Below are 288,358 nucleotides of genomic sequence, written 5' to 3' on the forward strand. Positions count from 1 at the left end.
TAGTTGTGGCACATGGGCCTAGTTGCTCTGTGGCATGTGGGATCTTCCCGGACCAGGGCTCAAACCCGTGTCCCCTGCATTGGCAGGCAGATTCTTAACCACTGTGCCACCAGGGAAGTCCCACGTTATGGCTTTTAGACTGAACTGTTCAGGAAGGGAAGAGGAAGAGGAAACAACCAATTTGTTTTTTATTCCATCATTTGCTCCATGAAAAGGTTTTGCTGTAGGTTCTTATATCAGTCTCCACTTCCTCTTCCTTAAAGGATTGGTGGTGTGCCACTTAAACAGTGTGGCAAGGCATATAGCCCCGTTTCAGTCTGGATTTTCTGTGTCCAGTGTTGTTTTTACTCACTTACTTTATGCCAGAATGTCTACTGTTTACTTTAGGGCTCTTGTTAAGTCTTAGCCTTTACTTCTGTATTTGCTCAAAATATGTTCTTTTAACTATTGAGGCTTTGTCTGTTGATTTCTCTTAAAGGTTTTGCATTAACTAGTAATTGGACAAATGTTGGTTAAAACTGTGTGATACTGCATTTTTCTCTCTTGGTAACTTGAATACCCTCTTCCTAATTACATTCTCTTTGTGGGTTGTTCCAGTGGTGGGTGGTCCAGGTGATTTTGCATGAGGACTGTAGATCCTTTTGGTAGATAGATCACTTTCCCTTTTATGTGGAGATCTGAATGCCAGGGTACATCCCTCATGGAGCATCCCCTTTGAGTCACCACGTGCTCTTTTCATCCTCAGCAGTGTGCTGGTGATACATCTGTAAAATGGTAAAAATAAGTATGAAATAGGTATAGATGTTATTTTATAATATGTAAAACATAATATGTGAATATTTGGTTTTAGATTATAGGTCTTTTCAAAGTGTTTTCTCTCTTTTAAAAATTTTACTTCTTCTAGTCTACAAAACTGAAAAGGGAAGAAAGGAAGCTCATGTTGTAAAAGTTAGCCTCCAAATTTTAAGTTGCTAGTTGACAGATTTTTCAAAGCCTTGAAAAATACAGCATTTTTCCCAGTTTTATTGAAACATAATTGACATATAACATTGTATTAGTTTAATGTATACAACATAATGATTTGATATATGTATATATTGCAAAATGATTGCCACAGTAAGTTTAAATAACATCTATCACTTTGCATAGTTACACGTTGTTCGTTTTTGTGATGTGAAATTTTAAGATCTCTTAGCAACTTTCAAATATGCAATACAGTATTGTTAACTATAGTCACCATGCTGTTCATTACACTCCCAGAACTTATTTATCTTATAACTGGAAGTTTGTACCCTTTGAACATCTTCAATCATTTCCGCCACCCCACGCCTTTGGCCACCACCAGTATTTTCAATATGTGAACATTTTTTACTCTCTAAAACATAGGAAAAAAGGTTTACTGAAAAATGAAAACATTAAAAAAATTTCTCTAGCCATCTTGCCCTTAGGTTTGCATATCACTTTTAATATTAACCTTTTATTACTTAGCTCTTCATTTTTAAAAAATGCATGTTTAATTTGCCTTTAAATTATACTGATTTCAACAATGTAGAAATATGAAATATTGTAATCTCTTGTAGATAGTATCTTGCAATGTTGTTTCACCCAGTTTTTAAACTTGTTTTGTGATCTATGAAGATAGATTTGTGGCGAGTAAACAGAAAACACTTTTAAGTTGACAAGCTAACTGTACTGAATTTCATCTAGAAAGTTGTCCTCACGTATTCTTCCTGTTTTAAAATCTGTTTTTCTAGTTGTTCATAAAAGTCACATATACTGTTCGGTCTTAAGGGATTATTAACTGCATGGCTTTCTTTGTCTAGCTTCTTTCCCCCCTTTTTCTGATTTATCACAAGATAATTTTGTTATAGGTGGGTTGGGTTAGTCATGCCAATACTGTATTATCAGAGGGATAATTCTCTTGTTTCTTAGATCATAAAATCAAAACTTTCATTCCTCACTTTTTGCTCATTCTCAGTACGTACACACACGCACACACACACACACACACACACTCTTACATACACACACACACACACACACGTATACATTTTTCATGTCTGATCACAATTTGACATATGTTGTAATTTATCCTGAGCATCCGGTAGCAGCAGATCTGCTTACTGTCCAAACTATCCAGAGTGAATCTAAACTAGGAAGATTGTTTCTCCATGGAATAATGGAAATGCACAGCTGATAGAGGTTAAGAAGGGTTAATACAACTTAATATATAAATATATTATTATTAAGTAGCAGTTTTTAGGACAAGTCTAGGTGAATTTGTCTAATGTAGATGATTAATACTTACTCCTTTATTGTTGAGATAAATATCTTAGATTAGATTTAAAAATAATTATGTCCCTCTTATTTTGAGCCAGAGTATAGTATATGAACCTGAGTCTCTATTCATACTTAGAATGGTGAAATCAGGACATTAAAAATATGATACATTGTTTTATATTTTATGTAGAAATGTGGACATGTTTGTTGTTTGTTATATTTTTGCAAATATAACAAATTTCTTCTTATTGAAGAAAGCAGAATATGATTTAATAAACTTTCACTTTTATTAAATTCACCTTATTTTCCCCTTACATAGGTTAAGTTCTAAATTTAACCTTTGAACTCTTTCAGGCCCTTAGATGCTATTCTGGAAAAACTTAAGTAATGGATCAAAGGAAGAATGAGAGTATTGTTCCTAGTATCACTCAATTAGAAGATTTTCTTACAGAGCACAATTCCAATGTTGTTTGGCTTCTTGTTGGTAAGTAGAATATATCTTCTTGTACTTTATTGTTTTTTGTGTATGGATTAACAGCTGCCAGATTTTAAGCAGTGGTTGACTGAAGTTAGAATGCTTGCAGTACCATTTGTTTTTTTTTTTTGGGGAGAAGATTTTAATCTATGCTTCTATGAATATTTGCTCTGGAAACTGCTCTGGAAGGCTGTTTTCCTTAGACTGCCTTCTTGTCTGACTTAGGAGAAGTGGGATGAGAAGAAAGACATAGCTTATCTTTTCTGTTTCAGATCAGCTCTTCCATTCCCCATCCCAACATACAATCAAACACTTTTGTTTTATTATAAAAGTGATAAATCCTTGTGGTAAATATGTTTTTGCCTAATTAATCTTCTCATCTCTTTCCTCACTCTTTATGCACTTGACAGTGGGCTTTTCCAGTAATAAGTTTTTTTGTCTTATATTGCCGAACTTTTCTAGGTGTACACAAATAATACAAGACAGTGTATACTTAAATTGCGGAGAGAGGGAAGAAATATGAGTGAATGAATGAGTATGAACAAATAAGAAGAAATACAAATAAAATACCAAGGAAGGGAGAGATTACTGTAGGCTGTTACTGCCCAGGATGTTTTGTGGAAGAATGGTGTTTGATTTGAATTTTAGCATGGGAATTAGAAAGATACAGAGAGGAAAGTAGGAAGGGTAAGATGGGGTGGGAGAGGAAAGGGAGGGTAATGGTAATATTTATTGAGGTAATATTTATTGAGCATCCTTTGTGTGCCACATGCCACAGGCATTTTGCATATGTTGTCTCACTTAATGCTCACAGCAGACTTATGAGGGTAGGTGTTATTTTCCTATTAACATGTTGGGGAATTGAGGCCCATAAGGATTAATTAACTCACACAGGTTACACAGCTGTTTTTTTCTGAGTACAGGCGTATGCTTCTTTCATGACACTGCAGGATGCATGGTAGGGTTACGGCAGAGGTGAAGTGTATATGAAGGGAATTATAATGATTCATGATTTGTAGGTAGGATTGGATTACCATTTCAACTTCAAGTTTTTTTTTTCCTAATTGACAAACATGAACTACTGTAAATTATCATTAACGAAAAATAAAATGAAATGCAAAACAATACTATGAAATATAACTTCATAAAAGCAGCATTTAAAAATTACCTTTTAGTTTAATTACAGGCAGAATTCTTTCTTTTTTCCTTTTTAACATTTATTTATTTATTTTGGCTGTGCTGGGTCTTAGTTGCAGCAATCGGGATCTTCATAGCAGCATACGGGATCTTTAGTTGCAGCATGCGGACTCTTAGTTGCAGCATGCATGCGGGATCTAGTTCCCAACCAGGGATCAAACCTGGGCCCACTGCGTTGGGAGTGTGGAGTCTTACCCACTGGACCACCAGGGAAGTCCCGGCAGAATTCTTTCTTATTTCCTAGGTGCCCCTTCTCCTGTCACCTTGAATTTCTCATTGTATACAGCTCCTTTCTTTAAGGTGGAAATAATAGCAACGACCAGAAAAACCTTGAGGGATTGTTTAATCCCTCTGTTTTACTAATGGCCTTATGCTGTTGAAGGGGATGGGGGGACATGGTACAGTGAAAAGGCCGTAATCCTCAGGTGGTTACTCTCTGGGAAAGAAGCGTACTTTCTCAGCAAATACCTTTTTTTTTTTTTTTTACGGTACGCGGGCCTCTCACTGTTGTGGCCTCTCCCGTTGCGGAGCACAGGCTCCAGACGCGCAGGCTCAGCAGCCATGGCTCACGGGCCCAGCTGCTCCACGGCATGCGGGATCTTCCCGGACCGGGGCACAAACCCATGTCCCCTGCATCTGCAGGCGGACTCTCAACCACTGCGCCACCAGGGAAGTCCTCAGCAAATACCTTTTGCCTTTCTGAAGGGCCCGTAACTACCTGCTCTTCGCACGGTGATTTGCAGTAAAAATTAATGCAAAATGACTTTAGCTTAAAACAATGTTGTACTATGAAAATAAGTGTTCAAAAGAATTGTTCTAGAAATAATTTTTATGGGCAAATCATAGCACTTGCTACCTCAGAGCTATTACCATCAATCTAAGCTACCTTGAGGAATGTTGTATTTTGACTCTCAATGACTGCTTTGTTTTATCTATGTTAAATAATTTTTTGTTGTTGTTTTGCGGTACGTGGGCCTCTCACTGCTGTGGCCTCTCCTGTTGCGGAGCACAGGCTCCGGACGCGCAGGCTCAGCGGCCATGGCTCACGGTCCCAGCCGCTCCACGGCATGTGGGATCCTCCCGGACCGGGGCACGAACCCGTGTCCCCTGCATCAGCAGGTGGACTCTCAACCACTGTACCACCAGGGAAGCCCTATGTTAAATAATTTTTAAAAAATTTTACGAACTTAATATGATGGTGCTAAAAGGTTACACATATTAAATTGCTTTATGTTACTGTCTTAATCTAGAAAATAGTTATACTATTTAAATGGGTAAGTAAAAGAAAATTTATTGAAAAATACTTTCTTGTGTTTCACGTTTTGTGTGTTTACGAACTAGGTTTTTTGGGAATATTATGAATTTTATAAGTGATCATAAACTTTTCATGAAAAACTCATGATCAAATTTAGAATATCGTTTACTGTAGTAATATTTACTGGTGTTCTTTAAAAGTAAGTTATTGTCTTATCAATTGCAGCAAAATAGTATTTGGTGGCCTATTTAATATAGATATATCTTGAAGTAGGTTAAAATTGTCACTTTTTTCAAATAGTACTTTAAAAGCAGAGACTGTTGATTTTTTTAAAAAGTGACTTTTCGGGCTTCCCTCCCTGGTGGTACAGTGGTTAAGAATCCACCTGCCAGTGCAGGGGACACGGGTTCAAGCCCTGATCCAGGAAGATCCCACATGCTGTGGAGCAGCTAAGCCCGTGTGCCACAACTACTGAGCCTGCACTCTAGATCCCGTGAGCCACAGCTACTGAGCCCATGTGCCACAACTACTGAAGCCCGTGCGCCTGGAGCCCATGCTCCACAACAAGAGAAGCCACCGCAATTAGAAGCCCGCACCCCGCAATGAAGAGTAGCCCCGCTCGCCACAACTAGAGAAAGCCTGTGCGCAGCAACAAAGATCCAATACAGCCAAAAATAAAATAAATAAATTTATTTTTTTAAAAAGTGACTTTTCTATGATGTAAAAAAAAACGTTTTCTTTATTTTTAAGTGGACTGTATTAGAAGTGAGCTTTTAGCCTAATAAAGGTAGTTTTTTTTAATAATATTCAGAAATATGGGCTTTTTCGTCCCAGAACATCTTTGTGTATGTTTAATAACTAAAGCAGTACAAAGGAGTGAAAAAGAAAACAGGAAAAAAAGGAAAGCAGTTTTACTTGAAACATTGCTTTACTTCATCTGATTGAAATCTGTGTTTTTCTGGCTAATGACTTACAGAGAACGAAGAAAGTTGGATAAAGAATCAACTTCTGGTTTTGAAAATTCAAGTTATTAAATTGTAAAAGGACATTTTACCATATGGAAGTAAATCCTCTTGTTTCTGAACATGATAAATGATCTTTCACTAACAAAGTTTTATTGAGATACTAAGATGATCAAAGGAAATGTATAGTGAGATCCTTTATTTTTTGCATTTTTTTCTCCCAACAGCTACCATTTTGTCCTGTGGATGGATTATTTATCTCACGTATTATAATTCTCGGAATGTTGGTCTTATTTTAACACTGGTTCTTAACAGATTATACAAGCATGGCTATATCCATATTGGTAAGTTTTGAGTAATTTTTTTCTTCTGTGTAATCTTGAGATGTATATTGTAAATATGTATTTTATAAACAGATAGTAGCTTTAAGAATTTACCTTTGTTTTATGAAAGTTAAACTAATCTAACTGGAATTTCTCTCATATAGCATATACTTCAAGTAGAGTTGAACTACCACTTGGTTATGTCCTTTACCTCATTCTTATTTCTTAAAGTGTTTCTAAGCCTTTTTTTTTTTTTTGGCTCATAAGAGATAATCATTAAAATAATTTGAAAAATCTAGACATACAAAATATGGAACTAGAAGTTTCTTGAGGTCCTGCTATCCAAAGAAAATTTCTAATGCTTGATGAAGTTTTACTGTTTTTTTTTAAACTGATACCTAAAAAATCTATAACTAAGTGGAATCATCTTGTGTATTTCATTTTGTAGCCTTCTTTATTAATTTAGCTTGACTACTTATAAATGGGAAGTTTGCAGATAGATAGGAGGGTGTGTTAGGAAGTTATATGCCTTAGAAAGCCCTAAACCACTGGGAAAAAGGGGTGAGGAGTCAGCAAATAGAATGTTTCTGATCTTCCTTAGAGTTGAGTACCTCTTAGTGGTCATAAATAAAACTTCTCTCAAACGTAAGTACTCTTTCATTAATTTGAGGCAATGACTGGTTCTTGGAGTCACCCAAATTAATGGAGAAGAATGGTGAATTAGTCACTGCTTTGGGTTTTTTGTTTGTTTGTTTTTTATACTGAAGGTTCTTATTAGTCATCAATTTTATACACATCAGTGTATCTATATCAATCCCAATCACCCAATTCAGCACACCACTATCCCCACCACACTGCGGTTTTTGCCCCTTGGTGTCCATACGTTTGTTCTCTACATCTGTGTCTCAACTTCTGCCGTGCAAACCGGTTCATCTGTACCATTTTTCTAGGTTCCACATACATGTGTTAATATACGATATTTGTTTTTCTCTTTCTGACTTACTTCTCTCTGTATGACAGTCTCTAGATCCATCCACGTCTCAACAAATGACTCAATTTCGTTCCTTTCTATGGCTGAGTAATATTCCATTGTATATATGTACCACTACTTCTTTATCCATTCGTCTGTCGATGGGCATTTAGGTTGCTCCCCTGACCTGGCTATTGTAAATAGTGCTGCAGTGAACATTGGGGTGCATGTGTCTCTTTGAATTATGGTTTTCTCTGGGTATGAGCTCAGTAGTGGGATTGCTGGATCATATGGTAATTCTATATTTAGTTTTTTAAGGAACCTCCCTACTGTTCTCCATAGTGACTGTATCAATTTACATTCCCACCAACAGTGCAAGAGTGTTCCCTTTTCTCCACACCCTCTCCAGCATTTGTTGTTTGTAGATTTTCTGATGATGCCCATTCTAACTGGTGTGAGGTGATACCTCATTGTAGTTTTGCTTTGCATTTCTCTCATAATTGGTGATGTTGAGCACCTTCTCATGTGCTTCTTGACCATCTGTATGTCTTTTTTGGAGAAATGTCTATTTAGGTCATCTGCCCATTTTTGGATTGGGTTGTTTGTTTCTTTAATATTGAGCCGCATGAACTATTTATATATTTTGGAGATTAATCCTTTGTCCGTTGATTCGTTTGCAAATATTTTCTCCCATTCTGAGGGTTGTCTTTTGGTCTTGTTTATGGGTTCCTTTGCTGTGCAAAAGCTTTGAAGTTTCGTTAGGTCCCATTTGTTTATTTTTGTTTTTATTTCCATTACTCTAGGAGGTGGATCAAAAAAGATCTTGCTGTGACTTATGTCAAAGAGTGTTCTTCCTATGTTTTCCTCTAAGAGTTTTATAGTATCCGGTCTTACATTTAGGTCTCGAATCCATTTTGAGTTTATTATTGTGTATGGTGTTAGGGAGTGTTCTAATTTCATTCTTTTACATGTAGCTGTCCAGTTTTCCCATCACCACTTATTGAAGAGACTGTCTTCTCTCCATTGTATATCTTTGCCTCCTTTGTCATAGATTAGTTGACCATAGGTGTGTGGGTTTATCTCTGGGCTTTCTATCTTGTTCCATTGATCTATGTTTCTGTTTTTGTGACACTACCATATTGTCTTGATTACTGTAGCTTTGTAGTATAGTCTGAAGTCAGGGAGTCTGATTCCTCCAGCTCTGTTTTGTTCCCTCAAGACTGCTTTGGCTATTCGGGGTCTTTTGTGTCTCCATACGAATTTTAAGATGATTTGTTCTAGTTCTGTAAAAAATGCCATTGGTAATTTGATAGGGATTGCATTGAATGTGTAGATTGCTTTGGGTAGTATAGTCATTTTCACAATATTGATTCTTCCAATCCAAGAACATGGTATATCTCTCCATCTGTTGGTATCATCTTTAATTTCTTTTATCAGTGTCTTATAGTTTTCTGCATACAGGCCTTTTGTCTCCCTAGGTAGGTTTATTCCTAGGTATTTTATTCTTTTGGTTGCAGTGGTAAATGGGAGTGTTTCCATAATTTCTCTTTCAGATTTTTCATCATTAGTGTATATGAATGCAAGAGATTTCTGTACATTAATTTTGTATCCTGCAACTTTACCAAATTCATTAATTAGCTCTAGAAGTTTTCTGGTGGCATTTTTAGGATTCTCTATGTATAGTATCATGTCATCTGCAAACGGTGACAGTTTTACTTCTTCTTTTCCAGTTTGTATTCCTTTTATTTCTTTTTCTTCTCTGATTGCCATGGCTAGGACTTCCAAAACTATGTTAAATAATAATGGCAAGAGTGGACATCCTTGTATCATTCCTGATGTTAGAGGAAATGCTTTCACCATTGAGAATGATGTTTGCTGTGGGTTTGTCATATATGGCCATTATTATGTTGAGGTAGGTTCCCTCTATGCCCACTTTCTGGAGAGTTTTTATCATAAATGGGTGTTGAATTTTGTCAGAAGCATCTTCTGCATCTAGAGATGATCATATGGTTTTTATTCTTCAATTTGTTAATATGGTGTATCACATTGATTGATTTGCATATATTGAAGAATCCTTGCATCCCTGGGATAAATCTGACTTGATCATGGTGTATGATCCTTTTAATGTGTTGTTGGATTCTGTTTGCTAGTATTTTGTTGAGGATTTTTGCATGTATATTCATCGGTGATACTGGTCTGTAATTTCCTTTTTTTGTAGTGTCTTTGTCTGGTTTTGGTATCAGGGTGATGGTGGTCTCATAGAATGAATTTGGGAGTGTTCCTTCCTCTGCAATTTTTGGAAGAGTTTGAGAAGGGTGGGTGATAGCTCTTCTCTAAATGTTTGATAGAATTCACCTGTGAAGTCCTGGACTTTTGTTTGTTGGAAGAGTTTTAATCACAGTTTCAATTTCATTATTTGTGATTGGTCTGTTAATATTTTCTGTTTCTTCCTGGTTCAGTCTTGGAAGGTTATACCTTCCTAAGAATTTGTCCATTTCTTCCAGATTGTCCATTTTATTGGCATAGAGTTGCTTGTAGTAGTCTCTTAGGATGCTTTGTGTTTCTGCAGTGTCTGTTTTAACTTCTTTTTCATTTCTAATTTTATTGATTCGAGTCCTCTCACTCTTTTTCTTGATGAGTCTGGCTAATGGTTTATCAATTTTATTTATCTTCTCAAAGAACCAGCTTTTAGTTTTATTGATCTTTGCTATTGTTTTCTTTGTTTCTATTTCATTGATTTCTGCTCTGATCTTTATGATTTCATTCCCTCTGCTAACTTTGGGTTTTGTTTGTTCTTCTTTCTCTGGTTCCTTTAGGTGTAAGTTTTGATTGTTTACTTGAGGTTTTTCTTGTTTCTCGAGGTAGGCTTGTATAGCTATAAACTTCCCTCTTAGAACTGCTTTTGCTGCATCCCATAGGTTTTGGATCGTCGTGTTTTCATTGTCATTTGTCTGTAGGTATTTTTTGATTTCCTCTTTGATTTCTTCAGTGATCTCTTGGTTATTTAGTAACGTATTGTTTAGTCTCCATGTGTATGTGTTTTTTACATGTTTTATCCCTGTAATTGAGTTCTAATCTCATAGTGTCGTGGTCAGACAAGATGCTTGATATGATTTCATTTTTCTGAAATTTACTGAGGCTTCATTTGTGACCCAAGATGTGATCTATCCTGGAGAATGTTCCGTGCGCACTTGAGAAGAAAGTGTAATCTGCTGTTTTTGGATGGAATGTCCTATAAATATCAGTTAAATCTATCTGGCCTGTTGTGTCATTTAAAGCTTCTGTTTCCTTATTTATTTCCATTTTGGATGATCTGTCCATTGGTGTAAGTGAGGTGTTAAAGTCCCCCACTGTTATTGTGTTACTGTCGATTTCCTCTTTTGTAGCTGTTAGCAGTTGCCTTATGTATTGAGGTGCTCCTATGTTGGGTGCATATATATTTATAATTGTTATATCTTCTTCTTGGATTGATCCCTTGATCATTATGTAGTGTCCTTCCTCGTCTCTTGTAACATTCTTTATTTTAAAGTCTATTTTATCTGATATGAGTATAGCTACTCCAGCTTTCTTTTGATTTCCATTTGCATGGAATATCTTTTTCCATCCCCTCACTTTCAGTCTGTATGTGTCCCTAAGTCTGAAGTGGGTCTCTTGTAGACAGCATATATATGGTTCTTGTTTTTGTATCCATTCAGCAAGCCTGTGTCTTTTGGTGGGAGCATTTAATCCATTAACATTTAAGGTAATTATCGATATGTAGGTTCCTATGACCATTTTCTTAATTGTTTTGGGTTTGTTTTTGTAGGTCCTTTTCTTCTCTTTTGTTTCCCACTTAGAGAAGTTCCTTTAGCATTTATTGTAGAGCTGGTTTGGTGGTGCTGAATTCTCTTAGCTTTTGCTTGTCTGTAAAACTTTTGATTTCTCCATCGAATCTGAATGAGATCCTTGTCAGGTAAAGTAATCTTGCTGGTAGGGTAGTCGTAGTTTCTTCCCTTTCATCACTTTAAGTATATCACGCCACTCCCTTCTGGCTTGTAGAGTTTCTGCTGAGAAATCAGCTGTTAACCTTATGGGAGTTCCCTTGTATGCTATTTGTCGCTTTTCCCTTCTTGCTTTTAATAATTTTTCTTTGTCTTTAATTTTTGCCAATTTGATTACTATGTGTCTCGATGTGTTTCTCCTTGGGTTTATCCTGCCTGGGACTCTCTGCGCTTCCTGGACTTGGGTGGCTATTTCCTTTCCCATGTTAGGGAAGTTTTTGACTATAATCTCTTCAAATATTTTCTCTGGTCCTTTCTCTCTCTCTTCTCCTTCTGGGACCCCTGTAATGTGAATGGTGTTGGGTTTAATGTTGTCCCAGTGGTCTCTTAGGCTGTCTTCATTTCTTTTCATTCTTTTTTCTTTATTCTGTTCTGCCGCAGTGAATGCCACCATTCTGTCTTCCAGGTCACTTATCTGTTCTTCTGCCTCAGTTATTCTGCTATTGATTCCTTCTAGTGTAGTTTTCATTTCAGTTGTTGTATTGTTCATCTCTGTTTGTTTGTTCTTTAATTCTTCTAGGTCTTTTTTAAACATCTCTTGCATCTTCTCGATCTTTGCCTCCATTCTTTTTCTGAGGTCCTGGATCATCTTCACTGTCATTATTCTGAATTCTCTTTCTGGAAGGTTGCCTATCTCCACTTCATTTAGTTGTTTTTCTGGGGTTTTGTCTTGTTCCTTCATCTGGTATATAGCCCTCTGCCTTTTCATCTTGTCTGTCTTTCTGTGAATGTGGATTTTGTTCCACAGGCTGCAGGATTGTAGTTCTTCTTCTTTCTCCTGTCTGCCCCCTGCACTGCTTTGGATTTATTTAATGGCTATGCCTAATTAAGGGAATTATCCATAGGAAGTAGCTGTTTAAACTAGTGTTCTCAAAAAATAAAATAAAATAAAATAATGTTCTCATATAGTTATTTAGTAGCTCAGTTCATAGTGATGATATGTATGGCACTTTTTGTTATATTTGAGGGAAAAATGTTAGAAGGTTAGTAAGGCTTTAAGGATATCAGAAAGGGCGTAGGGAGAGAACATTTAATTATTGAGTAAATTGAATGCTAGGAGCATTTAAAGCTTTAAGGGCTCTACTGTCTTTCAAAACAATTACATTAATTGCTGTTGTTTTTTCCCTACAATAGGCTCCTTTTCTTTCTCTGTTCTTTCTGGAAAAGTCATGGTTCGTGAAATCTATTACATTACAGAAGACATGTCTATTAGGTAAGAATAAATAAATAAATAAATCTGGGCCCATCTTAAACAAATTTGAAATATTTCAAAATTTTTTTTGATTATGATACTGTATTGAATATGACTTGCTTTTTCATATTAGAAATGTTGGCCTTTTCAAATAAAGTCATAAATCAAAAATCATTTTCTTCAGTGACTCATACTTGGTGAATTGATTTTTTTAAATATTTCTATCAGTGGATTAATTTAGCTAAGGTTTAAGCTGGCAAAATATTATTGAATAGCAGCTTATGGAAATGAATAATCTTATATCATCTGTAGTTTTAAATATTGAGCCATTAGATTACCTGACCATTTTTGTTGTAGAATTCATTGTGGTCATTTGTTATGTAAGCAAGGATCGGAGACGTTGATAACTCTCATCCATTAGTTCCTTAGTATAGATAGTCAGTTTTTAGAATTTTTTAGCGCTTACTAGCATTTCTAATTTTACCTTAAGGCGGAAATGAAATCTGAATATAATAAGAAATGATAGTTCATATGTTTGATATATTTTGTCTTCTGTAAGCCTTGAAAGAAAAGCTTACTCTTATTTTTGTGATTTGCTTAAAATTTGTTACTTAGATAAAACTTGAAGATATGGAATTAGTTGAGAGGTGCTAGGGTTTGGCAGCCCTCGTACCTCACTTATAACGGAGAGTTAACTTCTTTGTGAGTCTAAAATTATTTCCAAGTTAAAAGTAAAAAGTAAAAGTTAGGCTATAATTCCATGCTTCTGGGATATGAAGTGTTGTATCATTGTAGAAATGAAAGAAAATCTTTAAAAGTTTTCCCTTAGTGTGCTAAAATCCCCCTTTGAAGATTTGGCTTTTAGTTTATATAATTTTAACTCCTTTTTTAAATTAAAAAATTTTTAAATTTATAAAAGAAAAAGTTTTTTCTGTTAACACTTTATTTTCCTGTTAAATGTAATGTGGTATTACAGTTTACCTAAATAGAAGAATCTGAGAGCTTTGCAAATCTTCTTTTCCTTTCTTAACTAGAAGATTATGAAACATCTTGGTATGCTAGTGTGCTGTTGAAAATTTTGTGTATTTCCTTATTATCAATTGCTTGCATTTTATAATAACTAATTAAGAAATGAGTTAAGTAAATTGTTACTTAAGCTTTCATTTCTGTAATTTATCTTGCTTAGAATTCAAGATGGATTTATAATTTTTCGGTGGTGGAAAATGTATAACCCAAAGCAGAAACAACATGGTGAGCTTTCATTTTTTCATGTGTTTGAAATCTTCAATCATATAATCAGAATTTTCATTTGTAGATGTTGGAATGTCTCACATTTTGTAACAGTTAAAAATATTTTAAAAAGCTTTGGAGTTTACAGAACTGATTTTAATACCCCTTGGCTGGAAATCCTTCAGCAGCTTTCCTCTTGCATGGTTAAATGTAGTTTCTTTAGCCTGTTATTTACTTAGGGTTTTTCTCAGTATGACCCTTACCCACATTTCCACCCTTACCTCCTATTACATCTATGGACTTAATCTCATACTGTGGTTAGAGTGGCCTTCCTAGCACTCTTTAATCATTCTACTAAGACACTTCTCTTACTTTTCAGCTTCTTTGACTTTATTTATACTTTTACGTGACATTGTGACTAATTCTCATTTATCTACTATGGTAAGGATGAGCAGAAAAGAGGAATTGCAGACTTTGACTCTCTTCTGGTTCTGCTTTTTATCATCAGAATTTTCTCTCAGAATATTGTCCTCAAATCTTCATTTCACAACTGTAGGTGTTCCTGTCTGTGAATGTACCCTTCCTTCTCTACATTAACCACACCAGTGGCCTCAAGGAGAGTACACCTTGTCTTTACTTTCTAGAATATTGATTCTCAAATATTTTTGATCTCAGGAACCTATTACATTGTTCTAAATTATTGAGGATTCCAAAGAGCTTTTATTCATGTAAGTTATATCTATTTATATTTACTGCATTCAAAATTAAGCCTGATCATTATAGAAACATTTTTATTTCATTAAAAATACCTATCATAAATCCATTACATATTAAAATAAATAACAATCTTAATGAAGAATAACTTTTCCAAAGCAAAAAAATTAGTGAAAAGAGTGACACTGTTTTATATTTTGCAAATATTTGAAATATCCTAATGGAAGATAATTGAATTCTCACCTCTGCTTTTATATTCAGTCTGTTGTACCATATACTTCATGTAGCCTTTAAAAAACTCCACTGTCCACTCATGGGAGAATGAGAAAAAGTCAAACATCTTAGTATAATACTATGAAAATAATTCTGACTTTGTGGTCCTCCGGAAAGGGTTTCAGTATCTCCCCAGAGGTCCCTGGACCATACTTTGATAACTACAGAGATTTTAAGTGGGACCTGGGAGTGTAAGGTCAAAAGAGGACGAAACCCTTCCACCTTTTCTTTGTGATGAAGACCTCTGTTTCTGGCACCCCATTGAGATTCTGAAATGGTGGTTGGCTCTGTATAACTTTGGAATTTTGCAATTAAATGTTGGGTTTTGTGTGTGTGTGTGTGTGTGTGTGTGTGTGTGTGTGAGCTCATCTCGGAATTTTACCATCGTATATAACTTGTTTGTATAGGAAAATAGATTTAAATTTCCAAAAGTTTTAAAACTTATCAAAACTTTGAGCTATCCTAAATTACTTTTAGATTTTGCTATTGTTTCACCATTGTTTAGTCTTTTTTTAAACTGTCATTTCCTTGCTCCCACGTATCTTTTGCCCCTCCTATATAATACGTAATAATGTACTCTACCTTGAAAAGGTTGGCATTAGTTGGTTACAATTTGACATCTGAAGAGGTAATGAAATCAGAATGATTAGAAGAAATATTGGCAAATTTCATGTCTGGAAAAGGTTTTCTAAAAATTAGAGTTGTACATTAGATAATTTTGAACAGAGGCTGAGTGACTTCATATGATAAAAGTATTCTGTGGGACTTTGGAATAGGATTTTTACAATCTTTCATCTGTGATTAAGAATGGCTGGCTGTATGTTATTACCAGTCTTCAGTCTGTGATTTTAGAATATCAGTTGTTAAACCAACCTTTTTACCTCTTTTCTTAGCATTTACTAGAAGCATTCTCACAGGAAAAAAAAAATGTTCTTTAGATATTATGTTAGTGCATTGGGAATCTTTTAAGTTTTGACTTTTTATGAAATCTGAATAAATTCAAAATTTTGAGTCACTTTGCTACACTGTTAACCATGTTAAATGTTGTGGAGAGAATTTTCTTGCCTTTTTTTTTTTAATTTTTAAGTCTTAAAGGTGGCAGTTAAGTAAAGATATCTTACACTTTAGAGATGGTTAAAGCTCATTCCTGAGAGCCAAGTTTTTTTGAGCTCAGTCCCAGCTTCTAACACATTTACTTAACTTTGTGCAGGCCCAGTATTTCTGCCTCTGATTTAGTTCGAAAAGTCCATCTGATTTGTCCCTTAGAGATAGATTACTTTAGGAGAATATTTTTCCTCAGCACATCATGCTTCTTTTAATCTTGTAGTCTGTTTGTTAGGTGACTTGCTGTTTTGATTTAATCTTCTTTTTTTTCTCTTTACATGTTTAGTTAACATAAGCTTTGTTGTTAACAAGGTTACTACAGTGGAGCTGAAACAAAAATTCTCTTCATTTATATAGCTTGTTTGTGATAAAAAAAAACTATTTGTATATTTATATTAGGAATTTTATTCCCAATTTTTTTTTTTTTTTAGTGTTTTAAAATGTTCATGTGAACTGATAAAGCTGTAGGGGGCGGTGGGGTGAGGAAGCCCATTCGGCCTTAGGGCACCTCCACCCCATGCTTTTTACCCCAGGATTCCAAGGAACACAGTTAGGAAACAACCAATTTTTCTCAAAATCTGTTACCAATTTGGAAACAATTAATGTTCTCAAAACCCCTCATTTGGCAGATGGAAAATCAGAAACTACTGTGATTATAGCTGGTAAAATTGGGACAAAAACCCAGGTCTGCTAACTTCCAGTCTAGTGCTTCTTATATTTATAAGACAACCTTGTCAAATGTGGCCTAAGAAGTTTCCTTAGAGATTCTTATGGATAAACACTGATCACAGCTTATGGGGAGGAATGAAGACATTTGCAGTATCCAGAGGCAACTGCACGACTTAAACTAAGCCTACTGCGATTGCCCATTTCAGAATTTTCTTTGACACAGGGAATACCATCCTAAATTGTTTATAGTCTTTTTTTTTTAAGAAAATAATTCATTTTATCATGAAATGTAACATCTTAAAGTGGATTGCTATTCACCAAAACACATGGATGAGGGTCAAGAGTAACTGACCCAAGTTCTTTAGGAAAGAGGTAACTTTTGATAAAAATCTTTACCTAATTGAAAAGATTTTTATTTTGAATTCACTTTACTGATCATTGTGTTAAGTTGGAGTGGGGGATAAAAAAAAGAGGTGCTATCCACATCCACTTGAGGGAATACATGCGTACAAACAATTGTAATTAAAGAAAAAATGGAGCAATGAGTGTGTGTTAAGGAAAAATACTGAGAACCATCTTCAAAGTTGGTCCATACCAACTTTCGTATGGACCACTTGGTGTGGTCCCAGCTGGTTCATGGTTTGATGATGTTGAAAGTTCTGCCCATTGGTCAAGAAGCAGAATGGTAGATGGAGGGCTGTTGTGAAAGTTCCATCTCTTAGGCAGCATGCTTGATGATGACAGTGAGTAGGATTGTGTCATGCAGAGGCGGAGTGGGTGGGAGGGTAGCTCAGATGGAATAACTGGTTTGACCAATGGCAATAAGGTTGGAAAACGGATGTTTAGGAATTAACAACTCCATTTGGTGGTAAATATAAGGTAAAGGAATAATAGGGGATAATTTGGAAGCTGTGTTATGGAGGATATTGAACACCTGGCAGCCACTGCCGTGAAAGGTTTTTGGGCAGCGGAGTGATATGAACTTAGCTCATTTCAAAGAATATAGCAAAATGTAATCACTACTTGAGATGCATAACCCAAGACTAATGTAATAGCTCAAATATTAGCTCTTCCTTGACTGGCTCTCCCCTGTCATTTCTTTGTGTCTTGAATTCTTTTTGTCACTCTTAATGTTAACATAAATCTGTGTCTCTGCTCTCCCTCTGTAATTGTCCATAATGTAGAACAGAAATATTACCATAATTTTTGGATATTTTATGTTTTTCTTAATATTGAATAACATTTAAATTATTTTTTCCAAATTGTTCTTTCTCATTTTTTTTTTATGCCAACAGTTTGCAGTAGAAAAAAGATCTCACCCCTCCATTTTACAGTGATGTTAAAAGTTGGTAGACTTTATCAGTTATCACTTTTATAATTCTAATTATTTGCTCATAGTTTTACCTACATTTAAAAATTTAAATGTATGTGCTCATGAATAGCACAGCTTTGGTGAATGGTCAAAGAAGTTTCTCTTCCATATGCTTTTAAAAGATATTCTTTGTTGTAAAGGATGATGTTCTTAACAATGTGCTCACAGTTACACCCTTCAAAGGTAAAGACACAATGCCAAATAACAGTGCAGGAATAAGCAGTTTGGTCTAAGTACATTATTAGTCTAGCATTTATAAGGGACAGAATTTATCAGTAGAATATAGTGTAGAGGAATGAATAGGCTGCAAAGTAAGCTTTTGATAAAAAGTTGGACAATATTATGGAATATAGGTTAAAATAGTGAGCTCTATTCAGTAGCAAGACCTTACGTTCTGGATATTACTTCTTGCTGATTAAGGAAAGATCCATGTGCTTTGACAGTTAACCAAGCAGGAAGTAGAGATGATTGATAATTCTTGGTGGAAAATTTAGAAGCCTAACTGGGGCATGTGCCTGAGAAGATACATGGCCACTAGCCTTCCAAGGAGACAGGCCCCATTGGTGGGTAGGGCCAAGATTTTCATTAGGAAGTTTTAGAGCTGCTCTATTATGAGAAAAGAGGTGTGTTGAGTGCTGAAACTACTATGCCATAGAGCTTGGTTGGGATAATTTAAGCCAGGAAAAGATTTAAAGTTGTCACTTGTCCAGTTTACCCCTTTAAAAAAGAGAAAACAGAACACATCTAATTCATTTACCATAGAGTTTGTTGTAAAATATGCCCTAGGCCACGAATTAGTGATCTGTTATAGATGGTTGTTGGCTAAAGGCCACTTAATGAGGATATCAGTCAAAAAATTTATTTTTAGGGTATTTAATTTTAAGGGATTCTTTTGGAAAATAAATAGCAGGGCCAGTTGCCTCTTAATATGTGGTGATATATCATAGTGTTTAAATTCATACTAGTCTGACAAACTAGGCATGCATCCTTCTTATCCCGAGGAATTCTTGGGCTGTTGAGAAGCGAAAGGATGATGGTAAAGTATGTCCCTTTCTGTTATTTTGTTGCTTAGAAGTTTTAGCCTAATATAATCTAGTACTTTTAAATTTGTAGCATCTAGATCTTGTTTGTTAAATACATAAAGGAAATAAAAATCCCTGAACAATTCTTAAAAGGTCAGCAGACTATTTTGTCTTTGTGCTAAGTATCGATTCTAAGTATTACAGGGCTTTGTCAGCACTTCTGCACTTTAGATTTTTTACTGCAAATAACATGTGTCCCAATTATATAATTAAATAAGTGCCTTTTTCCTGATTTCCCTTTGGAAAACAAGAAGTCTCAATTAGCTGTTTGCTTAGGAGACTTAAGCTGTTCTACAACATTCATTTACTTTTTTCCTCCATAAATTAACTGCTTGTTAAGAGCCTTTTATGTCTATACTTCTGTCTATTGGGTATTTTATTAAAAAATGAGTTTGGGAAGCCCATTATGTGAATGTTAGATGACAAGGAGTATGAGAAAGAGAAGATTTCTGCCTTCAAGGGTAGAGCAGTGTTAATGTAGAGAGAAGATTTAAAAGAGCCAGTTGATTATACCTTTCTTAAATTATGTATAAAATAAAGTTTTCCATTTGACTCCCAGTATCATCAGAATGAATGAAACCTAAAAACTGCTTTTAAAATTTCCAGGAGAGATAAATGTCAGTGAGAAATCTAGTGTTACCAGAATTTAACAATTAAATACTACATTTAAGTTTTGACTATTGATCAGTTTTTTTTTTTTTTATAAAATGCAAAGAAATAACTGGACCCGTTTTGTACATTTCTGTTTTCAGGGATTAATAACTTTTTTACTTTTGAAATAGTCATTACATTTATTAATATAATTGATAAGTAATTTTATTTTGTGGTTAAGAACCTATTTAGAGGCCTGGATTTTAGTCTACTTCCTAGTTATATAATCTTGGGCTCTGACTGCTAGGGTTGTTGTGAGGATTAAATGAGATTATATGAGTAAAGTGCCTAGAACAGTTCCTGGAACATAGCAACTGTTCGATAGAGGTGAGCTGCTTTTGTTATTATGATGAACATTATGTCATATTATGAAATGAAAAATTATTTAAAAAGAAGAGAATTCAGTACAAATCAAAAGTGAATACATAATTTATATGACTAGTAAGGATTTGACCTGCAAAGTCAGGGGAACTAACTAGTATTTATGGTATACAGCAATCCTACAGGTAGGTAGAGGTATTCTCATTTTATAGATGAGAAAAATGAGGCTCAGCGTGGTTAAGGTACTTGCCTTAGCTCACAGCATTGGTAAATAATGTTACAGGAATCCAATCTTATATCCTTTCTACTGTTTATTTACTGCCTCTTTCTAATTCCTGGAGAATCTAGTGTAGGATTCCCCAACTTTCTTCTTTCCCCCCCAAAAAAGCTGTATATGTGTGTTGCTGAAATTAGGCCTCTGTACACTGGTGCTGGATTAAATCTCAGAGACAGAGTTTTGGGTGAAGTAGAAAGGAATAGCTTTATTACTTTGCCAGGTAAAGGGGGCCACAATGGGCTAATGTCCTCAAGACTGTGTGTCCCACCCTGGAGCGGGTAGTGAGGAATCTTATAGTGTTCAAGGAGCAAATTGTCATTAGCTTGTGGACATTCTTCTGATTGGTTGGTGGTGACATAATGGGGAGTCAGCATCATCAGCCTTCTAGTTCCAATCAGTCTGGTGTCTGCGTGCTTGTGGGCAGCATACAGATAATTTCTTCCACCTGATGGGGATTTCAGTATCTGCAAAACAGCTCAAAGGACATGGCTCAGAATATTATCCATAGTCCTTGAGGGAGAACTAAAGGTCCTTGACTTTGTTTAATGGCTAAAGTATTATTTTGTCTTGCTTGACTATTTCCCTTTCTTTCTGCATTTTCCACTTCTTTGATTAAATTAATTCTTTGACTAAAGTTTTTCTAGAGACAAAAGGCAGGCAGAGGACATGGGTGGCTCTCTATTCTGAGAAGTTCTCACAGGGTCCTTCTTAGTTATGTGTGTGTGTGGGTATGCATGCATGTACTCACATGTCTATATGTGAGAGATACATGCCTTTGAAACCTATCTGTCTTTTGGTAGAGTGCTCATCTATCTGTTAGGGCAGGTGTTTATTTATCAGGATGTGCCCTGTTGACCTGGGAAGGTATCCCTGTCTGTGTGTGGGGTACCTCTGCATGTGGGCTCTGTATGTACGTACTTACCTCTGTGAGGGTGATGCTCTGAGTACTGAATATGCTAGTACAGTACTACTTGTATTCATGCATCTGCATGTGTGGCTCTGTGAGAGTACATGTATACGTATGTATGTGTTTGTCCTTGTGAGTGGTTCTGTGTTTGAGTGCTTAAATGAGTGAATGCCCCCCTCTGTATATGTGTGCTCACCTCTGTGTATGTGCTTTTTCCTATGTTTCTGTCTCTATGGGTGTGCTCTTGGGCCACCTTTTTGCATCTGTGTTTGTTGGGATAGGGGTTGACGGATGGAGAGGGAATTGCCATATGGAATATTCCTGGGGATGGCAGAAAGCTGGGATTATTGACAGAAAAGATCCTGGGCAAAGACTCTGAAGAGAATAAGGCCATGTAAGCTTGGAGATCAACCAGGCTTGGAGATCTGATTTACTGTTTAATCACATAGCTTGCTGGCTGGAATATTAGTAATTCAGGTGAAACAAATAGAAGCAATAGAACAAAGAAGTTGAGTGTGAACTCAGCTAAATCTCTCTATTTAAAAATATGAAACCAAATGCTGCTTTTAAAGTGCTTATAGATTCACTATTTCTTCAGTATTTTTCTAAAGTGATTTTTGGAAGGAAAAGAGTGATCTAGGTATTTTGTTCAATCTTACTTAAAATTTAAAAGCCCATCTATTATTTCTGTTTAAGAATTTAACATATTTATTGAGCCCCTTCTACATACCAGGCACTGTTTTAGGCACCAGGGATAGAAGAGTGAACACAACAGGAAAAAATCATCTCTAATGGAGTTTACATTCTAGTTGGGGGAAGTGACAATCAATAATAAATAATGCAAAAAAAAAAAAAAAACAGTTGGGAAAATGGGTAGGGATTGTTGAGAGGATCTTGCATTGTTTTAATATTAAGTATTTAGTGTTTATCAGTGTTTTCAAAATACTTTCAGAGATTAATACCTTTATCTTTGTACGTTGTTGTCTTTAGTAAGTTAATGTAGCCATATTCTTTTGTATCGGTTATATTGAAAGAAGAGAATCAGAAGTGCGTGTCCAGCAAGTTGAAGATCAAATTGAGAGTAATCCTGTTTCCATTTTTATACAGTCATCATTTGTTTATTCATCACTGCTGATCCAATTAGGAGCTAGTCCAGACTCTTGATTTTCCCCATGGCTCCTTCTGTAGCTCATCCACTGGCCTTTATAGTATATGCCTAACGATCAAGGCATTTGTATTCAGGGATCATGATCAAGTGTTCCAAAAGTAAATTTGAAAACAAATGCCTTAAATGAGTTTTGAGGTAAATTTTGATTGAGTTGCTTTATGACCTTGAAGAATTGCATAATGATTAATTCCTACTTGTATAGATCAAAGTGGGAATAGAAAAATAACCTACTTTGCATTTATTATGCTTCCACATGTTGGGTTTCCAAAAAGTCTTAGATCTATTTGTTTGAGGATATTTTTGTTTTACTTAGGAGTATGATTTGTGGTAAGATGCTCTGTTCCTCTTTCATACAAATGAGCCCTACTATGTACTAAGAATTGTTCTAGGCACCAGAGATACAATAGTGAATAAAACAAGTTTTTTCTCTTAAAGAGCTTGCTTCATTCTGAATCCTTGCTTGGGAAGGATTCAGATAATTAGCAAGTAAATATATGTAGCATCGAGGAATGAGTGAGGAAAATATGGCATTGAGGAGAGTCAGAGTCGGGTCAGTAGAGTAGACAGTGCTGTTTTGCAGGGAGGGTGCTGTGTACATAAGGAAGTCGGGAGAGGCTTCATTGATAGGGGATGGTTAAACAGAAACATGAAGCAAGTTAAGGAAATGAGTTATTGTGACTATCTGGGGGAAGGACATTTCCTGGTTGTTCAGGTTCTGTTTATAACCAAAATGGAGGCCAGTTTATTGGAGGGAGGACTGGAAGGGGAGAAGAGTGCAGATCCTATAAGATTTTATAGGTCACTTTTAAAGGAACTTGGTATCAATGAGAGAGGAGACCATCAGAAAATTAGGGAACAGGAGAGTGACATGATTTTAGTTAGGGTTTTTTTTTTTTTTTTTTTTTTTTTGCGGTACGTGGGCCTCTCACTGTTGTGGCCTCTCCCGTTGTGGAGTACAGGCTCCAGACGCGCAGGCTCAGCGGCCATGGCTCATGGGCCCAGCCGCTCCGCGGCATGTGGGATCCTCCCAGACCAGGGCACGAACCTGTGTCGCCTGCATCAGCAGGTGGACTCTCAACCACTTCAGCACCAGGGAAGCCCTAGTTAGGGTTTTTGGAAGATCTGGCCACTGTGTAAAGCACAGGCATAAGGGAAATAAGGGCAGAAGCAGGGAGAGTAGTTACGAGGCTATTGTGTTAAAACAGGTGCAGGTTGATGGTGACTTGCGCCAGAGTGGTGAGGAGTGGTTTCTGGATATGTGTTGAAAGAAAAGCTGACAAGATTTGCTGATAATATCTGGGACAAGAAAGAGAGCAGTCAAATTTTTTGGCCTGAGCAATTGAAAAGATTGACTTGCTGTTGATAAGGTGGGGAATATTGTGGAGTAGGTTTGGGTGGGAAAATCGAGTGTTTGGTTGGGTATGTCAAGTGCGTGATGCCTGTTAGACATCAAATTGGAGATATTTGAGTAGGCTGCTGGATATTTGACCCTGACATTTTGAGAAGAGGTCATGAATGATTACTGTAGAAAGGTTTAAAACCTAATGAGTGATAAAGTTTGATTTACTTATTTAAAAATGATAATGAGGGCTTCCCTGGTGGCACAGTGGTTGAGGGTCCACCTGCCGATGCAGGGGATGCGGGTTCGTGCCCCGGTCCGGGAAGATCCCACATGCCACGGAGTGGCTGGGCCCGTGAGCCATGGCCGCTGAGCCTGCGCGTCCGGAGCCTGTGCTCCGCAACGGGAGAGGCCACAACAGTGAGAGGCCTGCATACCGCAAAAAAAAAAAAAAAAAAAGATAATGATATTTATAGCTATTAAATCTTAGAATACTTCATATGTATTTTAAAAAAGTGTGTTTCTTTTTTTTTTTTTTTTTTTTTTTTTTAAACATCTTTATTGGGGTATAATTGCTTTACAATCGTGTGTTAGTTTCTGCCCTACAACAAAGTGAATCAGCCACACATACACACACGTTCCCATATGTCCTCCCTCCTGCGTCTCCCTCCCTCCCACCCTCCCCATCCCACCCCTCCAGGCCGTCACAAAGCCCCGAGCTAATATCCCTGTGCCCTGCGGCTGCTTCCCCCCAGCTATCTACCTTACTACGTTTGTTAGTGTGTATATGTCCATGACTCTCTCTCGCCCTGTCAAAACTCACCCTTCCCCCTCCCCATATCCTTAAGTCCGTTCTCCAGTAGGTCTGCGTCTTTATTCCTATCTTACCCCTAGGTTCTTCATGACATTTTTTTCCCTTAAATTCCATATATATGTGTTAGCATACGGTATTTGTCTTTTTCTTTCTGACTTACTTCACTCTGTATGACAGATTCTAGGTCTATCCATCTCATTACAAATAGCTCAATTTCATTTCTTTTTAAGGCTGAGTAATATTCCATTGTGTATATGTGCCACATCTTCTTTATCCATTCATCCGATGATGGGCGCTTAGGTTGTTTCCATGTCCTGGCTATTGTAAATAGAGCTGCAATGAACATTTGGGTACATGACTCTCTTTGAATTTTGGTTTTCTCAGGGTATATGCCAAGTAGTGGGATTGCTGGGTCATATGGTAATTCTATTTGTAGTTTTTTAAGGAACCTCCATACTGTTCTCCACAGTGGCTGAACCAATTCACATTCCCACCAGCAGTGCAAGAGTGTCCCCTTTTCTCCACACCCTCTCCAGCATTTATTGTTTCTAGATTTTTTGATGATGGCCATTCTGACTGGTGTGAGATGATATCTCATTGTAGTTTTGATTTGCATTTCTCTAATGATTAATGATGTTGAGCATTCTTTCATGTGTTTGTTGGCATTCTGTATATCTTCTTTGGAGAAATGTCTATTTAGGTCTTCTGCCCATTTTTGGATGGGGTTGTTTGTTTTTTTGTTATTGAGCTGCATGAGCTGCTTGTAAATTTTGGAGATTAATCCTTTGTCAGTTGCTTCATTTGCAAATGTTTTCTCCCATTCTGAGGGTTGTCTTTTGGTCTTGGTTATCGTTTCCTTTGCTGTGCAAAAGCTTTGAAGTTTCATTAGGTCCCATTTGTTTATTTTTGTTTTTATTTCCATTACTCTAGGAGGTGGGTCAGAAAGGATCTTGCTGTGATTTATGTCATAGAGTGTTCTTCCTATGTTTTCTTCTAAGAGTTTGATAGTTTCTGGCCTTACATTTAGGTCTTTAATCCATTTTGAGCTTATTTTTGTGTATGGTGTTAGGGAGTGATCTAATCTCATACTTTTACATGTACCTGTCCAGTTTTCCCAGCACCATTTATTGAAGAGGCTGTCCTTTCTCCACTGTACATTCCTGCCTCCTTTATCAAAGATGAGGTGTCCATATGTGCGTGGGTTTATCTCTGGGAAAAAGTGTGTTTCTTATTTTTATTTTAATTTTAAGAATTTGACCTACAGCAAGAATAAGGGGAACACACTTTATGTAATAGCTTAGGGATCGTCTTAGCTTTTAGCCATTTGATAAGTCTGAAGAAATAGGAGAGAGAACATAGGTCAAGAGCTGTCTAAAAAATATAAGAAAAGTTACAGCTCTTAAACATTAGTTTTTTGAAGGATTGTGTTTATCTCTTTTTCCTCTCTTGTCTCAGGAAGTAATGAGGGAAAAAACCTTGATTGGAGTAAAACTAAAAGCATTACTGTATAAAAATATGAATGTGTTGATTCATTTTCCTCAGCTTATTTTTGAAATATGAGTGGCAGTGTATTTTTCGTTTGTTAATTTAAACTAAAATTTACATGTATTTAGGGTGTTTGACATCTCATATGCTGTTTTGCTAATAATTTGAGAAGAAATTAATATTGGTGAAATTTGGTACCTTACTAAACCACAGCTTAAGCTACTAAAATGAAAGTTGGTAATTCTCTTTACCCATTTAAAAAAATTAAATTATTCTAACTGGTCATATCTAATTTTAATTGCCTTTCAATTGAATTTGTTTGACAGGGATAAAAACAGATAAAGGTTGAAAAACAAGTCTTAAAAAACACATGTATCATTTATAACAAAATAAAGCACTGATTGTGGTACCTTTCTTCTGACCCTTTTTGGTTGACATGAGATGCACTGTCTTAGATTATTTCCTCAGTAGGAACAAGTGCCCCATCTGTACTTTATAGATGGATTTATTACTATTGTCACTTATATTTACTATAATTGTCTTTTATTTGAGATTACTATTTGAGTCTACAGTTTATAGAATCTTTGTTTTAGCATTGTGTAGTTTTTAAAAACAAACTAGTATTTATGAAAAGTCCTGGTTTCTATGATGCACAAGTTCAAATAATAGTGTGATGTTTAAATGCATCATACTTTGAACAATTTACTATTTATATTTTAGTATACACTTATGGCTATATTGGGGTAAAGTTTTACTCTGTTATTGGCATTGTGCTGTTCTTAGCATACAGTCTTTAAGTTTTGTTGTTATACGCCCAGAATGTAGAAATTCAGATTGCTTTTAGAGTGCTAAATTGAAATACTGTAATAAATCAGCTTTTTTCTTTCTTTTGACCATGTTTTATTGCTTTTAAAATATTATTCCCTTTTATCATAGACTTCTCTTTTAAAAGAAATCATTTGAGTTACTTTAGCTGTGGAAAAGATTTGACTTAAAACTTTGACTAAAGTTTTTAAAAAGTTGACTAAAAACTTTTTTTTTTTTTGTAATTGATGTTTTTAGATCCAAAGGCAGAAACTAGATTATACATCACAGTCAATGACTTTGAATTTCATGTGTATAATCGTTCGGATCTTTATGGACATCTTCAAGAATTGTTTGGTTTGGAGCCGACAATAATTCTACCCAAGAAAGAAGATGATAAAACACGAGAAAATGGAAGAACAAGAACCCAGTCCAAAATTGAAAGGTTGATTGTCAGACTTGAATTTTATTAATCTCCAACATTTAAACATCCACTTTTCTTAGAGTATTATTAACACTGTTTACCTAAACACAGCCTAATCTTTCTTTGTAGATTAACTAAAACTTTTATTCTCACAAATAAGTATATAGTTCTTCAAAAATTTCAAATAATACAGAATTATGTAATGTGAAAAAGCAATCCGGGTCTATTCTTCTCACCAGTTCTACTTCCTTCTTTGTTGATAACTACTATCAATTTGTTTTTTATTCTTTTGAATGCACATACATAAGTCTATACATACATATACATAGCTAAGGTGCATATAGAATTATATTATTTTATTTTATCTGTTTCTGGGCTCTCCGTTCCGGTTCATTGACCTATTTGTTTTCTTTTTGTTTTTCTTTTTTCTGTTTTTTTTGTGGTACGCAGGCCTCTCACTGTTGTGGCCTCTCCTGTTGCGGAGCACAGGCTCCGGACGCACAGGCTCAGCGGCCGTGGCTCACGGGCCCAGCCACTCCACGGCATGTGGGATCTTCCCGGACCGGGGCACGAACCTGTGTCCCCTGCATCAGCAGGCGGACTCTCAACCACTGTGCCACCAGGGAAGCCTGACCTATTTGTTTTCTTTCACCAGTACCACAGTGTGTTGATTACTATAGCTTTACACTTAAGTCTTGAAATCAGGTAGTGTCAGTCCTCCAACTTTGCTTTTCTCCTTCAGTGTTGTCTTGGCTATTGTGGGTCTTTTGCCTCTCCATATAAACTTTAGAATCAGTTTGCCAATATCCAGGGGTTTCGGTAGGGATTGCATTGAATATAAATCAAGTTGGGAAGAATTGACATCTTGACAGTATTGAGTCTTCCTGTTAATGAACATGGAATGTTTCTTTAGTTATTTAGTTCTCTTCGATATCTTTCATCAGAGTTTTATAGTTTTCCTCATGTAGATCTTGTAGAAAATTTGTTAAATTTATACCTATTTCATTTTCTGTGGTGCTAATGTACGATATTATGTTTTTAATTTCAAATTCCACTTGTTTATTGGTGGTATATAGGAAAGTGATTGACTCTTGCATATTACTAACCTTGTATCCTGCAACCTTGCTGTAGTCATTAGTTCTAAGAGTATTCTTGATCAGTTCTTTCTGATTTTCAACATAGATGATTGTGTCAGCTGCAAACAAAGAAAGTCTTATTTCTTCCTTCCCAATCTGTATACATTTTATTTCCTTTTTTTGTCTTATTGCAATAGCTAGAACTTCTAGTATGAATTTGGAAAAGAATGGTGAGAGGGGACATCTTGCTTCATACCTGATCTTAGTGGGAAAGCTTCTCGTTTCTCACTGTTAAGTATCATGTTAACTGTAGGTTTTTGTTGGTTGATATTCTTTATCAAGTTGAGGAAGTTCCCCTCTATTCCTAGTTAGTAAAACTAGAGGTTTTAATCATGAATGGGTATTGGATTTTGTCAGATGCTTTTTCTGTATCTGTTGGTATGATCCTTTAATTTTTCACTTGTAGCCTGTTAATTGATTTTTGAATGTTGAACCAGCCTTGTATACGTAATAGTTTTATTTATTATTTATTTATTTTTTGCGTTACGCGGGCATCTCACTGTTGTGGCCTCTCCCATTGTGGAGCATAGGCTCTGGACGCGCAGGTCAGCGGCCATGGCTCACGGGCCTAGCCACTCTGCGGCATGTGGGATCTTCCCGGACCGGGGCACGAACCCATATCCCCTGCATCGGCAGGTGGACTCTCAACCACTGCGCCACCAGGGAAGCCCTAGTTTTGTTTTTTTTTAAAGTAGATGATGAGGATGTTTATTCTCAATTAAATATTTAGTGCATATTATGTCCCAGGCACTGAGCTTGAGGTACTGGAGATACTGAGAATATGACAACTGTTCAATCTTGAGGGAATTTACAGCCTACTGTGGGAGTTAGAACACTTAGCAAGCAATTTTAGTGCAAGAAATATAACAGGGACAAGAATAGAATTCTCTGGGCACACATAGAAGGATTCGGGAAGGTAGGAACCTTAAAGGTGAATGAATTAAGCAGAGAAGGAGTTGAAAGTTCTACCATGGAGAAGAAACATCATATGCAGTAGAGAAGTTGTTACTGAGACTGGCGTGGATTATTTGAGGTGGGGATAAATTAGACTAAATGTTTAGCAGGATCTCGGTTAGAAATATGGCCTTACCCCAGGTCAGCAGTGTTGTGTTGTGATTGGAGGGAGGTAAGACTGGAGGCAGGGAGACCAAATAGAAGGACGTAGTAACAGTTCAGGGAAGAGATGATCATCAACTGGGTTGTTAGCAAGGGGAAGAAAGAGAAGGAGATGGATTCCAGATACATTTAAGCAAATGAATACTTAAGAAAGTGATGAATTAGATGTGGAGAACAAATAAGAAGGATGAGTCAACAGTGAATCCAGATTTCTAATTTAAGCAGTAGTCATGCTTAGTCAGGGAACATTAGAGAAAGGTTAGGGGGTGGTAGTGAGGTTAGTTTTGAGTTTAGTTTTAAGCACTGAAGGCCATCTTACAAATATGGCTCCAGAAGTGTGATTTAGGAGTTATTGGGTTATTGAAGAGACATGCCTTGAGTTTTCATATGAAATCTTTAGTGAATTGCTGTGAATTTTTCATTTCTTAAATTTTGTGTACTTTGTATATGGCCAATTCCTTTTTTCTTACTCTTGGTCTATCCTTTTCATTGTATTGAGAGGAAATTATTTTGGCACAGAGTGGCGGGAGTAGGGAAGGAGAAGGATCAGCTGAACTGTCAGAAGTGCTTAAAACGCTTAAAACATCTAAGTAACTTATATCTTGGTAATTTTTGTTTTAATTATAGTTTTTGCTGTCTTGTAAAATGATATAATGCAGTGTGATAGGCATAATGACAGCACATCATAATTTATACTTTGTCATTAAAGCTTGTCATTCTCAAAATATACTTTTTTGTTATAGCTTCTTATATAAAAATTGGTGTGTGATAGAGTACATTCTAGGAGACATTTTAGGGATATTAGTGTCCCTTAGATGGTCATTGTTTTGTTTACTGAGCAGTCATTAGATATATTTGGAAAGATATAACTGGTATTAATAATGTGTATTGTGGGACTTCCCTGGTGGCGCAGTGGTTAAGAATCTGCCTGCCAATGCTTGGGACACAGGTTCAGTCCCTGGTCCGCGAAGATCCCACATGCCGCAGAGCAGCTAAGCCTGTGCGCCACAACTACTGAGCCTGCGCTCTAGAGCCCGTGAGCCACAACTACTGAAGCCCACGTGCCTAGAGCCTGTGCTCCACAACAAGAGAAGCCACTGCAGTGAGAAGCCCACACACCACAACAAAGAGTAGCCCCTGCTCACCACAACTAGAGAAAGCCTGCACGCTGCAACGAAGACCCAACACAGCCCAAACATAATAATAATAATAATGTGTACTGTGAGGAAGTCAGCAGTATTCTCAGGTACTTAAATTTTTCTCATATATGTCAATTTTTGTTTCTTTTCTCAGAGTTAAAGTAAAAACAGAATCTCAAGACCCCACATCTTCATGGAGATCACTTATTCCAGTCATAAAGGTCAATGTGAGCACGGTAAGTAAATTCCACTACAATTAATGTTTCATGGGTTAATAATAGAACCTTTTATTTTTGCAAATATAATTTTCACTTAAGAAAGTAATTTTGTAGAGGTGTTTGGGTTCCATTATTAATAAAGTGAAAGAATTATTTCAACACCAATACCATTTTAGCCCAAATGTATAGACCTTTAAGGCTATTTATTTATTCACAAGTGCTCAAATTTCTTTAAACACTAGTCTAAATTGATCAGTGGGGCAATTTAAACAGTATGTAGTGCTAAAGTGGAATCATTTAGTAGTTGCTTGAAAATGCTTGTTATTAGGTCAGCTGAGAAAAAAAAATACAGCCTAAATAGTATGGCATAATATCTCTTATCTGTTTTTTTTAGGGACGCTTGGCCTTTGGAAATCATTACCAACCTCAAACTCTGTGCATCAACTTTGATGATGCTTTCTTAACCTATACTACAAAACCACCTTCCAGTCATCTTGATCAGTTCATGCATATTGTGAAGGGAAAGCTTGAAAATGTTCGAGTCATGCTTGTTCCTAGTCCAAGATATGTTGGTCTTCAAAATGATGAGTAAGAAAGTCATAAAAATAACAAATAACTTCTTTATACCTATTGTAGCTTATCATTTAGAATCTTTAGTATCCTTTTAATTTCTTTGCTATAAGTTGGGCAATAATTACATATATTTCTCTATTAAATCAACTGAGCGTATTCCTGCTTTATAAGATAAATGAATGGAGTCTATCCACTGGTAAACTCCTATTTTAAATATTTTTCTATGAGCTATTTTTCTTGTTCTTTAATTGTAATAGTTAATATTTATTGCCATTTAATATATGTCAGGCACTGTTTATAAGCTTATAATTTTTCTATCCTTTTCTCAGTGTATTTGGGAAATTTATTTTGGGCAATTGAGCCCTGATATTTGTATGTTAGAAAATACACATTACAGGTAGGTTTTTATTTTCAGAAGGGATGGATAAATAGTAAATTCAACAAATTCATTATAGTAGAGTATCATTGGAGTTAATGAAAAGTTGAAAGTTGAATCAGAATTACTCTTGGAAAACTGATGAAGTTAAGACAGTTTTGGAATTCAGTTGACATTTAAGTCCCAGTCAGTTTTCCACTTAGCTTTCCAGATTTGCTTTCCTTCAGTGAAGTAGCTCCTTGCTTTTAGGAGACACATTGTAATAATGACGCACACTAGAGTTACCCTCTTTGTGGTGGGATGCTTCCATTCCAGAGGACCGAGGTCCCCAGGTAACAGACACATGACTCGCATCTGACTCCCAGGCCACATGCTCATGAGTGGGGTGAGGGCTCTTGTAATCTTTGTTATTCTCAATCACTATCCTTTTCTGTGAAGGAGTCTATCGTTAAATTTGTGTAATTTAGTATTCATGTGATAAAAGTAAAAGTATTCATGTGATGAGTTTCCACTGTCTCAGCTTTTGTCTTTGTGTGTAGGCAATATAAAGTTTGAGGTTATGAGAAACATGATTGTTTCTTTTTAGTTCCAACTTTTGGCTAGTTTGCTATTAGATTTTCTAGGGACTGGCTAGAATGACACAGTCATTTTCCCAGCTTGAGTACCGGGGAGGCTCTGGGTCTACCTGGTTTCACACTCTTCAGGATCACTGAATTGCTAAGCATCTTGGAGTATAAGCTACGCACACAATTCTATATTTATGGGTGCAAGTTGTAATACTGAAAAAAATAAATCTGGGTTTTTGTGAAAATTACTACAGAGTAAAATGAAAAAGTGTCCTGCTATTTGTATAAGAAGATTTAAAATTGTATTTTTCACTCTTCAGTAATAAACATGGAGATTAAATATGAGATTAAACCCTAACCATTGTGATTTAATACATATTTAGAAGAAGATTGTTGAATTTGTATGTGTTATATTATCTGATGATTGAGAGGTTAATTTTGATATGGAAGGAAGATATTGTGGTGTATGATAAAGACAAAAGTTGTTAAATCAAAGCAGGTAGAGGGAAGTTAATTGATGGTACAGAAACATTCATTCCAGAATTTGAGTTCAAGATGTTTGCTTTAAGTTTATTTTAAGTTGATCAACTAAATATTCTTGGAAATAGGTAACATAAAGTTGTTAAAAATTACAACATTTTTTTAAATTTAATGTTTCTGAAAGGTTATGCTTTATTTTACAATATATAAGATGATATTTTTAATCAGTTTTATAGTGTTATTAATATAAAATGGTTGAATTTGAAGTCTAATTTTAAATTTATTGTTGCAAATGCAGAATATGATTATTATATTCCAATGAACATTGTTCTTCCATTGTATTTAATTAAACTTTGTTTTATTTATTTTTTTTATTTTTATTTTTTTGCGGTACGCGGGCCTCTCACTGTTGTGGCCTCTCCCGTTGCGGAGCAACAGGCTCCGGACGCACAGGCTCAGCGGCCATGGCTCACGGGCCCAGCCGCTCCGCGGCATGTGGAATTTTCCCGGACCGGGGCACGAACCCGTGTCCCCTGCATCGGCAGGTGGACTCTCAACCACTGCGCCACCAGGGAAGCCCTAAACTTTGTTTTAAATGGATTTCTCTCATTCAAAACTTAAAATGAGAAATGCAAAACAGATTTTTTTGTCTTTCTTTAACTGATTTTACTGGTCAAAATTTTTTCAGTGCCAATTTTTTATATAGTCTAATATAGAAAACAATTATGGAACAATTTATTGTGTATGTGAAAGATGTTTTCCCTTTTCAAGTTTCTACACTTGATTGCTTTTTAGTTTTCTTTTTTGTTTTCACCCATTACCATCGTTAATTAGCATACTGAACATTTTATATTCTGGAGATGTACTTAGTTTGCCTTCCACCTTCCTTTGTATAGACCACCAAGATTAATGGGAGAAGGTTTTGTGGTGATGCAGTCGAATGATGTTGACATCTACTATTACATGGATGAGCCAGGTATTATTTTTTGAAAATATGTTTCATAGCTACAATTCTGTTTCTTCTATGAAATGCTGATATCTAATAATATTTTAAGTATCCTTGCTTAGGATATAAATAAGCATTAATAATGGTAAATGTGGATGTGAGAATGCCTACCTAAAGAATATCTGTGTCATTTGTCAAAAGTTGAATATTTTTTAGTATTTCAGATCAAAAGAGAAACATATAGTAATCTTTCCTTCAAATTTCATTTTTGCTAGTATACTTCAAAAATTGTGAATACAAATGACCCTGAGTGAAAACCATTAGAGAATGTGATGATAGTTAAGGTAGTTCATGCTGGCTTAGGGGAAAAAAAATCCCAGTAAGTTGGATTTGAGGCTTAAAGTTTAAGGATTGAAGTCCAGCTAGTTACAGTGCTTCACAGGGGGCCTCAGTTTTATAAATAAGCTAAATATTGGATTTTTAGTCATTTTTTCCTAACTTTTGTTTTTCATACCTTTCAGGAGGTTTATGAGGTCAAAGTATGTTCAAAATTAGGATGTTATTTGCCTTTTTATTTTACCATGTTGTATTGATGGTGTAAAAGTTACAGGGGGCAAAACTTCTGGTGCTTTAGCATGAATCAAGGCAGTGATTCCAAACTATACTAGTAATCCCTGTCTTTTTCACTGCCACGCAGTCACAATAAAACAAATGCCAGTGCACTTTACAGTGTCTTTGATTAAGCAGTAAAAATTACTTTTATCAAATCTTGACCCTTCAGTACACTTTTTAATATTCATTTAATAAAATGATAAGAACACATAATACACTTCTGCCTCATACCAAAGTACACTGTTGTTTCGAGGAAAAGCACTCTGTGATTGAGTTCCAAGCTGAACTGTTTGCTCTTTTCATGGAATACCAGTTGTGCTTGGAAGAGCAACTAGGGACAAACTATGGTTTTGAGCTTTCATGTGAAAGTTAGAATTTTGGAAAATTTGGGTCTGCCACTGTGAGTTTGATGACTTTTCTGATGAGACTACCAGTGTTAGTAACAATATGACTTCTTAAATGTTTAATAATGGAATTTGTCTATTTGGGAAAAATATGCATGTCTCAGTGAACCAATATTTTCCAAATGAACAATTCATGATGTCTGTAAAAGATTTATTCAGAGTGCAAGAGAGATCAGTAAATTTTAACGTGTCAGAGTATGAGAAGTTCAGCAATATGGTTTCAGATTCCCCATTGCAAGTAATCTTTAAGAAATTAGCACTTGTTGAATTTTGGTCTAGTGTCAAAGAATATCCAAAATTATCTGAAAAAGCTATTAAAATACTCCTCCCTTTTCTGTCTACCTATTTGTATGAGGCTAGGTTTTCTTCAATAGATTAAGTGCAGAAACAACTGTGAGAATTCACTTGTTTTCTATTAAGCTGTATATTTAAGAAATTTGCCAAAATAAAAGCGATGCCAACACTTCTCAATAAATTAGTTTTAGAAAATATGCCTATTTTGATTAAAAAATATTTTCATTCAAAATGAAATAAAATTTTATTTGTTTTCACTAAAATGTAGTTATTTTTCACATCATATTTTCATTAAATCTTATTAGACGTTTTGTTATGTCAACATGTAATGAGTTTATTTTAAAAATAAAATTTAAAAATATTGCTCAATTCAAATTTTGAATACAGTAAATTTTGATAGATACAATACAAAAAAAATCCCACTTTGGGGTCCTCAATATAGAGTGTAAAGTGTTCCTGAGATCAAAAACTTTTTAGAAATGTTGATCTAAGGAAGCCTTTTAATGGTTATTTTAAGTAACTATCTTCATATTGTATATTCTGCAATATAGGACTTGTTCCAGAAGAAACAGAAGAAACTATTGAAGGAGAAATGAGCAGTGAGGATTGCAAATTACAAGATTTGCCTCCCTGTTGGGGACTGGATATAGTTTGTGGTAAAGGAACAGATTTCAACTATGGGCCATGGGCTGATAGGCAGAGGTACTTGATTAAATTATATTTCTAAGTCAAACATATTGGGATAATACTATAGTTTTTATTAAAGGCTAGCTTAGTATTGATATTTTTATAAGCTATTTTATTATGGCAGGGTAAGATATCACTGAACATTTTAATCCAAATAATTTGTAGAGAAATTAGCACAAGCAAGTTTGCTCTAAAGGAGGAGCTAATTCATTAGAAAAATGGTGAATGAGCAGAATATTTATTGGTTCCTTGGTTTTTTCTTTTGTATTTAATCACCGAATATGCCAGGGATTGTTGGGACTATGGAGATTCAGAGCTAAAAGACATACATAGTTCAGTTTCGGAAAAAAGAAACAAAAGAGTTTTATTAAGTGCTGTATTAGAGGTACGTAAAATGTCTTGATGAAGAATTTAGAGAGGTACTGTATTAGTTTGCTGAGGCTGCCACAACAAAGTACCGCAGACTGTGTGGCTTAAACAGCAGAAATTTCTCACTGTTCTGGAGGTTAGAATTCTGAGATCAAGGTGTTGGCAGGATTGGTTCCTTCTGAGGGCCGTGAGGGAAGGCTGTGTTCAAAGCCTCCCTCCTTGGCTTGTAGATGGTCATCTTCTCCCTGTATCTTCACATGGTCTTCTCTCTTGTGTGTTTTGTAGGTCTCTGTGTCCAAATTTCCTCTTCTTGCAAGAATACCAGTCATATTGGATTAGGGCCCACCCTATTGACCTCATTTTAACTTAATTACTTCTCTAAAGACCCTGTCTCTAACTAAGGCCAAATTATGAGGTACTGAGGATTAGGACATATAAATTTTAGGAGGACACAATTTAGCCCATAACAGGTTCATAACTCATATTGAAGAGGAGAGAACTGGGGAATGCTTTTTGGTTGAGGTAATATGTGAGTTGAGTTTTGAAACATAAGTAAGAATTAGCCGAGGAAGGAAGGGAAGGATAAGTAATCAAGGCAAGGGAGGAGTTCTGCAAATGCATGATGGCAGTGGAGAATTGTCTTAATAAGTTCTATAGGTTGTTAAAGAGATTTGTAGGTAGTTAAGAAATATATAGATTTTATACTGGAGGTAATAGGGAATGCCTGAAAGGTAAAAAAGGGTTTTTTATTTCTTAGTTATTCTATTAATTTTGAAGTAATTTTCTGTTTTTAATATATTATGAACATCTATCTACTTATTGAAGAATTTTAAACAAAGGAGGGGACATGTACTACTATTTATGAGGGAACATCTAAATTTTTATGTAAATATACATTGTTTAAAGCTAGTTTAGTCTTTCATAAACTAGCTTGAATGGAGAAATACAAGCTTAATCAGTCACTGAGGCAGATATTACTGGGCCACTGATGGACTGCTAAGAGTGCTGATACTTGATATACTCACTCTTTTTATACTTGTTTTTTTTTAAATTTTATTTTATTTTATGTTTTTACACAGCAGGTTCTTATTAGTTATCTATTTTATACATATTAGGGCATATATGTCAATCCCAGTCTCCCAATTCATCCCAGCACCACAAACCACCCCCGCCACTTTCCCCCCTTGGTGTCCATACGTTTGTTCTCTACATCTGTGTCTCTATTTCTGCCTTGCAAACTAAATTGTTTTAAAAAGTGCTTTCTAAGCCCGGGCACAGCAACGAAGACCCAACGCAGCCAAAAAACACAAAAAAAGTGCTTTCTACCTAGCATTGTTAGAAGAATTATATACTTTGTCAGGTACTACGTTCTGTTAACCTTGGTATCTCTAGCATATAGAAATACCTGCTCCATTAAGTAGCTACTTAAATAACAGTAGTTTGGTAAATATATAAGTAAGTGTGTTATTTGAATACTTGGAGTATGCCAATACAGTACTTCATTAAGTTCTGGGTTAGATTATTAGACCCGAAGGTAAACATAGCTTAAAATTTCCGGTTAGAAAACAAATATTTTTCCAATTACTGGATTAAAATTTTCCTTTTATAATAAAATTTTTCATACATTAAACCATGCTATATTTACTGTGGAATAGTTGAAAATGAGGGGTTTTACATTCCCTTAAGTAACAGTTACACTTGCTATATTTGAAAGGAAAAAATTACAGCAGTGCTTTAACACAGACACAGAATATTTTTGCATTTTAGTATTTGAATAGAGTGTGATTCTTCTTAAACTATATTTAATTGTATTGCATTAAGAGAAATATTAGGCTATATTTACATGAAAATCCTAGCTAAAATTCTTTTAATATATAGTCATATTCACTCTTTCGGTGATCTTTGTATAATACAGAGAAATGATACTATATGTATATGTATAGCTGATTCACTTTATTATAAAGCAGAAACTAACACACCATTGTAAAGCAATTATACCCCAATAAAGATGTTTAAAAAAAAAAAAGAAATGATACTGTAGATAACATGAAAGAAAAATTTGCTTTACCAACTCCCTTCAGTAGGTCCTGCCACTGCTAGGAGAGAACAGCAATACATTTTTTAAGCTGGACTTAACAAAACCATTCAGATTTAGTAAAAAGAAGAAAGAAAGAAATTTATCACATGGGTTTAGTTTCCTTGTGTGAGTAATAGTAGTATTTATCTCCTCCCTTATATATGCAAATTGTGCATTTCCTCTCTTGTAGCCATTTCCTTTTCACCTTCTCCATACTGAGTTTCTAAACAAATATGAACTGTTACCAGAAATGTTCATTAGGTCATTTTTTTTAGTATCTACCTATTAGTGTAAAATATATAGAAAGAAACCTCAACTGTTTTATTATTGGATAGTTCACTCAGCATTGTTTTTGATCTCTGATGTAGCATGACCTTATTTAGCTTATAGATTTTAATGTCAGTTCTATTACCTTTACATGATTTTCTTTTTTTTTTTTAACATCTTTATTGGAGTATAATTGCTTTACAGTGGTGTGTTAGTTTCTGTTGTATAACAAAGTGCATCAGCTATATGTATACATATATCCCCATATCCCCTCCCTCTTGTGTCTGAATCTTTAAGACACTCAGCTTTTCTTTTTAAGAGTTTTCATGACAGAGTTGAAATATAAACTTTATAAATTCGTGCTTACTCCTTAATGATAACTATAATAATGCAAATATTCCTGATATTCTCTGGCCTTTTATTGCTTTCATTTATATTTTCACACTTGATCTTCATAACAGTGAGAGGCACAAGGACAGGTGTGGTGATCTGATTATACCTGTGAGAAAATGAAGACACAGAAATTCAGTGATTCGGGCAAGATAGTAAAGCTATAGCATCTAGAGCCAAGATTCAGACCAACCCTTCAAGTCCACTGCTCTTTTCATTATATCCTGCTACCCATTTTATAGTCCATGATCACCTAATGATTAGATGGATTCTTTGTCTTGAAAGCTTAGTTTTATATATTTGTGTCTTAGCCAAAACATTTACAGACTTAATTTTCTTTTTGTGTCTATAATGGATCAGTTTGCAAATTTTGTTCTGTTGATCTGATTTTTCGCAGTCAGTTTATTCCAAGCAGCATTTCCTGTTACTGATGACTCCTTCCTCAGCTCTTCCTATTTAAAAGTCAGAAACTGATACTTTTTCTGAATGTATGAGTAACATGCTAATTTTTAATTATATAGAAGGCTATGAATTGAAAGTTTCTTGGTTTCTTTCATGTTTGTCAAGTGATATGGGGAGGCAGATACATGAGAGCCCTAGCCTCCAAACACTTGCTTCTTTTTAGAAATCTATTGCTCTTTAGACTCTTATTGTTATAACGTTGATTAATAGTGATTATGAAAATAATAGAAATACACTTTCTCCGTGTGCCATGTACTGCCAAGTCTTTTTCATATATGTTGTCATTTAATTCTTGGATCTATTCTCTGAGACTGGTTATGACAGTCCTCTTTTACAGGTGAGGAAGCAGGCGAGTGTCCTCAGAAAGGTTAAGTAGTAATTGTCCAGAGTGGAATGATTCTAATTAAACCATCCCCCTTCAGCTCTTTCTTTGCCATTTGCACAATTGATATACCTGTAGAAAGTCTTTAATTTTTCACAGTATGTTTGAATAGTGCAAATTTGGTCTTACCTATGTCTTATTTGATAGTAGTATATTAAGTGCTCAAAGCTCATTGATCTCTGGAAGTATAAAACAGTCTTTCATTTTACTGAAAGGAAATTATGGTAGGTGTTATTTTGTGACTTATAATTTTTTTTTCAATTTTATGTCTAATTGTTAAATAAGATAACAGTGGTAATAGAAAGTTATAATACTGATTTTGTCTCTTATCAGAGGTAATTTTATTTGAATAACTTGTCATTATTCTTTCTTCCTCTTTATTTAGAGATTGTTTATGGAAGTTCTTCTTCCCTCCTGATTATCAAGTTCTGAAAGTCTCTGAAATTGCACAGCCTGGGAGACCAAGACAGATCCTTGCTTTTGAACTACGAATGAATATTATTGCAGATGCTACAATTGACTTGCTGTTTACCAAAAATAGGGTAATTATTGAAATAATATAGTAGAAAATTATGTGTAAAATTTGAACATTATTTTCCAGAGTATCTTTCTAGTCCTATACTCAGATTCATTTCTATGAGCTTCCCTGACCCCCACCCCCAATAATTGTACGTATGTTACTTTCATTAAGTGCCAAATAGTAGAAAGAAGTTAATTAATAATAATAGACCTTTATAGTATAGTCTGATTCATTTTCTCCTTTAAATCTGGCCAAACTGTTTTAGTATATTTTTGGTATAAATTTGAGCTTTTGCTCTTAGGAACTTTTAATACCTATTTAATATTATTGATGATTAAATTTTATCTTTGATAATAACTGAAAAGTAAAGATGGGAGTGTAATTATAATAAATGTCTCATGAATTATTTTTTGCTTTTGGTAGGAAACAAATGCTGTACATGTAAATGTAGGAGCTGGCTCATATTTAGAAATTAATATTCCAATGACAGTCGAGGAAAATGGTAAGCTATGATGAGTGTTTTTCTGTTTTAAGTGATTAGTAGGGGAATAATTAATATATAAATAATTATTAATCCAGTTAGACTAAAATTAATGGGGTTTTCTTTTTCAGCTTTTTATTATATTTTGATGTGCCTGTAGTTAGTAAATAGTATATTATTCATGCACTTGGAGAGAAGGGAAAAGTGTTTTAATCAAGCTAGGTCTTATTTTTCTGTGCTTTCGTTATACCTTACACTTCTTTTGTAAGTTTGTGCGTAATTTGCTTAGTGTATGTTTTTCCTGTTAGTCTGTTGCTCTGTGAAGGCTGGTACTATGTATTTCTTTTCACTGGTGTATACCTGTGCCAAACCCAGGACCTGGCACGTGGTCCATGGGCAGAAATAGATTGAATGACTAATAGGCTTTGTTTTAGGTTATATTGTTAGTAGATTTTTGTCAGGAAGTAACCTGGGTACTTTGAATAGCATAACTTTAAGAAAGCAGAATATTTCATATTTAAAATATTGTCATGCCCTGATTAGCTGTAGTTTTATCTGAGCTAGGATAATCTAAGTTCATTATGAATTTAAAATTTGGGCTCTGATACAGGTTAATCAGTAACATGATTAAATACTTTATTGTTAAATTTATCAAAATATTACATAGTCTCCCTCATTTCTCCTTGTTCTTCCCATCCTCTTATTACATTTGTAATTGAGACCAGTTGAAGTGAAATTCTGCTTTATTTCTTCACTTTCTTGAGGGTATGGAGAGTAGCAACTCACCAATGTTTTTAAATTACTGAACAGCAATGTTACTATTGCTAGGTATAATTAGAATAAGTTTTATGTAATTCTTGGCTCTCTTTTCTTGTTTCTGTCACTCATTTTGTTGCTACGATAAAAAGAAAACAGGCAAAGGTGTTGACTAGATTTATTAGCTTGCATAAAAAGGTAGCAGTTGAGTCTGCCTGCTTAGATAATTAATTGAAAAAGTGACTGAGAATGAGATAGTATATCTTTTCCCCGTAACTTTAGGGCTATTACACTGAAGAACTAAAACCTTATCTTAGTTACTTTTAAAAGAATAACCTAAGTCTTGAAGCAGATGCTTGAGATTCTCTAGGATTCAGAGTAGTCAGTTGGAAAGAAGCATCTTTCAGGATAGCCTTAATTACTGATATATAGGATCTGTAATTCTGTAGAGGAAGAGGCTGTTGAGGGTTGCACAGAATTGAGAATGGTTCAGTTAAGGGAGTGCTTCTGCCTTTTTTTTTTTTTTTTGATTTATTTATTTATCTTTGGCTGCGTTGGGTCTTCGTTGCTGTGCACGGGCTTTCTCTAGTTGCAGCGAGTGGGGGCTTCTCGTTGCGGAGCACGGGCTCTAGGCATGTGGGCTTCAGTAGTTGTAGCACGTGGGCTCAGCATTTGTGGCTTGTGGGCTCTAGAGCGCAGGCTCAGCACTTGTGGTGCACGAGCTTAGTTGCTCCGCGGTATGTGGGATCTTCCCGGACTGGGGCTTGAACCCGTGTCCCCTGCGTTGGCAGGCAGATTCTTAACCACTGCGCCACCAGGGAAGTCCCTCTGCCTTTTAAACTGATGATGTATATAGGAAATAATATTTGTACAGATTTTTGGGAGGTACATTTATTGGTGCACTGGGGTAAAGGGACCATCTGAGGACTGAGGCATCAATATCTTGAGCATATACCTATTATGAATTCATGGGAAGTGCCACAGCACACCGACTGTTGAACTGAATGAGTTAAGTGTCTAAGAAAAACCCAGTCGAGTTATTGGTAAAGGTTAGGTGGCTTTTAAGGTGACTGTCTTCAAAGGGAAAAATAGACTTACTTCTTAGACAATAACAAAATATAATTTGAAAACATTTAAAAACTGGTCCCAGAGATTCAGTTGTTTGGGGAAAAAAAAATGCCCAGAGCAGGATGCATGTTGAATTAGCCATACAAAAATGTTCATAGTGTTAGTGTTCATAGGAGGGCAGTCCATCAAGAAAAGAAGTGAAATACTCTGAACCTTTCTGCTTTTATTCAGAGTGGGGCTGTGTTGTTTGGTAACTGTCACTATGTAAGGAATAGTTTTTTTGTTTAGCAACTGTCATTACACATTTTTTTCAATAATTTATTTGTGCAATCTCCTGACTTCTCTCCTACCTATACTTGCCCTGATGGGTGGATTTTGAACAAGGATATGATATGTTAGATCCATCCTATTCCCTTTTTTTTTTTTTAATACTGTCTTTTCTACAGATTTCAGACTCTTCAAAGTCATTTAGTGAAAGGGTCTGTCCTGGGTGGTGGAGTAGATTTGGATTTCTAGCATTGCCTATCTGTAGCTATGACTAACTCAAGATTTTCTTATTGGGATATTCAAAGCCATGTTTTCAATACCTCTATAATAAAGCTGGTATTTTAATTTCCAGAAAAAAAAAAAGAAAAAAAAAAGCAACTGTCATTACTTAAGGGGTAGTTGAAAATATGTACCCTTGAGTCAGTGAAAAAAAGGACATGGGAGCAGTCTTAAATATTTGCACACTATCATTTGGAAAATAGACTTGTAGTTTTGCACTGGAAAGCAGAGTCAGGATAGACCTTATATGAAGATGGAACTCTTTTCCATCAGAGCTGTCCGAAATGAGAAAGGTTACCTATTAGATAGTATACTCCACATTACTGGGGGTGTATTTAAATAGTGACTGATTACCATTTTTCAGGAATTCCTTCTTTGGGTGGTGGGGGAATTTGTTTCCAGTCCAAATTTTTTAATTATATGTATGTATTTCTTTAGGTTCTTAATTTTTATGTTTTCACTTATTTTAGGTTACACCCCTGCAATTAAAGGACAACTCTTACATGTTGATGCCACTACCAGCATGCAATACCGGACTCTTTTAGAAGCAGAAATGTTAGCAGTAAGTCTAGAGTGTATGATGACATGCCTACATCCATAAAATACAAATTTGGTTTTAATTTTTTAATATAAAATTTTAATGGCCAGGAGGTCATCAAAAGGTCAGTCTTCTCATTCAAGAACAACCAGATGCTCTTGACCATGTTTTTGGGAAGAGGTGTAGATTCCCAATGCTGTGGACTCCCTTTGGCATCTCTCTGTTGCTCTTCTTTTGGGGGAAATGAATATAAGGCAACACTACATGGGTTTTTGGCCTTTAGAAATGTGAAAAGTTCTCGGTGTATTGTTTTTAAACTTCATTGTATGGCTAGACTAGCTGTCTCCTATGCTGTAAGTAAGATAATTTTTTACTGTATGTTTTCTGGCCCCATCAGATTCTTTCTCAGGGCTTAATAATTCATTGTCCTTTTTTACTTGATGAATAAGGTAAAAGGAAGAAAATCTTATTGATACCCTGAATTGCTCCATATTAGAATAAATATGGAAATGCTCATGATTGAAAACTGCAGGTCAGGAACTCATTAATCAAGCAGATTATTATTTTTTCTCAGGGATGACAGTAATAACAACAATAATAACAAAAGTCACTGCGTAGAATGGCTGATATTTAGAGAGGATTCTTTTATATTAGATGATATCATTAGGTCCTTAATTGCTTGTCTAAACAAGCATATTTATATATGATATATGTAAATTAAGAAGAAAATTTTGCAGTTACCAAGAATATAATGAATACTATAAATATGAATATTCAGCATTTTAATGAATTCCTGAGCTATTGCTGATAAATGGTGCTGTGCAATAACGGTATTCCTGGCCAGGCAGCTCTTGCCTTTGCAGAATTGCCAAGCTTTGGCAGGTGGAATGTACCACAAAGCATCATGTCAGATTTATAACTACTGTGCTGTCAAATAAGAACCGAGGAGGCACTGGGGGCCAGACTTCTGTGTGACAGTATGCATTGCACTCTACCCTGCCTGACCCGAGCCTCTCACTTAACAGATTAGGTTTAAAGAAGAGTTAATGAAGTTGGCTGTTACTCTGTTTAGCTACAGTATCAAAACTGTAGCCTGATTTGTTCTTAAAGTTTTTTGGCCACATCATGGCTTAGTATTTTAAGGAGCTGGATGTAACCATGGATACTGACCTTTAGCCACAGCAATATTAAAACCTCTAAGGGACATTCTGTTTGGCTCAGTAGGAAAATAAGTTTTAATTACTCACCAGTTTGTGCGAGTTCATTTCTAATGCTGTCACACAATGTCATATTTTAACCTCTGACATTTTTACTTAACATTTGATTTGCAGTTTCACATCAATGCCAGCTACCCCCGAATATGGAACATGCCACAGACATGGCAGTGTGAATTAGAGGTTTATAAAGCCACCTACCACTTCATCTTTGCACAGAAGAATTTCTTCACAGGTAATTTTCTAATAAGTATAAATACAATGAGATCTGAGATTTATCATAGTAAACTTGTTTATAGTCAATAAGTTTTGCTTTTAGATTCAACATAGGGACTTGATGACACAATTCATACTTTCTTTTACACTTCTTTTGGGGACAAGTTTATCAAAGGAAAAACTTAAATATACATGTTCTATGCTGTCTTCTAACCCAAACAAGGAAAATATGAACCCAAAATTGAGCTTAGGAGGAAGTGCAAGAACTCATTTTTGTGTCGGTCTAGTGGGGGTAAGTTGGGGAAGATGAATCAGTTTCTTTCTCTTCCTGAATTAGGCATCATTGTGGCTCTACTATTTTGTTTTAGTTAGTAATCCACAGACAGTATATTCAAATAGTCAAATACGTTATTTTTGTATTTGGAGTCCCTACTTAACTCCTTTCTGTTGGCATGTATAATTGAGTTGATGCTGTCATTAGGTGGAAAAAATTCTTTTATTTCTTGCAGCATATTATGATAGCTACTCATTATTTTATGATTATGGGAACATGTGGTCTTAGTCTCTGAATGACATAAATATTGCTACATAAAAATACATTTTTTGAGCCTTTCTGTAAGAAGTTTAGCCAGAGTTGGTCTGCTTTTCTAGGATCAGTGGCTACCCCAGAACTCCTAATATTTGCTTGACTGATTGCTGCATTTATCTGTTCGTCCATCCACCCACCGATCATTTACAAGCATTCTGTGCTGAGTACTAATATTTGTGGGTATAGCAGTCATTAAGATATTCACAGGTTTCCCTGTCCTCACATTACTTACTAGCAATATGATGTTGGCCAAATTTCCTAATTGTTTAAGCTTCAGTTTCCTTATCTGTGAAATAGGGATAACAATTTCTAACCTAATTTTGCTGTTGCTAGAGTTTTGGCCTTTTATAATAATGCCATTACTATAATATATTCAATCATTAGTCTTCTATATTTGTATTTTGCTTTGATCAGGAGCCTTATCGTGGAGATTAGATAGAATGATTCTGTATTTTTGCAGTTGTATAATTCTTCTCCAAGGCTCAAGTCAAGGTCCCAGTAGTAGAAACTTTGACAGAGTCCCTGGCAAGTTAAATTTTTGTCAGTGAAGCTGAATATTGAATAAGTACTACTTAATTCAGATTTATGAAAAAAATAATAGCTAAAACTTACAGTGTGTATTAGTGTCTGTCTCTGTTCTAAGCAGTTTCACATATTAAATCATTAAATCCTCATAAATTCTCTGAGGTCAATTTTATTATCATTATCCTTATTTTACAGATGAGGGCAGTGAGTTACAGAGTGGTTAAGCAATTTGTCTAGGGTTACGCGACTAAGTCAAGCTAGGATTCCAACCCAAATAGTCTGGTTCAAGAATCTGTTTTTATATAGATAGCTTCTTTGCATAGTCTTTTCCTTCTCGCTTAAGATTTTATCATTTCTAACTTTGCTAATCTTTTAAAATAGATTGCAGTTTCTTTCTTTTTAGACTTTTTAAATTATAAAGTATTTATTTAAACTTAAAGCCCAGTGTTTTCAAGCATTCAATACTTCACATTGTTTTTCCTCCAGAATTTCACAATCTCAGACTTTAGCAGTGCCAAGAATACTTGGAGTAGAAGTATAACTTTCTCAAAATTTAAACTTTATTTTGTAGTAGCGCTTACATTTAGACTGAATATTGTATTAGTTAAACAAGTACACATTTCCTAAATTACAATTGTGATTTTTCTTAAATTATTTTCTTTCTCTAATCTTTATGCTTATACCTATTTAACTTCACTTTTTTAGTTATTTTTTTCTAAAATTTATTTGGAGAAATTTAAAAAATATAGAAAGGTACAAAACTTAAGTTCTCATCTCCCAGATTTAACAGCTATAACATTTAGATATATTACTTCTGAAATCTTTCTAGAGTCCTTCAAAAACTTATTTATTCTTTAAAAAAGATACTATCAGAGAGTGATATTAATTTAGCCTTGGAGAGAACATACTTGGTCATAGTGTTTGAATTGCTTTTCTCTTTTCTCAGTTTTACATTTCTCTGTTGACAGATTTTTGCAGAAAATAAATTATCTATTTTGTGTGAGGGAATACCTAATATGCTTCAAGACCCATTCTCATGCCAGTTATTAGTGGGATAAAATTGTTCTTAAGAGATTTCAATGTGGAACAGAGATCTCTTCATGATAAATACAATATAGAGCCTCAGGAATGAAAGATGTAAAACAGGCAAAAGTGGTCTTTACAGGCAATAATGAAATTGACTTAGGTTTACTCTGATAATGGGAGAAGAAAATATAATGGTATTGCAAAGCCCCAGTACCAGGTGATGGACATTTTGTAGGTTGTTGGCCTATCAACTTAATTATAAAGTGAGTTGTAGATGAGTTTTTTCCCAGACTAATATTTAGATTACCAACTTCACAACTTCTAAAATTTTATTATCTAAACGATTAAGGCCGTCATCAAGAAAGTGCTTCCAAATAAATAAATTTATTTGGTAAGACCATCTGGTAATAAGAGCAGCTTTTGGTTTAAAGAGAAATACATATCGGAAGTAGTTTTTGAGGTTCCTAGTAAAGATATTTTGTTACCGTAATTTTTAATATTTGTCAGTAAAGATATTGTATAAGCTGGTAGGGAAACTATATTGCAGAATATACTGATGTTTAGATAAGATATTAAAAAAACTAATAAGACATTAAAATAGAAATTGGCTAAAAACTATAAAATTTTGTTGGTTTCCTTAGATGATTAGTAGATTATTTGAATTTGTGTTTATTTTACTAGCAATTGTAGCTCAGTCTTTTAGGTAGTAGTATGAAGTAGATAAATGCAACCAGCATAAGTTGAGAGTCACTTGTTAATAATGAGTCAAAACAAATATAAGCCATGATCTCAACGCAGAGAGAACTTATAGGGATAGCGCTTATGGGAGTTTATTTATCAGTCTCAAGTATATTGGCATGTGTAGTACTAGACTTAGACAAATAAAACAATACATAACAGTACACACACACACACACACACACACACACACATTGAGTGCAAGCATGAACTTCAAAGCTAACAAATGCATGTAAGACGTGGATACAGAGGAAATCAATACGATCTGAAGATAATTAGAGAAAGTAAGGAAGGACATTAAGATCGGGAATGGTCTTTGTAAATGAACTCAGTAATATTAACTAAAATTTGCATAGTATGTTTTCATACAACATTCCAAAGCATGTTCATTGGTATAATCTTCACAACAACTCTGAAAAGGGATAGCTGTTATTGTTATCCTTGAGTTAACAATGAGGAAATTGAAGAAACATTCAATGACTTGGGCAGACTCATGAAGCTAGTAAGTGGAAGAGATGGTTAAGAACAATTTTTTGACTGTAGTAGACTCTGTACTGTCTCTGTAGTGTCATGCTGTTGTTAAAGATGGTTAGAGTTTTTCTGCAACAAAGAGGTTACCAAAGAGTGTGTTCATTTTAGAAGGGATGAATAGTTTGAGTAAAAGTGCAGAACCAAAAATGTTTATGAGGAAGAAAAGTGTGAAAATCAGCTTGATGAATGGTGAATTTGTATTGTGTAGTTGGCTAATCCCAGAGATGACTTTTGGGCATCTCTTAAGTGCTGAACGCTGTGTTAAAGACTAAAGTTAGATAGTAGGGATGCAGTCAGGTTAGTTAGGTAGGGCGGTATGTAGAAGTAAAATTTTAGAAGTAGGCATAGATACTATAAGGTATGATGAGCTACTGTGATTGCTTGTTAAATGAAATAAAAATATATTTAAAGTAAAATCGTTAAGTGGAAATTTCTGTTCTCTAGTCTTAGAACAGGTTAATAGCCATATATGCCTTTTATCGTTGATATAGTAAAACTGCATCTTACTAAGATTAATTTAAATTGTTATTAAAATTTGATATCAAATGTATTATTTTGCTATTTTATCAAGAGATGAGTCTAATATATGTGCACAAGTTTCTGTACATTGCAGCTACATTTTAAATGAGTTCATATGATATTTGACATCTGATTTCATTACTGAATCTAATATTTTTCAGTTTAAAGATATCCTTTAAAATTCAAAGGAAACTACTTTAAATATTTAATTATTTTTGCCTATTATTTTCCTTAGAATATCTTTAATACTAAGTGCTACTGTTTGTGGAGTGCTTATCTGGTGGCAGTTTCTGTGCTAAAAGTTCACATATATCATCTAAATTCTCACAATAAGTCTGTGAAGTTGTCCCCATTTTGTAAAAGAGAAAACCGACAGCATTTCAGTCATTTGTTCAAGATTATGTAACTAGTAAAATGATAAAGCCACAATTTAAACCCAGGACTGTCTGGTTGTCAGAATTTGTGCTATAACAATGGTACTTGTAGTTGTTTCCCTCTCTCAAATACACAAAGTTCTGATTTTATAGCACTGTTGTTATGTACTGTGAGTATACAAAGATGAGCTTGACACCTTTTAGGAGGAGACCATTTACTGAAGGACATCATTGCTGGGAGTATACAGTGCATGCAATAATGTGAATGCCAGAGGAAAAGTAGAGGAACGCACTGTGATAGAGCAGGGCTAACATCTTTATGTAAAGACTTTTTGCCTATTGAGGTTAAAAAAAAAAAATTGAGGTATGAAAGGATAAGCAGACTAAGAACTATGAACTATGAGCAGACTATGAACACAATTTTAAAAAACAACACTTAAACCAACAAATCAGCAATACAGTAAATCAGCAATCAACAAATATGACTGACTATAATTCTAAGGCCAAGTCTTTGTTTTGTTCACATTGTATTCCCACAGTCTAAAACAGAGTCTGGGACACAGTAGACATTCTGTACGTATTTGTTTTGTGAATAAAACAATGCGAATAATGTTCAACCCTACTTGTAATTAAGAAATTCAATTAAAGTGAGAGAGCATTTTTCAATTACCAATTATCAAGCCGCATCACCCCCACTCCCGGCCCGCCCCCCCAAAAAATATAGAGAAAGGGAGAGAGGTAGAAAGAAATATAATGCAGGAGCAGGTACAGTGAAATGGATAGTTGACCATACATTTCTAATAGGAGCATAAATGGATCTACTACTCTTGGAAAGCAGTTTTGTGATTTATAATAGCCTTAAAAAAATTCATAAACTTTGACCTAGCAAATCCATATTTTAAATCTATCCTGAGAAAATAATCCTGAATATGTAAAATATCTTGCATGAAAATATACATGATAACATTATATATAACAGAAATTTTAAGAAAGTCTAAATATCCAAGTACAGTAAATGGTTAAGTAAATCTTTGCGAATCTTTTTAATGAACAAAATTTTTGTTAATGTGTACGAAATAACATGGCAAAATTTTGAGTTCAATGAAAAAAGTAACATAACTTGTACATCTAGGGTAGTGTAAAAATCTACATAGAAAAAAGAACTAGGATGAGATATATCCACAATGTTATGTATTTTGGTAACAGAATATCAGGTAATTTTTTTTTCCTCTTCTGAAGTTTCTTTAAAAACGTAATAGGTATATGAAATGCATAAAAGTTTTCTTATTTGGAACTGTGATTAGTAAGTAAGCATTTTTACTGTCAAATCATTTAGCTACATCTTAATCAGCTTTTTAATATCTTTGTATAGAAGTTCTTTTTAGATAACAATAGGAAACTTTTTGGTGTTAGAATATTTTTATTTTGTTTTCTGAATTTCAATTAATTTTACATTCTGTCTCCTACTGCAATAATTTTAGATTTAATTCAAGACTGGTCAAGTGATAGTGCTCCAGACATTTTTTCATTTGTTCCATATACATGGAATTTTAAAATCATGTTTCATCAATTTGAAATGATTTGGGCAGCTAATCAGCACAATTGGATTGACTGTTCCACTAAACAACAGGAAAATGGTAAGTACTTTTTAAAAATTAGGTTAGTATTCTGTTCATTAAGACAAATACCAGCAAAGAACTGGTATTGATTTTTATAGTTTTAATAGATACTAGAATTGATCTTCTTTTCCATTGTCTTATAAGACTCTCAGAGAACTATTTCAGAATTTGTATTACACTAAGCATATTAAATTTAATTTTGTTTAGGTGTATATTTAAGGCAGTTTTTGTTGAAAATTTTTTTGAAATTAAAAGTAAATTTATTTATTTATTTTTGCAGTGTACCTGGCAGCCTGTGGGGAAACACTAAACATTGATTTCTCTTTGCCGTTTACGGACTTTGTTCCAGCTACATGTAATACCAAGTTCTCTTTAAGAGTACGTATAATTGGATGTATTGTTTATTCCACAAGGTTTATTAGTAAGTTTGATTTCCCAGCACTTACCTTTACTCTCTCCTGCCCATCCTGTTGCCACCTTGAAGTATTTTGGTTTTCCACCATTGTTCACTAACTTCAGTGGCACAGAATTGCCTGTTTCTTTTTTGTAGTTAACTGTAATATTCTGCCTTTCCCCTAAGTTCCCCAAGTTCCCCTAAGAAGTTGGGCAGTAACTTGAAAAGATATGTGTACCCCAGTGTTCATAGCAGCATTGTTTACGATAGCCAAGATATGGAAGTGACCTCAGTGCCCATTGACAGATGAATGGATAAAGAAGACGTGATATATATACTCACTGGAGTATTACTCAGCCGTAAAAAAGAATGAGACCTTGCCATTTATGACGTGGATGACTGGAGGGGTATTATGCTTAGTGAAATAAGTCAAACAGAGAAAGACAAATACTGTATGTTTTCACTTATATTTGGAATCTAAAAAGCAAAACAAATGAACAGATAGATAAAACAGATAAAACAGAAATGGACTTCCAGATACAGAAAACAAACTAGTGGTAACCAGAGTGGGGAGGGGAAGGAGGAGAGATAAAGTAGGTGAAGGAGATTAAGAGAGATAAACTACCAGTTATAAAATAAGTCATGGGGATGTAATGTACTGGGAATATAGTCAATATTTTATAATAACTTTGTATTGATATAGCATGTAATCCATAAAAACACTGAATTGTGTTATATGACTGAAATGAATATAATATTGTAAATCAACTATACTTCTATTAAAAAAAAAAGCTGGGCAAAAAAATAAAATAATTCCTTGAGTCGATTATTTTGTTAGAGCTCATTTCTGACCTCTGTGACTAATCTATATGTTCTCTTTAGAACTTATTCTAGCTCTAATATTAGTCTGTGAACTGGATTTTACATTTCTCTATACAGTTGATGAACAATGTGGAGGTTAGGGACGCTGACCCTCCCTGCCATCATAAATTCATGTGCAACTTAGAGTCAGTTCTCCTTATATCCTCCATATCCTTGGTTCCTCTATCTGAGGTTCAGCATCTGCAGATTCAACCAACCACAGATTGTGTAGGACTGTAATATTTACTGTTGAAAAAACATCCATGTGTAAGTGGCCTGTGCAGTTCAAACCTGTGTTGTTCAAGGGTCAGCTGTATTTCATTCCTAATTTTAACGATGAATTCAATGAATAAACCCCGTGATCCAAAAGCCAGCTCTTAGGAGTTCAGAATTCATGGTACACCTAACTTTAAGGTATACAATCATTAGTAGTTGTAGTATTGATGGAGGTTATGAAGGTAAAAAATAGCAACAATAATAAGAGCAGCCAGCAAGTATTAACATCTACTTTGTGCCAGACACTTCTCCAAGTGCTTTATGTGTAGTAACTCATTTATTCATTCTCAGAACAACCCTCTTGAAGTAGTTGTTGTTATTATCTGCATTTACAGAAACTGAGGAGGCAAGTTTATGTAACTTGTCATATAGCTAGTGAGTGGCCAAGTTAGAATTCGAGCCCAGGCAGTATAGTTTAGGGCTCCACTCTTTTAACCGCCCCACTGTGCTGCCTGTTAAGAAACCAAGCATCAAAATGAGCAAAGATTCAGGGACCTATAAGGAAAACAAGTGAAACTCAGTGAAGATTCTTTGATATAATTCTTACAAGGCAGTTGAGGAACCAAGACTTACTAGAATCAAAATAGACAATCATATTTTTAAAATACAGAACATATTCCACCTAAGCTTATATTAGCTGAGTTTTAATTTTTTTTTACTGAGTTACATGCAAAATATCCAAGGAAATCCATGGAAGATAACTTTCTTACTGTTTTCTAGAAACTGTGCTGTTAATTTCCCTGATTTTTTTTTTTACTTTCTTTTTCTTAGAGATTTTATTTTTATTATTATCTTTTTTAAAAAAGGTTAATTAATTAATTTGTTATTTTTGGCAGTGTTGGGTCTTCGTTGCTGTGCGTGGGCTTTCTCTAGTTGTGGAGAGCAGGGGCTACTCTTTGTTGTGGTGCACGGGCTTCTCATTGCGGTGGCTTCTCTTATTGTGGAACACGGGCCCTAGGTGCGTGAGCTTCAGTAGTTGTGGCACTCAGGCTCTGTAGTTGTGGCTCGCAGGCCCTAGAGCACAGGCTCAGTAGTTGTGGCACACAGGCTTAGTTGCTCCGTGGCATGTGGGATCTTCCTGGACCAGGGCTTGAACCCATGTCCCCTGAATTGGCAGGCGGATTCTTAACCACTGCGCCACCAGGGAAGTCCCTTTCTTGACTTTCTAAGCAGAATTTAGTTTCAGTCAGTGTAAGATCTTATTCCAGTTACTTACCTGATTATTCAATGTAAAACCTGCCTTTTCAAATTTATGTTTATTTTCTGTTTAATTGATTATTATAGATAAGCTTCCCTGTAAATAGTAACCTAACAAATTTATGTACCTATTTTGTTACTTTGGGTTATTATAAATTATCTTTTAGGGAGAAGATGTTGATCTTCATTTGTTTCTACCAGATTGCCACCCTAGTAAATATTCATTATTTATGCTGGTAAAGAATTGCCACCCAAATAAAATGACTCATGATACTGGTATTCCTGCTGAATGTCAAAGTGGCCAGAAAACAGTGAAACCAAAATGGCGGAACATTACTCAAGAAAAGTAAGTACTTAATGTTAGTGATCTAAGTATTTTGTGTTTATGTGGAGAAATTACTCTTCTAATTCTTTAAAAGAATGACAGTAAAATTTGATTATCTATAACTGGTGCCTGTATACAATCAAAGGAATAAGTACCAGACTAGAAACTTTATTTTTATCTTCAAAGGGCTGGTTGGGTTGAATGCTGGACTGTCCCAAGTGTCATGCTTACAATTGATTACACATGGCATCCAATTTATCCACAAAAAGCAGATGAACAGCTAAAACAGTCATGTAAGTGTTTTCATATAATTTGTACGTTGAAATATCTAGTGTTATAATTGATAAACATCGAAGATACAAGGAGAAATTAAAAATATTTGGAAATGCATCTATTGGCAATTTTATACATTTAAAATCTTTTAAGGATTTTGGTATAATTACAGCTAACTTTCATTGAGCATTTACTATATATCAAGTACTATATCAAATACTATATATATCAAATACTAGGCCAAGCTGTTGCCTGGTTTACTTTGTCTCATTTAACTCTTCAAGCAACTCTGTGAGATAGATGTTATAATTATTATTGTCATTGTAGAGTTGAGGAAATATGCTCAGAGAAAGTAAGTAATTTTCTCAAGGTCTGCTGAGCTAGAAGAAGCAGAGCTGGAGTATGAAGTTAGGTATATGTAAATCTATATATTTAAAGCGCTTGATTTTGTGAAATGTTAGTTTCTTTAATGCATTTTGACAACTGTTATATCATTTATAGTTTACCTGAGGCTTAAGTGCTGCTTTATTTGGATCCAAAGTGGAATTAGAGTCAAGTGATATTTCCTGTGTATTTTTCCAGTGAGTTCAGTTTTTAAGAATAGTTTTTGTAACTTTCTCATATGTATATGTTGATAATGTCACACTGCGTTTGAATAGCTGTTTATGTGAAAGTAACTTCATAGTTTAATGCCTAAGTATAGTTAAAGCCTAATTGTGACCCAGATTTACAGTATGTTGACAGAACTTGATGAGAATGTTGCCTTTGTTAATGGGAACTTTTCATCGATTTTTTTAAGTTTGATTTATGTATTTTTATACATATTTCAATGAAGTCCATACTTTATTGCATTCTTAACTATTAATCTTTCAGGTTTGTTTTCATTATATACTACAGATACTTTAGCAGCAATAGTTGCTTTCATATTTGCAAAATAGAATTTCTTAGTGACTAGTTCTTTGAAGAACTTTTAAGAGGTGCTTTCCTCCCTCACCCCTCAAACATTATTCTTTTTTCCTCAATTTATTCCAGTGTCAGAAATGGAAGAAACAATGCTATCTGTATTAAGGCCATCCCAGAAAACAGACAGAGTTGTTTCTTCTCCCTCTACTTCACGTCCACCTATTGATCCCTCAGAACTTCCACCTGATAAACTTCATGTAGAAATGGAACTTTCTCCAGATTCTCAGATAACTCTCTATGGACCTCTATTAAATGCCTTTCTATGTATAAAGGTAAGATTTAAAAGAACCTCCATTTTTTTTTTTTTTTTTTTTTTTTTTTTGCGGTATGCGGACCTCTCACTGTTGTGGCCTCTCCCGTATGGATCATAGGCTCTGAACGCGCAGGCTCAGCGGCCATGGCTCCCGGGCCCAGCCGCTCCGCGGCATGTGGGATCTTCCCGGACCAGGGCACGAACCCGTGTCCCCTTCATCGGCAGGCAGACTCTCAACCACTGCGCCCCCAGGGAAGCCCTAATATCAGTTTGAATACTACTAGAGAAGTATTAACTCTGTTTTTGCATTACCACATGTACATTGGACCTCAATATTTTTTTTTTTTTTTTTTTTTTTTTTTTTTTTTTTATGCGTTACGCGGGCCTCTCACTGCTGTGGCCTCTCCCGTTGCGGAGGACAGGCTCCGGACGCGCAGGCTCAGCGGCCATGGCTCACGGGCCCAGCCGCTCCGCGGCATGTGGGATCTTCCCAGACCGGGGCACGAACCCGTGTCCCCTGCATCGGCAGGCGGACTCTCAACCACTGCGCCACCAGGGAAGCCCTCAATATTTTTAACTAAAAAAATTACATAGTAATACATAAACAAAAAAAAGAGGACTATAACAAAGAACACAGAGAAAGAAAGACATACCTTTGTTTTAGACTTCTTTATAAATTCTGTTCCATATATGTTACCCATGTTGGTAGTTTATTATGTTTTGATGCAGACTGTGCATTACAGACTTTACAACAACTTTTTAGTAGTGTCAGAAGTTTGTTGTGCTAAATATTTGTATTTATATTCATCAAGTTAATTCAGAACTTGTATGAAGTGTCTACTGAAACAAATTTAAAAGTTTTAAGTTTTGACATATTTTATAAAATAACTTCTAACCCAGTGAACTCTCTGCTTCCTTTTATTAGGAATATATGTCACACGTAACTCTCTAAGTTGTTTTTTTGTTTGTTTGTTTGTTTATTTTTGGCTTAGTGTCATGCTGACATGGAGATGTAATCCTGTCTTAAATCCTGTCTTAAATGTTTTTTCATTAGTTTTAATGTATAACTTATGTTCTACTTAGTGTTAGAACTTTAAAACTTTCTGGAAGTTAGGTTTGACACATGTATTATGTATGCATGTATATATAAAAGAAAACAGAGAATACAAAAACTCACGTAACTGAGATTATATTTTTCTTAGTTATTGAAATTAAACATCAAGAAATTCTAAAGGATACATCACTAGAAAAAAAAATTGCCCTGTGTTTATTTGACTGTAAAACTGACTTCCACAAAATCCCCAATAGAAACTAGGCCTGGCATTATTATTACAAAGAATGCTAAGAAGAGTATTTAGTGAATGTGCATTGTAATTTATGAGGACATTTTATGGAAATGAGAGGTCTTCTGAAGATGTAGACTACATAGCAACTCTAAGTGTCAGGCCAAAGTCCTTTCAGTAATATTAAAACTTCATATTATTTCTTATGTTGCGGACATAAGGTTGGATAACAGTACCCCTTATATTACTTTTATGAATTGACTTCTGTTAGTCTTACTACATTTATTCTTTTTTTCTTGATTTTTGTACATTTTATATATATGCTCTATTTTATTTTTACATCTTTATTGGAGTATAATTGCTTTACAATGGTGTGTTAGTTTCTGCTTTATAACAAAGTGAATCAGTTATACATATACATATGTTCCCATATCTCTTCCCTCTTGCATCTCCCTCCCTCCCACCCTCCCTATCACACCCCTCTAGGTGGTCACAAAGCACCGAGCTACTCTCCCTGTGCTATGCGGCTGCTTCCCACTAGCTATCTATTTTAATTTTGGTAGTGTATATATGTCCATGCCACTCTCTCACTTTGTCACAGCTTGCCCTTCCTGCTCCCCATATCCTAAAGTCCATTCTCTAGTAGGTCTGTGTCTTTATTCCTGTCTTACCCCTATGTTCTTCATGACATTTTTTTCCCCTTAGATTTCATATATATGTGTTAGCAAACATTGTTTGTCTTTCTCTTTCTGACTTACTTCACTCTGTATGACAGACTCTAGTTCCATCCACCTCACTACAAATAACTCAATTTCGTTTCTTTTTATGGCTGAGTAATATTCCATTGTATATATATGCCACATCTTCTTTCTCCATTCATCCGATGATGGACACTTAGGTTGTTTCCATCTCCTGGCTATTGTAAATAGAGCTGCAATGAACATTTTGGTACATGACTCTATTTGAATTATGGTTTTCTCAGGGTATATGCCCAGTAGTGGGATTGTTGGGTCATATGGTAGTTCTATTTGTAGTTTTTTAGGGAACCTCCATACTGTTCTCCATAGTGGCTTTACCAGTTTACATTCCCATCAGCAGTGCAAGAGTGTTCCCTTTTCTCCACACCCTCTCCAGCATTTACTGTTTGTAGATTTTTTGATGCTGGCCATTCTGACTGGTGTGAGATGATATCTCATTGTAGTTTTGATTTGCATTTCTCTAATGATTAATGATGTTGAACATTCTTTCATGTGTTTGTAGGCAATCTGTATGTCTTCTTTGGAGAAATGTCTATTTAGGTCTTCTGCCCATTTTTGGATTGGGTTGTTTGTTTTTTTATCATTGAACTGCATGAGCTGCTTGTAAATTTTGGAGATTAATCCTTTGTCAGTTGCTTAACTTGCCAATATTTTCTCCCATTCTGAGGGTTGTCTTTTTGTCTTGTTTATGGTTTCCTTTGCTGAGAAAAAGCTTTGAAGCTTCATTAGGTCCCATTTGTTTATTTTTGTTTTTATTTCCATTTCTTTAGGAGGTGGGTCAAAAAGGATCTTGCTGTGATTTATGTCATAGAGTGTTCTGCCTATGTTTTCCTCTAAGAATTTGATAGTATCTGGCCTTACATTTAGGTCTTTAATCCATTTTGAGTTTATTTTTGTGTATGGTATTAGGGAGTGTTATAATCTCATACTTTTATATGTACCTGTCCAGTTTTCTCAGCACCACTTATTGAAGAGGCTGTCCTGTCTGCATTGTACATTCCTGCCTCCTTTATCAAAGAGAAGGTGACCATATGTGCATGGGTTTATCTCTGGGCTTTCTATCCTGTTCCACTGAGCTATATTCCTCTTTTTGTGGCAGTACCATACTGTCTTGATTACTGTAGCTTTGTAGTATAGTCTCAAGGCAGGGAGCCTGATTCCTCCAGCTCCGTTTTTCATTCTCAAGATGACTTTGGCTATTCAGGGTCTTTTGTGTTTCCATACAAATTGTGAAATTTTTTGTTCTAGTTCTGTGAAAAATGCCATTTGTAGTTTGATAGGGATTGCATTGAATCTGTAGATTGCTGTAGATAGTAGAGACATTTTCACATTGTTGATTCTTCCAATCCAAGAACATGGTATATCTCTCCATCTATTTGTATCATCTTTAATTTCTTTCATCAGTGTCTTATAATTTTCTGCATACAGGTCTTTTGTCTCTTTAGGTAGGTTTATTCCTGGATATTTTATTCTTTTTGTTGGAATCATAAATGGGAGTGTTTTCTTAATTTCACTTTCAGATTTTTCATCATTAGTGTATAGGAATGCAAGAGATTTCTGTGCATTAATTTTGTATCCTGCTACTTTACCAAATTCATTGATTAGCTCAAGTAGTTTTCTGCTAGCATCTTTAGGATTCTCTCTATATAGTATCATGTCACCTGAAAACAGTGGCAACTTTACTTCTTTTCCGATTTGGATTCCTTTTATTTCCTTTACTTCTCTGATTGCTGTGGCTAAAACTTCCAAAGCTATGTTGGATAAGAGTGGTGAGAGTGGGCAACCTTGTCTTCTTCCTGATCTTAGTGGAAATGATTTCAGTATTTCACCATTGAGGACGACGTTGGCTGTGGGTTTGTCATATATGGCCTTTATTATGTTGAGGAAAGTTCCCTCTATGCCTACTTTCTGCAGGGTTTTTATCATAAATGGGTGTTGAATTTTGTCAAAAACTTTCTCTGCATCTATTGAGATGATCATATGGTTTTTCTCCTTCAATTTTTAATATGGTGTATCATGTTGATTGATTTGCGTATATGGAAGAATCCTTGCATTCCTGGAATAAACCCCACTTGATCATGGTGTATGGTCCTTTTAATGTGCTGTTGGATTCTGTTTGCTAGTATTTTGTTGAAGATTTTTGCATCTATGTTCATCAGTGATATTGGCCTGTAGTTTTCTTTCTTTGTAACATCTTTGTCTGGTTTTGGTATCAGGGTGATGGTGGCCTCGTAGGATGAGTTTGGGAGTGTTCCTCCCTTTGCTATATTTTGGGAGAGTTTGAGAAGGATAGGTGTTAGCTCTTCTCTAAATGTTTGATAGAATTCGCCTGTGAAGCCATCTGGTCCTGGGCTTTTGTTTGTTGGAAGATTTTTAATCACAGTTTCAATTTAAGTGCTTGTGATTCGTCTGTTCATATTTTCTATTTCTTCCTGATACAGTCTTGGCAGGTTGTGCATTTCTATGAATTTGTCCATTTCTTCCAGGTTGTCCATTTTATTGGCATAGAGTTGCTTGTAGTAATCTCTCATGATCCTTTGTATTTCTGCAGTGTCAGTTGTTACTTCTCCTTTTTCATTTCTAATTCTATTGATTTGAGTCTTCTCCCTTTTTTTCTTGATGAGTCTGGCTAATGGTTTATCAATTTTGTTTATCTTTTCAAAGAACCAGCTTTTAATTTTATTGATCTTTGCTATCGTTTCCTTCATTTCTTTTTCATTTATTTCTGATCTGATCTTTATGATTTCTTTCCTTCTGCTAACTTTGGCGTTTCTTTGTTCTTCTTTCTCTAATTGCTTTAGATGCAAGGTTAGGTTGTTTATTCGAGATGTTTCCTGTTTCTTAAGGTAGGATTGTGTTGCTATAAACTTCCCTCTTAGAACGCTTTTGCTGCATCCCATAGGTTTTGGGTCGTCGTGTCTCCAGTGTCATTTGTTTCTAGGTATTTTTTGATTTCTTCTTTGATTGCTTCAGTGATTACTTCGTTATTAAGTAGTGTATTGTTTAGCCTCCATGTGTTTACTTTTTACAGATCTTTTCATGTAATTGATATCTAGTCTCATAGAGTTGTGGTCGGAAAAGATACTTGATACGATTTCAATTTTCTTAAATTTACCAAGGCTTCATTTGTGACCCAAGATATGATCTTCCTGGAGAGTGTTCCAAGAGCCCTTGAGAAAAATGTGTATTCTGTTGTTTTTGGATGGAATATCCTATAAATATCAATTAAGTCCATCTTGTTTAATGTATCATTTAAAGCTTGTGTTTCCTTATTTATTTTCATTTTGGATGATCTGTCCATTGGTGAAAGTGGGGTGTTAACATCCCCTACTAAAAATGTGTGACTGTCAATTGCCCCTTTTATGGCTGTTAGTATTTGCCTTATGTATTGAGGTGCTCCTATGTTGGGTGCATAAATATTTACAATTGTTATATCTTCTTCTTGGATTGATCCCTTGATCATTATGTACTGTCCTACTTTGTCTCTTGTAATAGTCTTTATTTTAAAGTCATTTTATCTGATTTGAGAATTGCTACTCCCACTTTCTTTTGATTTCCATTTGCATGGAATATTTTTTCCATCCCCTCACTTTCAGTCTGTATGTGTACCTTGGTCTGAAGTGGGTCTCTTGTAGACAGCATATATATGGGTCTTGATTTTATATCCATTCAGCCAGTCTGTGTCTTTTGGTGGGAGCATTTAATCCTTTTACATTTAAGGTAATTATCGATATGTATGTTCCTATTCCCATTTTCTAAATTGTTTTGCGTTTGTTATTGTAGGTCTTTTCCTTCTCTTGTGTTTCTTGCCTAGAGAAGTTCCTTTAGCGTTTGTTGTAAAGCTGGTTTGGTGGTGCTGAACTCTCTCAGCTTGTGGTTGTCTGTAAAGGTTTTAATTTCTGCATCAAATCTGAATGAGATCCTTGCTGGGTAGAGTAATCTTGGTTGTAAGGTTTTCTCCTTCATCACTTTAAATATGTCCTGCCAGTCCCTTCTGGCTTGCAGAGTTTCTGCTGAAAGATCAGCTGTTAACCTTATGGGGATTCCCTTGGGTGTTATTTTTCCCTTGCTGCTTTTAATATGTTTTCTTTGTATTTAATTTTTGACAGTTTGATTAATATGTGTCTTGGTATCTTTCTCCTTGGATTTATCCTGTGTGGGACTCTCTGTGCTTCCTGGACTTGATTAACTATTTCCTTTCCCATATTAGGGAAGTTTTCAACTATAATCTCTTCAAATATTATCTCAATCCCTTTCTCTTTCTCTTCTTCTTCTGGGACCCATATAATTCGAATGTTGGTGTGTTTAATGTTGTCCCAGAGGTCTCTGAGACTGTCCTCAGTTCTTTTCATTCTTTTTTCTTTATTCTTCTTTGCAGTAGTTACTTCCACTATTTTATCTTCCAGGTTACTTATCCGTTCTTCTGCTTCAGTTATTCTGCTATTGATCCCTTTTAGAGTATTTTTAATTTCATTTATTGTGTTGTTCATCATTGCTTGTTTCCTCTTTAGTTCTTCTAGGTCCTTGTTAAATGTTTCTTGCATTTTCTCTATTCTATTTCCAAGATTTTGGATCATCTTTACTATCATTATTCTGAATTCTTTTTCAGGTAGACTGCCTATTTCCTCTTCACTTGTTAGGTCTGGTGGTCTTGCTCCTTCATCTGCTGTGTGTTTTTCTGTCTTCTCATTTTGCTTATCTTACTGTGTTTGGAGTCTCCTTTTTGCAGGCTGCAGGTTCGTAGTTCCGGTTGTTTTTGGTGTCTGTCTCCAGTGGCTAAGGTTGGTTCAGTGTGTTGTGTAGGCTTCCTGGTGGAGGGGACTAGTGCCTGTGTTCTAGTGGATGAGGCTGGGTCTTGTCTTTCTGGTGGGCAGGTCCACGTCTGGTGGTGTGTTTTGTGGTGTCTGTGGCCTTATTATGATTTCAGGCAGCCTCTCTGCTAATGGGTGGGGTTGTGTTCCTGTCTTGCTAGTTGTTTGGCATAGGGTGTCCAGCACTGTAGCTTGCTGGTCGTTGAGTGAAGCTGGGTCTTGGTGTTGAGATGGAGATCTTTGGGAGATTTTCACCGTTTGATATTACGTGGAGCTGGGAGGTCTCTTGTGGACGCGTGTCCTGAAGTTGGCTCTCCCACCTCAGCGGCACAGCACTGTCTCCTGGCTGCAGCACCAAGAGCCTTTCATTCACACGGCTCAGAATTAAAGGGAGAAAAAGTAGAAAGAAAGAGGATAAAATAAAATAAAATAAAATAAAGTAAGATAAAATACAAGTTATTAAAAGAAAATATAATTACTAAGAAAAATAATTTTTTAAGTTAAAATAAAAAAAAAAACAAAACGGATGGACAGAACCCTAGGACAAATGGTGAAAGCAAAGCTATACAGACAAAATCTCACACAGAAGCATACACATACACACTCACAAAAAGAGGAAAAGGGGAAAAAATAATAAATCTTGCTCTCAAAGTCCACCTCCTCAATTTGGGATGATTCATTGTCTATTCAGGTATTCCAGAGATGCAGGGTACATCAAGTTGATTGGGGAGATTTAATCCACTGCTTCTGAGGCTGCTGGGAGAGATTTCCCTTTCTCTTCTTTGTTCTCACAGCTCAGGGGTCTGCGCTTTGGATTTGGCCCCACCTCTACGTGTAGGTTGCCGGAGGGCATCTGTTCTTCGCTCTGACAGGACCAGGTTAAAGGAGCCTCTGATTCGGGAGCTCTGGATCACTCAGGCTGCGGGGAGGGTGGGGCACGGAGTGCGGGGCAAGCCTGCGGCGTCAGAGGCCGGGCGTGACGTTGCACCAGCCTGAGGGTGCCGTGCGTTCTCCTGGGGAAGTTGTCCCTGGATCATGGGACCCTGGCAGTGGCGGGCCGCACAGGCTCCCAGGACGGGGGTGTGGATAGTGACCTGTGCTCGCACACAGGCTTCTTGGTGGCGGCAGCAGCAGCCTTAGCGTCTCATGCCCGTCTCTGGGGTCTGCGCTGTTAGCCGCGGCTCTCGCCCGTCTCTGGAGCTCCTTTAAGCAGCGCTCTTAATCCCCTCTCCTAGAGCACCAGGAAACAAAGAGGGAAGAAAAAGTCTCTTGCCTCTTCGGCAGGTCCATACTTTTTCTCGGATTCTTCCCGGCTAGCCATGGCGCACTAGCCCCATTCAAACTGTGTTCACGCCGCCAACCCCATTCCTCTCCCTGGGGTCTGACCTTTGAAGCCCGAACCTCAGCTCCCAGACCCCACCCGCCCTGGCGGGTGAGCAGAGAAGCCTCTTGGCTGGTGAGTGCTGGTCGGCACTGATCCTCTGTGCGGGAATCTCTCTGCTTTGCCCTCCGCACCCCTGTTGCTGTGCTCTCCTCCGCACCTCCGAAGCTTCCTCGCTCCGCCACCCGCAGTCTCCGCCCGGGAAGGGGCTTCTAGTGTGTGGAAACCTTTCCTCCTTCACAGCTCCCTCCCACTGGTACAGGTCCCGTCCCTATTATTTTGTCTCTGTTTATTCTTTTTTCTTTTGCCCTACCCAGGTACGTGGGGAGTTTCTTGGCCTTTTGGGAGGTCTGAGGTCTTCTGCCAGTGTTCAGTGGGTGTTCTGTAGGAGTTGTTCCACGTGTAGATGTATTTCTGATGTATCTGTGGGGAGGAAGGTGATCTCCGCGTCTTACTCTTCCGCCATATTCCTGCATTTATTCTTAATGGAAGAAGGAAATCTGAATCTAAGTAGTGATAGCATATCAGTGGTGGCAAATAGTAACCATGGATTAAGGATATATATGACATATATGTTTTTCTTATTAAAAAATAGTTTTAATGGGGAATATAGCCATTGTTTTGTAATAACTGTAAATGGAGTATATATAACCTTTAAAAATTATGTAAAAAATAAAAAATATTAAAAAATAGTTTTATTGGTCTTGAAGAGAAGCCTGGCTATCAAGTTTTGATTTAAAAAAAAATATTGGAAACAGAGTATTTGTAGGGTTTTTTTCCTTCATTTCTGATTTTATTAGCTGTCTTCTATTGATGATAATACCTGTTTTTTCCTTTTTCTTTTTTTATTTTGAGGAATGAGTATGATTGGATAAGTATTAATTTTTAGCTGGGGAAAAAAATGAGTCTCCTGTTACTTAAACTAGGTTACTTGATACTCATGTAATAAAATATTTCTGGGAAATTAAAATTACAGAGGCCTCGTAAGTAAACTGAAAATGTAGTTTATCATTCTTAATGTCATACATGCTAAAAACTTGACGAATACATTTTCCCAATTCTGTAAGCCAATGGTTTTTTCTAGGGTTGTTTAAAATGGAAATAGGATTTTTATTTGTATTTGTAAATATTTGTATACATTCACTGTTAAAATATCATAAAAGTTTACCATAATATATTACTACTTGCCAGATACTTCAATCAAACTTTTGGTAATTTTTTAGTGAATCCTTAAGAAATTAACTCTTATAGATGGAACTCACATACTAAAACTCCTCACAAAACTTAAATCAGACACCAACATTTAAACATTTAACATTAGGCTAGCTTTTAAAGAGTTATGATTTAAAAAGTACATTTTGTTGATAATACTCAACAGGTACAAATGTGTTAACGCATAAAAGACTCCTAGTGTTTTATAACTCTTTAAAAACAGTCATTGACAATTTAATAAAACTTAGCAGATGTCTTTTATTATGTTGGAGATTCAGTAATCCCTAAAGACTCTGATATGAGTTATTTCTATTTCAGATAATTAAGCGGAGATTGGTTTAGTAGCAAATTGAACATTATGCCCAAGAGAATCTTTTTCCTTTAATTGTAGGAATCTACAGGAACCTTTTTTTTTTAGGGTTAAAAATTGTAAGAGACTACAAGGGAATCTTTTAAAAATAAGAAATTATTAGGCTAGTGTTATTAAAAATTAGCTAAAATAAAAATAACATTTCTAATGATTTGTTGGTAACTCTTAGTATGTTGAAAGCTAATAAACATCAATAGAATACATTGACTCCTTAGATAAGTTGTGTGGAGGGGAGGTAGGGCAGAGATGATTAGGTCTGGAGGCCATTTGCAGGTAAAATCACCAAAGGAACTTCCATTTTCTACTTGTCTCTGGACTCCATGGCCACTATAAACCTGATGAACCCATCTCCAGGACTGGGACAGCATGTATGTTTTGAAAAGGCTTCTCAGATGATCTGAGGGAGAACTACTGCTCCAAATAACTCTAGGTTTTTAATGTTGATTGAAATCAATTAGATATTTATTTTGAGTTTTACAAATTTAATGTTGGAATTCAGGATAAAAACCAATATTTATTTACCTTTCTATTTGTGTTTGAATTTGTCCATGCTTCGGAGTTATTTAAGCACAATTAAATCAAGCAGGTTCTAAGTAGGACCCGTATTATATAGAGGCAGATGACAGTAAAGAATAGAGAAAAAGCCCCAGTTCTGCAAGTCAGTATGTTTGGGATTTTAATATTTGCCCTGCCAGTAATTAACTGAATGACCTTAAGCCCTTCAATATCCTTTCCTGTGAAAGGATATTCATTGGCCGTATATCCAGAACCCTAGCCAGAAAATAAATATGTCAATAACCAAAATGCAGAATTTACCAAAATACTACCTTGGTTTTAATATTGAGCAAATGTAGTCAACAGTGTTAATTGGAATATTTTAACAACTTTTTGATTACTACTGACAGATCAAATAGGCAAAATTTAAATTTGGAATTAATAGGAAGGAAAAAGAATTTCAGTTAAAAAAGAAATTTAAATTCTGATGCAAAAGAAACCAGATATTAATTGTTGAAACACTTCTGAAATTCGAATACTTAAGAAACCAGGATGAACTGTGTGAAAGGAAGTTTTGGTAACTATTTATAATGTTTTTGTCACAAGTAACCAAAATGGGGCATTCTTATTAAAGCTGTTAAAACATTCCTGATAAATATTCCAACTGTAATATATAAATTACAGATTTAGCTAATTGGATTTTTCCAAATTGATTTTTAGTGAATTGATCTGCTTCCCTCAAAGGATATCTCTGGGTATTATTACCTCAGAACTCTGAGAAGCACAGATTGAAAACAACTGAACCTTTCAAATCTTCATAGGTTTCTTTCAGGATCTAAATTGCAAGTTTTTGCTGTAATTAGAGGTGGTGTTATCATGAAGCTTTACTACAAACTTCTGTAACTTTTTGTGGGTTTTTTTTTTTTTTTTTGCTACGGAATAGTTATTTGCTAAGCAGCCATGTAAGTGGCTGCTTAAATATATGTAGTTAAGTATTAAGTGGGTGCCTTAAATATATGTATCTTGTTTTCATTTAAAGGAAATAGACTGATGCTTTAAAAGAGGTTAAAGAACTGCTTAGTTTACAGATTTCAGGCTCCAAGATGAAATGTTATTGTTACATATCTCTTTTGATGGCAATTTATTCTTAATATTTGTAGGAAAACTACTTTGGGGAAGATGACATGTATATGGATTTTGAAGAGGTTATTTCAAGTCCTGTTCTGTCACTGTCAACATCATCCAGCTCTGGGTGGACTGCTGTTGGAATGGAAAATGACAAAAAAGAAAATGAAAGTTCAGCCAAGTCAATTCATCCGCTTACCTTGCGTCCTTGGGATATTACTGTACTTGTTAATTTGCACAAAGTTCACGGGCGTCTTCCTGTTGTAAGTGTTTACGTGTCGAAATAGTCTGGAGTTTATTATGAAATCCACTCAGCATAGGAAACTGTGTCTGTGTGTGCACACTTACATAAAAAATTCACATTCAAAAACACTTCTGAATTTATCCTTTTATCTTTATAAAGCTAGTTTATTATTTTTTTCATAGTATAATTACCCAATCACTGATGATTTTCCATTCTGTTTTTCTTCTTTCACTTTAGTTCCTTCTTTGCTGTTCTATATAAGTTTAGAACATTTTGCCATGCTGTTGAGTTGCTAGGTTTATAGTTAGCCTGATTGATGTCCTAGGACTTCACATTTTTTTAGCCTTTATCTCTAGCTCCAGACCAGTCTGGGATGTTAGACCTATTACAAAATCAAGATTCAGACTTGACCCTGGAGGTTGAGTTGTGTCAGAGGTTTGGATTCAGCACAGTATCCTGGTTTACTCTAAAGGATGACCCTTGGGCCTCTTGGGGCTGACTTGAAATCAGATTATATTGTCCAAAGAACCCATGGCCATTGGAGCCAGGCCAGATAGGGAGGGTGTGGCCCTAGAGCATTGTGCTGCATACTGGGTCCATGTCATGTTTCTAGGGTTGCACGGGAAAGGAATCAGCTCTGGTGCTTAGTGAACCTAATGTCTTTTTCTGGGGACAGAATACTTTTTTTTGTCAGTAAGCATTGTTTCTCCTTGTAAAATATGAGTCTTTTAATTGTATAAATGTAATTTTTATTTTCCTGTACTTCCTTGGTCTTTATCTGTATCTTGATTATCGTATTTTGCTTGACTTTAGCATGGAACTACTGATGGCCCTGAGTGTCCTACAGCTTTTTTGGAAAGACTATGTTTTGAAATGAAAAAAGGATTTAGGGAGACCATGCTGCAACTTGTCCTGTCACCCCTGAATGTGTTTGTCAGTGATAACTATCAGGTAATGTGAAACTGAGTTATGGTAAAGACTTAGAGATTTATTATTACTATTTTTGGGGTCAAAACAATGTGTTAACTTCAGAGCATGGAATATATAGCTCTTAAAATTAGAGTCCTTTAATTTAACTGTATTAAGCAGTTTTGTATTGTGTGTATATATGAGAATCGTTTCAAGAATTTTAGTTCTTCTTTTTCTTCCTCTGCTTATTTCTTTATTTATATGATCCCAAACAATTATATTTAATATCTATTGTTTTTAGAAATGGAAAGAAATACTTTCTAACTTTCTCGTATGTTTATGGAAGGGAAAAACTAATTGTATACAATGTTGGTAGATAGTGTTGAAAATCACAACCTAAGTATTAATATTAACCAGTACCATAAATCTTGAAAACATGCGTACCTACATGGTCAATGATTTATTCTTTTCATCTAATGTACCTACCAGATACTTTGTTAATTCCTTCAAGATATTCCTGAGGCTCTTTTGGAAGTGAACTGGTGACATTCATCAAATGGGAATATTTTACATTCCTGGGTAGATTATTACTTTATTATTATTATTTTTTAATGCCAATGGCTTCTCTTGGCATCTACCACTACTTTAAGGCTCTTTCCTACTTTTAGTCAAGTTGTATGCTTTAGAACTATGATGTTTTTTAGTACAAAGCAAAGTAAAATTATAAACAGGAGGAAGAATCTGACCGTGAATCATCAATGAATGATAACTCACTATGGAGTCTATGTAGTAACTGATCATCTTATTTAAAAGAGCATACCCCTTTTCACTCTTTTGCCATAACTGATTATATTTTTCTATTGTAGTAGCTAAAACGTAACACTTAATGTATGATAGTTTTTGCCACAGAATATTTCTTTTTTAAAAACTTTTATTTCAAAAGAATTATAGATTTATAGGAGGTTACAAAGGTAGTACAGAGAGTTTCTGTGTTTCCTCCATGTTGATCTTTTGCATAATTACGGTATACTATCAAAACCAGGAGATTGACATTGGCACAATATGTGTGCATAGTTCTGTGTCATCTTATCACGTGTAGATTGTGTAACTGCCACCAAAATCAAGATACAGAACTATTCTATCATCATAAAGATCTCACTTGTGTTAACACTTTTAACTTGTCACATGAAACCTTAAAAATAACTCTTGTCCTCTCTCTAATTAGTGGGTCATTAGAATTGGTTGGTTTTTTATTTTGGGAGGCAAGTGTATGGAGAGGGAACCCATCTCCTTTTTTCAGTCTGTTGAGGAAATTAGTAAAGGTAAAAGGGAAATATCTTCTTATGACTGAGTTCTGAGAATCTTAGGTGAGTATCTCTGGTCGCTTATGAGTACCTGGTGATACTTCAACTTCTATTTTAATCACTGCATTCTCAAAAGACTTCAGTAGATATAAAAAATATTTTATTGAGTTTATTATGAAAGTTCATATTAACCCTAATTATAGAATTACTGGCAAACTTGTACAGAGACTGAAGTGTAAAGTGTGATTTATTTGGTGATAAGAAAAGGAATTCAGGGAATGGAGATATCAAGGCAGTAGTAGAAGTATTAGTGATGTTTTGTTTCCTGGATGGTTAACACTTCATAATTCACCCCGAAGACAAGCATAGTCTATACATATTCTCTTGGAATTTGCTTATCTACTTAATTTGCTTACATTTTGTAGTGCTAGCATTCCTAAGAAATATTTTCTTCTTTTGTCTTTATACTATCTAATACTCTTTCGTGGTGGGAAGCTTCACACCGTGACTGCCCTCAAGACTCAGTTCTGGGTCACTCACCTGTAGCTGCTTATTTCTGGTAGCATTAGTCTTAGTGCAGAACTTCAAGGTTAAGGATCTAATGTGATGGGTCTATTATTGTGTCTGACTTATGAAACCACACACTTTTTACTTGATCATCTTTTGATGTATATTAGTTTTCTAGGGCTGCCAATGCAAGGTACCCCACACTGGGTGGCTTAGAACAACAGAAACTTATTCTTTCACAGTTTTGGAGCCTGGAAGTCTGAAACTGGTGTGTTTGGCAGGGCCATGCTCTCTTTCAAGGCCGTAGGAGAGGATCCTTCCTTGTCTTTTCCTAGCTTTTGGTGATCGCTAACAATCCTTGGCATTCCTTGTTTTGTAGTTGTATCACTCAAATCTCTGCCTCTGTCTTCATGTGGCATTCTCTCCGTGAGTCTGTGTGTCTAAGTCTTCCCCTTACAAGGACACTGTTCCTTGGATTAAGGCCCACTGTAATCCAGTGTAATCACATTTTAACTTGATTACATTCGTCAAGACCCTATTTCCAAATAAGATCACATTCACAGGTACCCGAGCTTAGGAATTGAACGTGTCTTCATAGGGGACACAATTCAACCCACTAAACGATGCAAGCCGTAATAAAATTTAGAATATAATCTTTATTGGTGACTAGGTAGGCTTTACCTTTAGGACAAGCCAAGATCCACATGTTTGTTTTTGTTTTTTTGGCAGTGGGTGGTGAGAGAGGATAGAATCCAGGATGATGCCTGGTTTTTGCCTTGGGCAATTAACTGAGCCAGTGGGAGATAAAGAATACGGGAGGAGGAACTGGTTTATAGGGGAAGATGATGCGTTTCTGGGCATGTTGGGTTTGAAGTACCAAGAAATCAACCTTCATTTTCTAGTATTTTCCAAAGAGTGGACTTCATTGCCTTTGAGAAATAGCTGAGATAAACTCACCTAAGTGTCTGTGTAGGTCCAGTGGCATTCGAAAGTCATAAATAGCTAACTTTCTGATGGTACTCTAATATACTAACAGCAGATGCATATGTGGGCCCTGGACATTCTTGGAAAATACATTTGGATGGTCCCTGTGATAACCTATGTGGCTAAAAATAATAAAAATAGACAAGCTGGGTGGTAGTGACGGATAAAGGCATCATGCCCTCAATACCCCCTGTGTCGTCTGCATGAACCCCTCCCCCCCAACTTTAAGGCCAAATGCACTTTATTTTCTTTTGCCTTTTGACCCCTTTCATCCATTTCCCCCACCCCCTACTCTCACCTCTGGCAACCACTAATCTGTTTTCTGTATTCTGTGAGCTTTTTTTTAGATTCCACATGTAAGAGGGATCATATGGTATTTGTCTTTCTCTATCTTACTTATTTCACTTAGCATATTGCCCTCTAGGTCCAGTTGCAAATGGCAAGATTTCCTTCTTTTTTTATGACTGATATTCCACTGTGTGTGTGTGTGTGTGTGTGTGTGTGTGTGTGTGTGTGTGTATAAACATATATATGTGTATATATATATTCACCATAATTTCTTTATGACTAATATTCCACTGTATATATGTGTGTATATATATATACACACACATATATATATTCACCATAATTTCTTTATGACTAATATTCCACTGTATATATGTGTGTATATATATACACACACATATATATATTCACCATAATTTCTTTATGACTGATATTCCACTGTATGTGTGTGTGTATATATATATATAAATATATATGTATGTGTATATATATTCACCATAATTTCTTTATGACTGATACTCCACTGTATGTGTGTGTGTGTGTATATATATATATACACACATATATATGTATGTATATATATATATATTCACCATAATTTCTTTATCCATTCATCCATTGATAGACAGGTTTTTTCCGTATCTTGGCTTTTGTAAATAATACTGCAGTGAACATGGCAATGCATGTGTCTCTTTGAATTAGTGTTTCCTTCGGATAACTACCCAGAAGTGGAATTGCTGAATCATATGGTAGTTCTATTTTTAATTTTTTGAGAAACCACCATTATTCTTCATAGTGGATGCACCAATTTACATTCCCACCAACAGTGCACAAGGGTTCCCTTTTCTCCATATCCTTGCCAACATTTGTTATTTGTGTTCTTTTTGATGAGAGCCATTCTGACAGGTGTGAAGTGATATCTCACTATGGTTTTGATTTGCATTTCCCTGATGTTTAGTGACGTTGAGCATCTTTTCATGTGTCTGTTGACCTTCTGCATGTCCTCTTTGGAGAAATAGCTATTAGATCGTCTGCCCATTTCTTAAATTGGATTGTTTGTTTTTTTGCTATTGAGTTGTGGGAATTCTTTATATATTTTGGGTATTAGACCTGTATCAGATTTATGATTTGCAAATATTTTCTTTTTTTAAAATAAATTTATTTATTTATTTATTTTTGGCTGTGTTGGGTGTCTGTTCTGTGTGAGGGCTTTCTCTAGTTGCGGCGAGCAGGGGCCACTCTTCATCGCAGTGCGTGGGCCTCTCACTGTCGTGGCCTCTCTTGTTGCGGAGCACAGGCTCCAGACGTGCAGGCTCAGTAGTTGTGGCTCACAGGCCTAGTTACTCCGCGGCATGTGGGATCTTCCCAGACCAGGGCTTGAACCTGTGTCCCCTGCATTGGCAGGCAGCTTCTCAACCACTGTGTCACCAGGGAAGCCCTGCAAATATTTTCTTTTCTTCTGCAGGTCGCCTTTTCATTTTGTTGATAGTTTCCTTTGCTACAAAGAAGCTTTTTAGTTTGATGTAGTCCCACTTGTTTATTTTTGCTTTTGTTGCTTTGCCTTTGGTGTTAGATTCAAAAAATAATCACCAAGCCCATGTCAGAGAGTCTACTTCCGATATTTTCTTCTAGGATTTTTATGGTTTCAGGTGTTACATTCAAGTCTCTAATTAATTTTGAGTTGATTTTTGTATATGGTATAAGATAGTGATTGAGTTTTATTCTTTTAGTATGTGTTACTGAGTTTTCCCAGCACTGTTTATTGAAGAGACTCTCCTTTCCTCATTGTATATTCTTGGATCCTTTGCTGTAAATTAATCGACCATATATATGTGTGTTTATTTCTGGGCTCTCTATTCTGTTCCATTGACTTATGTGTCTGTTTTTATGCTAATACCATGCTGTTTGGATTATTACAGCTATGTGATAGAGTTTGAGGTAAGGGAGCATGATACCTCCAGCTTTCTTTTGTCTTTTTCAAGATTACTTTGGGTATTTGGGATTTTTTGTGGTTCTATATGAATTCTAGGATTATTTGTTCTATTTCTTTGAAAGATGCCATTGGAATTCTGATAGGGATTGCATTGAGTCTGTAGATTGCTTTGGGTAGTGTGGACATTTTAACACTATTGATTCTTCCAAGCCAAGATCCACATGTATTTTTGAGCTCAGAAAAAGCTATCAAAAGCTTTATCCTGAGAATTATTGAATCTCAGTGCCAGAAGTGATCTTTATTGACCATCTTCTCCAGCTGCATCAGATAAAACAGAAGGGAACTGAGGCCTGGAGAAGTTAAGTGATTATATATACTGTCACACAGCTTAGATGAAAATAAAATTTAAAAATGTGTCAGAAGGGTTTCTAGAGCTATTGTTATACTCACAATTTGAAATGAACTTTTAAGAATTCTTTATGAATTCAATTTAACTCTATTCTTAAAAACACTTTTTTATGAACGCAGTTCCCAAAATTTGTGTTGAAACAAGGAACATTAATCCTGTAAGATGGCCTGCACACACACACACTAAAAAGACTGTCATGGTAAAATTAAGATAAATAATTTCAAGTGTAAAAAGTGCTGCAAGGAGAGGAATGAGGTACTTTGGTAGCATGTAATAGTCTTAAGATAAAAACATGATAAAACTTGATTTTAAAAGATCTCTGTGGTGGTTTTGTAGAGTGTGGACCAGAGATATGTAAAAGTTAAGGCTTGGGAGATCCTGGCAAGAGGTTGTATTATTTGGACCAGGATGATAACAGTGAAGCTGGAAGAAACTCGGTGCATTTGTGAGAGATTGGGAGGTAGATCCTATAGAAATTGGTGACTGGTGGGTAGGGCATTACCAAACTTACTTTATTCTGTATTTCTAATAACCATCTGTGAAACCAGTGTTGCACGGAATACCCTATTTTAGGACATATGCTTTAGCTTTCTGAGTAAGTCTTACAAATTTTCTCTTTGAAATGTTGCTGCTTTTTGTTGTGAATATATAATTATTCTTGTAAGATGGATCTATCCTTTTAATATTTACATAATTCTCAAAATCTTTATGAAAGGTGGCTTTCTTTGCTAGTTCCTTGTTTTATGGTCTTAATGGTCTTTGTTCTTCCATGTTATTTTCTTCTTTTTAATACTTCGATCTCATGATTCCTGCCTTGGCACAAAAGATTGGCCTCTTACATTCCCTCTCAGTTATAATACTTGTTTCTTTTTATTCATTGAGGCAGTTACCGATCAGAGATCTGCATTTTTTTTTTAGGACTTTGCTGTCTCGCTTTGCAGTTGGGCTCTTATGGATAATGTCACTAAAGAAGCTTAACACAGACTACCTTTATGGGTACAAGTTGTGTCAGGAGCTTGTGGATCCCAAAGTCATATTTTCCAAATAGCATGTTTTTACCTTTTGTCACTGGGGGAAAAAGCAGCTAGCAATTATAATGCTGATTTTTCTTATGCTTCTTACAGTCTTATTATTGTTTTCAGCAGCGACCCCCTGTGGATGAAGTGCTCAGGGAAGGTCACATCAATTTGTCAGGTCTCCAGCTGAGAGCACATGCTATGTTCTCAGCAGAAGGTCTTACTTTGGGAAGTGATTCCTTAGAATACGCATGGCTAATTGATGTGCAGGCTGGAAGCCTTACAGCTAAGGTCACAGCACCACAGGTATGTTCTCAGTTCTCAGAGTGCTATCTCCTGACTTTTTTTTTTTTTCCTTTACTCACCCACCTCCCCAAGAATAGGTTATATGCCCATTTGAATGTTCATTTTATTTCCACTTGCCATTCAGAATTTTCTTAGTATTATATGAGTCAGAGACAAGTGTCACTTTTCTGGGCCACCTAAAATTGACGGGTGTGATGTTTTATAGTTCTGTGTAATACTTTCAAGAATTCAAGACTTTCTTTGAGAAAAACTCAGGATGAGAAATTTCTGGAAATCAAATTATATATTATTAAAATTACATTACTTGGCTCTCCACTGTTGGAACAATCTTGTTTTCCCTGTACACAGAATAATTTTCTAAGAACTTTTCCTTGTATGTTTCTTAAGTAGGATTTGAAAACAGCATTTATACTATTAAGGTAGCATCATTCTTTACTTGTGATGTCCCAAAACAAGATAAAATCGTTTGAACCTCCACTTAGTTATATGGATACTGGTTTAGAAAAATAAAAATGAATTTATTGGTAAGAAAATCTGATCTGGAGTGCTAGTTGTGATCCTTTTGGATAAATTCTCCTTCCCCCCCTCACTGTCCCACTTAGTCTTGAGGAGTCTCAGATGCCTAAAGGGTTATAGTCAGCCCTCCCTATCCACAGGTTCCGCATCCACAGGTTCAACCAACTGTGGATTCAACCAACTGCAGATGTGAAGCCTAAGGATACAGAGGGCTGACTGTATTTAGTTCTAGAAATGGACCATTGAAATTTAGTTGAATGTCTGTATTACTGTAATATTTCACCTGTTGAGCCATTTACAGGCATACCTCATTTTATTGTGCTTCACAGATTTTGCTTTTTTTCTTTTACAAATTGAAGGTTTGTGGCAATGCTGCATCAAGCAGGTCTATCAGCACCGTTTTTCTGACAGCATTTTCTCAATTTATGTGTCTGTGTCACATTTTGGTAATTATTGCAATATTTTAAACTTTTTCATTATTATTACATCTGTTATGGTAATCTGTGATTAGTGATCTTTGATGTTAGTTACTATTGCAAAAAGATTATAAATCATTGAAGGCTCAGGTTAGCATTTTTTAGCAATAAAGTATCTTTTAATTAAGGTATGTATGTTGTTTTTTTAGGCATAATGTTATTGTACACTTGATAGACTACTAGTTACTTGTAAATATAACTTCTACATGCACTGGGAAACCAAGTATTTGTGACTTGCTTTATTGTGATAGTCACTATATTGCAAATTTATTGCAGTGGTCTGGAACCAAACCCACAGTATCTCTGAGGTATGCCTGTATTTATAATGTGCGTTTCATAATTGGTGTTTCAAAAGATTGGAATGTGGTAGAAAGGTACATACTCAGTTTTTAATAAAGAATTACAGAATGAGTGTGAAATACGTGTAATTTAGAGGTAGGTAGTGGCAGCAAGCAGGTGAATAAAGACTAGATACCTTGTGTATCTGAAGGAAATTGTTGGAGGGCAGCAAAAATTAAGATTCTAGAAATAGTAGGAAAATGAATGGAATTGAAAAGGGATATTTTATATAATGAATGGAAAGAAATATATAATGGTGAAAACAAATATTCATTGCTCAGTAGCCTCATAACTGTCTTTTTATCTGCCATTTTCTGTCTCTAAATATACAAGTAAAAACTGAAGCATATAACAAAACAGTTTGTTCCCAGCAAGCATGCAGTGAAGCTGTGCTGACCCTCCAAGATGGGACACAATTCCTTTAATCTAAAGATTGCTAGACTCTCATATATGTTGCCCTAATTAGAAGATGAAACATTTCTCTTTCTTCTGCACTAGAATCATGGCATCACTGTTTCCTGCAAGGTTCATGAATCCATAGGTGCTTTTAGTGTTTATTCCCTTCTTTGTATGTTTTAAAAGTGAAATTCGTGTTTTCTGAGAGTTCAAGATATGTACTTTTTTTTGGGGGGGAATAATACCGTGTATACCCCTGTCTCAGTGTTTATTGTAAACTAACCAATTATAAAATTAAGGTTTTTTTTCTCAAACTCAAGATTTGATGAAAAATTGATATATACTTACTTAAACTTCTATTCTTAAAAGTTCTTCAATCTTCAGAATACCTGATTTTCTAAAATTGTAGCTTAATAGATACAAATTTCACTTCAAAGCTTGGTTTATTATGAGGTAGAGAATTTTAGGTGCTTTTCTGTGCAGAGGATTCCGATTAATCATATAAGAAGAAAGATATAACCTTGAAAAAAAATACTTGCTTTAGAGGTTGCTGAAGTTGAATTTTTCAGTTGAAATGAGTTTTCATTTTGGCAATGCATTTTGTCATTCACAAATGAAAAGTAACACAAGCTTATAAATGATGTCAAGGTAGAAAAATGATATTGGTTAACAAGTAGATTATGTAGCAGGTATAAGGCACTCTTTGGATTCTTTCAAGCTGTATTAATATTCTTGATAAGCTTTTAAACTCTGAACAATTGTTTAGAATGCTAACAGTGTTGTCAACCTGTCATGGCTTATTTGCAGCTGGCTTGTCTCTTGGAGTGGGGACAGACATTTGTTTTTCATGTCATATGTCGGGAGTATGAACTGGAAAGACCAAAATCAGTAATAGTATGTCAGCATGGAATTGATCGTCGGTTCTGTGAATCCAAGGTATGTTAACAGATATGTTAGCAGTATTATAAACATTTATGGCTTTTTTCGAAGTGAAAGAGATATCAGCTTTAAATCAACTACACATAGCATCAAGTAAACACCAAAGTTCAGTTTTTTCAATTACTAAAATTATTTTGAACATGTATAGCCACTTGTTATTTAGTTGTAAATATTTAAAATATGAGGTAATTATTAAAACATACATTCACAAATAAATGGAGATATTATAAAATTATGTCTTATCTCTTACTGCATTATTATACTAACTCTTTGGGATATGGATGTGTGTTTATGTAGAAGGTTTAGAAATTGGAGGAAGAAGGTTAAATTCCTTACATGGCATTGTTTGCAGACCCTTCTGGAACATACATATTCTCCTTTAACATGATTAGCAATGTGGGGCATTTGCCAAGTTTCCTGACTCCAGATCTTACACTCTTTCTACCTCATTGCACTACCGCGACTAAGGGTACCTTCAAGAGGGTTGTAAAAAGTAGATAGTAATTCCTAAAATCATGTACAGGGGCAGAGAGATGCAGAGTGTTATTTTGTAGTAAGCACTGTTCCTTATGCATTTAGGGTGGGGAACATTTTTTAAGTATGCTCCTTTGAGAAAACCTGGAAAACATTGTAGTTTCAAAAAAGAAAAATAACTTACCCTAATTCTACAACATAGAGATAGCCATTGCTAACAGTTTAGTTTTTTTTTCTAGTTGCTTTTCTATGTGTCTTTCCTTTCTTTTTTCTTTTGTTACACAAACTGTATGTTTGCTATTATATTACTGTGAGTTGGAAGTAATTCATTCTGCTTTTAATTTTATGTCCAAGAAAATCTGTAACCTGTGCTAATTTACCATCAATAAAGGAAACAGCTGTAATTGGTGATAAAATTATTTATTTTCTTGTTACAAACGCAATGCCAGGCTCCAGGGAATTGATTCCTTAGTCATTAGTTTCTTACCAATAATTTGTACATACTTGTAGGTATCTCTTCCCTCTTTTTTTTTTCCTACTAATACTCAAAGCTTTTAAGTTGTATTATAATTTTAAAAAATCAACTTCATTGAGGCATAATTTACATACAATAAATTCACCCTTTTTAAGTTTGAGTTTTGAGAAAAGTTATATATACTGGTATAACCCTTACCACCAATGAAGATCTAGAACATTTCTATCACCTTAGGAAATTCCTTTGTGACCCTTCTCAGTGAGACACTATTCCACACATCCACTGATATTCTTTCTGTCATTTTAGGTCAGATTTTTTTTAAGGTCTATTTCGTGTGGAGGAAATATATTAGTATAGAGCACCGACTATCATACAAGACACCTGCCTTCTAGTCCTGGCTCTGCCACTGATGAGCAGAGTACAAGCTGTTGGGCTGGTAATTTATTCAGGGCTGCCATTTCCCAAAGAAGTTCATTGAAGTTGGGGATATGTATGTTATCTTCCAACCTAATCATGACCAAATCTATGTTTTAGGAGTAAAACAAAAATAAATTTGTGTGGATTTTCCTAGATATCATCATAACATTTACAGTTCATATATTTGTGGATGTGTGTAAAAATGTGCATGTGAATGGAATATGAAATACTCTTAAGAAAATCTTACAACTTTAAACTCCTATACAGTCCTTATAAACCTGTGAAGTTGTTTATCAGTTTCCTTTGGCTGTTCTTTTTGAGTTTCAATAACAAGTTTTATATGTATTCTGTCAGTATAGTATTGCCACATGCCACTTTTGAATGAAAGTGACACATGGTTGCTTATGATTAGTTTTCTAATTGGCAAGACTTTAATTGCTGATTATTTTGTTTATCATTATAAATATATCTAATTATAAATATATAATTTATCATTATAAAAAAGTTAAATTTAATTGATATTTTAAAATACACATGTTACAAGACTTGTGTTTATTTAAATAAGCAGATTTATGTATCAAAATAATGAATTGATGGTGAAGAATTAAATGTTCAATCCATTTCATTTTAGTTGAGTTGTATTCCTGGGCCTTGTCCAACTTCAGATGATTTGAAGTATACTATGACTCGTTTAGCAGTAGATGGAGCTGATATTTATATTGTGGAGCATGGCTGTGCTACAAATATAAAGGTACACATTTGTCTATTTCTTGGCCAGTGTAATTCTTTTTCCTTTTTGCCAAACCAAACCTCCATTTCTTGAAATAAAACACATATTTATAGTTTGCCATCTCGCAGAATAGTACAGAATTCTAGGAGATAGCTTTCTATTTTATACCATCAGTGTTCTCTTCCAGTCTTAATTTTTAAAGGCACACTTTCACTACTTTTTTACTCTAACTGAATTATTATAACCTTGCTTTATGGCAGGGATATAAACCGGTAGCGTGCTTATATGGCAGGAACGTAAATTGGTAATGTTTTTAAAAGATTTAATTTTGAATTCCTTTAGGTTTTATTCATTTATATTTCCTGTCTGGCTCCTGGAAACATTTGTTTGCCACTGCTGCTTACTGGTTACTGTTTAAAATCAAGCCTTGTTAAGATTCTGTGATTTCATTACTTACTACTCTTCTAACTTTTCTTTCCTCCATCTCTCATTTTCCTTTGGAATTATGTTCTTTTCCTTTTATCCTCTTTTTTAAGTTGAATGTTTATTTTTATTCTGTTGCATTTATCTTTTCTATTTCCCCTTTCTCTTTTTTCCTTTCCCTTTCTTTTCTTCCTTATATTTCATGCAATTTGAAATAATTACTTATTCTATAGTTTACTCTAAGTTGCTTAAAAATACAGAAACTACAGTTTTGTTTCATTTTCTTCATTCAACTTTAGATGGGTGCAATTCGGGTTGCAAACTGTAATCTCCACAATCAGTCGGTTGGGGAAGGAATAAGTGCTGCAATTCAGGATTTTCAAGTGAGACAGTACATTGAACAATTGAATAATTCCAGAGTTGGGCTTCAGCCTGCAGTGCTACGGAGGGCCTACTGGCTTGAAGCTGGGTCAGCCAACTTAGGACTTATTACTGTTGATATTGCATTAGCTGCTGATCATCATTCTAAACATGAGGCGCAAAGACATTTCTTAGAAACTCATGATACCAGAACTAAGAGGTAAGTGAAATTTAGGAATGGTAATAGTCTCAAGTTCAGATGAAAATTACTAGATAATTATAGAGGAAATTCTACCATTAAGAATGGAATAAGAATGTCTTAAATAAAGACTGAATGTGATTGTGCTGGGTATACCTCAATGAATAAATAAAGATTTTATATTTAAGTAATCACATTGTATACATCATCTGATGATGGTGTGGTTGCTGGAAAAAAACATTATTTTTTGATGTGTTTCTAAGCCCATGCTGTGTATGTCAACAGTGAAACAAGTATAAATTACTGGCCCCCAAATAACATTTTGTAAAGCACTACACTCCCTTCTCTATCACCACAGCCCTCCACTTCCAATATGTCATTCCTAGAAAACACCATTACTAATCACCATGTAGTCTACAAAACTTCTTTTGCAGGCCTTCACAACTGCAGGGAAGACTCAGAGTACCTAAACCTTAAGAAATGATTATATCTGCTTTTTAAAAAGTTGACAAAGCTTCTTACTGAATTACATCTGTTTAAAATGATAGTATGACTTTTTCCATCCCCCATCTCTTCCCTTCTAAAGTTTATAAAGCTTATTTTAAAAATAGAGAAAATTATTAAGAAATAAAGGAAAATAATTATAGCCCTATTACACTGAATTTGTTACATTTCTTTCCAGTATTTTCAGTATATTTTTCTTATACTTGAAATCATCCTGTATTTACATTTAAAAATCCTGCATATATGTAATGTTGCCCTTAAAAAAAACAAAAGAGCCCGTTTTTTGGTTTGTTTTTACCAGCAAAATGAGTTTTTTTGGGAATAGCAAAGAATTGCAGTTCAAGACAAGCAAACTGTGGCAAACCGTAGGCAAGTCTGGAGAACAGAGGAGAGAAGGGAGGAGACTGGAGAGGCTGTGGGTTCTTCGTTGGCTGCAGCCCTTGGGCAGCTTGTTTTTGCTGGGTCAGGAGGCTGGCGTCTGCAAGCTGTGGACTGATAAAGCTCCTTTTAAACAAATGATAATGCACCCATCAAAAAGGTATATTGTGCTTTACTTAGCCATTGCCCTTACATTAAATACGTAGATTGTTTCTAAATTTTTCATTATACATCAAAGCTTTTCCCAGGATTTCTGGGTATTTCCTTTAAATAGCTTCCTTAAAGGGTTGTATGACTGTGTTAAAAACTGAGCTTTTTATGTGCATTCCCAAACTACTTCCTAGAAGGATTATTTCATTTTATATTCCCAGTGGCTTTTTTAGGAGAGTTTCTGTCTTACTGCACCTTTGCTACCCTTTGAGTGTTTTATAATAACCGAAAGGTGGTATCTCTTTGCTTTATTTTGCATTTATTTTGAGTTTAATACTTTTTTTCAAATATTTATTGGCTATTTTTATTTCTTCATTTGTGAATTGCCTGCTAGTATTCTACATACATTCATTTATTGGGATCTTGGTATATTTCTTACCAATTTTTAAGAGCTCTTTATAGATTATCGCCCTTTTCTGATCCCTGATGCTAATATTTTGCAGTTTGTTTCTTTTATTTTTTTATTCTTATGTTAAACAGATTTTAATTCTTATGTATTCAAATATGTTAACCTTTCCCTTTTGTAATTTCTTGTACTAATTTGAGAACACTCTTTTTGCTAGTAATCGCATGACCCCTGTACTTTCCTATTTTTTTCTGTTCCTAACAATCTTGATTTTTTTATGGTGTATGTGCATTAATACACACCATCTGGATTTTTTATAGTGTGTGTGTATTAATACAGTCAAGGATGTAAATAGATTTTTCTGCAAATATCTATTCAGATATAGAGGAAAAACTCTAAACCATCTGGATTTTTAATGGCGTGTGTGCATTAATACAGCCAAGGATGTAAATAGATTTTTCTGCAAATATCTATTCAGATATTGAGGAAAAACTCTAAACCATCTGGATTTTTAATGGTGTGTGTGCATTAATACAGCCAAGGATGTAAATAGATTTTTCTGCAAATATCTATTCAAATATAGAGGAAAAATTAATACCTAACACATACTCATTTCACAAAATGTTTAAATATTTTCATCTATTAACTTTTCCCAAAGAACTGTTTTTCTAGTTAAAAGAAATCCCTTTGAGGTTTTTATTGGGATTACATTAATCTTTTAGGTTTATTTAAGATGTTGATATCTTGTAAATCTAAGTACGAAAACTCATGTGTGGAGAATATTGTTTAAAGAAACTTTGGTTTCTTTGTTAAATATTGCTCAGGAAGCCAGTGAGTATGAACCCAGTGCCTGTTCTGATAGGTCAGGTGGTAGTACAAGGTATTAGTGAAGCTAAGGAGGTGGCTTCATGTGATTTAGGGCCTCATTTAGGTTAGTTTCAGTGCTGTGGTTTGTTCAGAATTGTGAGGAGTTTGAGATCTTATCCTACTGACAAGCTGACAAATTATCCTGCCACAGTTTCCTGAGTGCTGCCAGAAGATATAAGAAACCTGGTGAGAGACAGAAGACTTTATTACTTACAGGAAAAGCGCTAGCCAGAGTCAAAAATGTTTGCATTGGTTCCCTGTGCCCTCCAAGTAGGATTGCCAGATAAAATACAGGAGGCACAGTTACAATTGTTTCAGATAAACAACAAATAACTTTTTAGTATAAGTACACCCCACATATTGCATAGGACAAACTTATTTTTATTTGTATTTTTATTTGCTAAACCTGGTACCCCTATCCTTGAGTCCCATGGGGGTGTCAGAAAAGACCCATGATGGATGTTTACACATAGTGGGATGCATTACAGAAGAGGCACACTGAGCTTAGGGATTCTACCTAAGAATAAAAATTCTACTTTTATAATAAGTGGAAGCAAGCCTGCTCTTTTCCAGGGTGAGACATTACCTCATCCCTTAAGGTTGCTTACTATCAGCACAGTCCTGAGAAATGGCCTGGTCAGAGCCTTGCATTCTTGGCATATCCAGCAAGAACAAGTAGGGCTGTTTAGGGCCCGTGGTGAATTGCTTCTCCCTACATGGTAGCTCATTGATCTTCTGCTTTGGCTGCCTTAGTGCATATTTGACTCCCAGGAGTTTTGGGGAGTAGGTGTATTCATTTCTGATAAAACTGGAAAAGTTACTGGACTCCCAGACCATTAGTTTCATTGGATTAGTATTTTTGAAAAGTATAGTTCCTAAACCACCAGCACCAAGGCCTCCTTGGAACTTGTTAGTAATCAGGCCTTCGCAGACTTCAATCAGTAACTCTGGAGGTGGAGCCTAGTTCTCCATATTTTAATAAGCCCTCCCGGTGATTCTAATGCAAGCTGAAGTTTGAGAACTAGCACATTGGTTTATATAAAGACAGGGAAGGGGAGCTTACATTTGTTGTGCAACTTCTGTATTCCAGATTTTGCATCAGGTGCTTTACATATGTTATACATATTTTTCCTTCTGTCTTCTCTAGATGGATATTCCTCTTCTAATTTGATATATTAATTTCTTCACTTCTAGCTTGACATATTTATTCCATCTTATTTTTCACATCTCAAATATTATTTTTTGAAAGGTTACGTGCATTTTCTTTGTCACAACACCCTGTTCTTTTCCTCAGAGCATTTACTGTAATTTATGATTAGATATTCTTATTTGTGGCCTGTCTTTGCCTCTGTTCTGTAAACTTCACACGGATAAGGCTATGTCATTTTTGCCTAGCACAATACAAGGCACACAGTAGATGTGTTCAGGAAATATAAATGAATGAATATAAAGTGAAAATGCAATACCTATTCTGTCTTCCTATGAGAGCCCTGAGGATCCAGTGAGATAATGCATGTGGAAATGCTTAGAAAAATGGACTGTTAATATGAGGTTTTATTAAAGTAAAAAAAAAAAAGGAATAAAGATATATTTCCCAGACTTATATAATATTTTTTAAGGAAGGGGAGTTAATAAATGCTGACAGTTTTCTGTGGGGGTCACTCACAGAGCTTGAAGAATTTTACAGACATTTTACAGAATTTTACAGACATCTTATTGTCTTAATTCTCAATACTTTATTCAGAGTCCTTATTACAAAATCATTACAATTTTTTTCCTAAAATATAAAATGGTGCATTATTTTGATTTTATTGAGAAATAATTTTTTACTTGCCCCATATTTATAACATTTTGGTGTACTAGAAATAGGCTCTGAAATGCTAAAGGTAATAATCTATTAAGCATAATCTATACTAATAGTTTTATCTACTTAAATTTTTATTCATTTAAAAAAAAATTTATTTTTGGCTGCGTTGGGTCTTCGTTGCTGCGTGTGGGCTTTTCTTCGTTGCGGTGCACGGGCTTCTCATTGCAGTGGCTTCTCTTGTTGCAGATCACAGGCTCTAGGTGCGCGGGCTTCAGTCGTTGCAGCACACGGGCTCAGTAGTTGTGGCGCAAGGGCTTAGTTACTCCTCAGCATGTGGGATCTTCCCGGACCAGGGCTCGAACCCATGTCCCCTGCACTGGCAGGCAGATTCTTAACCACTGCACCACCACGGAAGTCCCTTGGCTATTTTTTAGATTAATGTTTAAATTTTTAGTTCTTTTGAGAATGCTTACTGCTGTCTTTAAACTGGATTTAAATGTCTAATTTTTATATATATGCTTCTTTTTTAGCTTTTTTTTTTTTTTTCGTGGTTCGCGGGCCTCTCACTGTTGTGGCCTCTCCCGTTGCGGAGCACTGGCTCCGAATGCGCAGGCTCAGCGGCTATGGCTCACGGGCCCAGCAGCTCCACGGCATGTGGGATCTTCCCGGACCGGGGCACGAACCCGTGTCCCCTGCATCGGCAGGCGGACTCTCAACTGCTGCGCCACCAGCGAAGCCCTAGCTCTTTGTTTTTTTTTTTTTAACATGTGCTCTATTTCTCATTATTGTTCCTACCTATTTTCATCTCACCATGGTGAGACTTTTTTTTTTAAGAAAGGCAAAATAACTAAAAAGATAGTCCATTGTAAAAACAAACTTCTTTAAAAAATATTAACTGTTATATTTAATTGATTATCTGCTCAAAAGTTTCTGATTTCTTAATGATTTTTTGTTATGTTGTTGTTCTTTTGTTTGTTTCATTTTGGGTTCTGTTTAGGTTGTGGTTTTTGTGGCCAGATGATACCCTGAAGAATAAGAGGTGTAGGAACAAGTGTGGTTGTCTTGGTGGCTGCAGATTCTTCGGCGGCACAGTAACTGGCCTAGATTTCTTCAGACTTGAAGAGTTGACACCTTCCAGTAGCTCTGCATTTTCAAGCACGAGTGCAGAGTCTGATATGTATTATGGACAGTCTCTGCTACAGCCTGGAGAACGGATCATTACTAAAGAAGTTCCCAAAATTGTAGATGGTAATGTGTTGTCACTTGTGTTAATCTTTTATTATCTTCATCCCTATGCCATTCTGAGAGAAGTTCAGTGTTACTTTGTTCAACTTAGTTTTTTGAGCAGTCTTACATGTAGGGTTTAGTATAATCTTTGTTTTGCAGGTGATTAACTCTAGCCAAATAAGACTAGTGAGTGTTTCAGAGTTGCACAAGGCAAAAGTAGATCTACTATTCAGATCTTCTGCTGTTAACATGGGTGATTTTTCCTAGCCCAACTTATTCTAAATATTTCCTTATGTATCATTATTTCCCTAGAAATAATGAAATATACTTAGGAATAGCTATGCTTTGAGGTAACGATTGTTTTACCAGCTTACTTTTATAGGAAAAACTTATCAATAGAAATATTTATACTATTGGCCCTCATTTTATCCACTACTTTTGCAAAATATTCTTCTTACTAAAACTGTACATGTCAAGAAGAGAAATTTGGTCTTAGAGCCTGTAGGATAACTTTGCAAATACATGAGTTTGATATGAACAGTGAATGGTGGCTTTAGGCATACTGGATTTATATTTATCTAGCATCTTTTCTCCAAAGACTTCAAAAATTCATTTTCCTTTGTGTTTCTTAGTTGTGTATTCCTACAATTAAGTGCAATACTTAACTGCTTAAGTTGCCATGCTGTCAAGAAGTGAAATGTAGAAAAGTCTTGACATCTCACCAGTATTTAGCTGTTTTTCCTTGATCCATTCAGAAACATTAACTTAGCTCTGCCTTTTGTCAGTAGACAAAGATAGAAAAGAAGTAGTTTTAACTTTAAGAATTTATTGGATTGATTTTCATGTGTAAGGAGCTCTTAGAGGAAAGAGCTAGACTACTACATATGCCAAATTCTTGTTTAAATGATATTTCACTGAATATTAATAAATGTGTACATGTTATTTTAAGATTACTTGACTTCAGCAGTTTTACTAGAATAAGAGTAGATTATCTTATAAAATCAGCAAACACCAAAACTTCTTGACATTTAAAGGTCAAGAAACATACGAAATAAAATTTACTTAGCTGTCTTCTTATAATATTACTTTATTTCTTTTGAATAATGTTTGTTTTTAAAGGTGTTCACAGGCATTTCTTATTTCATCCACAAACTACCATGTGAGTTCTTTATTTTCCCTGTATATGGTGAAGTAACTGAGGTCGTCACTGAGGCTGAGTTGCATGAAGTCAAAAAGTCATGTATATGGCTGAGCATAAACTAGAATTACAGTCATCGAAACCACTTTAGTTCTTTCCACCCTACTAGAGCTGGCACTATTTATAAAGTTGTTGTTTGATTTTCTGATCTGCAGATCAAAATTTAACTATCGCAAACTCAAGGAAGAAAATCTACAGGGAATTTACACATGGTATAAAAGGGAGAAAATAGCAATTTCTCTAACAGTAAACAAAAGAAACCTCATTTTAGTTCTTATACCGTGTAATAGGGTGTGTCTGTGTCTCCTAGTGATTTTCTCAGGAATGAGCTGTAATTGGTAAATTGCCATAAGTTTCTTGTGCAGGGAAGATTGGAATTAGTCCCTGTGTATTCCAGGAGCCACATATAGATGTACAGTGTCAGGATAGAATCAAGGAGGGCATATCGATGGAACTAAAGAATTTCCTTGGAAGGTCAATGAACACGAGTTTCCTATCACTTAGAAATGACTCAAACCCATTTTTCTTTTGACTTTTGTTGGATTTTTACATTTGTGGTGGTAGAAGCAAATAATATTACTTATACTGTAAGTTCTTAAGTCTTCTTACCGCTTAAGTTCCAACTAGAAGTGCCTTCTGCTTGGAGAGATGTTTTCTCCTACTAGTATGTTCTTCTTTCTTGAGTAGCACAAGGATGGCTGGAGGAGAGGGGAAGTAGGGCAGTAGTTATTTTTTGGATCTAAGCAGCTATAGAATTCTCCTTTTATCCCTCTCCACCCCCAATTTACATAACATATCACAGGGCTCTTATAAAAGACTGAGAAAATGTTCCACATTAAAGAAAACATGACAACTGAATGTAATAATATACAGACCTAGATTGGATCCTATACTGGAGAGGGCAGAAGTGCTTTAAAGGACATTATTGGGCCATTTGAGAAAATTAGAAAGCACGTGGTAGACTAGATAACAGTATGGTATAAACACCAAATATACCAAGTTGATAATTATACTGTGTTTTTGTATTATTCTTAGGAAATAAACCTTTAAGTTTAGGGTAAAAGCCTACTACATCTGCAAATTACTCTCAGATGGTTCCAAAAATATTATGTCTATTTATAAAAATAGAGTAAATGGGGGCAAAGTGTTTAAGATAGGTAATTTCGAGTAAAATATCTTTGATGGCTTGATTACCACTCTTGAAAGTTTTCTAAGTTGGAAAATTTTCATATAAATAGCTTAAAAAAAGAAAATTCACTGTGTATGGACTCTGGATTCATACTTATGTTGATATCTTTCTGTAGTGTTTAGCATATTGCTATGTGAAATTAGTTACTTGTGCTTTTTTTAAATGATTATATACTTAAAAACAGGGAATTGGATTAAGTTATCATATTTTTTCATAGACTGCTTTTGAAATTATTATGTTTATGTAACTCACTTTTTTGTTTGTTTAGGTAATGTGAATGGCATGAAGAGGAAAGAATGGGAAAACAAATCAGTGGGAATAGAAGTAGAGAGAAAAACTCAGCATCTTAGTCTTCAAGTACCATTACGATCTCATAGCTCATCCTCTTCTTCAGAAGAGAATAGCAGTTCTAGTGCTGCACAGCCTCTATTGGCTGGTGAAAAGGAAAGTCCCTCTTCTGTTGCCGATAATCATTTGGTTCAAAAAGAATTCTTGCATGGTACGAAAAGAGATGATGGCCAAGTGAGGTCAGTATTCAATTAGATTTAGAAACCTGATCGTAGGATTACAAGTGCTTAAAACTGTGGCAAGGAAAACTTCTCTCCTCTCAACTCACCTGTTGTAGAGAATTTTTTTCTCCTCCTGAACTTATTTTTAAATGTCCATTTGCTGTTGTTTTTCTGATTACAAAAGTAATACATATATATTCATTCCAGATGCTAGGAAAATACAGAAAAGTAAAAGAAAAATGAATATTTCTTGTCATCCCACCACTGAGAGTGAACCATTGTTAACATTTGGATATTATCCTTCCAGTGTGTTGAATATTTTTTGGTCCTTCTTTTGGCCCCTAGTTGATTACTTGCTTCTTGAAATACATTTTCCTCTCGACTTGATAGCACATTTCAGATTTTCCTCCCATCTCCTTGGCTTTTCCTTCTCCATCTCTATTTCCAAGTCCTCCATTTTTTTTTCCCTCCCCTTCTTTCTCTTCCTGTTACAGCCTGCCATTTGTTAAATGTCATTATCCCTTAAGACTGTTATGTACCCTTTTCTCCACTGACTCTATACTGTTTCCCTAGGCAGTCTTAGTAACTGTTTGGCTTCAATTATGATCTGTAGCTAACATCTTATAAATGTTAAAAACTGCATCCAAAACCTTTGTCCCTATGAACCTAGCTACCTTCTTGATGTTTCATGGAGGGCTCAAACTCAACATATTAAAAAATGATCTTGTGCCTATCATGTTCAACTTGTTGTGCCTCAGTAAACGGCACTAGTATATCAGTTGCTGAAGTCAAAAATATTGGGGTTATCTGTGACTTCTCCCTCTCTCATTTCCTCTCATTTAATCAAAGGCCCCTGGTATATTTTGTTACATAAACTTTTAAAGGATGTGGGAAAATAAACGTATAAATGCATTAGTGTTCATGGATTATGGATAGAAGATTATACTCTGGGTTTCTTTAAATTTTTATTGTGTTTTAAGTTGCCTCAATTTTTTTTTTTGGAACTCTGTGGAGTAGGAACATATATTGTACTGTTTTGCTACTTTGTATGGATATTTTATTGTAAAAGTTTACAACTTCCTTTATTTGTAAAATAAATGATTAATATATACAGAAAGGATTTTATAAGTACTTCTATTTATACTTAAATTATATGGTGTGCAGTAAATGTTAATAGTTTTTCTTTCTGTTTTAGCATTCCTACGGAAATTTCAGGAAATAGCCCTGTGTCTCCTAATACTCAGGATAAGTCAGTAGGTCAGTCTCCTCTGAGGTCTCCCTTGAAACGACAAGCCTCTGGATGTTCCACCCGACTTGGAAGTACCAAGAGCCTTACTGCTGCTTTTTATGGGGACAAGCAGCCTGTTACAGTTGGAGTCCAGTTTAGTAGTGATGTCTCCCGAAGTGATGAAAATGTACTGGACTCACCAAAGCAGAGAAGAAGTTTTGGTTCATTTCCATATACACCATCAGCAGACTCTAATTCATTTCATCAGTATCGATCAATGGATTCCAGCATGTCAATGGCTGATAGTGAAGCTTACTTTTCTGCAGCTGAAGAATTTGAGCCCATTAGCAGTGACGAAGGCCCTGGAACTTATCCAGGTAGAAAAAAGAAGAAAAAGCAAGCCCAGCAGATTGACTACAGTAGGGGTTCCATATATCACAGTGTAGAAGGACCACTTACTGGCCATGGAGAAAGCATTCAGGATCCTCGGACTCTGCCATTCAAAACTCATCCTTCCCAGGCTTCCTTTGTTTCTGCATTAGGGGGAGAGGATGATGTTATAGAGCATCTGTATGTTGTAGAAAGTGAGAAAACAGTAGAGAGCGAACAGATTACTTCTCAGCAACCTGTGATGAATTGCTATCAGACTTACCTTACACAATTCCAAGTAATTAATTGGTCAGTGAAGCATCCAACCAACAAAAGAACCTCTAAGTCCTCATTGCATCGCCCCCTCGATCTGGATACACCAACCAGTGAAGAAAGCTCATCATCATTTGAACAGCTTTCTGTTCCAACTTTTAAGGTAGAAGCCAAATCATTAATTTCCACTGATAAATTTATGTAGGAAAATTGATTTTTAAGATATTTAAAAAATTATTCTCTCAGTCATTTTGCTGCTTTTCTTAAAGATAAAATTCCTGAAGTCATGGCTTCATGTACGACAGTAGGCCTCAGGTTTATTGATTAGTATTATAAATTTAAGCATATAAAATTAAGGAATAGTTTCAGATTTGATCGTCAGAGTATTAACAATTAACGTATAGTCTGTGTCAACATTATATTCTAAGATTAGGATCATGTCTCTGTGAATTCATATTTTCTGTGTCTTAAAAGTAAAATTTTGAAATAGTTTTTAATTGTTGGTGTTCTATTATATTAATCCTTAACTGCTTCTATGCAAATCCAGTTCTGTACACTTGGTATTTGAGATCTTATAATTTAGTATTAATTAATTATTGTCCATTTCTGTAATGTATTCTGTAAATAGCTTTTTTTTTTAGGAAGGCTAAAAATAGGTCAAAATTAATTTAGTGATAATATCCAATATGAAGACATTTTTATAAAATTATAAATTTATAAGAGAACTTTTTATGATTTTAAAGACCAAAATTGGGCTTCCCTGGTGGCGCAGTGGTTGAGAGTCCGCCTGCCAATGCAGGGGACACGGGTTCGTGCCCCGGTCTGGGAAGATCCCACATGTTGCGGAGCGGCTGGGCCCATGAGCCATGGCTGCTGAGCCTGCGCGTCCGGAGCCTGTGCTCCGCAACAGGAGAGGCCACAACAGTGAGAGGCCCGCGTACTGCAAAAAAAAAAAAAAAAAAAATTAGTGTCTTAAAGACCAAAATTGAGCATATAAAATCTTATAGAACTGATTAACAATTCAAAAATCTCATGTGGTATATACTAACATGTACATATATAATTGTTTGAAGTGTCTAAATGTTAATATTCTCATATTATATTCAGATATTTATTATATACTACTGTGTGTTAGTCATTTGATGTTCAATGGTGAGGGAAACAGACATGGGGCTTATAGTTTAGGGTGAGAGACGGGCAGTAAATAGATAAATGGATAAGTACAGTATATGATTATAAATTCAGAAGTGTTATGAAGATAAAGGATGCTGGGATAGAGAATAATGGGGAGTGGGGCTGCCTAGCTTGTATTGACATGAAAGGTCAATCACAGGAGGTAATATTTAAACTGAAACTTAAAGGATGAGGAGGAATTGAGGAAGGGAAGACTTAGGGGCACTATATACTATATTCAGGGCACAGGCATCGGCCTTGCTGAAGTTCTAAAGTGGGAAAGAAGTCAGTGTGCATGAGACATAGTGAGTTAGCAGAGAGCTTTGCACATGGTGAGGTTAGAGACCTGAACAAAGGCGAGGCCATTAAGGACCTGTAGACCAGGGTATCAGTAATTAGAATTTTAATTTCACTGGGAAATTCATGAGAGCTTTAAGGAAATGTGATGTGATCTCATGTACTTTGGCTACTAAGTGGAACAGAATTGTCATTATGCAAGGAGGAGTTGGGGTGATCACCTAGGAGGCTGTCACAGCAGCCTGTGCAAGAGATGATGGGCTTGGACCTAGTGATGGAAATGTGATAAGTGGAGTGAAATATCCTTAGAGATAAATGCATTTGAGTAATATGTATTGAAGGAAGAAGAAACAGAGAGTCACAAAATTTTGATTTTAAGGTTGTGCCCATTTCTTATCTTGCCTAAGATAAGTTACCCATGCCAACATTTTAAAATGTTCTCTTTATTCCATGTGAAAATATGTTGGTAAATGAATGTTCCAGTATAAAACTGAATTGCACTTGCTCTGAAAAATAGAGGTTAGAATTGCTGTGAGAAGTTAGAATTATTGTAGTATTTTCAATAAATCTAGTTTGATTAGGCAGTCACATCTCTGGAGAAAATAAGTCAAGGAATTCATATCTTTAAACAACTTCAAAAATAGAACATAAGAAAGTTATTTTTCTTCATTAAATCTAAATAACAAGCTAGCATTTAAAGGGGTTTAGTTTGGTTATTCAAGTGCATTATTTATTTTATTTGTTATCTTTTATGGATATAAAATACAATCTAGCTTTTCCTATAATTTAATGTTACTCTGGGATTCTTTCCCACTTAAAAGTTGATTGTGCTACAAGACTCTAAAGTTAGCTTTTTCTAAGAAAAGCACAATTTAAAGAGGAACTATGGAGGAAAGACATTTGAAGCACTTGCTTTTAAGCTTTAATTGTATAGTCTACTCTTGCTGAATCCTCACAGCCCTACTCTGTCATTTTTCTGAAAAATTAGAAAATGAAATTACCAGTTGAATATTTCCTGTGATTTTTTTCAATTTGTTAAATATTTATATCATACATATCAAAATCACATTAACAAGGTAATTTGGATAGTCACAAGTATCAGTTTATAGCATAAAATTACAGAATAATTAATATTAAAATTCTAGTCTATAAGTAATGTTTTATATTATTCTAGGTTATCAAACAAGGGCTCACAGCTAACTCTTTACTAGACAGAGGAATGCAGCTTTCAGGATCAACTTCAAAGTAAGTAAAAATTATATACTTTTGAAGTTTAAAGTCAGTCTTTCTTGATTATGAGATACAGAGAGTTCGTTCTGAGGAATAACCACTCTTTACTTGACTGTAGTCTTTATTTTTTGAATAAATTGACCCAAATAATTCAACTCTGTTGTCTTTCATGGCTTTGCCTACATGTATAAGTAGTCAGTAACATTTCTTTTAGACATACTATGCAAACCATAACTTGGCATATTAAAATTGGGAACTAACAAGAATTCAGTATTATAATTTTCATATTTGGTAGAGCCCTGCCAAGTAAATATATCAAATTTTTTTTTATCATTTGATGTATTAACCATCTTTGATCAATTTGCATTTTACTGCCTCATTTGTCTTGTCCTTGAAGAGCATTTGGGACATATAATATCTAGTCCAATTTCATGAAATTTTTAGTTGAAATAAGTATAAGTTTAAGGGTCACTCATCTTAAGGAAGCTCCAACTTCTATTTTTTTCATATATATACTGGTCTTTTTAATATATACTTTGCTTGTTAAATTGTATAGTACACCATATACTCCTCTGGAAAAGAAAGCTGTTGATAACACAGATGATGAAACATTAACAGAAGAGTGGACCTTGGATCAACCAGTCTCTCAGACCAGAACAACAGCCATAGTTGAAGTAAAAGGAACCGTTGATATTGTTCTGACTCCCCTAGTGGCTGAAGCTTTAGACAGGTATTAATTTTGTCTAAAACTACAACTACTATTTTATAAAATAATAAGTGTATGTGATATAGTATTTTCATGAAAAAGAACGATGATGGCTATTTTGATTGAATAAAAATGAAAATATATTTTAAAAAGACTATGTTTCAGTTATCATTTGTTAGTTTTTCAGCCTAAATAATTATATATTGCAATATTATGATGTTATATTACATTGTATTTTCTACTTTTTGCCTTTGGGCTGATAAGCATAAAATTTATCAAATACCCAGGAACTAATTATTAAGTTTGATATTCTTACTACTGTCTGGTTAATGAAGGTATAAAGAGGAAATAATATATTGTCTGTCCTGCAAGGAGATATAGTCTATCTAGGGAGACAAAACTAAGATGAATAAAATCTAGAATGGAACATAATGGGATAGATTAGATAAACTAGATCATAAGTGATATTAAAATGTTTCATAGACTATTTTTCTTCCCTCAGGTATATTGAAGCCATGGTTCATTGTGCTAGTACTAGACATCCAGCTGCAATTGTGGATGATCTACATGTCAAAGTCCTCAGGGAAGCTGTCCAAAATAGCAAGACTACCTTCTCAGAAAATGTAAGAACCTTTTGTTCAGTGAGTGTGGCAAATTGAGTATTCTTCACAGGTGCATAATATCCAACCTTGAAAAAAATTTGAATATACTAAAATTTTATTAGTCATTTAAATTGGAATACGTGAACATTTCTAAATAATCTTTATATGTCATTGGCTCCATAAGAGACAGCATGAGAGGAGTAAAATATTTTTTTAAATGTAGCATTATTTTTTCTTTTATTTTGGAAGTAGTTTAATTCTAAGCCTTTCCTAAAGAGCTTTGGTCCTGAGTGAATGAGTATTGTTTAGGAGTGGTACATTCATTTACTAAGAAAGCAAATCTGCATATTATTTTGGCTTTCCTCTGTGATTAGATAACTTGTATCTTAATAGTTTTGAGGTTATTTTTGTTCACCTCGGTGAATCAAGTCACTCACTGTCTTCTGGTGTGCGATATTTTATTTAACACTGTGGTCCTAGTCACAAAGCCAGTTTCTTAGCAGTCATATCCTGGTGATTAATCCTCATCTAGTGATTGTCCACGTGACTTTCAGTTGTATCTGAGTCGCATTTGGACTACGGACCAGAGGCAAGGTGAAAGTAAAGCTGATTGTTTTTAGTGATCCAGTTATTCAAGATATATTGGCATTTCATGTGATAGGTAGTTTGGCTAGAGGAGTACAAATCAAAAAAGAAATTTGAAAATATTCCCAGCCAACAAGGAGCTAATTATCAGAAACCAAATATGTTCTCAAGTACATGTTTTTATGTAGGCTGATTTTGCTTTATTTTGTATCACTTCTCTCAACACTGGGGCTGCCAGTCTATTTTCTAGCTTTTCTAAGGTTTGGACTTTAAGCCTGGGAATGCTAAACCAGATGGCAGCTGGTACCTAGATGGGTATAAAGGAGCACAGTGAATAACAAGTTGCTGTTGTAGATGATATGGAAATTACGAAAGGTCTGTGAAATAATAATTCCGCTTTCAATCTTTTTAGCTATCTTCCAAACAGGATGTTAGAGGAACAAAAACTGAACATTCTACCATAGGAATGACTAACCAAGGACAAGCACAGACAAATCTTACAATGAAGCAAGATAATGTAACAATTAAAGGTCTTCAGGCTAATGTTAGCATACCAAAGGTAAAAATTTAATATTTAAACAAGTTTTCCTGAAAGAGAATATTTTGGTGGTTTTTATCCTTTGTATTTACTAAACTGAATGGTGGTAGAATAGATTGTAATATCAAAAATATATATTTTATTTCCTTGATGATCTAATGTAACATTTAATGTAATGTAAGTAGCTTACTTAAGCAGAATGTTGGGTAATATTTACTAAAATAATTCACATTGATCCAGTAAGAATTTAATTATTATTTTATGAGAGTTTATAAGCTTCTCCTTCATTACTCTCATACACATAGATATGCCATTCCTAATGGTAGTTTTTCATTTTCCTATATATCTTATGTTTAAGTGATAACTTTTTACTTTTCAACTCTGAATTATGTGACATTTTGTGTGTTAGGTGAACTTATGTTTGTTACAAGCCTCAGTGGAAGAATCTCCGAGTACAGCTCCTAGTAGAAGTGTGACTCATGTTTCCTTAGTAGCACTGTGTTTTGACAGAATTGCTACACAAGTTCGTATGAACAGGTAAGAAAGAGTTTATTAATTTGAGCCATGACTATCTTGCTGGATGTAAAAGCAAGCTTTAACCATCCTTTTAATACATTTCGGAAAATTCTAATGTTAAAACTCAGAACTGGTATTGGAATTTCAAATCTCACTTTAAGATTAGCAAAGTAGGTTTTAAAAGGTTTGTACTGTTTTTATTCATACTATCTTTTAGTAAACACTGAAGAATTTGTTATTAATATTGGTTTAATTAAAATAGTGGATTTAAAAAAAAATACTAGTTAAATGTTTTTACTGAACTATGTATTATTTAAATGTTAACCATCATACTCTTTCTTTTTTCATAAAGAGGTGTGGTTGAAGAGACTTCAAACAGTGCAGACCCTGGTAGAACATCAAATTTTGATAGGTATGTTCATGCCACTAAGATGCAGCCTCAGTCATCAGGATCTCTCAGATCAAACGCTGGAGCGGAAAAAGGCAAAGAGATTGCAGCCAAGTTAAACATTCATCGAGTTCATGGGCAACTGAGGGGTCTTGATACAACGGGTAGGAGTCTACAACATATTTTTCTTTGACATGTATAAATGTAAGAGGATTTTGCAAAAGGAAACAATTTTTTTTTCCTTTGAAGTTTGCTACAATTTGAGTATTTTATCAATATAAGAAAGAGAAAGGTATTTCTGTATATATTGAACACATAGTATTTAACTATTCATTACTCACATTCTACGCAGGTTGGAAGGTAAACTTTGGTGGGAAGGTGGGTGGTATGGCCCCAAATTAGAAACTGCTTCTATCTCGCATCTGTTTTCTTCATGGTATCTGTTTGCTCACTGTAGAACACAGAGAGTATGATCGTTATAGTCTTTCTTTCTTTTTAAAATCATCCTGTAGGCACAGCTTTGTTAAAAAGAATTAATAGTGGTATCAAAAGCAGGTAGTCAGATCTGTAAAATATAGCAGCAATAAGAATAATAGACATGGCTGTGCTTCTTAATATCTTTGAAGAATTTTTAATGAACTGAGGAAATTATCATAGTTGACTGCTACATGAAAGGTGGGAACCAAAGCTGGATTTGTAAAATGATCTCTAAAGAGCTAGAAGAAAACTTAGTTCAGATGTAAACAAGTTATCTCTAGGTGGTAAATTTACATGTGTTTTTTTTATCTTCTTTTTGCTTTTCTGTATTCATTAGCTGTAATCAGAGAAAGAAATGAAAAAACAGTAAGATAAACTAAAAATCTCTGCCAGACACTCAGGATGTTGGCTCCCATATTGCATATTGAAAGGGATGGAATTATGGCAATATCTGTGATGAATTGTTACATAAAATATGTTAGCATAAAGCAATCTTTGAGTGAAAGCTATAGTTTTCCTGGAAAATATATGTTTTTCCTAAGGCTAGGTAATTAATTAAAATAATTTTTTATTTTGTAAAATGATGAGAAAGTATTTAAAAATAGTTTACTATGAAGCTGAATTATTCAGGAACTTTTTAAGTTTAGAGTTTTAGAGTACCCTATGATCTCTCAGAAATGAATTTATCCTGTCTCTGAGCACTTATCTATTAATTATGGAATCGTCTTTTCTCCCTCTAACTTCAACATGATTCTGGCACTTTTTAAGTAGTATGACATTAGGCAGCACTATTTTAGAAATTGGTTGGTTCATTTGTTTATTTTTCTTTTTGACAGAATACTAAGATATCTTTTAAGACAACCACTGTGCCACATGCTTACATTATTTGTTGTTTTTAAAAAATATACAAACCTCTGTCTTTAAAAATGGTCATTTTGTTTTCTTTTGATAATAGATATTGGTACCTGTGCCATCACTGCTATCCCCTTTGAGAAGTCCAAAGTTTTATTTACTCTTGAAGAGTTGGATGAGTTTGCTTTTGTGGATGAAACTGATCAGCAAGCTGTTCCAGATGTAACTCGAATAGGTCCCAGCCAAGAAAAATGGGGTTGGATAATGTTTGAATGTGGACTTGAAAATTTAACCATAAAAGGTAAGCTTTTTATAAAAATTTCTGCTTAAGTGGGGAACAAATTGGCCACACATTGCTGAAAAGTTTTGAACAATCATGACTTTCAGTAACCTGAATCAGCATATTCAAGCAGAAAGTGTGGCATCTGGGATTATTTACTAGGAGTGGGTGCCCCATCCCAATTGCGTAAGTGGAGCATAATGAAATTATTGTGTGATTCAAAACTAGCAGAGCATCTAGACATGTAAAATGCCTGAGCAAAGCAGTGCATAGTTCAGAAAAAATTCTCAAATAAAATATAAAGCCTCTTAACTTTTGGAAGTTTGCATCTTTGGAAACTGGATCTTTGACTAGTAGAGCCTTGCCATATACGATGAAAATACTGTAAATCCTTTATTCAGCGATACTGACTTATATTTATTTTCTTTTACATTACTGACTAATACATTAAAATAGGAAAGCTGAATTGTGTATAAGACTTTTAGGCTTAGTTATATATAATAGTAGTGTATATGCCTGTAATTCCTTACCTGATATTGCAATATTATATCACTTTTATAGATAAGGGCAAAGTTTTGGTGAGAAAAAAATCTTCATGAGATTTTTATTTTTTATTTTTATGGATATGATAGAGACAGCATTGAGACACCCAGTGTTTTTAATAAATAAATTCTTTCGTTTGTATAGGAGGAAGACAGTCTGGTGCTGTTTTATATAATACTTTTGGAACTATGGGTAAAGCTAATGTCACGGAAAGGGGTGGAGTGCTGACATCCAATAATTCTTCTGATTCTCCAACTGGCAGCGGCTATAATACTGATGTCTCTGATGATAATCTTCCTTGTGACCGAACAAGCCCTTCTTCAGACTTAAATGGAAATTCTGTTTCCGATGAACAAGTTGGTGAATTTCTAATAATAATAATGATTTGGGAAAATAAAATAGAAAACTACATACCTAATTCACATTTAATTTCTGGAGTATATTTCCTTGTCTTTCCATGTTGTGGATTTTGCTTAAATGGTAGCCAAGGCATTTTGGTGATTATACTCTACTAGAGTATAATTGCTAAAATGTAGGCACCATATTATAGATATATTTATATCTGTCATAGTACCTAGCATAATATTTTGCTTATGTTAAGTACTTAATTATATTTGTTGAATTAATGAATTAATAGAATTTCAGAAAGGCAGGCTTTATTTTTATCTTATTTGAAGGATTTTAGCAGAACTCATTTTTTAAATAAACAGTTTTGTTATTGGTAGTATTTCATGTAAGTTTAAATATTTTTGTCAATATCTACCTATTTCGTTTGGAAGCCTGAAGAACACCTTACATGCAACTCATATTTTTTCATATTTTTATTGTATAATTTCATGGTGATGAATATAGTAACAGCAATAATGAAAATATTCAAAATTCTAGACTACAGAATAGTTGTACTACTACCTGATTGGTGACCTTGGGCACATTATTTTTTTTTTTTTTTTTTTTAACTGCCTCCTATGTTTCTGAAATAGGAGTATTATAATGATATTGACCTAGAGTTGTGGAGATTGAAGGAGGCAGTACATATGAAAGACTTAACTCGGTGTCTACAGCATAGTAAGAACTTGGTAAATGTTGTTCTTAAACACACATAACACTTCTGATCATTTGGAAATTAGATCAATTGAAGAGGAAAGAAACCACCTTTTAACTAAGAAATGTGTCTTGGGTATCTAGTATGCATTGGCAAATCACTTCTGAGCCCAGGTTTCTGGGAATTTATTTTTGCAAAGTTTATTTTGATTTGATGCATAATAAAGGGTTTTAATCACAGTTTTCTTGTGAGGTCTTTGGAAGTATTTGAGAGCTGGGTGGGGATTAGCACTTCGATTAAGGAAATTAAAATACATAGCAGCTGCTCACTGAACAAAGAGCTCGGAAGAACCTATCTGTTCTTTCCTTCTCCTTCACCTTCTAAAATACTTGACAGAAACTCAGGTATCTTCCTGAATCTCTCTGATCCTGTTCTCCTTGGTGGAAGTCCTCGAATTGTGTAACGTTGCTTTCTTTTGGTTCTCTGACTTTTCTTGGTCCATCTCCTTGTGCAGTTCATTGTCCTTCATAAATGTGGGTGTCCCCCCATGTTCTGTTCTTGGCTACCCTTCTTGCTCTTTGTCCACTCCCTCACTTGTTTCATTTCCTAGTCCACGTCCATAATTTGATGACACTGCTCTTTCCCATCAGTTATGCCTTCAGCATCAGCCCTTTACCTGAGCTTCAGAATTGTATCCAATGGCCTTTTAGATATCATCATTTAGATGTGCCGTAGGCACCAAAAATTCAGTCTAAAACCAAGTTTTTTGTTACTTTGCTTCACATGTTGTTATAAGTACTTGCTTATTATCTACAAGCCCCTCTCCCGTTTTTTTTTGTTGTTGTTTGTTTGTTTTTTGCGGTTCGCGGGCCTCTCACTGTTGTGGCCTCACCCGTTGCGGAGCACAGGCTGCAGATGCGCAGGCTCAGCGGCCATGGCTCACGGGCCCAGCCGCTCCGCGGCATGGGGGATCTTCCCGGACCGGGTCACGAACCTGTGTCTCCTGCATCGGCAGGCGAACTCTCAACCACTGCGCCACCAGGGAAGCCCCCCCTCTCCCGTTTTTTAAAGTTCAAGTTCCTCTGGACTGTCTTCTGTATATTTGTATATGCTCAGTTGCCTGGCTCACAGCCCTTGTCTGAAATCCGTGGGCCAGATGTATTTGAGAATTCAGATTTTTTTTCTTTAAAAGAAAGGTAATATGCCGTAGCCCTATATTGCCCCTCTCCCCTTCCCTCTCCCTACTGATAACCACTAGTTTGTTCTCTATATCTGTGAGTCTGCTTCTTTTTTTGCTATATTCACTAGTTTGCTGTATTTTTTAGATTCCATTATAAATGATTAAGACGTGCAAACAATTATTAAGCTACAAGGATATATTATACAACACAGGGAATATAGCCAATATTTCATAGTTACTATAAATGGAGTATAACCTTTAAAAATTGTGAGTCACTGTATTGTACTCCTGTAACATACAATATTGTACATCAACTATACTTCAATAAAAAAATAAAATAAAGGTAATATGGTGTGTGTATAAGCTACGTAAACTCCTAGTGGAATCTGAGATAGCACTACATCTTGAAATATTTGAATATTTCTACAGCGAGACATGAATGAAAACACCAAGTGGGATAAATAGTCTCTTACAAGTTCATATCAGATTTTGATGCCACAAAAACAGATTTAGATTTTCAGAATGTTGTGGATTTTGGAATTGCAGATATGGGAATGTGGACTTATATTTAGTGCCTGCTGACTTTAAAATTACTAGGGTCTGTGGTTCACATTGTCTTGTAACATTTAGGATTTAAAGCTGTTTTGTGGATACTTTTCATTCCTCAGTCATCCCACAAGAAAATGCCAATCTTTTCTTTATTTTGACCAAGAATATCTAAAAATGAATTAGAAACCTATTAAACAGATATAACAGGCAGTGGATTTTGTTTGTTTCTTTAATATTATGCTTCTTACCTCCCTGCATTCTGAAGAGTGGTGATTACATGTTTAAAAAGTATTATTCCTATTTCTCAATACAGATTCAGATTACTAGCATCCAGGATAACTAAGAATTTTTTATTGTATAGTGTTATTTATTTGAACATAGGCTATAATAGTATTTCTTATGGCACTTTATTTGGAAGTTTGAAATATTCTATTAAGATAGAATGGAAAATAGATTGCAGTAGGAAACAGAAGACCTTAATGCTGTCACTCATTCTCCAACTTAATAGTTGTATGACCTCTGGCAAGTCATAAAACTTCTTTCTCTCATCTAGGAAAAGAAACAGTATCCTTAAACAAATGTGACTGAATGAAGTGATTGAGAGAAATACTTTAGTTCTAAGATCTCTGATTTATGGTTCGTTACAATGCAGTGTTTTTCAGACTGTGCTCCTTGGAGCTTCAAGGATCCATAGGTATTTCTCAGAATAAGGATTAGGCTGAGCAAGGTTTATGTTACCTGTTTTATATCACGGTGTTATTATCTGTAGAACTTGATTTGATAGAAAGGTTTTGTTCGTAAAACACTCTGTGCTAGTGGTTTTAAGGGACTATACATTAATGTTTTTGGTACTCTGTTTTATATAGGATGAAGGAGTTGAATCTGATGATTTGAAAAAAGATCTACCTTTAATGCCTCCACCTCCAGATTCCTGTAGCATGAAGTTGACCATCAAGGAAATTTGGTTTAGTTTTGCAGCTCCCACCAATGTGAGATCTCCTGCACATGCATTTTCTAGGTAAAAAGTTTTAAAAATATATTACTATCCCTTGATGTTTCTTTATTTTAAGTAACATACAATTCTGTTTCATGTATTTTCTGAATTGTTTTTCTGATATATCTAGTATTAGGGTTGCCAGTTTCTTTTCCATCTTTCCTACTTCATACTTTCTATAGACATTATTCCCAATTTGTTTGACCCTTCTTCTTTCCTAGGGTTTTCGTTTTCTTTTTACATGTCACCCTGCCATAAGCTTTTTATATACTCTTTTCACCTCTAACAGACTTTTATATTTTTCTTTATTTTCTCTTATCTATTCTTTGCATTTCCTACTTATATGTTCAGAATTTATCTAGTGGTCAAAAGGAAAGGTAATTTTGCCTAACTAAAATAGCCACTAAGTACAGTAGATATGGGAGATTTTTTGAAATACAAACCTTAACACTTGTTTTTATAATTTTTTTTTTTTTTTCATTTTAAAAGGCAGCTAAACCTTTTAAGCACTGCAACTCCAGCTGTTGGTGCATGGCTTGTTCCCATTGATCAACTCAAGTCATCCTTAAACAAATTAGAAACCGAGGGAACCTTGAGAATTTGTGCTGTCATGGGATGCATAATGACAGAAGCATTAGAGGTATGTCTTTCAACAATACAAGGTATCATACAAAGTTTATTATTGAAAATGATCCCTTATTATTGTTGGAAAACATCAGACCTGCAAGTTCTTAATTTCTAGATATCTTTTGTTTGTTGTATCTTTGCTGTGTCATTCTGAATCTGTTGTTTTGCTTTTTACAGAATAAAAGTGTACATTTTCCCTTAAGAAGTAAATACAACAGACTTACAAAAGTTGCCCGCTTTCTCCAAGAAAATCCTTCATGTTTACTGTGTAATATACTACATCACTACCTGCACCAGGCAAATTACTCCATCATTGATGACGCTACAATGGTGAGTTACCGGAATCATGTTAGCTTTAAAAAAGCCTCTATTCTGTTGAGTAGCCGTTGACCCACAAGGTTTGAGATGAGTATGGGAAGTCCAAAGGAGAAATGTGGTTAGATATCCAGGCTATTGACAAGATTGGGCTCAAATTAATGGTTTGGCAGTTGCCAGCATGAAAGGGTTAGAAGCTGCGGATATGGATGAGCCTTCTAGGGATGATATGTTGAGTGAGAAACTGGTCAGGGATGGAGCCCTGATAAATATCAAAATTAAAGGAGCATGGAGAGGGTGCATAGAGGTACACAGAGTGCTGAGGAGGGAAAAGAAGAGCTAGAAGGACCAGGAAAGAAGGTTTTAGAAACCAAAGGTATAAAGAATTTCAAGCAAGAGAGTAATCATTAGAGTCAAATTTCACAGAAATGTTTAATAAAATAAGGACTAATTAATGACTGAGGGGGGAATATGTAACTGTACGAATAAATACAGTATATCTCTGCACTAGAAAAGCACTGTGGAAGCACATGATTAGAGGCTTAGAGCTTGAGGATCTCCCTCTCCTCTCTAAGTTTCTGGTCAATAGAGAATACAACAGGAAGCTTTAGCCAAATTAGTAATCAGTGTATCAGTATTATTAATGGTCAGTCAAGCTCCTGATAACCTCTAATGAAAGAAACTGGAGTAAATTATGGATTTCATAAAGGTACTTAGACCTGAGGCTGGTACAGTGCTTTCTACTCCCACCCTGCGAATTGAAGACTGGGAGATCCACAGTGCAAGTTTAACTTGCCCATCTAGTCACAGGCAGGCATTTCCCACGGATGGATGCTCTGCCACAATATGGTTTCCATGTAAGAGGAAGAAGCACAAGATGACCCTCCTTACTTGAGTTTAGGAATGAAAGGACAGGCTAAGGGGCCTGATGTTCCTCAGAAAGTAAATGAGGTGATTCCTGCCACCTAGTAAATGGCTCTCTTCAGTCAAAGCTATTATTCCTAATGCAAGGAATTGTAGGAAAGGGGAGGGGAGTTGCATATTTTCTCCTTAGGCTAAGGCTCCAATAGGCAAATTTTCTTTCGTAAAATCATCACCATGTGGAATAAAATATATTCTAAATTATGTAATTCTTACTGATCATATATTTAAGTTTCAAAGCAGTTACAAATCCTTCTATGTCTGTCATTTAACTATAGTAATTTATTAATTTTTTAATGTTAAAATAGAGGTGGTTACCTAATCTTTGAAAGAAATAATTTCCTCTTTGCTTGATGAATATTCCAGGTAGTACAAAATACATTTAATTCTTCAGTTGAGCGAAGCAGGTGAAGTGCTTTGAATGCTTCTTAAGGAGAATCCCACTTTACTCCCCATGTTTAGTCTCTTATTTACCTGGTTCTGCTGGGTTGTTTATGATAGAAAGATGCAACATTGTGTTTAGTGATTGAGTTCTATAGTCAGCTTGAGATAGTGACTCTCCTGTGTAAACTTGGACAAATTACTCAACATATAAATTCCAGTTTCCTCATCTCTAAATGGGAGTTATGAGATTTAAATGAATAAATGTATGCAGAACACTTAAATAGTAACTATTATTGTTACAATAAGATTACTCCTAACCATGTCATTGTTGTTACAGAGTGATGGCCTTCCTGCTTTGGTAACTTTAAAGAAAGGTTTAGTTGCACTGGCAAGGCAGTGGATGAAGTTTATTGTAGTGACACCAGCCTTTAAAGGAGTGAGTTTACATCGACCAGCTCAGCCCCTGAAACCTCAATCAGCTGTGCACTATGATCATGAAGATGGGCTTGGGCTGGACAATGGAGGTGGTCTTCAAAGTGATACCAGTGCTGATGGAGCAGAATTTGAATTTGATGCAGGTAATTTTGTAAATATTTTTGCTAGATACTATGTACTTGGTAACCTAATACTTGTGATAATTTTAATAATTTTTGTCCCATATTTGAAATGTCATGGCTTAATTATACAACTATGATTTGTATTAGTCCAAATAAGTGGTAATAATGTTGGAATCTTTATACAGACTTGACTTCTAAGTTTAATTTTGTGAAATACAGAAGATTTCTTCTCCTAATCTACCCAGTACAATTAACAGACATCTTTGTATAACTAGAGTGTTTTGAATGAAACACATGAATTTCTTTTTGAAATTTATATTTTTATTTGTCTATTTATCATGCTCCCTATACCAGTCTTTTAAAGATTTGAACTTTACCTGTTGCCTGTTTGATTCTGAATTTGTATAATGTTTAGAGGTATGCATTCAGCCCACAATTCTGTCATTATAATGACTGTGCCAGAACATAGGCAGTAGATAATGCATTACAGAAATATACATGCATACTTAAATGCTTTTTTAAAGGATAATTTTTATTATCATGATATATAGTACTCAATGAAAATTTATCTTGTGATATTTTGAAAAAAAAATTAAAAGTACCATGGAAAAGGATAGTAGTCTTAAAATTAGAGCTTTCAGAACATTTACATATAATACTTTACCAAGCTTTTAAAAAATAAATTAGAAAAACTTTGTATTTAACAAATAAATATATTATGTATAATAGGCTGGATTTTATTATTTAAAAAAATTTCAAGTCTACCCCAAAATTGAAAGGATAGTGCAGTAAACATCCCTTCTAATTATCTGCAAATGCCTAGGTTAATCTGTGAACATTTTGTACTTTCTTCAGCATAGTTGAATTAGTTTTTGATCTCTGTGCCATTTGGGTGACATGTGAAAGACTGAGCAGAAGCTGTTTGCTCCTTTCTTGAGACTGAGTGAGAAGACTGGGGTTTGAAGAATAAAAGACAGAAGAGTGAATGTTATAGCAGAGTGCACAATTAGTTTTTCAAGAAATATGAAAAGTTGAGTTTAGTTATACCACCAGGAACATTGGAGTTGTTGTTTCAAGATTATATGATAATCTATATAGCCCACTTATTGTTTTGAACTGTTTCAGCCACAGTCAGTGAACACACAATGCTGCTGGAGGGAACAGCCAACCGGCCTCCACCTGGTAGTTCTGGACCTGTAACTGGAGCTGAGATAATGAGGAAACTATCTAAGACTCATACCCATAGTGACTCTGCATTAAAAATAAAGGTACATTGTTGCTGCCTTTGGTTAGAGTTACTTAGACTTACAGAGAAGACCTAAACTTTTGTTATCTCAAATGTAAATATTAGGTATTTGCCCTAAATATTCAAGTAGTGTTTTTATGTTGAAATTAACATGATTAGTAACTTTTAGTTTACACATTTCTTTGAAAATTATATCAACAGTCAGTAATTAATATTGAACAAGGACTACTTTAACTACCAAGCCTTAGGGCTCTCTTTTCAACTTATTGAATATTGTATTCAATAAAAAACAATATTGAAATGTTGATCAGCTTACAGTTATTAGTTTTAATGAGAAGTTTTATAGGTAGTACATGATCAAAATACAGTTTGAGTTAAGCTAGTTTTATGACTTTAATTACATTTTTTTTGTTTTAAGAAATTTAACCAGTGCTTGATAAAATAAGACATATGGATAGCAGAGTGGTTGACTGCCACTCAGGAGTCAGACTGCCTTGGTTTCAATCCTGCCCCTGCCACTTAATTGCTTTGTGACTAAAGTTTTTAACTGCACTGTGTGTCAGTTTCCTCATATGTTAAAAATGGAGATTATAATAGTAACCTCCTTCAGAAGGTTGCTGTAAGAAATAATGGAGTTGACACATGAAAAATGCTTAGAACAATACCTGGCTCATAGTAAGCACTTAGTAAGTTATTTGCTGTTGTTGTGAGTTACTTATTTTTTGGTAGTTTCCTTTTCTAAGCACTGAAAACAGTAAATAGTTAATATTTTAACTTCCGTTGACAGTCTGGGTATAATCTTAAATTAATAATTAATACCAAGAATCCATTAGGTAAAGTGTATTTTTCACTATATTGAAATATAAAATTTCTACACAGAAAAAAAAAGTATTGTAAACAAAATGGAAAGACATATGACAAAGGGCTAATTTCCTAATGTGTAAAGATCTCTTCCTAATCACTAAAAAGGCACAACCAAATAGAAAATAAAGGCAGTTCACAGAGGAATTCATATACAAATATGAAAATGTATTCTCTCTAATTAAAGAAATGTAAATGTAAAATAAAATGAGATTCCATTTCCACCTGTCAGGTTGAAAAATCTGAAAGTTCAATAGTATATGTTGGTGAAGATGTCTAAGAAAACAGACACTTTCATACGGTACTGGGTGGGAGTGTAAACTGGCATAACCTCTTTGAAGAACAGTTTGTCCATTTTTAAATGTAAAATTTTAAATGTAATGCCTTTTAGCAGTATGTCTATGTCCGGGAAGTGTTTCTAAAGAAATGAATGATCATAAATGCTCAAGAACATGAGCACTTACGAGCTCATGAGCACCTCAAATGACTATTTGAGGTCTAATAAATTAGTGTACCCTCATATGGATGCCTACTATGAAGACTTCAAAAAGATAAAGTAGGTCTCTAAGTGGATGGTGAACCACTGAACCAGTGAACCAAAGTGCACTGGTTCAAGTAAAAATAAAGTATAGGACAATATGTATCTGTGTGTTAAAAAAGGATAAATATGTATATGTGTTTATATAGTCAAATTATTTATATAAGGATAGATAAGAAATGGTTAAGAGGACTTCTTGGGGAAAGGATCTAGTAGACTGGAGCTCAGGAGATACTTTTTATTGACTAGTCTTTTGTGCTTTTGAAAGTTTTATTTTGTGTAAGTATTGACTTTTTATTGACTAGTCTTTTGTGCTTTTGAAAGTTTTATTTTGTGTAAGTATTGTTCTTTTAATTAAAACATTTAATTTGATATACACTTTTTAAAGTTTGGGCTATAGGCTTATTCTATTTCTGCAGTATAGTTACAAGGCTGGGACACTTTTTCTTTTTTTTTTTTTGCTGTACGCGGGCCTCTCACTGTTGTGGCCTCTCCGTTGCGGAGCACAGGCTCCGGATGCACAGGCTCAGCGGCCATGGCTCACGGGCCCAGCCACTCCGCGGCATGTGGGATCTTCCTGGACCGGGGCACGAACCCGTGTCCCCTGCATTGGCAGGCGGACTCTCAACCACTGCGCCACCAGGGAAGCCCATGGAACACTTTAAATTCTCCACCCCTTAATCTGTCTCAGAATTTTTCCTGATTTATAGTTTTTCCAGATGCTCTGATCATATTTAGATGTTTGCTATTTTTTTTAATTTTTATTTATTTTTTTATTTGGCTGTGTTGGGTCTTCGTCGTTGTGTGCGGGCTTTCTCTAGTTGTGGCGAGCAGGGGCTACTCTCCGTTGCAGTGCGTGGGCTTCTCATTTGTGATGGCTTGTCTTATTATGGTGCTCGGGCTCTAGGCGCATGGGGTCAGTAGTTGTGGCTCGTGGGCTCTAGACTGCATGGTCAGTAGTTGCAGTGCACGGGCTTAGTTGCTCTGCGGCATGCGGGATCTTCCCAGACCAGGGATCAGACCCATGTCCCCTGCATTGGCAGGCGAATTCTTAACCACTGCATCACCAGGGAAGTCCCTAGGTGTTTTCTATAATGCTGTTCTCTCTCAGAAATGTTTTTGAGCATTCCTTTGTTTATGGATTACAGAAGTCCAAAGAACTGAAATTAAAAGTGCTTTGTTTCAGATCTCTGCTTTTCAAGATCTTTCTGTCTGCATGGTCTTTCTTTGTACTGTTTTAAACTGATCTGGAATTCCAGTCTTAGATGTGACAGAACAGATATAGATTGGACAATTGTGTAATTTTCGATTTTTTTGTTTTTCTTCAGAGAATTGCTGGAAATTCTTTTTGGTATATTAGAGCTTTACAGAGAATCAGGTCTTAACACAGAAATTATTATCAGAGTACCAAGAAATTATTATCAGAGTACCAAGAAGAGTAGTATAGTATGAAGAATTTTGGGATAGACATCTTACCACCAGACTCCCTCTTCAGATTTTAAAGGGCATTAATCATTGTTAAAATTAAATGAATGATAATAAATACTGTCCTTTGTATTGTACTGTAGAGTTATAAAACATTATTACATACATTTGGGATTCACCATAATTCTAATAGACACAAACTGTTTAGATAGACACAGGTGTTTTAATGTAAACAATAACTAGTAATAAAAACAGTGAGTAGTCATGGTTATCAGTAGTCATTTTTATGTGCATAAGAAAGAGCCCCATGTTGTTCCTTTTATAGGGCATTCACCCGTATCATTCTCTGAGCTATACCAGTGGTGACACTGCCACAGATTCTCCGGTGCATGTGGGACGTACAGGCGTGCCAGTTAAGGAGAGTCCAAGGAAGGAGAGCCTACTCAGCTACCTGACTGGAAGCTTCCCAAGCTTGCACAACCTCCTGGAAGGGACCCCTCAAAGAAGTAGTGCAGCGGTGAAAAGTAGCTCCCTAACGAGAACAGGTATATCCTTAGTTTTGACAATTATAAGCTTACTTCTGTGGGAGATTAAGAAAACAAAAACAGGACTTAATGTTTATTTAGATATATACTTTGGTTGCCTACCTAGTCTTTTGTATTACACCTTATCTTTGAGAAAGTATTTTGGGAAACTGTTCTGCTTATAACTTGTTGGTGTCTCGTGCCCTTAGTTTGCATTTTTAAATTGCAACATTTACTATTACTATCAACCTAGGCATGGTGTGGAATGCTGTCTAGGCCAGCCAGCAGTGAATTTTTTTCCCATTACGATAGCAGTAAATTATTTATTAATGCCTTAATATCCAAATACCAGCATCGTGCAGTGAGTTTAAAGACATGCAAAAGGCAGATAATTTAACCTGACTTTTCAAAAAATAAATCACGTTTTCTGCTCCTTAGTACATAAATAATACTATACTCAGTAAAACTTTATTTTCAGGCAACACAATGGCCACTGATATGTTATCTGAACACCCTTTGTTATCTGAACCATCATCTGTGAGTTTCTATAATTGGATGTCAAATGCTGTGGGTAATCGAGGAAGTGTGGTGCAAGAATCTCCTGTTACAAAATCAGGACACAATAGTCTCCCAACAGGTATTGAGCTATCACATTATTTTACTTAACCATCTAAGGGGTACATGTGAAGTTATGTTAAAATCCTGTTTTACAGAGGATAGTTAAAAAAAATCTCAAACGTTTAAGTACTGTTTAGTTGAAATTGGCTCATTTATGAAATGCCTTTGCTAATATTGCAATTGAGAGAGTCGTAAGCAGTCTCTCAGTGTTCTTGTGGAAAGGCAAATATGTCAAATGCGAGATTATATATAATTTAAAGAGTTTAAAACTTCCATTTAATGTGTGTGGTTTAATTTTCAAAACACCAAGAGGAGGTAAATGAAAAAATGCAAAGTATAATTACAGCATCATGTACCTACAATACAGAAGATACTTTCAGCTTATCCAGAGTCCTCTGAGGCATAATGACAAGCATCTATATACTCTTTATACTTAAATATTTACTTAAATATTTAATTAAATCTGAAGGAGTACTAAAAGGAATAAAGTAAGATTCTTGCCCTCAAGGAGGGAAACAAATGAGGAAAATTTATTAATTTTAAAGGAATATTTATAAGTAGCAGAAAAACAGGCAAAGGATTCACAAAGAAATATTGGTGGCTATTTCCAGTAACATAAATGGAGCCACTCTTTCTTTCCTTTTCTTTGCTATTATTTTTTGTTTTTCCAAATTCACTAGATGCATTTATTATTTTATTGTAAAAATATGTATATATTTTTTAAAAGAATATGTGAAGTAGCCTTTGAACCTAGTTACTGAGGGCAGCTGAAATTAATCTGTGTAACAGCTATTGGATCACTTGTAAATTTTCTTCAAACAAAAAATATGAAATTATGAAAAGTAGTTGATATATGACTACTTACTCAGTCCTTTTTTTTTGCCAGTGCATGGACCACTTTTGAATCTGGAACTGATCCTAATTGTGACTCTTAAGAGCACTAAGACGTGCTAATTCTTAGTATTGGCCCTTGGTTGAAGAAGATAGAAGGATGGTGCTTTTACCAGCTCTCAGCACTTTTCTGGAGCTAGTCTCACTACTTCATTGAGTTTAAATTTCAAAAGAACCAGAAAGGAACATTTCCTCTCTATCACAGGTCCTTTGCCTGGCGAGTTAAAGGATAAGGGGAATACAGAAGAAAGAAATAGTGCCATTTCATTTTTGTTCCACCTTGGGAAAGCATAGTGGGGAATAAATTTATATGTGGGATTCTGTGACGCCTATGGCTTTTGTCCTGCTGCAGCTGCTTTTTGTAGCCCTGCTACTGTCTATAATTCTGTCCCTTACTGCAAAGCTGATGGGATATCAAATGCTTTTCAAAGATCTTCCAGCCCTAAAGTTTTATATTTTGGAGAGACTGGCTCTAATACATACTTCCTGTATGAGGATGAGTGATATATTCTGAAAATAAAGTTTAATTTCATTTTCTATTAATAAATCATGTCTGTAAAATAACCTGAAAGTGCTATTTTTTCCCCTTCTCAACTTAAATGGTCTGATAATACAATTATAATACAAGTTTCATAAGTTTACTTTGCTGTGCCCCTTTATGTTGTCTTCATTTCCCAGTAATTTAGATTTTATTTTTGAACACTTGCCCTTTTAGGTGTTGCACCCAATCTTCCTACAATACCCTCAGCCTCAGACTTCAACACCGTCTTGTCTAGTGACCAGAATACTTTGGATGGGACACATTCTCAGCATAGCACTAGTCAGGATGATGTGGTAGGTGTAGAAGAAGCCAACCAAGGGTTTCCTGCTGTACAGCTTGCTGATGCTCAGGTGAGCCAGTCTGTTTTTCCCTAATTATAGTGACCTCGCATTGAGCAGTACTTAGCAGCTGGAACCATCAAGTATGTGCACTGTGGAATTCTAGTGAAAATCTTTGTCCTTGCCTGTCTGCCTAAAGCCTTCATGAAAAAAGGAGGAGCCTTTAAAAAGTACATGGGTTAATTATAAATACAAATTAAGCATCTATAGATACTCATTAAACTGAAGAGTGGCATATAGTTAGTTGTCTCGTATAGCAACATTTTTGTTATTTGGAGATAGAGATTGGCAAAATAACATGACTAGAAAGTTAAATTTCATCATTTCCTATAGTCTTTAGTGCTATGTGAAGACTTGAGCGAGCAGTGGGGAGGCATTGAAGATTTTAGAGCAGAGGAGTAAAGTGCCTGGAACTGTACATGTGGAAATGCTATATGAGTAGCAATGTGTTAAATGGATTGAAGTAGAGAAACTAGAAGTGAAAAGATAAGTTAATGAAATAGTTCACACAAGTGGTAATGAAGCTGTTAGCTTAGATGGTTATGGCTTTGATAGGTAAAGGAGAAATATTGTGGAGATCTTATTTAATTGACTAAATGTAGGGAGTAGAGAACAAAATCCTTTGAAATGTACTTTCTAGTTTGACCAGAAGGCAGGTGGGAGAGTGGGATATGGATATTAAGAGGTGTTATTTTTTTCAGGATGAAAGAGACTCGAGCATATTTTTTACTTAGGAGGAATTAGGAAGGTTCTGATCAAAAAAAAAAAGGAAAGGAGGGTAAACTGATAGAGAAGGATTCAGGGAGGGATGAGAAGTGTTGGAATTTAGAGTCATTTATAGAGAGAGATACTTTTTGACATAAAAAGTACTTTTTCCCCGGAGAATGTTTGGGAAGGCAATAAGGACAGTTCATAACCGTACAGGTAAGTTTGCAAATTGGTAGCCTCAACTTTCTCTCACAATAGGAAGTGATTTATGTTAAGAAATGTGTCAGGCACTTTTAAACTTTCTTGAGATTTACTTCTCTAATACATTGGAGTCGTTTTTAGGGATTCTTTCACTTTTTATTAAAAGAGAGAGAGAGAAAAGAAATATTTTTTATGTCTATTTTGGCCTGTATATACATTCATTGTATTTATTAGCATCCAATACACATTTTTAGAGACAACTATACTATTTTACATGTAAGACTCTAAAATCTACCAGAGACATTAATATTAAGTAATACAATAAAAAACTGTGTAAGGTGATTTAGATATATGGAAAGGTTGGAGTGAATGTGAAAGAGAGCCCACCAGACCCCCAGAAGGATTGCCTAATAGTGCTGACGGTCTAGTTATTTAGAACCTCTTGTGTCCTTAGTAGCCCAGCTATAGGAATAGAAGAGGATTGATCCAAAGCATATGTAGCAAGAAAAATGAGGTGATGAAATGTAATACACAGTCTTGGAAGTTGCTGAAAAGGAGTTTAAGGCCAGATTATGGAGGGGGGAAAGGAAGTCACATAACTTTGGAACTAAAGCATTGGTTGAGTTATCTGCATGGCCAAAGAAGCCATTCAGAATGATAAACTGGGATGGAAAAGAAAAGAACCAAAATACCAGGTGGGTTTGCAGGATTAACTAAGGGGCATAAGTAGATAACAAAGATTAGGAAAGGTGGAGGATGGTTTGAACCTTAAAGAGGGAAGAATGTTTCCATTAGGATGAAAGAGCAAATCTAAGAAAGAGTAACCCCAAGAAAGCGTATGCCAAGCAGATATATAAGGGAGAGAAAAATACTTCCTAAGTTTCCAGTGAGGGGTGAATTGTTTGAATTCTCTCATTCTAGGCCTCCATGCTTTCACGAGGGTAGCTTGTTTTCCCAAGCACAAACAAATGAGATGATGTAGAGACAAGTGAAAGTGCAGACTTGAGTTTCATTGCATAAATGGCATTTCTCCATTTTGATAGATTTTTTAAGCTTCAGGAAAAGATCACTAAGTGAGAATGTGTGGTGAAAGAGTTAGTAGGGGGTCAAGGAAAGCACCGGATAGATAGCATCTATATTTAGGATGTGGAAGGAGGAAAAGGAACCATGCAGCAGAGAAGGAGTAGTCAGAAAGATTATAGTGATCTACTATTGCACACATATAGTTGCTTCTATTTGGGTTACCTCTTAGTAACTATGAAGTTCAGTTAACTAGAGAGTTAACCAGAGTGATGTATTAATATTTCCATAGAATATATGATACTTAAAACGTAAAGGAAGTTCTTTGTCAGAAAATGTTATTTTGCAACCAAGTGATACCACTTAAAAATAGACCAGATATTAAAAATATAACATATGAAATGTTTTTATATTAACACAGGAAATTGATAGACTCTTTTGTGAACCTTTTATAGCATATTGTTATGGAAACACAGTAGATATTCAAGCCTTTTTTAAAAGTAAGAAGTAGAATGATTTAAACTAATTCACAATTTTATTTACCTTGTACTTTCACTTAAGTAGGATCAAGGCATCTTTGTCCTTATGATTAATTTGAAGATGAGTGGCACATAGTAGGTGCTCAAAAATACTGTTAAGTTTTAAGTAAAATTAGAGCTATATTTATTATACAAGGCCTTTTTTTTCCCCATCACACTACAGTTAATAATATGTACTTAGGTAGAGTGTAAGAAAAAAGCCACAGTAAATGATGAATTGTTAAGTTGAGGTAATATAAATGTATTATGTCTTTTAGGTTGTTTTCAAACCTCTTCTGAGTCATACAGGGATCCAGTCACAGGATGCAATGCCTCTCTGCTACCGAATGTACTTTGGAGAACACCTCTCATTTTCAGGAACTTTGGACTGCCTTAGAGCAGATATTGTTGATTCAGACACAGCCAAAGAGAGAAAAGGCAAAAGAGCAAGAAGGTGTCTTACATTATGATTGTTTTTATGTAAAATTTTGTACAAAAGTTACAATACCTGTTTTTTTAACTTCGCTTTCTTCAAGTGCTGATGCGGTAGTAATTTTAATAGCCTAATGAGAAGATAACTTCCATTTAACAGAAACAGTAGCCACATTTCCTTAAAAACCTGTTGATTTTATCAGTAGGTTATGAGGCCTATTTTTAGGCATATTTTTGTAAGATGTTAGTACATGTATGAGGGTCAGCCAAAGCACTTATGTTGATAAATACACTTTATTTACTGTTGCAGTAGTTTAATTTTTATGATCTTATGGATTGTAATTTTATATATTATTCTTAGAACTTCCTCCTAACCTCCTTTCTGAGTTGACTTGTAGCAGGTAGTATTTTCTATTAGGAACAGAGTAGAAGTCATGCTGAGAGTATGGACTTGCTTTTCACAATAGTGTGGTACCATTAACAATGACCATGAAAGCTGAAACACTGCAGAAGTGACCTTAATGATTATAAAGATTAATGGGGAAAATTACCTTTGTTTTGTGACCTGGAAAAATGTTTATCAAAATATTAAAAAGTCTCTTACTGTTTATTATAAATGTATAGGAAAATGAAAAATATAGTAAAACTAATATTTTGTACATACAATTTAAAACCTTAGAAACATTGAGAATTAAGGTGTTTTATTTCTTTCTTAAAAACTTGTCAAAGGGTAGTTCGTATAGTCCTTACCTTCTTATCATCATGTAACTTACAACACAGAAAGCATCTTTTCTGTGCCTTAGCAAATGTCATACGCCATTCTCAGCAGTTTTCAACATTTTACCCTTGCACTTTCAGTGTCATGAAATATCTTCACTAGTTCTTTTTACTAGAGAGGTTTTTGCCAACATCACTTTCTCTGGGATACCTTCATCCTTTTTGCCATGACCACTTCCTCTTTATGCTAGTAAGTTTGCCTTCTCTGAGGTCCTCTAGCTGCATATCTAGAGTTTCTAGAGCAGTGGAAGTGTCAACGTTTTCATACTCAGTTGTTTTCTTCTATAACTCCATTTACTTTTTTAAACTTTATTTTTTATTGAGGTAACATTGATTTATAACATTATATAAGTTTCACATGTACAGCATTACATTTCTACTTCTGTATACACTACAGCATGCTCGCTGCCAAACGTTTGGTTTCCTTTTGTTACCATGCGTTTGATCTCCTTTACCCATTTTGCTCTCCCCTCCCTTACCTGAGCCCCTTCCCCTCTGGTAACCACTACTCTGTTCTCTGTATCTGGGTGTTTGTTTTTGTTTGGTTTGGTTTATTTATTTTATTATTTGTTTTTTGTATTCCACATGTAAGTGAAATCATACGGTATGTCTCTGTTTGACTTATTTCACTTAGCATAATGCCCTCAAGTTCCATCCATGTTGCTGCAGACAGCAATATTTCATCTTTTTTTATGCTGAGTAGTATTCTGTGTCCATTCATCCACTGATGGGCACTTAGGTTGTTTTCATATCTTGGCCATTGTAAATAATGCCATGATGAATATAGGGGTGAATATATCTTTTAGAATTAGTGTTTTTGTATTATTTGGATAAATACCCAGAAGTAGGAAAGCTGGATCATAAGGTAGTTCTAATCTTAATTTTTGGAGGAATTTCTATACTGTATTCAATAGTGGTACACCAGTTTATATTCCCACCAACAGTGTATGAAGATTCCCTTTCTCCACATCCTTGCCCACACTTGTTATTTCTTACTTTTTGATGATAGCTATTCTAACAGACATGAGGTGATATCTCATCATGGTTTTGATTTGTATTTCTCTAATAATTAGCGATGTTGAAAATCTTTTCATACACCTGTTGGCCATCTATATGTCTTCTTTGGAAAAATAATCTATTTAGATACTCTGCCCATTTTTAATCATTTTTTAAATTGAGTTGTATGAGCTCTTTATGTATTTTTTGGATATTAACCCCTTATCAGGTATATCATTTGCAAGTATCTTCTCCCATTCAATAGGTTGTCTTTTCCTTTTGTTGATGGCTTCCTACCCTGTGCAGAAGCTTTTCATTTAGGTGTAGTTCCATTTGTTTATTTTTACTTTTGTTCCCTTGCCTGAGGAGGCATATCAGAAAAATCTTGCAAAGACCAATATCAGAAAGCATAGTGCTTAAGTTTTCTTTCAGGAGTTTTCTGATTTCAGGTCTTACATTCAAATCTTTAAGCCATTTTGAGTTGATTTTTGTGTATGGTGTGAGACAGTGGTCTAGTTTCTTTCTTTCTTTTTTTTTTTTTGCATATGACTGCCCAGTTTTTCCAACACCATTTATTGAAGAGACTATCCTTCTTCATTGTTTGTTTTTTGCTCCTTTGTCATAAGTTAATTGTGCTTATATGTGTGGGTTTATTTCTGGGCTTTCAATTCTGTTTCATTGATCTGTGTATGTGTTTCTGCCAATACCAGGCTGTTTTGATTAATTTAACTTTGTAATATAGTTCAGAATCAGGGAGCATGATACCTCCAGCTTTGTTTTTTTTTTTCTCAGGATTGCTTTAGCTATTCAGGGTCTTTTGTGGTTCCATATACATTTTTTGTTCTCTTTCTGTGAAAACTGTCCTTGTGATTTTGATAAGGATTGCGTTGAATCTGTAGATTGCTTTAGGTGATATGGGCATTTTAACAATGTTAATTCTTCTAGTTCATGAGCACAGAATATCTTGCTATTTATTTGTGTCTTCAGTTTCTTTCAACAATGTCTTATGGTTTTTGGTATACAGGTCTTTTACCTCCTTGGTTAAATGTATCCCTAGGTATTTTATTATTTTGGTTTTGATTGTAAATGGGATTGTTTTCTTAATTTCTCTTTCCACTAGCTCATTGTAAGCATATAGAAACTACAGATTTTTGTATGTTGATTTTAAACCCTGCAACTTTCCATTTACTTTTTATTGAATTTCATCACTACAATCTTATTTTGCTTCATTTTCATCTTTGCTGTCCAGTTCCCTTTTACTTAACCACTTTTGTAAAATGTCATGTGGGTTTATCACAAGGAGGCAATATAACTACGTGCTTTACTGTTTGTGCATGAAATGAAAAACAAATGTGCACTGACCAATCACTGACAGACTTTGACAGAAGTAATGTGGTTGGTCAGTGATCATGATGTATGTCTATTATTTATGTAGTGATTTGTGGACTGAAGAGCTAGCAGCAAGTTTATACTTTATGCAGTAAATTTTAGTTAAAATTTGAACCATGCTGTTGGGGTCTGGTGTTATTTAACTATAAACCATGGTAATTGCATCCATTCACATTGGAATCATCAAATCCAGACACCAAAACATTAATATCTGCTTACACTCCTGGATTAGAGTTTAAAGTCCTGAGTTAAATTTGTATTTCTATTTGCAGTAGCCTACTTTCATGTAAATATATACATACATATAAATATATATTAATATGTAAAAATATATGTGTATATATAAAAGTGGATTATACACACATATAGTATATGTATCATCAGATATAATTAGGTTATGCATAATTATATTATATATAATATGATTATAGATATTAGATTATATTTACAGCCTACTTATTGGCCTGCTAAATGCCATATAATACTGCTACAGACCAGACCTTCATCTGACCACACTTTCCTTCTTATGTTCCCAAATTCTTTGAGTGACTTTGAACTTACTGTCTTTAGTCTAGCTGAACCTAACATTCCTTTTAATTTTTCTACTATCATACCACCTCTGAGTGTTCTACATTCTTATTACTAGACCATGGTTAGCTTTTATTTCTCAGATCTCCTGTAACTCCACCTTAGATCTTATTTATTAGGAAACTTTGGTCACAGTACACTTTTCCTGGTCATTAATTTTAGTCTTGTCTGGCTTTTTTTGTAGCACATTGTTCATTCTACTAATTATTGTACCTTACTATTGGGTTATAATTTCTTATATAAACATGTATAACTTTCCTAGACCATAAAGCCAGAACAGTTATTAAATCATTTAGCATAAGTCCTGGCATGTAGTATGTCCTCATAAATATTGGTTTCCTTATATCTTTGCTGTCTCCAGTCAAGATAGTTGAACATGTTAGGGGCTTAATAAATATTTAATTTTAACTTTACCCATGTGGCTGCTTTTGCCTTAAATGACTGCTTCATTATGTAGCGAGATTTCTTCCCCCTTTTACTTGAATCTCCTCTGTTTAAGACTTTTTTGCCTCGCTTACATGTTTTCAGTTCTTGTTTTTGTAGTTTTGGATTATTTTAATCTCTTTTGAGTCTCTCTTCTATATCTTCTAATTCTCAAAATCTGATTTTTCCTTCTCTGATTGCACACTTAGCATCGATTATAGGCTTACTCTAAGCTTGTACATTTTCTTGAATTATACCACAGAGTGGAATTTTTCTTATTAAATAAGAAATACTAGTATTCATTAAGGAATTATTAGTCTCTAATTATAAATTCTTTAAGTCAAATTGAAAATATCAAAGAACCTTGGAGGGGTTTTTTTCTCCCAATAGAAAAGAATCCTATGTTTAATTTAACCTATGTGACTACACATTCATATTTTACATGGAAGCAGAGGGGAAAATATCTTTTTAAAATTTTGGTGCTTGAGGTTTATTGTTATTAGTAGTTGATTTATGAAAATCTGAGATATTTTGACTTTTTAATATTAAAATTGTCTATAATATTTCTACCTGAAAATTTTTAGATATGCAGAGGATTTGCCAAAACAACTTTTATAGAGGTTTTAAGTCTGTGTGCATTTCTCATTTTTGTTTCAGTTGCTTTTCTTAGCACTTTCAACTTGGCAAAATATGCCAGCAGGGTTTCATTTCAAATAGCAAATCAAAATATATAAAATGTGATGAAATTAAATATATAAACCATATATTTAACAGAAGAGTAGAGGATGGTTAAGGAAAATGTTCTAGTTGACCTACTATTGACTTTAAATTCTAAGACCATTGGGGTGTGCCATCAGATGGCAAGAAAAATTATTTTATCATTTCACTGAAAACATTAATTAAGTCTGATTTTGACTAGTTATAGAGTAAGATCAAGAAGGAAGACTTAAGGCCCAGTTTCCAACTTATGAAAAAGTTGGAAAAACTTATTCTACTTGATCTCTTACTTAAAATCAGTTAAATGGCTTATTCTTCACCTTGGAGATTATTTTGCTAACAAGTTAATAAAGATTGTGTGGTTCTGGGAAAAAAGAAATAAAACCTTGTCATTTTCTTTTTTCATTTTTTCCATTTTTAGGCAAGGCCATGTGAATCTTCCTCCACTTGAGTTCAAACCAGCATTGATGTTGGAAACCTTTAGCATCAGCGCTGTTGTAATGGAAAAGTCTGTGTGCACCCCTCAGAACTCTACCAGTGCTCTTTCTTTTCATGATCTCAACAAGCGTTATTACAATACCTTTCACTGCAACTTTACTATTTCCTGTCAGTCAATAAGCCAGCATGTAGATATGGCTTTAGTTCGTCTTATTCATCAATTTAGTACGATGATAGATGACATCAAAGCGACTCAGACTGACATTAAACTTAGCAGATATACAGCTGGGTCAGCTTCTCCAACGCCTACCTTCAAAACCAGGAAACATCGGGATTTTCGCTCCTCTGACTTCAGCCGCAGTTCTAGAGGAAGTCTTAATGGTGGCAATAGAGTAAATAATGCAAAGAACAAACGGACCAACAATGAGAACAACAAAAAGGAGTCTCGAAACAAAAATTCCTTAGGAAGGTCTGAAAGAAGAACTTCAAAAGTGTCTAGGAAAGGTTCAAAAGACGTGGTGGATCATATGACTATCCATATGGATGACTCTGACTCAATCACAGTGTCAGAGCAAAGTGAGCCCTCAGCTGAGTGCTGGCAGAATATGTATAAACTGCTTAACTTCTATTCACTTATCTCTGATCCAACAGGAATACTGGAGAAATCTTCAGAAACATTTGGACCAGCAGGTAATGGCTATTTTCACATTTAAAAAATTTTCTGTTCAGAATATCAATAATACTAAAAAAGACAAGTTTATTCATCATGTTTTCTTAATGTTATAATTGGATCATTGAAATGCACAGAAATTGGCAGTCACCCAAGGAGAGAAAATAGTGATGGCGATCAGATATTCTGCTACCCCTTTTTCCCATCCTTCCTAACCCTTACACAGCGTGCTCCTAAAGAAGTCACACAGACCTGCTTTCAAACACCTGACTGTACTATTTATTTTCAAACATGACCATGGGAAAATGTTGAAAAATTTAAGAAATCATTTTGGTGGGGAAGAGGACAAAGAGAGCCGGTTTGGAATGTGCAGGAAAGAAAGGGCAGTTGATGTCCTTCCATTTTGCAGTTTTCACGTCTAAACCTATATATTTCTGTTCACTTAAAGGAGTCCGGAGCCCTACAGAGCCAACGTGTAAAGTTGTGTTTGAGAATGAACAAGACAGGAACAGTTTGACTAGGACGCAGAGGAAGCGCAGCGTGGCAACTGCTGAGCCTCAGCACGTCACTCTAATAGTATTTGGGGTTGGCATGGTGAGCCGCACGCACCTGGAGGCCGACATCGGTGGGCTAACCATGGAGTCAGAGCTGAAGAGGATCCACGGCAGTTTCACACTGAAGGAAAAAATGAAAGGCAGGTGACATTCTAACCCTGGGGCGCGTTTTTTTCTGAAGAAAGCCAGTGCCATGTCTCACAAATTCCTACTTGGCAATTTTTCTTCAGAGAATGGAACTTCCCGTTTATATGGATCAAGAGTGCTCATGTATATAGTTTCTTTTTCTTATTCTTAACGTTTTTAAAATTCTTGTGCCAAGTTTTACTTCTGAGATTTAAAATGTCCTTAGGCTGTTTAATGTCATTAGGCTCTTTAGTGCATGAATAGCATGTTAAACTACATATTCAGCATCATTCCAGTTTTGACGTATAATACATATGTATATGTGAATGCATAGAAATAAAAACCTTCAAGGAAATTTTTTAAAAAGTCGTTTGGAAATAGTTTAAATTTCATTGTACCTTTAAAGTTATCTTTTGTCATTGAACGTATTATGAATAAAATGACATTTTAATATGAAGTGCCACTCTATTTCCAGAATTCATACACTTTTTTTTTCACATTTTAAGATGTTCTACATCAAAAGATGACTGAGACATGTGCCACTGCTCATATTGGTGGGGTCAATATTGTGCTGCTTGAAGGGATTACACCAAATATACAGTAAGTGTGGTGTTTTTTTACTATTCTCTTAAACTTGTTTGTTATAGTTTGACAGGAAACTTAAAATTCATTGGATGAATCCCGTACCTACTAAGTTTTGAGATTTATATTACTTAATGTTGCCAGACACTGTGATTCTGTCACTGAGAACATCACAAATGAAAATGTTCTCAGAAAACTTATTTCTTCTCTGAAATTGGCCTACTGCCACCCCTCCACCCTGAAAAACGGACTCCTGGGACATGTTAAGATTGTGTGACAGGAAAGATGATTACAGTACAAATTTCAGTTAAACATATGAGATGCAGAAGCTCACATAATTCAAATAGTTAAGTATTTAAAACAAAATTATAGTCAGAGAATATAGACTGTCTCTTGATTTTATCCCAACTAATCATTACCCATATTCATGCTGGGTTTCCAAACTTTATCTTACCATTTTTTCATTTAAAGAATTTAACAATAAAGCCTATGAGACCCTTCTAATAGTATAGGTAAGCTTTCTGTAGTGAGTATACCATTCCATATTGCTTTTCTTTTGACTTTTGCTCTCACCTTTTCTTTATCTGTTCTATTTGTGGAACTGTCCAAAACTGTTCTGATAATGATTACCTTTATACATGATACTTAGATCACTATTTGGTTGTCAATACATTTAACCGTTGACTTTGCTCATACACTTGGGAGTATAAAACTTCATTCCTAACTTCCTTTCAGTGGAGCACTTTTATGCTATAACTACAAAATGTATTTTGATAATTTAGATCAGATTTTGAGGATTTGCTCATTCTTAATATTATAACTAGTTAATGTCCTACTATTGTCCCTTAAAGCATCTATCATGCTAAATACTGACTAAATAGAGGATTTGGTTCAATGCTATAAATATTAAATATTAGTTGTAATTTGACTCATTACAGGTCTATTCATAACATTTCAAACATGGGTAATGTGATGACTGTCTTGGGGAACATAAAATGGATGGATGAAATGGATGTCTAAGTCTTGCTGAGGCAGTTTGGACCTGTATATCTAGAACCAAAGAGTATATTTCATTACAGCTGCCTAAATGGTCCAGATCACATTTCCTAAGCAGTCTTTCTAAAGACCAGGAAATTCCAGTAGTTGTGAGACAAGATCTTTTCTGATCATTCAGTATGGGAGGAGAAGAGTATTATTATGTAATAATTACAGTCTAAAGGAGTTATCTATCATGGACCAGGAGCCTCCTATACATTATTTTATTTAATCCTCACCACAGTCCTGTTAACTGGGGTGTTTTATCCCCACTTTACAGAACAATAAATCGAGATTCAGAAATATCAAAGTGTTTTCCTAAAAGGCTTAAAGTCATACGGTCAGTAAGAAGAGATACCTGAACCTCGGCACCTTCTCCCTCACTATGATGCTACTGCACGAAGTCACCACAGACTTTGGGTTTCATGATTCCTTTGTTGAGTCTAAATTTAAAGTATCATGGTCACTTTGACCTATTCAAAAAAGTACAACAGGGCTTCCCTGGTGGCGCAGTGGTTGAGAGTCCACCTGCCGATGCAGGGGACACGGGTTCGTGCCCCGGTCCGGGAAGATCCCGCATGCCGCGGAGCGGCTGGGCCCGTGAGCCATGGCCGCTGAGCCTGCGCGTCCGGAGCCTGTGCTCCGCAGCGGTAGAGGCCACAACAGTGAGAGGCCCGCGTACCGCAAAAAAAAAAAAAAAAAAAAAAAAAAAGTACAACAAATTTCTTTAGATGTCTCGTGGGTTTTATTTACTCTATCCTCTTGAACCAAACATATTTATAAAATTGATTTTTTCAAAAGTATTAGTTGATAATTCTTGCCTTTAAGAAAATCTCAAGCCAAGATCCCTTAACTTTTTCATTAAAAAAATAAAAGTCATTAATTACTGCCAAACTCTAGTAGTGTTAAGACTTTCTGGATTTATTCTTTGGCTTTTCACTTCCAGTTTCAATGAAAAGGAAATGGAATTTTTAAAAAATAGTCGAAAATTTTCTTGAAAATTTTAAAAATGGGAAATAAAAGCTTTCCAAATGATTGCTCATGTTGTCACTAATTTATGCATGAATGTTTATTTGCTTCCTTTTTGTTTTCCTGCTTTCTCTTGAATCTTCATCTGTAGACTGGAGGATTTTCCTACATCTCCTACAAGCACAGCCAAACAAGAGTTTCTGTATGTCATTATTATTCTTTTTCATGGACTTTGTGATTAACATAGTATTGAATAGTTTTAAAGATAAAATATTTAGATTATCTGCATGGCTGTGAAAGTATGTAGTTATTATTTTGTAGCTTTAATATAGATCCTTTTATAGATTAAAGTTTACTGATTTTCAAGGAAAATACACAGGTAAGGACTACCTTTTTGGTAATTCATACATTGTTTTATTGTTGAAAGATTGTAACACTGTAGTTGTGTGTTGCTTTGTGCTTTTTTAAGTCCTGTTACAAACCCTTGTTAACATTTGATGTGATAATAGAAGCTAAAATTTTTAACTTTGCAAATGAGTTTTCACAAATTTTCAAAACTAATTATTAAAACACTAATATATGAAATTATGAATATGAATAATATATGAAATAATAATTCTGTCTTTAAGATGGAGAGAGTTCACTGCTCTGTTGTCAGCTTTTATGTATGGCTTTTACTGTGTATCCTTTTGTATTTTGACGGGCTTGATTTGGCCTGTGTATATCTGATATTTTGTGGTAATGATATATTTAAATACTTGTCACATGAGTCTTACCACCATGACAGTTTAGTATGTTACTTAGGATGGATATTCTCTTTCAACCTTTTCTATAAAATTTCAGTATGCTGAATAAATAGATGAATCTGCATATTTTGTTCCAGGCTGGTAAGATTATCAATACCTGGTGAGATTTGTTTCATTGTGTATTGATAACAGGCCATAGTCAAAACATCATCAATCAGCAACCCTTTGTTGGGATTATCTGTGATCTATGTCACTTCATCAGCCAACTGGAAGTACTAAAAAAGAATAAATGCACTAATATTAAATTAGAAAATTGATTATTTTTGGAAGCCACTCTTCCATATTAATATCATCATTAATAACAACAGGTATAAAAAAATAGCTAATTCCACTTTAGTAGTTGTAGTAGCTGGAGAAGATTTATTGTTTCTCTCTTTTTTATCACTGAGTTCTCTGGATGTATAATAAAAAAAAAATCAATACTGTATGACTTTAGAGAGGATGCTATTTAATGGCTGAAGATCACATCTTTATCCACTCAACTAATTAGGTTATTAGGTTGCATATTATGGCCTGCACACTGTGTTAGGTTTCAGAGATGGAACAGTAAGCAAGTGAGAGGTAGTTCCTGTCATAATATCACTTATAGGACCACTCCCTCCTTTTTTAGGCCTTCCTGCTGAGAGAGTTAACACGTAAGGTACAATTGCCAAATGGGAAAGAAAGCTCCAATGATTTTTAATAGTTAACTGAATTACACGTGATCCCAACACTCTCTGTCCACATTGTAAAGATTTCCAGGCAAAACTGAACTGAGGCAGGCAGCATGGGTCAGGGTACATAAATTAGTTTACCTCCTTTTCCTGCCTTTAAAGTCTGGGCCTGCAAGATCAAGGAGGTGGGGTAGGGGTGGAGATAGAGTAGCGATAATGAGGCCCCAAAGTAAATCCTCAAACTCTCAACCGGCACTACAAGGATGGCTGGCCTACTTTAAAGGCCCTGTGGCCTGGACACGGGAAGAAAAAGAAGATGCGGAAAAGTCCTTGCCTGATTAGGCACTGTGGTGGTTATAACAGGCTCACAGTGGATCTGCCCTCCCACCACTGCCAATGAATTCTTGAGCCGAGCTTCTTGGTCACTTGCCGTGAACTTTTTACATATATGAGGCATGCCTGGCGTGCTACAAGTTTTTATAGTCTTCTCTTTAAAAAGACTTTGACCACTTCTTTCCTGTGTAAAAGTCTTATATATGCTACATGTTTTTTGATCTAGATTAAGTGACAGCTCTTTTAAGAATTAAAATAGATAATATATGAATATATAATTATGAATAGATAAATCTGAAATTATGAATAGATAATTCATACTGGCAGCTTGTAAATTGTTTAATTCCTCATTCTGGGTCTCCTTACATCTTTAACATGTACAAGAGTTAATCAGACATCCTCTACAGTGTCTGTCTCAGTTTGATCAGTGTAGGACTATCCTGTTGTCTAGCTCCAAGGAACATTACTCACGCTGTAGTCATGGGCATCATTTACATAGCCTACAGTGTGATGGTGCCCTCTGGAGTTGGGCAACACAGAGCCCCTGAAGTCCTTAACATCAAAATTTCCACTGGAAATACCACAGTAGGATCTACAGTAGGAGAGCAGTCAGCCCCATAGCTCTCTATTCTGACATTTGGTGTATAATTGAAAATCAAGGATTGTGTATGTGCTTATATAATCACAAGTAATATTTAAGCAGACTTCTATAGATTATAAAGGTAAAATAGTAAGACAGGTGTAGAATTTCTTGACTGTCATGATAACAAGACTTCTTTGTAAATGTATGCTTAGTTTCATTCAGTAGGTGAATACTGTTCACTACTAGAAAGCCCTTTGCATTTTAGCACCATCTGAGTGTTCTGGCTCATGATGAAATTGAATTTAAAATGGAATCTCATTGATGATAAATAGTAGCTTTATTTATTAAAATAGTTAAGATTCAAAATTCAGTAACTAGTCAGCATCCTAGAATCTATATTCATGCTAGCTAGAACAATTCCATAGATTACTTTTTTCTTTTTCTAGTCAGTGATAGTCTTTGAGAAATAGTTTCCTTTGAAGAAGAAAGCAAATATAGTTCTCTAGTAATCATTTTTGAATTTTGTATAATACCTGGACTTCACTATCTGTAAATAATCAAAACTTCTAATAGAACCACTGTTACGCTTCTCGAGGTTTATTCTAATAGAAGTTAAATGTAATGAATGGATGATTCCTTAGGTCCTTGAGACTGTAAATAAATTCTCGGTGAATCCTCTGTAGCCTAAGTAGAGATAAATGTGTGTGAACTGACATGTAGTTAATATGAAATTTGCATTTTGTGTGTTTTGCTAAATCTGTTGTCAGGCATTCTTTGCTCATTTGAAAGATAACATATATGTTAAAAGCTTTCCTTTTACTACTGGGCCTTTAGTGGTGCAGTTCATTGACATGAACCTTTCCACTGTGTGTGTCAAGACTGCTTCATCATGGCTTTTACATACATGATTTATCACGTGATATCTGTGGAATTCCACAGTTGTATTGAGTCATTCTTCTGCTGTACTTCTTTCTGCTCATTCATTTCACAAAATTCAGTGAGTGTCTACTATGTTTAAAGCACTGTTCTAGGCATTGGAAAGAAAGAACAAGAAATCAAGAAAGACAGTATTTCTATTTTATATCTGTACCAGTAAAGCTTACCAATTTTTAATTAAGTAGTAGTTACTCATTATGAATTGGACTTCTATCATTTCTTTGCTACTCACTGAAAATAAAAATGGAAAATGCAAGTTAAATTTCTTCCTTCTCATTGATTTCTTTTAATATATTGGATGATTGTTAGGTTAGTTTCTTTGGCTGATTAGATTTTAAGAAGTATAGTGAGTGTTTGTTTCTTTTCTTTTAATTTTCACTGTTTGTATTTTCTTAGTGGTTGTACAGATGCCTAAAATATGTTGAAGAAAAACGGAGTTCTGAATGGGGAAAAAAATCAAAATGGGATTTTGTGTGTTGTATATGTGTAATATGTCAGTGTATTCTCTTCCATGTAAGCACATACATACATTCTTCTGTAAACTCTTTATTAAACAGAATAATATTCAGTACAAACAGTATAAAATGTATGTCCATATTTTTAGAAAACATTATTTCTTTAGTGTGATTTAAATGCATGAAAAATCTTGTAATTTACTTCATTGAATGATTTAAAAACATTTGTCTTGCTCTCAATATACTTTTTCAGAATTTCTCTTTACTTGGCCATATTTTACTGATCCTCCTTCTCTTTTAATAGAACTGTAGTGAAATGTAGTATTGCCAAGTCCCAAGCCCTCTACAGTGCCCAGAGGGGGTTGAAGACTAACAATGCCGCGGTGTTCAAAGTAGGAGCTATCAGCATCAACATTCCCCAGCACCCTGCCACCTTACACAGCATGATGGTTCGAAGTTCTCACCAGCTATCTAAGCAGATCTCAGATCTCATCAGACAACCTTCTACAGTGTAAGTTATTTATTCAAGATCTGTGATTCTATATAGTATTTCATGTCATTCTTTGCTGTGTTAACAATAGTTTGGAGGAAGACAGAAGGTTACATCTAAGTAGTGACTATTATGGATAGTGGGGCAGGTGAAAAGTAGCTAAACATGATTGTGGGAGAATCGTATTCTGGATATTATTAAAGTACTATGTCACAAATGCAATTGCGAGTCGTTCATATTGCGTCAGTAAAGCTTAAGAGATCCTAGAGATTAGTGGACATTATAACGTGTTACTAATAAAAGGCAAATTCTAGGATTGTAGCAATATTTCTTTACTTTGAACTCACTGAAATTTGTGAGTGCATAGATTTATAAAGTTGCAGTGGCCATTTATGTCCCATGCGTGGTTTTGTGCTGACCTCTATGTGAGATTATTGTACATGGTTCAAGGCTGGATTTGAATATACCATTTAAATATTTTAAAAGGCAGTAAATGGGGCCTTTGCACAGTAACCTTTATTCCCTGGGTCTGCATTGCCAAGCTTTCTTCCTGGTCTCCAAAGTTATAGCTAATTAATAACTAATAAAAATATAAGTAAAAGGTAAAAATTTGTCTTGTTATGTTTCCTTTTTCCTAACCTGTAAGGTAGAAAAACACTAGTGTGTATTTTGACAGTGTCTTAAAGCAGTGATTTTTCCAGTTGTCCTATCTAGATCTTTAATTCTGATGTAATATTAATTCATGTCTGGTTGACTAAGTAGTAATAATTTAAACATGTTTCTCCTGTCTCTGGAATATGGAATCCAGAATGTGTACATGAGCCTTAGTTATAAAATACCCTAAGGAATTTTTCCTTATTAGAATGTATTGGCAGTGGAGTGGAGTAGTTAAAAACAAAAAGACTCTAGAGTCAGATTGACTGAGTTCAAAACTGATTTCACCACTTTCTCGCTATCCTTCATTTGTAAAATGGAGATAATGGTACCTAATCAAAGGGTTTTGTGAGATAAATAAATTATATGAAATACACAAAGCAATAAGAATAGTACCTGGCACATAGTAAGCACTCAAATAATTACTGCTGTTGTTGGTGTTGGTGTTATTATTATTAATAGTGCTAGTAATAGTAATAGTATTAACAATCAACAGTAGAGTGCACAATGGTTAAGTCATGGAATTTGGAATCAGAAAACCTCCAGTTTCACATTAATGATGTGAATGGCCTTGGCAGTGTAACGTTCAGTTTATATTGTTATTACTTCATCTTGTTTACTTTTCTAGATCATCATTTTTCAATGGCTGTTCTGAGGAAGTCTTAATATGACCTGGTATTAGAAAGAAAACATCTGTTCATAGTTTATTTTTGCTCTTTTACATTGAGAATACCAATTTTATACAATTTTTATTTTTATACAATTAAAATTTTATTAGTAGCTGTTCTAATTGTCTTTTTTAAACTTTTTTGTTTTGCTCTATAGCCCACAGCCTGTAAAAGAAGATATTGCAACCCCCCTACCTTCTGAAAAAACCCCAACAAGTGTTAATCAAACTCCTATTGAAACAAATGAATTTCCTCAGCTACCAGAAGGTTTAGAGAAGAAGCCTATTGTCCTTAAATTCAGCACCATGTTAGATGGTATAGCCATTGGAGCAGCACTTTTACCATCTCTGAAAGCAGAATACAAGATGGGAAGAATGAGAAGTCATGGAATGACAGGTAACATTGAAGTTTGAATTCATTCTTAAAATTTATGACTGGTTTAAGAAATTAGTAATATTTTGGTGAAACAAATTTAGTTTTATAGATTTTTTATGAAAATTTAAATAATTTTAATCAAAACACTTTTAAATTTCATTAACGATGCTTTTCATTCAGTCAAGTAAAAATAGCAATACACTTCCTTGAATGACCAGCATGGACCCTGCTTTCATTTGAACTCTTTAGAGTTATCCACTCTTTAGAAACCATTTCCAACTTAAACTTGAATTGAATACATTTCTACAAGTTGAATACATTTCTACAAGTTGAATACATTTCTACATTGTTAGGTTCTTATAGCCTGAATAACTTGGTTTATTTTCACGTTGAGTACATTTAGCTTAAATCAGAGGTTATTTGACTTCTTCAAAATAGCTACTTTTATAAGATTTTGTGATCCTTATATATCCTCTCCAAAAGCACTTTGCTGTTGTATTTTTATTCTGAAATGTATCATGTATACAAAAGTATATCAGTTACATTCACACAGTTTATAGAACTGTAAACTCACCCACCGATTACACATCCTAAGAATTAAAACATTACCAGTACTTTGAAGGCTCCTTCAATGAATATTATTACTATCAGATAATAGTCCCCATGAGTGCTTGGTTAATAATCACTATCATGAATTTTGTGTTATCCATTCCTTTGCTTTTCTTTATAGTTTTATTACATAGACATATACTTATAAATGACCAATTTTGTTGTAGCCTGTTTTAAACTTTATTCATGTGCAGTCCCACTAATGTATATTTTAACTTGGAATTTTTTTGTTGCACGTTTTCTTTGATTTATTTATATTCATCCATGTATCTTTGGTTCATTCATTTTTCAGTGAAATATAGTAGTCCGTTAAGTGGTTATATCACAATTTATTTATCTATTCTGCTATTGATGGACCTTTGCCTCATTCTATTTTTTTGCTATTACATTTGTTCTCATACACATCTTCTGGTACATATGTGCAAGAGTTTCTCAAGGATATGTACTTAGGAGTGATACAGCTAGATTATAGGGTAAATGCATCTTCAACTTTACTAGGAAATATAAAACTGTTTTCCTTAGTGTTTGTGTCCACCAGTTTTTAACCTCCTATCAGTACTAGATTGGAGTTCCCACTGTTCTGCATCTTTGTCAACACTTGGTATTATCGACTTTAAAATTATTGCTTGTCTGGTAAATGTGGAATGGTATCTCATTGTACTTTAATTTATGTTTCTGTAGTTATTAATGGAGCTGAATTTTTAAATATGATTAAGGGGTCCTTATATGTTTTCTTATATGAAACACCTGTTGATGGTTCTTGTTTGTTTTCTGTCCATTTGACCATTGAGTCATTTGTATTTTTCTTGGTTCACAGAAATTCTTTGTATGTTTTGTATATTTAACCTTTGATGTTATATGTTCAATATATATTGTCACCCAGTCAGAGGCTTATTTCACTTTTTGGTCTTTTGATCAACATATACTCTTAATTTTAATGTAACTGAATTAATATTTTCTTGTTTTATTGTGTATTTTTATGTCTTGAAGAAGACATAAAAATATAAATTTTTATGTCCTTCTGTTCCCAGGATCATGAGAAGATTCTCTCATATTTACTGTTAAACATTTTGAAGTTTTGCTTTTCACATTTAAGTTCCTAATCTGTAAGGAATTGACTGGTTTTTCTTTAGTTTGGTATGGAGTAGTATGCATAACCAGTTATCTCAGCATGATTTATTGACTAATCTGTTCTTTTTTTCAGTGATAGATAATCCAACTTTATCATCTGTTAAGTGTTTATGTATATGGGGGTCTATTTCAGAGATCTCTATTGTGCCTCAGTGGCGTGTTTGCACCAGTGTCATACTGATACTTGACTTTTCCTTTTTTTAGAAGTTGTCCTGGTTATTTTTGTTTATTTGCTCCTTCAGATACATTTTAGAATCAGTTTGCCAAGTTCCCTGAAAAAGCCTGTTTGGATTATTTTAGAAATTGAGTTGAATCTATAGATTTACTTGGGGGAGAACTAAAAATATTGATTTTGAGAACTGACATAGTATTTAACCTTCTTATTCCTGCATATGTCTGTTTCTCTGTTTCTTTAGATCTTCTTCAATGTTTTTCTATAAAGTTTAAAATTTTTCAACTTAAGGTTTTTGTTTATCTGTTGCAAGATATGTTTATTTACTTAGATACCTAGACACCTTATGTTATTGTTGTTATTACAAATGGTATATTTTATAAATAGCACTTTAAACCAGTGGTGGTATGTACAAATGCACTTGATGTTAATCTTATACTCAGCAACCATATTAAGCTATTTTTATTATTGCTAATAAGATTCTGTGGAGTTTCCTAAGTAGATCTTCATACCATGTGCAAATAATACTTTTGTTTCTTCCTTTCCAGTCTTTATGCCTTTTTATTTTTCTTATCTTACTATGTCTCTACTACCAAGTTCAGTAAAAGGAGTACTGTTGGCATCCTTGTTTTACTCATATTTTTTAAGGGAATTAATATTTCACCAGTGAATATGATGTTTGCTGTAGGCTTTTGCTGGGTTATTTTTATCAGGTCAAGATAAGTTACTTTTATTCCTCGTGTGCTAAGAGTTTCTATGAATGATCGGCAAATACTTATTATTGGATACTTTTTTCTGCATCTGTTGAAATTAAAATATTTTTTCTCCTTTATTTTATTAACATGATAAATTACATTAATAATTTTAAAAACACATACATATATGTGAATACATACATACATGTATGTATTTTTGTATGTATGTGTTTATTTCTGCCCTCTAGCATTTTAGGTTTTCTTTATTGAGAGGGATTTTTCTGAACATCTTTTCCTATCAGAAACAGAAGCACTTTAAAGTGAATTTCCATATTTTGCAGTCAGAAGTGTTGGGCCTTCAGGTATTGGGCTAAATGGCTCTTCTTGTCTGTTTATTCAGGGCATCCATGAAATAGAAGAGCCAAAAGAAGCAGCAGATCAAAAGCCAAATAGTCAGTTTGGAACTAGGAAGATATGAATATTTAGGAGCAAAGAAAACATATTGTCAGATATCTAGTCAGATAACAACCCATAATTCTCCTTGCAATAAAGGAAAGGGACAAAAACAGTAGACAAAAAAAAGGCTATACTAGTGATAAGGGATGACCTGAGGCCTAGTATTACTTCAGTCTGTGTTTTTATTTGGTAATGTTGGTGGTAGTAATAGTAGTGGTAGCTACTGTGGAGGGCAGCCCGCACCCCTTGCAGCCTGCAAGCCATAGTCAATGACTCTGCCTGGTGAGTAAGAGGAGATCAGAGCAGTTGTGACCTATCTGGCCTTTCACGGTTGCACCAGTTGGTGAGAGAGCGTGTTTCTGTTTATGGATAACTCATTCCAAGTATAAACGTTACTGTATAGTGAGTGACTATAGTGAATGTGACATATAGGAGGTGACCTTTAATTAGTATGTGGAAGAAAGAGAATTATTTCTGGCACAATCGAGAATACTAGGAATATATAATAAATTTTAAATGTAGGCAAAATAGGCTGTTTAATGTTTGAGTGGAGAGAATTGCTTATGTACAGAACAGTATCAGTAGATTTGATTGGTTGGAAAGGAACATGCACATATACATTAGACAGTATATGTAATAGGCAATAATAGATCTTGATTTTAACAAAGTTTCTGCTACGCCTTAATGCCCTCAATAAACAGTTGGAGAAATATAGCCTGAATAAATAGTACAGGTTGTGTATTTATAATTGTTTGAACAACTACATGCCAAATTGTTGATTTAAGTGTTTAGAACCAACAGTAAACTAAAACTCAGACCATATTCTTATTTGGAGTATGGTCCCATTATTATTGTTAAGGTCAAAGATACATGTTCTGTAAAATTTTATACTCGACGAATGTTTTCATTGAGTATAATTTAGTTGGTTTGACAATTTCACTGTTTCCTTCCATACTGAGTCAGGATCAAGAGGCAAGTTATCAACTGCTAACTATTCTCTGTGAATAAAACACTGTGCGGATTGCTGTTGTTTTGTTTTGTTTTACACTTTAATTTCTCTTGTTTTAACTCTTTCATAATAAAGGCAGTTTCTTTTCTACCTTATGTGAAATAAAGAGAACATTTACGGGTGTTTCTCTAGCACCTAACACAATGCTGGGCACCTAGTAGGCTTAATAAATGATATTTGCTGGCTTAATAATACTGGCTGATGCTTTATAGTAACCATACATATATTTAAAGATGGGAAATATTTTATAAGCAAATTTAAAATACCCTTCTCATATCTTTCAACATAGGTTTGGAAAATGCATACTTTTTTTTATAGACACCATTTGTTGAACAAAGTAAGGAATGAATGAGTGAATGAGCACCTGAACAACAAACAGTAACTTTCCTTATTTCTTACAGGTGCACAGACCAGATTCACATTTGAGCTGCCAAATCACAGATTGCGTTTTACTTCAAAAGTTTCTGCCACAGATATGTCAACCATTCCTCCTTCTGCCAGTCTTAACCTTCCTCCTGTTACTATGTCAGGGAAATATATAATGGAAGAGCATGATAGTTATTCAGACCAGGTGTGGAGTATAGACGAACTGCCTTCTAAACAAGGGTACTATTTACAGGGAAATTATCTACGTTGTGTGGCAGAAGTAAGTTCACTTTTTAATTTTCTTACTCTTTGTAATTTAGGAGCCTTCAAATTTTAGTTGTACCAAAGTATGTAGTGATCAAAGAAAATCATCAAATCATTTATTCCTACAGAATTTTTTACTCTGTTTGGTGTGTGTGTGTGTGTTTACGTACACATGTGTATGTGTCTCTCTCCTTATAGTTTTATTTAAACATGCTTTTTTTTCTTGTTTTAATCATCTTTGAATTCATATTTATTATATTGGGTTTCACATGCATCTCTACAATATTTTCATGATTCATTTGATTATAAAAACGCTAAGCGTATCTAACATTTGTCAGGTGCTTCATATTCATTGACTTGTACAATCCTTAAATCAATCCTTTGAGGTAGATGTTTTATTCTCATTTTACAAGTAAAGAAACTGAGCCGTTAGAGAGGTTACATGATTCATCCAGGTATACATACTTATTAACAATATAAAGGTCATACAGAGATAAAATAATTACAAGCAGATTCACAGACTAGTTTCTTTACTAAGGGAATTTGAAAGCCAGCATACATGATTCCATCATTATATTTTCCCTTTATATCTGTACAATTATCACAAGTTTAATAAGCATTTGGATATGTTTTCATTTGATTTGTGGTAAGTAGGCCATTTGTTATCATCCTAATGTGTTATAGTAGAAAATCAAATTTAGAGAGATTAAATAACTTTCCCTATGTCTCCCAACTATCAAATGAGAGATGTAGGAGTCACACAGTGTGCTCGTCCCTCAGCTTGCTTTGTCAGTTTGTCAGAAACAATTGCAACCTTATCAAAAACCAATTTGCCAACTCTTTGTTTTATAAATTTTATTCTCTAGAATCTGAAGGATCTATAAGAATGCTCTTTGGCGTCTTTCTAGAAATATTACAGCTAAGTAGGATATATTTAAGTCTGGTTTACCTTCTTTAGACTCTGCTTGTCCTAGAACTTCTCGTGTCCAAGATGCTAGAAGTCAAATATTTATTTACTAAACGGTGGATTATAAAGCATATTTCATTTGTGCTTTCTACACTGAAAAATAAGTGTTCCAGACTGTAGTTTAGCAATACTGTTATTAATGATTCATTTGACAGAAAATAAAACAAATCAAATGCAGTATATTGCATAGTTCCTTACTAATATTAGCTGTTATAAAGGTATAAAGTTTGTAATTGGGGCAGAACACCATCCCAGATTTACTAAGAATGCAGTTAATTACAAACATTTGGAAGAATCTAAAGTTGCATCTCTCTGAGAGTTGCCCATTTAACGATGGCCTAAAATAGACACACGTGAAAATCATCTTTGCCCATTTGATACTACTATATATAAAATAAAAGTGCCCAGTGAAACTTAGACTAAGAAAAGACTACTACATCTCTTTTGCTGTTAACTTTGATCAAAATATGGACACTATCAGAGTGACAAATGCTGAAGTATTTGCCTTACTTATAAGGATGTTTCGATTCATCGTTAATATAAAACTCAACTCCAGTTAGGGCCGGCTTTCTATTTAATCTGTTTATTAACTAATTCTTGCCAGAAATTTTGGGCTTTATACTAATCATGGGACATGTATTATAGTAAAGCTGACTTTAGTATATCTGATTTGCTAATTTGCTCAAATGTAGCTTCATGAGAGCCATAATTTTGTTATTTTTATTCACAGCTGTATCGTTAGCACCTAATGCAGATGGTCAATAAATATTTGAATGAGTAAATACATTTTCTTTCACTTATACTGGTCCATCTTTCTAACTCTACAACAGTGGTCATTAAAAATAAATATTACTCTACATAAAATTTCAATTTTGCAATCAGCAAGTTACATAGAGTATAATTTTTATTCATTTTCAAAAGATTTCTCATACCTTATTGGCTACTGTTATTTTAAAATATGGGGGGAATGGCTCATAACAATGTCAGGCCAGTAGAGTATTGCGGAATCTGAGTATTTTTAACCCTTATTCAGTATTTTCGTTTCAAATAGCATGTAGATAATTGTTTTTCCTCAGAGTTTGGCATGACTTATGTGAGATGTATTTTAAACTAATATAGTCAGTATGTTAATCTAGTATTCTGATTTTGTTTGGCAGGTTGGTTCCTTCGAACATAATCTCACAACTGATCTTCTAAACCACTTGGTATTTGTACAGAAAGTGTTCATGAAGGAAGTTAATGAAGTAATACAAAAAGTTTCTGGTAAGATGATTTGATACTTATAGTGCAGAACATACAGCAGGTTTTTATTCTCATTGGCTATATGATGGTCATGTACCAGTGGTATGAGTATCGATCCTATCATTTAGATGAAATTGTTGAGTAACTCCCTAAAAATTCTGCATTCCTTTTTTTTTTTTTTTTTGCGGTATGCGGTATGGGCCTCTCACTGTTGTGGCCTCTCCCATTGCGGAGCACAGGCTCCGGACGCGCAGGCTCGGCGGCCACGGCTCATGGGCCCAGCCGCTCCATGGCATGTGGGATCTTCCCAGATGGGAGCACAAACCCGTGTCTCCTGCATCGGCAGGCGGACTCTCAACCACTGCGCCACCAGGGAAGAAGCCCCTCTGTATTCCTTTTATGGCTTTCTCACCTACAGATTGTTTTGCTTATTACTTTTGTCATATGTAATATATGCATTTACAATTTATAAATTAAACAAAGGTCCCTTATGCTTCCCTTCCAAAAAGAAAAAGCTTAGTGTGTGTCTGTTAACTAAACTAATCTTAATCATTTGGGAACAAAATTTAGATCAGTGTTAAGATTTCGATTTTAATCTGTATCAGATGGTGACAGTATGCTGGCCACATGGTAAATTGTCTATAGCAATCCTTATTATATTTTTGCTATTCCTCAAGATCAGATTATAAGTGAGCTTCTTAATCACTATTTTATATTTTAACCAGAAATATATGTTTGATTTAAACAATTAATTGAAGGTAAAGTATTAAGAGGCATTAGGGTGGAAAACAAGTTGACTGTATAACATTCTTGAGGCTGAATATTTCAGTATGCATATAATCATGATAAAATAGTAGTTAAGCCTCATCTATAAATTGGCATCAAGAGGAGATTCCTCCATGTTGATGGATAAATTCATTCATTTTACAAATTTATTAAGTATCTAGATAGTACATTATAATTGTGATGAGTTCTCTGAATGACAAGAAGAAGGTGCTATGTCTGTGTCAAAGGAGAAACTAACGTAGTCTAAGGAATCAGAAAAGGCTTCACAGAGGAAGTCACATTCAAAACCTCACAAGTGAAGCCTCATTTGGCAAGAAAGGAGAAGTAGAGAAGATTCAGGCAGAGCTTATGGACCAGTATTTGATAAGGCCCTGAAGGAGGACAGAACATGGATTAGAGAATTAAATTATGTAGCAGCTGTGTGAGCAAGAGATTTTCCTGGTTCTCATGGGTTGGTTCTGGTTGTATCTGAGGTCAGGAAGCTACTTAATGATCACATTGAAGAAGCCTAGCAGAGCTATAGAATTTTACAGGTTAATATAAAAATCAGATCAATTGGTAGTCTTGGAATTTTTCTAAAAATGGTTGAATACAAACCATTAAGGGAGGGATGAATATGTAGCAGACGCCCCTTCTGCCACTGAAGGTGTCTCTACTTGGAGACCATATAGAAGCTTTAATGTGGCCCATTTACCTGGTTGATATCACATTAGAACATTGTCTATAATGTGAAAGTAAAGAATATTTCAAGTTGGTAAATTTTTATGAGTTTTAAAGAGTATTTTCAGGACTGCTATTGCTGAATATGTATAACTAAAAAACAGACTTTTCCATGAACTAATCTTGTATCTTACGGTAAAAAGCTAGGATTATAGAGTTCCTCGTATTAGTCTGGTACTGTAAGCTGTTAAAGTGGTTTTGATGAAAAGCAAAGGCTTTTCTTAACCTTTGAATTACATTCAGTTAGGAGTTATAAGTAAAGTGTATCCCTATGTCTATGAATAATGAACTGGAAAAGAATACTGGAAATTAATGTTCTAACCATGAAGACTTGCTAATCACTGTGAAGAATAGAGAAATCAGATAATGATGCCAAAGTCATTTAGTGGCTAGATCTGCTCCCTGAACCATTCCTTCCTGACTGTAGAGACAGCATGAACCCTAGGAAAATAGCTGAAATGTAAATCACATATCATCCAGCTGGCCCAGGGCCTCATGGAGCACAGATGTTCCCTTATCTTTTTCGAAACCAGAGAATGTAACAGATTATTGAGAGGGAATACTTAGAATCCCTGTGGCCACATTTCTTAGTATTCTCATCTCTATATTGCTTCCCTACTCTCCCATAATCTTCATGATTATTTTCCTTATTTGTTTCTTAAACTTTTTCCTCATGCTTTTCCTTCACGTTACATTTAGCTTTGGGACATTTTCTATTGCATAGGAATACTCATGTTCACAATCATCATCAAGTTTGTTAGGAAAATTCTTTTTTGAAGAATCAATTCTTATAATCTTATTGCCCATGGATTGCCTGGGTTTCAGAAAGGTGTAGATAAGCACTGACTTAGTAAAGAGAAGAGGTCTATTTTTGAGTATGTACAGCCATTTATATGTAATGAGAAATATATATATAGTGAGGTTACCTTCTTACAGTTGGACCAGGTCTATATTTAATTCATAACAAGGTAAAAACTGTGGAGTTAATGTGACTAATAGTGTCTCTGATATTTCTATAAACTAAAAGTATTATGTAATACATTTTGTAAGAGGCAGAGCTTGTCTTTTAAATTTAAAAAATTTTTTTTCTGAAACTATGTAAAAGATATTCAGGATAGTGATAGATGAACAAAACAAATAGCCTTTTTTAAAAATCAACTTTATTCTTTAGAGCAGTTTTAGGTTCACGGCAAAATTGAGGGCAAGGTACAGAGATTTCCCAGATACCCTCTGCCTTCAGTCATGCATAGCCTCCCCCATTATCAAAGTCCCCCATTAGAGTGGTACGTTTGTTACAACTGACAAACCTACATTGACACACCATTATCACCAAAAGCCCATAGTTTACATTAGGATTCACTCTTGGCATTGTACATTCGGTGGGTTTGAACAAATGTATAATGACGTGTATCCATCATTATAATATCCTACAGAGTAAGAGTAGTTCCACTGCCCTAAAAATCCTCTGTTCTTTGCCTATTTATTCCTCCCTTGGTTGCTTCCAGGTTTTGGCCATTATGAATTAAGGTGCTATAAACATCCATATGCAGGTTTCTGTGTGGACATAAGTTTTCGTCTCCTTTTGGTAACTGCCAAGGTGCAAGGTTGCTGGATCATATGGATCATATAAAAGTATGTTTAGTTTTATAGGAAACTGCCAAACTGTCTTCCAAAGTGACTGTACCAGTTTGCATTCCCACCAGAAATGAATGAAAGTTCCTTTTACTCCACATCCCCCCAGCATTTTGTGTTGTTTGTCACTGTTCTAGATTTTGAATATTCTGATGGGTGTGCAGTGGTATCTTACTGTGGTTTTAATTTGCATTTCCCTGATGACATGATGTGAAGCACCTTTTCAAATGTGCTTATTTGCCATCTGTATATCTTCTTTGGTGAGGTGCTTATTAAAATGTTTGGCCCAGTTTTAATCAGGTTGTTTTCTTATTGTTGAGTTAAAGAGCTCTTTGCATATTTTGGATAATGGTCCTTTACAAATGTATCTTTTGGAAATATTTTCTCCCAGTTGTGGCTTGTCTTGTTATTCTCTTGACACTCTTCTCAGAGCAGAAGTTTTTAATTTTAATAAAGTCTAGCTTGGGACTTCCCTGGTGGTCTAGTGGTTAAGACTCCGTGCTTCCACTGCAAGGGGTGCAAGTTTGATCCCTGATTGGGGGACTAAGATCCCTCATTCTGTGTGGTGTGACCAAAAAAAAATTAAAATTAAAATAAAAAATTTTTAAGAAGTCTAATTTATCAATTCTTTCTTTCATGGATCATGCCTTTGGTGTTGTATCCAAAAAGTCATTGTCATACAGAAGGTCATTAAGGTTTTCTCCTTTGTTATCGTATATGATTTTTGTAGTTTTGTGTTTTACCTTTAGGCCTGTGATCCATTATGAGTTAATTTTTGTGACAGGTTTAAGGTCTATATCTAGATGTATTTTTTTGCATGTATTTTTTTGTATTCTAGCAACATATGTTGAAAAGACTGTATCTTTGCTCCATTGTATTGCTTTTGCTCAATTGTATTGCCTTTGCTCATTTGTCAAAGATTAGTTGATTATATTTATGTGGATCTATTTTTGGGCTCTCCCTTCTGTTCCATGGATCTTTTTGTCTGTTATTTCACCAGTACCACACGGTCCTGATTAGCTTGTAGTCTTGAAGTCAGGTAGTTTAAGTCTTCTAGTTTTGGTCTTCTCCTTCAATATTTTATTGGCTATTCTTGGTATTTTGTCCCTTCACGTACACCTTAGAATGAGTTTGTCGATATCCACAAAATAACTTGGTAGGATTTTGGCTGGGGTTGCATTGAATCTAGAGAGCAAGTTGGGAAGAACTGACATTATCAGAGTTTTGTAGGTTTTCTCATGTAGATCTTGTATATATATTGTTAATTTACACTTAAGTATCTTATTTTTTGTGGTGCTAATGTAAATAGTATTGTGTTTTTAATTTCACATTCCACTGTTTATTGCCGGTATATAGGAAAGTGACTGACCTTTGTATATTATTAACCTTGTATCCTGCAGTCTTGCTATAATCACTTATTGGTTCCAGGAACTTCTACATAGATGATCAGGTCATTTGTGAACAGAGACAGTTTTATTTCTTCCTTCCCAATCTGTATATCTTTTTTTTTCCCTTTTCTTGTCTTATTGCATTAGCTAGGACTTCTTGTATGATGTTGAAAAGAAGTGGTAAGAGTGGACATCCTTGGTTTGTACCTTATCTTAGTGAGGAAACTAAGAGCTGTTCACTGTTAAGGATCATACTAGCTGTAGGTTTTTTTGTAGATATTCTCTATTGAGTTGAGGAAGTTCTCTGCTCCTAGTTTACTGAGAATCTTTACTATCAATAGGTGTTGGTTTTTGTCAAATGCTTTTTCTGCATCCTGTAATATGATAATGTGATTTTTCTTCTTTAGCCTGTTGATGTGATGAATTACATTAATTGGTTACCTACTAGGAAAAAACTTCCCATCCCACTTATATTTGCTCCCTGGGATGATGCTAAATTCAATATACATAGAAAAAGATGAATCATTTTAAGATAGAATATTTGAAAGGTAAGCATACAGAAAAGTTTTTACAATAAGGAAAGGAGAAGTGGAGATAGAAGTTGGATTTTAAAATATTAGAACATTATTTCCTGAATGCCACAGTGCCTGGGCAACAAATGGTCTATTAATAGGAACTTTATCCCCAGGGTCCTCTGCCCGCATTTTGTTTTCATGTATAGGCCAAACGTTTATTGTCACACTCTTAATTATTACCTTATTTTTTATTTCTCCACCTTTATTTTTTCTTTCATTCTTTTTTGTTTATGACACACAAATATAAATGACAAAGGTCACATTTTTGGTTGAAGAAATTATTTCATTGTACTGTTTTTCCCTCAAATATATTTTCTCAGGTGTATAATCATGTTTGGTGTAATTATAGGTATAATGTCTTAATTTAGTCCTTATAAAATTTTTTTTTTCTGGCTGCACCGTGCAGCTTGTGGGATCTTAGTTCTAGATCCCACATATTTATAAAATGCTCTTAATAAATATCTACATATGCAGTACTGTCCCTTCTTATAATATCTGCCTCAGTGAAATGTGACATGGCTAAAGTTCCCTGTTAAAGATTGAGTTAATGATCAGGAAAAAGAACATATTGTGTGTGTGTGTGTTTTTAAGCACACAAAGTAGTTACTATTTTCCTTTTAAAGAAATTGCCTCAAACCTTCAATTATTTAACCTCTTTCAGGTGGGGAGCAACCTATTCCTCTTTGGAATGAACATGATGGAACAGCAGATGGAGATAAGCCTAAAATTCTACTCTATTCCCTGAACTTGCAGTTTAAGGTAACATAAATAATAATATAATAATGATTCTTTAAGAAGGATTTTTCTACTTAATTAATGTATGCTTGTAGAAAATCCATATGATATATGAGTATGCCAAATAGAAAGTAAAACTGAAGTATAACCCTGTCCGTGCATAGAAGAAGCTTTAACAATTGAATATCCTTTAGGACGTTTTCCTATTTGTATTTTTATATATGTATATATTTCTGCATTTTTAAAAACCTTGAATACCTTTCCATGTCAGAACATTTAGATCCACTTTATCTTTTTGAACAGCTGTGCTATATATTATACAGTTGTAACAATTTAACTACTTCCTTCAGATGAACCTTTTGACTTTTTTTCTAATTATTGCTGTTATAAATTACTCTGTAAGAAATATTTTCTACAGTTGTCCAGTTAAAATAATACCTTAATAGAAACGTTATTTCCAATATTTACGATATTAGTGTTCTTAAAAATAAAAATCATTCTTACCAAATAGTTATTTACTTGTAATTAATGTATTTAACACATGAACAGTCTATATTTTAAATACAGAATACTGGAATAAAATTTAATAGCTAAAAAAGTTCCTACTGACATGAGAAATTAAAGGATGTTGCCAGTTTTATTAGTTCATCAGGCATCCTATGTGTGTTTAAAAACATGGCTGTTTTATTTATCATATATTGAAAGATTTCATTTGTGTGTTCATTTGTGTACATTGTTGATTTAAGATTCTTTTTTTCCTCCAAACATATAATCTGCTAGGGCATTCAAGTAACGGCCACAACTCCCTCAATGAGAGCTGTGAGATTTGAAACTGGATTGATTGAACTGGAACTTTCAAACCGACTTCAAACCAAAGCTTCACCAGGAAGTAGCAGCTATCTGAAACTGTTTGGTAAATGCCAAGTGGATTTAAATCTGGCATTAGGACAAATTGTTAAACATCAGGTGAGTGCTGAATATGTTGATATTAAAACTCTGGCTTTCAAACTTTGCACATCAATTTAAACTACTTTAAGTATTACTATACTTTAAAAAGTATTGAGTTGAAGTTCGTAAAATCTGATTGTAAATTCTAATAAAAAATCATTTAAGAAGGCCCTTATAATTTTACCTTGGTATTTCATTGAGTATATTGGTGGTATATTGTTCAGTGCAAATGCAATCACATGAAACTTGAATCTAGTATCTTCATAAATATTCGTTTATAATTTCTCTTGATTTTGTTAAACAGTATTTTTTATTTCAACACTTTGTACTAACATTGGTCAATCTTTAAAATGTTACTAAGTTTCTTAGCTGTCCTGTTTGATAATGGCAAATTTTGCATGCTATAATATTAAACATGTAAAGTTTTAAAAAAATGTGTATATATACGACAGTAAATCAGATTCTGTTGTATAAAAATTAACTTTCACAGCTCATCAGGGAATTATACTATTATTTTTTCTAAAAATTATTATGTAGATTTAACCTTTTTCCTTCTTTAGTTTGAAGATTAAAAGAATACCAGTCACTTTTCAAAACTGAGTGGCTATATTAAAGATTATGTGGGGGAATAAATGAACAAAAATTTCATGTCATCTCTAGAAAAACAGTAATTTTTTCAAATAGAAACACAGTTTGAGAGGAGAGAGGATCTGATTATCTTGAAACATTTAATACATTGCCATTGAGGCTATGGCCCTAATCCTGGCTTTTGTATGAATTTTATGTATGACTTCCTATTTATTTCTTATATACTCATCCATATTGTATATTAATTTCAAGTGTTTATGGTACAGAGTATCAGGAATTTATCATTGACAAATGAAATAGAGAAAAATGTACTGTAGTTCTTTTAGTGAACAATACCATTAATGGTGTTAAAACTTCTAATTTTTTAAATTAAAATATTTTCCATTATTTGATTTTATTGAGCTTTTAATTTTATTTTAGGTTTATGAGGAAGCTGGTTCTGATTTTCATCAGGTTGCCTATTTTAAAACTAGAATTGGGTTAAGAAATGCCCTGCGAGAAGAAATCAGTGGTTCTTCAGATAGGGAAGCTGTGCTTATTACCCTGAATAGACCAATTGTTTATGCACAGCCTGTGGCCTTTGATAGAGGTAAGATGAAGTCTATCAATACTGTCTTGTTAGATTTAGAAATGTTTTGGTAATGCTAGAAAAAATCATCTGTAGTTTACCAGTTTAAATGCTTGACAGCTAAATGTCTCTTAAATTTGAAATGTGAGCATCCAAAAAAAATTTCTTGCTTCCTACCATCAGTTTTTGGAGTTACTTTACTTTTTAAAGTTATTTGCTTTTTACATGGATCTATAGGAATGTCTGATTCAGAATTTTAAATTTTTTGGCTTGGATAACTATTGCACCCAATTGTCTTAGCACTGTCTTTATTCATTTATTCTATAAACATTTATTGTTTACTGTCTAGAAGTGGAATACAAATATGGAAAACAGGATCTCTGCCCTCAAGGAGCTCTCAGTTCAGTGGGAAAGAGAATAAAGTAGACTACAGAGTAGATATATATATATATATATATATATATATATATATATATACACACACACACACACACACACACACACACACACACACACTTCTTTTTTTTCCCCTTATATCTGAGGGTGTCTCTCACTTTCTCTGTGCTTCTCAGAGGAGAAACTAAATTTTCAGATTCAACTTGGAGTTAGGAGTTCACCAAGGAGACAGGAAATGAAAGCTTGTCCTATTTACCTCTGTATCTGAAGGCCTAGAACAGTCCCAGGCATGTAGTTAAGAACTAAATAAAGATTTGCCAAGTGAGAAAGAACATGAATGAATATATATGAGCACAGAGGTCTAAGAAAATACAGCAGCCACTTTTATAAAAGAAAATAATGGGAAATAAGGCTGAACGATAGATAGGATCTAATTAATGTGTCTTGGGCAAATAGGAATTGTATTTTAGAAGTAATGAAGAACCATTTATGAAGCCATAAAAGATTTAAATCAGTGGTGGGCATTGGCTGGTGGTAAGATCAGTTTGTTAGAAAACTGCCCTTACCATTTTATTTTGCTAAATCTGGTGCACATTTTTTTTTTCATTTCTCATCTTAGCAACTTTTGATAAACTTTCAACAACTCCTTAAAGTACTTTCTACTCTTTGTGTCCATGACATAACACCTGCTTTTCCTTCTACTTCTCTGGCCCCTTCATCTTTCTCTCTCTTTAGACTCCTCCTTGTATATACTGCATTAAATGATGGTTTACCTTAAGTTTCATTCTTGTTACAAACTCAAATGTCTTTGACTTCTCTCTCTAAATCACACTTTATTAATGTATACTCCCAATATTACATACCTCTCCTTCAAGAATTTTTAACTGTTGTAACAGAAAGCTGTATATGGTCAGGGTCCATGTGTGTTTTCGTTTGTTATTCCATGCCAATGCCTAGCATATATAGTAGGCATTTCACAACTAATTCATTGAATGAATGAATGGACCTGAATTTTCTTCTTTTGCCACTTTGCAGTCGCCTGCTTTCTGCTTTTTTCATTTCTCAAGTTGACTGTATCCTCTTAGATCCTTTCAAATTCTAATGCTACAATTTTCTGGGAGTAATTTTTATTAATCAACAGGATTTTGCAGCTCTAGAGGTTTACTTGCCATATAGCTTTACAGTTTTTATTTTAATTTTCCTTCTGCCCTGTCTTAATTATCAAAAGCTGTGCTGTTTTGGCTGAATTATAAGGCTGCCTATGACAATTGGAATGAACAACGAATGGCTTTACATAAAGATATTCATATGGCTACAAAGGAAGTGGTAGATATGTTGCCTGGTATCCAGCAAACGTCAGCCCAGGCGTTTGGGACTCTCTTCCTCCAGCTCACTGTGAATGATCTGGGAATTTGCCTGCCTATCACAAATACTGCACAGGTATAAAAAATCGAATCACAGTCCAAGATTAAGAGCCAGACATTTCTAGAAACCATTTTTATGTGTATAGAGTATAACAATAAGCTTTTCAGGATAACAGTTTATAATTTGAGTTTAGTAGATAGCAATTAAGATTAAACTCCTTCAGCCATTATTTATCCACAGTGTATTAAATATCAATTTCATGAGACTTTTCTCTGAAGCATTCTGATATGCCTCATAATAGTAATGAGATTGACACCCATCTAATAAATCTTAATTTTTACCTTGGAAAACAAGCAGCTTAGTTTTCAAAATTTTTTATTTGTTTTGTATTTAGCCAAGACATCTTTGGCATACACTTGATAATAAAATAGAAACAAAGGATATTTAAGGATGCTATATAATAATGTTTAATAACTTTATCTAAAACAGGGTAGGGAATTTCAAAATTCTTTTAAACTATAATATTTAATGGTAACAAAACTTCCAAGTTATGTGTACTGGATAAAGCAAAAATGTACTCTTTGTGATTTAGGACCAGTTCTCAGGAATACATATCTGCATGCACATGTGTGTGAGGGAAAAGGCTATGAACCCCCTGTTAGGCTAAGAAGTTACAGTTATAACAAACACAGAGGTCTACATTTTACTGTTATAATTTATCTTAGCCTGTAACCAGTTGTTGAATGAATTTATCTTTAAGTATTTTGTCTGGCAAAACAGTGTTAAGAAAAACTCTGAGTTGAGGATTGGCAACGTGGTATGTTTGTGCTTCAGGAGTTGAAAAATGATAATATTTTAATGGCATGATGGACAGAGCTCAGGAAGGCCTTACACACCAGGGATGGTTGTCAAAATGAAAATGTTCCCCACAAACTAAAAGGCTTGAGATGAAAAGAACAGATATTTAGCCTTTCGCAAGTTTAGTTTAAAAAAATGCACATGGCAATGCGTTTCACATGAGCAGTTTAATTTTAAAAGTAGGCATCTTTCTGAACTGCTTTTTAATGAAGCTCTCTAGGGTTGACCCTTTCTAGATGTTTGATCTTATGAATCCTGTGAGGTTTCCAAATTTTAAAAGTTGTCACCTTTTGTCTCATTTCTTTAATATATTTTGCAGTCTAATCACACTGGAGACCTTGACACTGGTTCTGCTTTAGTACTGACCATTGAAAGTACTCTCATCACTGCTTGTTCTTCAGAATCTCTAGTTAGTAAAGGGCATTTCAAAAACTTTTGTATCCGTTTTGCTGATGGCTTTGAGACATCATGGGATGACTGGAAACCAGAAATTCGTGGGGACCTAGTGATGAATGCCTGTGAGTGTCTTTTATTTTCTGTATGAGGTTTTGAATTTTTTAAAATTAAAAAGTAACCCCAGTGTCTTCATAAGTAAAACTGAAGGATGTTCATATAGAGGAATGTTATTGGACTTTGTGACATAAAGGCTATTTCTAATTAAACATATCAGAACATATTTGTGAAAAACTGCAGCTTTCAGTTGTTTGGGTGTAAACCAACTAGGTATTCTTTTTGATGGTACAACATTTGAACGTTTGCTCACTCCCTGATTTTTCCTGTAATTGATTCGTTAATGACCAGGCAAAGTGTCTTTGTTCTGTGGGGATCTTGAAACAAAGTGATAAATGTGTAAGATCCAGTTCATCCTATAACATAATACAGGATAACCGGGAGCAGGGATTCCAGCCATAAATAAGTCCACATGTCCACATATGTAGTTTGCAGAGTATAATTTGTGTGAATTCCTCTGATTCTATTATGCTCCATTAAACACAGCTTTAGTTATTCCTCTGGTTATGAATAACTAAAGCTGTGTTTATATGCTATTTTGAAGGTACAGGGATTTATTTTTATTTTAAATATTACAGCAGAGTTGATAAAGCATCATTAATCTATTTTTGATTAATTTTTATTGGAGTATAGTTGCTTTACAATGTTGTGTTATCATTAATCTTAATAATGAAGAAAAATTATATTTGAAGAACTAAAGGTTGTGGACTAAAATTCCTCAGCTAATCTGTAAAACAAAATTAATTACTTTTCAGAAGGTGGTATGCCATTATTTAGCAGTTTTTTCCTCTCTTCACTGGAAGAAAATCTTCTTTCCAGTTCTGGGTTTTCTTTGAGTATTGGGAGAACTTTCCAGTGTTTTTATATCAAAAATTGAAGTTTTAGCATGTAATATTGGCTAAAATTTTAGGTAAAAGTTTTTGGTTTTGAATGCTTTGCATTTAGATAATTCATAGGTAAAATACTAGGATTTCTTTGAAATACTTCAGGTTATTAAGAAGACTTGATATCAAAATACTCATGCCTAATACCCAAAAGACCAAAATTAGCCTTCGTCAGAAATTTTTACAAGTAATCATTTTACATGGTTCTTATATATGTTTTAAAAAGTCACCATAACTGTCTTTTGTTTGTGTGTTTTTTTCCTTAAAATAAATTTAAACCTATTGATTTTTATTAAGATGACATTTTGCCATCATTATAGTCATACTAGATAGAATATATTTGGAAGCAAGGAAGGATACCATTTCCTTAGCAGTTTAAACAAAGGGAAAATGCATAAGAAATATGCCTCTGACTCAAAGTCAAAAACATATATTAAAAAATATAAACAATAACTCGGCACCTCAATGGATATTATACCAGCAAAGTAGAACACTAACATGCTGATAATTGTGATAATCATAATTTATTTGGGGCTTTGGAGGGTATCAAATGACTTGTTTTTGTAACATGCTTATTGTTTGGTGTTTTGGGAGAGTGGCAAACGAGATGAGTAGAGTAGTTGTTTTGCTGACATAAAAGAATTCCAAATTACAGATTCACCAATTAGTTTACTATTTTGTAGTGTTTATTAGTGTAGTTTTTATTAGGAGTAAGTATACTTGGATATAACTGACAATTTTTTTAAAAAAAGAGTTGAGTTTAGGGCAGAGAAATAAGGAAAAGTAGGATTATGCCTTAGGATTTTTTTTCACAGATCATTTAAAAATCATGCCCTACAGAAACAGAAATGTAGATCAATGGAACAGGATAGAAAGCCCAGAGATAAACCCACGCACGTATGGTCACCTTATCTTTGATAAAGGAGGCAAGAATATACAGTGGAGAAAAGACAGCTTCTTCAATAAGTGGTGCTGAGAAAACTGGACAGCTACATGTAAAAGAATGAAATTAGAACATTCTCTAACACCATACACACAAAAAAACTCAAAATGGATTAAAGACCTAAATGGAAGGCCAGACACTATCAAACTCTTAGAGGAAAACATAGGCAGAACACTCCATGACGTAAATCACAGCAAGATCCTTTTTGACCCATCTCCTTGAGAAATGGAAATAAAAACGAAAATAAACAAATGGGGCCTAATGAAACTTAAAAGCTTTTGCACAGCAAAGGAAAGCATAAACAAGACGAAAAGACAACCCTCAGAATGGGAGAAAATATTTGCAAACGAATCAACTGACAAGGATTAATCTCCAAAATTTACAAGCAGCTCATGCAGCTCAATATCAAAGAAACAAACAACCCAATCCAAAAATGGGCAGAAGACCTAAATAGACATTTCTCCGAAGAAGATATACCGATTGCCAACAAACACATGAACGGATGCTCAACATCACTAATCATTAGAGAAATGCAAATCAAAACTATAATGAGGTATCACCTCACACCACTCAGAATGGCCAGCATCAAAAAATCTACAAACGATAAATGCTGGAGAGGGTGTGGAGAAAAGGGAACCCTCTTTCACTGTTGGTGGGAATGTAAATTGATACAGCCACTATGGAGAACAATATGGAAGTTCCTTAAAAAACTAAAAATAGAACTACCATACAACCCAGCAATCCCACTACTGGGCATATACCCTGAGAAAACCGTAATTCCAAAAGAGTCATGTACCACAATGTTCATTGTAGCTCTATTTACAATAGCCAGGACATGGAAGCAACCTAAGTGTCCACTGACAGATGAATGGATAAAGAATATGTGGCATATATATACAGTGGAATATTAGCCATTAAAAGAAATGAAATTGAGGTATTTGTAGTGAGGTGGATGGACCTAGAGTCTGTCATACAGGGTGAAGTAGGTCAGAAAGAGAAAAACAAATACTGTATGCTAACACATATATATGGAATCTAAAAAAAAAAAAAAATGGCTCTGACGAACCTAGGAGCAGGACAGGAATAAAGACAAAGATGTAGAGAACGGACTTGAGGACACGGGGAGGGGGAAGGGTAAGCTGTGACAAAGTGAGAGAGTGGCATGGGCATACATACACTACCAAATGTAAAATAGGTAGCTGGTGGGAAGCAGCCGCATAGCACAGGGAGATCAGCTCGGTGCTTTGTGACCCTGACCCTAGCGGGGTGGGATAGGGAGGGTGGGAGGGAGACGCAAGAGGGAGGAGATATGGGGATATATGTATATGTATAGCTGATTTACTTTGTTATACAGCAGAAACTAACACAACATTGTAAAGCAATTATACTCTAGTAAAGATGTTAAAAAAAAAAAAAACATGCCCTAGAAAAAAGATGGCCCTGCGTCGGTAATTCCCTGGTGGTCCCGTGGTTAGGACTTGGCGCTTTCAGTGGCGGGGCCCAGGTTTGATCCCTAGTTGGGGAACTAAGACTGCAAGCCAAGTGGCGTGGCCAAAAAAAAAAAAAAAGCGTGATGTAATTTCCTCTCTAGGTGATGATATTTTGGGGGGAAGTGCAATAAAAATTAGAAAGGACAATCTATAGGAAGGGTTCCATGGACCACTTAAATAGTAAAGATTAGACGCTTTTCTTTAACATGCATTTAGAAAAACTAAACCGTTAGAAGTTTGAAAAATTCCAAGCTTTCTGCTAACACCTGGGTAAGCAGCATTTGGTTGTCACAGCAGGAATACTGCCATCCTGGATTCTGGTTGGTCCAACTCAGAGATGACAGGTACAATGGGAAAGAGCCCAGTTGGTTTCCTACTTCTCACTTTCAGGATTCAGATCTACTCCTAAGAATTTTAATGTTCCTTATTAATTCATCATACCTCTGTATTCTATGAATTTATATAATCTTTTTTTTTAGCTTAATATTCAGAAATTCTCTAGCACTTCTTGGGATTGGAAGTCCCCGATGTTTTCTACCCTTTTTAAATTTACTGTTTCTTACTTTCATTTGGCCTTAGTTATATTACTCCAATTTCAGAGGCTTTTCTTTTCATTCTAGCAGTCTTAAGATTTGAAAGGGTAGTCTAGGGTTTTTTTGCTCTGATTTATAACTATGACATTAAAGGTGAATTAGGCAATCTTTTACCCCCAAACAAGATCTAATTCTTTTTTATAATTTGTATGTGAGGCACAAGTACAATATGGTTCAAAAATATAATTTAGATTTTAAAGTTATTGGCACTATCTTAAAAAATACATAATAGAAATTGTCATTTATAGACCCTTTCTCCCAAAATAAATTGTAGTATTTCCTTTTTTTAAAAAAATTAATTTATTTATTTGGCTATACCGGGTCTTAGTTGTGGCATGCGGGATCTAGTTCCCTGACCAGGGATGAAACCCAGGCCCCCTGCATTGGGAGCGTGGAGTCTTAACCACTGGACCACCAGGGAAGTCCCTAAATTGTAGTATTTCTACAACTCACATTTGCATAACATTTGAATACCAGTTTAGAATATGGAATGAATTGCAAAAGGACATTTTATTTACGGTATATATACTGTCAGGTTTAGATTGAAATTTGGTTTCCATTAAGGATTACTGAGAAAGGGTCTTAATTCTATCTTTAGGCTCTACTTTGTTTAAAAGTTATTTCAAGGATGTTATGTCTTTTGTTGATTTAATTAACCTCTTAAAAAAGCTGAAATTATCTGATTAAAGCTAAGAAGTAGTAAATGTTTCAAAGTTAAAGTTAGATATGTTCTGGGGATAGGTCCATGACCTTAGGAGGCTGACCTTAGGAGGTTGACATCATGGCAGGCAATCTTTTTTTTTCCCTCATAAAATGATCCTTGTCAAAGTAAAAGACAAGGTTGATGAATCATGTCTGTGACCTAATGTGGCAGTTCTTAGTTATCAAAAAATCAAAATTATTTGCATTCTCAAAGCGCCATTCACTCATGATGGTACAAATTGTCATAGCATCTGGAAACTAGAGTTTCAGAGTTGGCCAGGTATTGTCACTCAGATAAGGAAATCACATGCAGAATGTAAAGATAAAACTGGAGTCAAATCTTTTTTTCTTCATTGAGGTATGGTTGATTTACAATATATTAGTTTCAGGTATATGCAGTTCAATTCTTAAAATCGATAAGAATAAAATATTGTGAGATATGAAATAGATACCACAAGTCATCTAAGGTAGCCCTTTCATTCTCCAGATTAGAAACTGAAACCTAATACACTAAGATGTATCAGATAGTTAACTAATAAGAACCTGCTGTGTAAAATAAATTAATTAATAAATTAAATTTTAAAAAAAGAAACTGAAACCTAGAGAGGCTAGTAATCCTGTTTAGGTAATCATTTTTGGAAGAAAAATTGCAGTGTAATATTTAACCACAAGCATAATTTTATTGAAACTTATTTTGGGGGTGATTTTTGTGCAGGTGTAGTTCCAGATGGTACCTATGAAGTATGTTCCAGGACTACAGGACAAGCAGCTGCTGGTAAGTTCACCTTTGGTATTACTTTTGCTATATATATCTGGTAGAATTCTGCTTTTTTTATCCATTTTTCCTGCCTTTATATTAGAGGCTCTTTTAACTAAACTCATTCTGGTATTCCCTAATTTTTAAAAACTATTTTGCAATCATATTAGCATATTTTTATTTACCTAACAATTAATTAGACACCATCAGTGTACAAGATACACGACAATGTTTTGGGAAAGACAAAGATGAATAAGATATACTTTCTATGCCATATAAGTTTAAATTCTAATAAGGTGGTTACAACTCTGCAGCATAACTAAACTGCAATAAGTGATAAGTTCAAAAAATATATAAAATTCCAATTGCTAATGAAATTTACAGGAGGGAGATAAAATTTCTAAATTTCAAAGGATACTGGAATGAGAGAAAGCTTTACGGAAGAAAAAGCATTTAAACAAGGACTTGAAAGATGGATAAAATTGTTTCTTAAGCAAAAACTGGAAAATATGAATAGAGAAAATTCAGGCGGAGAGAATAATACCTGCCATGATGTCAGAACACAGTGTCTAGTTAGAGTTGTCCAAATTGGCTGGAATAGAGTTATGTGAAAATAAGATGAGAAAAATCTTAAATCCCAAATTAAGGAATTTGAACTTCATTTGGTGGACAGTGAGAAAGCCACTGAGTTTTTTTGAGCAAGAAAGCAGATGTGACAGTATCAAAGGGACACTTTCAAGGATTAGAGAGGAGAAAAATCTAGGAAACTGGTTAGGAGATAACCATAGAAGTAATAATCTGTCTTAACTAAGATGACAGCATAGTGTAAATTTTTATTATTTCTACTGGTATAAAACTAGGGGAAGATAAATGGAGATGTTTATTTAAGAGCGCTTAAAATGTTGAGAGGGGAGAAGCTGATTAAATGAGCAAGAGTTCCTTTCCTCCTTACTATTCCTCCTGTCCTCCAAAACCTAGTCTCAGTGCTCATCCTAAGTAAACTGTCTCAGAAAATAGCAAGGCCTGCAGTCCCCACTGACAGAGAACTGAAAAGGTTAGGAGATTTCCAGCAGTAATGTTAGAAGGAAAAGGTGATAACTGAGGTAAACATACATATTGGGAGGAAGGTCACATAAAAGTCTTTGTCAGGGGTCTTGTTTATAAGTGACAACAACATATTCAAACTGGCTTAACTAAAAGGGGGAACTTGTTAAAAGAACATTCGCAGATCACAGTTAAACTTAGGAATGGCTATCTCAGTGAAGAGAAGGAACCAGGTCAATTCAGGGGGCCCTCAGGAACTACTGGAAACAAGATCCCAGCTGTCTGTCACCAGGGCTCTTTCCAGCTCTTGTCTTTGCTTCTCTCCGGCTGCTTCATTTGTGCTTACTGCTGACCTCCTGAAACATGGCAGGAAACATGGCTGCCAGCAGCTCATGAGCCTCATTCCCCACCCCGCAGTCACTAGAGAAGGACCGGTCTTTTCTCAAGTCCAGGGAAGGATTCTTAGCTTTCCAACTTTGACCCTTACTCAGACTAATCATCTAATTAATTCTGGCTAATGAGGGAGGGCTGTGCCAGTTCTCCTACTATAGTCATGGGAAGGTAGATCAGCTAGGGGGCTAGGGGAGGAGGGAATTCATAGGTCACATAGGGAAAGAAGAGTGCTGAAAACAGAGAAACAATAGGTGCACACTATACAATAGGGGAATCAATCCCATAGTCTCATGTTTCTGACAGATCTAGCTGTGAGAGACATTAGTTATTACACAGGGCCATCATCCACTTTATTCCCTGAATGTAGAATTATTTAAATTTCTATACTCAAGACTTAACCAAAAACGTCACTTCTTTATTTAAACAGAAAGTAGTAGTGCTGGAACCTGGACGCTCAATGTATTGTGGAAAATGTGTGGGATTGATGTCCACATGGATCCTAACATTGGCAAAAGACTTAACGCTCTGGGCAATACCCTTACAACACTGACAGGAGAGGAGGACACAGATGACATTGCCGATCTAAATTCAGTGAACATAGCTGACCTGTCAGATGAAGATGAAGTTGACACTATGTCTCCCACTATCCATACTGTAAGTAAACTCACAGTTAGACTTTTTCAGGACTGGCTTTTACCCTGAGAAAGGGATATTATTAGGTCAGTGTTATTTACTGTAGTCGCTAATTGTGGAGGAAGGAAGGGAGTGGTGGTTCTCTGTGTCTAAGTTTATATAATATTGTTTTTTTAATTCCATAATATTGTCTTTTAATTGAATTCCTTGTTTCATAACGGCTGTCAACCAACTTGTGCCTTAACCTACAGGTAACATGTTAACAGTAAAAGCAAAGTGCAAGCAGATCTGTAGAGACAGAAAGTAGATCAGTGGTTGCCTAGGACTGGGAGAGTTTAGGGGGTTGGGAGAGGGGATGGGAAGAGACTGCTAATGTTAGGAGGTTTTGTTTGGGAGGCGGTGAAAATGTTCTAAATAGATTCTGATGACGGCTGTACAACTTTGTGACTATACTAAAAACCACTATAAACCATTATACATTTTAAATGGGTCAATTTTATGGCATGTGAATTATCTCAATGATGTTCAAAAATGAAAGTCAAAAGCAAAGTGCACCCACACAAAATAAAGTATACATTTTAAAAATGTGTATTTCCATTTATACTGTACATATTCTGTAGTATCAGATTTATTAGTTAAACTTATTTATTAGTTAAAAAGAAAGTTTCTCTCTGCTTTCATTCTATTATCAACATAAAAATTTTTTTGAAACATCTTTTAACTACTGTATCATGAAATAGTTTTGTTCTTGGAAAGAAATTTTAAAAAAATTAACATTACTGTTTACCATTTAGAGTTCAGAGGAAAGTTCAGTAAGTGGAGATGGCCACAAGCTCACCTTTGGGCAACGACTTGTAAATCACCTCCTAGGCCTGAGGCCTCCACATCAGCGCTATTCTGTTCCTGCAGAGTATCTGTGTAACCCAGAGATGTGGGCCTCCCCTCAGTCTAGCCAGTCCCATCTGAAAGCATGCAGAGCTCACTCATGGGGAAACGTAGGTAGCAACTAAATGGATTCCTTATGAAAATGAAGGGGTTTGAATCACTGGAGAATTCCAATCATCTTACTTAATATAGATGGCTTTGATTCTTGCATGCTTCCTTTGATTTAAGGTGTTATTTCTGTGATAGGGTAGATTTGCTTTGTGACCTGAGGGTGTTACTGACAGACATGCTTTTGATTTTTCAGGAAGCTGTAGATCATCGAAGACAAGGAGCATCTTGTAGCCAGCCAGGAGAACTTAGAGGAAGAAAAATTATGAAGCGTATAGTGGATATCAGAGAACTGAATGAACAGGCCAAAGTAATAGATGATCTTAAGTATGTATAATGATTTTTAATTTAGTATAGTATTCCCTAATAATAGAATAGATTTTAAATGTGAAGGAAACTGGATTGGGGCCAGTACAACCCATTTAGTTTATAAATGAGATCAACAAGGTCCAGAAAAGTTTGGTGATTTGTCTGAGATCATACATTCATTAGTGATAAAGTTAGAAATGTTAGTCTAGTGCTCATCACAGCTCCCCACTTCTGAGAAGTTTATGACTGACTTTATGTTACATATATGCATCGCTACGTGTATACACATGTATCTTCACATGTGTATGTAAATATGAGTGTTTTGCTAACAGTATTTTTGGAATGCAAATTTTTGAGAGAGGAAGAAAATTTAGAATTTATTAAGTACCTATTGTGATTCTGACGTGTTATCTCAATTTAATCCTCACAACATTTCTATGAGATTAGATGGCATTATCCAAACTTTATAGATGAGAAAACTGGCTCGGAGAGATTAAAGAATTGGAATTTGAACCTGTGTTTGTCTGAATTCAAACTTCATGCTTTTTGCTTGCCTGTATTAGCAGTTCACTAGAACTGAGGTGAGGGTAGGGTGAGCCAAGAGGGGGGAGTAGGCGGAAGTCATTTTTTTCTTTATCTGTAGCCTGCTAAATAGTACTGACTAGGTTATACTTGCTCTGTAAGACTAACTATTCTTCTTGCCAAACTGAAATTTTTGTTTTCCCCAAAGGTGGAAAACATACTTCATCTTTTCTAATCTTTGTACTCCTGTATCTGTGTTTTTTTGCATTCGAGGATTTTACAGAAATGTATACATTGTACAGTGAAAGGTATTTGCTAAAAACTTGTCTGTAAAATCAGTTATGATACAGTGATTCACGTTTTCCTGTTGACTTACATTACAGTTTGAGTTTTGTTATCAGGGGAAAACTGACTTGAAGCAAAATATACTTCCTCCCCTAAAATCTTACCTGAGGCTTAAATTATATGTAAAATATTACATACTATCTGTTACATACTATTACATACTATCTATTCTGCTAAGTGGTTCCATAGCTTTCCTGAGATTATCACAGAGACTCTTGATGTAGAAATGGATAAGAACCATTTCCTAAAACATTAGAGAAAGTTTTTTTTTTTTTTTACAGTTTGCCAGATATGAGTATTAAGTTTATACAGGATTTTGGCCTGTCCATACATAATCTTTGATATTCTGATAGAGAATTTTAAAAGGAGCAAGTAAAAATCACTCTTACTTTGTTACCTCATTACACTAACTGCCATATTTGTTTTTTATCCAGAAAACTAGGTGCAAGTGAAGGAACCATAAACCAGGAAATTCAACGTTATCAACAATTAGAATCTGTTGCTGTGAATGATATTAGAAGAGATGTTCGTAAAAAATTACGGAGGTCCAGTATGCGAGTGAGTAAACATTTAAGGAGAATTTTATTAAAGTAGACTATGTAAACATTTTACCACTTTATGAAATTTTATGATGATACTTACGTTGTTCTCTTTCTTCCTCCATTGCTAGTGATAACACTTGATTTGTGTATCTCATGTCTACTGTGTAACAGGCACTGTTTAAAGCACTTTACATTCAATAACCCATTAAATCTTTACAACAACCCTATGTGGTAGCTTATATTATTTTCCCCATTTTAAAGATGAGGAAACTGAGGCACAGAGAGGTCAAGCAATTTGACCAAGGTTATACAGTCAGTAATTCCAGTGGAGCCAAGATTCAAACCCAAACAGTGGAATTCTACAGTTTATGCCCTTAGCCACTGTGTTCTGTCTGCCTTTCATGAAGTCATACTTTCTTTTTTGTCTCTAATTCAAATGTGAAATTTTTTGAGATGTCCATTCTACCCCTCCCATTTTCCACAGAAGATTTTACTCTTAGCCACTACATACTGTCAGCACTTTATTCTTACCTTTATTATTTGCATATTTAGTTGCCCTTACTAGTATTTGAGTCTCTTAAAGGACAAGTTGTTTATCTTTGACCTTACTATCTACCACATTCTGGGATTTAGTCCAATTGCTGAACGCTCGAAATAAATATATAGATAGATGTACTAGAAAAATAGAGTAGAAAATAATTCTAAAACTTATTCAAATGGAGGTAGGTTGCTTTGGGTCAAGGTGGTCTTGTTAGTAGAAAAACTAATTTTTAAAAATATAGTCAGCAAAACCCTCCAGTTTTTTTTAACCAGAATATGGTTTTGGGGTGTCACCCCAATACATAAAAACTGGTTAAATCAGAGCTGTTGAGGTTAGAGAAAATGTGGAAAGATTGCAGGGATCCAGAGTTCATCGGCTTGAACTTTCTTTCCTTGGTCACCACCGAAGTCCTAGACCTCATTTGAATAGTGTTCTAAATTATTTATTTAAATTAGGAATAAAATTCAATTTTATTCATCACTGGCTTCTGATAGTACTAAATGGATAGTGATGCTCTGTAATGCATAACTCTGTGTTTAAATTTTTTGCCACTATGTCCCTCACAGTCATGCAACATAATGAAAATATTGCTTGCCATACTGTTTATAAGCTAGTTTAGACTTGGCAATTAACTGTTAAAAATAAAACTAGGTAGAGAGGATTAGGAAAATTACTGAAATTAAATCTGTGTTCTTAACATTTTTCTCATTTGGTATTTCCCCCTCAATTCCCTTTTAGTCCTCTTGCTTTCTAAGTCTCCATTGTATTAGAATCTTTTTACTATCTAGCCCCCCCAAACTACAAATTTGAAGAAGAGGGATTTGGTGACAAGGAGGATGTTCCAGTCACCACTTCCTTTCCTTTTCTGTAATAAAGAGTTCTGTCAGGAGGGGTACCCTTGGGTGGTACTCGGGATGATTAGTGGTCGCTCCCTCCCTCCCCCTCCCCCTCTCCCCTGATCTCCTCTTCTCCCCCCTCCCCTCCCGTTTCTCCCAGAATGTTTCCTTTTAATTCTCATTTTCTTTCTTTTCTTATTGTTTCCTTATTTCTCCCCTTATTTCTGTACCCCTCATCCCTGCTCCCAACTCAAACGAGCTGGTGGCTCCTATTTTCCTTGTACAGCCTTCCTAATTGACATTAGGACTAAGAGTAGTTGATTCCTGCTGCACTTTGATCCATCTGTGCTGTTAAGTGACATTTAAAGTCACAATTTAAGATAACTTGTTATTGACCTGGGGGAGACAAGATAACTTCTTTAATAGCAGAACATTTTACCTGAAGTCAGATATTACAACAGTAAACAACTGCCTAAAGTCACCCTTTTTCTATCCCCTTTCATTAGGCTGCTTCCCTAAAGGATAAGTGGGGTTTGGGTTACAAACCAAGTTACAGCCGATCAAAAACCATTTCAGCTTCTGGAAGACCACCTCTTAAGCGAATGGAAAGGGCAAGGTAATATATTTCAACCAATGAAACAAGTAATAAAATTGCTGACTCTTTTGCCAAAGGTCACTACTTATTTATTGTGTTCTAATTGGGGAAATTACAAAATTAAGGTAGCAAATGGACCTTATTAGTAAAACTAGTAATAGTGGATACTGTCAAACTAAGAAGTCTGAGGAATCCCTCTATCTCATTTATACTCTACTTTTATATTATAAAAGTCATTGTGTGCTTTTTAGTAATGAAGTACACTGCTATTTAGACAAGTTTATGCGTAAACTTATAGACTATCCAAAGAAATGAATATTTGCATGTTAGTAGCTCTAAATTTGTCATTTTAGAAAAAGTGTGATTATACACACATTTAACATGAAAAATGGAAATTTTACTTATTATTGAAGAAAAATATAGTTTTACTAGTAAATGAACACTATAAAGTAAGTATAAATTCTTTTTCATAAGGCTTAATTTTAGGAAATCTTGTGTTAAAGCAATGAACTTTTTTTTTATGAGATGCTAAAGGTTAAGAAATGGAATACCAAAAGTTCAATCCTTGGATAAGGTAAATATTTAGAAATAAAGTGTTAATGTCATTAATCAGACTTTTATAAAGTCCAGGGGTTTTTTTTGAACACGAATATTAATGTTTTATAACTTTATATTTTATTATAGTTCTCGAGTAGGTGAAACTGAGGAGCTCCCAGAAATCCGGGTGGATGCAGCATCTCCTGGACCCAGAGTCACTTTCAATATCCAAGATACAGTAAGAGAGATACTATTTGTTAGAGATACACAGTGCTAAATAATTTTTAGTAATTACAAAATTATAGTAGTTACGCAGTTTAGAAATAGTAGTTCCTACTTACAGTGAAAGTGTGGATTGTGATGGTTGAGGTGTCTGCACGTTGCCAAATAGCAGAGCACTATTGAAGAGCCATGCCGCAGGTGTTAGTGTTTTGCATGTAGAATAAAGACTCCATACTGCTTGTAGGTAGAAACATTTTGTTGAATAATTTTTCTTTCAAGTTTGACTCTGCATTAAACTGGGTATTTTATACAAATGTAAATGTGGAATGTTTTTACTTAATGTATTTTATTGTTTATGTATTTTTGTTCAGAATATATAGAGATAATATCAGAAACTAGTAGTAAAAAAGGTCAGCGTCAAAGTTGTATTCTAATTTTATAGCATGTTAAAATTAATGTTAAAATGTTTGTTGTTTTTTGTTTACTTTTAAATCATTTTTTATTTTTCATTAATTTTTATAAATTTTCTTATTATTTTAATTAAGTTGAAAAAAACGGTATGGGGAAGTACACCACAGTCCAGCTGTCCTGGGGAAGGGTATTTTCAGGTACTTTTTAAGAACAACATAAATTTTGCTTTCAAACTAAGTAACCACTCTGAAAATCTGCTTTCAAAATGTCTTCCTCTCATTTCATACTAAACTCAGACCTTGAAGATATTTTACATAAAGGTTTAAGATTGTTTCAATTCTTTTTCATCATTTATATTTTCTAAGCTTTTTCATGAATATATTTTACTTCTATACTCACTTATAATTTAATAGTAATTATTTAATCTCCAAAATTAAAGGACTAAATCAGCACACCAGATGAACTCAACAAAATCATAAACCAAAAACTGTTACAGTTATTTGCTAATCCCGAAGTGAATCTCTTTTTCCCTACACTCAAACGCAAAATGAATCTTTTCTTTAAGAAAAGATTAGTTACCTAATTCAAACTAGAATCAACAGAACAACAAATTAATCGAGTGTTATTTATTTTCAGTCACTAGTATAAAAAAAGCATGTATAAAAGCAGTCTATTAAAAATTATGTTCAAAACAGTGTGGAAAATGTGCTACACAATCACTTATAAGTTGAGTTAACACCTTTATAAGCTACATATTTTCCCTAAATATAAGTAAAATTTAATTTTAAAATTGTATCTGTATAGTAGGTATATAAATCATTGTCTAGAAATTTTCTGTCAAGTTACATTTAAAAATTGGAACTTATTCCACATTTGTTTCCCATCGCCCACTCTTTTAAGATAGTCTCAATATATATCCCGTAGTTACACTGAATTTAGTCAAGCCGAATTTTGTTTTAGAACTATTAGGTTGTAATAGAGTGAGCTTGACAGACATGTCCTTTTTTCTAAAAATGAATTTGGAAATACTGTCCTTTACAGTGAATTGAATGGATTCTACTAATTGACTTTTTTTCCTGTATTTTTAAAATCGAGATAATTGACATATAACATTATTTTCAAGTATACAACATAATTATTTGATATATGTATATACTGTGAAATGACTGAGTTATTCTTAAAGGCATTAATATTTGAATGATTCAAGTCCAATTTTTAAATAGCAGTATATTCTGTTTATAAAAAATAGTGTATAAAAATCATGAATTACAGAACAGATCATTAAGGCATGGTTAAATAGAAAATAAATATAAACAAAGGGCTATTTATCTACATAAACTCTTACCACAGCTTTAAAAGTTGAAGATTTTCTGATAAAATCTGACTTACTTACTAAATGATACGTTATTTTTTAAAAAGTGAAGAAAATCTAGATTCTGCAAATGTTTGAAATTTTGATTATAGGATTTCACTATGTATCTTGTAGTAATATCAATGTACCTTGCACATTACACTTTACAAAGGCTTATCACATTCCCTCAAAGGATATGTGAGCAAATCTCAAAACTGGGAATCAAAATAAGGTCATAGAAGTTTGTTTTTTGGGTTTTTTTTGACCTACTTAAATGCAGTGGTCTCCTGATACAATCCTCAGTGAGTGACATTGTATTTATTATACAAAGTATTTGCCTTAAAATACAGAATTCTTAAGTTTGATTGATTGCTATTTAATTATATAACTATTTACACATCTTTCTTCAGCTCAGTAGGGGCCCATTTTAAAAAGATGTATCCACAGAAAGTATTCTGGAAGCACGGAGTACATTCTGTACTGACACTTGCATCCTCTTCCATCATTAATTGCTCTCTTGCCCTTCTAATTTAAAGTTAATCACATTGTTTCTTTTGTCTCCACAGCATGATTAACCCATGATGTACTAATTAACATGATGATATATGCTTATAGAAAGTAAAATTTCACTCTAATTTTTAGTGAGTCAGTGGTATGACTTTCTGTGGTTTGAACTTCTGCTTCCTTCTTTGGTGTACCATTTCATGTGTTTGTAAAGCTGATCTTTCAGTTCAGAGTGAGGAAATTCAATTTTGAGAGAAATTTTAGACGCTTAAATGTATATTTTTTCTTTTTCTTTTTTTTTTAAGGGAAAAGAGGTTTATAATGTGAACCTGATTCATATTTTTTCTCTTTACATTCAGTTTCCAGAGGAGACAGAACTGGACCTTTTGTCAGTAACCATTGAAGGTCCATCCCATTACTCCTCAAATAGTGAAGGATCACATTCCGTGTTCAGTTCTCCCAAAACTCCAGGAGGCCTTTCACCAGGCATTTCTTTCCAACCTGAGGAGGGCCGACGGGATGACAGTTTGTCTTCTACCAGTGAAGATTCCGAGAAGGATGAAAAGGATGAAGACCATGAGAGGGAAAGGTTCTATATTTACAGGAAACCCTCGTGAGTAGCTTTAAGATCCTTAGGCAGTATTTTAGAATCTAGAACTGAGCTTAAAGCATTATATAACTGTTAATTTTTACAGAAAAAAAAAAAACTTAACGTGCCTACCCAGAGTGAGACTAGGAGACATATCCATGGTTTACTAATATAATTTAGCTCCATATGGCATTATTTTTTTCTTTCCCTGTCTTTATGTCTCTTAATAAAATCTAGAAAGTAGCATTTTAAATTTTACAATTTGCAAAAATGAAATCTCCTCCAAGTTGTAGAATGTAGGTCATACGCTGATATTCAGACTCCTTAATATCAGTGCTTGTGCCTATGTCCTGAGCACTGAGAACATTGCCTGACACATGACAGTTACTCAGTACATAGTTGTTGAATAAAATGTGACTCCATTAAACTTAAGAAAAACTTCAATTAGTAGGAGCCAGTTGGGTAATTTGTGTGAATTTATAAAATAGTGAAATTTATTTACAGACTACTGCTCACATAACATGTTGGAAAATAGTTTGTTGAAAACTCTTCCCAGTTTACTACAATGTAATCACCAGTTGTTCTTTCTCTAGACATACATCTCGCAAAAAAGCAACAGGCTTTGCTGCTGTTCATCAGCTATTTACAGAACGCTGGCCAACAGCCCCGGCCAACAGAAGTCTTAGTGGCACAGCTACAGAGAGAAATATTGACTTTGAACTTGATATACGAGTTGAAATTGATAGTGGAAAATGTGTGCTCCACCCAACCACCCTTCTACAAGAACATGATGATATAAGCTTGAGAAGGTAAGATATTGGTCAGAAAGGTGTACAAGTAACTTCATTTGTTAGAACTACTATTTATATATCATTAATCGTAACAAACATTTCCCACCACATCCCAAAATGCAGACTTAAAGAGTATATTTTATTATAATTAGCATGTTTGAGTGCTTATTTGTATAACATACTGTTTTCTTTAAACAAGTGTATAATATTTTCTGGTGATTAGAAATGGACGTCTGATTTAGATTCTAGCAAATTTGTTAATTAAAATAGTTATATCCTTGGAATTCTTTAAATAAGCATGAATTTCTCAGTCTCTGTCATCATTGTGCACATTTCTGTTTCAAAGAACAGTACAATACTTAAAGATATCTTGTTATTGAAAGTTTGATGACATAAAGAAATAAGAAAGATTGGGAAACAGTTGCACAAAGAGACCTCAGTAAACTGGAATGTTGTTCAGGCTATAACTGCAGCTTTACCATTTGTTTCCATCATTGAAGAAATAGTGGTATAAACAGGCGTAGGGTTAGATTATTTTGTTCTTTGAATTTGTTTTGCTTTTCCTTCCTAATCTAAAAAAGAATTATAGGAAAACAGTAATATTAATAATTGAGTGAATGAGTAAGGAGTGGGTGGAAATGTAGATAAAACAAGTAGGCAGAATGCTGACAAATGCTGAAGCTGGGAGATGGACCCATGGGAGTTCATTCTGCTGTTCCATTTACTTTCTGTATGTTCGAAATTTTCTATAATAAAAGATTTTTAAATGTCTCTTTGTCTAATGAAGCCTTTTATAAAATGAGAAGATAAAAAGGCACTCTAAACAGTTAAATTCTTACAAATGTAATAGTGGTGATAAAAAGAACGACTGTTAATTTATTTTTGGTTGAACCGCAGTAAACCAAACTAAATTGCTGGTACTCAGCTATATTTACCTATGTAAAGGGCGGTTTCATTTGGTTCAACCTTATGTGTTCATGTGAAACAGTTGTGATCTCGGGAAAGAATAACTGCCTTGTGTAGTTGTGGAACATACAACATAAACCTCATCCATGCAAGGATTAACCGGTTTCACTAGAGACGCTGATGAGCTTCACTTTTTCAACCTTATTAATGAAGGATTACATTTCACTTACTATATAAATAAGTTTGCTTTTAAACAAAATAAAAGGAAATAAATGTCTTTCAAAAAGATAAAACATATTTCTATTTATAGGAGTTATGACAGAAGTTCCAGGAGTTTAGATCAAGATTCTCCTTCAAAAAAGAAGAAGTTTCAAACTAATTATGCTTCCACCACGCATTTAATGACTGGCAAGAAAGTGCCATCATCTCTACAAACAAAGCCTAGTGACTTAGAAACAACAGTATTTTACATTCCTGGAGTTGATGTAAAGGTAAAAACCTAAATGTCTAGGATTAGGGATTAGATTATTAGTAGCCATGTTTATTTTCTATCATATATATTCTTCCTTTACCAATTATATTAAAATGAGGCCTTCTGAAGTTTTTCTCTAATATAGCCATATTCTGAACATGAGACCTTCTAAACTGCAGGTTGCCCCTTTTTCCACGAAATTTTGACAGAAGAAGTTAATTTTCTTTTTTAAACATTGATATTCACAATGTATTTGCTAAACCTTGCCTATTGCAACTCTTTTAGATTCTAGAATTATTAAGCTAGGATGTTAAGCTAGAAAGAACTTAAAATATTATCTGGAATGACGCTTTTTAACTTTAAAAATGAGATAAAACTAATCAGGAACTTGCCGGGATCACAAAGCTAACTCGTAAAATCTTCTGGCTCCTGAACCAGTGTTCTTTCTGCTACATTTTTGTACATTTCTTGGTTTCCCTCATCTGCATAATTTTAATTTTGAAAGTTTATTTGTTTCAATACAGTTGCATTATAATTCCAAGACTCTAAAGACCGAATCACCTAATGCCTCCAGAGGATCTTCCTTGCCAAGAACACTGTCTAAAGAGTCCAAGCTGTACGGTGTGAAAGATAGCGCGACATCATCTCCTCCTCCTTTACCTTGCACTGCCCAGAGCAAGACTCACACCTTACTTCCCCCCCAGCCCCCGCCTATTCCCTCAGGTATTTACGGAAAATATACTTTTTTAATTTTTTTCATAAATTAAGTTTTAGTCATCACCTACTTGCTCTTTTGAGACTTTCTTTCAAATTCACGTTTAAGAAGAAAGGACTTAGACTTATCAGTAACAACTGTACAAAGTTCACATGTGGAAGTGTTGGCCAACTACTTTTGCCTAGTTCTCAAACTGATATTACCTTAGAATATCAGTTGTTAAAATAAACTTATATACTTAAAGTTTACTTAATTTTTTAGATCTATATATATTTAGAAAAGTCTTAATATAGTTCAAATCTGGGAGCTTATGATCTAGATGGAAACATCAAAGTTATACATTTAAGACAGAGTACACTGGACTTAACCACATTTATTAATTATCTATTATTGCATAACAAATTATCCCAAATTTAGTGGCTGAAAATCTCAAACACACCTTCTGTGGATCAGAAATTCAGGAGCAGTTTGGCAGGGTGAATCTAACTTCACAGTCTTTTATGAAGCTACAGTCAGGATGTTGGCTAGGGCTGCAGTCATCCAAATGCCTGACTGGGTCTGGAAGTCTGCTTCCATTGTATCCCATTCATATGGCTGGCAAGCTGGTGCTTTAGTTTCTCCCCACATGGGTCTCTCCACCGGGGTCCCTGAGTGTTCTCAGGACATGGCAGCTGACATTCCCTCAAAAGGAGTGACTCAAAAGAGAACATGGCTGAAGCTGCAATATCTTTTATGGCTTCGTCTCAGAAGTCATGTAACATCACTTCCACAATATCTAATTGATCATACAGTGTGGGAGGGAACTACACAAGGGCGTGAATACCAGGAGGAAAGGACTATTGGAAGTTATCTTGGAATCTGGCTACTATACCATGTGAATAATACCTTATATATATAAAATAGAATATCCAAAAAAGGGAATATTGGACTGGACAAGAATTATTTGAAAAATCTTTATTTGAGAGATGGAACTTGATAAATCTTTTAAAGTAGCCAGTAATCGTGAAATAATGACTAACATTTTTAGATCACTTTTATATATTTTTTAATTTATGTTTGGCTGTGTTGGGTCTTCTTTATTTTGGCTGGTTTTGGTATCAGGGTGATGGTGGCCTCATACAATGAGTTTGCGAGTGTTGCTTCCTCTGCAATTTTTTGGAAGACTTTGAGAAGGATGGGTGTTAGCTCTTCTCTAAATGTTTGATAGAATTCACCTGTGAAGCCATCTGGTCCTGGACTTTTGTTTGTTGGAAGACTTTTAATCACAGTTTCAATTTCATTACTTGTGATCGGTCTGTTCATATTTTCTGTTTCTTCCTGGTTCAGTCTTGGAAGGTTATACCTTTCTAAGAATTTGTCCATTTCTTCCAGGTTGTCCATTTTATTGGCATAGAGTTGCTGGTAGTAGTCTCTTAGGATGCTTTGTGTCTGTTGCAGTGTCTGTTGTAACTTCTTTTTCATTTCTAATTTTATTGATTTGAGTCCTCTCCCTCTTTTTCTTGATGAATGTTGCTAATGGTTTATCAATTTTATCTTCTCAAATAAACAGCTTTCAGTTTTATTGATCTTTGCTATTGTTTTCATTGTTTCTATTTCATTTATTTCTGCTCTGATCTTTATGATTTCTTTCCTTCTGCTAAGTTTGGGTTTTGTTTGTTCTTCTTTCTCTAGTTCCTTTAGGTGTAAGGTTAGACTGTTTGAGATTTTTCTTGTTTCTTGAGGTAGGCTTGTATTCCTATAAACTTCCCTCTTAGAACTGCTTTTGCTGCATCCCATAGGTTTTGGATCATTGTGTTTTCATTGTCATTTATCTCTAGGTATTTTTTGATTTCCTCTTTGATTTCTTCAGTGATCTCTTGGTTATTTAGTAACATATTGTTTAGCCTCCATGTGTTTGTGTTTTTTACATTTTTTTTCCCTGTAATTCATTTCTACTCTCATAGCATTGTGGCCAGAAAAGATGCTTGATATGATTTTAATTTTCTTAAATTTACTGAGGCTTGATTTGTGACCCAAGATGTGATCTATCTTGGAGAATGTTCCATGCACATTTGAGAAGAAAGTGTAATCTGCTGTTTTTGGATGGAATGTCCTATAAATATCAATTAAATCTATCTGGTCTATCATGTCATTTAAAGCTTGGGTTTCCTTATTAATTTTCTGTTTGGATGATCTGTCCATTGGTGTAAGTGAGGTGTTAAAGTCCCCACTATTATTGTGTTACTGTCGATTTCCTCTTTTATAGCTGTTATCAGTTGCCTTATGTATTGAGGTGCTCCTATGTTGGGTGCATAAATAATTGTTATATCTTCTTCTTGGATTGATACCCTGATCATTATGTAGTGTCCTTCCTTGTCTCTTGTAACATTCTTTATTTTAAAGTCTATTTTATCCGATATGAGTATTGCTGCTCCAGCTTTCTTTTGATTTCCATTTGCATGGAATATGTTTTTCCATCCCCTCACTTTCCGTCTGAATGTGTCCCTAGGTCTGAAGTGGGTCTCTTGTAGACAGCATATTTATGGGTCTTGTTTTTGTATCCATTCAGCAAGCCTGTGTCTTTTGGTTGGAGCATTTTATCCATTCAGGTTTAGGGTAATTATTGATATGTATGTTCCTATTACCATTTTTTAATTGTTTTGGGTTTGTTTTTGTAGGTCCGTCCTTCTCTTTTGTTTCCCACTTAGAGAAGTTCATTTAGCATTTGTTGTAGAGCTAGTTTGGTGGTGCTGAATTCTCTTAGCTTTTGCTTGTCTGTAAAGCTTTTGATTTCTCCATGGAATCTGAATGAGATCCTTGCCGGGTAGAGTAATCTTGGTTTTAGGTTTTTCCGTTTAATCACTTTAAGCATATCATGCTACTCCCTTCTGGCTTGTAGAGCTTCTGCTGAGAAATCAGCTGTTAACCTTATGGGAGTTCCCTTGTATGTTATTTGTTGTTTTTCCCTTGCTGCTTTTAATAATTTTTCTTTGTCTTTAATTTTTGCCAATTTGATTACTATGTGTCTCGACGTGTTTCTCCTTGGGTTTATCCTGTATGGACTCTCTGCGCTTCCTGGACTTGCGTGACTATTTCCTTCCCATGTTAGGGAAGTTTTCGACCATAATCTCTTCACATATTTTCTCGGGTCCTTTCTCTCTCTCTTCTCCTTCTGGGACCCCTGTAATGTGAATGGTGTTGGGTTTAATGTTGTCCCAGTGGTCTCTTAGGCTGTCTTCATTTCTTTTCATTCTTTTTTCTTTATTCTGTTCTGCCGCAGTGAATGCCACCATTCTGTCTTCCAGGTCACTTATCTGTTCTTCTGCCTCAGTTATTCTGCTATTGATTCCTTCTAGTGTAGTTTTCATTTCAGTTGTTGTATTGTTCATCTCTGTTTGTTTGTTCTTTAATTCTTCTAGGTCTTTTTTAAACATCTCTTGCATCTTCTCGATCTTTGCCTCCATTCTTTTTCTGAGGTCCTGGATCATCTTCACCATCATTATTCTGAATTCTTTTTCTGGAAGGTTGCCTGTCTCCACTTCATTTAGTTGTTTTTCTGGGGTTTTGTCTTGTTCCTTCATCTGGTACATAGCCCTCTGCCTTTTCATCTTGTCTGTCTTTCTGTGAATGTGGTTTTTGTTCCACAGGCTGCAGGATTGTAGTTCTTCTTGCTTCTGCTCTCTGCCTTGGGTCTTAGTTGTGGCACACGGGATCTTTCGTTGCAAGGCATGGGCTTGTCTCTAGTTGTGGCGCGTGGGCTCCAGAGTGCATGTGCTCTGTAGTTGCGGCACACGGGCTCAGTAGTTGCAGTGTGTGGGCTTAGTTCCCCCACAGCATGTGGGATCTTAGTTCCCTGACCAGGGATTGAAGCCATATCCCCTACGTTGGAAGGCAGATTCTTTACCAGTGGACCACTGGGGAAGTCCCTAGATCACTTGTAAATTGACAAGACACATGTATGTCCATTAAGTGCAAGGCAGATATTATCAATATTGTCCCCATTTTATATATGAAATTTAAAGCTCACAGAAGTTGCATTTCTTTCCTACTTTTACAAGCTAATACATGCTGGAGTTGGAAACCTAAGCCAAAGTTAGCTAAATATTAGTTAGCTATTATAATCATTCTACTGATGTGGAAATATTTAGTCAGGTAGAAGGAAAGAGAGATGCAGCCCATGTAAGGAGGCATTATAAATGCATACAAGGTAAGAACAGCAAGGACACAGGAAAACCTAAAAACAATGATGTTTTTCCTCAACTTGCCACAGAATATCATTAGTCAAAGTTGTCTACATCTTACTCCTCAAGTGGATAAAATAATACTAAATGAGAGATTAAATGCTAAAATAATACTAATGAGAGAGTTAGCAAAGTATAACCTTGAAAAATTGAACCAAAATTTGTTACCTAGAGCAAATAGGAATAACTGTTGTACTTTTATGTACATCATTTATTATCTTTGTATTCTAACAATAATTTATGATTTCTTTCAACCTATTTTTATTGCATTCTTGTATGGTTTTAAATAAAAGGTGCTTCCTGTGATTAAACTGTCATATAATTCTCATTTCTCACAAAATTATTGTATGTTTTATGGAAACTGTTAAATTCACTTCACACCCTTAAATGTTCTAGCCAAAGGAAAAGGAAGTGGAGGAGTAAAAACAGCCAAGTTATATGCCTGGGTAGCACTTCAGTCATTGCCAGAAGAAATGGTTATTAGTCCCTGCCTATTAGACTTTCTGGAAAAGGCTCTGGAAACTATCCCAATTACACCAGTTGAAAGGAACTATACAAGTGAGTGTCCTCTTTATATACTTATTTGCCCATCACATGTACTTTGGGGTCCTATTACTCAGAAGGATTTCTTAATGCTATTATAGATTCAGTGATAAATGTAAAGGAATTATAGAACTGAAGAAGAACTTGAGAGACCATCTAGTCCTGGTGGGGTTTTACGATTCTTCCACGGCCACAGCTAGTGACAAAATTAACATTTTTAGGTCCTAGGTTAGCGTGTCTCTTGGACTGGAAACTCCTTGAGGGCAAAGGCATAATTACTTTTTTCTTTGTTCGTTGTTTGGTATAGCAGCAGGGAATCAGAGTTTGGAGGAATGAGTAAGAGGTTTGAATAGGGAAAGATGTATAGAATGATGGGCTACAGCGCCAGTGTTTTCTCTGTGTTCATACCCCTGATCTCAGTACTAGCATAAGAGAAAAAGATCTTTTAATAAATAGTTTGCCCTTGCCCTAAGAGTGCACTTAAAACTAAATATTTTAACAGCTATCAGCTCACAAGATGAAGATATGGGACATTTTGAAATACCAGATCCTATGGAAGAATCAACAACATCACTAGTATCATCTTCAACATCTGCTTACTCTTCCTTCCCTGTAGATGTTGTGGTTTATGTACGAGTTCAGGTGATATACTTCATTTATTCCTTTCTGTTTTAAAGAAAAAAAATTTTTCTTAAGTTTATTGGAACATTTACAATATTACTACCCTTTAACGTTTTCTTAAGCTTCATGGACCTTGAGTATGTCTATGATGGCTTAGAGGTTGTGTGAACCTTTGGGAAGTATTTGTACAACTTTATGTGTGTATTTACTTGTCTGCTGAGGAGGTTCATATCTTTGAGTTTTCAAAATTGAGATCTCATATTTTTGTGGCAAATGTAAAAATATGTAAGTTAAAACTTTTTCAGCACTCTATGCCATTTTTTATGATGGCACCTATTATTTCTTGTCATTATGGTCATTTGGGGGCAGATATAAAGTGAAATTGAGATACGAAGTCACAATAGTACCTTTGTTAGATTTTTCTAAGAGTTATATAATATATATTTAGTATTTTATTCTAAAATTCAGTCCTATCTGTAGGCCTTAGGAGTATAGGCATACCTGAGAGATATTGTGGGTTCAGTTCCAAACCACCACTGCAATAAAGCAAATATTGCAGTGAAGCAAGTTACATGAAGTTTTTGATTCCTCAGTGCATATAAAAGTTATGTTTACACTGTACGGTAGTTTATTAAGTGTGCAATAGTATTATATCTAAAAAAACAGTGTACCTACCTTAATTAAAAAATAACGCTGTTGGGGCTCCCTGGTGGCGCAGTGGTTGAGAGTCTGCCTGCCGATGCGGGGGATGTGGGTTCGTGCCCCGGTCCGGGAAGATCCCGCATGCCGCGGAGCGGCTGGGCCCGTGAGCCATGGCCGCTGAGCCTGCGCGTCCGGAGCCTGTGCTCCGCAATGGGAGAGGCCACAACAGTAAGAGGCCCACATACCGCAAAAAAAGAAAAAAAAGAAAAAAGAAACACTAATGATCATCTGTTCAGATTAATTTCTACAATAGCAATTTGGCCAAAAGAACTTCAGTCTGATCTTCTGGAGTTTTTGCACAAGCTTTTTTGAAGATCTGATGAAAACATGTAATGAGTGAGGGCTTTGAGAGCTTGTAAAACTTCAGTTATTAATGCAATAGCCTTTTAAAATTTTAGTATAAAAGGAAATCATTTCCTTTAAAATACTTGATTATGAACAATATGAACGTAAACATCTTTAATGTTCTGAATTATCTAAATGTCTGCATATTTACTGCTTAGAGATAGTTCCTCAAATATTTAGATTTTTTTAAATGATACCATTTTGTTAACATACTTTGGTTAATGTATCGTGTGTTTGTTTGAAAAAGGTAGGACACACTAAAGACAAAATTCTTTTAAGTAAGACAAAATTCTTTTAAGTGTCAAATAATAAATTTGGTATATGTAGACTGAAATGGAAACTGAATGTAATTTTTGGAGTCCAGTGGGAAAATTTTTAATCATCTAGCTCCTAGAAACTTTTTTTTTGGCTTTCTGCACTTTTTAGCCCTCACAGATCAAGTTTAGCTGTTTACCGGTGTCAAGAGTAGAATGCATGCTAAAGCTGCCATCCCTGGACTTGGTGTTTTCTTCAAACCGAGGAGAGCTGGAGACTTTAGGGGCTACGTATCCTGCAGAGACTTTATCCCCTGGAGGTAATGCTCCTCAGAGTGGAACAAAGACCTCTGCAAGCAAAACTGGAATACCAGGTGTGGAAACATTCTTTTATTCAATTGGCATAAAGCCAAATGTTATTTTAACAGTAATATATATTACCAAATAAATAAATTTGGAAAAGGAGAATATTTGAGAATTAGAGTACTTGTAGAAAAAAATCTATAGTAGATCAAAGTTTTGAGTGTATTTTATTACAAAGAAATGGCAGTGGGATAGCATTTTGTTGGTTTCACGTACGCATTACATGCACTATGAGGTATGAATGATAATGTGTTCAAGTACTTCTGAGTGTTCGATTTTATGCTATATTTTTATATTACAAGTAATCAGTGTTGCAAATGGTAAATAAGAGATGTAGTATTATCTTGCAAGGATTTCTTATCACACTGAATTAAAAGTATATCACATTGTGTGTGTGTATAAAAAGACTTTTTAATGGTAAATTTTGTTACCTACCTCAAATGTTTGTTTCATGAATGGTTTAGTTTTTAAAGCAGAACGGATGATTTCCTGATGAGATAGTCACACTTCACTGTATTACTGTGTCATTTCTGCCCTAAAAATCATTTAGAGATCACAAATGCAAAAAATAAAGATTTTCTTGGCCATTTTTTATAAGAGAGACTAGAATGAATGAAAATTGATGAGAGAACTAATGTTCAGTGTTTTCAAGCAGTGGGGGGGGGTGATTCTGCCCCCAGGGGATATTCCGCAATGTGGAGAAATGGCTAAAGCAAAACATTTGCTTTGCTGTGTAAATCTCTGAAAATTTTCACAACAAAAAGTCGATATTTTACAAATAAGATTTTTGCTAATGCCATAGCCCACTGTCTTTCTTACACTTAGCTCCTAAATATTGCTGCTGGAATTGTATTGTAGTCAACAACATGTTGGAGCGGTAGTGCTGGTTTTTGAAAACATATTTTTTGATTATAAAATTAACTCATTGTTTATTACAGAACATAAAGAAAACAGAAAAGTATCAAAAATGAAAATAATAATATCCCTTTATCAGTTCCTACCTACTCTCTAGCATTTTTGTGAAGATATCTTTTTCCCAGGAAAGACTGAAATATGGTCTCTTCTGCTATGTAACTTTCAGAAATTTTAAATATAGGTTTTCCCAAATTATTAAGTACTTATCTCTAAAATAACTTTAATGACTGTATGATATAACATCATTTTGATCATATATTTGAAACTCCCTGGGCTCTTTGGTTTTTATTTTGTGAATAATATTGAGATGAGTATCTCTGTATATAAATATTTTTAAACATCCATAGGATTAGTTCTTAAAAGTGGAATTCCTAAGTCAGAGAGTGCAAACATTTTAAGGTGTTTGATATATTTTACTCTCTAGTAAGACTATAAAGATTTCTGCATCTTCACCACAACGTATCTGAACGCCAAGTTCACTGTACTCTTCCCAACACTTTGCTTTAAATTTATTTTCAATCATTGTTAATATGATTGACTAAAACGGGATTTTATTATTTTAATCTATATTGTTACTTTATTGGCTGTTTGACAGAGGGGGATAAATATGCCCATGCCCATTTCTCTGTTGGGATATTCACTTTTTTCTTAATGACAAAATATCACGAATTATTAACACAAATTATTATAGCAGTGTATATGTACTATGCTAGAAATATATAATGAGAGGAAAATAAAATGAGCAGCTATTTTTAATGTCCACATTTATTTTAGAAAATTAAAGAATGAAACAGCACCCCTTATTCTATCATCATAAAGCATGAAAGAAGGAATGATGATGAGAATAAATGTATAAGAAATGTAGGTTATGACAATATCCATTCTTTTAAAGGATATTTATTGAACTTTACTGAGTTCTGGGTCAGTACTAGGGGTTGGATATACTGTAGTGAACTTAGCTAACAGACATAGTGCCTGCTAATATGGAACTTAAATTGAATTTGGAGAAACAGATAATAAGCAAACAAACATGTTTTAAGTGGAAACATGAAGTAGGTTAAATATGAGTTAGCCAAGCAGAGAGTTGGGGGAATAAACACTCCAGGTACAGAATACAAGAATTCATGAAGTAGGAAAGAGTTTGACAACACTGAAAAATATAAAGAATACAACTAGTATAAGTGGAGCGTGGCGAACAAAGGGTATACTGGCATGAGCAAGATTTATATAGATAGGAAAGAGCCATATCATTCCGGGGAGCCACCTGAGAGGTTAAGCAGGGAAGTGGACGTGATCATCATTCACACTTCTAGAACACTAGTCCAGCTGCAGTGTGGCAGTTGCTTGGAGGAGAACAAGAGTGGAAGGAAGCAGGGAGAGAAGTTGGCCATTTCAGCAGCCCAGAATTGATCACTGTTTAGGCTAGAATAGCAATAGTAAGATGGAGGAAAATGGACATCCTTGGTATATGTTGTTAGACATAGAAATGCTATGGTGATAAGTTGCATGATCGGAAGTTAGAAGTGGGAAGGGTGACAGATAGCTCCCAGGAAGTGTTACTTAAAGAGATGGGAAATACTGGAAGAAAAGCAGATTAGGGGAAAAGATCAGTTCAGTTTTGGACATGGTAAGCTTTGTCTTACCATGTCGGTGATCACATGTCTGTGATCCATTCTAGTGGGATGTCAAGTATGCAATATATGAATCCAATATATGAATCCAAAAGAAGTCTGGTCTGGAGATACGTATTTTAGAATCACTGGCGAATCATATAAAGCTCCATTCAGACAGTCTCATATTTTTTTATGTTTAAAGCATATTTGGAATTAGTCTCTCCACCCATGGTAGATGTTGCCAGTGAGGGCACGTAGCTGCCTAAGAGAAGGAGATCCTTAACTTTCTCTATTTGTGTACCTTACTCCGTTTCCACTGTTTCTGGGAAATGTGGACTCCAGCTATATGGTTTGGGTTTTTTACAGTTCATTCTTCTCCTCCATTGCTTAAAACCCAGCTGTTTGGTACCTCTTCCACAGCCTGCTTCCTGTAGAACAAAGGAGAAAAGAAACAGGAAACCATGGAGTTGGCCAGTCATATGTATAAATAATTATTTCAAAGATGAGCAGAATATTCAGCCTTAGTTTATGAATTAACTGGAAAATACATCTAAGTCCTCATTTTAATTTCAAGGATTTAACTCTATTGATCGGTTAATGTTTGACTATTTTCACTTTATTTTCAAGTCATGTTTGTTTCTTGAGACTATATTAGTGACAGTTTTTTAAATTTTCTGTGGCTTATAAATATTTTGGTGTTCTTGTGTTCCCTGTAGGTTTGTCAGGATTAGGCAGCCCTCTTGGCAGAAGTCGACATAGTAGTAGTCAGTCAGATCTGACCAGTTCCAGCAGCAGTTCATCTGGGTTGAGCTTCACTGCATGCATGTCTGACTTTTCACTTTATGTATTTCATCCATATGGAGCAGGGAAACAAAAGACTGCTGTTTCTGGCCTTACACCTGGATCAGGAGGATTAGGTATATTTAGCATGTCTGCATCTTTTTCAAATTTATCGCATCTTTTCAAGCTTTGATCTTTTTAGAAATGTTATCTTTAATAATGGATATAAAATGAGATCAGAAACTTTATTTTTCTTCTTGATAATATCTATCCTGTCTCTACATAATAAGTAGAAATATGAAATAAGTAATGTAGGTAAATCAATTATATAAGAATTTTAAAACTCCAAATATTTTATAAGTGATATACACTGTGCAGTCGCTTCAGATATGAGGTTACTTATGTTACTTACATTTTAAATGTTTCATCAAATCATTGTCTATTTGTATAAAAAAATTATATTTTATAAATAGTAAATTTTTAAAGGGTGTGCATCACATTTGTTAATTTAAAATGAGACTATTATTACTAGTTATTTAGTGAACTTAAATTCCCCTGGCATTTTAAAGTACAGATTTACCACTAAAAATGCATAGGATGTTGATATTAGTGAATGTCTCTTGACTTATTTAGACAAATAATAAAGACACACACTCCATGTCCATCCTAATTTTTGCTGGAGAGATGCTGTAAAAATCATCTATTATGTTTATGGGCTTGAACCTATGAAATTATTGTTAGGAATGCCTAATGCTCATTAGGTCATTCTGTTTAAATTTTTACTCACTTAAGTGATGTTATTTGATAGCATATTCTAGCCTATTGGATAATTTCATGTAACTAGATAGTTGTGTGTGTGTTTATACATATATATGTGTGTGTGTGTGTGTGTTCATACGCATGTGTTTTTGGTTTGTTGTTTTTTTTTTTTTTAAAGGGAATGTGGATGAAGAAGCCACTTCAGTCACTGGTCGAAAAGACTCACTCAGTATAAATCTCGAGTTTGTAAAAGTGAGTTTGTCCCGGATAAGACGTTCTGGAGGTGCCTCATTTTTTGAAAGTCAGTCTGTAAGCAAGTCTGCAAGCAAAATGGACACTACACTAATAAATATATCTGGTATTCAATTTTATAGTTTTTTAATTAAAATATTGTTTTTCCAGAATTAAATAAGGGCCTCCTTTTCGTGTTTAATTATTAAATACATTTAGTAATATTAAGCATTCAGTGACAAATTGATTTAAAGGAGAAGAATAACTGTCCAGCCAAGTATTATCTCAGTCCAGGTAATCAATGTTAGAAATATGATTGCTAGATAAATACATGGAAATATCACCCAAGGGCCAAAATATGCCTAATTGAATCACTGAAAACTGCTTCTTCACTTCTCTACCATGAATTGGTAAAATTTCTGATTTTTTGTTTGATTTTTTAATTAGAAATTCTTAAAACACTAAGGAGAGATGAGTGTTGAAAATTTTTTACTTGGTGTCATTAGATCTTGAGTTGTGTGCATATGTGTTGACAGCTTTATAACTAGTTACATAACTATGGACAGATCACTTGCTCATTTTCTTTACGTTGTGACTTGAGTATTTAAAATTAAATGCATGTAGAACATTTTGAAGAATTCAGAGTACTATGCAAGTGAAAATTTTTTAAATTATTAACTGAAAAGATATAGTAAATATACTTAACTCACTCAACACAATATATGTTTGGTCATTCAGCAAACATATGTTGAGCCTTTATTTTACAGTGAACTTGTGCCAGGCACTGTGCTAGATGCTTGAAGATGCAGGCATGAATAAGGGAAGGTCTTATGAGTAGACAAATTACAGTGCAGTGTGATAAATCCTATAACGGAGGTTTACTTAGAGAGGAGGAAACATATTCTGGCTTTATATGAGTGATCAGAGAAAGCTTCACAAAGGAGATGATGTTGGGTCAGATCTTCAAAATTATGTAGGAATATCCTTGGCTATAGCAACATGGTATTTAATGGTACAAAAGTGTCAAAAAGTATGCTTTTGGATCATACTTTGATTCACTGAAGCTGAAGCATAGGTATAACTGAACATTTAGTTAGTTGTACACAGTAGGTGAGGCCAGAGGGAGAGAGGAGTTGGCTAGAGGTAAAGCTGGTGAAATAGCCCAGGACATGATTGGGGTAGGGGGGACTCATAGGCCAGGCTAAAGAACAGGGTTCTGATCCTTTGGGCGGGGAGAAGCCATTAGAATTTTTAAGAAATGATATGACAACACTGTCCCAAAAGATGACAGTACTGTATTGTATGTTTAAAAATCTGTAGCTGGTAGATTTCATGTTAAGTGTTCTTACCACAAAAAACAACCAAAATTATATATTGATTATAAAATAATCTGTTTACATTTAAAAAAACAGAAAAAGGAAGATGCTTCAGATTGATGTTTTAGGAAGGGAGTTGATGGCTGAATGAAAAGAGGTGGTGGAGTGGAAAGATGCTTGAGGAAGCTGTTGAAACAGACTAAGCAATAGGGGATGAGGGCCTGAGTTGTTATAGGAAAAAAAGAGTAGAGGGAATGGTTTCAAGAGAAATATGAGAATCCACAAGCTTAAGGACAAGTTGTATGAGGAGCAGTAGAGGAGACAGGGATGCCTCAAACTTTTAGCTTAGGTGACTGAAGGGACAGTGAGGTCATTAACTTAGATAGAAAATAAAGAAGGAAATGGCCTATACGACCTTGAGGTGAAAGGGTCTGGTAGGCAATTGGCTAATGGGCTGTGTGGATATGGGCTCAGACTGAAACAGACACTTCAGGTTTGGGAGATGTTGGCACGTAAATGCAACAGAAGCTATGGTGGAGGAATAGAAGGCACGTGAAGCAAAAGCAGCAGTGTGCTCAGAGCAGAACCCCGGGAGACAGCCATGAGAGTGCTTTCAGATTGACAAGTGGCCGCTTTCTGTCTAAAAGGAAAATAGTAGTTTTCGCCATACAGTTATTTGGTTTGCAGCTACTTCTGAGGAAGTTTGTATTCTAGCTCATCCTGATGATTCATTTCCCATATTTGAGAAGAGCTCTATGTTAAAGCTGGAAGCTGTTCTTTAGAACCGATCTTTAGATCCTCTCTGAGAATTTCACAATATCATCACTTGATAATAGAATTCCAGTTTGCCCTCACCTTAAAAATGGAACTAACAGTGCAGAATGTGCTATTTTTGTCATTTGTGGAAGGAACACATTATCACTTACTAATCATACTATGTAACTTATTTTGGTATTTCATGAATTGTAATAGAATTATAATTCAGTTGTGTAATATCATGTCCTATTATTACCTACCATGTGAAAATATTAAAGGTTTTGGAAATGTGTTCTAACAAACTTTATTTATGTATCAGCTGTTTGTGATATAGGGTCTGCTTCCTTTAAATATGATATGCGCCGCCTCAGTGAAATTCTAGCATTTCCAAGAGCTTGGTATAGGAGGAGTATTGCAAGACGCCTGTTCCTTGGAGACCAAACTATAAATTTGCCAAGTAAGCTTGTTTATGTAATTATAAATTATACTTAGGCTGCTTTTCATTTTGATTACAATAGTAACAAGATCCATGATTGATAACACAAACTTTGTCTTACTTGGTAAGTTGTACCCTGCAATTCTTTCACTCATTCAGCAAATGTTAGTGGAGCCCCTTTAATGTGCAAATAACCACTGGGAATGCACTAGCACTGGAGGTCACAAAATACTTGCACTCTCAGGGGTTAAGTTCAGCTGATTTTTATTCTGTAATGATTACCCTGTAATCTTTGTAAAATCTGGAAACACAGAAATACATTTAACCAAGTTAATCATGGTTAAACATGGAAAATAGAATATATTGGGGACATGCTATCATACTGCATTTTTTCTCTTGGACTTAGATATTGTTGTAGTATTACACTGCGTAAGTGAAAGACAGAGTTAGCATGATACAGTAGAAAATATCAGAAATCTGGGTCTGGGTCTACTCCCTCATCTGTAATATGGGATGGAGTGCCTGTCCTACCCACCTCATGGAGTTTCTGTGAGAATTTAAAAAAATAACATGCTGGAATGTACTTTGCAAACTGTACATCATACAGTTGTCAGAGATCTGGAAGGAATATAAAATGTGATTAGAAATGGTGGAGTGGTGAAATTCCTTATTTTATAACATGGTGATATTACCCTGTTAATTTTGTTTTTGCTATCTACTTTTCTGTTAGCATCTGGCCCAGGGACACCTGATTCCATTGAAGGTGTAAGCCAACACCTTTCCCCTGAATCTTCAAGAAAAGCTTACTGCAGGACCTGGGAGCAGCCTAGTCAGTCGGCCTCTTTCACCCACATGCCTCAGTCACCTAATGTGTTCAATGAGCATATGACAAACAGCACCATGTCACCAGGGACAGCAGCACAGAGCCTAAAATCCCCAGCTTCCATAAGGTCAAGGAGTGTGTCTGATTCTTCAGTTCCCCAAAGAGGTAACACTGCTCTCCTTGTTATCAGTAGCCCTCCAGTGACCCCAAGATAAAAATCTTAATTAGTTACTCCCAGACTTCTGCCCCAACTGCAGGAAGTTATTCTCTTGCAGGTTTTTATGGAGATGCGGGGCTGAGGGAGGAACCCCAAACCAAACAACAGACAAAGCACTTCACAGTATTTGCTAGCAGAAGAGACAGCTGGATGGCTAGTCGCTTTGAAAAGGGATAGGGAGAGAGGAATGAGCATATTGTTAGCATGAACCACAGGAAGTAAAACAGACCTACAGTGTTGTAAACTCCATATTGAAAAAGTTAATCTTTGCATTCTTTCAGTCATTCTTTTATTCAGCCACTATTTTTTTTTTTAACTCTTATGTGCTCAAGGCTCTACTTGTGTCTAAGTATATAAAATGAATGATGTAGTTCATGTCCCAAGGTAAGATTAGAGTATAATGAGCCAATGCAGGACTCAGGATGTATACTGAGTCCATAAGAACAGAGAAGACAGGCACCCCAGCCAGCCACTGCATTTCAGAATGGTACCTGCCTTCCAAGTTCTCTTCTTGGCAGGAGCAACTTATGATTTTCTCCTTTGGTAAGAAAATCCTAGGGTGATAAATGATCTGTGCTGCTATATCCCATGCACACCAGAATCTCCTCATATAAGATGGAGCTCATACGGAACTATGAGCTTTCAAGAAGGCAGGCTGGCAAACCCTTACTGACGGTTCAGTAAATGGTAACTATTAATATTTTGGAGGCAATATGACCGCTAGTAAATGTTAGGTTTTAACACAAGAATATCATTATTTTACTTTCTGGATTATAGTGATGAGTAGTTTTTGCTTTGTAATTGGCTGAGCATCTATGTGAATGTACATTTGATTTTCTATTTTTAGATTCACTTTCGAAAACATCAACTCCTTTTAACAAATCGAACAAAGCAGCAAGCCAACAAGGGACCCCATGGGAAACACTTGTCGTGTTTGCTATCAACCTGAAGCAATTAAACGTTCAAATGAATATGAGTAACGTAATGGGAAATACAACGTAAGCTATTCAGATACAAAGAAAATATATTTAATCATTAGTTGTAATTTTTCTAATTGTAGTAAAGCAATTCAAAACCTTTTTTTAAAGCTGCAATGTTTGAGACAGTGAAGACAGTAGATAAAAGATTATATACCTTTATCCTGAAAATGGTTTAATCCTAAAGATATTGTAACATAAAAACAGCATGAAATGTGTTCTAAAAAGATAGAAAATGATAAGGAAAATAGCATAATTTTCTAGTTAAGAAGAAAGCTTCATCATTAATGTTAATATTCAAATGTTTACCATAGTTTTTATAAGAGATGTATTGTTTCATTGCCCAACTTTTTTGAAATCATCTAACTCCTGTTTTAATTCATTGACACGGGAAGCCATATGTCTAATTAATAACACTTTTTCTTTTTTATAGCTGGACAACTAGTGGTTTGAAGAGCCAGGGCCGTCTGTCAGTAGGAAGTAATCGAGATCGAGAGATAAGCATGTCTGTTGGTCTAGGAAGATCACAGTTAGATTCTAAAGGAGGAGTAGTTGGAGGGACTATAGATGTCAATGCTTTGGAGATGGTTGGTATGTTGAAATTTTACAACTGAACAATATGTTGAAGAAAAGTATTTGAAAATTGATTTTGATGAGTTTTTCCCATGAGGCATTTCTGTGAAAATTAATTATTGTTTCTATTTTAGCTCATATTTCTGAACATCCAAATCAGCAGCCCAGTCACAAAATTCAGATTACTATGGGTTCTACTGAAGCTCGTGTTGATTACATGGGCTCAAGTATTCTCATGGGTATCTTCAGTAATGCTGATCTCAAGCTTCAGGATGAATGGAAAGTAAATCTGTATAACACACTGGATTCAAGCATGACCGATAAAAGGTATTTAGTAAAATATTACTTTTTCAGTACTTTACATGACTACTCAACATATTTTCTATCATCCAGTGAGAAAACACAAACCATTTTTCCTGCACAGTGATTTTATATCATACAATTAATATGAATGAAAAACTGGTGGGGAAGAGACTTTTTCTTGTGCTTTTAAACTGTCTTATGTAATATATATGATAAAAGATTCTGTTTTATGCTCTAGTGAAATTTTTGTCCATGGAGATCTGAAGTGGGATATTTTCCAAGTAATGATATCAAGATCAACTACACCAGACCTGATAAAAATAGGAATGAAGCTGCAGGAATTTTTCACTCAGCAGTTTGATACCAGCAAACGAGCTCTGTCTACCTGGGGACCAGTTCCTTATCTTCCGCCTAAGACAATGACTAATAACCTAGAGAAAAGTTCACAAGAACAATGTAAGAGTTAGAAGACTAAGGCTTTATATATGCTTTATCTTTCACTAAATGTGTGTTAATTTAAAATAATATCGATGTACCATACTTAAAAAGTGGTCCATATGCTTTTTATCCTGCTCACTCAGCAAAGTACCCGATTTCCTACCCGCCAGTGGAATTAGAGGCCATCATTTGGGAAGTCATTCACATTCATTATCTCCTCCCCCTGCCACAGCTCATCTACAATCATGCCATTACTACAGATTACATCACTACATTACAAATTAATTCTTACCTTATCACATAATTACAAGTTACAACTAATGATTAGATACATTTTCTTTTATTCTGAATAGCTTACATTGTATTTCCCATTCCATTACTCACGTTCATTTGACTGTTTAATACATACAACTATACCCCATGCTCTTTAATACTAAATATGACAACACCACATTCTGGTTTAGAGCATGGGCTATGGAATCAGAATGTCTGAGTTTGGATTTATTACCTGTGTCATATTAGGCAGATTTTCATTCAGTAATTCAAATTTTTATTATGTATCAACCGTGTTCTTAAGCACTGTTTTAGGCATAGGAGATCTACTAAGTAGAAAAAATTCTTATCCTCATGGAGCTTACATTTTAATGGGAGAGACAGACCATAACAAATTTGCTAAGTAAGTATGTAAGATAATTTCAGGTAGAGAGAAATGCTGAGCAAAAGAACAAAGCAGGGGCAGGATCACAGAGTCTGTGATGCATACTGTGAGGATAGCTGTTTGAGAAAGGGTGGTCAGGGAAACCTTTTCTGAAGTGACAGCTAGGCTAACATCTGGGGAAGAGAGTTCTGGGCAAAGTGGGCTACTGAAAGGTGCAAAGCTCCTACAGTCGGGAGGAAACTTGCTTGTTTGAGGATCATTAAGGTGGCCCGCTGTGGTGGAACAGAGTGAGCAAGAAGACACTGGACACGAATTTAGAGAGGCCAAAGAGAAGATTTTTAATATGATGGGTAGCTATTGGAGAGCTTTGAACAGATCTGATATTATTTGATTCACTTTTTAAAAAAGTAATCCTTTTTAAAGCTGTTGTGTGGGGAACAGACCAAGGTGGTTAAGAATGAAAGTAAGGAAATCACTGCAATAATTACCATTACCATTGCTGCAGACTTACATGACCATTGTAAGGAGGATTTTCTGAGAGTCCAGGCAACAGACGATGGTGGCCTTAACTAGAGAGATAGTGGTAAAAGTGAAAAGTAGTCAGAAGCAGGATAATTTTTGATGATTTATTATCATATAAGCAGTACATGTGCATTGGGAAAACAAATGAGAAAATACATACAAGCAAAAAAAAAAAAATCACATTCCACCCAGAAATCATCACTGTCAACACTTTAGAATATATACTTTCAGATACTTTTCTATGCGTGTGTGTGTGTATGTATATATATATACATACACACACATATATGTACCTTTTACCAAAACATTATTCATATTGTTTTGTAGCCTTTTCCAGTCAACAGTCTCGAACTTTCCATTGTGCTAATTATCTCCTCTAGCCACCTCAGCACAGTCCACAACTGATCTAAAATTATATTTACAACTGGTTTGTCCAAACCAGTATATCCAGTTCAAGATCACAGATTAAAAATGGTTATGATCCTTTACTATTTTTAAATTCAGTATAGTCCTTTTTTTAGTGACCTGACTTGCTGAAGAGACTTGGCCAATTGTCCTGCAGAATATGCTACTTTCTGGGTATTTTTCAGTTGCTTCTTTGTTGTTTCATTTATCTTGTTCCCCTAGTCCCTGCATTTCCTTTAAACTAGAATTGGTATCAGACACATATACAAATAGAGGAGTGTTCCCAAAAATGCATGGCCTGGATTCTTCCAAAAAGTCTTTGTCATGGGAAACAGACAAACGGGCTTAAGGAATTGTCTTAGATTAAAGGAAACTGAAGAGATACGCCAACTAATGCATGATCCTTGCATGATCATGATGTATGATCCTTGGTTAGATCCAGAATGAGAATTGTGGAAAACAGCCAAAAGGATATTATTGGAATAAGTGGGAAATATAAATATGAATTGTACAGATGACCCTTGAAAAACATGGGTTTGAACTGTGCAGGCCCACGCACAGATTTTTTTTCAATAGTGATGAATACGGTGGTACTACACCGTCTGTGGTTTGTTGAATCCTGAGGAAGTGTGGATGTGGAGGGCCAACCATAAGTTATACGTGGATTTTCGACTGTGCGGAGGGTCAGTGCCCCTAACCCCCATGTTGTTCAGTGGTCAACTGTATATCTGATTAGTTCTTCTTGAACTTTAATGTGCATCTGAAACACCTGGAGAGCTTTTAAAATGCAGATTCTGACGCAGTCGATTTGGGGTGGGCATAAGAGTGAATTTCTAACAAGCTCCCAGGTGATGCTGATGCCACTGGTCCTCAGACCTCACTTCTGAGCAGCAAAGGGTAGAAAAGATTTTTTTTCCAGTACTTAAAATCAGGGATCTGCCTTTGATTTCTAGGCCTTCTAATCACTGGTTCACTTCACCCCTCTTCTATTTCACTTGAAGAGTCTAGATGAAATACCTAGTTTACAAAGGTACTGTGAGAATTACATAAAATTTCATGCGGGCACTTTGTAAATCATTAATCATTACAGAAGCATTAGTTGTAATTATTATTAGCAAGTTGCTACATTCCTGAGTTCTAGCCATCCTTACACAGCATCTTTTCCCAGACTGTATCCTTATTAGCTTCTGCTTAATGTTAACCAGGGACTGAATTGTTGTTTTCATCTGTTATCTGAGTCACTTCAGCTGTAGAAAGTAGCCACCTGCTGTCTTCCTACCCAGCATTCAGGATGTTCATGAGATATTTCAGGATAAGTGGTTTTTTGTTTTCTTGCAGTGCTCGATGCAGCTCATCATCGACATTGGCCTGGAGTGTTGAAGGTGGTATCAGGATGCCACATATCCTTATTTCAGATTCCATTACCGGAAGATGGAATGCAGTTTGGAGGATCAATGAGCTTACATGGAAATCATATGACACTAGCTTGTTTTCATGGTCCAAATTTCCGTTCAAAATCATGGGCCCTTTTTCACTTAGAGGAACCAAATATTGCTTTTTGGACCGAAGCTCAAAAAATCTGGGAAGATGGTAAACTGACACATTTTCAGCTTTTACTTTTCCCCACCTTCTTATATGATTATATATGACAAAGTAATTTTCTTTTCTCATATCTTTTATCTGTTTTTCTTATGGTATCTCTGAAATCCATCTCTATTTATTATCATGTATCTGACAATGTCAAGGAGTTCACTGCCAATGAGTCAGTATCTATAAAGTCTGGGACATGTTAAAGGACTTATTTCTGAACTTACCATCTCACTCTGTTTCTTACTTAGGCAATTAAAGTTTTTGCTGCTGTGGCTGGCCATAGTCATTTGTAAAAATTTGTAAAAATTGTAAAAATTTCTTATAAAAACATGAAGAGAAGATGACACACAGTGGTAGTGTAAGGAAATTACTTGCCAGTCAATACTATTTTACAAGACTTTTATGGGCAGGCTGTGCTTTTACCTCTATTTACAGTTTCTTTTAGCTTTAATTTTCTACTCAGTGGTTTCTTAATGATGAAGGAAAAAATGGTTGATGTTCTTCATCTTCTTGGGGATAGATCCAGTTATAACTACAAGAAAAAGTATTTGTGAATTTTTTTCTCTCTTTTGTACTCCTTAGTTTTACAGCCTTCTGTATCTGTGTATGACTTACCTAGCTAAATCTATTGCTCTAGGGCCACAACTTTTCTTGCATCTAAATATAGTTTGTTACACTGAGAAACCTTTTTTCCCCTCTAGGCGCTAGTGATCATTCTACATATATTGTACAAACACTGGATTTTCATCTGGGCCATAATACCATGGTTACCAAACCATGCGGTGCTTTGGAAAGTCCTATGGCAACAATAACCAAGATTACAAGGCGTCGCCATGAAAATCCACCCCATGGAGTAGCAAGTGTGAAAGAATGGTTCCATTACGTTACAGCCACAAGAAATGAAGGTTAAAAGTTTGATTCTTTGGAGAGATTTATTTTGTTTTCTCTCTCTGGGGCCCTGTTGACTGTGTTTAGAATTTAAGTGTAGGGAGAATTTCCATTTCTTTAAACAATTTTCATTTTATTCCAGCTGCCTTAAGTAGCAATATTAGTACATGATTCACCACCCTAGTAGTGCAACATCTCATGGACTAAAATTATTTTATATGTAACTGAAAACATTCAAAATAAAATTGGTTTAAATAAATGAAATTAAGTTTATTATAATTGGAAAAATATTTTTATAGTAATGTTCACATTGGAGGTTTGGGAAAGTTATTATACAACTAAGTAATAGAATACCAAAATTTAAGGTTCAGGATGGCTGGAATAAAATGAAACTAAATATTAGTATTCCTGTGAAGTCATAAGTTTAAAGAAAGTGCTTTTGATGAAGTTTTAAAATTCATTTTCATTTTTTAATTTATTCATTTTTTTAATCCTCTCAGAATGGAAAAGAAGATGGCTTGGGCCTCATGGAAAATAGTTGTTACGCACAGGCAACCCTAGGGATCAGAGACTGTTAAAAATGTTCTCAGAACAAAGGAGGATAAGGAAGTAAATTAGATTCACCGGTCTTGTAGTAATTCAGTCATGAAAATTCTTATTCTGCGGTTGTTTCTGTATCAGAGCTTAGAGTACTGCTTTTACCAATCATTTCATCTGTATTAAAAAGCTGACTAGACTGGGACATGTTAAGACTTGAATGTTTTACTTAAAAAAGACCTCCTGGAACTTCCCTGGCGGTCCAGTGGTTAATACTTCGCCTTCATTAAATTCAGATACGATTTCAATTGAGAATAATATTCAAAATTCAAGAAACAAAAAAACACAATTTACTGGATTTATCCAAAATCATGTTATAAAGCTTCAATATTGAGAATAGTGAGATATATATTTGTATGTGTATGTATATACAAATATGTGTCCATATTTATATCTATAGAGGCATATAACTAGTCTCAAAATCAAAGCTTAAATATGGCTCTCTTTTTTAAAATGTATTCATTTTCCAGCCTTTTGAAATGATAAAAGTTCTGTGTATCAATGTCATGAAAGCTATATGCTTATCAATGCCTATTGGTTTGATTCTTACTGTCTTTATCATTATGCTTGTAGAGCTAAATCTGCTTCGTAATGTTGATGCTAATAACACTGAGAATAGCACTACAGTGAAGAATTCTAGTTTGCTGAGTGGATTCAGAGGATGTTCTAGCTACAATCATGAAACAGAGACTATCTTTGCATTACCAAGGATGCAGCTTGACTTTAAATCTATTCACGTTCAAGAACCACAAGAACCTTCATTACAGAGTATGTGGAAAAACAATCTTTAGTTTCTAAAGTTAACTAAAAGAAAATTCTAAAGGATCTTCAAACTTCTTTTTTTCCCTGAAGGTTATTTTTATAATATAATATAATGAAATTGATCTTCTGGTTCAAATTGATTTTCTTACCAGCTGTATGACCTCTGGCAAATAATTTACTCCATTTGTGCCTCTTTCTCCTCAAATGGGGCTAATAGGACTTCATCAGGTTTTTATGAGTAAATGGCATATACTTGGAAAGTGCTTAGTAAACTATCATCATCATTCTGTAAGTCATATACAGAAATTGCATTTAAGTGGAGGCATTTACACGGACCCATGTAAATCCCTTGTTAATGGGAAGAGGAAGGGACTTATTTCAATAATCTTTTACTGTAAAAGAACTTTGCCATTGCAGACGCCAGCCTGAAGCCAAAGGTAGAATGCAGTGTGGTGACAGAGTTCACTGACCACATTTGTGTGACGATGGACGCTGAGCTCATCATGTTTCTCCATGATTTAGTGTCAGCTTATCTTAAAGAAAAAGAAAAAGGTGGGTAACATATTGTTTTTGGTTTTGTTTTTCCTTTCAAGCTTCAGGAAAGGCAGCTCTCACTACAATTTATATGGATTTTTATGGTCTAGTGATAAAATGGGTAGAATGTGTCTCCTTCCTCTATGAGTTACAAATATCAATAAATATATATTAGTAAGACTATGTGATAGACTTTCTGAGTATCTGCCAGGTACATTTCATTTTTTTTCTAACCATATCTCAAACCGAATGGTGTTTTATACTTTACACAATGTTTCCATATATGTTCTGTATATTATCAGGTCTAGTAAGATAGTCTCACAAAGTTAGAAAAGAAAACCTCTTTGAGGAAATATTGCTAGTCAAAGTGAAATGACCAGAGAAACAACTACATAATAACGTTAGCAAGAGTTACATACATAATTGGGAAAACCGAATTTAAGAAGAAGATATATCTGTCTAGAATGCACAGAACGTTATCTTTTTTATAAATATTTAGACCTCAGTAGTGGTGTCTTGTTTTCATGAGCTAGCTAACATTGGTTTTACTCACTGGAAACTTAAATGTTGGCCCACTAAGAAACATATGGTGACCCTCATATCCATATGGAATTGGCTGAATATATTATGGTCTGTCCATACAATGAAATGGAATACTCTGTAGCTGTTTAAAAGAATGAGGTAGTTTAAAATGTCATGATATGGAATGCTCTCCAAATATATGGTCTTTATTCACTCAATAAATATTTATTGTGCAACTATATGAATACACAATGGTAAAAACAACATGTGCTTTAAAAAAAACTGCTTCGAATAGATGAAATTTATTTATTTTATTAAATATAATCAAGTCACACTATAATAACTGCTTCATTTTTTCCAAGAAGAAAGAAATATAAAATTTATCTTGTAGATATTTCAAAATAGCTTCATGATGAATGTTTGAGTGAAGAAAACAAAGACAGATTATCAAAAGACCATGTGGAAAGAGTGTAAATATAGCATACATAAGTTGAGTTGCTCTTCCATTACTGTTTAATCTAGATGTGCCAAAAATTCAGTGAGAGTGAAAGCAATAATGACGGCTGGGAGAAATCTATGAGCCATTCAAGTAAAATGACTGCAGGCGTATAATAGGAAATGTTATGTATAATATACATAGATCCAATCTTCACATAGAGCAACAAAATATACCATCACTGTTAATCCTCTTGTTTTTCTCTCTGCCTTAATATTTAAACTTAATGTGGAGAAACACAGATTCTAGATAAAGCTGTGAAGTGCAGAATTCTTTTCTAGTCTACCTAGGTATGAATGCCTGCCAGATTTCTTTCCCTCAGGTATTATGTGGAACCTGTCACTTTATGAAATATTGTGTTGGCCTGCCATGAACTGTGTGTATTTCTTTTAAAATGTATTTTTTCTAGAAATTGTTGTAAGACATTATTTCAATGCGAAAAGAGGAAATAGGGACTTGATTATCGGACTTACAGTAACAAAACTATTACTTATGGGGATTTTCATTATAAATAAAATATTTTAATAGCTGTAAGTATGTATTTTTTAAAAAAACTAAAAGCAAGTAGTGTTGGGCAAAATAAATATAAACATGCCTCAGAAAATTCTTAACAGCATGTAAGACTAGAGCAGAATCAACATATTCCTAGAACATCCAGATAAACTGTAGTACTGTAACCACCATCAATAATAAACAAAAGCAGAGCAACAGACCAGGCAATAACTGAAGACATCTGTATTCCGATGTGGTGTGAGAGTACAGCTTCATTCCTGGGTTCATTCCCAATCAATATATTATCCCACTGCTAATTAACAGTTATAACCAGAGCTACATAATACATATCATATTTCATATTAATCATTATTTTATGCCCAATTTGTGTCTTGAAAACCTGTGCCCTATAGAAATGCTGTATTTATTAAAGATCATATGAAAGCTACTTTTGTCCCAGATTCAATTTTAAATACATCATTTATGATCACCAATTTTAAAAGACTTCATTTTTCATAAAACATTTGAGTACTCAACTATGAAGAGTGAAAAGACTGCTTACCTAAAAAACTCCTAAGTTAGTACAGCTGTTCAAATATATATATATAGGCATTAACATTAAAAAACCATTGAGCTGTACACTTCAAACGAGTGAACTATATCTCAAAAAAGCTATTAAAAAGTCATCCAGCTACAGGCATTTTTTTAGGAGCCCTACAACTGTCAATTTCAGTGTCCTGTGCCTGCTATCAAATATTCTTTACTGTATGTTTCAGGCACACAGATACATGTAAAACATGTGCTATTACTCAAAAATAAATGATGACATGTTATTTCTAATTCTTATGAGAGAATAAAATAACTTCGATATTGTCTTTCTCCAAGGAATACCAATAACTGGCACTTACTTATGGCTTATTTTTAAATATTTTTTAAGAAATGTAATTAAATGAGGCTTTGGCCAGTTTATAAATAAAAACAAATGGAGCCAATTACTTTGTTCATTTAGTGACTTAAAATAAATTTATAAGATATGTATTTGCAATATTAATATATCATTTTCCTTATAGCTATTTTTCCACCTCGGATTTTATCTACTCGACCAGGACAGAAAAGTCCAGTTATCATTCATGACGAAAATTCCTCTGACAAAGACAGAGAAGACAGCATCACTTACACTACTGTGGACTGGAGAGATTTTATGTGCAATACATGGCATCTAGAACCCACTCTTAGGTAAGGAGTGGGTGTACATATTTACCTATTTCCTATGAGATTATTATGAGAAAAAGGTTATAAATAATGCAGCAGTTTAAATACGGTTTACCAAAAAATATTTTTATGTTAGTCACTTACAGCCTCTACAGCTTCTGACTGATATTTTTGCTGCTCCTTTTTTCTTTTGTAAGTGCTTCTAAGCAAGGCAAAAGAAGCACAAACAACTGAGAATAGCTCCGTGCTGACTAACTATCCAGTGTGTGACATGACATCCTGTCAGTTAATCAGTAAAAAATGAGAGTAACTCCACTGTTACTGTTTGGCTGTTGCTATTATTTTTTCACCATCTCAGCAGGATGTTATTTTCAGGTGTTTGAGGTAGCTACAATAAACTGTTTTGTAAGATGCAGAAGCCATACATCATCATTAAGTAGTCATTACAATTTCTCACATATGTCATGACAATGTAATAGAACCTACAGTGTCACAGTGTCTTTCCGTCTGCATACTAAGCAGTATAAAACCACCCTGAAATGTCAGATTTAATTCAGATTCAGGTTCCTTTACTGTGTCATGTTCTACTACAGTCACAATCCCAGCTACATCACATTGTTTCCATATCAAACTTTCCAAAGTATTTTCTAGTTTTAATTACATTAAACTTCTGCTGTAACTAGCGGTACTTGCTTTGTATGTCCTTGTGTGTGATTTAACACAACCTTCCTATTATTTTCCTCTTTCCTCTCATCTGCTTTGTTAATCAAATTATAACTGTCCATCATGCAATAACGGTATCAAAAGAAGTCCAGCACAACATTCTGCAGAATGATACATACTTCATTCAGACAACGTTATTATTCACATATATTTATGCCACAAAATCATTCTAAACTAGTAAGATCTCCATTATTCAGTGGACTCCTGTATAAGCAGAAAGTAGTGACTTTGTGTTAGTAATCTGTATTTAATAAGATATGTTGTAACCAAATCAACAATACACTTTGGTATTAATAGTACATATACTCATGAGAAATATCAACAGTGTCAATATTAAAATACTGCAAAGGTCCTAATACAGAAAACTGTCCATTATATGTAAATATCAATAAATATAATGAAATTGACTTTTAATTTAAAATGAGAATAAAAATAGTTAAATTTGCTATAAACATATATATACACACATATATTATATATATGTGTGTGTGTGTGTGTATATATATATATATATATATTAGATACCTATCAAGAGATGAAGCGATACAATATACTGGTGGAGCACGTGGTTAAGGGCTCTGGCTCTAAGCCCAGCTACATAGCATAGTGGCTGAGTGACCTTGGCCAAAGGATCTAATGCCTCAGGTGCCTCATATGAAAAATTTGGAAAATGGTATTACCTACCTTCCAGGGTTGTTACAATGGTTACATGAGTTAATTAATGGAAAAAGCTTACAACCATTAGAGTTTTAGCAGACCAGTGCTTAATACCCTCCTTTTCCCTACCTAAGTTCAGGATCAATTGAAACAGCAAGAGGCAGCTGGAAGTCAAAATTACAGCTTTAATACTTATAAAGCTGATAACAGAATGTGGTTTGGTGTCAAGCAACGATGTCTTTCTATTACGAAGTCTAGGTTTGGGCTTACCTACAGGGTCTCAATGATGCAGAACTCAGGAGGTGGGGGGCAGAGGGATGCTAGAGTTGTGCAGTCAGCAGCCTGGTGTACTCACGTAGCTACAGGCAGCCATGAACAGTCTTGGGCTAACTATTTAGGGGCCTGTCCTTGAAAAACCTATGGCATGGAGGAACAGTTCAAAATGAGAAGCTCCTGAAGAGCAGGTAGGGAGGAGGGTACTGAACTACACTACTCAGTTCCTCTGTGAATTTGCCAATCAGATAAATCATCAATAAGGGGGCAGAGAAAGACCAGGAGCGTTTCACTAACGCTGTTCTTCTATATGGAAGAAAACGGAATGAATAGGGAGAAAATGGTTCTTCCTTCAAACATGTTTAGCACATAGCAAACATTTAGTAAATTTTAGCCTTTTACTCCCAGCTTTATTGAAGTATAATTGACAAAACAGATATTTTAAGTGTACAACATCATGATTTGATATACGTGAACATCATGAAAGGACTCCCCCCATCAAGTTAATACCATCTTTTAGAATGAGCCAGATGTCCTTTAAAGGTTTAAGATGACCATGTAACTTGAGGCCTAAAATAAACTAATCACGATGAAATTCACTAAATGCCGTTGCTGTGTAGGCTCACACATTTTTTGAGTGCTATTACAGTGAATCCAGGAACTGTAGGTTAGATAATCATTTGCATCTACTGAAAATACTTTGTCTTGAACCTACCTTCAGGACTGTGCTAGGGCACCGTACTCCTTAATAATAATGACTTATAATTATTTTAGATTAATTTCTTGGACTGGAAGAAAAATTGATCCAGTAGGCGTTGATTATATTCTTCAAAAATTGGGCTTTCATCATGCCAGGACTACTATTCCTAAGTGGCTTCAAAGAGGAGTTATGGACCCACTGGACAAGGTTCTGTCAGTTCTTATTAAAAAACTCGGTACTGCACTACAGGATGAAAAGGAAAAGAAAGGAAAAGATAAAGAAGAACACTAAAAATGTAACTTGATCTGTGAACAAATTTTGATTCTGTCTGTTAAGCTTTATTACACTGGAGTGTTGGGTTTTTTGTGTTTTTTTGTATAGTAAAATTATTTTAAATATAACTTTAAAAAACTCTAATTTTGTGGCCATTATAGTAAAAGTTTGTAAGTTAACCTGTTTATTGTAGTTCTACCATTCTGTATACAGTGAAGTATTGCATGATAATATAAATTTTGTGAAAAACTAGATTAAAATATACACATCTGCTCAGTAAGGTTTATAACTGTATTATGTGCAATATGATCCCTGCATCTTTAAAATATTTTCAGAATAACTGTGAATTTCCTTTGTTATTGGCCATAACTTTTAGAAAAAAATTTTGTTGATAATGTGACTTTTTTTTTTGGACATTAATTGCTTTTTCTTTTTTTTAAGTGTAGACTTGTATAAATATCTATTTGTATATAGTTTGAGTAATTGTGATACAAATACATACCACTAAAGTATTGTTTGTAACTATTGTAATAAAGTCACAATAATTGGTTTCAGTTGTTTGAGACTTTCTTCCTTTTATAGCTTATTTTATAATTAATAGATGCCCAGCCTGTGTCAGTTACTGTTTTCACGGAAAATAATACTTATAAAAATTTATCTCAGGGAGAGGTACAGCAGAGGCTTCAGAAATATTAGGTATTGTTCTATTTCTTAAGCTACTGGTAAGTACACAGCTATTTGTTTTATTATACTATAGTCTTTATATATTTATAAGTATTCCTTGTGCATATGAATATGTATAATATTATACATGTAAATCTAATAAATTTTAAAAGAATAGCAAAATCTAAAGTAATATTCAAAGGTAGCTATAATACTGTTAATCACAACTCAGGTTTGAAATCTAGCTAGGTCAATAGTCAGTTTAAAGGCTGGGTAAAACGGCAGAACTGAAGAACCATGAGCTAGAAAATGCCTCAAGAAAGCCTCTGGTGCAGACTTCTGCATTTATTTGTTCTGACAGATTAAAAACTCAGGAGTCAAGACACTTAGCCAAGGGTGTGTGTGTATAGGTATGTATGTAGATATGCATGTACACTAAGTGTCAGTAGGGGAATTAAGAACTGCTATCTATCTAAGGTCACACAGCAATTCAGTAGCAAAACTAAAACCCTAGTGTCTAGAATCATCATTTTGTATTCTGCTAGACCATCTTATGAATCATCTGCCTGATCTCTGTTTCCCCCTTGGCAGCCCTACAGTTGGGAGCGATAGGTACAATATTTCTATTGGTCGAGCTTACCAGAGAACTATCTAAGATAGTTACTTCATAAAACAGAATAAGTAAAAATTTTGAAAATTAGTTCCTGGAGTTGTACTTCAGGTATTAATTCTCTGCTTCCAAGAAACAGTATGCTAGTAGTAAGTTCTAAATGTTAAAAATTTCCTCTGTCTTTAAATGTACTGATATATGAGATTACCAAAAAAACGACATAAGTATAAACTCTGTTTCTGGCACTTACTGTGGTAATGCTATCCAAAAAAAGGGCAATTTAAAATAAACCTGTAACTGTTGAAAATTTCTGTGGCTCTGTTGGACAAAGCTATGGGAAAACCGTATTTGTGCAGTGGTGGTAGGAGTGTAAATTGGCACAACCCCCATGAAGGACAATTACACAAAGCTACTAAAATTACAAAGGCACATCATCTCTTACTGAACAGTCTCACTACTGGATATACCTACCTGCATATGTGTGAAATAATTATGTAAGAATGTTTATTGCAGTATTCATAATAAATGGATGGAAACAATTCAAATGTCCATCAGTGGAAGACAGGTAAATGAAATATGACAGACCCACTTAATGGAATAGTATGCAACTGTAAAACAAAACAAACAAAAAAACCAAGGATGATCTCTATCCTTGAATGAAAAAAGATACAGCCCTGTGTAGATACCAGTTTCCAGGCAGTCTGCTAAAATTATATTTTGAGTATCATGTACCTTATCCTATTCTAGTAAATCACATTATACATCCAGATTTTCTATAATATTCCAATGACATGTAACAAAATCTAAAGGATTTTCTCATATAAAGATCATAATTTCTGGCCCACTTTAGACCTGGGATTCACAAACTATCTGTAGTGAAGAATCATTTTTTAAAAATTACCTATATGTAGCACCAAATATAAATCTGCAGTACCAAAATATAAATCTGCAGTACCAATCTAAACTGCCAGAGCAATACTTGTAAAATACAGTAAAGATCAATTATTCAAAATGAAAACATTTATAAAAATACTCAACATATAAAACACAAGCTCAAATTTTTAATTTTTTACATTCAGTTTTATTATTAGATTCAAGTGTATTCTGTCAATTGCTGTAAGAACTTCTAAACGTGTACTCTCAATTTCTATACTTCTTGTAGAGCATTAATAATTCATGGAGTGGCCTCAGTCCATGGACTACACTAAATAGAATTGCTCTGGAACCTTCTCTATCCTCACTATGGAATGGTGTCTTCTAAAGTTTAATGGAATAAACCTGATTGCCTGTGTGGACTTGTCATTTTCTATGGCAACCGGTAGAGCCATACTCAGAATGCTGTGCCCTCCACACAGTGAGAGCTAGTTACCCATCTCCCTTTGTCACTAGCACATATTTTAAAGTCAGTTGAGAATCTTTTGTTGTTCCCATTTGGGACCTCAAGCATAGAGTATCCTTAGCCAGAAGTGTTAGATGGATAGACAGTCCTCAACTGAGCAATACTCAATAAGTTCTGGTTCTGTGAATTTTGTCTGCTTTACCTGTGTAGGTCAGAGTTGAGCAACTCAAGGCCAGGAAAGGCGGCTCTGAACTCAAGTTCAAACAAACAGTTTGTTCAGGCAATGATATGTGACAAACCCTAGGAAAGCTCTCAGAAGAACCATCAGATGTTGGGAGGCATTTCTGGAGTAAGATGCTGTTAAAAAATGCCAAAGAGAGCAAATGCTGTCAAAGAGTGATGGCAAGTAGACTCCGGTCGTTAGGTGTATACCCAGTGGTCTGGATGTGGGGAGTGGTGTCAGGAGGTAACAACAAAGCTTAAGCTCTCAGAATGAACACAGGGTGACCGGTCAGGTCATCAAGGCAACTGCCAAGTGAAACGGTACAGGATAGACAAGTCGCTATAACTAATTCTCTTTGATAAGCTCCTTTCCCCGGCTTCATGTTTCCACTATGAGTGCCTTCCACCAGAATAATAACAATTTCTCTCCCAACCTGTTGTTCACTCCTCCCCAGAAGTGACTTAATCCATTTGGTGCTCTAGAGAAAAGAAAATGCATGAGCCTATTCTCATTTCATCTTTTGAAGCCAGCCTGCCTGCAAGGAGGATGCAATTCTGATTTCCTCCCTTGTGCATGCTGTAAGGGGCAAGCTGGATTTGCCCAGCTTGCACTGATAGAATGAGGAAGTTTGTGTATTTAGAGAGTGACGGCAACCCCATTTGGCCAGACAGCTGGGCACATTTTCCAATTTAGATTCATTAGGCAATAAAGCTGACTATTTTTTTTAACCTCCGTATCTCTGGTATGTGTCTTTCAATGAATTCCAACCTTTGGACAGGAGAAGCCAGATATTTATCTTAAGCATCAAACATGAATAGTTTTCTGTTTAAATACTTTACTATTACTACTGTTACTATTACTTTGTTACTACTGTTTCCTGTTAACAGGTTCATTCATTGTTCAACAGAATGAAAACTTACCTAACTTACAGTGAGAGAAAGCTGATGCCCATGGGTTTCAGTAGTTTTATCATTACCCATATGCAGCTAGACTTATAATCGTAGACTAGCCTACTGAAGATTCAGTGATTCCTCAATCTAAGAAAGATATGTATAGCTGGGGTGCTGACCTACATAATGTAGTAGATGTTTTAAACTAGTGGTCAGGGAGAGAGGGGCAAGATGGCGGAAGAGTAAGACACGGAGATCACCTTCCTCCGGACAGATACACTGGAAATACATCTACACGTGGAACAACTCCTACAGAACACCTACTGAACGCTGGCAGAAGACCTCAGACCTCCCAAAAGGCAAGAAACTCCCCATGTACCTGGGTAGGGCAGAAGAAAAAAGAATAAGAGACAAAAGGATAGGGACAGGACCTGCACCAGTAGGAGGGAGCTGTGAAGGAGAAAAGGTTTCCACACACTAGGAAGCCCCTTCGCGGGCGGAGACTGCGGGTGGCAGAGGGGGAAGCTTCAGAGCCGTTGGAGAAGAGCACAGCCAGGGGTGCAGAGGGCATGGCGGGGAGATTCCCGCACAGAAGATCGGTGCCGACCCGCACTAACCAGCCCAAGAGGCTTGTCTGCTCACCCGCCGAGGCGGGCGGGGGCTGGGAGCTGAAGCTCGGGCTTCGGTCGGATCCCAGGGAGAGGACTGGGGTTGGCGGCACGAACACAGCCTGCAGGGGGTTAGTGCACCATGGCTGGCCCAGAGGGAGTCCAGGGAAAAGTCTAGACCTGCCGAAGAAGCAAGCAACTTTTTCTTCTCTGTTTCCTGGTGCGTGAGGAGAGGGGATTAAGAGCGCTGCTTAAAGGAGCTCTAGAGACGGGCGCAAGCCGCGGCTAACAGCGCGGACCCCAGAGACAGGCATGAGACGCTAAGGCTGCTGCTGCTGCCACCAAGAAGCCTGTGTGTGAGCACAGGTCACTGTACACACCCCCCATCCAGGGAGCCTGTGCAGCCCGCCACCGCCAGGGTACCAGGATCCACGGACAACTTCCCCGGAAGAACGCACGGCGAGCCTCAGGCTGGTGCAACGTGACGCTGGCCTCTGCCGCCGCAGGCCCGCCCCACACTCCGTGCCCCTCCCTCCCCCCCAGCCTGAGTGAGCCAGAGCCCCCGAATCAGCTGGTCCTTTAAGCCCGTCCTGTCTGAGCGAAGAACAGATGCCCTCCTGCGACCTACTCGCAGAGGCGGGGCCAAATCGAAAGCTGAGCCCCTGGAGCTGTGCGAACAAAGAAGAGAAAGGGAAATCTCTCCCAGCAGCCTCAGAAGCAGCGGATTAAATCTCCACAATCAATTTCATGTACCCTGCATCTGTGGAATACATGAATAGACAACGAATCATCCTAAATTGAGGAGCTGGACTTCGAGAGCAAGATTTACTATTTTTTCCCCTTTTCCTCTTTTTGTGAGTGTGTATGTGTATGCTTCTGTGTGAGACTTTGTATAGCTTTGCTTTCACCATTTCTCCTAGGGTTCTAACCATCCATTTTTTTGTTTTGTTTACTTACTTAAATTTTTTTTCTTAATAATTTTTTATTTAAATAACTTTATTTCATTTTATCTTACTTTATTTTATTTTATCCTCTTTCTTTCTTCCTTTCTACTTTTTCTCCCTTTTATTCAGAGCCATGTGGATGAAAGGCTCTTGATGCTGCAGCCAGGAGTCAGTGCTCTACCTCTGAGGTGGGAGAGCTAACGTCAGGACACTGGTCCAAAAGAGACCTCCCAGCTCCACGTAATATCAAACAGCGAAAAACTCCCAGAGATCTCCGTCTCAACACCAGCACCCAGCTTCACTGAATGACCAGCAAGCTACAGTGCTGGACACCCTATGCCAAACAACTAGGAAGACAAGAACACAACCCCACCCATTAGCAGAGAGGCTGCCTAAAAGGATAATAAGTCCACAGACACCCCAAAACATACCACCAGACCTGGACCTCCCCACCAGAAAGACAAGATCCAGCTTCATCCACCAGAACACAGGCACTAGTCCCCTCCACCAGGAAGCCTACACAACCCACTGAACCAGCTTTAGCCACTGGGAACAGACACCAAGAACAACGGGAACTACGAACCTGCAGCCTGCAAAAAGGAGACCCCAAACACAGTAAGATAAGCAAAATGAGAAGACAGAAAAACACACAGCAGATGAAGGAGCAAGATAAAAACCCCCCAGACCTAACAAATGAAGAGAAAATAGGCAATCTACCTGAAAAAGAATTCAGAATAATGACAGTAAAGATGATCCAAAATCTTGGAAATAAAACAGAGAAAATGCAAGAAACGTTTAACAAGGTCCTAGAAGAACTAAAGAGGAAACAAGCAATGATGAACAACACAATAAATGAAATTAAAAATACTCTAGATGGGATCAATAGCAGAATAACTGAGGCAGAAGAACGGATAAGTGACCTGGAAGATAAAATAATGGAAATAACTACTGCAGAGCAGAATAAAGAAAAAAGAATGAAAAGAACTGAGGACAGTATCAGAGACCTCTGGGACAACATTAAACGCACCAACATTCGAGTTATATGGGTCCCAGAAGAAGAAGAGAAAAAGAGAGGGACTGAGAAAATATTTGAAGAGATTATAGTTGAAAATTTCCCTAATATGGGAAAGGAAATAGTTAATCAAGTCCAGGATGCACAGAGAGTCCCATACAGGATAAATCCAAGGAGAAACACGCCAAGACACATATTAATCAAACTGTCAAAAATTAAATACAAAGAAGACATATGAAAAGCAGCAAGGGAAAAACAACAAATAACAAACAAGGGAATCCCCATAAGGTTAACAGCTGATCTTTCAGCAGAAACTCTGCAAGCCAGAAGGGGCTGGCGGGACATATTTAAAGTGATGAAGGAGAAAACCTACAACCAAGATTACTCTACTCCAGAAAGGATCTCATTCAGATTTGATGGAGAAATTAAAACTTTTACAGACAAGCAAAAGCTGAGAGAGTTCAGCACCACCAAACCAGCTTTACAACAAATGCTAAAGGAACTTCTCTAGGCAAGAAACACAAGAGAAGGAAAAGACCTACAATAACAAACCCAAAACAATTAAGAAAATGCGAATAGGAACATACATATTGATAATTACCTTAAATGTAAATGGATTACCTGCTCCCACCAAAAAACACAGACTGGCTGAATGGATACAAAAAAAAGACCCATATATATGCTATCTACAAGAGACCCAATTCAGACCTAGAGACACATACAGACTGAAAGTAAGGGGATGGAAAAAGATATTTCATGCAAATGGAAACCAAAAGAAAGCTGGAGTAGCAATTCTCGTATCAGACAAAATAGACTTTAAAATAAAGACTATTAGAAGAGACAAAGAAGGACACTACATAATGATCAAGGGATCGATCCAAGAAGATATAACAATTGTAAATATTTATGCACCCAACATAGGAGCACCTCAATACAAAAGGCAAATACTAACAGCCATAAAAGGGGAAATCAACAGTAACACATTCAAAGTAGGGGACTTTAACACCCCACTTTCACCAATGGACAGATCATCCAAAATGAAAATAAATAGGAAAACACAAGCTTTAAATGATACATTAAACAACATGGACTTAAATGATATTTATAGGACATTCCATCCAAAACCAACAGAATACACATTTTTCTCAAGGAGTCATGGAACATTCTCCAGGACAGATCATATCTTGGGTCACAAATCAAGCCTTGGTAAATTTAAGAAAACTGAAATTGTATCAAGTATTTTTTCTGACCACAATTCTATGAGACTAGATATCAATTACAGGAAAAGATCTGTAAAAAATACAAACACATGGAGGCTAAACAATACACTACTTAATAACGAAGTGATCACTGTAGAAATCAAAGAGGAAATCAAAAAATACCTAGAAACAAATGACAATGCAGACAAGACGACCCCAAACCTATGGGATTCAGCAAAAGCAGTTCTAAGAAGGAAGTTTATAGCAATAGAGTCCTACCTTAAGAAACAGGAAAAATCTCGAATAAACAACCTAACCTTGCACCTAAAGCAATTAGAGAAAGAAGAACAAAAAACCTCAAAGTTAGCAGAAGGAAAGAAATCATAAAGATCAGATCAGAAATAAATGAAAAAGAAATGAAGGAAACAAATAGCAAAGATCAATAAAACTAAAAGCTGCTTCTTTAAGGAGATAAACAAAATTGATAAGCCATTAGCCAGACTCATCAAGAAAAAAAGGGATAAGACTCAAATCAATAGAAGTAGAAATGAAAAAGGAGAAAAGTAACAACTGACACTGCAGAAATACAAACGATCATGAGAGATTTCTACAAGCAACTCTATGCCAATAAAATGGACAAATTCTTAGAAATGCACAACCTGCCAAGACTGAATCAGGAAGAAATAGAAAATATGAACAGACGAATCACAAGCACTTAAATTGAAACTGTGATTAAAAATCTTCCAACAAACAAAAGCCCAGGACCAGATGGCTTCACAGGCGAATTCTATCAAACATTTAGAGAAGAGCTAACACCTATACTTCTCAACTCTTCCAAAATATAGCAGAGGGAGGAACACTCCCAAACTCATTCTACGAGGCCACCATCCCTGATACCAAAACCAGACAAGGATGTCACAAAGGAAGAAAACTACAGGCCAATATCACTGATGAACATAGATGCAAAAATCCTCAACAAAATACTAGCTAACAGAATCCAACAGCACATTAAAAGGATCATACACCATGATCAAGTGGGGTTTATTCCAGGAATCAAAGATTCTTCAATATACGCAAATCAATCAACGTGATACACCATATTAACAAATTGAAGAAGAAAAACACATGGTCATCTCAATAGATGCAGAGTAAGTTTTCGACAAAATTCAACACCCATTTATGATAAAAACCCTGCAGAAAGTAGGCATAGAGGGAACTTTCCTCAACATAATAAAGGCCATATATGACAAACCCACAGCCAACATCATCCTCAACGGTGAAAAACTGAAAACATTTCCACTAAGATCAGGAACAAGACAAGGTTGCCCACTCTCACCACTCTTATTCAACATAGTTTTGGAAGTTTTAGCCACAGCAATCAGAGAAGAAAAGGAATTAAAAGGAATCCAAATGGGAAAAGAAGTAAAGCTGTCACTGTTTGCAGATGACATGATACTATACATAGAGAATCCTAAAGATGCTACCAGAAAACTACTAGAGCTAATCAATGAATTTGGTAAAGTAGCAGGATACAAAATTAATGCACAGAAATCTCTGGCATTCCTATACACTAATGATGAAAAATCTGAAAGTGAAATCAAGAAAACACTCCCATTTACCATTGCAACACAAAGAATAAAATATCTAGGAATAAACCTATCTAAGGAGACAAAAGACCTGTATGCAGAAAATTATAAGACACTGATGAAAGAAATTAAAGATGATACAAATAGATGGAGAGATATACCATGTTCTTGGATTAGAAGAATCAACAATGTGAAAATGACTCTACAATCCAAAGCAATCTACAGATTCAATGCAATCCCTATCAAACTACCAATGGCATTTTTCTCAGAACTAGAACAAACAATTTCACAATTTGTATGGAAGCACAAAAGACTCTGAATAGCCAAAGGAATCTTGAGAACGAAAAACGGAGCTGGAGAAATCAGGCTCCCTGACTTCAGACTATACTACAAAGCTACAGTAATCAAGACAGTATGGTACTGGCACAAAAACAGAAAGATAGATCAATGGATCACGATAGAAAGCCCAGAGATAAACCCACGTACATATGGTCACCTTATCTTTGATAAAGGAGGCAGGAATGTACAATGGAGAAAGGACAGCCTCTTCAATAAGTGGTGCTGGGAAAACTGGACAGGTACATGTAAAAGTATGAGATTACAACACTCCCTAACACCATACACAAAAATAAGCTCAAAATGGATTAAAGACCTAAATGTAAGGCCAGAAACTATCAAACTCTTAGAGGAAAACATAGGCAGAACACTCTATGACATAAATCACAGCAAGATCCTTTTTGACCCACCTCCTAGAGTAATGGAAATAAAAACAAAAATAAACAAATGGGTCCTAATGAAACTTCAAAGCTTTTGCACAGCAAAGGAAACCATAAACAAGATGAAAAGACAACCCTCAGAATGGGAGAAAATATTTGGAAACGAAGCAACTGACAAAGGATTAATCTCCAAAATATACAAGCAGCTCATGCAGCTCAATATCAAAAAAACGAACAACCCAATCCAAAAATGGGCAGAAGACCTAAATAGACATTTCTCCAAAGAAGATATACAGATAACCACCAAACACATAAAGAATGCTCAACATCACTAATCATTAGAGAAATGCAAATCAAAACTACAATGAGGTATCACCTCACACCAGTCAGAATGACCATCATCAAAAAATCTAGAAACAATAAACGCTGGAGAGGGTGTGGAGAAAAGCGAACACTCTTGCACTGCTGGTGCAAATGTGAATTGGTACAGCCACTATGGAGAAAAGTATGGAGGTTCCTTAAAAAACCACAAATAAAACTACCATATGACCCAGCAATCCCACTACTGGGGATATACCCTGAGAAAACCATAATTCAAAAAGAGTCATGGACCAAAATGTTCATTGCAGCTCTACTTACAATATCCAGGAGATGGAAACAACCTAAGTGTCCATCATCGGATGAATGGATAAAGATGTGGCACATATATACAATGGAATATTACTCAGCCATAAAAAGAAACGAAATTGAGTTACTTGTAGTGAGGTGGATGGACCTAGAGTCTGTCATACAGAGTGAAGTTAAGTCAGAACGAGAAAGACAAATACCATATGCTAACACATATATATGGAATCTAAGGAAAAAAAATGTCATGAAGCACCTAGGGGTAAGACGGGAATAAAGACAGACCTACTAGAGAATGGACTTGAGGATATGGGGAGGGGGAAGGGTAAGCTGTGACAAAGTGAGAGAGTGGCATGGACATATATACACTACCAAACGTAAAATAGATAGCTAGTGGGAAGCAGCTGCATAGCACAGGGAGATCAGCTGTGTGTTTTGTGACCACCTAGAGGGGTGGGATAGGGAGGGTGGGAGGGAGACGCAAGAGGGAGGAGATATGGGAACATATGTATATGTATAACTGATTCACTTTGTTATAAAGCAGAAACTAACACACCATTGTAAAGCAATTATACTCCAATAAAGATGTTAAAAAAAAAAAGCTAAAAAAAAAAACCTTACCACCAAATATACCAAAATACACCTCTTTCATTAAGTGAATTACTAGTGTTTCTATACCTGGAATGTTACATATGTTTTATTTACTAGATGTTTACATTTTGGGAAGGAAAACAGTATTGTTTGTTAAAAAAAATTAAATATTTGTAATTTGTTGTTCCCGACTAAAATTTTTATACCATAACAAAATTTGTTCTTTTCTCATGAATTTATAATTTCTAAATGAAGACAAGCAAGTATAAAATTGGGGGAAGAATGGGCTGTATTAATCAAATGATATCTTGATGTTTCTAAATAAGAAGATTATTTTATTTTTAACACTAAACATGGGAGCTGTTTCTTAGCAAACTTCTTTGAAAGGACTAATGTTGTACTGTGTATTAGATTGCCCCATCCTGTATATGAAGCAGATTTGATCTTTGTCTTCTTAAGTTCCTCTACTTTATAATGGTGGTTTTACTTTAAAAAAATACTATATTATTTCATGTCTTTAAAACAATGTTTAAATGTGATCTACAGAATATTACAAATGATTTTTTTAAAAAGTGCTGTGAAAATATTACAACCTAAATGAACTAAAAAATAAAAATAAAAAAAAACTAGTGGTCAGTATCTCATCCTGTATCTCTCATAAACAAAAAACATAGGTTCAATAACTGAGAGTTGAAAGATAAAGTTATCTCCTTTCACTATTATACCTAACAAGCACCTTCAAAATGTATACCTTCTGGGCTTCCCTGGTGGCACAGTGGTTGAGAGTCCGCCTGCCGATGCAGGGGACGCGGGTTCGTGCCCCAGTCCGGGAAGATCCCACATGCCGCAGAGCGGCTGGGCCCATGAGCCATGGCCGCTGGGCCTTCGCGTCCGGAGCCTGTGCTCCGCAATGGGAGAGGCCACAACAGTGAGAGGCCCGCGTACTGCAAAAAAATAAATAATTAATTAAATAAAAAAATAAAAATACATAATCAGAGAACTTGAGGTTTCACCTCGGAGAGGTAGAGAACTGGAAAAAAGCACTGTGCTACCCTTAGGGAAAAAAAGCGGACACATTGTAAATTAACAATTTTTCTTGAACCCATCAGAAAACTGAGGTCATAGTGTAAACAACTAACAGAAAATCTGAAGAGACAGGCATAAGGACAAACAGGACCTGAGCATTTGCTCACTTGGGCCAAATGCTCACAAATGCCATACAAGCTAATAAGAAGAATCAGCCAGTAATTTTTAACTAATCAGATAGGCTAAGCATCGGCTAGAATAAGACTGTGATGCCCCTGGGAGCCAGACTTAGGGGCTGTTGTGCCTTCCTGTAAGCTTTCTCTCCAGGAATCCCACAAGATGCTCATAGGATAAATCAAGATGAATCCTGAAAAAGCTTCCCCCATGATACTGGCTAGATACTGGGAAGAACAGCCACCACTGAAACCCTGCCCAGACCCATGTCCTCTATATCTCCTAAGGGATACAAGTCTAATCTGCAGAGGGAAGGGCAACAAAATTGTTGCCTGAGGCAACTCGTGGAAACCCAATGAAGCTGGAGGAGAATAAAAAGGAAAAAAAGTTCTACCGCTGGGAGAACTAGCCCCAATATTACATCTGAAAAAGGGGCAGGAACACTTCTGAATGAAAATGATATAGTCAGAAACTTGGATCTATATAAAGACATGTAGAGTGTTGAAAGTAAATGAGGATAACAAAAATATCTTTGTTTTTAATTGCTGTAAAAGATAATTAACTATGTAAAGCAAAAAAGCTGTAACAATATATTGTGTTTACAGCATATAAGGGAATACACTGTTATAAGATTAATATACAGATGTTAAGTGGTATAATATTGTTTGAAGGTTGACTCAGATTATTTAAAAATATTACTGTAAATTCCAGAGCAACCACTAAAAAAGTTCTTAAATGATATCTAAATATTAAGTCAACAGAGGAGATAAAATGGAATCAAAAAATAATGTACAATTAAACCCAGAGAAGTCAGTAAAAAAAAATGGAACAGAAAACATCTAGCCTTAAGATTAAAGATTTTAATCCAACCACATTAATAATCATTTTAAATGTGAATTGCCTAACACACCAGTAAAATATATATATATATATATATATATATATATTGGATTGGATAAAAAAACAAAACCTAACCATACACTAACCACAATAAATTCACTTTATATATAAAGATACAGATAGGTTTAAAATGAAAGGATACATATCATGAAAACACTAAAAGAAAGCTGGAGGAGATATATTAACTTCATAAAAAATAAACTACACAACAAGGAATATTATATTATCAGACCAAACAGTGATGTGACATAAAGTGGTCAATCATCCAGGATGACATAATAATCCTATATGTGTATACACCTACACTTTAAAATATGTGAGGTAAAAACTAAAAACTGATAGGAATGAAAAGATAGACATATTCACAATTATAGCTGGAGATATCAAGATGCCTCTCTTAGTCACTGATAGAACAAGTAGGAGGAAAATCAGTAGAAATATAGATGACCTGGACAACACTAAAAGTCAACTCGACTTAGTTGATATTTATAAAACACTCTACCCAACAACAGCAGAATATAGATTCTTCCCAAGTTCAAACAGAACATTCCCAAAACAGACCATACTCAACCCTAAGACAAACCTTAACAAGTATAAAATAGAAATCATACAAAGATAGTATGTCTTAAACCACAACAGAATTAAACAAGATATCTGAAAAAATCCTGAAATATCTGGAAATTAAACAACACACTTCTAAGTAAGCCAAGAGTCAAAGAGGAAGTCCCAAGGGAAATTTTAAAATATTTTAAACTAAATGAAAATGAAAATGTATCAAAATTTGTGGGATGCAGCTACAGCAGTGTTTCGAGGGAAATTTATAGAATTAAACATTCATATTAGAAAAGAAGACCTGAGATCAGTAAACTATGCTTGAATAAAGAAATTAGAGAGCAAGAATCACAAATCCAAAGCAAGAAGAAGGAAGGGCATAATAAAGATGAGAGCAGAGATAAATAAAATTTAAACAGAAAAATAACAGGAAAAAATCAATAAAGCCAAAATCTGCTTCTTTGAAAACATCAGTAAAATTGATCAACCTCTAGTCTGGCTGAAGAAGACACAAGTTACCAATATTAGGAATAAAAGAGGGGATATCACTACTTATCTTACAGACATTAAGATAATAATAAAAAATTATATGGCCATGTATTTGACACAATTACACAAAACTTAGATATAATATGCTAATCCCTTAAAAGGTGCAAAATACCAAAACTCACCTAAGAAACAGATAACATAAATATTCCTATATTGATTAAAGAAATTGAATTTGTAAGTTAAAACCTTCTCCCTGCCCTGAAAAAAAAGAAAACTCCTGCCCCAGATGGTTTTACTGAAAAAATTCTGAAAAGTCTGAAAAATTTACTGTAAAATACAACATTCAAGGAAGAAATAATACCAATTCTACCTAATCTTTGTCAGAAAGTGGAATACTGAATACTTCCCAACTGATTCTATGAGGCCAAATTATCCTAATGTTAAAACCAACGACATTACAAGAAAGAAACACTTATAATATTCCTCGTGAACACAGATGCAAAAATCCTCAACAAAATAGTAGCTAATTGAACACAGCAATATATTGAAAGGATAATACATAACACACAAGTGAAGTTCACCCCAGAAATTCAAGGATGGTTCAACATTTGAAAATCAATCAATGTAATTCACTGTATTAACAAACTAAATTTTAAAAGAAAGATCTCTGACCTACAGCCACCCAGAAGAAGATGGCCACCCCAGCAGTGTCTGGGCTCTCCCGGCAGGTGTGATGCTTCAGCACATCTGTGGTCAGGCCATTTGCCAAGCTTGTGATGAGGCCACCTGTTCAGATATATGGTATGTTTTTGTTTTTTTTTTATATGTACGAGAATATTTATTGCAACATTAGGTATCTGTACTTGCAAAAACACTGGACACAACTTACAGCTGTTAAAAAAAACAATGGCAATTTGCCCACATACTACCACAAAGGCAACTGCAGAGCAATATATATAACTTCACTGCTGCAAAACAAACTATATAGTTTGTATGTCTGCATATCTATAGAAAAATACTGTAAGAATACCCACCAAACTACATATTCATAGCGACTGTCTCAAGTAAGGAGATTAAGGAAGGAATGAGACAGGCCTTTCCCTTTTTTTTTTTTTTACTGCTTTTTTTGTTTTTTGCATTGCTTGCAATTTTTATCATTAGCCTATAGTGCTTTTGCAATTTAAAAAGCAGGGAGCGGGGGAGAATGAAGAAATCAATGTAGGCAAGAATTCTGCAGCCCCTTGCTTAACAATTAGTAAATGCTACCATGGCAGGGACAAGATACTTCCTGAAGACCATGAGAGGAATGAGACAACGCCCCTCTTCATCACTTTCCCCCAGCCTAACATCCACTCACGGCTGTGCTTTGGTCACGATCCAGCCCCACCCTTCCAAGGTCAGCTCACAGGGCATGTCCTCCTGGATGCCTCCCCCAATACCTCCAGGCAGAGTCAAGGAATCTTCCTTTCGGACTCCTTGTCCATACTTCAGCAGACACTTATCACACTGCCACAATTATTTGCCCACAAATCTGTCCTCCCAGCTTGCTCTTTGTGTCTCCAAGAGCAGCGACTGTTCTCACCATCTTGCACTCCCCGGCAGTCAGCACAGTGACGGCGCTTGTGAGATGTACAAAGTACCCCAGGGCACCGTGGAGGCTGTGGTACAAGAGGGAGAGCCCTTGGCTCACCCTCACCTGCTGTTGTCATGTCGGGAAAGCTAAAGAATTTATCTGCCTCTTGGGTTTTTCATTAGTAAAGTTTGAAAAACATGAGATCTGACTGCACGAGGTATGCAAAAGCGTTTTCTGATATGCTCTTTATTCTGCTGCATTTAAACAGGATAAACTGAAGCAAGTAGAAAAGGAATAGCACAAATCTTGAAGAAACCCAAAAGGGCTGCTTCTATTATGAATCCCTATGCAAAGCGTTCCATTAAAGTGAAAAGCTTAAATGACATGACAACAAAGAGAGGTTTTCTCCCTTCATGTCCAACCTGCTCAATTTGCTTGCTGAAAATGGTCACTTGAACGATATCGCTGGAGTTATTTCTGCCTTTTCTACAATGAGTGTCCACCATGGAGAAGCACCTTGCACAGTTACCACTGCAACTTCTTTAGATGAAGCCACTCTTACTGAATTAAAAACGGTCCTGAAGAGCTTCCTAAGTAAAGGCCAAGTATTGAAATTGGAAGTTAAGACTGATCCATCAATCATGGGTGAAATGATTGTCCGTACTGGAGAGAAATATGTTGAATGTCTGCAAATCCCAAGATTCAGAAGTTGAGCAGAGCAATGTGGGAGAGTTTCTAAAAGTTGATTTTCTGTCAGTGAAAATTCTTAAACTTGGAGCAACAATAAAATGCTTCCTGAACAGAAAAAAAAGAAAAAGATCTCAAAAGATACAAAAAAGCATTCAAGAAAATTCAACATCCATTAACAATAAAAAAAAAATCTAGGGCTTCCCTGGTGGCGCAGTGGTTGAGAGTCCGCCTGCCGGTGCAGGGGACGCGGGTTCGTGCCCCGGTCTGGGAGGGTCCCACATGCACAGGGCGGCTGGGCCCGTGGGCCGTGGCCGCTGAGCCTGGGCGTCCGGAGCCTGTGCTCCGCGACGGGAGAGGCCACAGCAGTGAGAGGCCTGCATACCGCAAAAAAAAAAAAAAAAAAAAAAAAAAATCTTCATCAAATTAGGAACAGAAGAGAATTTCCTAAGCTTAATAAAGAACATCTGTGAAAAACCTATAGCTAACAGCATAGTTAATGGTGAGAGAATGAATTCTTTCCCTTTAAAATCCAGAACAAAGCAATGTTTCACTGCTATGATATACAATATCATACTGGAAGTTCTAACCAGTGTCTTAAGGAAAAGTAGCCTTCACATAAATATGCCAAATTGTTTTTTGACAAAGGTGCAAAAGAAACTCAATAGAAAAAAAGTAGTTTTCTCAAATGGTGTTGGAATAACTGGATGTCCATAGGCATAAAAAAAAAAAAAAAAGCTCAACATAATCCTAATACCTTATACAAAACATTAACTCCAAGTGGAAAAATATATCATATACCTAAGTTAAAATTACAAAACTGTCTAGAAGTAAACATAGGGGAAATGTGTGACCTTGGGTTTGGCAATGAGTTTTTAGAGACAATATCAACAGCATGATCCATAAAAGAAAAAATTGACATAGGCATACCTCGTTTTACTGAGCTTTGCTTTATTGTGCTTCGCAGATACTGCATTTTTTTTTTTTTTTTTTTTTTTACAAATTGAATGTTTGGCAAGCCTGTATTATCAGATGCTGGTTAGAATTTTTCACCAATTAAGTATTTTTAAATTAAGGTATGTGCATTGTTTTTTAGACATAATGCTATTTCACACTTAATAGGCTTCAGTATAGTGTAAACATATCTTTCATATGCACTGGGAAACAAAAAAATTCGTGTAACCCGCTTTACTGTGATACTCACTTTATTTCAGTGGTCTAGAACTGAACATACTATATCTCCAAGGTATGCCTGTAAATTGGACTTGATCAAAATTAAAAACTTCTGATCTACAAAGACACTGTTAAGAGAATAAATACTCAAGCCACTAACTGGGAGAACATATCTGCAAACCACATATCCAATGAAGGATCTGTATAAAGAATATACAAATACTCTTCAAACTTAATAAGAAAATTTCCAATTAGAAAATGGGCAAAAGACTTGAACAGACACTTAACTAAAGAATGGCAAAGATATATGAAAAGATACTCAACATCATTAGTCATTAGGGAAGTGCATATTAAAACAACAATTAGATACCACTACATACTTACTATAATGGCTAAAATAATAGTTAAGAAAACTAACAATACCAAATGCTGGTAAGAGTGCACAGCAATAGGAATTATTTATTGTTGGTGGGATTGAAAAAATGTTATAGTCACTCTGGAAAATTCTGGCAGTTTTTTCTAAATTTAAGTATACGTTTACTGCTATGGACCAAATGTTGGGGCCTCCCTAAAATTCATATCTTGACACCTAATTCCCAATGTGACGGTAAGTGGAGGTGGGACCTCTGAGTGGTGATTAGATCATGAGCCCTTATGAATGGGATTAGTGCCCTTATAAAAGGGACTCCAGATTGCCCTCTTGTCCCTTTTGCCATGTGAGGACACAGCAAGAAGATGGCCATCTATGAACCAGGAAGCGGCATCTTTCATCAGACACGGAATCTGCCAGCAATCTGGACTTGCAACCCTCCAGAACTATGAGAAATATTTGTTATTTAAGCCACCCAGTCTACGGTATTTTTGTTATAGCAGCCCAAACAGACTAGGACACTTACTGTATAACCCAGCAATCCTACTTAGGATAAGTAGCTGTATTCATAATTACCAAAAAGTGGTAACAACCAAAATGTCCTTCAACAGGTGAACAGAGAAACAGTGTTATATGCATACAATGGAATACTACTCTGCAACAAAAATGAATAAGCTATTTATTCACCTAACAACTTGGCTGAATCTTAAATGTGTTTTTCTAAATGAAAGAAGCCAGATCTAAAAGGTTACATATTGTATGATACTATTTGTATGACATTATAGAAAAGGGAAAAAAAAGCTATACTGAAAACAGACCAGTGATTTCCAAGAGTAAAGGGAAGGAACAGGGGTGGGTCACATATGGAAATGTTAGGGTAATGGAACCATTCTGCATGGAACTGAGATGGTCAATATATGACCCCATGTATCTGTCAAGACCCACAGAACTGTACTTGACGAAAGTAAGCTTAACTGTATGCAAGTTTAAAAGACCAAGAGGGATGCCAGGATGAAGTGCAGACTGTGACAAATGAATATAACTGTGTTATAAAACCATGACATGATCTCACTGAAGGGGATGCAAAAACAACTGACCTAAGTAACTCTGGAAAACAGTGTTCTGACCGGATAATGTAAGACTAAAGAAAAAAAAGAACTACGCACTGTGCTTTAGTTGGTAAATATGTTTCTCATAGTGATACTGGTTAACAAATCTGCGACTACTTTACGTGCTCAACAGATAAACTGTAGACACAGCCACATTTCTCATTGTCAGAGTAAGAAGAGACACACAGGTGAGGGGGAAGGCTAGAATGAATGTTGTGGTGTTGGATTACAGACAAAGGTATAAACTCATCATTATGTACAGATACCAAAATACAAATGTGTCTGCATATATGAGCTAGCATACATAAATATATTTACTAGTTCTGTTTTCTGTGCAAGCATAGAAGCAATGACACTTCTAAAGCAACAAGTACAACTAGCTCCAAGATCTTAGTTTCTCATTATCATTATCCAGTAAAAATAACCAGGGCTTCCTGGAGTAGGTGTAGGGCGTGGAAAATACAAGCACATCTTATAGTTCCAGAAAGTAAGGAAATACTTTCTTTAAAATGGGAACATGTCAAAAGGGCACAGGAGGCAACAATGAAAGAGCTCCCAATGTTGGAATAATCTGAACGACAAAATAATGACAGTAATGGATTATACCCAAATAATAAAATAAATATCAGTGACTCCACACTGGTATGTAAGGGAAGGGGACAAATGTTTCTTAAAAAGAATTCCAAATAACAAATGTAAGAGGAATGAAAGAAAGAGAAAATCACCATTAGAACACCACAGTAGACATTATGGTTCAAGATGGTGAAGCAGTAAGATCCCGAACTCACCTCCTCCCACAGACACACCGAATATACAGCTACATATAAAACAATTTCCTCTGAAAGAAACCACAAAACTAGCTGAAAAACTCCTACGCAATGGGCGACCAAAAAACCCCACATCGGAACAGGTAGGAGAGGCTGAGACACAATCTTCCTGAAAACCCCACCCCTAGTGTGGTGACCCACAAACAGTAGGAAACTCACAACTCCAAGCTTCTCCCTCAGGAGCAAAGGGTCTGAACCCCACACCTGGCAACTTTTAAGACCTGCACCTGAGAGATGAGCCCCCAAAACATCTAGCAACACAGGACTTGCATCCACAAAACACACAAGGCTATGGTGAACTGAGAAACAGTTCTGAGGACATCCCGGGCCAAGCAGTGAGGAAGCTGACTGAAACACCCAGTCTTTCTGTAAAAGAGGTCTATTTGCTTATCTTAAGGCTTTGGTCTAAGGGGCACGCATCTAATGTAACACACATTAGGCCCCTACTGAAATATTCTCCAAAGATAACAGAGGTCACCTTTGTGCTCTCCCTCTTTTTTTTTTTTTTTTTTTTTTTTCCGGTACGCGGGCCTCTCACTGCTATGGCCTCTCCCGTTGCGGAGCACAGGCTCCGGACGCGCAGGCTCAGAGGCCACGGCTCACAGGCCCAGCCACTCCGCGGCATGTGGGATCTTCCCAGAGCGGGGCACGAACCCGTGTCCCCTGCATTGGTAGGCAGACTCTCAACCACTGCGCCACCAGGGAAGCCCTGTGCTCTCCCTCTGCATAACTCCAGGTCATGGTATCTCCCAGAAAGGAGTTAGTGCACATATCTGGTGCCCTAGTTTTTGTGCATATCACCCAAGAGTCACCCCTTGACTGCTGGCTCTGGTGGACAGAAAGGCTTATATTCGTAAGTCCCACAGGGCTGTAAAAAACGGAGTTCTTAACTGGCTATTCCCCCAGGGCATGGTGGAGAAGCAGCAGACTGACATGCCCAGTCTTTCTGTGAAAGAAGCTTATTAATTTATCTTCCTACCCGTGGCCTGAAGGGCAGGCTTCAACTAAAACAAGTATATAAGGGACCATTGAAAACCTGTCCAGAGAGGCTGGTGAGTGCCATCTTCATGAGGGACCATTGAAAACCTCTCCAGAGACCAGAGAGGCTGGTGGGTGCCATCTTCATGTTTTCCCTCTGCCCCAAGTCAGGTCACCAGTGTCTCTCTGAGAAAGGAGCTTGTGCACATGCCTGGCACCACAGCTTTTGTAGCTGCCACCCAGAGGACACAGCTCTTGATAGCCTGGATCTGGTGGCTAGTAGGGTTGGGTTTGTGGGTTAAATGAGATGGAGGCAAACAAAGAAAAGTTCTTAATTAGCTGTCACCCCAGAACTCAATGCAGAGGGAGCAAACTGCAAAGCCCATTGCTGAGTCTTCCCATGAAACAGAAAAGCCTACTGCTGAGTCTTCCCCTGAAAGTCTTCATACTTTAAAAGCTGATCCCTGAGGGTCCAGCTTCCAATCAGTCTGCATCTAGGTAATGATTAAAGTCCTCCCCTTTGGGACAATGAAAGATTTTGGCACATGCTCAACTACAGAGAGGCACTAAGAACAAAGCAGACTACTTAGACAACCACAAGAGTTTGAGATATCAATGGCATTTTTCACAGAACTAGAACAAATAATTCTAAAATTTGTATGGAAACACAAAAAAACCCTGAATAGCCAAAGAAAAATCTTAAGAAGAACAAAGCTGGAGGTATCACGTTCCCAGATTTCAAATTATACTGCAAAGATACAGTCATTGAAACAGTCTGGTATTGGCACATAAAGAGACACATAGATCAATGGAACAGACTAGAGAACCCAGAAATAAACCCACACTTATATGGGCAATTAATCAACCACAAAGGAGGCAAGAATATACAGTGGGGAAAAGACAGCTTTTTCAACAAATGGTCTTGGGAAAATTAGACAGCTACATGCCAAATAATCAAACTGGACTACTCTCTCACACTATGCACAAAAATAAATTCAAAATGGATTAAATACTTAAATATAAGATTAGATACGATAAAACTTCTAGAAGTAAACACACCCAGTAAGCTCTTTGACATCAGCCTTAGTAATATTCTTTTGGATATGTCTCCTCAAGCAAGGGGACAAAAGCAATAATAAACAAACGGGACTACATCAAACTAAAAAACTTTTGCAGAGCAAAGGAAACTATCAACAAAATGAGAGGCCACCTACTGAATGGCAGAAAGATATTTGCAAATGACACATTTGATAAGGGGTTAAGATCCAGAATATAAAAGAACTCATACAACGCAAGATCAATAAAACAACCCTATTAAAAATGGACAGAGGATCTGAACAGACATTTTTCCAAAGAAGACATACAGATGGCCAAAAGGCAATTGAAAAGCTGCTCAACATCACTAATCATCAAAGAAATGCAAATCAAAACCACAATGAGATACCACCTCACACTTGTCAGAATGACTATCGTGAAAAAGGCAACAAATAACAAATACTGGCAAGGATGTGGAAAAGGGAACCTTCATACACTGTTGGTGGGAATGTAAATTGGTGCAGTCACTATGAAAACAGTATAGAGATTCCTTAAAAAATTAAAAATAGAACTACCATATGATCCAGCAATTCCACTCTTGGGTATTTATCCAAGGAAAACAAAAACATTAATTAGAAAAAATATGTTAATAGCAGCATTATTTACAATAGCTAAGATATGGAAGCCACCTAAGTACCCACCAAAGATGAATGGACAAAGATGTGGTACCTATACATACACACACACAGAGGAATATTACTCAGCCAGAAAAAAAGAATGAAAACTTGCCTGACATGACAACATGAATGGACCAAGAAGGTATTATGCTAGGTGAAATAAGTCATGTAGAGAAAGAAAATACTGTATTATTTCACTTATATGTAAAATATAAAAAAAAACAAATGAATAAACATAACAAAACAGAAACAGAATATACTATCAGGCCACTCAAGATGGAGATTCTCTTGCTCTCTCTACATCCCTTGCTCAACCAGTACATGCCTTATCTACATGCTACTCAAATGACTAACCTTCTCTCTCATTCATAGAGCCTAATCAGTAACTGCCTACATGGTTGCCCCCAGCGTCAGATAGTGATTGTTATAAGCTTTAGATCAGAAAGGCTCTGCCCTCCTAGTTTATCAAAGGGGTTATAAGGGACATGCCCCTTTGCTGGTTTCCCTGGTAACCAATAAGCCAACCTGATGTCAATTCCACCTACAACTAGTAACCTCCCTCTTCCCCTAGTAGCAACGACAGCTGCTGTGACCTGCCTGCTGTCTGCCATACATGGTGGAGTGCTGCTCCAGGAACTCCTTGCTTCAGATGTGTAAGATCCTCTATCCAATAAACCACCGATATCGCTGTCTATGGGCTTTTTCTTCAGTCTTGAGGCTAGGCAATTACAAAACTTGCAGGCCTGTGGAATGCAGCTCAACCTAGTTACAGATATAGAGAACAAACAGGTGGTTGCCAGTTGGGAGAGGGGCTGGAGGGGGTGGAAAGAAATAAATGAGGGAGATTAAGAGGTACAAACTTCCAGTTGTAAAATAAATGAGTCACAGGTATGAAATGTATAGTGTGGGGAATACAGTCTGTAACTCTGTAGTATCTTTTTATGGTAACAGATTGTAACTATATTTATTGTGGTGATTATTTTGAACTGTGTAGAAAGATCAAATCACTATGTTCTGTAACAGGAACTAACACAATGTTGTTGGTCAATTATACTTCAAAAACAAATAAACTCATAGAAAAGGAGACCAGACTCATAGTTACCAGAAGCAGGGATTAGGAGGAGGAGGAATTGGATGAAGACAGTCAAAAGGTAGAAACCTCCAGTTATAAGATAAATAAGTACTGGGGATGTAAAGTACCACATGATAAATATAATTAACACTGCTCTATGTTATGTATGAAAGTTGTTAAGATAGTAAATTCTGAGTTCTCATTACAGGAAAATATTTTTTTCTCTTTCTTTAATTTCATATCTATATGAGATGATGGATGTTCACTAAACCTATAGTGATAATCATTTCATGATGTATATAAGTCAAATCATTATGCTGTACACCTTAAATTCATACAGTGCTGGATATCAACTATATCTCAATAAAACTGGAAGAGGAAAAAAGACAATAGAAAGGATCAGTGAAACTAAGAGCTGGCTCTCTGAAAAGATAAACAAAATCGAAACACCTTTAGCTAGAGTCAACAAGAAAAAAGAGAAGGCTCAAATAAATAAAAATCATAAATGAAAGAAGATACATTACAACTGATACTACAGAAATACAAATGATCCTAAGATACTACTATGAACAATTATACACCAACAAATTGAACAACCTAGGAGAAATAAATTCCTGGAAACACACAACCTACCAAGACTGAATCAGGAAGAAGTAGAAAATATGAACAGACCAATTACTAGTAAGGAGACTGAATCAATAATCAAAAACCTCCCAACAGACAAAAGTCCAGGACCAGACACCTTCACTGGAGAATCCTACCAAACATTTAAAAAGAATTAATACCAATCCTTCTCAATCTCTTGCCAAAAATGCAAGAGGAAGGAATATCCCAAAACTCATTTTATGAGGCCAGCACTACCCTGACACCAAAACCAGACAAGGACAGCACAAGAAAAGAAAATAATAGGTCAATATTCCTGATCAGCACAGAAGTAAAAACCATCTACAAAATATTAGCAAACTGAATTCAACAATACATTAAAAGAAGGATCATGCACCATGATCAGGTAGGATTTATTACAGGGATGCAAGGATGGTTCAACATCTGCAAATCAATCAATGTGATATATCAAGTTAACAAAAAGAAGAATAAATATAATTGTCTCAATATATGCAGAATTCAACATCCACTTATGATAAGAACTCTCAACAAATTGGGTATAGAGGGAACATACCTCAAGATAATGAAAGCCATTTATGACAAGCCCACAGGTAACATGATACTCAACAGTGAAAAGCTCAAAGGTTTTCCTCTAAGATGAAGAACAAGACAAGGATGCCCACTCTTACCACTTTTATTAAACATAGTATTGGAGGTCCTAGCTAGAGGCAAGAAAAATAAATGAAAGGCATCCAAATTGGAATGAAAGAAGTAAAACTATCTCTATTTGCAAATGACATATTACAAATAGAAAACCCTAAAGACTTAGACCTAATTTACAAATTCAGTAAAGTTGCAGGATACAAAATCAGCATACAAAAATCTGGTGCATTTATATACACTAATAAAGAACTATCAGGGGCTCCCCTGATGGCACAGTGGTTAAGAATCTGCCTGCCAATGCAGGGGACACGGGTTCAAGCCCTGGTCTGGGAAGATCCCACATGCCGCAGAGCAACTAAGCCCATGCGTCACAACTACTGAGCCTGTGCTCTAGAGCCCACGAGCCACAACTACTGAGCCTGCGTTCTGCAACCACTGAAGCCCGCATGCCTAGAGCCCATGCTCCACAAAAAGAGAAGCCACCACAATGAGAAGCCCACGCACTGCAACGAAGAGTAGCCCCCGCTCGCCACAACTAGAGAAAAGCCTGTGTGCAGCAACAAAGTCACAACACAACCAAAAATAAAATAAATTTTAAAAAAAGAACTATCAGAAAGGGAAATTAAGAAAACAATCCCATTTACAATTGCATCAAAAAAGAATAAAATACCTAGGAAGAAATTATCCAAGAAGCTGAAAAACCTGTATGGTGAAAACTATAAGACACTGATGAAAGAAACTGAAGATGACACAAATAAATGGAAAAACATTCCATTCTCATGGATTGGAAAAATTAATATTGTTTATATGTCCATACTACCCAAAACAATCTACAGATTCAGTGCAATCCCTCTCAAATTTCCAATGGCATTTTTTTCAAAGAAATAGACAATACTAAAATTTGTATGGAACAACAAAAGATCCCAAATACCCAAAGCAATCTTGAGAAAGAACAAAGCCAGAGGCATCATGCTTCTTGATTTCAAACTACACAATAAACTACAGTAGTCAAAACAGTATGGTACTGGCATAAAACAGACACATAGATCAACAGAATAGAGCAGAGAGCCCACAAATAAATCCACGCATATATGGTCTATTAATTTATGATAAAAAAAGCCAAGAATATACAATGGTTAGTCTCTCCAATAAAACTGGACAGCCACATGCAAAAAAATAAAGCTAGACCACTATCTCACACCATTCACAAAAATAAACTCAAAAAGGATTAAAGACTTGAACGTAAGACTGGAAACCATAAAACCCCTAGTAGAAAACATAGGTGGTAAGCTCCTTGACTTTGGTCTTGGCAATGATTTTTTGAATTTGACACCAAAAGCAAAGGCAACAAAAGCAAAAATAAACAAGTGAGACTATATTCAACTAAAAAGTTTCTGCACAGGAAAGGAAACCATTAACAAAATGAAAAAGCAACCTATGGAAAGGGGAAAAAAATGCAAATTGTATATCTGATAAGGGGTTAATATCAAAATATATAAAGAGATCATAAAACTCAATATAAAAACCCCATACAATCTGATTTTTAAAATGGGAAGAAGATTTGAATACACATTTCCCCCAAAGAATGTATACAGATGGCCAACAGGTACATGAAAAAATGCTCAACATCACTAATCATCAAGGAAATACAAATCAAAACCACAATGAGATACTACTTCACATCTTATAACAGCTATTATTTAAAAGACAAGAAATAACAGGTGAAGAGATGTAGAGAACAAACATATGGACACCAAGGGGGGATGGGGGGGTTGGATGAATTGGGAGATTGGGATTAACATATATACACTAATATATATAGAGTAGATAACTAATGAGAACCTGCTGTATAGCACAGGGAACTCCACTTCACTGTACAGTAGAAACTAACACAACGTTGTGAGACAACAATACCCCAATAAAAAAAGAAAGAAAGAAAGAAAGAAATTACCAGGGGAGGATGTGGAGAAAAAGGGAACGCCCATACACTGTTAGTGGGAATGTAAATTCCTTCACTGGTAATGGAAAACAGTATAGAGGTTCCACAAAAAATTAAACATAGAACTATCATACGATCCAGCATTTCCACCACCGGGTATTTATCTTAAGGAAATGAAAAAAGTAACTGGAAAAGATATCTGCACCCCCATGTTCACTGCAGCATTATTTACAATAGCCAAGACATGAAACAACCTAACTGTCCATCAATGGTGAAATGGATAAAGATTATATATATATATATATATATATATATATATATATATACACACACACACACACATATATGTATATATACACACAACTGAATATTATTCACCCATAGAAAGAAGGAAATCTTGCCATTTGCAACAACATGGATTGACCTTGAGGGCATTATGCTAAGGGAAATAAGACAGAGAAACACAGATACTGTATGATCTCACTTACATATCGAATTTTTAAAAAATGAAGTCATAGGGCTTCCCTGGTGGCGCAGTCGTTGAGAGTCCACCTGCCGATGCAGGGGACATGGGTTCGTGCCTCGGTCCAGGAAGATCTCACATTCTGCGGAGCAGCTAGGCCCGTGAGCCATGGCCGCTAAGCCTGCGCGTCCAGAGCCTGTGCCCCGCAACGGGAGAGGCCACAACAGTAAGAGGCCCGCGTACTGCAAAAAAAAAAATGAAGTCATAGATTCAGAGTACAGATGCGTGGTTGCCAGAGGCAAGGGGTGGGGATGTCAAAGGTACAAACTTCCAGTTATAAGTCCTGGGGATGTTATGCACAATATTTGCTAAGATAGTAGATCTTAAAAGTTCTTATCACAAACAAAATATTTATAACTGTATGTGGTGATGTTAACTACACTTGTGGTGATCAACCTGCAATATATACATACACTAAATCATATTTTTTTTAATAAATTTATTTATTTTTGGCTGTGTTGGGCCTTCATTGCAGCGCACAGGCTTCTCATTGCGGTGGCTTCTCTTGTTGCAGAGCACAGGTTCTAGGCGCACAGGCTTCAGTAGTTGTGGCTCGCAGGCTCAGGAGTTCTGGCAAACGGGCTCTAGAGAGCAGGCTCAGTAGTTGTGGCACACGGGCTTAGTTGCTCCATGGCATGTGGGGTCTTCCTGGACCAGGGCTTGAACCCGTGTCCCCTGCATTGGCAGGCGGATTCTTAACCACTGTGTCACCAGGGAAGCCCTAAATCATATGTTTTACAACTGAAACTGATATAATGTTATGTGTCAATTATATTTTAATAAAAAAGAAGAAATTTAACTGAGAAAACTTATTTAAAAAAATAAGAATACCACAGTAATAACTGCTTCAGGCAAAATGAAAATTAGTCAAACTCCAGGGTGAAACAGGATATTTACATAGCCTCAAATTATCTCCCTAAAAATATTTATTAACATGGTGGTTTTAACATATGTCTATAAACTGTGATACTCTTCTCTCCAGGAGATGTATCTCTATTTCCCTACCCTTGTGTGTATGCAGGACTTCCTTCTAACAGAGTACAGAAAAGGGAAAATAGTAACTTCAGAGTGGAGAAACATGACAGACACAACCTTAACAAGTCATCAAGGTTAACATCACCACTAATAGCTGCTGATATCATGTACTCCTTGATATGCCACAAGATGCGCACTTCACCTCCACAGTAGTCTTACCAAATATCCTTAACTCTTGTTTAAGCATGAGAAAACATTAGGCAAATGTAAATTGAGGGCCATTCTACAAAATATCCAACTGGTACTCTTCAAAAGGATCAAAGTCATAAAAAACAAGGACAGACTGAGAAACTACCATTTAAACCACAGAAGACGAAAGAGACATGACTGCTAAGTGCAATGGGGTATCCTGGGTTGAATCTGGACATTAATTAAAAACCTGGTGAAATCCGAATAAAGTATATAGTACAGTTAGTAGTTTTGTACCAATGTGAATTGCTTAGTTTTGATAAATGTACTATGCTATGTAAGATGTTAACACTAGGGGAAACTGGATGGAAGAGTATAGAGGAACTCTATCTTTACAAGTGTTCTGTAAATCTAAAATTATTTCAAAATAAAACATTATATACATATGCTTTATCTTTAAGAGTCATTTTTAACCATTCCTTTTACTTCTTTAGCTTCTATTTCCATTCCGTGTCCCTACTCAAACTGATCCTAATGTAATTATGTAATTTTGTACTTAGAAGTTTTATTCACCATCCTTACCACACTTCTTGGCAACATTTGAACTTTTTAATCTCCTGTAAGCAAAAGTTTCTAAATATTAAAGGAAAAAATACCTAGACTGAGTTATCATTACAGTTATCAACGAGCACTTGATCAAAACGTCATAACCAACACATTCTGATAACCACTAAAGAACATGCTGCTTTTATTGAAAATGCACTACTTAATGAGAAAATGATGTTGTTTTTTCTCCCAATTAACCCATGTATTTGTGGACGGATATTACTTCTTGCTATAATGAGGTAGCACACCATCAATTCTGTTATTTTTTCTTTTTTAAAGTGATTTAACCCTCGAGAAGCCTTTCCCACGTAAAGAAGTAGAGGGTCATTTAAATTTTGTTATAACAATCTCACTCAATTCCATGAGTTACATGCCAAATCTTGTTTAGTAAAATACTAGTTAAAATATTTTCAGCGGTGTCTCAGCAACACCTCTATCAGAGCCTCCTTCAATTTTCACAAGAGCCAAGAACTGAGGACAGGCACACTGGGTTTGCCATACCTGTTTTCAGGACTGTTCCTGGCTTGGCCCCATGTGAAGCTTCTGCAAGAATACAGGGTGGTTTTTTTCCTGTAAACAATAAAGACACCGTGAGGCCAAACCCTGTCCACAGGGACCTTCTCAGAGTATAACTGGGGACAAAGCGAAGGGTTTCCTTTAAACTACCCCCACACACACAGGTAGCCCTAGGGCTGCCTCCAAGGACCCTAGATAAGGAGACCCCATTCCAGTGCTCTGTCAGGATGGAGTGGGTAGGGGTCAGGTGTGCGTAGAGGGCGTCGGGCAGGGGAGCGAAGGGGCCGAACTGCTCAACGTTACCGGTGTGCTCCAGCAGTCAAGGCGGCCAAGGGGCCTCGATACCCACCCTCGGAAAGCTGGGAACACATCCCGTGGCCTTAAACGTGCACGACGTTCTGCGGCGTCCAGACGCTTGGCGACGCAAGCTGTGGAGCGCGGCGGGCACGCGTAGGCGCAGGCGCGGGGGGCGGTAGCGCGAGCCTAGAAGACGGTTGGTGACTGGTTGAGGCAGGGCGCGGGGGCGTCAGTCCCTGGCCTGCAGGGACGCCGTGAGGCAGCCATTTGAAAGACGCAGCCCTGGCCGTGTGGTGGTCAGGCCAAGCGATTTGAAGTGAGAGGTTGAGGCAGGGAGGAAGAAGCCACGGCGTCGGCAGCAGCCGGCCGGCGAGCACCCGGCCTGCGGCTCCGTCAGAGCTGCCCGCCGGCAGGGTCTGGCCAGCAGGGCAAGAAGGACAATTTTGGTGAGTGGGTGTTGGGCTGAGACTCGGGAGGCCGCCAACGGGCGGGCCGCTGCGGGTCTCAAATGTATTCTTTTTGTTGTTGTTGTTTTTCCTGACACCCGAGGAAGGGCTTTTCACCACGGACCACCTCGTCCCTTCTTTCCTCTTTGTAGTAGTGCTTTGGGGGAGGGATTTAGGAGAGACAGTTTTGTCACCCGTAAAACTGTAGGCACAGAGCAGCCGTGACATCAGTTAGAGGTTTAGCGCTTGTCATGTGTGTGTAAAGGCCGCTTATGGGAATGTGGTTGGTTTTTATTTCAGAGTATTTTTAGTTTGCGTAGTACTTTTTTTTTTTTTTTTTGTCTTCTGCCAACTTTCTTACAATTTGTAGGTGAGAAAATGTCTGGCCACGATGACTGGTTTCAGAGTTCTCGGGTCCCTAGCTTTGCCCAGATGCTGAAAAAGAACTTGGCAGTTCAGCCATCAGCCCAGACGGTAACCACACCCACAGGATGTTCCTCGGAAAGTTACAGCCTGTCGAACATGACATCCAAGGTTACTCAAGTGACGGGTACAAACTCCTTTACATTTGTACTAACGCCTACGTTCTTTAAGATTCTGAGATGGCCAGTTAGTTTTGTTGAGCCCCCGGTTTAAATGTTTCCTGGATATATATCCATTTACCTGTGGCCATGTCCCGACTGAAACTTGGATTTGACTCCCAGCACAGTAGTCCTTCCCTTGGCTACTGACTTAATCTTTACCACCTGGGTGTACAACCACTTCCAGTGTGTCTTGCCTTTTTGAGGTGAGGCTGTGTCATCCCCTTCAGGAGAGAGGACTGGATTTATACTGGTTTCTATTCCACATATCACTCAGTAGAGTGTTAAGGGTAATGCAGGGACAGACACACAAAAAATTTGATTGAATTCAACGTGAAAGGTAATATGAAATAGTGAATGGGAAGCAGAAACTAGGTTCTAGTCCCAAATCTGTCTTAATACATTTTAGGCCTTAGTGACATCATGGATAAAACTGGCTTAGAGAGCCTCTGAAGACCTTGACATCACTGAAATTCTAGGATTCTTTGATATCACTTAATTATATGACAATGATAGTACTTTGCAAAATAGTACTCTAAAAGATATATACAGTAACAGGTTACACTTCTTTAGTAGTAGAAACTCATTGTTAATGAAAAACACATGTGACTAAATGTGTCTGGAACACCTTCCATTTTAGGAAAGGGTTTGGTGCTTTTGCTTGTCTTATTATTCTTTTTAATTTAACCAAGTTGACAAGCGTAAACATTTATTTTTAGGTAATTTTCCAGAACCATTGCTCTCCAAAGGTCTTTCATCTATTTCAAATCCTCTCCTTCCTCCAAAAAAAATACCTAAGGAATTTATAATGAAATACAAGCATGGAGAGATAAATCCGGTATCAGCCTTGCACCAGTTTGCGCAAATGCAGCGGGTTCAGTTTGACCTTAAGGAAACAGTAACAACAGGCAAGTGCGAAGTTGTATCTGGTTGTTCCAGTACTAGAAAATATTTTCCTATTGAAAACAGTATATAAGTGGTACAAAATTTGATTATCTTATTTATTTGCCTAATGTCGGGGTTAGATAATTGCTAGTATGTCTTGACAAGGGTACTTCAGAAATTTTTACGTTCATACTTCTTTAGCCTTTTGAGCCTCTAAATTTACTCATACAAAAGTTCTAAAATACTGAATTTTAATTTTTTGTGTATGGCTAGTTTAAATCTCATCAGCCTTGTAGATTATTTTCAATTGTAAGTACTTCTTATAGCATAAGTATACTTCTGTAGGGATGTTGAATATTTGGACTCTGATGATTTTATGAGTATTCTGTGGTGATGATGCCTAATGAAAATTATAGTCAAATTTGGCTTCTGAAATTTATATTTCAGAACCTAATTTTTATAAAGTATAAGGGAAAATAGCAGTTACCTGATTGATTCTCTGTCTGCAAACTTGTCTTTGACTAAATTTCTCCATTCTCTCTTAAACTGTCCCCTGCCAGAAGAATCTGTTAGCACATTGGGCCTGTGGAAGGCTACAGGAGTACAGATTAGTAAAAGATGGAAAGAAGTTTCTGATTTCTTAACCTTATGACTAGTGATTAGGAAAATTAACAGGCGACAAAAATAGGGTCTTAATAATGAAGTGAAGTTTTCCTAGGTTCTATCACTGTAGGTTGGATAACTTCATACGATCAATACTATGGACTGAATTTCTGTGTAATTAGCTTTCTGCCATTCTTCTCAGACTGCCCTTGGAAAATGTAAACTATTGGTCACAGTATGAAGAAAACTTATCAGGGCAACTCTTTGTTGAACAAAGTAAAAACTCAAAAACACAATCCAGTGATTGTTAATGATGTTCATTTTATGTGCATAGTACTAGCTGAATAATCTAATTCAGTAGATTTGGTAGAAAAACCAGAGTGTCAGTATTTTTTAACAAGCTCTTTAGTATGGATTTAGATGATGATCAAGTTTGAGAACCTGGGGTAGAAACAGGATGAAGCTTAAAGTCTCAGCACTCTGACACAGTACTTATTAACAAATTTGACACATAATATCTCACAAATAAGAATCATCTGGGCCACTTGTTAAAAATATAAAATAGTCTCAGGTTTACTAAATTTGGATTGGAACCCAGGTGATCACGAAGGAAGGAATTTGGGAAACTGAGGTCATAGATGTTAGGAGGAAAACAGTTTACCCTGATGCAGTCTGGAGTTGCTTCTAAATTCTTGATATACATCTTAAAGAAAAACCCAGAAGTTAATGGAATATGTAAGAAGACAAGATAATACAATAATAATGAGGCTTATGTGGAGTGACACTGTATGTAGCCATTTGTAACCAGAGTGGAGACTTAAGTTTCTTAAAGGCCTCCTATAGTCTGAATACCAAGTAAAACTTGAACCAGAAAAATCTTTGGCTTTTAAATTTAGAAGATGGTTCCATTTCATTTTTCATCAGGCAAATATGAAAACTAGGTAAATGTAACTGTGTAAAGGTAATTTTTCCGGGAATTTTGGGTGACTGGACAGTTCAGTTCTTTAGCATATCTTTTCTTATTATTATTTACGGTTTGGTTTTCCTTGTAAATCCCCCACACACACCGTAAGGCTGTGATGGCTTGGATTGCTTATTGTGACTCCCTGATAGAAACATAAGATTTCTTCAAAGGGATTCCTTCTGTTCCGGAGCTTATAAGAGTATCAGGGCACTCGGAGTGTAGGAGTTGTTCAGCTTCATTGGTATTGAAGTTCGAAAGAAGAGACATGTTGCCAGAGGCTCCACATCTTCCCTCTCATTGGTCATTAGATAGATATTGGGATGCTTACCATTGCCAGGAATTATACAAGGCACTGTCACTCTGTGTGTGACGTGTACTCTAAGCTGGCCCTATTGTTCATGCTGAATCTGGAGCCAAACTGGCTGCTTGAAGGATTCCTCAGAACTAGTTCAGGGGCCCACTCCGCTTTACTTTTAACCTGTATTGGCTCTGCAGAATAACTGGTAGGCTGAGATAGTTTTCTACAGTTGTACTGGGATGTTTTTCTATGTAACAGACATCTTTTGCAAGATCATACTGTGAAGTATTACAGCATTCATTCTGAGTTATTTTTCAAGGTAATGTTATGGGACCATATTTTGCTTTTTGTGCTGTGGTGGATGGTATTCAATACAAGACTGGACTGGGACAAAATAAAAAGGAGTCTAGATCCAATGCAGCAAAATTAGCTCTTGATGAGCTTCTACAATTGGATGAAACTGAACCAAGAATTTCAGAAACATCAGGTAAATATTCTTGATTATAAAGTAGTGTTTATAAAGTGTATCATTTTCCAGAAAGTGTCACCTGAAAGATTTATGTTAATGAAGAGTTACTTGGCAACTACAAGATAGAAGTAGCAGGATTTGAATAATTTTCTTCCGTTGCTGATTGCTAACTTATTTAATAGTAGTTAAAATGCTCTTGTATATTTCAACACCAAAGATGTAAACATGTTGCTGAACTGTCTGATAACTTGTCAGATTGTAGATGGGTTTGAGTCCTGAAACTTAGCTTTCTCTGTAATTTATTGGATTCTTACTATGAACTTAACACTGTGCACTTAATATGTAGAGGTTATTAATGCAATTTTTGTGAAGTTTGCCTATGTTAAATTCGATAATGGTAGGGTTACTTGAGAAAATAAGGGCCTAAGGTAGCATAGCAAATAGGTTGAGAGTGTAAAGTCCAGAATTAGATTGCTCAGGATTGAGTATTGACCCTGGACAAGACAAGTTGTTTGCTTCCTAAACCTAAGTTTCATCATTTGAAAAATGGAGACAAGGATAGATACCTACTATGGCTGTCATTAGGATTCAGTAAATAATGGATGTAAAACTTATAACCAGTGCCTGGTGAACAGTAACATAATCAAATGACAGTGGTTCTTATTACACATTAATCAATTTGAGGAATATATACATTAGCATAGTAACCAGTTTTTGTCAATATTTCATTCATGTTAGATTACATTTTGGTTTAGCTGTAAATGAGGCAACTTTAGTAAATAAAAACATTTAAATTTGATTTAAACAGTGACAATAAATTCTAGTTAAATTCAAATCACCTTATGACTGGGCTTTTTTTTGTTTGTTTATAACCTATTAATTTTAATATTTCTTTTGTAATACTTTCCTTAAGGTCATTTTGTTCTTTCTCTAAGTTCAGTTCTTATTCTATATATGTTAATTTTTCTGTTGTTTAATTAAAACCATTATTGTTTTGATGTGTAGTCTCTCTCATTGTTTTCAAAATACTGATAATTTGGATTAAATAAGTACTTAGGAAAGTATTTTGGTAATTTTCATATTTCTGTTCACTATTTTTTAGATTTATTAATTTTTTAGGGCTGGGTATGATAATTTTGGTGTCTTATCCATGCTGGCAGTTTATCAATGGAAATTCTTTATATGTGATTATTTTATAAGCTATCAACCCACCTAGGTATGTCCCCAGCAATATTTTCCCTGTTTCTTTCCAACCGTCACATGCATTCAAATCAATAAATCTATGTTTTGAAGATGTACTAGGGTAAATACTAGGACTGTGATAACTTCCAGGGACTGTGGTAAATACTAGGAGTCTAGAATCAAATAAGACTCATTCTGTACCCTCAAGGAACTAAAATACTTAGTTGAAATCAAGTTAAAATATATCTACAGAATTTCCCACGCATCTAATTTAATTATCAGAAAATGATATTTATGATTGGCTTCTCATGAAAAATGCATTTCCCCTGAGGGTTTTCAAAATGTTTATCTAGGGCTAGCAAATCTTTTGCCCTGTGGGCCACAATTTTTAGTTTCTAAACATTTATCTTTTCCCTTTTTTGTGAAAAAATAGCATTTTCCCATCTGCACTGATGCCACTTTTATATTCACTATTGTTTTCTCAAAAAGTGCCAATAGTTCCTTAATGATGACTAAGAGTTCTTTAATAAAAGGTTTTCTCTTGGCATAGAGCCTGGAAATAATTCAATTAGGTCATCTTTTCCCTTATAATGAACTACATTTTCTTCTGTAAAATGTTTGTCCTAGACAACTGAGTTTAACTATTTATTTTCCTTGTGAAGAGATATGGAAGATAAGTATTGAGTATTTATTTCTTTTCTTTGCTGTTAATGTTATATTTGTGTTTCTAGTCTCCTCCCTATTTATAATGTAAAATTTTAAAAACTTATTTTTAATTTTTTCAAAATTCTGAACTCATCAGAATTATTTTTCATGTATATCTTCTTTCATATATTGTACATGGTGTTTTTAAAAGTATATTCTTAGTTTTTTGTTAACCATATAAATACTTTTTTGCTCTGACTCTTTTCAAGAGCAGTATGCTTAATGATATTATGTTAGGTTTTGAAAATCTAACACTTTTTGACACAGTGATTTAAGAATCTGGCTCTGTGTTTATTTTAGTTCAATATCCCTTAAAAAATCATTTAATAATGTAAAAGTAACGTAAATTTTTGTAATGCATGTATTTAAAACGTAAAAATTACCAAGTTAACCATTTTAAATGTACAGTTCAGTAGTGTTAAGTACATTCACTTTTTTGTGCATCCAAAACTGCTCATCTTGCAAAACTGAAATTCTATACTCATTAAACAGTTACTCGCATTCCCCCCTCCACCAAGCCCATGGCAGTTACCATTCTACTTTCTGTCTATATTAATTTGACTTCTCTAGGTACCTCATTTAAGTAGAATCATACAGTATGTGTCTCTTTTGTGACTGGATTATTTCACTTAGCCAGTTTATCCATGTTGTGGCACGTGTCAGAATTTCCTTCCTTTTTAAGGCTGAATAATAATTCTATTATATGTGTATACCACATATTGTTTATCCATTCATCTGTTGGTGGGCATTTGGGTTGCTTCTCCTTTTGACTATTGTAAATAATGCTGCTATGAACATGGGTGTACAAATATCTCTTTGACACCCTGCTTTCAATTGTTCAGGTTTTATACCCAGCAGTGGAATTGCTGGATCATATGGTAATTTTGTATTTAATTTTTTTGAAGAACTGCTGTATTGTTTACCATAATGGCTGCACCCTTTTACATTCCACCCACAGTGCACAAGGGTTCCAATTTTTCGACATCCTTGTCAACACTTGCTATTCTTCATTTTTTTGATAGTAGCCATCCTAATGGGTGTGATATCATGTCTCATTGTGATTTTGATTTGCTTTCCCTAATTACCAGTGATGTTGAGCATTTTTTTCATGTGCTTATTGCCCACTTGTATATATTCTTTAGAGAAATGTCATACTCATGTCCTTTGCCCATTTTTGAATTGGGTTGTTTGGTTTTCTTTTGAGTTTTAGGAGTCCTCTGTATATTCCAGATAACAAGCCCTTATCAGATATGGGATTTGCAAATATTTGCCCCTCTTTTGTGATTTGCATTTTTACTCTGTTAATAGTGGCCTTTGAGTCACAGAAGTTTTCAATTTTGAAAAAGTCCAGTTTGCCTATTTTTTTTGTTTCCTATGCCTTTCATCAGATTCAAGAAATCATTGCCAAGTCCAATGTCATGAAGCTTTTTGCCCACGCTTTCTTCTAAAGGTTTTATAGTTTTAGCTCTTACATTTGGGTCTTTGATCCATATTGTGTTAATTTTTGTATATAGGGTTATCTGAGGGTCCAACTTCATTCTTTTGCATGTGGATATCATGTTTTTCCAGCATAATCTGTAGAAAAGACTGTCCTTTCCCCGATTGAATGGTATTGACACCTTTGTTGAGAATCATTTGACCACCTTTGTAAGGATTTATTTCTACACTTTCTATTCTATTTCATAGGTCTATAAGTGTCTGTCTTTATGCCATTGCCACACTGTTTTGATTAATGTAACTTTTGTAATTAAGTTTTGAATTCAGGAAGTGTGAGTCCTCCAACTTTGTTCATCTTTTTCAAGATTACTCTGTATATGGTGTTTCAAAATGCAGACCAACTTGTACAGTCACATTTTCTTATTTATTGAAAGCATTTGTGCTTGATAAACAGGATTTAATATCTTTAGTTTTCATTTCACTTGATCCTCACTGAGTAGATGGAAAAAATCCATCTTTCTCTGAGTTTTTAAAGTTCTGCTTATTTAAAGTCCAGAGTGTATATATCTAACTATAGTCAACATTTACTTAATTAACGTGAACCCCAAGATGACATTGTCAGTCTTTCTTTGCTAATTTCTGTGTTACAACCAGTTTCTCATTTTACTCAAAATGAGGTCCAGAGTAGCAGTTCTATTTTCTTTCTTTGTCTTTATGAATGATTTCTTGAGAGATATTGACTACTTTAGTTGAACCTTTGCTCCTGGACCCTTCTCATTTAAGCTTTCCTGATCTTTTATCCCTTTAGTTTAGTGTCATGTTCTTTTCTTGTTCTTCCTGGATTTCCCAACTTGGGAACCAAATTGGAAAGCTATTGCAAAGAATGGGACTAAAAGCTTAGAAAACTTTGAATGAAGTATTCCCCTACAAACTACTCTGATAAAATAGCATTAAAATGGTAATTTTTTACTTACTAACTTTTTGGTAGAATATTAAGTTTAAATGTTTTACCTAGTATTATTGTAAATATAAAATTGTTCATAAGCATTTAGAACAGGGTTTCATTTTTACCGGTTTTCAGAATGTTGAATCTATTACAAAGCAAGCTATATAGTAGCATAAGAATAGGGCACCCAGAAAGGTATTTGGTGTTTGTAGAATTGATTTCAATATAGGAAAGACATTTAGCAAGGCTGAGCTAATGGATAATAGATGGCCTAGAGTTGGCAGAAGTATACAGAAAAGATAATCATTCTTGGATTGCTGTTTTATTACAGAGTAGTATGATACCTGCTCTTTGGAACATTTGATGTTTCATTTTTCCTTATGTTTTTGTTTTATTTACAGGTCCCCCTCCTATCCCTGCAGAACCTATTGTTTCACCTGAACCAGTATATGTTTCAAAAGTACATTATGGAAGGAAAGTCCTTTATGATAATTTTTTTTTTTTTAAGAAGATATTTGAGGGTAGGAATTTATTAATTAATTTATTTTTGGTTGTGTTGGGTCTTCGTTTCTGTGCGAGGGCTTTCTCTAGTTGTGGCAAGCGGGGGCCACTCTTCATCGTGGCGCGCGGGCCTCTCACTGTTGCTGCCTCTCTTGTTGCGGAGCACAGGCTCCAGATGTGCAGGCTCAGTAGTTGCTCCGCGGCATGTGGGATCCTCCCGGACCAGGGCTCGAACCCATGTCCCCTGCATTAGCAGGCAGATTCTCAACCACTGTGCCACCAGGGAAGCCCCTATGATAATTTTTAAAGAAGATTAACCCAATTAAAAATTATAACAACATATAATTAAAATATGCATAGGTATGAAAATGTACATTAGTATTTTATTATTCAAACCTGTCACACTTCAACAAAGATGAGTATTTCCTTCCATACTCTGCTAAAAATTAGAGAGATAATAAAATTGGAGAGGAACTATTGAAGAAGTGGTTTCTTTCCTATAAAGAGATGGCTTATCAATATCATATAACTGCTTTTTTGAGAACTCTTTGCTTCGGTGGGCCGGTCATTAATGAAATCCAGTGGCTTTCTGGTGCTTGATGGCTGGGGTATTCATTTCAACTAATCTATTCACTTTCTTTTAATGTTAGTTATTTGTCACTCAAGCCCAAAGAAAACTATAACTGCAATTGAAATCACTAGTTATGTGACCTAGGACCAGTTACTTCTCTGTACACCTTAATTTCTCTGTCTATAAAATAGCTGCAACAATAATTGCCTCATAGGGTTATTGTGAGGATTAAATTAATTTATGCATTTAAAAAAAAACTTGATCAGTGCCTGGCACACAGTAGGTGCTCACTAAATAGTAACTACCATTATTTTAACATTTTATTATATTCAACATTATGTAGATTATTGTATACTTTTCCCATTAGATTGTGAATCCCCTGAAAGGCAGGAAATTATCCTTAATTTCTACATTGCCTACATAATAGTAACACTTCAGACTTCAGAGTGTTTGTGCAACTAAAGTGAAGAACAGCATTTCTTTCTTTGTGTTTCCCAGGTCTGAGGATTAGGATTTATGCCTTTTCAGGTTTGGTTTTCCATTGTCTTTCTGAGACAGAAAAAAAGCTGCATTTGTGTGCTTGTTTGGAGTAAAACGACCAGACCAGGGAAAATGGGCACATTCAAAAGTCAAAGTCTACCAATAGTTAAATATAGTCAGTCAGATATAGTCATTTACCCTAATAGTCATAGGAATTGATGAACAGAAGGACAGTGAGTGGTCAGTCCAACAGCGATGATTTCTTAATATGAGAAGGGACTCTAGTCTTTCTTTTCAGCCTCTGTGGACATTTTTAATGAATAGTTAAAAAGAATCCCGGGTTGGCAAATAATATAAACTACTGTTACCCTGAGAAAACACACCAATCTATGGGGAAGAAAGAGTATGTGGTTAACAGTATGTTTAAAGAAATACATGAGTAGAGTCAGGTTTGGTAGGCTCAGGTAAGGAGTTAAAAAGTTAAAACTTGACAGTTTTCTTTTAGTCGGGAAATGGAGAACAGACATCATTATCAGGCTTATAGGTAAACACGGGAGTTGGATGTTATCACTTTTGAAGAAAAAAAGATTTGAGATACATAAAAATCTCCTGAACAGGTCCTGTTGGGCTAGTTATGGAGGGTATCACCATTTCACAGCCTGTCTACTTTGCCATATTTTTACTAGAGTGTATCTTCATTTAACATAGTGATATTTTGGCTCTGAAGATAGGTTCAGGTTACTTATGATACTAAAGATCACTTGAAATTAGCAACTGGAAATCAAAGAACTGGTGTTAATTAGCATCATGTATGTCATGTTTTTATGTCATCCTTCACTTCCAATAGTTTGTGAGAACATTTTATTTCCTCAGCAACCAGCGCACATGTATAGGAAAAATAGTATTGCACTTGCTCCTTATTCCTTCATATGCATGCTAGTAAGAGATACACTTAGTAACTAAGATTTGATTATACTCACAACATTTGTTATTTCCTTCAACACCAGTTAAGATCAAGAGCTATATCAGTACGTTGTTAACTTCCAAACATTCTTTATGATATTCAGGTGCAACGTTTTTAATATGCAGCAAAATATTCTCTTGCCACACACATAATTCTTGATCTGTCAGTACTAATTGCAGTGTATTTTTCTATTCTATATCATTGCACAAAATAATTGCTAACTGTATAGGACATGATTAAATAAATTACAGTGCATTCATTGTATGGAACCATTAAGAAGAAGGAGGGTAGCACTACCTCTGAATGATGCCCAAGACCAAGTACAGTAAGTCCCTTACATACAAACGAGTTCCATTCTGAGAGCGTGTTTGTAAGTCCAGTTTGTTCATAAGTCCAACAAAGTTAGCCTAGGTACCCAAATAACACAATCGGCTATATAGTACTGTACTGTAATAGGTTTATAATACTTTTCACACAAATAATACATAAAAAACAAACACAAAAAAATAAAACTTTTTTTTTTTTTTTTCCCTCGGTATGCAGGCCTCTCACTGTTGTAGCCTCTCCTGTTGCGGAGCACAGGCTCCGGACGCTCAGGCTCAGCAGCCATGGCTCATGGGCCCAGCCGCTTCGCGGCATGTGGGATCCTCCCGGACCGGGGCACGAACCCACATCCCCTGCATCGGCAGGCGGACTCTCAACCAGAGTGCCACCAGGGAAGCCCCAACATTTTTAATCTTACAATACAGTACCTTGAAAAGTACAGTAGTATCAGCTACATCACCGCTGCTTTTACACTTGCTTCCAGACATCCTAGGCTTGAAATAAATATACTGTACTATTGTATACAGTACTGTACAGTAAAGTACACAAAAGCACAACCACTTGTAGAGGATGCACACACGTGACAGTGTAATGACAGACACATGAACTAACTTACATAATTGGACATATGAACGTACCTTTGCATCTTTGAAAGTTCACAACTTGAAGGTTCGTATGTAGAGAACTTAGTGTAAATGCAAAGTGGATTTTAGCATGCCCCAGTTTTTATTTTTTAATTAGTGTATGTTTAGATGTATATTTTGTTTATCAAAATATCCATACTGGTAATAGTGGTTGCATTTGGAGAGGGAGACTTATGAATGTACATCTCTTATATTGCTGTTTCAGTGGGAAAAAAACGTTTAACTTTATACTATCATCAAATGAATATGCTTCTCCTGTATCATAAGCTTTTGGTAATAAGCTGAGCCAAGTTGTTGAGTACTTCTCAGTCATAGTTTTACTGCATAAGCACCAAAAGCTAATTTTTACACCACATGATGGTTTTACTAATTTAAATGAAATATATGCTAGCATGCAATTATAATAATTTGCACCTTCTCATTGTATGCTTTGTGGTTAGATAAAAGAATGTAGCAAGTAGTTCATTCTTCTGATTGTGTTTATGATGTTCTTTAACTCTTTTTGATGTGACTTTACATGTTTTTGCTAAGAGAGCATTAACAATATTAAAGAAAAATTCAAGTTTAACAAATATAAGTAAAAACTTGTAAATGGCCTTACTGAAATGAGTTGTCTTAGCTGAGACTACTAACATTAAATTTTTATCATTTATGTGCCTTTTTAATATAATTATTAAGCAGGTAAAAAGAATTTCTGTGAAAAATATAGTTATACTATTCATATATATGCAAGGTATGAGAGCAAAATTGTTTCATTTACTTTTTTCCTCTGAGGATATAGTGGACTGCGAACCACTTGATAGACTACTTAGCAACTATCATGCAACTAACAAGAACTATCAGTGTTTAGTAAACAACTAAACTTTGAGAAATACTATATTAAGTGATTCTGCAACCTCTCATTCTCTAGAATAATGATTCTTCCCTGGGGATATACAAGCATACATACACAGAGCAACAGATGGCCAGGGCTCTATCTCAGAACCTCAAGTCTTTCAGTTTTTTAAAAAGGTCCATGGGTGACTTTTGATGTCTATTCTTGGTTATAACTGTTCTATGGTAATCCTGATTACTTCAGACTATCTCCTTTCAAAGTTTGGGACTTTTTTTTTTAGTGCGAATGTGGAACTATATCAAGAGTCTAAGTGTTTAGTGCTTTGTAGTGGTTGTCAGTGGGACAAATACTTACAAATATTTTGATTGTCACAGTGATTGGGGAAGACTGCTGGCATTCATTGAGATGTTGCTTGTCAGGCAATGTGGGACAATCCCATACAACGGAGAATTGTCTTGTGTCCTGTATGACTTTTGAATGTTTTATCAATTATAAATTAGTAATCCTCTAATATGTAATACTTATACATCTTTTTACAAGAATCCAAAAAGCTCAATAACTTGTGTTCTTTTAGAATGGAATACTTTAAAATCAATCATGACATAAATTATAAATTTGCTTACATATCTCTATAAATTAACTCATTCAATTGAAAGGTTATAAGAGGAATAATAGAGACCTCTGGGAGAAAGCACAGTGTTCTTCAAATTCATATTGCATTTGATTTTTTTTTTCTAGAAGGGAGACATATTCAGTTTGCAAAGATTTCACAGATCGTTAAAGAAACATTTTATCAACTAATTTCTAATCATTCAGAGTATCTGAAATGTAGCAACTCATTAGCTGCTTTTATAATTGAAAGAGGTAAGTGCAAGTACTTGGGATGTGTTCATTTGTACAAAGGCTATTAAGTAACTTAATGATCTGAACTACGCTATGGTAATATTTTAATTAACTATCTTTGCCCCTGTTGACAGTGGTGCTGCATTGATTTGAAGTGGCCCTTTCTAGTAGGTGTGGGTCATTAAACACAAAGATTCTCAAAGGTAGAGATAAAGTATACTGAATAGGAACCAATAGAGAACTGCAGAATGGTAAAATAACCTAATATTTTAATCAGTAACTGTGTTGGAGTCACTACCATCTTGAAATCTAACCCCATTATAACAAATATCGAGAGAGACTCTATAAAAATTAACATTTTCTTCACTTTCAAATAATAAAAGATTAAAGTGAAAAATCATGAATCTATGTTTTTTCCTGTGAATATTATGATGTGATTCCAATTACATTTTATCTTTTATTTATCCTGTAATGTTCTAGATTGATCATTAATTAAACAGATTTGAATTTTATATTCATCTCTGAATATTATTGATGATACAAAAACAATTTGATATTTGGTTCTTATTCTTAAGGATTTTTTGTGACCTAGGTGGGGAGAAGATATATATGATTTTTCAAGGGTCAACTTTAGTTTGAAATCATGGAGCATGATACCTCCATGCTTTATCATTCTGTCTCAAGATCACTTTGGCTATTTGGGTGTTTTTGTGTTTCCATACAAATTGTACAATTATTTGTTCCAGTTCTGTGAAAAATGTTGTTGATATTTTGATAGGGATTGCATTGAGTCTGTGGATTGCCTTGGGTAGTATGGTCATTTTAAGAATATTACTTCTTCCAGTCCTTGAGCATGGTCATGCAACTTTACTGAATTCATTTATTAGTTGTAATAGTTTTTTGGTGGAGTCTTTAAGGATTTCTGTATATAGTATGTCATCTGCAAACAGTGACAGTTTTACTTCTTCTGATCTAATTTGTTTTCCTTTTATTTCTTTTTCTTGTCTGATTACTGTGGCTAGGGCTTCCAATGCTATGTTGAATAAAAGTAGGGAGGGTGGGTATCCTTATGTTATTCCTCTGATATAAGAAGAAATGCTTTCAGCTTTTCACCATTGAGTATGATGTTGGCTGTGGGTTTGTCACATATGGCCTTTGTTATGTTGAGGTATGTTCTGTTGCTACCTACTTTGTTGAGAGTTTTTTTTTTAATCATAAATGGATGTTGAATTTTGCTGAAAGCTTTTTCTTCATCTATTGAGATGAATATGCTTTTTAATTTTCAGTTTGTTAATGTGGTGTGTCACATTGATTGATTTGTGGATATTAAACCATCCTAGCATCCCCGGAATAAATCCCACTTGATTATGGTGTATGATCCTTCTTTTAATGTATTGTTGAATTTGGTTTGCTAATAGTTTGCTGAAGATTTTTTTGCATCTGTGTTTTGGCATATTTGTCTGTAATTTTCTTTTTTTGTGGTATCTTTGTCTGGTTTTGGTGTCAGGGTAATGCTGGCCTTATAGAATGAGTTTGGAAGTGACCCCTCCTCTTCAATTTTTTGGAATAGTTTGAAAAGAATAGGTATTAACTCTTCTCTAAACGTTTGGTGGAAGTCACCTGTGAAGCCATCTGGTCCTGGACTTTTGTATGTTGGGAGTTTTTTAATTACTGATTCAATTTCATTGCTAGTAATTGGTCTGTTCATATTTTCTGTTTCTTCCTGGTTCAGTCTTGGGAGATTGTATGTTTCTAGGAATTTATCTGTTTCTTATAGGTTGTTAATTTTATTGGCATATAATTGTTCAGAGTAATCTCTTACGATTCTTGGTATTTCTGTGGTGTCAGTTGTAACTTCCCTTTTTTCATTTCCAATTTTATTTATGTGGGCCTTCTCTTTTTTTCTTGATGTATCTGGCTAAAGGTTTATCAATTTTGTTTCTTTTCGGAGAACCAACTCTTAGTTTCATTGATATTTTCTATTGTTTTTTTTTTATTCTCTATTTCATTTATTTCTGCTCTGATCTTTCTGATTTCTTTTCTTCTAACTTTAGGTTTTGGCTATATCTATTTTTCTTGTTCTTTGAGGTGTAAGGTTAGATGATTGATTTGAGATTTTTCTTGTTTCCTGAAGTAGACTTCTTTTTTTCTAATTTTTTTAGAAGTTTTATAGTTTATTTTATTTATTGATTGATTGATTGCTGCATTGGGTCTTTGTTGCTGCATGCCAGCCCTCTCTAGTTGCGTCGAGTGGGGGCTACTCTTCATTGTGGTGTGTGGACTTCTCATTGCAGTGGCTTCTCTTGTTGCGGAGCCTGGGCTTTAGGTGTGCGTCAGTAGTTGTGGCATGTGGGCTCAGTGGTTCTGGCTCACGGGCTCTAGAGTTCAGGCTCAGTAGTTTTGGCACACAGGCTTAGTTGCTTTATGGCATGTGGGATCTTCCCAGACCAGGGCTCAAACCAGTGTCCCCTGCATTGGCAGGCAGATTCTCAACCACTGCACCACCAGGTAAGCCCTGAAGTAGACTTGTTTTAATTTCCTTCTTACATCTGCTTTTGCTACATCCCATAGGTTTTGGGTCATTGTGTTTGCAGTTTCATTTGTGTCCAGGTATTTTTTTATTTCCTTTTTGATTTCTTCAGTGATCCATTGATTGTTTAGTAACATGTTGTTTAGACTCCACCTGTTTGTGCTTTTTTGTGCTTTTGTTTCTTGTGATTGATTTCCACTTTCATAGGGTTGTGGTCGGAAAAGATGCCTTATATGATTTCAATATTCTTAAATTTATTGAGACTTATTTTGTGGCATAGCATGTGACCTGTCCTGGAGAATGTTCCACGTGCCCTTGAAAAGAATGTGTATTCTGCTATTTTGGATGAAATGTTCCATATATGTTTAATTCCATCTGGTCTGATGTGTTATCCAAAACCGGCGTTTTCTAATTGATTTTGTGTCTGGATGGTCTGGCCATTGATGTAAGTGGGGTGTAGTCCCCTACTATTACTGTATTATTGTCAGTTTCTCCTGTTACATTTATTAATATTTGCTTTATATATCTAGGTGCTCCTATGTTGAGTGCTTTACATTTACAAATGTTATATATACTTTTAGGATCGATCCCTTTATCATTGTGTAGTGTCCTCTTTTGTCTTTTTACTGTCTTTGTTTTAAAGTCTGTTTTGTCTGATAATAAGTATTGCTACTCCAGCTTTCTTTTCATTCTGTTTTCATGGAATACCTTTGTCCCCTTCACTTTCAATCTGTGTGTGTCTTTAGATCTGAAGTGAGTCTCTTGTAGGTAGTATATATGTGGATCTTGTTTTCTTCTTTTTTTTTGCGGTACGTGGGCCTCTCACTGTTGTGGCCTCTCCCGTTGCTGAGCACAGGCTCCGGATGTGCAGGCTTAGCGGCCATGGCTCACAGGCCCAGCCGCTCTGCAGCATGTGGGATCTTCCCGGACCGGGGCATGAACCCGTGTCCCCTAGCATCGGCAGGTGGACTCTCAACCACTGCGCCACCAGGGAAGCCCGGATCTTGTTTTCTTATTCAGACACTTTATGTGTTTTGATTGGAGCTTTTAGTTCATTTACATTTAAAGTAATTATTGATAGATATATACTTATTACCATTTTGTTAACTTGTTTTCAGGTTATTTTTGTAGTTCTTTTTTGTCCCTTCTTTTGCTCTCTTCCCTTGCGATTTGATGACTGTTTTTAGTGGTTGTGTTTGGATTCCTTTCCCTCTTTTGTGTGTGTATCTGTATTATCGGTTTTATATATATATATATATATATATATATATAGGTGAGTCTTTTAAGTTGAGGATCTCTCAAGTTCAGATGCATTCTAATCACCCTGTATTTTTACTGCCCCCAAAGGTTAATGTATTTTACATCTTTTTGGCATGTGTATCCCTTAACTACTTGTTGTGGCTATAGATGATTTTACTGCTTTTGTTTTTTAACCTTCCTACTAATTTTATAAGTGGCTGATCTATCAACTTTACTGTATGTTTGCCTTTACCAGTGAAATTTTTCCTTTCGTAATTTTCATATTTCTAATTGTGATCTTTTCTGTTTAGAGCAGTCCCTTTAACATTTCTTGTAAAGCTGATTTTTTGGTGTTGAACTCATTTAGTTTTTGCTTATCTGTAAAATGTTTATCTTTCCTTCAAATCTAAATGATAACCTGGTCCGGTAGAGTATCCTCTACCGTAGGTTTTTTCCTTTCATGTAGGTTCTTTTCCTTTCATTGCTTTGAATATATTGTGCCACTCCCTTCTGGCCTGCAAAGTTTCTGCTGAAAAGTCAGCTAAAAGTCTTATAGGAGTTCCCTTGTATGTAACTAGTTGCCTTTCTCTTTCTGCTATTCTCTTGCTTTATCTTTAATATTTTCCTTTTTAATTGTAATGTGTCTTGGTTTGAACCTCTTTCAGTTCACCTTTTTGAGACTGTGTGACTCCTGGACCTGGATTTCTATTTTCTTCCCCAGGTTAGAGAAGTTTTTAGCTACTATTTCTTCAAATAAGTTCTCTGCCCCTTTCTGTCTATCTTCTCCTTCTGGGACCCCTATAATGCACATGTTAGTATGCTTGGTATTGTTTCAGAGGTGTCTTAAACTATCCTCATTTTTTAGGTTCTTTTTTTTCTCTTTAGCTTAGGTGACTTCCACCACTTAGTCTTCCAGATCGCTGATTCGTTCCTCTGTACTAGCTAATCTACTGTTGATTTTTTTAGTGTATTTTTTATTTTAGTTATTGTATTCCTCAGCTCTGTTTGGTGGTTCTTTATATTTTCTACCTCTGTGTTCATCCATTCTTCTCCTGTCTTCAGTGACCATCTTTATGATCATTATCTTGAACTCTTTAATCAGGTAGATTGCTTATCTCCACTTCATTTAGTTCTTTTTGTGAGGTTATGTCTTATTCCTTCGTTTAGAACATAATTCTCTGTCTCTTTGTATTGCCCAATTCTCTATGTGTTTATTTCTGTGTGTTAGGTAGTTCAGTTACATTTCCCCCTCTTGGAGAAGTAGCCTTCTGTAGGAGACATCCTGTGGGGCCCAGCAACACATTCTTCTCTGGTCACCAGGGCTGTATACTCTAGGGGTGCCCTCTATTTAGAATGTGTGTGCCCTTCTGTTGTGGTGGGGCCTACGACTCTGGGCATGTGGGTAGGCAGGCCTGGCCCCTGACCCAGTTGGCTATAAGACCAGACCCTGTGTGGTGGCTGTGAGCCCAGTGGAGGACAGGGTAGGCTTGCCTGCCATTTCCTCTTGCATCTTGGTGAATTTCTTCTTTTGGTTATTCCCTCTTTTTCCTACATTATCAAACTCTAGTATCTCCCTGAAACATTGCAGTTTGAGTTACAGAGAAAGAAGCTGAGCTCTTGGCTACACTACTGCCCATTATAACTCAGAACATAGATCACCATTCCAGAACTTACACTGACACTATACAATTCCCTTATATCACCCCATCCCCCACACCCATACTAGAACTTTTTGGCCAACCCAATACATTAGAGATAATAGAACATTTTTACTTTTCTCATCTAATCCTACTCCTCCAGCTGCCTTTATCTCAGTAAATGGCATCCATCCAGCTGCTAAAAATCTAAGTCATCCATTATTTATCCCTTCCCCTAACATCTTACAATTTATCTTCAAGTCCTGTTTATTATATCCTCAAACTCTATCTCAGGTCTGATCTTCCTTTTTTTTCATTTAACCTCCATCATTTGAGTCTTAAGTCATTATCTCGGACCTGGACTACTGTAACAGAGCCCCTAGTTCAGCTTCTTGGACCTTACTGGAATCCTTTACCCCACTCCTTTCGCTGCTCACTCATAATGAAACTTAAATTTCAGTTTCATAAGGAGGGATTCTGCAACTGGTCTTCATGAGGTAATCTTTCCTCCTAATATTCTTTAAATTAGCCGTGTATCTGTTTCCTTCAAAGCTTTTATTACAATTTGTGGTTTTAGTCTTTTTTTCTTCTCTCCTATTAGAAGCTTCATGAGGGCCTGTCTTAATCAGCATTTGATTCCTAGCATCTATTTCACTGCCTAGTATTTGGTAGGACCGCAACAATTTTTGTGGAATTAATGGAAGTCCTTTCTTAGGTAGTTGCAGATGTGGAACTGAACTTTGAAAGACTAAGACTAGAGATTTTCTGAAATCATCAACACAGAGGTAAACTATAGCATGAGATAGGTACTCAGAGAAGAATATTTAGAGAAAAAAGAACAATGATCTAGCAACTAGGATATAGAAAGGCCACATAGGTAGGAGGTGAAAGGAAAAAACTATCTTCTGAGCATAGAGTTTCAAAGAAATCTCAAATGGAGTACAGCAAAAAATGATTCTGTTGACTGTAGTAGAAATGTAGATAAAGTATAATATAAAACATTTGTCTTTTAAATTGTGAGATTATTGAAGTAGTTTTTAAATTTTGCTTCCTAGAAGACTCTCAAACTCTTATTTGAAATTGTGGAATTATTTTTCCAACTTTTTGGTCAATATATTTTACTAACTTTAAAATGGTAAGGTAGACTTTTTCATTGAACTACCGGTGTAATTAATTCATTTAACCTACTTTCTTTTTACACCAGGCATTTACTAGATGCTCAAATAAAAGTTTGTTGAATATAAATAGGAAAAAAAATGGTAAGAAAGAGGTGGAGGTTGAACATAGGGAAGAGGAAGGTAAAAATAACCTGCTACTGTTAACCTTTTCTTTCAGCTGGACAGCGTGAAGTTGTAGCTATAGGCACAGGTGAATACAATTATAGTCAGTGCATTAAGCCAAATGGAAGAGTGTTGCATGATACTCATGCTGTTGTTACGGCAAGGAGATCTCTCCTTAGGTAAGGTAACAAATATATTTAATTAAATATATTAAATATATATAAATATATCTGTTAATATTTAACAGATATATTTAATGCCATCAAATATTAATGCTATTAGCCTAAAGCAATCACATATATATGTCTTTATTTACAAATGGAATTTTACTCATCATTGAGCCAAGGGTATGGCAGTCTCTTACTTATCCAAGCCATCTGATATTTTCCTGTCACTTTTGGAAACCTTATAGTAATTTCAGTGTCTAGCCTATGAATTTTAGTGGCTTCTATTATCAAGAGCTTATGAACTCAGTTTTAAGAGTCATACAACCTTTTTTTTAAGAGAAAAATACTGTCTTTATTACTGATAAAAGTAATTGGAGAGTATAGCTTTAGATCTGGACCAAGTAGGCTTGGTAATATTTCACCCCTGAATTAGTCATACTTATCCAAAGGCAGAAATCAATGAGTTTCCACTCATGAGGTCTGTACAATGTTTACGATATAGCAGAGTGTCGATAAAGTATTTTTTAGGCTGGCAGATCTCAGAGAGAAAGAGAGAAAGGGGCTAAAGTGAGGATGCCTAGTTTCTTTTTCCAAACTTATCAGTCACTCTGCTCCTTGTAAGAGGCATAATTAGCAGATAGTAGAGAAATAAACCAAGAATGTTACTCTTTGGAATTCCTTTTCTGTAAAAACATGAAAAGTGGGACATGAGCATTACCTCCTGCAGTAGTTACCAGCTTTTGTTCTCTTAAGTCACTAAGTTTACTTTTTATAAAACATTTTTAATCGAATTTTTCAAACAAAAGTGAGAATCAGATAATTAATTCCATCATTCAGTTGTCAGCATTCTGATACCAATACCCAATGATCATATCCAATTATTAGCATATCCAGTTATTAGGATTCTGTTGATCTTATTTAATTTATGCACCCTCACTTTTTGTTGGTGGTATTTCTTTACTGGAGTATTTTAAAACAAATTTACATGTATTATTTTATCGGAAAAACTTAAGTATATATCTCTAATAATAAGGAAAGAATCCTATAATCTTAAAAGGAAAGATTTTGGGAAGTCCATGAAGGTAATGCAACTAATTGTCCTCCCATCCCCCTTGGTGCTTAGTGAATTATTTGACCCCTTTAAAACTACCTCTTTGTGTTTATTTCTTGTCATGCTTGGCACTGTCATTTATACTGGTGCTTAATATTTTATTATATATTTCTGATGATAGGATTAAAATCATGGTTTTTTAAATAAGCAAAATAGTATTTGTCCTCTGATTTGATTAGTAGTTTCAGGAAATCTATTTCACTTCTTAATTTAACTTACAGGCTTTGTTATGTTATTCCTACGCTCTTGTGTTTTTGTCTTCAGAACCACTAAGCAGTGGGAACCACAGTTGTGGTCTGCCTGTTTTGGCATGGAAGGGAAAATAGAAGTAAAGCAGAAAATTGATACTTCACCTAGGAGGCTGGGAGCAGAGCTGTCTAAGAAAGAAGGGAGGAATCAGTAGAGAAATGGGTCTTTTGCAGAAAATGATAGTTGAGTACTTTAATGTGAAATGAGAGTGGAGTGGTAGTCGAGGAATGATGCTTTAAGGCAGGTCACTGGGCAGACTGGGCTCTAACTGAAGACTTATCAAGGGACTTAATTCTTCATTAAGTAAGGCTAAGATTATTTTACAAGTTCCTATCAATATCAAAACTTTTGGCATATAGGGACATTGTTCATAACATGAATATAATGTTTGTTTAAGATACTTCATTTTAAAATTTTCTTACTTGATTAAGCTCTATCTCATTAATTTTAGGTACTTTTATAGACAACTTCTACTCTTCTACAGCAAAAATCCTGCTGTGTTGGAAAAATCAATATTTTGTACAGAACCAGCTTCTAATCTACTCACTCTCAAGCAGAATATCAGCATTTATCTCTATATGAACCAGTTGCCTAAAGGATCAGCCCAGATTAAGTCACAATTGTAAGTATTATGGAAGCTGTTTTTGAAGGAATCTAGGATGGCCATATCATGCATTCTGAATCCATACAACAAAAGAACAAGTAAATTCATATCTATCCATATTCTTCCTCCAGCCTTGAGGTGTTATTTGTAGGCTGCAAGAGCCTGAAGGCTGAAAGACCACAAATTCTTTCTCCTTCCCTCCAGTCAGTCTGGTCCATTACTACTACTTAAGTATTCCATGTACTTCACTGCTCTCTTTTTGATTCTGTTGAAAATCTTCTATTCCTTTCTAGTTGTAATACTTCATAAACTTTAGGAAGTATGGATTTATACACTCTTCACATACAAACACAGGAGTTAAGGAATGCAGTCTATTCTTCTGGTCAGTCTGTGGCCAAAACTTCATTATCTTGATGAATGGGTAGCATCAGTTAGCATGAAGTTTGAACAACACAGGCAAGCACAAAAAAGAAAGTAAAATTCACTTCAATCCAACCATCTAGAGATAACTGCTGTTTATAGTTTGTTTAAAAGCCTTCCAGTAACACCTTTGAAAACAAGGGTGAGTGTTTCTCTTGAGAGAAACCTCAAGAAAAATAATTTTAGATTTTACTGTTTTAACATATTTTGTTGGAGGTGAATCTTGGATATAAATTGTCAGTTTTCTTTTTTTCATTCTCTAATTTTGTAGTGTTTAAAAATTTTAATATGGAGAAAGGAAATAACTCACAAACTATGGCAGGGACAAAAATTAGGTTTTCATTTGATTTTAAGGGACATAAAGAATGGCAATAATATGAAATGTATCCTTGCTGGAAGCTCTAAATATGGTTAATTTCTGTTTGGTTTTAATTTTGTGGAACGAAGTCACTCCATCCTACCTTGCTTTGGGTTTGCATCTATTTCTGTTACTGGAATTAAATGTACACTGGCAAGTTAAATATGTTTGAGAACAGTTCTTAGGTACATGCAGATTTTACTTTGTCAGCTTTGGGTTTTGGGTTTTTTTTAACATCTTTATTGGAGTATAATTGCTTTGCAATGATGTGTTAGTTTCTGCTTCATAACAAAGTGAATCAGTTATACTATATACCTATGTCCCCATACCTCTTCCCTCTTGCCTCTCCCTCCTTCCCACCCTCCCTATCCCACCCCTCTAGCTGGCCGCATAGCACAGGGAGATCAGCTCGGGGCTTTGGTTTTTAAAGGGAGAAACTTTCTTTTCTTTCTCTAGGCGTCTTAATCCACGTTCTGTGTCTGCATTTGAAGCCCATGAAGAGCTGAGTCTCCATGTGGCTGTTGAAGGCAAAATTCATCTGACTGTCTACTGCCCTGCAGATGTTGTTAATAGAATAAGCAGCATGGCCTCAAGTGACAAACTGATGAGATGGGGAGTGCTTGGTGTACAGGGAGCATTGCTGAGTCAGTTTATACAGCCAGTTTATATCAGCAATATACTTGTTGGTGAGTTGGATTACAGTACCTCTTGGCCTCTTTCACTAAGTCATTTCACTATATTTTATTTACCAGTGTAAAATCACAATTTGCATGTATGAAGCTTTACTTAAGGTAAAATTCAGATCCACTGTTTTGTTGAGGTTTTCATTTCATGGTAACTGGTCATCACATTTAGTATAATATGACTTTTGCCATCTTAACAGGAGGCTAATAAGAATCAATATTTTATGTTAGGCAATTACATGTATTCTGTCTTGAATGTATACTTTTGTTTGTACAGTATTCAATTTTTCCCTTTCTTTTGGAAGAAGATGCTTCTTTGAACTTATCAAATTTACAAGCTTATATTTAGTTATTCCTGAAATAAAAAATATTAAATGCCCATTTTGGTTCTTTCTTACTTTTATGCTTTTTTTATACATTTGGTTATGATTTGGATCCTTTTGATTTGTGAAGTGAGTGGGAAGTAACTAGAACACAAATAATGTGAACTAGTAATTTATTTCTTTCTTTGGTAGGGGCTATTATAGAATGCTGTATTTATATTTGAATGGTTTTCCAGATATTATCCCATTGACAGACATTTTGGGCACTCAATTCTATAGTTTTCATAAAGCCCTAAGAGTTTCAAAGCTTCAGTTACCCTTGAGAAACAATTTAAATACTACCATTACTTGGCTGTTCTTTGTTTACTGCTAATTTTTCATAATGATGGCCCATATGCAAGCTTTGGATCCTTGCATGAGAAGTAGTTTTACTTTTAGAAAGTGCTGTTTCTTTTATTCTTGCGGTTTTTTGTTGTTGTTGTTCTATATATTTTATACCCATTTCTTTAGGAATTTCTCCTATAGACAGTATTTTTTCAGTTCCATGTATATACAAAATATTTTATTTTCTTCCCATTTTTGTTTGGTTTGGCTTTAATAAATGATAAAAAGGAAATAGTAATTATTTATTTTTCTAATATTAAGCTTATTTTCTTTGTTTAGGAAACCTATTACTTGGTTCACAATTCAAAAGATTCAAAAGGGTATTCAGTCAAGTCTTCCTTCTATCCTAGGGCCCTAGGAACCCATTTTACCTCTGTGGCATCCATTGTTACTAGTTTGTTTTTCTTTCCAAAGGTAGTTTATGCTTATAAAAGTATATGCATATTTTTTTGTATTTTACACCAGTGGGATCATACAATTCATACTTTTCTGCACCTTGCTCTTTTCATTTAACAAAGTGTCTTGGAAATTTTTCCATATGAGTATATGAAGAATTTTTCATTATTATAATTCATAACTGTATGGTATTTCTTTGTACAAACGTATTATAATTTATTTAACCAGTTGTGGGTTAATGGAACTTTAGATTGTTTTTAATCTTTTGCAGCTACCAAATGCTATCATGAATCATGACCTTATTACATTTGTTATTGACACATGTAAAATATATCTATATAAAATGAATTCCTAGAAGTAGAGTTGCAGGTCAAAGAGGTATGCATTTGCAATTTTGAAAACTATTACCAAGTTACCCTCCAAATCATATTCTCACTAGCAATATTTGAGAGTGCCTGTTTGCTCACACCCTAAAAAGTGGTTATTTCTAACTCTTTTTCCAAATATTTATTCTTGTAGATGATTTATTTCTTAGATTTAACTTGGATACCAAAATTATGCTTTATGATGTTTTCTTTTAGTCAGTTCAGATACCCTCTCAGACATTTCAAACTTTTCTCAATCTTTAGGAAAGGCAATTTTTGTTCTTGATAAATGTCTACAAAATGTCTAATAAATGTCTGTGCATTCTCTAGAGTCACAGTTTGGCATGCAAGGCTTTCTTTGACTTTTGTGAAGAAAGATATTTTACAGTTTGCCTTTTGTATGACATAACTCTGTACTATATTTAGTTTCTTAAAAGGGTAGAATCTTAGATTCCTTTAGAATTATTTAGTATTTAGTGGTTTGGACAGGGGCTTAAAAATTAGATCTCATCATTTTGCCTGTCATCTTGCTCGTAGCAGTAGGAATACCAAGTAGCAATAAAAATACTATAAAACTTGGTAAAATTGCTTCTGATCTCTTTCTTTGCATCTTTATGGAACATATCTAAATTAATTGGTGTTCTGTCTGGCATAACCTAAACAGATTTTAATGTTTGTTAAAAATGCAGATTTCTCAGCCTCTTAAGATCTGTACTGTATGTCTGGGGGATAGCCCCAGGAATATATGTTTTAAAAGAGCACCACCAGGTGATTCTGATACAGATGATTTGAATGGCTCACATTGAGAAATACTCAGAGTGTCTGTATACTTAAAAGTGTGATATGTACAGCTAAAAGAATCTTAAAGAGTTTATTGAACTAGTCGTGTAGTACAGCTTCTCACTTATTATACAAACTCTTACTTTTTATTTCACATTGGAGTATAGTTGATTAGCAATGTTGTGATAGTTTCCATTGTACAGCAAAGTGATTCAATTACACATTTTCCCGTTTAGGTTGTTACATAATATGAGTCCCCTTTGCTATACAGTAGGTCCTTGTTGATTATCCATTTTAAATACAGCAGTGTGTACATGTCAATCCCAAACTCCCTAACTATTCCTTTCCCCCACCCTTCCCCCCTGGTAATCATAAGTTTGTTCTCTAAGTCTGTGAGTCTGTTTCTGTTTTGTAAATAAGTTCATTTGTATCATTCCTTTTCAGATTTCGCATATAAGTGATATAATGCGATATTTCTCTTTCTCTGTCAAACTTACTTCACTCAGTATGACAATCTCTAGGTCTGTCCATGTTGCTGCAAATGGCATTATTTCATTCTTTTTAATGGCTGAGTAATATTCCATTGTATGTATGTACAACATCTTCTTTTTCCATTCCTCTGTTGATGGACATTTAGGTTGCTTCCATGTCTTGGCTATCGTAAACAGTGCTGCAGTGAACATTGGGGTGCATGTGTCCTTTCAGACCATGTTCTTCTCCAGATATATGCCCAGGAGTGGGATTACGGATCATATGGTAGCTCTATTTTTAGTTTAGTTTTGTTTTGTTTTTTAAAATTATTTATTTATTTATTAGCTGTGTCAGGTCTTAGTTGCAGCATGCGGGATCTAGTTCCCTGACCAGGGATCAAACCTGGGCCCCCTGCACTGGGAGTGCAGAATCTTAGCCACTGGACCACTAGGGAAGTTCCTATTTTTAGTTTTTTAAGGAACTTCGATACTGTTCTCCATAGTGGCTGTACCAATTTACATTCCCACCAACAGTGTAGGAGGGTTCCCTTCCCTCCACACCCTCTCCAGCATTTATTGTTTGTGGATTTTTTTTATGATAGCCATTTTGACTGGTGTGAGGTGATAGCTCATTGTAGTTTTGATTTGCGTTTCTCTAGTAATTAGCGATGTTGAACATCTTTTCATGTGCCTCTTGGCCATCTGTATGTCTTCGCAAACTCTTTTTATGCCATTTCTGATAGAGGATCATCTAACCCTACCTTAAAAGGATCCAATAATGTGGAGTATAAGATTTAAAGACAATCTATTCCATTAATTGATAGCTCCAATTGTTTTTAAAAATTACTCTTTAGAATTGAAATTTGTTTCCCTTTAATTCTGAACTAAATGACAATGCAGATTAAATCTAATTATTTGATGATAATGACCTTGTCCCCTTTTCTCTTAAGTCTTATGAAATCTTTTGCAAATCTTTATTTTGATGCTTGAAAAACCTAAGATATTTTAGTAGATCAATTAAAAATGGAGAGATTATTATAAGACTTCATTGAACTTTTCAAAAACTTTTTGGAGGGCTTCCCTGGTGGCGCAGTGGTTGAGAGTCCGCCTGCCGATGCAGGGGACACGGGTTCGTACACTGGTCTGGGAAGATCCCACGTGCCGCGGAGCGGCTGGGCCCGTGAGCCATGGACGCTGAGCCTGCACGTCCAGAGCCTGTGCTCCACAACGGGCAGTTTTTGGAAACTAATTTTATACTGTAGATGTTCTCAGATAATTCATTTTGTCATTTTATGGTGATAGTCTTCCTTTTTTAAGAAAAATGTCTTAAACTTGCACTATAAAAAGGCACTATTATTTGTATAGAAAATAATCCAGAGTAATCTGGAAAAAAATTCATTTTGCTTAGTTATTAAAAGAGCTGGATTTATATTCGTTTTCAAGCCTTTTAAGGTGTATTTGCAAATTTGTTATCCTGTTAAGATAAAGTTTTCTGAATAAATACCTCAAGAATGTTTATCCAGAGGTGTTTCCATTCAGGAGTCCTTTTCAATACGCTAATTTGAATTGTACAATTCCATTATAGGGAATACTAAATTCTGATTCCCTCTTAGTGAAGGAATCTATTTTCAACATAGTTCATGAACTTTTAAGAAGCATGTGATAACCTTAGAGATTCTGTTGTTCATTTCTTTCTTTTTTTTTGTTTTCAGGTCAGTAATAAGAGGTTTAGAATGTTAATAAAAATACATGCCCAAAATCATTCAGTTTGCCTGCTGGCAGAGCCTGGACTCATACTCAGTTTTCATAACTTCTCATGCTTCTGCCTTTTGTATTAAATTGAGCTCTGACAGCTTTGTCTGAGCCCATCCAGTGACTAGAATCCCACTATTGTGTCTGCTAAACTTGACACTCTTGAAAGGCAGGTGCTTTGCGACACTCATCTTGGTCTGGTTTGTACCAGGAGGTCAATAAATGTTTCATGGATAAATGCTTTGAGTCAGCATGTTTTATTTTTTTTTAATGCTTTTATTTTTCTTCTTAATACCAATTCTGCTGCCTGGAAAACTTGAAAAATAAATTTTAACTATTATTCTTTACTCTTGTTGCACTTCAGGTTCACCTGGATAGCTTTTAAAATAATATGGGAATGGCATTAGTATTAATAGCTCCATCCTTACTGATTCTAATGTGTATCCAGAATTGATGATTACTGCTCTCTGATAATCTAATCTTTTATGTTCCTTTTTCATCAGGTGTTTATTGAGCCACCTACTATATGCTAGGTGCTGTGCACTGTTAAATAACTCTCAGGGGCACCATTCACATAAAATATAGAATGAGAATTAAGAATACAAAGATAAGATGCTTCTGCCTTCATGTCTTCTCCTATTTAGACATGATTTGTGTTTCACAGGAGCATGATTTGTTTTCTCCAGATGTTCTGTAATTTGTGGGTGGCGGTGTTAAAATGTAATGCCTCAGACTAAATATGATGTTTCAGACATGATATGAGCAGTGCATAGTTCTATAATAATGCTGAATTCTTTGACTTAGACACTGTATTTTTATTAATGCAGCTTCAGTTTGTATGGGCACACCTCAAAGATATTGTGGGTTCAGTTCCAGACCACCATAATAAAGTCAATATCACAATAAAGTGAATCACACGAAGTTTTTGGTTTCCCAGTGCACATAAAAGTTATGTTTACACTATACTATATGTTAAGTGTGCAATAGCGTTATGTCTAAAACAAAGCAACGTACTTACCTTAATTTAAAAGTACTTTATTGCTGAAAAAGGCTAAACATCATCTGACAACACAAGGTTGCCAGAAACCTTCAATTTGTAAAAATCATCATATCTGCAAAGTGCAATATAGCAAAGTTCAATAAATTGAGGTATGCCTTCATTACTTGTTTCAGCAGCTGTTTCTGTTCACTTATATTAACTTACGGTAGACTAAGGTCCTGAGAACTTCTCTTTTTTTTTAAAATTTAATTTTATTTATTTTTTTATACAGCAGGTTCTTATTAGTTATCTATTTTATACATATTTAGTGTATATATATCAATCCCATCTGAGACCTATTCATGCAGAAAAGTTCTCAGGTCAGGTTTGCTATAGTCTTTACTAAGATTTAACCTTTGCCTTTAATCTTTGAGTTTTATGTTATTATTTCAAATCATTTTAGATGAATCAAATCGAAATTATGTGATATAATTTTAGAGATATATTTTCCCGGGAACAGGATTTAGCCTCAAGATAAAATTAAAATCATACCTCAGGTATAGCTAATAATTAAAGCATACATATATAAATGGAGAAAATAAAATTTCTAATAAAATATTAATATACTTGATTTTTTTCTATTAAATTTTATACTACCACGTTAAAACATCTAGGTGAAACAATTTGATGTTTAGAGAATCTTAACGTGGAGTTACTGGTAGGTTTTTATTTTTCTTTTTCCAAATGTTATCTTGCTGTTTTAGGCACAACCAATGTCATTATCTTATTACAGTATGTCTTAGTCTGTTTGGGCTGCTACCAAAAAACAAAAGAATACCATAGACTGCATGGATTAAACAATAAACTTTTATTTCTCACGGTTCTGGGGGCTGGGAAGTCCAAGATCAAAGGGCTGAGAGATTCATTATCTGTTGAGGACCTGCTTTCTGCTTCATAGATGACTGTCTTCTCAGTATGTCCTCCTATGGTGGGAGGGGTTAGGGTCTCTTATATCATAAGGGCACCAATTCCATTCATGAGAGCTCTGACCCTCATAACTTAATCACCTTGCAAAGGCCTCACCTCGAAATACCATCACATTGGGGATCAGGTTTCAGTATATGAATTTTGTGGGGACACACTTAGTCTGTAGTACAGTGTGTAATACGTAACATTTTTTTTTAACCCATGTTTTCTGTTCGTTATAGATACAATGACTATTCTACAGAACTTATTTCTTCTTTTTTCCTACGTCTAAGTATATCTTTAACTTAACTAGCTTGCATTAGTCAGTATCTCTTGATTTGGAACATTGAAAGGAGTGCTTAGAAAAAGAGTGTCAGAAGCAACTCATGTTCTTTTTACATCATTTTCTAGTTCCCAAATAATCATAGTGAGTGTAAGCCCAGTAGCCATCTCAACAGTTCCAGTGATGTGAAAACAAAACTTTATCTGTGAAATATGTCTACTGGTATATAAAGATTCTCTTGTTGTGAGAACTTCAGACCCTCTAAGGAGGAAAGAGATCTGCTTTGGAATTATTAATTTTTAAATAGGAATGACTGTTCCCTAACTTGTATTTTAAGTTTGACGCAGCCCATTTTCTTATACTAATCATCTTTTTGAGCTTTCTTCTTCAACAGTAATTTTAACTGAGAACTCAAAGCTTTTGGCATTGGCCACAGTTATAATCAGAAACGGTCATTCTTTAAAGTACTTCATGTTGTGAAACTAAGCCATGTGGTACTGGAACAGTTGCAAGCTGTGGCTCTCAGATGTGGAAAAATAACACACTTTAACCAGCTCTTTCTCAGCTACATATATCTGCTACATTATGTGCTGGTTTCATGCTGTAATCTTAGAAATCAAGACAGAATGAGCCAGTTCTCTCTGGCAGAACCCTGTAAAAGTACTGATTTGTTTCTGGTCAGGTCTGGCTTTTTGCTTTTATTCACTGGAATGTCAATTCATTATTTTCTGTAGAAGATTCTTTTTTGAATGGAAATTCTGACTGTTATTACCTTGTCTTGATTCTGGTAAAGAGTATAGAAGTAGCTACTAAGAGAGTAGAAGTCAGAAAGAGAAGGTTGCAAGATACAGGATAAAGAAGTGAACTATTTACGATTAAACTTTTATTTATATCGTTTTTTTTCAGTATAGTCTTTTCATATTGAACTTCTGAGTATTTACTTTGTTTTTGCTTTGTAGGTGATGGGAATTGCAGTGATACTAGAGGCTTAGAAATTGCTATAAAGCAACGTGTTGATGATGCACTCACTTCAAAACTTCCAATGTTTTACTTGGTCAACAGACCTCATATTAGTTTAGTACCTTCTGCATATCCATGTCAAACAAACTTGGAATATAAATTCCTGAGTCTGAATTGGGCACAAGGGGACATTTCTTTGGAGATTGTGGATGGCCTAACTGGGAAGACCACCGAAAGGTTAGCGTCACTAATTTCTTCAAAAATCACATATTAAGCAAAACAATACATTTTAATATGATTTTTAAAAACTATCTTGTTTTTTGAATACAATTTTTTGAGTTGTGATTAATAATAATAATAGTTATCAAGTGTGACTATGTTGCAGGCATTGTACTAATTAAAAAACTTTTTTTTCTTGATGAGAACACAGGCCTGGAGAAGTTATATAATTTACCAAAGTTACATAATAAATGGTAGAGCCAGCATTCAAAATCAGTCTCCAGATCCTTTGTTTCTCTAGTGATAATTAGCAAATAATGTATTTGTTTTAAAAATTCAGTTTTTCCTACTGAATCTGAATGTCTGGATTTAGGGCTCCAGAATCTGTATTTTTGACAACTTTCCCAAATATTATTTATGTACACTTGAGTGTGAGAACTATTGTACTATGTTATACTGCTTTCTTATAAAAACCTTGTGGGTTAGGTGATATTGTTTTTTTTTTACAGGTAAAGAAACTGAGATTCAAGCTAGTTTAAATATCTTGCTTAAAGTCACCCAACTATTAAGTGACACAAGTAGGATTCTGATCTGGGCATTTTATTTCCAAAGCCTTTGTTCTTAGCCATAATACATTATGCCTTTTAGACATTTCTTTGTAATATTCCTGTCATTGATTATCAAGTAAAACTAAAATCCTCCTTTTAGTGTGAAAATACATTTATAATGTGGTAATGAATAATGTTAAAAGTTTAAGTGCCAAAATTTGCTTTCTTTGTGAAAGACAGATTTAAATTAAGATCACATACAAATGTTTCTTGGTATGAACTCAGTCAAGCATACTATTGATTATTTCAACTAGGATGAATTATACTACTTATGCATTGAGTCAGCGTTAAGAAGTGTATTTCTGTTAATAACAAGACTACACACATACAAACAAAACAGGTCTTCTGTGGAAGACATTAAAAAACTGTTTACTGAGGGACTTCCTGGTGCTCCAGTGGTTAAGACTCCATGCTTCCAATGTGGGGGGCATGGGTTTGATCCCTGGTCAGGGAACTAATATACCCCATATGCCTCATGGCAAGGCCAAAAAAAAATAATAAAAAAACTGTTTACTGAAAACATAATAGTATAACAAAGATGAAATTAATGTAAAATGAGCTTAACTCATTTATTATGGCTAAGTGCTTGCCAGGTGATTGCAAAGAAAGCAGATATGATCTGATTATTCATCCCCAACACATTACATAAGGCAAAGGACACTTTAGCAATATAATCCACGAAGAAGAACAGTTCTGAGTAACGGCAGCAAATAACATAGTATCAACCTTCATAAAGCAGAAATTACAGAAAATAAAAGGATAAATAGAAATACACTATTAGTTGAGGCAATAATTCACCTCTTTCAGTTCCTAGTAGATTGAGTAAACAAAACAATAAGCAAGAATATAACAGTCTTAAATAACAATAAGGTAGATTTGATTAATTTCTTTAAAACTCTGTACCATAAAATATAAAATATACCTGCTTTTCAAGAACCTGCAGAACATTAACAAAAATTGACCGTATGTTAGGCCACAAAAAAAATCTGAAATTCTAAGAAGTAAAAGTGATGTAGGCAGTGTTCTCTGATTGTGATGCAATCAAACTGTAAATAACAAGATAAGAATATTTAGAAACCACTTTCATTGGGAAAAAGAAGTTCTCCAACTTTTGGCTCAAAGAGGAAATACAAAATGAAATCACAGAATATTTAGAATATTTAGAAAATATTAGAATATTTAGAAAACACGGATATTTAGTGCATTGCATTTCAGAACTTGTAGGATATATAGCTAAAGCAAAGTGAATGGAAAAGCCAATTCTTTAGATGCTTATAGCAACAAATAATGAAAATAAACAGAATGAAGAAGTTCATAAAACTAGAAATGTAAATTAAAGATCTAGAGAACTGAAGAAGTTAGAAATGATCATAAAAAAACTGATTCTGTGAAAAAAAATCAGTAGCTAATCTCATATATACTAATGATAAAGGAGTAATTACAGAGAAAATTAAAAGAAGTCATAAGAAACTTCTTTGCCCTACCATGCAAATATATTTGAAAATCTGGGTGCAATGCATATATTTCTAGGAAAATATTTTTCTAAAATTGGTACAGAAGAGGGAAAAATATCTAACATTATTTTCTTGAGAAAGTTACCAAGAAGGCGCCCTACCTCTTTTTCAAAGAAAACACCATTCTGAGGTGGTTCGGATTAATTTTATAAACCATTAAATAGCAGGAACTTCCAGTGCTATCTAAAAAGATAGAAAACATTCAAATACTTTTATGAAGCAAGTGTATCATTGATACTTAAACCTAATAGAAAATTGCTGTCCCCCTACCACAAAAGTTACAGACCAAGCTCACTTTTATATTCAAGCATAATTGCTAAATAAAATATTAGGAAGCAGAACCTTAAAATAATATATTTTATACAATAAACCAAGTGGAATTTTTTTCTAGAAATGTGAGAATAACATAGTAAAAATAATACCAAATTAGAAACTCGTATTAATATAATTTGTCATATTAATTGATCTAGGGAAAAACACCATATATTCATTTTTATAAATTCTAAGAAGACATGTAATACAGCTCTACAACTATTCTAGATAAAGATACTCAATAAAAAAGGAATAGATATTTTTGTTAAGGGTAAAATTTATCTTTATTAGTCCAAAAGTGCCATTATGATTAATGATGAAATCTCAGAGTCATTTCTACTAACATCTGAAACAAGACATGATTGTTTACTGTTATTGCTGTTATTTAACATGTTATTTAATGCATTTGAACAAAAGAAAGAAATGAGAGATATAAAATATTGGAAAGGAGGAGGTAAAATTACGACTTTTTGCATATGGTATCATTTTATACCTGAAAAGCCCAAGAGAATCATCTAAAAATCCACCACCAAAAAAAGGTATGATGGTGGAAAATTAATATATAGAGATTAGTACATTTCATTAATAGGCGTTTATGTTAACTATTACTGCATATAAACTATCTCAAAATTTAGTGGCTTAAAACAACAACCATTTATTGCTGTTCAAGTCCTTAGGTCAACTGAGCTAGATTTGGTCGGGCTCTCCCATGTGTCTGGGGTCCACTCTAGGTCAGCTGTAGGGCATCTTGGCTGATCTTAGAGGGACAGCTGGGCTCTGGTCCATGTGTTCTCTCACCTTCTAGTAGACCAGTCTTAGGAGGCTCACATGGCAGAGGAAGGGGTCCCCAGAGAATGAAAACACAAAGCCTCTTGAGGCCCAGGCTTGGAACTGGCACATAGTCTATTTTATTCACCAAAACAAGTCACAAGGCCAGCCCAAATTCATGGGGAGGAGCAATCAACCATAGTTAGTGATGGGAGAATCTGAAAAGTTACATTGTAAAGAGCATGGAGACAGGAAGGAATAAAGGATTTTGGCAATTTTTGTAATCTATCAGGAGAACAACTAATGAGAAGATATAATGAAGGGAAAGAGTTACAGTAGCAAGAAAGCTCATGATCTGTGGACCCACTTCTATTAGAAACATAGAAAAGTACATATCTATATGTGCATACATACACACATATATATGGAGGGTGGTGAGGTGAGTGTGTATAATTACTTTTTTAGTGAGTCAAAATTTACAGAGTGAAATGTACAATTTCATGAGTTTTTATATGTATACATTTATTTATTTATTTATTTATATACATGCCTGTGTAACCATTACCCCAGTCAGAATACAGGACATTTTCTTCATTTCAGAAAATACTTTTTTGCCCTCTTCTAGTCAATCCTTGGTAGAACCACTGTTTTAATTTGGATCACCATAGATTAATTTTGCTTCAAACAAAAGAAATGTTCCGAATATCCATCCTCTGCTTTAATTTTTAATGCAGTACTCTGATAACTTAAACTATAATTTCATAAAAGAAATTAGCTTCAGAAAGTTAAATATTCAGAATAATTTTATGTAAAAAAATTTCACTATATGCACTGTACATAATTGAGATAAATATTTGTAGATTCTGTGTTGATTTTAATCCCTACAAGTGCCAACATAAATACTGAATAATGATTAGTGAATGTTTCATTCTTTTCTACTTCAGTTCCCCATTTAAAAGTGGTGTGTCAATGGCAAGTCGGCTTTGTAAGGCTGCAATGTTAAGTCGATTTAACCTACTTGCCAAAGAAGCTAAAAAAGAAGATTTACTTGAAGCTAGTACATATCATGCAGCTAAGGTAAGTCTTAAAAGGAATGAAGCTAATCACTGAAATAAAAATTTAAGACAATAATAATGTGGTAATTTTATAATGATGATGATACATAGCAAAAGTTGAGTAAATAGTTCTTGAAAATAAGAGATTACCATGTAGTGATAAAATTAATTTTTAAGTGAACATGCTGGAAATTGGATATGTAAATAAGTGTTGCCCCTGAAAGTAGCTACCTCAGTATGGTGTGTACCTACTTTGACAATATCGATCAAAACCTACTGTCATACCCAGAGGAACAAAATGGTAATAAAATTTCTTATGTATATGATATTAGCTATGTTAACGATAGTATTTAAGTATTCTAAAATGATATATTAGTATATTCATATAAATTAATTTGCCTATCTTAAAATTGTGAAACACCTTTAATTTGAGTTTGTGATTTGGGCTTAAGTGATGTAGGTAGCCTTTTTCTGTCTTTAAATATATATATTCTTCTTTTAGTATTACGAACATAATTCATGTTGAGTACAGAATTTGGAATTTTCTTTTTAAGTACAGAAGGAAAATATTACTTGTAAATCCACCTACTACTCAAATATAATACTCTAATCTTGTAATGTAAGCATATTATTTCAGTTTCTTACCATGTATTTATATTTTTGTGTATGTATATATTTTAAAATATTAAGCTTATATTATATATGCTTGTTAATCTGATTTTTTCATTCAACATACTAAGATCTGAGCCGTTTCATAATATGTTATATCCATGTTATCAAATTATAAAATACAAATTGTTTTTAATAACCTAATTTCAGTTTCAGTAATATAGTATTATGTGAAAGTCTCTTAATTTCACCAATATCTTAATACTCAAACTGTATAATTCCATCCTGTAAAGCAATTAATATTAACTGTAGGTTTGTTTGTATATACAAACATTTTTCAGTATAAAAGCTTACCTAGACAATTTCGGGTTTGGGCATAAAGAGGTTGCAAGTCATCTCTGTAAAAAATATAAAGCTGGACAAAATTATCAGGGGATAAAACCCCTTCTCACAACTCTGGAAGTTAACTAAAGGCAGAAAACACACTGAAAAGTGTATACTCTTGTAAAACTTTTAGAACTTTGGGTAAGAACAGCAGGAATTTGTGGCACCTTTGCCCAAAGCTGTTCCTGTTCTCTCTCCTTCCTCTCTGCTAGTTTGAACAGCAAGAACTGTAGTTTTATCAGATTGAGAATGCCACCAAAAGTCGTAGATTTTCTGCTAGAGGGGATGAACTTGATGTGTGGCAGAGGGTGAAAATTTGTGACTTTTTCAACTAAATGTGCCAAACCTGGTAGAGGAAAATAAGGGAGAAAATCAGTAACTTCGCTGGCCCAAGGTTGCAGTCCTTGGGGCAAGTGGTATACCAGTTAGTAACTTAACAGGGAGATCTTGGAAGTGAAAGAGCCATGGAAGGGTTGAGAGAAATTCTCTATATATCCTTGGCTGACTGAGAAATTACACTCATGTGCAATGCAGACTCAAGAGAACCTAGTAAAGAGTGAAAGTGTGAAATAGAACTGCCTGCAACATTAAATACACTGTACCACCCACCCCTCCCCAAATGAATTGATCAGAAAAAGGTAGAAGCCTTTTAGGTTCAAGGTGTTTGAGCATAATGTCTGCTGAAATCTTTTCCTTATCACTAAGCTATTTGTTTATCACTAAGCTTTGCGGTTACAGGGTAACCCCTAGGAAGCCAGGCTAAAACATAAAAAAACTGGAAAGAGACAGTACACATCATGGGGAAAACAGATCTCACAATTGCAGCAAACTTAAAAAAAATAAAACAGAATCCAGAGTTGCTACAATATATTATCTAAAAAGTCTGTTTCAACCAAAAATTATGGGATATGTAAAAAACAGGAAAGTAAAACCTATACTCAGGAAAAATAACATTCAATAGAAACTGGTTCTGAGTGGATCCCAATGTTGAATATAGCAAAGGCTTCAAAGCAGCTATTATAAATATGTTCAAGTAATTAAAGGAAAATACAACAATGTTTCAGTAAATAGGTAATCTCGGTAGAGAAATAGAAACTACAAAAAGAAAAACCCCAAATGAATATTCTAGGATTGAAACAATATATAATAACTGAAATGAATATAATTCTCTAGATGGGTTCAACAGTACATTTGAGACTGCAGGAAAAATATCAGTGGACTTTGAAGATAGATCAAAAGAAATTATTTTAAAGGACAGAATGAAACAGGTTAAAGAAAAATGAACAGAACTTCAAAGATTTGTGGAACAGTATTAAGTGTACCAACTTATGTTGGGTTGCCTCCATTTTTTAAGTAAAAATAAAAGACACATTTTTCACTTTCACCAAGAACTTGATTGAACAACATATTCACCCTTTTGTTCCACTACCTTCTGCCATTTTTCAGGCAACTTCATAATTCCATCTTCCCAAAACTTTTTCTTTTTGAGTAAAGAACTGCTCTGTGTACCTTTTACAGTCTTCCAGGGAATTGAAATTTTTTCCATTAAGAGAATTTTGTAAAGAGCGAAATAAATGAAAATCCAAAGGTACAATGTCTGGTAAATATAGCAGATGAATCAGAACTTCCCAGCCAAGGTGTAACAGCTTTTGCCTGGTCATCAAAGAAACATGCTGTCTTGCGTTATCCTGATGGAAGATTATGCATTTTCTGTTGCCTAATTCTGGATGCTTTTCATCTAGTGCCGCTTTCAGTTGGTCTAACTGGGAGCAGTACTTGTTGAAATTAATCATTTGGTTTTCTGAAAGGAGCTCATAATGGAGGACTCCCTTCCAATCCCAGCATATACACAACATCAACTTCTTTGGATGAAGACCAGCGTTTGGTGTGGTTGGGTGGTGGTTCATTTCAGTTGCCCCATGATCTCTTCCGTTCCACATTATTGTACAGTATCCACTTTTCATTGCCCATCACAATTTGTTTTAAAAACGGAATATTTTCATTAGATTTAAATAGAGAATCGCATGTGGAAATACAGTCAAGAAGGTTTTTTTTGGCTTAACTTATGTGGAGCCCAAATATCAAAGTGATTAACATAACCAAGCTGGTGCAAATGATTTTCAGCACTTGATGTGGATATTTTGAGTATGTTGGCTATCTCCCACATGGTACAACTTTGATTGTTCTCAGTGAATGTCTTGATTTGATCGCTGTCAACTTAAACTGGACTACCTGACCATGGAGCACCCTCCAGCGAGAAATCTCCAGCACGGCACTTCAAAAACCACTTTTGACACGTTTGATCAGTCACAGGACCTTCTCCGTACACTGCACAAATCTTTTTGTGCATTTCGGCTGCGTTTTACCTTTCTTGAAATAATAAAGCATAATATGCTGAAAATGTTGCTTTTTTCTTCCATCTTCAGTATTAAAATGGCTACACAAAAATTCACCAATTTTGAAAAGTCTTTTTTTAAATGCACGATGATATGACAGCTGTCACATACAATCTAACAAAATTGTTTTGAATGAAGTTGAAGACAACTAAGTGATACTAGAGCCATCTTACGGAAAAAACCAAATGAACCTTTTGGCCAACCCAATGCTAGGAGTCCTAGAAGAAAAGGAGAGAGAAAAGGGATCAGGAAAAACACTTGAAGAAATTACTAAAAATAACCCCATATTTGAGGAAGAATATTAACAGATCCAAGAAGCTCAAGAAACCCCAAGAAAGAAAAAAATAAAGATTCATACCTAGATACATCATAGTCAAACTGCTTAAGACCGAGACAAAGAGAAAATCTTGAAAGCAGCAAGAGAGAAAATAGTTATCAACCATAGACCAATACATTTAAGGCTGATTTCTCATTAGCAGTAATGGAAGCAAACCCAGAAGAGCCAAAGCAATCTTGAAAAAGAACAAAGCTGGAGGATTCACACTTCTTGATTTCAAAGCATACTACAAAGCCATAATAATCAAGATAGTATAATACTGGTATTAGTATAAACATATAGATCAATGGAATATAAGTGACATTCCAGAAATAAACCCTGGCAATTATGGTTAAGTGATTTTTAACAAGAGTGCCAAGATCATTCAGTGGGAAAAAATAGTCTTTTCAGTAAGTAGTCCTAGGACAACTGAATATCCCCATGGAAGAGAATGAACTTGGACTTCTACCTCATACCATATACAAAAATGAGCTCAAAATGGATAGACCTACGTAAGAGCTAAAACTATAAAACTCAGAGAAAAACATAGGAGAAAATATTTGTATTCCTAAGTAAGAAAAAAGGCTTCTTAGATCTGATAACAAAAACACAATCCAAAAGAGAAAAAAAATAGTATTTTAAACTTCATTAAAAGTACAACTTTTGCATTTCAAAAATTATCATTAGGAAATTTGCAAATCATATATTTAATAAGGGACGTGTATCCAGAATACACAAAAAACTTTTGCAACTCAATAATAAAAAGATGACCAAATTTTTTGAATGAGCAAAGGATTTGAACAGACATTTCTACAAAGAAAATTTTAAAATGGCCAATAAGCATATGATGTTCAACATAGTCATTAGGAAAATGCAAATGAAGACCACAGTGATATACTGCTTTACACACATTAGGACATAGCTGTAATAAAGAGTGACATTAACAAGTGTCAAGAATGTGAAAAAATTGGAACTATCATGCATTGCTGATTGGAATATAAAATGGTACATCTACTTTGGAAAACAATTTAACAGTTCCTCAAAAAGTTAAATATGAGTTATCATGTAACCCAGGAATTTCACTCCTGGGTATATGCATAAAAGAATTGAAAACACTTATCCACACCAAAACTTAAACATAAATGTCTGTAACAGTATTCATAATACAGAAAAGGTAGAAACAATCCAAATGTTCATCCACTGATGAATGGATAAACAAAATGTGGCATGTCCATACTACAGACTACCATTCATCCATAAAAGGAACTCTGAAGTACTGATACATTCTACAGTGTGGGTCAACCTTGAAAATGTTAAGTGAAAAAAGCCAGCCACAAAAGGCTACATGTATGATTCCATTTATATGAAATGTCTATAATAGGCAAATTCATAGAAACAGAAAGTAGATTACTGATTTCCAGGGGCTGTGGGGAGGAGAGAATGAGAAGTGACTGCTAATGGGTCAGGATTCCTTTAAAAACAAAAGCAAAATAAAAACATTGCCAGGTAGACAAAAATTAAGAAAATTTGTTGTTAGCAGAACTTCTCTAGAAGGAATTCCAAAGGAAGTCCTTGAGGCTTAGAAGAAATTATACCAGATGATAACAAGTCTACAGGAAGGAATAAAGAATACTATAAACAGTAATTATGTGGGTAGATATAAAAGATGTGTATATTTTTTTTCTTATTTTCTTTAAAAAACCAAAGTTGTTTAAAATTATTTTAGCACTGTATTATTGAATTTTATAATGTATGTGAGTGGAGTATAAATGGCAATAATAAAGGACAGAGAAAGAAATGGATCAATATTGGAACAAAGTTGCTATATATTAGCAGGATTAAGTCAGTATGAATCTGAAGCAGACTATGGTAAGAGAAAGAGGCATATTGTAATTACTAAAGTAGCCATGAAGAGAATAGCTGGAAAACTACAGCTAAAACATCAACAGAGGAATTAAAATGGTGTACTAAAAATGCATTTTTAAAAGGACTAGAAGGCAATAAAGAAGCAGAGAAATAAAGGACACAGGACTTGGAAAATAAAGTGAAATGGCAGACATAAATCCACTATATCAATAATTACATTAAATTTGAATATTCTAAATGCTCCAGAAAAAAGACAGAGATTTTTCAGATTGGGCTAAAAAGCAAGATCCAACTGTATACTATCTGTAAGAGACACATTAAATTCAAAGACACAAATAGATTGAAAGTAAAAGGATGAAAAAAAAGACATACCAGGCAAACAATAGCAGTAAGAGAGCTGGAGTGTTTACATTAAAATAAACAAGTACACATCAAGATGAGCAATATTACTGGAGACAAAGGGTAACGTGTTATAGTGGTAAACGGTTAATACATTAGGAACATAACAACAATTATATAAGTATATGGGTATAACAGCAGAACCCCAAAATACATAAGCAAAAAATGACAGCATTTAAAGGTGAAATGGAGAATTCTACAATTATAGTTGGAGGTTTTAATGTTCCTCCCTCAGTAATTGATAGTTCAACTAGACAGAAAATCAGTAAGAATATAGAAGGCTTGAATAGCACTACAAACCAACCAGACTAAACACTATGCACAACAGCAGAATATACATTCTTTTCAAATACACATGAGGCATTCTCCACTAGGCCATATAGGCCATAAAGCAAGTCTCAATAAGTTTAAAGGATTAAAATCATACAAAGTATGTTCTAACTACTATGGAATTAAATTAGAAAACAACAGAATGAAATCTAGAAATAATTATACATTTGGAAATTAAACAACTTCTATTCCACAAGTCAAAGAAGAAATACAAAGGAAATTAAGAAATATCTCAAACTGAATGAAAATGAAAAGACAGCATATTAAAATTTAGAGAATATAATCAAAGAAGTGCTTAGAAATGCATAGCTTTAAATGCTTATATTAGAAAGGAAGAGAACCATAAAATCAGTTATTTAACCTTCCACCTCAAGAAGTTAGAAGAGCAAATTTAAAAAAGAGAGAGAGAGAATAATATAGGATGGGTTGGAAATTAATGAGATAAAAGACAGGAAAATCAATAGAAAAATCAATGAAATCAAAAGCTGGTTCATTGAAAAAATTCAGCAAAAAAATTCATAATACTTTAGCTAGACTAAAGAACTAAGAAATAACTGAGAAATAAGAGACAACGCAAGTGATCAAAATCTTGATGAAAGAAGAGTCATCACTGAAGACCCCAAAGAGCTAAAATAATTATAAGGAAATACTATAAACAACCTTTTGTCAACAAATTAGACAAGTTAAATGAAATGGATGCATTCCTAGAAAGACAAATTACAAAACTTGACTAAACAGAACATCTGAATTGAACTAAAGTAAAAAAAAATTGAATTATTAGTTAAAATTCTTAAAAGCACAAGTGCAGTTATGGGTTCGCTGGTGAATTCTACCAAACATAACAGCAAAAATTAACATAAATCCTACAAAAACTGTTTAATAAAATAAAGGAGGAGAGAGTGCTTCCCAACTCATTTTATGAGGCCAGTATAATAACCCTGATACCAAAAGTGGTCAGAAACATCACAGGAAGTGAAAACTACAAATCAGTATCTCTTAGGAACATAAATGCAGAAATTATTCATAAGATATTTACAAACCAAATCCAGCAACATATAAAAAGGATTATACACCATGACCAAGGAGGTTTATTCCAGGATGCAAGGGTGATTTAACATCAGAAAATCATTTGATGTATTATGTGAATATATTCAAGTTCAAAACCCACATACTTATCTCAGTAGATGTGCATAATGCATTTGACAAAATCCAACACCTATTCACAATAAAAACACTGAACAAACTAGAAGTGAAATTCCTCAACCAGATAAAGGGCATCACTGAAAAACTACAGTTTACCTGACAATGCTGAAAAGCTGAATACTGTTTCCCCTTCCCCCAAAGATTGCTCTCACCACTTCTAGTCAGCATGATCTGTAGGTCCTAGGTAGAGCAGCAAGGCAAGAAAAAGGAATAAAAGGCATCCAGACTGGAAAGGAAGTAGAAAAACTGTCCTTATTTCTAAATGATATTGTATGTAAAATATCCTCTGGAATCTACCCACAACAACTATATTATATGTGAATTTAGCACACGGTATAAGAACAATATAGAAAAATAAATTGTGTATTTATATGCTAGGACTGAACACCCCAGAATTACACTTGAGAAAAAAATTTCATCCACAGGAGCATAAAAATAAACTTAGGAATAAATTTAATAAAAGAAGGTAAGACCTGTACACCAAAAATGATGAAACATTGCTGAGAGAAATTTAAAAAGACCTAAGAAAGTGGAGAGATGTACCAATTGATAGATTGGAAAACTCAGTGTTTTTAGAATGTCACTTCTCTCCTAAATAATCTATGGATTCAGTGCAAGTTCTATCAAAATCCCAGTAAGCTTTTCTGTAGAAATTGACAAGCTGTTTCTAAAATTGTTACGTAAAATCCAAAGGACATAGAAGAACCAAAACAATTTTTAAAAAGAACAAAATTGGTAGAGTACCCTACCTAGTTTCAACAACTTACCATAAAGCCACAGTAATCAAGACAATGTATTGATGTAATGATAGACATATAGATCAGTGGAACAGAATAAGAGACCAGAAATACACCCACACACTTACAATCAATTGATTTTGTACAGAGGTACAAAGTAATTTAATGGGAGAAAGAAAAATCTTTTCAACAAATGGTGCTGGAACAGTTGGGTATCTGTGGGCAAGCCAAAAAGTTAACTTAGACTTATATCAGTCATACAAAAACTTCAAAATGGATCATAGAACTAAAAGAGGTAAAAACTATAAAAACTTCCAAAGAAAATGTGAGGAAACATTTGTCTTCCTAGGTTAGGCAAATTTTTCTTAGATATGACACCAAAAGCACAATCCATAAAAGAAAAAATTGATGGACTCCAGAATTTAAAACTTGGATTAAGAAAATGAAGATACAAGCCACAGAATGGAAGAAAATACTTGCAAATCATACACTTGACAAAGGTCTTAGATCTAGAATAGATAAAGAACTCTTATAACTCATTAAATGGGCAAACAACCCAGTTTTTCAAAGTGGCAAATAATATATACAAATGGCTAATACACATATAAAAGATACTCAGCCTGATTACTCATTAGGGAGATGCAAAATCAAACTACAATGAGATACCACTGCACACCTACTAAAATCCAAAAGACTGACTACACCAGGTGTTTTTGCGGAGAAACTAGAAACCTGTTGCACTGCTGACTGGAATGTTAAAACGGTATAAAGCACTTTGGAAGACAGTTTGGCAGTTTGTTATGGAGACAAACATATACTTACCATGTGATCCAGCACAGGTGATTTTTATTCTGTTTTCTCTATTTTCAAGTTTTCTGTAATGAGTATGATTGCTCTTCTAATTAAAAATTAAGAAAAACTGTCTTTTAGGGGTGTTGGGAAGGAAAATTTTTAGTTTCAAAAACAATACTGAGGAAAATGGGAAATAAAAAAGATTTTTCTTAATTTTTAAAATGTCAAACTAAAGAAAGAAGATTAGGGCTACTTACTTTTCATAAGCCTAATTCTGCCTATATTCTATAATTCAATATTTTTTTCTTTCTGTAGCATATGTCTGGATCCTATCAAGAAGCTAAAACTTTGTTGAAATCCTACTTACAGCAGCATGGCTATGGCTCCTGGATTGTGAAATCTCCCTGTATAGAGCAATTTAGTATGTGAATTAATCCATTGTCATGTTAAAAATCGTTTTTTTTTTCATGTGTTTTGACTACTAAAATTTTTTTTTAAATGTTGGTGGTTTTCAGCTTTTAAAATCAGAGTCATGCAACAGCAGTGTTCAGAAATTGCTGAAATTTTGTAAATATTCGTGTCAATTTATGTTGAAACATTAGGGTTTTAAATGTTTTTTAGTTTTTGAAAAAATAATTACCTGCTTCATTATATAGCTATTTTGTATTTATTTTTATAGATATTATAAAGCCATTACCCTTTTGTAATTTAAAAGAATATTCATTTTCTTTTAAGTTTTTGCTTTAAAGTTATTTGTTCAGCAAAGATATTCAGCATTGTGTCCTGATATCTCACTCGTTTTTTCTTAATTAAAAATTGGAATTCAAGAATATAAATAATAATTCTTATTTGTTGATTAAATCAACAGACATTTGAATGTCTAATATTTGCCAATAACCATAGTAAGAAACAGTAAAACATCATTTCTCATGTCAGAGAAGCTCTTGAATGCAAACTGAACATGTAAATGCAGAAAAACGTTAACCATGTTAGGGAATAATTTGATACATTAGTTATTCTGATTAATAGAGGATTATTGTAAATGCTTTAAGATTGCCTATTTTCAGGTATTCTGTAAGATTCATCCAAATGTTATTCTTTATAATTTAGATTAGTAGGGACTTCTAATAATAGATCAATAAAAGATTATTTAGCTTTATATCTGTATTTGTTTATACAGTTAGATGAAAAAGAAAGTTTAGTTACTCTTGGGTTAGGATATATATCTTTATTGAAGTTGGGAGTTTGTTCCATACTTTAGCCTCTTCAATCTCTTCCTTAGTTTAAATCGCAGATGAATTAAGCATTGGCTCTCAGACATTGTTCCTCTTAGCTTGGATCTTTATTAAATTAGTCTCACTCCAACTCCAACCCATATGAACTATTATAATCTCTGATAAGATTAATGTAGGGTTTTTGTGTTTTTGGTTTTTGGATTTGTTTTTTGTCTATTCTAAAAAAGTATGGTAGAGTTTAGTTGATGAACACTGAAGTCATTCTGGAAAGACATACTTACATGTCTTTCAGTAAACTAGATTTTATACTTATCAGTAGGTTGAACCCTGTGAAATTGCCATTTTTATGGGGGGGAAGTAGGTCAAAAATGGTCAAATATGGACAGTTTCATGTGGATCAACATAAATATACTGTTATTAATAAGTTCCATTTCCATCAGTTAGATGATATCTAGTGCTAATTTCTCTAAATTGGTATTTCCTTCTAAAATCATTTTAGTCTCTTATCTGGGTTGATTCCATCTACAGCTAATTTCCAGCCTTTATTTCTATTACTTTGCCTCTCTTTGATAGTAAATTGCCTCTAAAAATACAACACCTTTCATCTTCTCTTGGCTCTTCACATTTGTGGGTATTCTTCTTTTGACTGACACAAAATAAGGAAAAGCACCAAGTGGTTAATATTTGCTTCTGAAAGTTTTACCTAACTAGTGAAAGGTCATATGTTAGACAATCTATTTCCTCAAGAAAATTTTAATTTTAAGGATAAGGTAAAACAAATATACCCAGCTGTTTTATAGACAGAATCTAGTAAGTGCCACTTATTTATTCAACAAGTGGTCACTGAGTGTCTCTGTGTATGTATTATGTCTACTTAACTTACATATGGTGTTGTGATTTAGAGAAAGATTATATTCTAGAGAGGGATAAGCTATATAAAGGGTAAAGGAGATGGCATTTAGTAGAAGGCAGTCATTTAGCAGAAGGGGCAGGATATAGATGTGAAACCCAACATTGGCTGTTATGGCTCTTGACAATTGTAAATTATTTAATTTCTTTAAGCTCAATTTTTTATCTTTGCAAGGATGAAATTGGTACTTGTGGTTGTTATTCTTTGTTCAGGGTTGGAAGCTTAATAGAAAGGACTTCAGGCTGCCCTTCATCAAAAGTAGAAATGCTTATTATCTCTTCTATATATAATGTATTGGGGTTGTACAAAATATTTTGCTTTAAGAAAAGCAAACTTTTTAATATAAATCATATGTAATGTTTAATTTATAAGCATGCTGAGCACAATATTTGTAAGCATGATAAATACGTTATTAGTGGCAGACACTTCTCAAAGATTTTTATAAGAAAGGTAGATAATTATGAAATACTTTTATGTAGAAGGTTTAGGGGTAAGCTATTTTTCAATACAGGAAAAACATTTTATTCAAAGTTCCATTTATTTTTAAAGTTCTGTTGGGAAAAGCAAACTTCTAAATTTAGACTTCTAAACCTCTACTTCTAAAGTTGTTCAAAAACCCATGAAACTAGTTTAAAGTCCTCTTTTAGCTCCAAGGTTCTGTTATGTTACCTGAAGCAAGCACTGAAAGATGGATAAAATTTAGAAGGTTGAAATGAGAGAGAGAATGCATTCCACTTGGAAATTGAAGCAAAGATTAGAGGGAAAATGTTACAGTGTTTGAGGCCAATATAGAACACTGGATGGAAGATTTGAGAAATGAGTCTAGCAGATGTTCTCTGTTTGGTAGGCAGAAGGGAGTCCTTGAAAGATTTTGTGTAGGGAAGTGACCTACAGTAAAACAGCATTTCACAACATTTTCTTTGTTTACTTTTTATGGAAATTTTCAGACATACAGAAGTAGAGAGAGTAGTACCCATCACACATGTATTATGAATCATGGCATGATTATTAAAACAATCTTGTTTCATATATACCTCCCCAAAGTAGATTATGTTAGAGCAAATATCAGACATGTTATTTCATCTGGAAATACTTTGATATGTATCTGTAAAATATGAGGACTCTTTAATACACACACACACACCTGTGTGTGTATAACCACAATTCAATTAGTATACCGTAAGAATTAATAGTAATTCTCTCATCTCATAAATGTTGTATATATTGTTGGAATCAAGATCAAAATTACATCCATGTATTGAAATTCAAATTTTTGTTAAGTATCTCTTAATCTATAGATACCCTCTCATTTTTTTCTTTTAATTTAGTTCTTGAAAAAACTGGGTTCTTTGTAGAGTTTCCCACAGTCTCATTTTGCTGCTGTTATTGGTTATTGCTGTTATTTCTTTTGCTCTCTCGTGATTTGATGACTATCTTTAGTGTTACATTTGAATTCCTTTTCCTTTTCTTGCATGTATATCTATTACAGATTTTTGGTTTGTGATTATCATGCAGTTTTTATATAGCAATCTATATATATACATGATGGGTTTAAGTTGCTGGTCTCTTCTTTTTAACATCTTTATTGGAGTATAATTGCTTTACAATGGTGTGTTAGTTTCTGCTTTATAACATAAGTTAAGTTGCTGGTCTCTTAATTTCAAATGCATATTAATAACTTTGCATTTGTTCTCACCTCCCATCATGATTACTGCGTTTTATATCATATTTTACATCTAATTGTTTTGTGTATCCATTAACTGCTTATTGTGGATATAGATGATTTTAGTACTACTTTTAACCTGTCTGCTAGCTTTGTGTGTGGATCATTTCTTACGTTTACTGTATGTTTGCCTTAACTGATGAGCGTTTTCATTTCTTAATGTTCCTGTTTCCAGTTGTGACCTTTTCTTAAAGAAGTTCCTTTAACAATTTTTGTAAAGCTGGTTTGGTGGTACTGAATTCTTTTACCTTTTTCTTATCTGTAAAACTTTTTTTTTTTTTTTTTGCGGTATGCGGGCCTCTCACTGTTGTGGCCTCTCCCGTTGCGGAGCACAGGCTCCGGACGCGCAGGCTCAGCGGCCATGGCTCACGGGCCCAGCCGCTCCACGGCATGTGGGATCTTTCCGGACCGGGGCACGAACCCGTGTCCCCTGCATCGGCAGGCAGACTCTCAACCACTGTGCCACCAGGGAAGCCCTGTAAAACTTTTGATCTGCCCATCATATCTGAGTGAGAGCCTTGCCAGGTAGAGTATTCTTGGTTGTAGGTTCTTTCCATTTATCACTTTAAATATATTGTGCCACTCCCTTCTAGCTTTCAGAGTTTCCGCTAAAAAGTCAACTGATAGCCTTATCGGAGTTCCCTTACATGTTATTTGTTGGTTTCCCTTGCTGCTTTTAATATTCTCTCTTTATCTTTAATTTTTGCAATTTTAATTACAGTGTGTCTTGGTGTCTTCCTCTTTGGGTTAATCCTGTGTGGGATTCTCTGTGCTTTATGGACTTGGATGTCTGTTTCCTTTCCCAGATTAGGGAAGTTTTTGGCTATTATGTCTTTAAGTATATTCTCAGCTTCATTCACTCTCTTCTTCTTTTGGGACCCCCTATAATGCAAATATTAGTATGCTTGATGATGTCCCAGAGGTCTCTTAAGCTGTTCTTATTTTCAGCCTTTTTTCTTTTTTCTATTCAGTATCAATGATTTTTAACTACTCTGTCTTCTAGCTCACTGATCCATTCCTCTGTATCATTTAGTCTTCTGATGTATTTTTCATTTAAGTTATTGTATTTTTCTTCTCTTTTTGGTGGTTCTTTATATTTTCTAACTCTTTTTTTAAAACTTCGAACTTCTCGCTCTATGCATCCATTCTTCTCCCAAGTTGTTTGATCATCTTTATGATCCCTACCCTCAACTCTTTTTCGGGTGTTACCTAACTCCCCTTCACTTAGTTCTTCTTCTGGGGTTTTACCTTGTTCCTTCATCTGGGACATGGTCCTCTGTCACCTCAGTTTGCCTAAGTTGCTATTTGTATTTTTATGTATCTGGTAGATTAGTTATGTTTCCTGACTTTGGAGAAGTTCCCTTTGTATGAGGCATCCTATGCATCCCAGCAACACACTCCCCTCTCATTATCCGAACTATATCTCTAGGGGTTCCCTTTATGAGGGCTATAGGCTCCTTCCATTGTGAAGGGCCTGACTATGTGGGCAGTCTTTTAGGCTTTGTTGGTCCCCAGTCCAGTTGGTTGCCAGGTCTTGCCTTGTGCACAGGCTGCTGGCTGGTGGTTGGTAGGGCTGGGTCACAAGGAGGTGGCTGACTGCAGAGCCGCAGGGAACCTCAGGACTAGTGCTGCCTTACTGGTGGGCAGGGTCCAGAAGACTCTGAGGCTGTTGCCTGCCCACTAGTGGGTGAAACCAGGTCCTCGGGTTAGAGCCAGACCACTGGCAGGCAGAGCCAGGACCTGGAGTCTGCTTGCAGGGCCTAGGGGTCCCAGTGCTGGTGTCAGATGGCTGGTGGGGGAGACTGGTTCCTGACACAGTTTGGTAAGGGATCTGGGGTGTCCTGAAGCTTGTGCTGGCCTACTAGTGGGTAAGGCTGTTGCCCAACTGGTCCCATGACAGGGTCTGGCCTGCTGATGGCAGGCTGGGTCCACAGGCTGTAGGATTGTGGTTTTCTTGCATCTGGTGTTTACCCCATGGTAGGTGAGACTAATCCAGAGGCTAGAGCAGACTTCCTGGGGGCATGGCCAGGGCCCGGGGGATTCTGGGGCTGGTGCTTGCCCACTGGTAGATGGAGCTGGTTCCTGGGCCCTCTGCTGTGCAGGGCTGTGACCAGAGGCAGCTGTTGACTCAGTGGGTCTTAAGGCAGCCTATATGGTGATGGGTAGGGTGTGTCCCTGCCCACTTAGCTGCTTGGCCTAGAGCATTCCAGCACTGGCACCTACCAGCTGTTGGGCCAGGGCAGGGCTGGGCCCTGGGGCTAATAAGCTAGAGGGATGATTCCACCATGGCACCTGCCAGCACCAGTGTCACTTGGTAGAAGGAGCTCCCAAGCATGGCTGCTGCTAGCATCTGTGTCCCCAGGGTGAGCCATACTTGCCTCCTGCATCTTCAGGAGACTCTCCAAGAGCAGCAGGTAGGTCTTACCCAGGCTCCTATCAAATTACTGCTTTTGTCCTGGGTCCTGGAGTGTGTGAGATTTTGTGTGTGCTCTTTAAGTGAGATCTCTATTTCCCTCAGTCCTCTGGGACTCCCGAAATTAAGTCCCACTGCCTTTCAAAGCCAAATACTTTGGGGGCTCATCTTCCTGGTGCAGGACTCCTGGGTTGGGGTGTTTGACGTGGGGCTTGGACCTCTCACTCATGTGGGAGAACCTCTGCCACAGTGGTTGCCCACCCAGGCATGTGACCTGACTATATCGTGAATCTGCCCCTCCTGCCCATCTTGTTGTGGTTTCTTCTTTACATCTTAAGTTGTAGAAGATCTTTTCTGGTAGGTTCCAGTCTTTTTCACTGATGATTGTTGTGTAAATAGTTGTGATTTGGGTGTACTTTTGAAAGCAGTTGAGCCCAGGCCCAGAGACAGCTGAAGCCTGGACAGTCAACTGTGTCCTTAGGCAGCCGTTATTTGCCCCCATGTCCAGTAATGCCAGTTTCTTATCTGTGCCATGTATGAAAAAGGTTAGAAAGCAGTATTCTAAACTTTTTAATAAAAAATGTGGTGGTGTTGATCATGTATTAAGTCATGGCCTATTGAGGTAGAATAGCCATTTAATTATATCTGTTATAGGAACTTACAATTTTTTAGTTAAGAGGTATTTTTAGATAATATTTCATTTTGCACATGAGGTGGTGACATGACTGAGCATTATTTTAAGGAAGGCTTAGATGAAACTTGTGAAAAATAATTTAAGGATAATATGTACATGAAATAGGTACAGATACTTTAAAAATATTGTTGGTTGCGGAGTGGATATGAGTGTTGTCGAGCTTCATAATAACAGTTAATGAAGGATCACTGTGACTTTCAAATGCAAGTTTATTTTCTTTGAGAATGAGCTGAAATTGATGGTTCCAAGATAAAGATAACTTTTCTTTGATGTGAGAAAGGAGAAAGAATATTGTTAAGTAAACAGGAAGCATGCGAATTTCCTCTTTAGAAATCTTTTGATCCTGGTACCATACTATAAATTAAGTTGAGTTAAAATACAACTTTCTACTCTGTCACTTCTTGTGTTATAATAGATGGCAAAAGTATTTTTGTTTAGTGTAATAGTTTTAGTAGTATCAAAGGAGCATCCTGACTACCAAAACATTATTTGTTCTTGGAAATAACATACATGTTTCTGTTGTTAAAAAGTCTGCTGAGCCTGAATTCCCTTTCTTTGTGATATTTTAAATCTGGATTATTTTTTTAGAAGCTATAGTTTTTATTGTTACATGGTGGTAGAGGTTAAAAAGGTATACTACTCCTAGAAGATTGGTATTACCATTTAAAATCTTTAAATGAATTATTTTGAAAGTTGTAGTTTAAATTTTTCTACATATATTAATATGTTACGTTTGTTAAGAGTTTTGATCTTGATCGTCCAAGTAGCATTTTTTATTTTTAATAGCTCCCAGTAGTTGAGGGTGTGCCAAGACCAGTTAGTGTCCCAAAGGAGAAGAATTCAGCATCTAGAATCTAGGTTGATTGGAAGGCAGACCCTCAGGCAGCAGCTGTTAAAGTATGCAAATATATATAGTCCTATGGGACTACAAGGATAAGCCCCACTGGTCCCCCTGAGCCAGGCAATCTGGAGGTATCCCCTGGGCAGCATTCACAAAAATCAGGGCGTCAGACAAGTGTATAAGCTGCTTTCTGGGAGGTACCGTTGAACGGTGGCAAGGCAGAGGGAGAGTGCAAAGATGATTTTTCCTGGCCTGTGTTCCCTGAGAGCACCTTCGTATCCTCTAGATGTGTGCCAAACTTGAAGCCTGCCCCTAAGGCCAAAGGTCCATGATTAGCAAGTCCCTCTTTCACAGAAAGTCTGGGTGTGTATTTCAGTCTGCTATCTGTGTAGTGCCCTGAGCGGGAGGCTGCCAAGAACTGTCTCTCCAGTGTTACAGTCCTCTGGTACCCAAGAATGCAAGCCCCCCTGGCCACCAGAGCCAGGCAGTCCAGGGCAGCAGTTACAAAACCAGAACGTCAGAGAAGGCTATAAGCTCCTTTCTATAAGATACCAGTGAGCTGAAGTGAGGTAGAGAGAGAGCACGAAGATTGCATCCACTGGCGTTCTCTGAGAGCACCTCTGTAGGTCCCTATAAGTGTGTCAAACCAGAAGCCTGACCCTCAGACTAAAGCTCATGGTCAAGGAAATAGACCTCTTTCTCAGAAAGACTGGGGGGGGGGGTGTTTCAGTCAGCTACATGTGCAGTGCCCTGGGAGTGATAGAATTCCAAGAACTCTCTCTGATTGTTACAGTCCTGTAAGACACAGAAATACAGGCCTCTGGTCTCTAGAGACAGGTGATCAAGGGGTATCCCCTGGGTGGCAGCCACAAAAACTGGGTCACCAGATATAAAAAAACAGGGTGAACAAAGTGAGAAAGTGGCATGGACTAAATACACTACCCAATGTAAAATAGATAGCTAGTGGGAAGCAGCTGCATAGCACAGGGAGATCAACTCTGTTTTGTGACCACCTAGAGGGGTGGGATAGGGAGGGTAGGAGGGAGACGCAAGAGGGAGGAGATATGGGGATATATGTATATGTATAGCTGACTAACTGTGTTATAAAGCAGAAACTAACACACCATTGTAAAGCAATTATACTCCAATAAAGAGGTTAAAAAAAAAAAAAAAAAAAGCCAGGGCAGCAGGTGTGTGTAGAATCTCCCCTCCAGGAGATACTGGTGTTCTGAAGCACGACAGAGGGAGAGTGTGAGTGGGAAGATGGTGCCCTCTGGCTTTAGCAAAGCAGAATGAAAGCAGGAAGATGGTGCCCACCAGCCTCTGTTCCTGGAGAGTATACCAACAGGCCCCTGCCCCTCAGACCAGTGCTTTAAAATTAGGAAATGAATCTCCTTTACATAAAGTCTGGGCACTTTTCAAAGGACTGCTTCCACACTGGGCCTTGGGGCAGGTGAGTCTGTATACAAGCCCTCAGTTTGCCACAGCTCTCCAAGTGTCATGGGTGCAAGCCTCATTGGTCTTCAAAGCCAGGTGTTTGGAGGACTGTTTCAGGTGCTGACCTTAAAAGTTGGAGTGTCCAATGTGCGGTATTATGAGCCCTCTGCTGCTTAGTGAGAAGCTCCAGGTTTTGAGTTCCCTCCCGGTTGTGGGTCACCTCACAGTAGATGGAATTTATGGTGAGATTGTGTCTTAGCCTTTCCTATCCACTTTGATGTGATATCCCTCTCATTTGCCCAATGTGAAGGGGCAAACTGGTTTTGCTGGTTTTTAGTTTTGTTTCCAGAGGAAATTATTCCATATATAGCTGTAGGTTAGGTGTGTCCATGGGAGGAGGTGAGTTCAGGAACTTCCTACATTGCTGTCTTGAATTGGAGCCTCTCTTCTCCATCTTTATCCAAATTCTTCCTACTTTAAGGACAGCTCCAATGTAACTTTTCCATTAAATTTGCTCTGAAACTTCCTAGTTTTAAATATCCTTCCTATTTCTGAGCTCCCATATATCCATCCCTCTCTTAACACATTTATTTTTACTTCTTATCACTGTTACTAAATTGTAAATTTGTTCATTTTTTTCCTATAGCCTCCTGGGCAGTGACTTTAAGTAATCAGTTAATAAATATTTACTTATTGAAAACTTACTAAGTTTTTATATTTTTTTCCCAAGAATGAAATATGCAGATATGTGTAGACATATCTAGAGACAACTAAATTTACTACTTCAGAAACTGGGGGCATCTCTGAGTCCCTTAGATATATGTTGTTGTAGATGAATTATCTTATTTGATCATTTACTGCTAGAATTTTAATGAATACACTTCCTGTATAACTGCACTTACTAAGATGACTTCTACTTTTAAAAGCCAAGCACTTTCTGTATTAAGAAGGTATACAGCACCAAGTTTAACGTGTTGTTCTTTTTTTTACTAAAAACACTTAAAAGGAATTATTTTCTCTCAGAATTTTAAAAACCTTTTTCGAAATAATTATATGCTCATAAGAAGTTGCAGAAACAGTACAGAGAGGGTCCTTTGTACCCATCACCCATCGTCCTTCAGTGGTACATTTACATAATTATAGAACATTATGAAAACCAGGCACATAGGCACAATATAATTAACTAGACCACAGAACTTACTCAGATTTCTCCAGTTTTTATATGTACTCCTTTTTGATGTGTACAGTTTTATGAAATATTTTCACATGTATACATTAATATAACTACCATCACAAAGGAACTCCCTCAAGCTTTATAGTCAAACCTTCTCCAACATCTGGCAATCTGTTCTCTCTCTGTATATAATTTTGTCATTTTGAAATGTTTTATTAATGAAATCATATAGTATAATATTTGGAAAATGGCTTTTTTCACTCATTAGAGTGACCTTGAGATCAGTCCAAGTTGTTGTGGGTATCAATAGTTCTTTTTTTATTGCTGAATAATATTTCACTTTATATATTACCACAGTTTGTTTATCCCTTCACCCATTAAGGTGAACCCATTTGGGTTGTTTCCAATTTTGGCTATTACAAATTCAGAGAACATTAATGCATGTTTTATTGCAGTAAAATATATAACAAAATTTGCTGTTTTAACCAACTTTAAGTGTACAATTCAGTGGTATTAAGTACGTTCACAGTGTTTTGCAGCCATCACCATTATCTATTTCCAGAACTTTTGTATCATTCTAAACAGAAACTCTTATACCCATTAAACAGTAACTCCCCATTGCCTCCTTCCGCCAACCCCCAGGTAAGCACACATCTATTTTCTGTCTGTATGATTTTGCCTATTCTAGGTACCTCATATAAGTGGAGTCATAAATATTTGTACTGTTTTGTCCAGCATAGTGTTTTCAGGTTCATTCAGAGTTACCTTTTTAGGCTGAATATTATTCCATTGTATGGGTGTACTGCATTTTGTTGTTGTTGTTGTTTATCCTCTCATCTGTTGATAGATATTTGGCTTATTCCTACCTTTGAGCTATTGTATTTCATGCTGCTCTGAACATGAGAGTACAAGTACGTTTGAGTCCCTGCTTTCAATTCTTCTGGACAAATACCTAGAAGTGGAATTGTTAGATCATATGGTAATTCTGTGTTTAATTTTTTGAGGAACTACCATACTTTCCAGTATAGCTGTCTCAGTCTGCATTCCCGCAAGCAGTGCACAGAGGTATCAGTTTCTCCTCATTCTATCAACACTTATTTTACCTTTATCCAGACATAATGCTCAAGGGTTTTTTTTTTAATCTATCTAGTTAACCTGGAAGCATTTATTGGGAAGACTGTTCTTTCCCCACTGAATTAAGTTGTACATTTGATGTAACCTTATATATGTCAGACTTTTTCTTTTCCTCTGCTCTGTCCTTATGTCAACCATGCTTATTTATTATGAGCTTTTTACTAAGTCTTGATAGTTGGCAATAGGAGCCCTGCAGCTTTGTTTTTCTTCAGGAATGTCTTGGCTAGTTTACATTCTTTGTATTTCCGTATAAATTTAAGCTTCACTTTTTTGGTTTCATACCACCCCTCCACCACAAACATATATACGTTTAAAATCTTCCAGAATTTTGAATAGATTGAGTTAACTCTGTAGATCAAATTAGGGAGAATTAACATCTTATACTGAGTCTTAAATTCACGAACATGGTAGATCCTTTCGTTTATCTAGATCTTAATTTCTCTCAGTAATGTTTCTTTTCAAGATAGAGGTATATATATTTCATGACATTTATTCCCAATTATTTGATGTATTTTGGTGCTGTTGCAAATGGTATTGTTTTAAAATATTCTCTGTTTGATTCTGGCATATAAAAACACATTTGACATATTTGTATATTAATCTTTTTATTAATCTTACTATGTTCACCCATTAATTCTAATAGTTTGTAGTTGCAGATCCTTTTCGACATTCTATTTGTACAATCACATCTGTGAAAAGTAATTTTACTTCTTCCTTTCTAATCTTTTACTTCTTTTCCTTGTCTTATTACATTTGTTAGAACCTCCACTATACCACTGACTAGAAATGGTAATGAACACCCTTGTCTTAGTCCCGAACTTAGGAGAAAGGTCCCACATTTCATTATTAACATATTGGCTGTGGTTTTGTGACAAAGATACTCAGATTAAGGAAATTCCTTTCTATTCTTAGTTTTCTGAGCACCGTTAATTTTTAAGTTTCTTAACTGATTTTTATATACCAATTGAGTTGATTCATGTAGTCTATATCGATTTGGTTTTTTCTCTGTATATATATGAATTAATTACATTTTTTAAAAAACATCAAGCCCATTTTACATTCCTGGATTAAATCCAATTTAGTCACATATATTACATTTCATATATAACATTGGTTTTTATTTGCTAAAGTTCTGTTTTTTGCATTTATGTTTATCAGAGCTATTGGCCTATATTTCCTCTTTCTTATAATGTTAGTTTGGTGTCAACGTTATGCTGGCCTAATAAGAGTGATTTTTTTTTTTTTTTTTTTTTTTTTTTTTTTTTGCGGTTCGCAGGCCTCTCACTGTTGTGGCCTCTCCCATTGAGGAGCACGGGCTCCAGATGCGCAGGCTCAGCGGCCATGGCTTACGGGCCCAGCCGCTCCGTGGCATGTGGAATCTTCCCAGACCAGGGCACGAACCCGTGTCCCCCGCATCGGCAGGCGGACTTTCAACCACTGCACCACCAGGGAAGCCCAATAAGAGTGATTTTTGAAGTGTCCCTTCTTTTTCTACTCTTTCAGATTGCTTGTGTAAGATTGCTAGTATTTCTTATTTTAATATTTGGAAGACTATAACAGAAAGGCGATTTAGGCCTGGAGTTTCCTTTATGGGAATGTTTTAAATTATAGATTAATGTTCCATTATTTTGGACCATCTTTATGGGGATTTTTTTTTAAACATCTTTGTTGAAGTATAATTGCTTTACAATGGTGTGTTAGTTTCTGCTTTATAATAAAGTGAATCAGTTATACATATACATATATCCCCATATCTCCTCCCTCTTGTGTCTCGCTCCCACCCTCCCTATCCCACCCCTCTATGTGGTTACAAAGCATCGAGCTGATCTCCCTGTGCTATGTGGCTGCTTCCCACTAGCTAGCTATTTTACATAGATAGCGTATATATTAGTCCATGCCATTGATAGCGTATATATTAGTTCATGCCACTCTCTCACTTCGTCCCAGCTTGCCCTTCCCCATCTCTCTATATCTGCGTCATTCCTGTCCTACCCCTAGGTTCTTCATAACCTTTTTTGTTTTTTAGATTCCATATATATGTGTTAGAATACAGTATTTGTTTTTCTCTTTCTGACTTACTTCACTCTGTATGAAACACTCTGGGTACATCCACCTCACTACAGATAACTCAATTTCATTTCCTTTTATGGCTGAGTAATATTCCATTGTATATATGTGCCACATATTCTTTATCCATTCATCTGTCGATGGACACTTAGGTTGTTTCCATGTCCTGGTTATTGTAAATAGAGCTGCAATGAACATTGTGATACATGATTCTTTTTGAATTACGGTTTTCTCAGGGTATATGCCTAGTAGTGGGATTGCTTGGTCATATGGTAGTTCTGTTTTTAGTTTTTTAAGGAACTTCCATGTTCTCCATAGTGGCTGTATCAATTTACATTCCCACCAACAGTGCAAGAGGGTTCCCTTTTCTCCACACCCTCTCCAGCATTTATTACTTGTAGATTTTTTATGATGACCATTCTGACTGGTGTGAGGTGATACCTCATTGTAGTTTTGATTTGCATTTCTCTAATGATTAGTGATGTTGAGCATCCGTTCATGTGTTTGTTGGCAATCTGTATATCTTCTTTGGAGAAATGTCTGTTTAGGTCTTCTGCCCATATTTGGATTGGGTTGTTTGTTTTTTTGATATTGAGCTGCAAGAGCTGCTTGTAAATTTTGGAGATTAGACCTTTGTCAGTTGATTCATTTGCAAATATTTTCTCCCATTCTGAGGGTTGTCTTTTGGTCTTATTTATGGTTTCCTTTGCTGTGCAAAAGCTTTTAAGTTTCATTAGGACCCATTTGTTTATTTTTGTTTTTATTTCCATTTCTCTAGGAGGTGGGTCAAAAAGGATCTTGCTGTGATTTATGTCATAGAGTGTTCTGCCTATGTTTTCCTCTAAGAGTTTTATGGTGTCTGGCCTTACATTTAGGTCTGTAATCCATTTTGAGTTTATTTTTGTGTGTGCTGTTAGGGAGTGTTCTTATTTCATTCTTTTACATGTAGCTGTCCAGTTTTCCCAGCACCGCTTATTGAAAAGGCTATCTTTTCTCCACTGTATATTCTTGTTTCCTTTATCAAAAATAAGGTGACCATATGTGCATGGGTTTATCTCTGGGCTTTCTATCCTGTTACATTGAGCTATAGTTCTGTTTTTGTGCCAGTACCATACTGTCTTGACTACTGTAGCTTTGTAATATAGTCTGAAGTCTGGGAGCCTGATTCCTCCAGCTCCGTTTTTCTTTCTCAAGATTGCTTTGGCTATTTGGGGTCTTTTGTGTTTCCGTACAAATTGGGAAATTTTTTTGTTCTAGTTCTGTGAAAAATTCCATTGGTCGTTTGATAGGGATTGCATTAAATCTGTAGATTGCTTTGGGTAGTATAGTTATTTTCACAATGTTGATTCTTTCAATCCAAGAACATATATCTCTCCATCTGTCTGTATCATCTTTACTTTCTTTCATCAGTGTCTTATAGTTTTCTGCATACAGGTCTTTTGTCTCCTTAGGTAGGTTTATTCCTAGGTATTTTATTCTTTTTCTTGCAGTAGTAAGTGGGAATGTTTCCTTAATTTCTGTTTCAGATTTTTCATCATTAATGTATAGGAATGCAAGAGATTTCTGTGCATTAATTTTGTATCCTGCTACTTTACCAGACTCATTGATTAGCTCTAGTAGTTTTCTGGTAGCGTCTTTAGGATTCTCTATGTATAGTATCATGTCATCTGCAAACAGTGACAGCTTTACTTCTTCTTTTCCCATTTGGATTCTTTTATTTCTTTTTCTTCTCTGATTGCTGTGGCTAAAACTTCCAAAACTATGTTGAATAATAGTAGTGAGAGTGGGCAACCTTGTCTTGTTCCTGAACTTAGAGGAAATGGTTTCAGTGTTTCACCATTCAGAATGATTTTGGCTGTGGGTTTGTCATATACAGCCTTTATTATGTTGAGGTAATTTCCCTCTATGCCTACTCTCTGGAGGGTTTTTATCATAAATCAATGTTTAATTTTGTTGAAAGCTTTTTCTGCATCTATTGAGATGATCATATGTTTTTTATCTTTCAGTTTGTTAATATGGTGTATCACATTGATTGATTTGTATATGTTGAAGAATCCTTGTATTCCCGGGATAAACCCCACTTGATCATGGTATATGATCCTTTTAATGGGCTGTTGGATTCTGTTTGCTAGTATTTTGTTGAGGGTTTTTGCATCAGTGTTCATCAGTGATATTGGCCTGTAGTTTTCTTTCTTTGTGACATCTTTGTCTGGTGGTGGTATCAGGGTGATGGTGGCCTTGTAGAATGAGTTTGGGAGTGTTCCTCCCTCTGCTATATTTTGGAAGACTTTGAGAAGGATAGGTGTTAGCTCTTCTCTAAATGTTAGTTAGAATTTGCCTGTGAAGCCATCTGGTCCTGGGCTTTTGTTTGTTGGAGGATTTTTAATCACAGTTTCAGTTTTAGTGCTTGTGATTGGTCTGTTTATCTATTCTGTTCCACCTGGTTCAATCTTGGAAGGTTGTGCTTTTCTAAGATTTCGTGCATTTCTTCCAGGTTGTCCATTTTATTGGCATAGAGTTGCTTGTGGTAATCTCTCATGATACTTTGTATTTCCACAGTGTCAGTTGTTACTTCTCCTTTTTCATCTCTAATTCTATTGATTTGAGTCTTCTCCCTTTTTTTATTGATGAGTCTGGCTAATGGTTTATCAATTTTGTTTATCTTCTCAAAGAACCAGCTTTTAGTTTTATTGATCTTTGCTCTTTTTTCCTTCATTTATTTTTCATTTATTTCTGATCTGATCTTTATGATTTCTTTCCTTCTGCTAACATCGGGGTTCTTTAGTTCTTGTTTCACTAGTTGCTTTAGGTGTAAGTTTAGGTTGTTTGTTTGAGATGTTTCCTGTTTCTTGAGGTAGGATTGTATTGCTCTAAACTTCCCTCTTAGAAGTGCTTTTGCAGCATTGCATAGGTTTTGGGTCATCATGTTTTCATTGTCATTTGTTTCCAGGTATTTTCTGATTTCCTCTTTGATTTCTTCAGAGATTTCTTGGTTTTTAAGTAGCATATTGTTTAGCCTCCATGTGTTTGTATTTTTTACAGATCTTTTCCTGTAATTGATATCTAGTCTCATAGCGTTGTGGTCAGAAAAGATACTTGATATGATTTCAATTTTCTTAAATTTACCAAGGCTTGATGTGTGACCCAAGATATGATCTGTCTTGGAGAATGTTCCATGAGCACTTGAGAAGAAAGTGTATTCTCTTGTTTTTGGATGGAATATCCTATAAATATCAAGTAAGTCCATGTTGTTTAGTGTGTCATTTAAAGCTTGTGTTTCCTTAATAATATTTTCATTTTGGATGATCTGTCCATTGGTGAAAGTGGGATTTTAAAGTCCCTGACTATGATTGTGTTACTGTCGATTTCCCCTTTTATGGCTGTTAGTATTTGCCTTATATATTGAGGTGCTCCTATGTTGGGTGCATAAATATTTACAATTGTTATATCTTCTTCTTAGATTGATCTCTTGATCATTATGTAGTGTCCTTCTTTGTCTCTTGTAATAGTCTTTGTTTTAAAGTCAATTTGTCTGATACGAGAATTGCTACTCCAGTTTTGTTTTCATTTCCATTTGCATGGAATATCTTTTTCCATCCCCTCACTTTCAGTCTCTATGTGTCCCTAGTTCTGAAGTGGGTCTCTTGTAGACAGCATCTATATGGGTCTTGTTTTTGTATCCATTCAGCCACTCTGTGTCTTTTGGTTGGAGCATTTAATCCATTCACGTTTAAGGTAATTATCGATATGTATGTTCCTATTCCCATTTTCTTAATTGTTTTGGGTTTGTTATTGTAGGTGTTTTCCTTCTCTTGTGTTTCCTGCCTAGAGAAGTTCCCTTAGCCTTTGTTGTAAAACTGGTTTGGTGGTGCTGAATTCTCTTAGCTTTTGCTTGTCTGTAAAGGTTTTAATTTCTCTG

The 288,358-nt window shown here is 35.3% G+C and overlaps 2 protein-coding genes and 1 pseudogene across 4 annotated transcripts; all 3 read left to right on the forward strand.

Annotated features, from left to right (window-relative positions):
* The first annotated feature begins 2,667 nt into the window (after window positions 1–2,667).
* Window positions 2,668–196,285, forward strand: BLTP1 (bridge-like lipid transfer protein family member 1). Of its 2 annotated transcripts, XM_065877169.1 has the most exons (86): window positions 2,668–2,764; window positions 6,397–6,513; window positions 12,637–12,715; window positions 13,881–13,945; window positions 27,163–27,349; window positions 30,874–30,955; window positions 31,332–31,525; window positions 33,829–33,908; window positions 35,740–35,890; window positions 40,208–40,364; window positions 40,766–40,844; window positions 43,664–43,755; window positions 45,063–45,180; window positions 50,945–51,100; window positions 51,363–51,460; window positions 53,978–54,156; window positions 54,322–54,428; window positions 55,441–55,643; window positions 67,095–67,322; window positions 68,117–68,254; window positions 74,780–74,959; window positions 77,494–77,622; window positions 79,623–79,742; window positions 80,444–80,724; window positions 85,813–86,063; window positions 88,698–88,956; window positions 90,134–90,971; window positions 93,453–93,523; window positions 94,065–94,238; window positions 94,717–94,837; window positions 95,814–95,960; window positions 96,349–96,476; window positions 96,808–97,007; window positions 98,276–98,473; window positions 99,140–99,351; window positions 102,633–102,784; window positions 103,250–103,400; window positions 103,565–103,717; window positions 105,345–105,585; window positions 106,690–106,832; window positions 109,960–110,179; window positions 110,637–110,795; window positions 112,383–112,558; window positions 115,272–115,447; window positions 120,737–121,443; window positions 121,872–122,117; window positions 122,610–122,703; window positions 124,841–124,891; window positions 128,760–128,966; window positions 130,425–130,663; window positions 135,116–135,360; window positions 137,469–137,574; window positions 143,316–143,413; window positions 144,170–144,355; window positions 145,346–145,514; window positions 147,118–147,329; window positions 148,432–148,630; window positions 153,950–154,009; window positions 155,856–156,082; window positions 156,856–157,056; window positions 157,251–157,381; window positions 158,665–158,788; window positions 160,656–160,765; window positions 161,429–161,519; window positions 162,049–162,111; window positions 164,129–164,382; window positions 164,952–165,167; window positions 166,366–166,546; window positions 167,052–167,250; window positions 171,859–172,020; window positions 172,508–172,647; window positions 174,100–174,301; window positions 177,535–177,735; window positions 178,536–178,715; window positions 180,980–181,117; window positions 181,827–182,084; window positions 182,984–183,134; window positions 183,547–183,704; window positions 183,821–184,013; window positions 184,228–184,445; window positions 187,351–187,602; window positions 188,304–188,507; window positions 189,661–189,855; window positions 190,267–190,401; window positions 192,964–193,129; window positions 195,533–196,285. In XM_065877169.1, exons 1-86 carry the CDS (start codon window positions 2,668–2,670, stop codon window positions 195,747–195,749), a joined length of 15,273 nt encoding a protein of 5,090 aa, XP_065733241.1. In that variant the 3' UTR covers window positions 195,750–196,285. The 2 variants fall into 2 exon arrangements, with proteins under 2 accessions (XP_065733241.1, XP_065733242.1); XM_065877170.1 differs by lacking the exons at window positions 156,856–157,056; window positions 162,049–162,111.
* Window positions 196,286–210,569: 14,284 nt separating this feature from the next.
* Window positions 210,570–212,189, forward strand: LOC136123800 (ATP synthase subunit O, mitochondrial-like; annotated as a pseudogene).
* A 14,324-nt stretch (window positions 212,190–226,513) lies between these two features.
* On the forward strand, window positions 226,514–271,240 carry ADAD1 (adenosine deaminase domain containing 1). 2 transcript variants are annotated; one of them, XM_065877832.1, is made up of 11 exons: window positions 226,514–226,685; window positions 227,436–227,624; window positions 229,786–229,953; window positions 234,607–234,674; window positions 239,262–239,388; window positions 246,109–246,232; window positions 248,032–248,202; window positions 249,419–249,648; window positions 257,303–257,540; window positions 261,669–261,801; window positions 271,127–271,240. In XM_065877832.1, exons 1-11 carry the CDS (start codon window positions 226,514–226,516, stop codon window positions 271,238–271,240), a joined length of 1,734 nt encoding a protein of 577 aa, XP_065733904.1. The 2 variants fall into 2 exon arrangements, with proteins under 2 accessions (XP_065733904.1, XP_065733905.1); XM_065877833.1 differs by having other exon boundaries at window positions 248,065–248,202.
* Window positions 271,241–288,358: the final 17,118 nt, after the last annotated feature.

Source organism: Phocoena phocoena, chromosome 5 (assembly GCF_963924675.1).
Source record: "Phocoena phocoena chromosome 5, mPhoPho1.1, whole genome shotgun sequence".
NCBI lineage: Eukaryota > Metazoa > Chordata > Mammalia > Artiodactyla > Phocoenidae > Phocoena > Phocoena phocoena.

Excerpts from the sequence above, each read along its gene's own strand:
- BLTP1 (XM_065877169.1), top strand. The coding sequence starts at position 2,668 with ATGGATCAAAGGAAGAATGAGAGTATTGTTCCTAGTATCACTCAATTA. Across the intron at positions 31,526-33,828 it reads GTTGGTCTTCAAAATGATGA|ACCACCAAGATTAATGGGAG; the intron begins GTAAGAAAGTCA and ends TCCTTTGTATAG. Across the intron at positions 161,520-162,048 it reads CTTTCAATATCCAAGATACA|TTGAAAAAAACGGTATGGGG; the intron begins GTAAGAGAGATA and ends ATTTTAATTAAG.
- ADAD1 (XM_065877832.1), top strand. The coding sequence starts at position 226,514 with ATGTCTGGCCACGATGACTGGTTTCAGAGTTCTCGGGTCCCTAGCTTT. Across the intron at positions 226,686-227,435 it reads CAAGGTTACTCAAGTGACGG|GTAATTTTCCAGAACCATTG; the intron begins GTACAAACTCCT and ends ATTTATTTTTAG. Across the intron at positions 248,203-249,418 it reads GCCCAGATTAAGTCACAATT|GCGTCTTAATCCACGTTCTG; the intron begins GTAAGTATTATG and ends TTCTTTCTCTAG.